This window comes from Rhodnius prolixus, unplaced genomic scaffold (genome assembly GCF_049639745.1).
Source record: "Rhodnius prolixus isolate KJV_2025 unplaced genomic scaffold, Rpr scaffold_2, whole genome shotgun sequence".
Lineage (NCBI taxonomy): Eukaryota > Metazoa > Arthropoda > Insecta > Hemiptera > Reduviidae > Rhodnius > Rhodnius prolixus.
In genome coordinates, this window is record NW_027411592.1 from 13,566,873 (window position 1) to 13,855,230 (window position 288,358).

Below are 288,358 nucleotides of genomic sequence, written 5' to 3' on the forward strand. Positions count from 1 at the left end.
AAAACCGAATCATTCTGGAATTCCATTTATAGTGGCCGACATATCGCTTCCAAACGTCGTCAGAATTGAGTCAGCGTATTTATACAAGCCCGCAGGCCTCCAGGTAAGTCACTGGGCCACGTATATACTCGTCTTCAGTAGTTAAAGGGTTAACGAGGGAGGAAATTGTGTGTACGGTATTGCCTCGATGTTCCCTAAGCGATATTTTTATTTTATTTCAGAACAAGTGTGCCATAAAAATTTACTTTGGGGGCCGCAAGCGTCTATATAATAATTATAAGATGTTTGTTTAGAGAAAATTTTAGATGGCATTTAAGAGAAATCTGGAAAAGTCATTCTAAAAATAGTGAATGATCTATGCAATAAAGTTCTTCTTGTTAAGGAATTTTTTGGAAATCCGAATTTTATTAACTCATTTAAGCCTTTTTAATTTTTAAAGAATTAAAGGAAATGGTTCCGAGTAAATCTTAGAAATTCCCGTTTATGGAAAATTTGATTCATTTGGAATACTTTTATTTCTTTATCCAACAGTAAAAAACAGTAACAATATTAGCAAAAAAAGTTACTTGAAACTGGGATTTTTAAAAATTTAGCCGGAAGTAAGTGAATCTCCATTCTTATTAAATCTTTTTTTTTTTTTTTTAAATTTATTTATTTTCACAACTGCAGAATAATTCTGCATCAAGTGAAGCTGATACAACATGATAATGGAATAGATACATGAATACATGAGGGGAGAATTCACCCATTGGTGAAACTCCCAAAGTGGTACAGTTCACTACTGTACATTGGCTCTTACTTCATTTAGAAGATCGCGTGGCCACCTGCGCTTCAACCGCCTGGGAGGATTTCCTGGTAGAGTGGTAAGTTGAGCTACTAGAGGATTGGGATGTGAGGTGATTGATGTGTGGAATTTAAAGTAACGGGATCTTACAGCTTCTGAAACATAAGGAACAAGGAAATCTCGGTGCAAGGTATGATTGGAAACAAAGTAAGGAGCATTAGCGATTCGACGGAGAGTTTTTGACTGGAAGGATTGGATTCTGTAGATATTGGAAGCTTTGGCTGAGCCCCAAAGTTCCATTCCGTAAGTCCAGGCAGGTTTCAGTATCATAGTGTAGATAAGTCGTTTATTCTGTAGAGAGAGTTTAGATCGCTTGTCGAGAAGTCTAGAGAGAAGTTTGTATCGTCTGTTCAGTTTATTAAATCTTTGTCAAAAATTTTGCTATGTTTAGTAATCAATGGGTCAGCAAATTAATAATACATTATTTGTATTGTTGTTTTGTTTTGTTTTGTTTTCTATGCAAAAGTCTGTGTGGGTACGGACGGGGCATTGTTGACATGCAGCACTTCCTCCTGGAACCCCACTAACTTCGTGTAGGGAGGAGGGAGTGAGCGTAGTTCTAGTGGACACCAGCCGATACTCACACAAGTTAGGTAGAACCTGTTGTAGAGTATTCAGCTGTTCCACCGGTGTTCCAATTGCTATATATATATATCTCTATCATTCTTCACCATCAGTGATTGTAGGTGAGCAAACTATGAATATTTACTTCATTTTCGTTTGATGGTACAATAGTTACTAAGCTGTCTTATGAAAGTATAGAGATAATTAATAAAATTGAAATATTTTATAAAATACATATTTACGATCTTGAAGATTTTCGATTTGGAGTTTTCTTTGATAATGTCCGTTTTTAAGGTCCTATGATACAGAAGAAATTGGATTTTACAACTTTGTGTTGGTGTGTCTGCCAGTATTTTTTGAGATCAGCATAATTCCAAATCGGTTAAGCGCCAAAAAATTTGAAATTTTTATATTTCGAATCTGGGTCAACACGCTGCACCCCGGTAATTAATCTTTTGGAAGTGCCACATTTCTGAGTCAATTTTTTTTTTTTTTTGGAAATTAGTTCGTAAACTGATTTAAATATTTATTTCAAAATCTCATATGCTCATTGCACTCGTATAGTTTTAGAACTTCTATTTGAAATGTTACCCTACGAAAATGGCTTTTTTGAGGCAGTTTGATGAGAAGAGGTGGATTAAGCTTACCTCTAAACTGTTATCCAAGAACATTATGATCACTGTTATTCATAGGAATTAATAGTGTACGTAATATGCCGAATAAAAAACAATTGAACTAATATAAGACTTCTTACTGGGAAAATTTTGTTTATTTTAACTATTTTCCCGAACTACTTAGTTTAAACTAAAATTTTATTCATTTAATTGCCATAAAAGAAAATCAAGTCAATTAGTTTAAACATAATTCTATAATTTGTGTTAAGTTACCGAAGTTCTCGCTATTATTAAGTCCGGTTCTAATTTTAGTTATCAAAAAATTTTAACATATATAACATATTCAGACAATCTGAACACAATCTGGACGGTCAAACTGATTCAGAAAAACTCTTCTTTGTGATCTTCTGCCCCAGTTGTTGGTCTTTTTCTTTTGGAAAGAGCCAGGGGTGATGTACACTAAGCTTGCTTGAAAGAAAGCGAGTACAAAGTTTATAAACTTTTTTTTTTTTTCATTTTCTATTATAAGAAAACTGACAGTGAGTTATCTTGGATTCTTTTTTTTTCACGAAAATTTATTTTTTGCGTGAACTAGATCATACATGATTTTTTGAAAAAACGCGGCTTACATTTTAACTTCTTTCTCACCTTGAAGGAAATCCACATTTTCGGCGGAAATTCAGGCTAATGAAAATTTATGGTTTCCTTGTTTTTAAATAAATGACTGTAAGCGGATGTCGTAAGAGTGTTCTCGACAAAATGTTTCTACTAGTTTTCAAGTTTTTGGTTTGTGAAAATATTGCGAACACGTTTAATTTTCGAACATTAGTTTTTGCCATATGTTTTGAGGCCCCACCTTGAACACCCAAAAAGTATTTTTAGTTTAGGGTTCTGTGTAAGTGAGTTTGCACAAATTAAGAGCCGAAAGAGATTGTAAAAAGAAAAAACTAAATTAGTTTTTCCGTTTTCATGCTCTTGTCGTTGGTTCCGTTTCGTTAGTTTTTGCTTATATCCATCAACCGTAAGGACAACTTTACAGATACGATATCATTGATAAAGTACTTTCATCTACAAATTTATGAATCTCTTTACAAAATTCTGAATACCTTACTACTTCAATTTGAAATCTTAAAATCCTAAAGAATGGAGTTGGATGTGAGTTAAGCAAACTGCGCGTTTGAGTACCTCTCTGATGTGACACTTCTTGAACAATTTACAGTTTCATCATCTGTATTTTATTAAGACGTGTGTATAAAAAAATTGATAAAGTTCCAAATTTTATGATTAGCTACTTTTAAATTAATTTGTTATTTTGATAAATAGCATTTTGAAAAATTTAATGCAGTTTTTATACATTTGTAGCTCCAATAGTTGTTTTTGAAATAACTTATCTTTTTTTCCAAATCTGCCTATAGCGTTCATATAATGAATAAAAAAAATTCAATAATTAGTTCTAGTTAATGTCTGCGCCCCACGAATCAGTAAACCACCACCAAACGGATTGGATTTCAAAAATAATTACCATAGCTCTCAAGAATGATAGTGTCTTTATTAAAAAACAAATTTTGAATTGCAATATTTAATTTAATTTTGTTTAAATTTAATAAAAATCTACAAACAACAATGTTATAGTTTCTTCTTTTGTGCTGTGTAAGCAGTTATTCTTGTTATTGTTTATTGGCTTCCCTTGGCTCAGCGTTCTCACTTACTCTTACACCAGCTTTTAGAGTTTATATTTACTTTTCTTTTTTATTTTCGTGTTCTCTTGTAAAGAGAATTGTGAACGTGAAGATTATCGATTTTACGCTTTCCAGATTTTTTTTGTAGGAAGAATTACGGGAAAGATAAACTTAAAAAAATTGTACAACACGATTGATTTAAATTTATAAAGTAAAATTGGTGTATCCGTACAATGTAGTGAAAAGGTGCCTTTAAAGGAACGTAAAAACATCATCCCCCTTCATCCTGATTTCTAAAATGAATTTCCCTAAGCAAAAATGTGTGATAATTGTCTTTTATTTTTGGAAGTTTATCAGAAAGAATCGTGAGAACTACAGGAAAGAGAATTCATTCATACTGGAGGGGCTAATATTACATTTTCTACTTCCGCAGACGATTCCTTGAAAATCTCGTTAAGTCATTTTCGTAGTTATTTACCTTCTTGTTGTAATCGTCTTCTTGAAAATGCCATCTGACCGCTATCACAACCGTTGACTGATTTTCCTTAGGATCAAACCATTAAATCCACTTCTCATTTCTTCTCGTAGAAGCGCTTGACCAATAAATGGTTTTAAGAAGTTGTCACTATTCTTGGTGTAGAAGTTCATGTCCCCATAAACCAACATCTTTCCATATTTTCCATAGTGTGGAGGTAGAGGCGGTAATTAATCCACTTCCAGCTGTGCAACGAGAAACAGGATTACATGTGTTAGAATAACCTTGACAGCTTCCTTTAAAGCCTCAGCAAGTCCTGAATATAATGTCCGCTCTAATTCTGATTCCTTATGTAGTAGTTGTTACCTCACTACAAACAATTTTTGAAACCAACCTTAAGGACTTATCAATAAAATGTTTCCCTTAGATTTCACTTGAAATAAGATAGGTTTTACTCAGTTTTTATTCGTATTTAAGTGAAATTAATAATAAATCTATCGTAAAAAATCATTGTGTACTGAAATAGTGTACGTTCAAATTGATTTGAAGGCGATGTTGTTTAGAAACACATAGAGTCTAATCATCTAAAATCTAAGTTTAAACACTAGTTAATATCAGCTGTTGAGGATAGATCTTATTCATCCATTTTTTTTTGTTTTCCAAAATAGATTGTGAAATCCCTAATTTCAAGTAACTCTTTTGTTGTTCAAAATTGAAATTAATTTGAATAGATTTAATTTATTGTTTATGTCAAATATTCGAATTTTTTCGGAGAACTTTGCAACGCGACGTCTGCTCTCTTAATCTGCTGAAAACATCTGGGAGTGGTTTCGAAATTAGTGAAAAGTGAAGAAAATGTATTTATTAAGGCTGAAGTTTTTACAAGAACCGGACAGTTTTAAAAAGAATAGGGCTTTATTAAAAAAAGCAACCATTAGATAGGCTTTTATTTCAGCCAGACAGTAAATGTTTCATCCCCTGATAATGTATTTTCCCTCAGTAATCGTTAAAAGAATCGTGTTGGCACCTGAACCGTAATGAAGGAGACGATAGATATGGTGTACCAGACTTAAAAGTGAACGTCAAGAGCGATTAATAACCTGATGGTTAGTCTAAAAGGGTACAAGAAAGAAGTGGGAAGTACAAGAAAGAAGTTAAAGATATAACTTTACTTCAGGTTTGAAAGACCAAAAGTGATCCAAAGGTGCGCTACTCTTCATTCTACGTAGACAACATCTCAAATTTACTGTTCTGAAGTTTGTTTAAACTTTCCAAACTTGAGCATAACTACAATCACTGCGTTTATCAGCACTTTTGAAACTATCCGCTACGTAGGTAGACGTTCTAAAAGTTCTTTAAGAAAGTTATTCTTTTGCCAAACAAGTGTTTACTTACTAAATTTGGAATTAAGTTGACTCCAAATATTCAATTCCTGAGTTGGAATTGAATGTTCTTTTTGACATCATTCAGGGTACAGGATCTATTTTGTGTTCGTGAATACAATGAGCTCGAGAAATTTTTTTTTTTCCCAGTTGTTCAGGTTGTTGGTTAGATATGTTTAATAATCAGTAATGTGTTCTCTAAGAGACCGATAATGCATTTCAAATGCAGTTGATGTGAATCATTAGGAAAATATTCGCTAGTTGTTTCTGTCACAGATCCACTTCAGCGTAAGCCTAAGAATATGGTCTCGTGATCGTGGTCTTAAATCTGTGTAAATTTGGCTTATGGCTTCATATACACAGTGGTATTTTGTTGGAGGGCTATGTTTTAATCTTACAACTTAAGGGGGAAAAAAATCCTGTAATCACTAGTTGGGTAAATTAGTTCAGTTATTTTCAGAATCAAATTGGATCATATAATCTAGCTCAGTTTTAAAAGAATCTTAGAAATCTTTCTCTAAATTTTAACCTACAAAATTTTCTCCGAAATGTAAAAATAAATAAATTCCTTGAGAGCCATGAAATTAGATAACAAGTGAAAGTAAAAATGATGTTTTTTATTGATTTATACTGTGATCCATTTTAAAAAAAAAAGAAAAAAAGAAGTTCATTGTATGTAAATTTGCAGCCGTCTGCTTCTATCGCCTATCGATTTCCTGTTGGAGAATACGTAAATCATAATCCAGATTTCTTCCAGAAAATTCGTAATGGTCACCCATTTGTTTCGGTTATGTAAGATTTAAGCCTAATTATTTCTTAAACCACTCCCCGATAGTGACATAGAAAGTTTATTGACAAAAAAAATATAAAAAAATTATTGAATTTCATAAAAAATATTTTCTGGGTGTGCAGCACTACAATTATGTTTGTTTTTACCTGTAAATTATATTTAGCAAGTTTTGTTTATTTTCTTTTGCCGTTTGTACTTATATCTCTAAGATTCAGACTTTTATACGGTTCACATTTAAATTCACTTCCTCAAATTCGCAGAACAGGCAAAGTGAGCGCCACATCTCAACTTATACTCAAATAATTCGGCCAGTAATTGATCATTATTATTTACTTTTTCCACCTTTAGACCGCGGGATCGGGGCTAAGCTAAATATTATTTAATTTAAGACGCGTCATCTGATGTTATTTAGTGCTTGGAGTCTCTTTCAGCGCACTTTCGACCACCAGTTTTCTAACGTTACAATTAGCACTGTTTAACATCAGAATGTAAAACTAAAAGAATCGTCTTAGCAAATGAGCCGACAGCTGGACTTGAACCCAGAATTTGCGAGGAAGAATTATTTTTAAAGTGAACGGAAGTTGGACGTAAAACATTATAATTTACTTTTTACTTTTTTTTTTTAGTGACTGGTGGTTTTATTCCATATAAACAAATAAAAGTGGTCATTTTAAATTTGATACGTGTTAACCTTGATTTTTTTTTTAAAATAAAACATTGTATTATGAAAAAAATCCGGAAATATTTCTGTCTGGAAGGATGTATTTCTAATTATTGGTCACGACGTTACCAAATGTTCTTCTATCTAGAAGATCAAGGTAAACTACAATGTTTATTGAAAAGGGATTTGAGTTTTGTCCTATTTTGTTCGTAATTCATTAAAATAAAATTAAGTAGTACGCCGCGTTTTCAACCGGTCTTTTTCGCCTACGTTTCCTCGTTATAAATAGGACCACTGCGTGAGCCTAACCTGAATTCATGAAAAGCGGGTTAAATTACCACTGTTGTAGGCAATAATAACCACAACTTTTGACTGAGGATAGGGATAGCTGAAAAATTTTAGTGAAGGCACCTCGACACTGAAAGGTAAACGAGGATTGACTAAGAATAACCACAACTGTTAAAATATGGAATTTATGTAAATAAAATAGCTTTTTGGCGACTTGTTGACCATATTCCTATCTTTTATTTTTGAATTACTTGATATCTTTCATTAGGTTTCTTTGAAATTGGTTATATGAATTCTTTGCCATTTTTCAAAAAGTTAAAATCAAAGTGTCTTTGCAGAGTTCAGGGATAATGAGAATAACTTGAGAAATTATTGTGTTTTCCTAAAAATGTTATTGCTTAGTAAAGATTCTTATCTGTGTAATCCTTGCTTTGCCCAATGTTATACTGTTTAGGAGTATACCTGCAAATGCTGGGATAGAACGTAATTGAGAAAATGGATGAGTTGGCTTGGATGGAACCATGTAACAGTGGATGGAAGGTCCCGAAACAAAGGGAGTGAAGAGGATGTGGAGGTCGGTGAGACTGCATGGGTCCTCCAAACTGAATCATTTTAAGTTTCTCTCCCTAAATCGGTTGTTCACACCAGAGGTCTGTTTGCTTTATGGTCAAGGCAGACTCAATCTCCATTCAAAATCTGAGCCCATTCACATGAGGGTTTCTTATTTTTCTTTAAATTTTAATAAAAATATTTTTAATAAATAATAACAATACTATTTAGCAATTTTACCTTACACAATCAATTCATTGTTTACTGTACATTACTTTGTTTTAATATAAAACTAGAAGCCGATCAATAAACTGAATCATAAAAAAACTAAAAACAGAGAATTTGTTAAAAATTTAATAATTTTTTGTTTTATTCGTAAAATAATATTGTACATTGTTCAAGGTTGTTAACGAACACGTGTTAATAATTTACCCTGCCCAAACAAATAAAAAGTTATTTTCCTTCAAGGATTGTACTTCTTTAAAGTGCTAATAATAAAGACAACAGGGCTCCAATAACCTCAGAAGTTGACGCGCCTTAAATAAAAAAAATAAAGACAACACTTGTAAAGAAACACGATTGAATACGCATATGCTAATATTGTATTCTTTGTGATTAAGCTTTTATTAAAAATACAACTGCAATGTAGTGTTAAAATTAATATCCAACCTAGACTGGGAATCGAAGCAAGGTACGGCAATACATCTTAGCTTTGCGGGCCTTCCCTCTAACCTTTCGCCTACTATGAGCTGTTTTATAGCGTTTAGTTTAAGTAATTTGATAAAATTCCGATTTTGGAGAAATTCCATGTAAACTTTGTCACTTAAAAATTAAGATCTGTATGAAGGAACGTTATTATGTGAGTCCACGCCAGATTTTCCATGTTGCATTAACTGTGGAGACGTGTTGTGATTGGCTGTACGGCTCCAAAGAAGGAAGGCTCATCGGCATAGAAGCTGCTCAAAATTCCCCATCCAATACTTACCTCTAAGCGGGTCACGAAAGTCAGTATCATCTATCCAGGAAGTGCTGGATGATCATAAATCACCGAATACTAGTAGATACTAGCAGCAACAGAGTAAAAGATTTGGCCTTCCAGTTTACCAGAGCTTTCTTTGAACCTAGAGGCTCGTTTAACTTACCGGAAGCAACCATCACGAATATAGAAACACCTAGCGTCCGGCATGATTAACGTGGATGTTTAATCATTTTCAGGGAAACTAATACAGTTTGTGAAAGCTTCAAATCTGAAGACAATTTTTCACAATGAAAAAAATAACTTTAAAAGAAAGTCACAGCAGTTTGTGAAAAATTATATATATTTATCTAAAAACGTCTAGAATTCGTTTATAAACAGATAGCGTTAAAATTACAACATGCGAATGGAAATAATACCTACAATTAAATAATTACGTGTATACATTACTACCATATTGAGGTGAATGATTCGTGTATAACTACAGTTATTACATGGAAACAGCTGTTAAGTAATGTTCAAATTGCTTCTTCTTTTTCTTTCTATTAAAAGTTCATTCTGATAAGTATTAAAATATTTCCTTTGAAAGATTTTCTTCAAAAATTTTTTCGTTATTTAAGAAATGAAGCATTTTCCAATAATGTGAACTCCATTATCTTTTAAGCAAATGTTTTTATTTATGATTTTTGGGAATATTGAGATAGAAATTTGGTTGTGAATTTATTGAGCGCACCTCAATATTCCCAAAAATCATCAATTAATAACGGTCATTAATAAATAATGGTAAACCAAAACTATCATTCATGTTTTTTTTATATTATTCTTTTTTCTTTTTTTTTAACACGTCACAACATCTGAGGTTATTGGCGCCTAGGATCCCAAAGTTATTGATTTGTTTTAGCATTGAAGTTCTTGGTAGAGAAATCCCCAGTTGTTTCTTAAATTGTTCCTTATTTATCTTAATACTGGCAGGACTTTGGTCTACATACTCGTAATTAGAATATTCATCTTGGCGGATGCCTTCATTTTGTTTCAGTTACTCCCCAAGTGGCGCAGAATATCCTCTAACTCTTGCAGCCAACTTAATCTTGGCTTCTACATCGAGGCCTCCTTCCACCCGGGTCCCTAACATAATCCTGTCTGTAGTAAAAGAAGTATTATCCTTTATTGCTTATCGCTGTTCTGTATTGATAGGGTTCTCTTCCTCATAAAGGGTTTTGAGCTCTCATTTCACCCTCTCACACATCATAAATGACCTGCATCTGCGAGTTGAGGGAACAAAAGGCCACGAAGTGTTAGGAAGAAAGGCTTTCCTTCGAAAGGCTTCGAATAGCAAGACGTTCTAAGCCAAAATATCTTGCGAAACTTTTAAACTTGTTCACCAACAGAGATTACCTCTTATGTTAAGTCGAAAACAAATCAAAATATTTTTTATTTTCAGGAAACTTGGTGGGAAATTTACATCATATTCAATAATAGTTTTTATGTATTTCCGTAAGGAAATTGAGTAGTCTTATTTAGACAGTTCTTTGTTAGGAATATCCTGTTAAGACAAAAAACAATTTAAATTCATTATAGCTAAAACATTTCCGTGTAAAACAGGCAACTTACTTTACTGCTTATTAATCCTTTTATTCATTTTGGGAACGTCATTAATTTGGTAGTATTTTCTGTGATGGGGGATGACTTAATGTTAGTATACAAAGAGAATTTTTTTTTTATAAATATATATAAACAATAAACTTTTTTCAAGATAGTTCTTGTGTAAGGTAGGTAATATCATTTAAATAACGTCGCCTTTAGCATAGATCTAAATACACGAACCACTTTAATTATTTGGACGGTTGCTAACGTTTTTAATAGTTTCTATTACGTCTTTTTGTTTTGAGTTCACGCAGATTGCAAAGCACTAAAGTTCAAACTGTTTCTGAAAGTGTTTTCCTCGTTTTAGTGGCATATATATTTCTAGACTGTGCACTCCACTGCACCACTATAATTACATGTCATATCCAATTATATAATGTTTGGAAGATGTCCAAAGTTTAATATCCTTTCGAAGTTGCAAACAGTTGTTTGCTATAGTTGTTTTTCAATTTAAAACTTTACTTTTCATATCACTTGTGCATGCATGCAATATTTTTCTATCCCTAAATTTTTACTTCCAAAGGTCTTAAGGGTTTATTTTAATAACTCGAAATTAAGTTTTCCAATGGGGGCAATAAAAACATTTTGATGAGGAACATAAAAAATCACAGTGAGCTATAACGTGGAATTTTATTTAGATATTACCATCCTCCTAACAATAAGATTACATCATGACCTTTTAATCCCAGATCTGAACGTAATTGATTACTGTTTTCCCGATTAACCCAGAAATGGATACATCCTCTTCGTAAACTAAATATATATAAATTGCTCATCAACTTCTTAAGAAAGATTTTCTCAACATCTTTTGAGGGGTCTCCGGGGAGTGCAAGTATACCTCTGTCTTTAGTACACTGTCGGTTTATTAAGTTACATAATTCATTAAGCTGAAAGATATAATATAAAGTGCCATTTTACATTGTAGATTTCTAATTTTTTTTTGTGTACGTATACCAACCAGAGTTGGGCAAAAATTTAATCAATTAAAAAACAATTGAATTAAACCGAAATTTAATTTTAATCATGATTAAAATTAAAAAATTTAATCGGCCAAAATTAGTTGATTAAAATTAAATTCATTTTTAATTTAATCGGAATTTAATCAATTAAAATTTTTAATCATAACTAAAAATTAAGATTAAAATTAAAATTAAATAATCATAATTTTAATTGATTGAATTAAATTCCAAATTTAGTTTTAATCACTTTGGACGATTAAATTTTTTAATTTAATCAAAATTTGAGAGATTAAATTTTTAAAACCAAACATTGCCAATGGTTAAACCAGAATCGGACCAATGCATCTTTATTCCGCCTAGCTGGTGCCTCTTCTCTATCAATATTATCACCTTTCCCAAACTTGGCACCTTCATTCTACCTATCTGGTGTCTCATCTATACCATGTTGGTGACTCTCAAGACTTACATAGGACCACCTTACACTCACATTTAACCATGTTTACCACTCACTAGACTTAGATAGGACCACCTTACAGTCACATTTAACCATGTTTACCACTCACTATACTTAGATAGGACCACCTTACACTCACATTTAACCATGTTGGCGACTCACTAGACTTAGGACCACCTTACTCTCACATTTAACCATGTTTACCACTCACTAGACTTAGATAGGACCACCTTACACTCACATTTAACCATGTTTACCACTCACTATACTTATATAGGACCACCTTACTCTCACATTTAACCATGTTTACCACTCACTAGACTTAGATAGGACCACCTTACACTCACATTTAACCTAGTTCGCGACTCAATAGACTTATGAACAGGGTGACCAGAGTTATGTGTTCCACCCACTTTTTTTTTAAACGGCGGGAAATTCCAAAAAAATAGAAAACACGTATTTAATCAAATCTAGTTTTTTCAGTAATTGACCCATTTTTTAAACCCCAATTTCCCCAGATACAGTATCTAAGTTTTTTTTCAAATGGAACAAACCAGATCTAGGCAGGCTAGAGCTATTCGATATTCCAGATCTTCGATTGAAGCCAAGGGATTAAGGTTACTGTACACTTTATTTTTTAGATATCCCCTCTGAAAATAGTCTATTGGGGTTAAATCCGTAGTTCGAGGTCAAAATCGAGCTCTTCTTGAACCGGATGATAACTGGGGATGAAAAGTAGATTACCTACGAAAACATCGTAAGGAAAAGGACATATTGTAAACCCGGAAAACCTAGCCCTTCCACCTGTAAACCTAATTTCACTCTGAATAAGAGAATGTTGTGTATACAGTGGGACATTCGAGGACCTACACATTATGAGCTTTTAAAACCGAACGAAAAGCTAAATTCGGAGAAGTATTGTTAGCAAATGCATAATTTAAAGACAGCAGTCCAAGCAAAAAGGCCGGCGATGTTCAATAGGAAGAACATCATACTGCATCATGATAATGCCATGCCAAATGCTTCTTTAAAGACTCGTCTAAAAATTGCAAAACAAGGCTGGAAAATTCTGTCGCATCCACCATATTCCCCGAACTTAGCACCCTCCAACTAACACTTGTATTTGTCCTTACAAAATTTGTTGAAGGGCGAAACATTTAAAAATGAAGTAGATATCAAACAAGTACTGGTTCAATTTCTCGCATCAAAAAATAATACATTTTCCGAAAATGAAATACATAAATTGCGCCCACGCTGGCGAGATATCATTAATAATAATGGCAATTATATTATTTAATAAAGTTTATTTATAAAGTTTATTGGTAAGAAAAATTTGTATTCTGTTTTATTCCAAAAACGGACAGAACTTTCCGGTAGACCGTATATAAGTCTAGTGAGTGGTAAACATGGTTAAATGTTAGTGCAAGGTGGTCCTATCTAAGTCTAGTGAGTGGTAAACACGGTTAAATGTGAGTGTAAGGTGGTCCTATAAACGTCTAGAGCAGTGGTTCTTAACCGGTGTTCCGCGAATATAGCCCAAGTGTTCCGCGAAATTTCAATTTTAAATGTATTAAAATTTAGAAACTTAGGAAAGATACGAAAACAAAAAATTGTTCCTTTTTTTTTAATTTGAATTTAATTTTAAGTTCTTGCTAAATACCGAATTTCAAATTAATTAATGTTAGTGTTCCGCGAGAAAAATATATACATATGATTGTGTTCCACGTCTATCAAAAGGTTAAGAACCACTGATATATAGGGTCATAAAATTCTGTAAAATTATGGCCGTTCTATATCTCCACTGTGAACCACGTATTGATATGGAATTTTTTTCTCTTGTACACTTTGTTTTTCTCAATTATATACTATAGTTATTTTGTGCACAGCTCTAAAAAGGTAGAAGATATAAATGGTTGAAAATTTTTTGGGTCATGAAATTCTGTAAAATTATGGCCGTTCAATATCTCCCACTGTGAACCACGTATTGTTATGGAATTTTGTTCTCTTGTACACTTTGTTTTTCTCAATTATATACTATAGTTATTTTGTGCACAGCTCTAAAAAGGTAGAAGATATAAAGGGTTGAAAATTTTTTGGATCATGAAATTCTGTAAAATTATGGCCGTTCTATATCTCCCATCGTGAACCACGTATTCGTATGAAATTTTGTTCTCTTGTACACTTTGTTTTTCTAAATTATAAACTATAGTTATTTTGGGCACAGATCTATAAATGTAGAAGATATAAAGGGTTGAAAATTTTTTGGGTCATGAAATTTTGTAAAATTGTGGCCGTTCAATATCTCCCATCGCGAACCACGTATTCGTATGAAATTTTGTTCTCTTGTACACTTTGTTTTTCTCAATTATAAACTATAGTTATTTTGTTCACAGATCTAAAAAGGTAGAAGATATAAAGGGTTGAAAATTTTTTGGGTCATGAAATTCTGTAAAATTATGGCCGTTCTATATCTCCCACTGTGAACCACGTATTGATATGGAATTTTGTTCTCTTGTACACTTTGTTTTTCTCAATTATAAACTATAGTTATTTTGTGCACAGATCTAAAAAGGTAGAAGATATAAAGAGTTGAAAATTTTTTGGGTCATGAAATTCTGTAAAATTGTGGCCGTTCTATATCTCCCACTGTGAACCACGTATTGATATGGAATTTTGTTCTCTTGTACACTTTGTTTTTCTCAATTATAAACTATAGTTATTTTGTGCACAGATCTAAAAAGGTAGAAGATATAAAGGGTTGAAAATTTTTTGGGTCATGAAATTCTGTAAAATTATGGCCGTTCAATATCTCCCATCGCGAACCACGTATTCGTATGAAATTTTGTTCTCTTGTACACTTTGTTTTTCTCAATTATAAACTATAGTTATTTTGTTCACAGATCTAAAAAGGTAGAAGATATAAAGGGTTGAAAATTTTTTGGGTCATGAAATTCTGTAAAATTGTGGCCGTTCTATATCTCCCACTGTGAACCACGTATTGATATGGAATTTTGTTCTCTTGTACACTTTGTTTTTCTCAATTATAAACTATAGTTATTTTGTGCACAGATCTAAAAAGGTAGAAGATATAAAGGGTTGAAAATTTTTTGGGTCATGAAATTCTGTAAAATTATGGCCGTTCTATATCTCCCACCGTGAACCACGTATTCGTATGAAATTTTGTTCTCTTGTACACTTTGTTTTTCTCAATTATAAACTATAGTTACTTTGTGCACAGATCTATAAATGTAGAAGATATAAAGGGTTGAAAATTTTTTGGGTCATGAAATTCTGTAAAATTATGGCCGTTCTATATCTCCCACTGTGAACCACGTATTGGTATGGAATTTTGTTCTCTTGTACACTTTGTTTTTTTCAATTATAAACTATAGTTATTTTATGCACAGATCTAAAAAGGTAGAAGATATAAAGGGTTGAAAATTTTTTGGGTCATGAAATTCTTTAAAATTATGGCCGGTCTATATCTCCCACTGTGAACCACGTGTTGGTATGGAATTTTGTTCTCTTGTACACTTTGTTTTTCTCAATTATAAACTATTGTTATTTTGTGCACAGATCTAAAAAGATAGAAGATATAAAGGGTTGAAAATTTTTTGGGTCATGAAATTCTGTAAAATTGTGGCCGTTCTATATCTCCCACTGTGAACCACGTATTGATATGGAATTTTGTTCTCTTGTACACTTTGTTTTTCTCAATTATAAACTATAGTTATTTTGTGCACAGATCTAAAAAGGTAGAAGATATAAAGGGTTGAAAATTTTTTGGGTCATGAAATTCTGTAAAATTATGGCCGTTCTATATCTCCCACCGTGAACCACGTATTCGTATGAAATTTTGTTCTCTTGTACACTTTGTTTTTCTCAATTATAAACTATAGTTACTTTGTGCACAGATCTATAAATGTAGAAGATATAAAGGGTTGAAAATTTTTTGGGTCATGAAATTCTGTAAAATTATGGCCGTTCTATATCTCCCACTGTGAACCACGTATTGGTATGGAATTTTGTTCTCTTGTACACTTTGTTTTTCTCAATTATAAACTATAGTTATTTTGTGCACAGATCTAAAAAGGTAGAAGATATAAAGGGTTGAAAATTTTTTGGGTCATGAAATTCTGTAAAATTATGGCCGTTCAATATCTCCCATCGCGAACCACGTATTCGTATGGAATTTTGTTCTCTTGTACACTTTGTTTTTCTCAATTATAAACTATAGTTATTTTGTGCACAGATCTAAAAAGATAGAAGATATAAAGGGTTGAAAATTTTTTGGGTCATGAAATTCTGTAAAATTGTGGCCGTTCTATATCTCCCACTGTGAACCACGTATTGATATGGAATTTTGTTCTCTTGTACACTTTGTTTTTCTCAATTATAAACTATAGTTATTTTGTGCACAGATCTAAAAAGGTAGAAGATATAAAGGGTTGAAAATTTTTTGGGTCATGAAATTCTGTAAAATTATGGCCGTTCTATATCTCCCACCGTGAACCACGTATTCGTATGAAATTTTGTTCTCTTGTACACTTTGTTTCTCTCAATTATAAACTATAGTTACTTTGTGCACAGATCTATAAATGTAGAAGATATAAAGGGTTGAAAATTTTTTGGGTCATGAAATTCTGTAAAATTATGGCCGTTCTATATCTCCCACTGTGAACCACGTATTGGTATGGAATTTTGTTCTCTTGTACACTTTGTTTTTCTCAATTATAAACTATAGTTATTTTGTGCACAGATCTAAAAAGGTAGAAGATATAAAGGGTTGAAAATTTTTTGGGTCATGAAATTCTGTAAAATTGTGGCCGTTCTATATCTCCCACTGTGAACCACGTATTGATATGGAATTTTGTTCTCTTGTACACTTTGTTTTTCTCAATTATATACTATAGTTATTTTGTGCACAGATCTAAAAAGGTAGAAGATATAAAGGGTTGAAAATTTTTTGGGTCATGAAATTCTGTAAAATTATGGCCGTTCTATATCTCCCACCGAGAACCACGTATTCGTATGAAATTTTGTTCTCTTGTACACTTTGTTTTTCTCAATTATAAACTATAGTTACTTTGTGCACAGATCTATAAATGTAGAAGATATAAAGGGTTGAAAATTTTTTGGGTCATGAAATTCTGTAAAATTATGGCCGTTCTATATCTCCCACTGTGAACCACGTATTTGTATGAAATCTTGTTCCCTTGTACACTTTGTTTTTCTCAATTATAAACTATAGTTATTTTGTGCACAGATCTATAAATGTAGAAGATATAAAGGGTTGAAAATTTTTTGGGTCATGAAATTTTGTAAAATTATGGCCGTTCTATATCTCCCACTGTGAACCACGTATTGCTATGGAATTTTGTTCTCTTGTACACTTTGTTTTTCTCAATTATAAACTATTGTTATTTTGTGCACAGATCTAAAAAGGTAAAAGATATAAATGGTTGAAAATTTTTTGGGTCATGAAATTCTGTAAAATTATGGCCGTTTTATATCTCCCACTGTGAACCACGTATTGATATGGAATTTTGTTCTCTTGTACACTTTGTTTTTCTCAATTATATACTATAGTTATTTTGTGCACAGCTCTAAAAAGGTAGAAGATATAAAGGGTTTAAAATTTTTTGGGTCATGAAATTCTGTAAAATTGTGGCCGTTCTATATCTCCCACTGTGAACCACGTATTGATATGGAATTTTGTTCTCTTGTACACTTTGTTTTTCTCAATTATAAACTATAGTTATTTTGTGCACAGATCTAAAAAGGTAGAAGATATAAAGAGTTGAAAATTTTTTGGGTCATGAAATTCTGTAAAATTGTTGCCGTTCTATATCTCCCACTGTGAACCACGTATTGATATGGAATTTTGTTCTCTTGTACACTTTGTTTTTCTCAATTATAAACTATAGTTATTTTGTGCACAGATCTAAAAAGGTAGAAGATATAAAGGGTTGAAAATTTTTTGGGTCATGAAATTCTGTAAAATTATGGCCGTTCAATATCTCCCATCGCGAACCACGTATTCGTATGAAATTTTGTTCTCTTGTACACTTTGTTTTTCTCAATTATAATCTATAGTTATTTTGTTCACAGATCTAAAAAGGTAGAAGATATAAAGGGTTGAAAATTTTTTGGGTCATGAAATTCTTTAAAATTATGGCCGGTCTATATCTCCCACTGTGAACCACGTGTTGGTATGGAATTTTGTTCTCTTGTACACTTTGTTTTTCTCAATTATAAACTATTGTTATTTTGTGCACAGATCTAAAAAGATAGAAGATATAAAGGGTTGAAAATTTTTTGGGTCATGAAATTCTGTAAAATTGTGGCCGTTCTATATCTCCCACTGTGAACCACGTATTGATATGGAATTTTGTTCTCTTGTACACTTTGTTTTTCTCAATTATAAACTATAGTTATTTTGTGCACAGATCTAAAAAGGTAGAAGATATAAAGGGTTGAAAATTTTTTGGGTCATGAAATTCTGTAAAATTATGGCCGTTCTATATCTCCCACCGTGAACCACGTATTCGTATGAAATTTTGTTCTCTTGTACACTTTGTTTTTCTCAATTATAAACTATAGTTACTTTGTGCACAGATCTATAAATGTAGAAGATATAAAGGGTTGAAAATTTTTTGGGTCATGAAATTCTGTAAAATTATGGCCGTTCTATATCTCCCACTGTGAACCACGTATTGGTATGGAATTTTGTTCTCTTGTACACTTTGTTTTTCTCAATTATAAACTATAGTTATTTTGTGCACAGATCTAAAAAGGTAGAAGATATAAAGGGTTGAAAATTTTTTGGGTCATGAAATTCTGTAAAATTATGGCCGTTCAATATCTCCCATCGCGAACCACGTATTCGTATGGAATTTTGTTCTCTTGTACACTTTGTTTTTCTCAATTATAAACTATAGTTATTTTGTGCACAGATCTAAAAAGATAGAAGATATAAAGGGTTGAAAATTTTTTGGGTCATGAAATTCTGTAAAATTGTGGCCGTTCTATATCTCCCACTGTGAACCACGTATTGATATGGAATTTTGTTCTCTTGTACACTTTGTTTTTCTCAATTATAAACTATAGTTATTTTGTGCACAGATCTAAAAAGGTAGAAGATATAAAGGGTTGAAAATTTTTTGGGTCATGAAATTCTGTAAAATTATGGCCGTTCTATATCTCCCACCGTGAACCACGTATTCGTATGAAATTTTGTTCTCTTGTACACTTTGTTTCTCTCAATTATAAACTATAGTTACTTTGTGCACAGATCTATAAATGTAGAAGATATAAAGGGTTGAAAATTTTTTGGGTCATGAAATTCTGTAAAATTGTGGCCGTTCTATATCTCCCACTGTGAACCACGTATTGATATGGAATTTTGTTCTCTTGTACACTTTGTTTTTCTCAATTATATACTATAGTTATTTTGTGCACAGATCTAAAAAGGTAGAAGATATAAAGGGTTGAAAATTTTTTGGGTCATGAAATTCTGTAAAATTATGGCCGTTCTATATCTCCCACCGAGAACCACGTATTCGTATGAAATTTTGTTCTCTTGTACACTTTGTTTTTCTCAATTATAAACTATAGTTACTTTGTGCACAGATCTATAAATGTAGAAGATATAAAGGGTTGAAAATTTTTTGGGTCATGAAATTCTGTAAAATTATGGCCGTTCTATATCTCCCACTGTGAACCACGTATTTGTATGAAATCTTGTTCCCTTGTACACTTTGTTTTTCTCAATTATAAACTATAGTTATTTTGTGCACAGATCTATAAATGTAGAAGATATAAAGGGTTGAAAATTTTTTGGGTCATGAAATTTTGTAAAATTATGGCCGTTCTATATCTCCCACTGTGAACCACGTATTGCTATGGAATTTTGTTCTCTTGTACACTTTGTTTTTCTCAATTATAAACTATTGTTATTTTGTGCACAGATCTAAAAAGGTAAAAGATATAAATGGTTGAAAATTTTTTGGGTCACGAAATTCTGTAAAATTATGGCCGTTTTATATCTCCCACTGTGAACCACGTATTGATATGGAATTTTGTTCTCTTGTACACTTTGTTTTTCTCAATTATATACTATAGTTATTTTGTGCACAGCTCTAAAAAGGTAGAAGATATAAAGGGTTTAAAATTTTTTGGGTCATGAAATTCTGTAAAATTGTGGCCGTTCTATATCTCCCACTGTGAACCACGTATTGATATGGAATTTTGTTCTCTTGTACACTTTGTTTTTCTCAATTATAAACTATAGTTATTTTGTGCACAGATCTAAAAAGGTAGAAGATATAAAGAGTTGAAAATTTTTTGGGTCATGAAATTCTGTAAAATTGTTGCCGTTCTATATCTCCCACTGTGAACCACGTATTGATATGGAATTTTGTTCTCTTGTACACTTTGTTTTTCTCAATTATAAACTATAGTTATTTTGTGCACAGATCTAAAAAGGTAGAAGATATAAAGGGTTGAAAATTTTTTGGGTCATGAAATTCTGTAAAATTATGGCCGTTCAATATCTCCCATCGCGAACCACGTATTCGTATGAAATTTTGTTCTCTTGTACACTTTGTTTTTCTCAATTATAATCTATAGTTATTTTGTTCACAGATCTAAAAAGGTAGAAGATATAAAGGGTTGAAAATTTTTTGGGTCATGAAATTCTTTAAAATTATGGCCGGTCTATATCTCCCACTGTGAACCACGTGTTGGTATGGAATTTTGTTCTCTTGTACACTTTGTTTTTCTCAATTATAAACTATTGTTATTTTGTGCACAGATCTAAAAAGATAGAAGATATAAAGGGTTGAAAATTTTTTGGGTCATGAAATTCTGTAAAATTGTGGCCGTTCTATATCTCCCACTGTGAACCACGTATTGATATGGAATTTTGTTCTCTTGTACACTTTGTTTTTCTCAATTATAAACTATAGTTATTTTGTGCCCAGATCTAAAAAGGTAGAAGATATAAAGGGTTGAAAATTTTTTGGGTCATGAAATTCTGTAAAATTATGGCCGTTCAATATCTCCCATCGCGAACCACGTATTCGTATGGAATTTTGTTCTCTTGTACACTTTGTTTTTCTCAATTATAAACTATAGTTATTTTGTGCACAGATCTAAAAAGATAGAAGATATAAAGGGTTGAAAATTTTTTGGGTCATGAAATTCTGTAAAATTGTGGCCGTTCTATATCTCCCACTGTGAACCACGTATTGATATGGAATTTTGTTCTCTTGTACACTTTGTTTTTCTCAATTATAAACTATAGTTATTTTGTGCACAGATCTAAAAAGGTAGAAGATATAAAGGGTTGAAAATTTTTTGGGTCATGAAATTCTGTAAAATTATGGCCGTTCTATATCTCCCACCGTGAACCACGTATTCGTATGAAATTTTGTTCTCTTGTACACTTTGTTTTTCTCAATTATAAACTATAGTTACTTTGTGCACAGATCTATAAATGTAGAAGATATAAAGGGTTGAAAATTTTTTGGGTCATGAAATTCTGTAAAATTATGGCCGTTCTATATCTCCCACTGTGAACCACGTATTGGTATGGAATTTTGTTCTCTTGTACACTTTGTTTTTCTCAATTATAAACTATAGTTATTTTGTGCACAGATCTAAAAAGGTAGAAGATATAAAGGGTTGAAAATTTTTTGGGTCATGAAATTCTGTAAAATTGTGGCCGTTCTATATCTCCCACTGTGAACCACGTATTGATATGGAATTTTGTTCTCTTGTACACTTTGTTTTTCTCAATTATATACTATAGTTATTTTGTGCACAGATCTAAAAAGGTAGAAGATATAAAGGGTTGAAAATTTTTTGGGTCATGAAATTCTGTAAAATTATGGCCGTTTTATATCTCCCACTGTGAACCACGTATTGATATGGAATTTTGTTCTCTTGTACACTTTGTTTTTCTCAATTATATACTATAGTTATTTTGTGCACAGCTCTAAAAAGGTAGAAGATATAAATGGTTGAAAATTTTTTGTGTCATGAAATTCTGTAAAATTATGGCCGTTCTATATCTCCCACTGTGAACCACGTATTGAAATTGAACTGGTGATTAAAATTAAAGTTCAATTTATTTCTCAGATTTAATCATAATTTTCTTAGTTTGATTAAATTAGTTTGATTAACGATTAAATCTGAAATTTAATTGATTAAATAATTGTCATATGATTAAAATTACGATTAAATTCACTGATTAAATTCTGATTAAAAATAAATTTAATCAATTAAAAAATTTAATCAATTAAATTTAGAATTTAATTTTTTTTTTAATCAGTGCCCAACTCTGATTCCAACTATCCCCGGATTCTGGCGAATTATATTTATTTATAAAATATTAAGGAAACTATTATAGGAGGAATGTGAAAGTTGGTTTAAAGTTTAATTGATCTAGAGTTTTTGAGAATAAGAAGACAGTTTCTTTTTGGAACTATTCACAAATCTCACAGATAAGAACCAATGTGGTGTCTATTTTTACTTGTAATTTCAAGAAAGTTTTATGAATTTCGATTAAATGATTGCATTAAAAGAGAACTCTGCTAGTTTGTCACGTTAGATAGCAATGTGAAGCGGATCTGTGTGTTAGTTACCGTTTTATAAATTTTGTTTTCTATCCTATTGCACCCTTGAAACAAACTGGACTGTTAACAGGAAGACAGAAAGAAATATAAATAATTGACTAAGGAATTCATTTAATTAGGAAATAACCTAATTTTTGCAAGTATAACAAATTTATTTGAAATAGTGCTTGCCTTTAATAAAAGTAAAAAACATTCAAAGATTACGTAATACAAAATAAAAATGAACAAGACAGAAATAATAATGAACATTATAATGTGTACGCGAAGGAAAGTAAATATTATTCTTTAAGGCTAAAATAAACTTGCCCAAAGAAATGGAATTAGCGGAGGAAGTAGTTCCAAATTTAATTTTAAAAAAGTAGACAATAAGAAAATGGTCAGTAAATCTTCAGTTTATTGCGTAATTTTCATTATTATTATTTTTTTAAATTGAAAAAGTTTTATCGGCAATTATTTCTGTACGTTTCAGGAAACATTGATGCCCTTTAGCTTCTAAAGCTTCTGGAGAATTTTCAAAATGGAAATTGATCTTCAATAAAGTGTTTTCCTTCCCATGTCGATAAAAAAAAAGAAACATCACTTTATTTAAAACATTTTCTGGGAAGGTTCTACTAAGAGTACTTCTAAACCAGCTCTCACCGACCCTTAATCCTGTTACCTACTTTACCAAACCTTTTGGAGAAGCTATTACTTGAAGCGGTCACGCTCGGTAATATAGGGAAATCACAGTTGCTATCACAGCATCAATTTGGGCACAGCTCACTTTTTTTCTAGTACCCAATAAGTGCACCTTGTAGTAGTCACTATCTCCTCTTCAATGGAACGTAAACTTTTCTGTGCAGTGGTCTTACTCGATGTGCCTCTGGTATTTAGTTGAGTCAGTCAGTCGACTTGACCATCACAGTTCTGTGTGCCCTAATTAGATCTTCTCACGTTCTAGTCATTATTCGAGCTGTTACTCACATACGTATATTCACACATACATACACACCAAGTATACATAACATGTAATTGTTTTGTTTGAGGAAAGGGATAAATAACAAATTATATGTAATAATAATTATTTTAATCTCGTACATTTATCAAGTTTTAATTTAACATCCGGAGGCATTTGGCTTGTTAGCCAAAAAAATGTACGTTGAGTTCTGTGATGTGACGAACTATCATCCAGCCACCATAAATACGATCAAAATTAAAAATGATAATTTGATCTATATTTAAAGTTTACATTCTTAAGCCCATGTTTCTGCTCGAATCCAGATCCCTGCACAAATATTTACTTAATATTGCTTGATTCTGGATCGTCTATTCCAATCTTTCATTTTCGGATATCCTCTCGTTTTTAGCGTTCCCCCAGATTATTACAATTTTTCTCTTTATCTCTAAAGCCGTGCGAATTCTACTCTCAGTTCATGGCCAGACAAGTTTAGGTCTTCGCTCATTTAAGGGTTTGACGTGTGGGCTACTTTTGATCGTACCGTTTGTTTGTTTGTTTCTTTGTTTAATATTAACAATCTGGTTGGTTTGGAGCAGATCGCGGCAATTTCAAAACATTTTCATGAAACTCTATTTCCTGTCAAGCTATTATATATTTGGAGTTTCGTTTTGCAACATATTTTATTCACAAGGCAGATCGGCCCGTGACACTGGCAAATGCTTTTTAAATGGAATAGAACTTCACTATTCTGTTAAAAAATATCACTAGATAATAGAAGAAATTAAAGCATTGAAAGTAACGTTAGAAGAATAAGCTTTAGATGTTCATACAGCTGGTACTGGTTCGTACAGATCTGCTCATCGTGTGGCAATCAACAGAAGCCACTTCTAGATAGAAGTTTTTCACAGACATTTTCTGTACAGTCGTTACATCATCGATAGGAAATAATTAATGGTGGCTTTCCTTCATGTCTTTGGCTGCTAAGTAGGTCTAGGTACTCACGTCATTATCGTTTTTCTTTACGTAAAATGTAAAGATATAATTTTAAAATCTAAGAATTAATAAAAAATATTAATTCTATTCTGAATATATGTCTAAACTTCCCAGTGTAGTAAACAAGGCTCTAGCCAACCCTCTGTTAGTGGCCATGTACTCGTATATATATATATATATATATATACGAGTATATATATATATATGTTTGTGTGTGTGTGGGTGATTAAGAATGAGGAAATATCTGACAAAAACCCAGGAAGTTCTAAATCATAGACCTTCCCAATACTTATGTATCAATCTTATTTTGTTACCGGAAATTGGGACCATATTAAATTAGTTTCCATACCACCACCTCCTCACCTGGGATATTTGATATTTCGAAAACGCTAAACTGCAAAGTGTGAATAAAATATTATCCCTTCTTGATTCTCCTTTAATAATTTGGGTTAAGTGCGGGCTCGCAAAGGAGAAAGTATTGAATTTATACTTAGATTTATGAAAATTATCGCTTAAGGCGAACAAAAAAAAAAGCTAAAAATCGTGCAAATTTCTATTTTTAATAAATGAATAAATAAAACCTAACATTTGAATAAATATTTTTATATTAACCCATATGTATGTTCAAAAACTGTGTGTGAGGTGATACAGTATTTTTTAGAATACATTAATTACATTTCCTAATCCCTTGTAAGAGAAACAATTGTAATCGTATAAAGATATTTGATTAGTACATATTCAATTTTTAGTTTTCACAGGATGTTTGCACCGAAAAAGTGCAGTTTCTCAAATTTGATATCTGGCTTAGAGTCAGTCATTTGATCCGATAATAACCTTTTCGAGAAAATCATCTCCGCATGAGTCAAACTAGTGAATCAATGTTTCAGTTTTTTTTTTTTTAGAGATCGCTCACAAAAGGAAGGTCCGAACGATTTTCTTTGATCTTGGTACAATAATTGCAATTATGTTGCTCTTGTTATAACTTAAATGATTGTTTTTTACTAAAATTACATTAAGGCCACTTGTGGGTCAGGAATTGGTAAATTAAATCATTTTCTTTTAGTAAAAGCTCGCCTCTAATGTGACTTTCATTATTAGAACACTGTTTCTTAATTTGTCTTCTAAAGGACCACATTAACATAATAAATAATCTATGGCCACATTAGCCGTATATGAAAAATTGAATCAAGAATAATTGAATCCAGTTTGTCTTTCAGACAAATTCTATGTTTTAATAAAATTGAATTTACTTGAATTTACGCGTGTGAGTGTTTTTCACAGGAATTTTTAGTTTCTGAATAAGAAAACTTTGATAGTCGCGATGATTGCTGGCGATTAGACAATCTGAGCTACATAGATCATGTTGAAATACTCGATATGTAGGTCACTGTCAATAACACTTAACCACATAATGTAGGTCAATCAATAGCTATTATCAAAGTTTTTGTTTTTTATTTTTTGCAAAAAATTATAATTGATAACTGTTATTATTGTTTGTCATTAAGATACTTTGATACTTTTGAGGAATATTTATTTCGACATTTAATGCAATAACTGAATTTAATTTTTAGAAAATTTTAATAATTGAAAGTACAGTGTTATGTGCACAATATTTGTCTGACATCTTATATCCTCATTGAAACCAAAATTATGATCTTGAAATAACTCCTTTTTTTTTAATTTTTTTGTTTACTTTATTTATTATTATTTAAATTCTTTTCAGGAATAAAAGAATTGGCAAAAAGAAAAATTAGTTGAAACACCTTCATTCACTCTCAAACTTTTTGAAAAATTTTTTGTATAGAAAAGCGGCATTAAACAATGAGGTTAACAGAAGAAGACTTGAATAGTTGACAAGTTAGAACATTATTCTTAAAACAAAATAAGAAAACTGCATTATATAAAAGAAAATAAATTTTAAAAAAGAAGAGAAATAATGCGAAGTACAATGAACTTTACATAAGCTTGGATGATGATCCATGAGCAAATTTAAATATAAATAATTTTCATTTCTCATAGCTGTTAGAATTTTTTAAATTTTACATTTACTTCAGTTGATATTTTTTGATATTTTACATATTCAGTTTTAAATAAAGCTTTGAAGAAAATTGTGCAATAAAATAGAAGATACTATGGAGAATGCTGATAAATAAAATACTTATTTAACAAAGCTACTGTTAAAGATAGTATGTTTATTATCGCCTGATAATCTTATTTCTGATTTTTTGCTTGTTTTGGTTAATAGTGCTTCTTGGAAATCATTTAAAAAAAGTCTGAATAAAATATTTACAGATATTATGCTGATAAAAAATTATTTACGCACTTTTATTAATAAATTGTGAACAGTAAGAATTATTTATTAAAAATCATTCATTTTTTTTTAAACGATCTCCACTTGACATCCTTGTCTAAATATCAGAGTGGAGTATAAAAAAAAAAAACAAAAGAAAACTGCTTTTTTATGCATATAAAAATTTGGCATTATTCGTTGTTGTGGAAAAGTGGAGCATTCTCATGTGGAGAGCTCTTTTGAAGTGCCTTCTGGCTTTACTCCTCTCTCTCACCAGTAGCTCATTTGGAATAACTCTTGAAATTGTATTCCGCAGAATTATTCTTTTCTCATATATTGCTATTATTTATTGATTTCTAGGATCCATACTCATTACTCATTGCTTTCATTCTTATTGATCAGACTAGTCGGGATTTGAGACTCTGCCTGATGCTGTTATCTGTAGGCCACTCTCAGAACTTACAAATACACTTTTGTGGTAAAACAGCCAAAATTGTGGTAACTTTCATTCTGATTTCGAGAGTTATTTGATGGAAGTGCCAATATGAGCCATGTCTTTGAAAAAGTGATTGCTATCATCTATTATTATTTTTGGCAAATGAAAATGCTCGCTATTTTCTTTATTCAAAGCACTTTTTTAGTATTAACATCATTCAAATACAGACCACAACCTTAGTTATCATTAAGAAACATTTGAAAGCTCTTCATTAAAATTATATTTGTTCCACATTGATGGTCCTTAGTATATTTTTTCTTCGGAGACTTTATAATGAATAGAATGTAATCTGATTTATTTATTTTTTAAACCAATTATTTAAAAAAATAAATCTCAACCCATGTTTGCTTCTGAGATATGTTTATACAGCAATAAAAATCAATTAAAAATTGTTAACGGTGAGTTAAAATAATAAAAAAAGGTGCATAATTGAATTCTGTTAAAAGGGTGAAATTAAAAGAAAGAATCACGAAACACGCAGAATTAAAACCCAGAACGTTTGTGGGCAATTTTTTTATAGTAGCAACTTAAGGTGAGAACTGGTTCGGTCGCGGTCGAGAATCTTCTAGCGAATAGATGGTATGGATCGAAGAGTCAGTAATCGGAGGTGCTAACTTCAGAGAACAATGCAACATGTATAATAGTGAAGATTGTTGTTTTTGTTCCTTTTCCGCTAGATTTCCATACTTTTAAATTTCAGAAATAAAAAGAGAATAAATTTGTAAAATTCTATTGGTTTAGTACAGCACAAGGTTAGTTTCTTTCAAAAAATCCCTCTGGTGCTAAATAGTACCAAGTTTATCGAAACGTTTCTAGCTTCAGAGTCGGACAACCCAAGATCAAGATTACGGCAGTTATAATTATTGCGAAAACAAGAAGTGGAAAAACAGAAAAAGGGATTGGCATGATTGAAGATGTAGGGCTGAAAAGGAAGACGGCTTTTCGAAATCTGGCCCTCAGGAAAAGCGTCATTTATGAGTTATATATACGGATATTGTTTTGAGATTAAGATAGTACTTTGCCTTCAATGGACAGAAAAGCCATAACTGGGACCAGTAGGCGAGATTGACTACAGTAGTTTCTTCAAGTTTAACGAGAAAGAAGTACTTTAAAAAAAAATGGCAAGGATTGGAATCGTTAAACCCACTTACAATTAGTTCTCTATATGTACAGAAACTAATTGGATTAATTGAAACGCGTGGATTACTTGCAAAATAATCATTCATAATACTCAATTAAAGCGATTGTCTACATTTTCATTAATGACTCAAGTCTTGTTAGTTTCCAACCTTCGAAATTTCTGTTTACACAAAAAATGCTGTAGACAGACAGTTACATAAGTTCAGCACGACTTGAACATGTACCCGTATGCCAGTCTAACGTGCCACCACTGTGTTCCACTCTTTCCTAAATAGTTTAATGAATATTATTTCATTTTAGTTGTTCTAATTCCACTTTCTAATACGTTACTAATTATTTATATTTATCTAAATGCTTAGATGGCAGCAACCAAAGTAATGATGGTTAGGCCATGGAAGAGCACTTCTGCAGATGATGATGAGAAAGAAATTTCAGAAATGAAACCTGAAGGAATCTGTAACAGCTTACTTAGTGAGGAAGCCGCGAAGGTTGCCAGGTTAGAACTGAGGGAAGATGAATCTACCAAGCAACAAGCCTTACAGCAGATAATAGAATGGATTAATAAAAATCCAGATCTAAAAGATTGTAGAACAGGTAATTTTCCATTATTGTCATATTTTATTTTTTGTTTTCTTTGTTTTATATCTACACATTATTTGAAATCTCCAGTAGTCTCTAAAATAAAAGAGAAGCTTATTGATACTTAATCATTCAAATTTCTAAAGTTGATCATTTCGAAAGATTTATTTTGTTGAAGCTTTTTTTAGGAGATGAAGGTGCTATATTTTCCAAAGAGTTCTAGTTCGGTTTAAGTTGCTTTGAAAACATTGGTCATGAACAGTAGCGACCCAATTATGTTACATCTGAAACAGTGTTATGAATCAATCAGTTTTGCCTCCTCTAGTTACGTTTTCAATAGGTTTAGCTTCCACACGGTGAAGGAATCGAAAGTTTGTCCACAGAATGTTTGGCAGAGTCGACTAAACATGGCTTACGTTACAGACATTCTTACACTTTTCTAGAGTGCTAACTATGATGAAATTTTATTTCAGATTATCAGCATTCTAAATCTACTTGTCATTTTCACCTAATTAATTTGGTTCTTTTTGACTAACAATTATTGAAGGCGTTAGTTCCGTTGAATATTGTTTTGAATTAAATGACTTATAGATGAATTTAGGCTAATTCTAAAGTGTTTAGATATACTTCGGGTTTATTAGGGCATAGTGAATCTTAGTTTTCAAGTAATTATTTATTCTAGTTCCATCTTAACAATCAAATGAATCAACCTTAGAAGACCATTTTCAATAACGAGATTTGATTAATTCAGAATGGATGATGGCATACTCAGCAATCAAATCAATGTTACTCGCTCAAAAGGTGAAAACGTGAAATAAGAATTTAGTTAGTTTATTAGCAGTCTGTTTCTCCAGAACATAGAGTGTCCATTTTAAAATGGAATTCCTTTTTCTAAATCGTATCCAATTCTTCATGACTTCTGCATTGTAGAAATCATTTGCTAAAACTTGGTTGAAATAGATTAACCACCCTTGAAATAATGTTTTAGGTATGAGTCAGCTTGATTAATTCATTTTAGTAGTTTCTAGAGATAAATGTGTCATAAAGAGATAAATACTTCTTTAAATCCAAAAAGTCAGATCAAGTTTCTGAGATGAGATTCTATTTCGTAGACCGACGATAGGTTTTTTCATTCTGTTTTTAAAGGAGCACTTGCAGAGAGAATCGATAAAGTAAATTAGCAAATCCTTGCCTCCCATAAAATACGAATATTTATCATACCCTTCTTCATTGCGGTAGTAGATTGGGATATAGAATCTAAGTAGAATTACATCTCTGAACACCAACTTTTGACAATATTTTTCACGGAGATCCTGATTTGTTGAAATGTGAGAAGGTTTACGGATTTTCGTCTCTTTTTCAGAAGCATGTTGCTTGAATTTTCTACTAACAGGTTTAGGTTTTCTAACGACAATCCGATATTTTTTCTTCTTTAAAAATAACAAAGGTTTTTAAGGGAGTAAGTAGCAGAAATCATGGGAACCTTCTTGTGGCTGCAAATAAGTTGACAGAAAAATACTCGTTCAAGTTCTGTAAACTTGATTTAACCCCTTCACGCTTTATAAGAAATTGAAGAAAGCTTCATTTATCTTGTATAACTTTTTGAAAAATTGTTAGCTTCATAATTCAGGTATTGGAAATTTAGTTCAGACACTTTTTAATTTTCAGATAGCAATTTCCTCTTGCGTTTTCTGCGGGTGAAAAAATTTAGTGTATTGATGGCACAAACGATGCTTCTAAAGTACTTGAATCTGAGGCAGACATTCCCGCAACTTCTAATGAACTTAGACTATTTACAGACACCAGTATTGCAGCTTATTGATAAAGGGTAAATAAAAATTATTTCTTTAAAATTAGAATTATATAATTTACAAAGTATTTATGCGTTTATAGTTAAATTTCAATCAATATCATAGTAATTATTTAATTAATTTGTTTTAAATTAATTCTGTAAAAACATTTCTAATGAAAAGAGTGACAAATATTTCATTAAACAAAAAATCACCAACACTTTTTTGTTTTCCTGTCATTCACACATTAAAGAGAGGATCCAGAAGAAGTACCAAATACGATTAGAAGCAAATGACTTATAAAAATATTTTACTTACAGATATAGAATTTCCCTTATGATGTAAGTGCAGCTTTTATATTTCATAGCATACACTCTCTTTCTGACCACGTGACGCTCTTACTCGACTTTACCAAGTCGGTATTTGCGTTTTTTTGGTAGCTGCTACTAAACTTAGTACACTGAATTGCAAAGGTGAACTTAAAAAACTTTTATTTTGAAACATTTTTCAAGAAATAATCTATTGTACAGCATTTTTGGTCAAGTTGAATTAAGTTCTCCCTTAAAGTGCTGTTTTATGGCAGACTCATATGCCAGTATAATATTTTTGGGATTGAATGGAGAAGCCAAAAGTCCGGGTTGTTAGAATATCAGTGAAATGGTTGTACAACCATTTGTTTTTTTTTTTTTAGTATTCTTTAATTTATGATTAGAGAACCGTCAAAGTATTCTTTTTTGGGTCCGGAGTGGTCCTTGTGCCATTGTCTTCGTATTATGGTTCATCGCATTATGGTACATGCTGATTATTACGATATACCCTGTTTATGACATAAAGGTTATTTTAAAGTATTCTTTGGAATTGGATGTAACTAATTTTAGACCAAGAACTTGAGTTTGAAATTTTGCCAGAAGAGAATTACTTTAGTATGGTTGTGAATTACTAAGATTTCAAAAATCAAGGGTGTTTTTCAAGTAAAAGATGCTTTTACTTGGAATAACAATATCAACCTTTTATTTTTGTAAAAGTGGTTCCATATTTTGAAGCCCTTTTATTAATTATTACTTACACCTAGTGGGTATCAGAAATCTAAAGTAAAGCAACTAGTAGATAGAAAATCCTGATATGATACCTGTTTCTAATTTAGATACTTACTGTAATGTGTCTAATATCTTACTTCACTTGCAGTGGTCTCCTTATTTACCGCAAACTAATTTAACTCTTTCTTGTCATGCCAGTTTTCTAATTTCGAAAAATTTTATTATCCAAGTTATGTGTCTGAAGTCGTTCTCCGACTTTTCTCTGCAGAAGGAACGCATTTTTCGGACTCGGGTCTATTTTTTGAGGCATTTTGCGAAGATGCTAACACCATTTTGATTTTTTTCTCAACTTTTAAGTTGTATTATACCGGCGTTTTATAATTTTAGATTTTTTTTTTTTTTCAGTTATTTGTTTCCTTCGCCTGTTAGAGATAAAAAAGGTCGTAGAGTAATCATTGGCATCGCAGGTAAGTAATTCTACAGTTCGCATTGCTTAACGCTATTGTTTAAGAATTCCATGATTAAATTTCTGTGTCATTCTTTTCTTTTCACCTAATTATTAAAAACAGCCACTACTAGTTCTGTTTCTGTTCTATGTATTTCAAGCTGTCCTTTCAATAATTGTTTTCAGCTAACTTTGATCCACAAAAGTACAACTGTGAAGATATGGCCAAAGTGCACATGCTAACTTATGAGGCTTTGTTAGAAGAAGAAGACACCCAAGTATTTGGCTTTACACATTTCGGCGATTTTAGGACAATGTCTACAGCTCATGTCATGCTATGGTCGCCCACAGTCTTCGCTACAATTTTCAAATGGGGAGAGGTAACCCTTAGTTCATATTTTCCCATCATTAAATGCTATATTTTGTACAATATAATAGTGGCATTAGATTATTAATATTCTAACCATTATTCTAATTTTCCGTAAAAGATTACCAAAAATTAACAATTGCTGATCGTTATGGCTTATTGCCTTGTGATAATTATTCTTTACCCTTGACTTAGAAGTTGTACATCATAAAATAACTAAAGAGTTTAGTTTAAAATTCTGAAGTAGCTAAGTTCTGTGTACGTCTTGTTTTGTGGAGAAATAAATCCTAAAAGTGCAGTTCTTGATAGCAATTGTATCTGATGTGACATTAAAATGCAACTTCTGAAGACAGGTATTATCTTTTAGTCGTGCCATAGAAATAATTATCCATCAGAAATGTATACTTTTCCTAGTGATGTCGAAGACAATAACAAAACAATAACTACTAGAACAGACTGCTAAGAAGATAAATTTCTTCTTGATAAACATGCTAAGTATAGTAAAATCCAAAAATTCTTTCTTATATAACCCAAGTATAATCAAAGCAGTAATCAAAGTGAGGCTTCAATAACACACAAACATTTTTCTACCATTATTAAGAAGCACAACATGCAACTGGAAACCCTAGTTTTTATCTAAAATGTCTTTTCAATTCTCACGTCTCGGTATTACTGAGGCAATAAGTTAGTAAGTAAGACTTCACCTTTTAAACACGATGATAACAGCTTTGGAATCAGTTATTGGTAGAAATCTTTGTAGCGTATATAGTAGTAAGCGTGTATTGTGCATGTGTTGGCTTGTATACGTTATATATATGTTCTCATCTATGACAGTAAAAGCTGGACGCAATAGCTTGAAGACTAGACTTCTCAAAGTGTGGGGAAGAAAAGACGTGATTTGGCCCTGCTAGGATGAGGACAAATAATGAACTATGTGGTATACAGGCAATGGTAGGAGTTGTAAAACGTTATAGGTTGGAACACTAGGAGAGAATAGGGCTGGATAAAATGGTGAAGTGGAAGTTGCTGGGGATGGGCCTGGAATCGGCTTCCCTCTAAGATTTTACATTTTAGTTTCGTTCACTGTTTTACAAGCTATAACAATTAAATACAACTCGTATGTTCTAAATTTGTATAAAGTTTGTAAGTTATGGTAGTAAGAGATAGTCTTAAGTGAATGTTTATACCACATTTTTTATTTCAGCAATCAGTTCCTATGAGGCATAAGGAAGTTCATTTCATTAATGTGCCAAGTGCGCTGAAATATGTTTACGATTTTACAAGATCACGCCTTAGCCAGAAAATTAGAGATAGATTCACGGTAAGAAAACATTCAAAACATTCATCTGTTGAGAGCTTATATCCTCTAATAATATTTATTTTCTTTTTATTAGGTAAATATTTATTTTACTTTCAGATAATTTCCTTAAATATAAAACATAACTCCATCTTAAATACAGTTCAATTAAATTTGATAATGTTTAATTATCTTCACTCCACCAGTGGTAATCGATGATTTAATTTATCTTGTAAACTAATAATCAATAAATAATAAGGTCACATTGGGTATTTGCTTATGAATGGCTCGTGATCATTTCTCTAAATGTTGGAACACTCCTTGAAGGAAATATAGTTAGTTTTAACTAATTTTTGTTCTAAATTACTTTTTTATTTAATATTCACAACTCACATTCACAACTGAAAGAATAGCTTTGTAACAATTAATATTATGAATTTAATTAACAAAAGGATTTATATTTGACAGAAGAAGGGAGATAAAAGTAATGTTAGAATGTTCCAAATTAATATTTTTGTTACTCATTTACAGAAATTTTGGGAACAGTTGTTTTATGTTTTTTCTCATTTAAAATACCTTTATTTTTTTTTATCTAAAATTTGAAATATGTAAATAATTTTATTGGAATTAATTTTTAAATTTGTTTGCTTGACTTTTTTTTTTAGATCCACGGGAATCTTGCTGAGTTACATTCCAAGCTTGATCCAACTATTCTGCCTAAAGAATATGGAGGAGTAATTCCAATGTCACAAATGATTGGTAGGTTTTATTCCTTACATACAAAGTCATGTTTGAAATATTTTTTATCATCTACAATACATATATATTTAACTACATTAAAAGCTAAATTAATTATCTACAAGTTCTCACGTTGCTCTTGCTGTGATATTAATTTAAATGTTGGTTCTTATCTTCTTACTTGGTTGTTACTACGTATTGCATGCGTAGCCCGCTTGCTTGTTTTTTCTTTTCTATTGCAACTGATATCATAAATAGTAAAAAAAAAAAAAAGAAAAAAAATTGCAGAAGATGATTAAATAGCCAGTCAGTCAGGTTCTTGCATTTCCTGAATGCTCAATACACTTACACTTTCCGCATCTCGGGATGTCACCACAAAGCCTTAAGTTATAGTTAAACAATCGCATCTTCAAAATACTTTTAAACTGGAATAAATATCATGACTTTTTTTTCTCTTAAGAAAAATAAATGTCTTCTGGGAGTGGTTCAAAGCTGCAAGGGTTCAAAGAATGCTTTGGCAGAAAATGTACAATTAAAAATTTGTAAAATAGTCACTTGATTTTTCTTCAACCATTTTAAAATTTGATCCAAAATAAAACCTTTTAAACCTATAAAATATGATTTTTATTTGCTCTTTAGAAACCAGTTTCTCCCTCAAATACTTAGATTCAGTTGATGGTTCTGAGATGTGCTGAGATTGGTAAAATCAATCAGTTCTTCCTTTTAACGTGAAATTATTAAAAAAGTTGTATTTGGTATGAAACAAAAAAAAAATCAAGGGCCAGAATTTCTCACCTAGAAGAAAGGAATCATTGACTCAGCAGAATGTTATCAAAACATTTTTTATCCTTTTAAACTTTACACTGTAAAAAAAAAAACCTTAAAAATGTATAGTTTTTTACCATAGTATTTGTTGTTGAGATTGACTGTCATTTTTCAATGTTAACAGAAACCTGGAAAGAAGAACTGGCCGAAAAAAGAGAGAGAATAATGGCTCTTGATCAGATGAAATTATTGGACAATACATCAATATTAAAAAGAAAAGATGGGAACCACAATAAGAATAACAGAACTTCTGCAAGCAGTCTTAGTATCAGTGGCAGCTTCCGCAAGTTAGAAGTTGATTGATTTAAATTTCAAACTGTGATACTCTTAAACATTAATTACCTAGTAGAAGGTATACAAATTTAGTGTGAAAATTTTGTGAAGAAATTTAATTTATTGCATGTTTTTGTAGTGTTTTATCTTATTTTTACCATCCGCTCTTGATTATTAAATTGTAATAATTTTATGTGATTTGATAAATTAAATATGTATTGTTATTTATCAGATTATTTATTGATTCAGTGCATTTAATCGTAACTGAACCTTTTTTCTTTTCTTTTTTTTTTTACAAAGCTTGTAAATCCCTAAATTATTTTAAAGGGATGTTTAAGACCATTAAGTTTATTATTTAATTTTTTTTTTTTAAATCCATGTGGTTAGAAAAACGTTACCAAAGCACATCTTACTTTGTTTCTTTTATTTCTTCTATTCTCTTTCTTACAATCGAACGATGATTATTTTTTAACATATTATGCTTAGAAAAAAGTAATTAGTAATTGGTACTATTTAGTTAATACTGCACTATTGTAAGGAAAAGTAGAGAGATTGCCTCATGCAGCGAGTCGAATCAATCTATATTAGTGGTTTATTTTATTAAAACAACTCCTTTTTTTTTATTTTTGTATGTACATGTTTTTTGGTAGTTCTTTTCTCAAGGAAGATATTGTTTTAAACTATCAGTTCTCCGTGTTAAGGTATTGACCTTATCAGGTTTACATACCGGCTGTTTCTGTCTTTTTGTATTAAAAAAACATCTAAAAGATATGTGTAACTGGGTTAATTTAAAAGCTATTTTATTTATTGTTTATAGGTCCTCTATAAACCATTAGCTTCATATTTGACATTTGACTGAATCCACTTGATCATCTGAAAGTTTTGTTAATAAATCATTTCAAGTCAATGTTTAACCTTTTCTGTAAAATATGCACTTTAGGAGCCTACATGTTTCACTTGAATAAACGCTATGTAACTTTTAAATGTAATTAAGATCTAAAAAAAAATAAAGTATACCCTATTTAAGGGATTTTTAAAAAAATTCTTCGTATTGGGTCAATCATTAGATTAATTTTTAGATATAAAGATTCGTTAAATTTTCCCATCTTAATGAATTTTGTTTGCAGATGATTTATTTTTTCCACATTTATTTACCAATAGGAGTTGGACATTGCCTTCTTAAATTTAATGGCATCTACATCTCATCCACTGGTTAGTGGATAGTTAGTAAATTGGAACTATTTGATACTTCTACTAAAATAACCAAAAATCAAGGCAAATATTGTTAACCTTGATCAAACTCTTACAGGATAATTTTTTAATTTTTCCCCCCCCGTATTCCTTCTTACAACTTCGCTGGAAGAATTGGTTAATTTTATTATGCTGCAGAGTATTAAAAAATGCTCCTAATAGCTGAATTATTTTTATTATTATTAATAATATTATACTTCGATTCCTGACTAGAATTCTAATAGTTTCTTCAATAAATATTTTCTTCGTAAAGAAAACAACATTTTATAATAATTTGTATCTCTATAGTACTTGAGCCTTAGATAAGTTATTAAATATTGAAATTACGTACCACTTTAATCACCAGTTAGTTGAGTGTACATTTGGTACAGAGAGTACTGACCGCAGTTTGTCATTATTTTTTATTACATCAAATATCGATATATTATCACATTTTTTACTGATGGAAGGGGTTATAACTGACAATATGTATATATAGCGAATGTGCAACATCATCTTTACTATCATTTTTTAAGAATCTTTCACGATCTGAGCAACTGTGCCCAGGCGTGATTTCTTCTCGGTCAAGTGTCGTATTGATTTTTCAAAAATTCCGTTATACTCAAGCTGTGTTTATCGCAATGGGATTGGCGGTTTGTCCAAAGTTCGAATAAATTGGTGTGAAAGGCAGCCACTCAGGGGATTGAAAACGATGCTAGCCACACTTCAACCAGTTGAATCCAGATCATTAGTACCTTGTCATTGTGGTACTTATGACTCCACTACTATTTACGAGACTGATCCGCTAAATATTTATTTGAGTAAGTTTTTTTAATTTTTTTTTTTTTTTAGTTTTACTGTTTATTTAATTTGTTTTATTCAAGGAGCGTTAACATCTGAGGTTATTGGCGCTTTTTTCCTGGAGCCTTTTTCAGTTCAGTGCCAGCCTCTGAGACAGTGTTCTCTCGTTACAGGCAACAAAAACTGTCCACTGGACAGTGAGCTGTAAGAAGCTCTTAAGAAGAGATAATCTAAGGGCCATCAGCTGGATTCGAACTCGTTATCTTCGCGTTGGAAAATTCCGTGTTCGCTAACATAAATAAACATTTATTTAGTTACCATCAACTATTGCGTTATAAACAACAAGGGTAACAATAAGCAACATTCACACATATCAAAGTGGAGAAGTTACCCAGCGGTAACATTCCAATAACATTTTACATTCTACTGACTCTCTTTATCAGAGGAGATCGCGAGGCTACCGCCTTTAAATTCGTCTAGAAGTGTGTGGAAATGTTCTGGAAGATAGATGTTGTATCAGTGGATTATGATGCAACTGAATGTTAAGGATGGAATTTTCTGTATCGAGTTTTTGCAACTTGCTTGACGAAAGGAATGTTCAAGTCTGTGTGAATGATTTGATTGGTGACGTAGAAAGGAGCGTTTACTATTGAGTGAAGAAGTTTAGACTGCAAGGTCTGGATCCTTTGCAGATTTGAGCGTTTGGTTGAACCCCACAGTTCGATGCCATAAGCCAAGACTGGCTTTAATACATATAATAATAATAATACATACATATATATATATATATATATATATGTATATACATATATATATGTATATATATATATATATATATGTATATATATATATATATATATTTATATTGTCGAGTAGTCTTTTTGGAAGCGTTTGTTAAGTTCTGTTCTCTTAAGTCGTGAATGGGGATTCCAAGTATTTTGTCGAGGTAAAGCCCAAGGTAGCGACAACGTTGACTGCTGGTAAAGGAATTAGATTGTAAAAGACAGGAGGAAGAGTGATGCGTCGAAGAGTGAAGGTAATGTGTTGAGATTTTGTCTCGTTCAGTTTTATAGCCCAGTTTTTGAACCATTCTTCTAAGGAGTTGTGGTGAGACTGAAAGTTTCTATGAGCTATTAAGGGATCTTTGTTAGTAGATAAGATGGCAGTATCATCAGCGTAGGTGAGAAGAGTAGTTCGAGGATGAGTAGTTATGTCTGAAGAGTAGATTGTGTACAGAATGGGGCCTAGTATGCTGCCTTGCGGAACTCCAGCGTCAGCATGGCTGAATGGAGAAAGAATAGTTCCTACTTTCACTCTAAAATGTCTGTAGTCAAGTATGATTTCAAAATGAGGAAATAGGTAGCAGGAAGGATGGTCTTGAGCTTCCAGAGAAGTCCAGTGTGCCACACCCGATCGAGAGCCTGCTTCACATAAAAAACTTACGTGAAAAAAACTTATTTATATTTTGTATTTTGAACGAAGCCAATCCCAAGCTGCATCGTCTAATCACTTGATACCATTGGGCTGTTAATTCAATACTTTGTTCCAATAGAAGAAAGTACTTGTTCTCGCTGGTTTTTTTGTCATTTATTTTAATTAATTCTTTATACAACCGAACATTTACAATTGAACAACCGTCATTTTAAATTTAAATGTTTCACTTTAAGCTATTTGCTTCTTGCCGGAGTTTCTAATTTGTTCAATTTATTGGGTGGCTTAAATTTAATGTTTTTTTTATGGTATAGTCATGCACATTAAATCCTATGATTATTTGTATAACATTTAATTTGTTAATTGCTTTTAATTTTTTATAAAGATTGAGATGTGCAATACATTAGTTTGCCTGAATTTTAGTTATTTTATATTTTTTTAATAGGAATTCATCTGTAAAATGCCTTTATTGTTAGCAAGAGTTCCCAAAGTAGGAAAAGCAGTCCCGAAACACCATATGTGAAGTAGTATTGATTGTTATCTGAATAACTTACTATGAATGTGTCTGTGGAAACCTGCCTGATGTTATTTACGAGAAATCTCATAAATTTCCCATTAACATTCGATCTAGGACCTAGGTGGCTATGAGACTAATGGTTCAGTGAGTTTTTGCCTAATTTCTAGCGGGGTTGAATTCTTCCATTGTCTCGGGTAAAATAGCCTTTTTCGAGGATTTTTTATTTTAAAGGGCTGTGTTATTAGTTTAAAATTTCATTATTTTGTACCGATCCAACAATTTACCTGTATACCTCTTGTCTTGCAGGTATTTTGTTTCAAATTCAAAACATCAAATATTTTAAGGCGAAAAATTCCAGATGTTATTTGTTTCATCATCGTGAACACTTACACAGTATCAGTTCTTTCGTTTCATATATATATATTTATTACGTATTGTATTTGATATCTCTAGTGTTGATTGATAGTGAGTCATTATTATTGTTATTTTCCTTAAAATCTAACAAATTTTTAACGAGTCAGACTTTGATCCAGACTATACAACCACTCATTTCTCATGTGATATCATTTTATTTTTTAATGTTTTAGGTATTGGAAATTCTTATTTAAAATGGTTCATTGCCATTTTTAAAACTTTTTCTTTTTAAATTCTACATATTGTTTTGTTCTCATTCAATCGTTTCTGTTTGACATTTTTCTGTTGTTATTAAATGTTCTCATTTGAAGATTGACAGGATTACATAATCACTGGTCTCATTTATATTTTCATTTTATGGAGCAGTCATAATGTTTCTTCTTTTTTTTCTTTAATTTATCGCCGTATTCAGAGTAATTGAGTTATTTCATAACTTTTGCCCACACTTGTTTCGACCTGGTCAAGTCATTTTAAACGTTTTGTGCCAATATTCTGGTGCACAGGCGCCACGTAGCCGAGCGGTTAGAGGCGTGACCTACAAAGCTAATATGTATTGTGGTACTGGGTTCGATACCCATATTGTATTTCATGGTAAATAAAAGGAATTTGCAGTAAAGTACGTGTGCTAGTCGCCTCCGTCCACGACTCTTTAAAATCCATCTGGAAAAACAGGCATTACTTTACCGGTGCCATTTTTTTTGTGGCGGAGGAGGGCCTTTTTCCAGCCTTCCAACAATGTCCCCTGACTTTTGCAGTCTGTTACTTGTGATTAACCATAGGAGCATCTCCATAATTATCATACAGTCTGTTACTTGTGATTAACCACAGGAGCATCTCCATAATTATCATACAGTCTGTTACTTGTGATTAACCACAGGAGCATCTCCATAATTATCATCCAGTTCTTCCAGAATGATTGCCATCTCCCATAAAGTAAGTTCTCAACTCCAGTTTAAAAATGAAAACTTATCTAAGAATTTATTTAGTCATAAATTGCTAAGTTAGCAAAGCACTTAGAGTTGCAGAAATCATACGAAGACTTATGTGACATTCCGTTCGGTTACCAGTGGTTTGATTTGGGATTTCATTACTTTAAAAAAAAAAATAAACAAAAAATGCATTTAATTTTTTTTAATAAGTAAACTTCTAAAAGTCGAACCAAGTACATCTTCTCCAAAATACTGTTGTAATAAAAATTATGTATATATTCGGCGACGGCTCATATTTCTGATTGGTCCGTTTGAGCATGGTGTAGTGTTAGCTGATCAAGCGCCCTACACAGCTTTTTGTTTTTAAGGACTCAAAAAATTGATTTAATGGCAGTAAAAAGTGACAGTAATATAATGCAAAAAATATATGAATTAGAATTAATTTTAAAAATTAAAGTTCATTCAAAAGTATTGCATTTTTTATAGATCTTATTTTTTATAGATTTTTCATAGTATTTCATAGTAATATCAATTAGTCAATTAATTTATTATGAACAATTAACTTATATCAAAATAAAAACAAAAAATCAAAATAAATCTATGGAGATGATATGAAGTTAATAAGCTATCAGCTTGCAGTATTAAAACTTAAAACAAAACTAAAAGTTGTTCATTTTACATGATCTCATGTTATGTTACAATTCCACAATTTTTACAAATATAATCCATTTCAGCTAGACCTCTTACTTTCATTTTAAAGTATCAAGGTAATTGTCACTTAATTATGGAAAAATTTGTCGGTATTTCGGTGAAATCTTGAATTTTTGGTGGAATTTATGAAGATGCTTTCTTGGAGACAGTTTCTTGTGAAAGCGAAAATTAAAAAGTGAAATTAGTATTGAGTATGTTTTAATAAAACAGGATATGAGAGCGTGCTAAATACTTTTCTATAATAACTGTGTATATTAAATTTGAAATAAATTATCATAGGTACTTTTCATTTCATTTTTAGTTTTCAGAATAGCCCCCCCCCCTGCGGCCGTAATGTATAAACACATTTTATCAAATGAAATTTTATTAAATTAGACATTCGAAGGAAAATAATCAACTCAAGGAGTTTACGCAGATGGTTGATATTTTAATCCGCATGTTTTAATATTTGTTTGATAAAATTTCTAACTTAGTTAATTTGCATGTTCATGCTTTTAAGAATCTGTGATTCTTCGGTTTCTAAATTAATGCAATTGAAAATAAATATAAATGAAACCACTATAGAGTAAAATAGTTTCATTCTACTTAACTATTTAATTAGTACTAAGTATTGAGAGCTAAGAAAAAAACAGAAAAATAAATTGAAATTTTCTGTATATTTGCTATGTACACTGGTGATAAAATCTAAGCCTATTTATTACAATATTCTATTTGTCATCTACAGCCTCTTTCACTTTTCTCTCCTCTATTCCACAACCAATTGTTAAGCGACTCTTGATTACTGTAGACTTGTTAGCTATAGCTCTATTCTGTTGCTTTTGTTACTTACTGGGAGTTAAAGAAACCGTCTCTAAGAAATTAGACCATTTCGATTACTTATTTTCATAGAGTTAAAATAGTTCTTATTTAAAAAATTAAAATAGCAACATATATTATCTATTATACTTCATTATTTAAGACGAATCATTCAACAGAATACAAGGTTGTGTAGTTGTGTTATTTTCTTTACTAACAACAGTCTATACTGGGCTATGGAAATTTATTATAATATGACTAAAGACATTTTTATGTGAGTGCTGATGTGTTGGAGAATTGTGACCTACGACCTTCATAGATCTACAAAAGAAATGCTACGGATGGTGACGAGCAATGGAATATGTAGGCGCTAAACCCTGAAGAGGGAGGAGAGTTTTGTAGAGTTAGAGGCAGCATTCTTATAAGGTATTAATAAAGTTGCAATAAATTAAGAAATGCTCTATGATAAGAGCTTTAAAACGTTTACTACAGGTTAAAATATTCATAGTATGCAATTGTCAGCTCCTTTAAAATTAACTCAAGAAATGGAGTCAATTCCTACAAATTTTACCTTTGATTGGTGTGGCATAAATTTGGTGCACGGCTCTAATAAATTTATATCAACCTCTAGTTCGGAATTTAAAAGTGAAGATACCCCTCAGCAGAATTAAAAATTTAATAGTACTAGAAGCTGTTATGTGAAGTGCACAAATAACTGTTATTACTGTTCAGGTAATTTAATTGTTGAATAACGACAGAAATTCTACAACTCTTATCTTAATTGGTAAGAAATTAGTTTAATTAGTCAGATTTATTTTATACTTGAAGTAACTGCTACTTAATATCATCAAGTTATTTGTTACTTTTTTAATATTCAGTTCGATGAAAAATTGTTTAGGAATTGTATGAATTAAAATACTATAATTTTTATTGTTTGGCTCACTTTAATAAAAGATTATTAATAATTTTGTATTTATCTTTAAAATTGATAATTATTCAACGGACCAATGTCAATTGGAGATAACTTTAGGTAATCATATTTAAGAATGAAACCGTTTTATTAGTTTACCCGTGTGATTTGTGCGCAAAACATTATTTTTGGACATGTTGGGTAACTGTATTTTCTACTCATTTTTATGTTATTGATTAGCTTGAATAACCAATTTAAACCAAAATGTACATCTTTACTATCTTGGTTAATGTATGGCATTGAATTTATTTCACAATAGACTGAGTCTGACCAACATTTCGGTTTTATTGAACAACATGCTAGACCTATTCGAGTACGAGTACAATCTTTCAAAAACTAAAGTATATGAAAAATTTTGTAAATGATATTCACAAATGGCATAAATAATTCTTAACTTAAATTGACTGGCAGTTTTACATTTTGTGTTTTCTAATTTTCAAATTTTTTTAAAAAAGAAAAACAAAATGTTTTAAATGAATTAAATTTAACATGAATTTCACAGTTTTAAATAATATATTTATATTCATCAGTTAACTAATCTACTAGGTAATTTATGATAGGCCTAAAGATACAAAGAATCGTATTTTATTATTTACAGTTTATTTTAATACAACTAATTTGTCAAGTAGTTATCTCTTATAAAATATTAAATAAGTTAATAATTGGAATAATGTAGCTAATTTTTTTATCTCTTGATAAACTATGTTATATTAATAATTTGTTAAGAACGAAGTAATTAAAAAATATTCAAAATTATAATCTACAGATAGCGAATTGAATTCAACTATCATGACATTATCTTGTTTTAAAAAAACGTAAAACAAATCCTGTTAAGTTCAGATTTTAATTTTTTTTTCAAGAAAATATGTGTTATGTTTTTGGAAATTTTTACTGAAACCCTTTTTAAATATAATCTTTCAATGGTTTTTTTTGGGCGCAAAAAATACACATTTTTCTAAGTAGATGTAAAATATTATTATTTTACCCCATCTACTCAGCAATCAGCCTAATATTACCTTAATTACCAAGTTTAATTTAGCAGGATAGTAGCATAATTAGTAGAAGTATTTTTTTTGTGTGTGAATATTACAAATTGTTAATTTTGAAAAATTTCATGTTTAATTTTTTACAATTAACCAAGTCCTCAAAAGCTTATATATCTAGCAGGAAGGTTTAAAAAACCAATAGTTTATCAAACAAATAATTCTGATTACAACTTCGTTAGCTTCTAAAAACGATTTCAATTTAAACTCTAAATCTGTTCATGGCTTCCACTTTTGGAGCTGTAAGATCGAAAGATCGAAGAACATGAATTGAACAAGAGTATTTGATTTATAAGAAGTCTAAAACCAACCTTCAGCTATTCCTGAACATTTGTACTTTTCTTACCAGGTTAAGTTGTTCATGAAGAGTTTTTCTTAAGATAATGCTTGGGGAATTTGGAGCTTAATGTTGATACTTTACTTTATTGCAGATAGGTTGGTTGGTTTCTTCCGTATGGAGGAAAGCCCTTAGAGATTCTTTGAGAGTATAGTAGGGAAGGGCCCGTATATATTGTAGACTGCGTGAAAGCTGCAATGGTCCATTTAGGTGCTGCTGTTGGTTTTGAATTCATACTCTCGCCTTTACCACAGATCTAACTAATTCAGAAAATGAAATTCTATTCTAATTCCTTGATTAAAATTGCAAACTTGTTCAATTTATTAGTCATATTGAAAATAATTGTAGAATTTTAAAGGTTCGTATTTAACTATTTCTTTTTTGTTCATTATAACTGGATAAAAAGGAAAAAAAATGGCGAGCTATAATTTTCTGAAGCGTGTGATCGTGGGAATTTCCGAAATGTTATTAAATATAAAAATGTTATGGGTTTGTTTTTAGACCTTCAAATCCTTTCCCAAGTAGAAAGGATATGAATTATTTAACATCATTCATTTCTTTTTGTCTATTGAACTTTTAATTTCAATTTTAATAAAAAAAAAAGTTTTTTTATGTTACAAAAGTAAAGACAAACAGTATTTGTTCATTGATGCAAACTTATAAGATTTAAATTGTATAATATTAGATTAAAGCAAGCACCATTATCTTTAAATTGCTTTAAATTATAGACTATTTCATTTATTAATTTTTTGCACAAAGTAAACGTACGATTTAAAATTGATTACGCGTGTATTACATTAACTTCTTTTAGTTTTATATGGGAGATATTTAATGTTTTGCATTGATGACTGACTATGTATGGCTTCTGTACTCTTCTATTTGCTGAATGGTGAACAAAACTAAGCTTGTTTATCTGGGTTTTGTGAAACATTTTTAAATTTTCTCTAGGTCTGTTACTCCTGGTAACAGGAGGTATATACATACACGGAAATCCACGATCTGAAAGAATCCTTTGTTAGGAAATGGTCGTAATTACTTGAGCAAGTGTGTGGTACAAGCAAAGTTAGATTTTTCTCAAAAGTTAATTTTAGATTTGATTTAGCAGATGGTGTTAAGTGAAGTTCGGTGGCGAGGAGCTGGCGACTGTTCCGAAAAACGAAGCCTCTTCCATTTTCCACCATTGGAATTTTTGAGATGGAAAGGTGGTTACTTTGAGCTTTGAGTGCAAGATCTAGGGAGGAGGTCGAAGCAAACAACACATCTCTGTTTAGGGTTTTCGCTGGCAACTGGTAGTGGCTGTATCTAGAATCCCAACCAAGTCGATTTAATATGGCATACCTCTTTTTTCAAGGCATTATAGGTTTGAAAACATTTCTGCCGCATGTACTGTTGATGGTTTCAGCTTGATGTGTTTTGATGGTTTCATGGAGAGTATATATTTATAAGAGCTTGTTGAGACTGTCAGTTTACAAATGTTTGTTGAGACTATCAGATTACAAATGTTTGTTGAGACTATCAGATTACAAATGTTTGTTGAGACTATCAGATTATAACTGCTTGTTGAGACTGTCAGATTTTATTGCAAAACGCAAGTTTCAGATTTACGTTTTTGCCTTTACGTGGGATGGAAAGTAACATTTATTGATTAATTAATAAAAGATAACATAAAATTAAGCCAATTGAAGTTCTCTATTTTTGGTTTTACCTATTAAATGCAAACCTCTGTTAGGGTGAATGTTAAGGTTACTTCTAAATATACTGATGACCTTGCTTAAATATTAAATTAACTAAAGCTTTTGTTTTTATTTTTTTTATCCAAAAACACCGGTTATATTTTTAAACACAATAAAAAGTTATATCGTGCGAAATACATTTATCTCTCTTATTCTTTCATAATTACTTTTGTAATTGAAGAATCTGTATAAAATTTAATTATTTTTCAAAATACATATTCAAGTTTTTCTTTAGGTTAAAGCGGTGATAATTAAATACACTAAGGCTTGCCATTTTCTGTTGTACCTGACAGGAAGGAAATATTGCAATTGTGCGTATTTTCTATTTAGAGTTTTCACTGAATACTTGTTTTGAGGTTCGAAAAATCTGGATTTAAAACTCATTTAAATCTTCTATTTAAAAAATAGTCTGCTTATAATGAATTTAACCAGAGTCGTTTGATCATCTAAATGGTGGTAAATTACTAGCGCTTGTGATAAAAATTTATATTATCTACCACTCACTAACTAGCAGAGTAACCATAAAGCTTCGATATTTTCAAGTATATAAACCGTTTCCAAAATTCATTTAAAATCAATTTTTCTGGACAAGTGTTTCAAATAAATGTAAGGGCAATTTACCTGGTGGATTTACAGCGTATAAAGTTAAATGCAAATCCGCAGCCGGTTACGCAAAAATTTCCAAATTCTCTTCAGTAATTTTGGCACTTCTGCACAATCGAATTTCCTCCAACTCGGGATTGCTGCCGTGTTCTTTAGAATTATATTGTTAATGGAACTATACTGAACGTAACGTTAGGATATATATACAGTCGGCAATATTCTGCTGCTTCTTTTCTTATATTTCCTTCTTTTAGTTCGAAAATGGTGGCTCAAGATGTCTTTGTATACTCTCCCTTTTCTGCAGTAAGTTAATGAATACTTGTGGTTACGGCTGGCTTGTTTGCTTTCCAAGTCTCCTCAACTTCACACGTTGGTCGCCATTTACACTCTATTTTTTTTTTTAAAAAAAAGTTTATCACTACTATCACTACTAAAAGCAGTTTGAATGCAGCAGGATTAGTACCCTGGACCAGGAAATTTTCCGCTTAGATTTTACACAGGACAAACATAGCTTTAGAAGCTAGCATTTTATCCATTTATCCATTTTTATCCACTTTGATTTATTAAATATTATCCATGGCTTTCACATTCGTTCTGAGAATTTGACCGGGATGTAAGTGTCTAAAGAACTCCTTCAGAGTTCATTTTTCTCTTAATGGATGTATCCCTCAATGATTTTCCTGCAGCATTTGGTTTTAATTGTACGATGAACTCAGTTTAAATATGTAGAAATCGCATGTCGGAACTGTTTCAAGAAGAATTATTTGCAATGTAAATTAATTTTGTGTGCATAAAAATTAAGTAAAACATTTTCAAACTGTAGTCTTCGTTAATATACAACACATAATACATATGTGTTATTTTATATTTTAATTTTTTTTTTGTAACATACAAAGTAACATTGGAAGCTGATTTACGTTCCTTAATTATTGTTTCAATGACGTAGTTAATATATATGTTTAATATTTAATAAATATACTTTCATTATATTGATGGAAAGAAAGTAAAAGCGTGTAAAAGCGTGATATGGTTGTGGCGGAGAAAAAAGTATTATTTCACTAAACATTATGTTGTTTATAAATTCATTAAACTATTTATTTAATCATTGAATTATTGTAATAATGGTTTCCTTAACTTGGTCTTACTATTAGTTCAAGTCTAGTTCCTTATTTAAAACAAAATTAAAACTATTTTGTTCATTACTTGTTAGTGGACCTGTTTTTATTATCTATGTAATTACTTAAAAAATAATTTAATTTTTATTACATTTCCGCGACAGCATTTAATTTGTCATTTGCGTATCCGATTTAGAGTTGATTTTTTAAATTCCCTAACCAGGTTCTTCTTAGCTTGCGAACTGGATTGTCAGGTAGTGTGGTCTGGTAAGTGTTGGGGTGGGATCCAGTCGTCGCTCTCAGTTAATCGGTTATGAAAACGTCTGACAGTCTATTATTTCCGTCTGTACATACCGTATCTGTAAGTCTGTTTATAAAATCAGACTTGATACATCACAGAATGGTGGGTCTGTCAAATGCCTCAGTACATATAAGCGACTAGATCGCCTGTAGTCGAGCTTAAATTTAATTTTTTTGCTTTTCCCCAAAGGTAGGTCATACTGGGTATTGTCTTGAAGATTGTCAATTTTTGATGAAGGAAAATTACTGATCGTTTTCAGTCTTAACCGTTGAATTTTTTTTTTTGTAAGATTTTAGTCCAGGTGGTAAGTGTGTCTAAGTGTTGTAGATTGTCTAAAGAGTGTCAGGAAGGAGTGGTATGTAGTCTGATCATTTGCAAGGAGTGTAGGGTAATTGTCTGCTGTGAGAGAGGATTTAGTGCACTTCTTCCTTGAGGTAGTAGGCTATGTTTTTCATCTTACTAATTTTCCTTGGTGCCAATTCTTGCAAAGATCAACTCTCTCTACATCTTCATGCAAAATTCTTTCCTATCGAAGCTTTTGGCATTTTATCTACAACTCTGTGACACTTTCGTTGCATGCCCTCGTTTGAAGCCCAATTGGCGTTCTTGTACAAGATGTTGGTCCGCCAACTATTGTTTTTAATCGCTCAAATAACAGTTATATAAAACTTTTGTTTTGAACAGAGAGTAGCTTATAAATATCATTTTGATGAAAGAAAGGTACCAGAAAGTAGGGAAGTAAGTCAGTCGCAGTAAGTAGAAGTTGTTTTACTATTTTAAAGATGTATCCGGATAATCTTTCTAGAAGTGAGACATTTGATGGTTTGCTTACTTTGCTGCTGGAATAGGACTTAGCGGGAGCATAAGTTGAAGTGGTACAGTAGGACATTACTGGCCTGTCATTGTCAGATGCGTCTGCGAGGCTGAAATCACGTACGGAAGTTAGTTCCAAACAATTTAGTTTGCTTTGGACTGTGTTTCTTTAGTTTGGCCAATATTCTTGTCGTAGTTTTAGTAGTCGTTTTATTAGTTTAACTTGAAAATGTCACTCTTAAAGTAGTAGGGTTGAAGGAATCATACAATGCGTGATATAACATTTAGCTGGCTTACAGTAAATCAATAAATTTAAAATGAAATAAAAAGAAAACTGCATATTTCTCTATAGCAGGTTCATTTCATTTTACTTTTTGACCTTCATAAAACATTAGTTTTCCTTCTTTGTTCTTAGTCGCAACTAAGTCCAAATATAGAGCTCCCTTCACCGTTATCAAATAAATACCTTTTATAGAATTGGTCAAAGCAGGTGATAATCAGTTCGTTTCTTCCTTCCAATTATCACCAACTAAATTTAATCAAACTAAAACATCTTTAAAAAGTCATTTTTTTTAGAAGATTGATCTCGTTTTTCTTCTTTCCAAGAGTAAGAGAATCTCTTAGATTCTATAAGTTTGTCTCTTCTCAGAGATAACTGTCTTTTAAGTTGGATGAAGAAGAGATTGTGTTTAAGCACCTCCCCCCTCACCAGTTACTCGCTTCGCTGGTGAGTAGCAAGCCAGCTGTTCGACTTGTTGTCAGTTAGGTCGTCGGCTCGTTAGGTCAGTGTTTTCGTGTACTTAGAGACCAGTAGCGCGCCGAGTGAGAGTCACTTCCACTTTATTAAGAGCCAGCGTCACAGTGGATACTCTTTGTCTTCTTGTTCGTGTTCAAGACAAACTAGCTCTAGCCACTGCAACCACCACGGTGATTCTTGGAGGGGATTTCAAAGTTAACAGATTGACTGTGTAATTGAGAAAGGATTTTTCTAAGGACTACAAGTGAAACAGAAAGATATACTTTATTTTTCTTTCTAAGAAGTATTGCAGAGCAAGCAAAAAAGTTGATTTAACTGTTTTTTTTTCTATTCTGTTCTTTTTATTTTCTTTCAATGGATGGAACAGATAAATAGATTAATAGTTTGACAAGAAACGAGGCCCACACGAAGTTTCGTGTTCCTTTTTGTTTTTCAAGTTTATTCTACGTCCACTACGAATCATGCTGTCACAGTTGTCTTCATTACACGGTACGTATTTAATTTTTTCGTTGTTTATTCTACTTTTCTTTGGATTTCGTTTCATACATTTAAATTATTTAAAAACTTATAATTTACCTTTAAAGAGCAAAATTGTATTGAATATACTGTTAGTACGTATTATTTTAAATTTAGTGAATATTTTTTTTAAAAAAATACAATTTAGCTGTCCACAAAATTTGGTTATAATGATATTTGTGTATAAAATAAAATTAACACATTGAATCCCCAAAAAAATTTATTTAATTCTATGTGATATGTGCTGGGCACTTACCTACAACTTTCACTGGTACAAAACCAGGTGGTGATTTAACATTAGTAGAATAGTTCCTTGTGTCAGTTTGGTATTTCTATGAATAAACTGTGAATATATCATTCAAATAATATTACCGTGTGCTGAAGCCTGGCCAATCTTTTTTACTTCCTCTTGCGAGTTGCAGTTTTTCTAAATCTTATTAGCTTTACATCGGAAATGATGTTTTGGGGCCCATTAGGTAAAGAAAAAGGTATTTTTAGAAAGGGTTTTTATGTTTGAGTGTGTATATGTTTGAATAGGATATCTTCAATTAGAAAAATCATTGAAAAGGAACAAATTTTATATTAAGTTTCGGTTCTACATTCTCTTAATTCGATAAGAAGTAGTTATTGTAAGGAAGAAGTTCAAATCAAGTTAGTTTTGAATAATCTTAAAATTTTAAATAATGAGGGACACTTCCGCCTCAGTCTAAGCCATGGATTTTTGGGAGAGAAGTAGCTGATTGTAAGATTTTGTTAAGGGATTCCAAAAAGTAATGCATTTAACAAAAGCCTATAGCCACGCCTGCTATCACCTCTAAACCGAATAACAAATCAGAACTTCTGCGGATTTTTTATTTCTTCAATTTGTGGCTGACAAACACACACACACACAAGAATAACATGTGAAAATAATTTTCTTCCTCTTTTGGAAAATCAGATCTGTATTTAGGTGAACAATAAAAATGGGCTCGCTGTCCAGTTTTTTTGGAAACATTTTTTACAGGAAAATTTGATTTAAACAAAAAGTTAAAGGAGATATATTCTGCATATTGATGTTAAGCAATTCTATAGGAACTTCAACTCCAGCAATAAGCCTACTGTTGACTTAAAATTAGTCAAGTTTCTGCTTAAATTAGTAAAATAAAATAAACAATTATCCGTCATCTCTTTTATTTAAATTTATGACAGCTAAACGTTGAGTAGTTATCTTAAATTTGGCTATTGTATTCTTCAGGTTGGATTAAAATGGTATAACCTGCTTCTAATTAAACTGGTTTCACCAGCCAAACAAATCTTTTGAAATCTTTGACCGAGTACCGTCTTTCTGGTAATAATTCTTAGCTGAACCGGTCTTTGTTTCCTTAAAAGACCAAGCAGCGATTTGCTCAACGTCGCACTGCCAAGCATATACATTAAAGTAGCTTTTCACGGCCTTCAAAGAAAACCTTGAAACGTTGCTAGCCGTCAATACTCCTGCAGCAAAGAGTAAATTTCCGTGAGAACGATTGTTGAATGCCGCAATCCGTGAGATCTTGGATGGGTAAAGCTCGAAAGTTAGATTATATTAGAAAAACACATTCCTGAAGGAGCTTCTTCCTTTCCCTACGATCATACTATGGGATAAAACAAAATTTTGTGACCCAGTTTTAAAAAATCTCAGAGATTTTAACCTCTTACCTGTTTCTCTTAAGTGCAATATAAGAAAGTTTACGCCAAAATTCATTGACAGAAGTGAAGAATTTACTTGAGTATTCTATTATAAACACTTGGAGACGTTCTCTGCCTATTTTGGTGAGACTGCGCTATGGATAAAACCTATCAGGCATGTTTCTGAAAATTTACTTTCGGTTTCTAAATGGAAACTTATCAAGTAGAAGCTGAATACCCGAACGGTATGTCAATTATTGTTTCCTCAAGGAAGGGTTAGTTTGATATTAAACATAACCCTGCATGCGGCAGTTCCTTCACTTTCTGAGAATTAAAAAAGTGACTCAGTAAAAGTTTCGATTTAACAGAAATTTTTCCATTAGGTGAATTGCTTATTCACAACAGTTTTAAAAAAAAAATCGTTTCCCTTTGCTCTGAGTTGGCAACTTAATTGTAATTATCACAGTATCCTAGAAAAGTCTAGCCTCACATGCCGATTGGGGTTTGATGAAATAATAATTTATTATTCCGCTATCTTAGATTTCATAGGCAAATGTGCTGCACTCATCGTAGCATAGCATTTGAGAATGTTGCTGAGAAAAAGATTTTTTAATAAATGCTAGTACAGAAATCGCTGCCGTTCCACAGTGGACTGCGCATAAGTTGGCTGTGTCGGCTATTTTCAAAGAAATGAAGGAGCTACAGGTTGGCAGCGAGATCTCATGGATTGCGGCATTCAACAATCGTTCTCACGGAAATTTACTCTTTGCTGCAGGAGTATTGACGGCTAGCAACGTTTCAAGGATTTCTTCGAAGGCCGTGAAAAGCTTCTTTAATATATCTGCTTGGCAGTACGACGTTGAGCAAATCGCTGCTTGGTCTTTTAAGGAAACAAAGACCGGCTCAGCTAAGAATTACTACCAGTAACGACTGTATTTTATGGCAAACGTGGTATCGCCTATCTCTCAAGGTGAGTGTTCATTATTTCTTTCCTTGAGAGGCCTTGCAATTAAATCAGAATTGATCCTTATATTTTTACCTCATTGGCAGATTTGAACGACCATCATACCCATCCTCTATTTTCATTTTGCAGTTCTTATCCTTTAAAAGATGACTTTTCCAAGTACAAAGACCCGTCAGCCACTAAAGGTTCAAGGCTAGAGGTAGTGGATATAGATTGTAGCCACTCCCTAAATACAAATAAATCTACTTCCAGCAAGCCTTTCATTTAGATAAGACGGCATTCTCCGTTATAAGTTGTTATTTTATTAACTTTTATTTATCTTTTTTAAGTTGTGAAGGTCAAATCTATTTTTATTATAAAACCAGATCTATCTATTATAAAGTTTCCTCAACTTAACTTATGAACAAAAGAACAAACACTTATGTGTATAATGTAAGTGGTTTTTTTTTATCATATAATATTTTTTGCATAATACTCTCCCTCTCTCATATTATATATTATATTATACATATTTGTGGGCACAGCGTACTGCAACCAACATAGACACCCTATAGCACCCCTTCCAAATCAAGAAATCTTCAAACCTGGAAGGTTATCCTATCCGTTGACTGATTATGCTCATGTTCCCAAATATTTATTGTATAATTTACATTGCAGAATGTTTATTCTTCTTTGTATCCTGAAAACATTCTTACTGGAACCAGCTTAGATTTGATTGCTTAGGATTAGATTATGGCCAGCTAAGATTTGGTGGTCTAGTAATAAATTAAAACCAGCTATTACTCTAGGTGTTTTCTGTTTCGCGGTATTCTACAAAAAATATTATTAGAAGAAAATCTCGATTAGAATAGGGATATGATTTTGATTTCCAAGGTCATGTTTATGTTTTGATTTCTATTCAATTATTATTATTAATTAGAAAATACCGGTAGCTGAGCAAATAAATAAGCGGTTCGTCCAAGCTGATTATTTAATAAAACTATATTCCAATTCAAATTAAAAGGATAGATCTAAAATTGAACCAAAAGTGTAGATATAAAATCCAATCCAACGACACTCATCTGCTAAGATCTGTTGAGAAATAATATACGTAGAAGATTATTATTATTATTATTACCATATGAAATATCTAGATACTTGATGAATCAAAAAATATTTTTTTTAAAAAAAAAGTAAATAATCAAACCTAATTAAATTTACAATACTTACTTGGTGAATGTGCAATATTTATAGTAATAATTCAGACAAGCAGTTGTTGACCCAGAGATTTATAAGTGAACGGTTATAATTATTTCTGAAGGACTTTATCGATTAAACTAAGTTGCATTTAAGGTAATGAGGGGGAAGACAGATATTGTGAACATTATTTTATAACACACTTTGTGTTAAGAGATAAAACTTTTGATTTGACGACCTCTAAGATAGATTCGTAGTAGGTACAATTTAATAAACATGTAACAGCTCAAGACAATAAAATCTTCTGTATGTATAGTTATTAAAAGTTGCTGTTAATTTACTATTAAAAAATAATTGAGATGGTAGGCAGCAATTAGGTAATAATGAAGACGTCTCCTTAATAATTGTGAGGATTGCCTGCTAGGATAGGTTTGTTTGGTGAGTGATTGTAAAGCCATCCATAACTTAAACTAAAAAAAACTTATTGCATTGCTAATGAGTCAGTAAATACATTTTAGGCGTTTGTGAGGTACAATATGAGCCTAAGACAGAAATTGGCAAAAGTTTAATCAACTTTTCTCTTTTTTTTTCTTTTTTTTAAATTTATTTGCTATTCACAATCTACAAAGAATAGAATTCGTAATAAGTGAATACGATAAAGGAAGTCTTCCTGATTGTTGGATCAACATGAGGAGAGAAGCTGCCCACCGGCAACACGCTCGCAGGAGTTTCTTACTTTACTGGAGGTTGTCACGAGGCCAACAGCGTTTCAATCGTCGTGGAGGACGATCTGGAATCGTTGTGGAGGCGAGATTTAGAACAAGAGGATTGGTACAGAATGAAAGAGAGTCAAAGAATTTTCTATACTTAGATTTAGATTCGTCAGTTATATATGAGATTTTGAGATCGTTATGGAGAGTGGAGTTAGACACATAAAATGGAGAATTTGTAATCTGTCGGAGAATTTTTGATTGGAAGGACTGTATTCTTTGTGAATTGGAATGTTTGGTTGAACCCCACAGCTCAAGTCCGTAAGTCCAGATCGGTTTAAGTACACCGTTGTATATTAGTCGTTTATGTTCCAGTGGTAGTTTGGATTGTCTGCCAATTAGACGTAACAGTAATTTGTTTCGTCGGTTGAGTTCTAGTCTTTTCAGTTTAGTGTGCGGATTCCACGTTAGTCTTTTGTCGATGTACATCCCAAGGTAGCGAACTAAATTAGCAGAAGGAAGAGGAATTGAGTTAAAATTTAAAGTGGGACAAGAATTACGACGCAGAGTAAAAGTTATCTGTTCGCACTTTTGAGTATTGAATTTGACTCTCCACTTTTTGGCCCAGGGTTCTAGTTTGTTTAGATGATATTGTAGATGAGAGGAGGCTGTAGTGGCGTCTGAGTTAGAAGAGAGAATAGCAGTATCGTCAGCTTAAGTGCAGAGCAGTGTGTTTGAGTCAGTTGGTAGGTCAGATGTGTACACAGTATAGAGAAGCGGTCCGAGAATACTTCCTTGAGGTACACCAGCCCGTGCCAGAGAGTAGTCGGAAGAGGCAGATCCACAACTTATTTTAAAGAAGCGGTCGGTAAGAAATGATAGTATAATCAAGTAATAAGTTGATGGAAGAGCACTCTTTAACTTCCACAATAGTCCTGGGAATCAACTAAATTCCAATAATTTAATTTCAATCTTAATTTAAATGATTAATTTTTATAACCACAACTTTGCGATTGGTTAAACCAGGATCGGGCCAATGCTCTTTCATTCTGCCTAGTTGGTGTCTCATCACCATCAATAAATCACATTTCTGAAACTTGGCACGTTTATTCTACCAATACGAGTGCCAATAATTGCTTGGAGAATTGGAAAAAACTTTTGCAATATCTTCTCTCTAACTACTGTTCCTTTCTCCAAAGACCCTCTCCAAATTGTGAGGTTGACTCCCCTTGTCTACATCTCAATATATTGTTGAGGAGATTGGTTGAGGATTATCGCAATCCGGTCTTTGGAATAAGTGCTGATGACGTCTCTATCGACGTATCGCTGGAACAATTGTTTGGTGGGGGCACCATGATCAACAGGATTTTCGTCATTGAAACCTGTAAAACAAATAGCCATAATAAATAGTTTACTGGAGTAGTAACAAGTAATACTTTGAACTTGTGTTACCAGTATAAGTGTTACCAGCTCTCGGAAAACACCGTTAAATGAGGAATAAGTCTAGTGAGTCATCAAAATGATTAAATGTGAATGTAGGCACTGTATTTATGTTTTCAGAAATTGCCACTAGAGGTCTTTACTGGTTGGAGTATAAAGTAAACTTACAGCCCATTTAATGGCGGCTTACAAGTTTACAATATGCCCATTCCACTTTTTACCTATTTCACGATTAAACAACAAAAATTCTTACGTTTTTGGTTTCTGTTAACAATAATTGTGTAAAACATGAAATATTATCCCAAAAGAAATATTGTTTATCGTACTTTTTAAAGGGAAATTTTGTTTCTTGTTTAATTCGAAAGTTTATCAAATACCTATGGGAGAAACGTGGGGAAAAAAAAATTAAATTAATTTTTTCATTGAAATTATTAGGTTCAAAGTATTGGCCAATCACAATGTACTACGGTTTGCAGACTGTGGGCGGGTCATGCCCACCCGTAGTGTGATCACGCCCCGTCCAATGAAAACGATTCATGGCAGGTCAAAGCGGTATTAACAATGGTGCTTCAGTACCTTTACCTTATTTTTTTAAATCTTTTATTTAATCCCTCGTAAAATGAATGTAAAATGGTCCTATGTAGGTCTAGTGAGTCACCAACATGGTGAATGTAAGGGTGGACCTATCTTGGTTTAATGAATCGTATGCTTGTGAAGTGCAAGTCTGAAAAAAAGAGACACTTAGAAAGATGGTCTCGCCAAAACGTGGTTTGAACCGTTAGTTGAAAAATAATATAGTGAATGATTAAATCAATTTGATAACGATGGAAATTAAATTAATTCGGTGATTAAAATTAAAGTTCAATTAAATTCTCAGATTTAATGATAACTTTCTATTTTGATTAAATTAGTTTGATTTACGATTAAATTTTGATCAAATTTTAGTTTAATTAGTTTAATTAATCAACTAATTTTTGATTATATGGTATTTTTAATCAGTGCCCATCTCTGGCCTGAGATAATGAGCTACAGTTTGCCTGGTTTGCTTGTTAAAACCAAGTAGTTCAACCCGGAATTAGCCAATGAAGTGTGTCATTTTTTAGGTATTGTCTATGGTTGGTCATACAAACTCGTAGTTTGAAGCGACACTCGGAAAAAGCACTTCTCCTGGTTTCATCTTAAGAAGAAGACACTTCTTGCATACTGCAGTAGATTTTCTGTTTTACATTGCAAGTTAATGGCGATTGCAAAAGAAGTGTTTAAATTGGTGCACCATTCTTTACCAAAATTGAGACATATAGCTTTGTTTTAAACCGGTGGAAATCATGATGATATCAGTAAGTCTGTTAAAGAAGAATTTTAATTTTATCAATGAACGTTCCTTTTGTAATTCATCGATTCCAGTTACTATTTACATACATAACAGCTGTGTTGTGTTTTCCGCTGAAATCGAATATTCTTAAAAGTTAGGTGCCTAGCGGTGCCAGTATCGAGTACTCAGTGAAACTTCCTTTTCTACTTTGCGTGACCGAGATTCTAAAAAGCAAAAACAACATCATAGGTCACGCATGACTTTCTTCCAGCATAACCATCTCCCGAAATTTTGTATCCTAATGCAGAGCGTCTTAAGAATAAGTTCAGTTTCTTTAAAACTCTAATTTAAATTTTATAAAATTTATGATGTTATTGCCTCTAATAAAATAATTGCCTTTATATAAAAATTCCATGTAAAACAGAAAAAATTCTATTATTATTTATTTATTTTTTGATTTTTTTTACTTTATTTTCACAACTGCAGTGTATTTCTGCAATAAGTGAAGCCGATACAAGATGATACATAGTATAAACATGAGTAACATGAGTTTTTAACCATTAGAAAAACTCTCAAAGAGGAATAATTCACTATTAAACACTGGCACTCACTTCATTGAGAAGAAGATCTCGAGGCCACCTGCGTTTCAACCGTCTTGGAGGTTTTTTATATTTTTTAGGGATCAAATTTCACAATATTTTTCTCCAGCGACTATTTAGTTTTGGTAAAAACACGTGTTCTAATCTACATTACAGTATATTCATACATTCTATTTCTCTAAATAAAAATATGGATAGTTCTCTGCAGATTTAAATTAGTGCAGTTTCCTTAAAGCAAAAAAAACTACTTCGAGCCAAACACAGTGGTTTTCAACTTTGATTGCCGATAATTAATTTCTAATATCATTGGCAAAAAATTTACATTTGCAGATGTTATCTGATAGTAGTGATGGATTATTGGTAGTGCCACTGCAAGTCTTATTATTCACCAAGGCATGTAGTTTCTCAGATAAAGTATCTAATGATGGTAGTGCACAGATAGTTGGATTAATTATATCGGTGATTTTGTATTAGAGATTACCTGAAATAAAATTAAATAGGGGTTTCAATTAATCAAAGTAAAATGTTTATGCTATACATACGAAATAGTTGATTCGAATATTTTTTAATGTTGTAAATTTTATTCCTTGTAATTATTACTGTGAGTAATAATCTAGGATTCATTTTCGAAAAAATGTATGAGTTTGCGTTGAATTGCTTCTAAGATCGGATTTCGTCGGAGGAGCAATCATTGATTTTTTTTTTTGAGATATTTAGTTCCAACACATTGACCACATTTCTACAATCCATTTTTCGGACTCATGGATCTCAAAATACCTAATTCCATGTACAATCAATATTATAAATATTGCAGTATTCCTCTTATTTATTGAATTTTTTCAAGCTTTTAACTGCATCATGATGTTACAATTGCTCATTGTGATGTAATTGTATTTCACTTTTAAAAGAAAATAATGCAGTGCAGTCATTGATGCACAACAAATTATGGTCAGTAATTAGTTAATATTCATTGTTACAAAAACTCTTTTGAATATTCATAATTAGAAATTGTTTAATTTAATGTTATATGAAAATAATTTAAGCTATTATTCACTGATGAGTGAAATAGTCTGCATAATAACGGTACATACACTTTGAATATCAGGATTCTCGCCAAGTCCCGTTCTATAATTCAAGTTTAGACTTGTTTTTTTATCGACCTGTGAGAGGAAATATGGTATCTTAGTAAATTTTCATAATTAATTATTAAATGGAAATGTTCTGAATACTAATACATGTTTAATGCATGTTCTGTTTGTTTTATGCTTCTGTGAATAGAATACCTTAAAATGAAAAGTCGTAGAAAGATAAATACATTTTACTGGTGTTTCGGTTGGGTAGTTATTTAATTCTTGAATGTAAGGCTCGTAAACATGAGCCTGTCATTGGTGCCAGGAACCTTCTTAGGAAACTGTTGACCTTTGACAATGATCTGTCACTACGGACCACGCACTACGGTGCTGTTGGCGCTTCTGGTAGTAGAGTAGAATTGGGAATTTGATATCTCTGGAATTAATTCCAATTTGGATTAATTATGAAATCAACATAAAAGAAAAAATAAGTTGTAGGCTTTAAATAAAAGTATTTTGTGCGCTGCCTAAACATATTGAAACGCATTGAAAGAAATATATCTTTAGCCTTTTTAATATTTTTTGTGGAGTCATTAAGTGAAACCTCAGTCTGGAACGGTTTTTCAATACAATACTGTCCTGCCAGTTTGTAGTATCAAGGAACATTGTCAGATGTTTATGTTTATAGCAAATTGTTAGCCTAAAATATTACTTTGAACAACAGATTTTTCCAGAAAAAGATGACATCCATTTTATTTAAAAATTGAAATGTCAAGATGCACACCATATACTGTCGTAACTTACCGAATCGTGGATACTAGGAATGTCGGAGCCCCTAACTGGTGCAAGAGTTACGCAATCAAAATTAAGTGGATGGACTAATTTATTTAGTCGACCGACCGACCCCCCTGGGTGTCTTTTGATATTGAAAGGTTATAAAAGTTATCCACTTGCAATGCTGATAATAAATATGATGTTTTAATTATTTGTAATTTAGGTCATATTTTGTTTATTTGTTCTCATTAATGTATTGATTAGACTACAACAGAGTAATTGCGAATTTGATTATTACACTCGTAGATTCAGTTTGGATATAAACTTGCACTTGTTATATTCTTTGAAATTGACTAGGAAATTTTGTAAATTAAAGTTTCTCCGTAAATATTCGTTTTGATGTTCCCTGAATTTGAAAAAAAGTGGTTTTTAGAAACTGGTCTCCAGGTGTGGTGCGTGTGTGTGTGTGTGTAAACTGAAAATCGCAAGGAGCTGAAGCAGTAGTTAGGAGCAATGAACTTTCTAATTCAATTTGGTCCCACTCATCAGAATCCAATCTCTCATCCGGATTTCCTCAGATTTTCCTGGAAATGAGAACAATTTTGTTCAAACTAGATACACTTGCATTGCACTCCAGTTTGTAACTGTTATTTAAATAATTTTAACGTGAAAATTTGATGTTGATTTGAGTTCCGTTTGAAAGCCTCCCTCCAAAGCGTATTTCGGGAATGACAGGTCCTAATTGTTACAAATTATTAAGATATTTTTGAAATTCAAAGTTGGGAGAGAATCCCACTTTGGGAATCGTAAGGGAAATTAGAGTTGTTCTCTCCAGATGTTTGTACATTCCAACTTAAATCTTGGTTCATAATCCAACCTCCTTAACCACAGTATCCTCCTTTAAAATATCATATAATATCGTTTCTTGCATCTACTATTCTTTAGACATTCTTATCTTTTTTGCTGGGCTCGATAATTTGCCGACCCTAAATTTAGGGCCTAATCTTCACGCCTTATATAATGTTGCTATTGTTCTCCTACTGTACGAGTATGTTGAGATCCATTGTGTGTCCCAGATCCAACGATACTCTTTTTTGACTCCTTTTCGGTCTTTTTTTTTCTATTCCTTTTTCCGCACTTGTTAATTTTCATTTTTGTTTTTAGTTAGCCAAATCTGTGCTTCTCAATCATCCTGAGATTGGTTTCCTCTATTATTAACAATCTTTTTGTTTCAGAATTCTACAATTCAGCACTTTATTCACTTAATGTGTAAACACTCTCTCAGAAGGGTTTTGTTAATTTTATTTTGATTTAGATTAATTGTGTACTTTAACCCGCCTAATCCTATGAGGATATAATATAGTTCTCTGAAAAAATTTGTTAGCAGAATCTTTTAACCTATTTTTGCTTTAGATGTATAAATTTGCAGATCAGAGACAAAAGTTAAATTTACCACTTCTGAATGTTTCTTAACATATTTTACTGTTAATTGTGTTTTTGTTAAACATTTTTATCAATTAATATCAATGTTGGGATTTCATTTGCTTTTTATACAAATCTTTTGTTACAATCATTAATAAAAACGTTTATATTGTATATACGAATATAAGTTTATAAGCTCTTTCTATTTTAATACTTAAACTAACATTAAATCTGCTCCTCGTGAAGCGCAGGTACTTGATTACCATAATATTTTCCGACATAATATTTTCTAAAAGATAGTGTAGGTTGCAATCATTGATGAAGTGGTAGCTAGAACTACATTCTGATATCAGTTCACTCGATTCTGCTCAGTCCTTACACCTTCAGTTTTAAGACATTCTTGTCTGACTTATACTATGGTATATGCTACAAAAAGAGACTTTACAACTTTATAAAATATAATAATAAGCAAATAAGTAATTTTAAATATTTAAGATGTATAGTAAAGTAACCTACTATATTTTTAGGTAGTCCAACTACAAAATAGGGGCGGAAGCAAACCTTTTTTCTAATAAATAAACAGTAGCTATAAGCGAGTTTCAAACTTACAAAGCCATGCTTCATAACTACTAGACCAATATATGTGGCTAACTCCAAATATGTGCAAAATTAATTCAATAAAGGTGAATTATTGACTAAAATATACCAGTAATAATACCAAAAGGCAGGTAGAGACCTTGTAGGATCAATGTTAGCTGGTTGGATTCTGAGACTATCTAGTTACGTGTTAATAATTGTTTTATAAAGTGATCTTAATTGATTGATAAAATCAACAATATGAATCTAAGAAGAAATTTAAATAATCATAGATCTTGATTCTAAATGAGCACGGTAGGTTAAGTGTTTGCTTTGGTGCAAGACACTTGTTTGGAGCAAGTATTCAAGTTGGCAATCAATGTTTAAATATGTTTACATGTTCTCATTTTGTGATTGTTATCTGATGAAAGATATTGAGGTTAAATGTGGCAAATGTATACTTATTCAATTGACGTAACGGTGATTCATTTAGTTCAAACTGCAACATAATCATTTGTGTTTTTGTTTAACTATTTACTTAATTGCAAAGCATAATTTTATTTATTTTTTTTAAATTTAAGACGCTTCAACATCTCTTTCTTTTTTCAATGTACTATCGTACTCTGGACAATGTTCTCTCGTTAATGGCAACAATGTACATTAGCGGACCGGTGACTCCTGGGAAGAGAAACTCTGGCAGGACTAAACCGCGAGGTATGTGCAGGGTGTCCAGTGTGCTAACCACTCAGAATATCAATTTTGGCAATCCTATATTTTGTACAAAAATAGTATTTCAGAGGGGACTCAACCTGCCCGACGTGGTCTTAATAAAAATTTCCTCGAATAATAAATACATTAAATATATGTTACAAAACAAGATGAGAGCAACTTACAAAAGTTTAAACAAAAATCGTTGGAGCCATTTTTGATTGAAACTCTATTAAATAAAATTCATTCAATAGAGTGTTTTACTGAATAAAAGATTTTGATTGTTAAGTAACATTTGAGTCTACTTACTGGTGGCTCCCACGCGAAATACTACAGAACTACGAAGTTATAATTTCTTGTGATTTTCTGCTTTTTAATATTTTATTCATAAACTCCCATTTAGTAAAAACCAATTTTTGAACTCACTGGAACTCTCTCAAAATGGATATTTTCGGTAATAACTAGTTCGAAAATTTGATTGTAATACTCTTTTTACACCAGTAAGAACAAGTAAAAATGAAAATAAGCTGTTCGATTTTACAGACGATTGTTGTGCCATCTCCTGTTGTTAATAAATTCTGATTAATATTATCACTGTTTTTTGTTTCATAACTGAAACCTTGATAACTAAAATTTAGATCTATTTAGATATAATCGAAATTTGGAAAATATTAAATCTCTTCTCTGGCCAAATTTAATTAATTTTTCTTGAACAACCTTGCAAGAGATAAAAGTATATAGGTCAATCTATTAATAGAATGACAAAGAGAAGTAGATCTACTTTGCTGCTGGCAATATTAATAAGTTTCTATAAGATGTTGGGCCTTTTTTTTTCTTCGCATCTTGAAATAAAAAAAAAAGGGTACTGAAAGAGATGTATCACCTTGGCCTCAAAGTAGTTTCAAATGCAGCTTGGTTCAATGTTAACTGTTCAATACAGGGACATGTAACATAATGTGTCAGCACAGATTCACTAAAATTGCTTCTACATTTGCTTTTGAATAGTTTATAAATTTTATGGATTTGGCAATGACGGACATCCTAAAAATAGACCTTTTTTTTTGGAGATGCTTCATTCTGACCTTTTCAAGTGTATTTTATTTTTCAGATTTTTCTTTTTCCCTCTGTGTTTACTTTCTCTTATTTAATTAAAATATAATTATTTTACTAACATTTTTCAAATTAATATGCCAATTTATAGAAAGAAATTTAAGTTTTAGTAAATGAAATTAACTCTTTCAAACGTACTTAAAACAGAATTGGTTTGAAGGTGGGTAGATTGTTCCTCTGGTTTTTTATCAGTATGAGGCCTAGAAAACTCTGGAAATGCTCTAAAGACATTTCTAAATCGGTGCTCCTACCCTTCTGAATTCCGCATCCGTATAACTAAACGCGTCAAGCCCACGTAAAGGAGGTTTTATTAGCCATTCTGTTTTTCAGTCAAACAATATTTGCAACAGATAAATACACTAGGTTGTAGGCGCACCGTTTAACAAATATACCTTAAAATCTGAAGAAGCCATGTGGTTGTACAGAGTTCTTGTAAACGTCTATGGCCGATTACTAAGAGATATGCTGAGAACCTAGGCTGCTTTTTTTCTAGTGTGTCACATAAAGATTTGTCGTAGATATGTATAAATGTGAGCGCCAATTATGACATGTATTTGTTGGAATGTTAAACCTTACTGAAAAAGTATTGTTATTGATAGAGAAATAACGAAAGATAACTTAACAATAGGTTCCATCAGTGTAATCTCCAATATCAGTTTTCTTAGAAAAATGATAAGCTCAATATATATGTGAAGCTAAGTAAATTGCCTTCAATTTAAGGAAAATTGCCATAAAACTGAATAATATTTTTTAAAACCCTCACTTACCAGATGACGAATTGCTGGGATTTGCCTTAATACTAGTGAAATTAAAATCTGCCATTTCCTTACAATTCTACTAGTTTCTGTGGTTTCCGCTAGATGTCCTCACTCTTCTCGTATCCACGGTTTTTTGATGTGATTGAAGATTAATTTGTTAGTACATTATTAGCTAATAAGAGGTGGAATACCTGGCTATTTATATTATTTTATTTTCTGAATAAAGGTGCGTCAACAGCTCAAACCACTGGCACTCAGAGACTTTTCCACTGTGAACTGTGGTCTCCAAACAGTGTTCTCTCGTTACAGATAACACTGCTAGTAAGAATAAAAATTAGATTAGAATGATTACCACAATAAAATCTAATGAACTTCTCCAAATTTTTTAAATGTTATTCTAAAAAATAGAATTTGGTGTTAACTGTTGGGGTTTTGCCAGCGAAATTCTGTAAAGAGAACACTCATTTTTTTTTTTTTATTATTAAATATTTTTGGGTTGCAATGAGTTAAGATTCTGAGATGTTCAATGCGCTTAATTCTACGAAAGATTATAGTTAATAGATTAATGTTTTTAAAAAGAGAACTTGCCAAATGCTATGTTATAATTATTACTTAAGAGGATTTAAAGTTCCACGTGATTCACGTTTTATTTTGTGACAAGGGCGTCTTCTGAGGTCGGACGTTGGAGCAGCTCATTTCCTAGAGCCCTAGACAAAGAAACTTGAGACACTTAAGAAAGAAAACAAGTTTTTATGCGTATTATGTAAATGAATCCATTGCAGCTTGAGACAATCGCTAATGATTAAACATCACAATGGGGATAAATCAATCAATCTTTTTACACGTTGCTTATTCGTTCAATGTCGTCTCTACCTCAACCTCTTCGCATCTAACACCTTTTTCTTTCTTTCTTTTTCCTTTTTAGTTCAGGGTTATATTTACTAAGTTTGAAAAAGTACCAATATAAACAATATCAATTGAAAGAGCTGTAACACAATTTCGAAAATTTCTTATCGATCTTAATGTTCCACTTTGTCATTAGAAATTTTCCACGGATTATGAAACCACTTAACTGTATTCTTAATTGTAATTGTAAATTAACGTTGTGTGATTCATTGTGTTTATTAAGTAATATCAGATTGAAATGTTACTGTCTCAATGGTGAATCATTTGGCCGCAGTGCTATCTAGCCGACTAGAGTGCAACTGATTTCAAAGGTTGATTTTTTTTTATTACCACTTTAGAAGGTTTGTTCGCAAAGGAAATGATTTAAGACGAAAAAAATGACTTTGGTATTAAGAAATGTTGTACCCTATTTTCGGACTTGGACTATGACTCCAAAGAAAAAAAAAATGTGTCCAATGTTTATAGAGTAAGGGCGAATAGATTAATTTGAAAATTCCATTTACTATCTTCTGAAGTTTTAATAGGCTCACATTCCAGTTCGTTAAAGAACTAACTACTGTAAGAGCTGGCTAAAATTAATAACAATTGTCTCCTTTCCACTTTAGTTTGCCAACCTAACCCACTCTACCGTGACTTAGCCATCTATGATCCTTCTATTTCCTACAGGCACAAAAGAATTCAACATGTCCTATTCTTTCACCACTAGCTGCAGATCTTTCCATCCTTTTTCCCTGCACTCTCTAGCCTTTCCATCCTAAGCTTTCCGTATACTATGTAATAAAGGTTGTAATGTAGTTACACATTGGCACTTCATGTTTGTAATTATTGTACTTATTTACAATAAAGTATATTTATCTTTCCAATATAAAATGCAACTATTTGTCTGTACAAAGCAAAGATTTATCTTATTTACTACTGAAAAATCATTCATATTGAGAATTCATTTTTATATTATTATGTTTTTAAAATGTTTGTAGTATTAATTACCTTTTATGTTCATACATTAATTGTATATATAAAAGTTGTTTTTTTTTTTCACTTTATTTGTATATTTACAAATATACAATAAATATAAAAGTAAATCAATATTTTTGTAGAGATCTTAATGGAGTTGTTTTGGCTATTTTAGCAAAAAATAAAAATAAAACAAAATATTGGGCCTCTTCCAATCGATTAAGGCCAGATTATTTACAAACCAAGGGTATTTTTTTTAATGCTGATTTTATTATACCTTTTATATGTTTTTTCGTACAATATTTGAGCTACATTATCCCCCTCAGAATTTTTTCACAAATTGAACTCCTAGAGAGGTGCTTAAGCCATAATTTTAAATTTCAAATTATAATTTTGATGTAAATGGTCACTAGAAAAATAATAGATTCTATTATTCTATCAAGTATAATAATTACACAAAATACGGAAAAAAAATTCTTTATTCAACTCTAATACTTGGAAAAGTTAGTGAAAAAAACTCAGTCATAGTTTATTAATAATAATTGTTAGGTACGTGACATTCCTGCGAGATACCTTTTATTTATTTGCATTATAAAAATTCTTTTGGAGCTGAACAGCTTCACAAGTAAATCACCTCTTTTTAAATGACAGTCACTGCATATCAATTAATTTGGGAAAAAATTATATATATATGTTGTTATGAAGGCAGATTATGATTTCTTACAAACGAACGAGGCATTTTAGATTATTGCCCAAATGAGCGCCGCTTGCCCTTGAATTCCCCGGCTCAAATCTCCATTCTTTGTGAACACCTGCATCTGGAAATAAAACTAACTTTCCAGAATTGTTTAAGAAAATAAAACATACCAATTAAATATGTCCTTTCAAACTTACTGTTACTTGTTTGCTCCAAAACTAATCGCGGACTAAATAATTAATCTACGAGTATTATTGAATAAAACAGTTAATGACCAACCAATTCTACTAAAATACGTATATAGTTTTAGATACTTGTCTACGCAACTTGCTCCTTCATGTGTTTCTAGAATTTACCAACTTTAGTCCAGACCAGAGTCTTTTTGAAGCCACGGTCTGAAATTTAAATATAAAAGTTTTCCTCACAGTTTAAGTAACCGTAATTTCATTTGCGTTCATTTCAAATATATCCGGGAGAACTTAAAAATATCGAGGTGTACAATAAAATGCGGATCCAAAACGTGATCATTATTATGTCAATCTCATTTTCAACGAAATGATTCAATGCAGAGAATCAACTCAGGTAGCAACTTTAGGTGTGGATTTTTATCTGCGCATATTCACATATTCCATCCATTGTTATTTACAAATCAAGAAATGTAAATATAAATTTATCCATTTTGTTTTAATTGAACACTTTCAATAAGTTTTCAAATAAGAATAACCATTTTTCGTTGGGGAAAAATTAGATAACTTTTTTTAAATAAGAAAATCTCATTATATTTCCCTTATTATTTATTTATTTAAATAAAACGAAATTCAGTGGGAAATCTTTTGTTTTTCCCGATTTGCGAACTATATCTAGAAAAGAGGGGTGCAAATCAAAATTGAAATCATCAATTGAAAATTTCCGCTGTAATAGAATCTTTACGCACCTAGTTCGTTGCCTTCAACTCAGTTTGTCCCTGTTAATTTAATGTTAGATCATGGCCGGGTCAATAACCTTGGACTCTGGCTCTTTTCTTTTTTTTTTATGGGCAGCATTTATGAGGTTTTTATGGGTTGTAATAATTATGGGCTATTGTCCTAGTTTGAAAAGAAGTTGCTTTAAAGTTTCTTTAATGTGAAATTTTTGTGGGTAAAAAACTTTGCTAAATATTGAACAGATAAAAATTAAATTAAGGAGGGAAGTCGAATTGTCGTCACCATGTGATAATCTGATGATCCATCAACTCTGAACTAAATAGTGGGTCACACTAATGGTAATGAATGCTTTGCCTGCGCAAATAATGTTACAAACTATTGCCGATCTTTAATCCAAAACAAGAATGGTTTCATATTTATTCTATTCGTACGCCTTCTAGATTAGAGCTTTAAGATTCATGACAGTAACTTGTAAATTCTCTATGAATGGTTTCGTTGAAATCTGAGAAGTAAGGAGATCCAGTCAGTGCCCGCAGGGAGTGACTGTTGCAAGCAGTCGCCTGGGGAGTAGCGACCTGCTACACCACTTCACAAACAAGTTCACTTAAATATACATACTAGGATATCCGCCCCTAGTTTTTTTGGGAATGAACCTTTAAATTTCACCTATTTGGTGTGTATTTGGTGCTAATGAGAAGGCGGTTTATTTGGCATAAAAAAATGGCTAAAATGTAAATTTTATTATACCTATTCACTCGTTTTAATTATTGTTCTGAATGCTTCTTTTTGAAACAATATAAATTGCAAAGGACAGGGAGAGCTCCAAACTTTACATTAATATCTTTAATAATCAGGCGTAATGACAAAAAATTTTAATAGTTTTCGATAATGATTCTAGCGATTTATAAGCCATTTAATTACATTTGAAAACCGATGGTAATTAAAAAGAATCTAAGTGATTGAAAAAAAGTATAATATTATAAACAATAAACGGTGTGAATGCATTTCTGGCGTATGTTATTTATCATCATGCAAGCAGTAGATTAAATTTATGTGTGAAGAATAACTGGTTGGTTCTCTCAACTGTGAAATACATGAATCTCTTAATGGCTGTTTGATAAAATGTCAATGTTCCCCACTAAACAATAATATAAATAAATAAAGAGTTAAAAGGCCGCAAGAAGATGAAAGATTTGTTTTGGTACTCTCTGCCATTCTAATAACAGTTCTAAATTTAAAAATCTAACACAACACTGATTACAGCACACGACCATTACCGTGCACAGCTGTGGCGAGTTGGAACTGACTCAAACTGGATGGTCAGTCAGCCAGTAACCGATCTTTAGAGAACACCCTTGTTTTTGTGAATTCTATCATTTTCAAAAAAAATAAAGTGTTCATTTTTTTTTTTATATTAAATTTATTGCATGTTCATTCAAGTTGGAATGATGTGCCGTAATATAGGATTTGCTAAAATAATAATGGGAGGTATGTGTAACTTGAAAGGCTTTTACTTTTAAAAAATATTGGTAATTGCGGGTAATGAATGATGCAATATTTTTTAATTGTTTTATTTGACGGACGAATAATTGTAGGAGAACAGGAACAACCACAGAAACAATCACATTCAATTTCCATTAATCCTTAATTAGATGTGTAATTAAGACTACATTTTTAAACAAGTTTTCATCATGAATTCACTCCCGCTTTCCAGACGGCTGGAGTTGTTTGACCTATGATGTAGTTATATTTTTAGAGATAAAAGAACATCAGTGTTTTTTGTATAAAGAAAAAAAAAAAATAGATAATAAAACTGAACAAGTCAATTTCATGACGTAACGTAAACTATGTCTCTTGTACAACATTTAATATTTTACAACTGCTCAGTGCCATCCAAAACCTAACTGCAACTCATTAAAAAAGAGAGAACTGCTCTTTAAGGAAAAAATGCAATGAAAAACTGATTAACCCAAAGACTTGTTGGAATCAATAATGAACGATGATCACCTGCGAAGCACTTATAAATATTATTCGTTAATATTCAGTAAACGAAAGACGCATATAGTATTTATGTACATACAGATTCTTCACGAACGATAACAAAAGATAAATTATTTTATTTATATTGATACTATCTCGTTTGGAACTAAATTTCAGCGCACATTTTTCGAATTAAGTGTCTTAATCTTCGTACGAAGTGAGGAGTAACTGTTTAAGAGGGACTTAAACACGTTATTACTCAATCAGTCAGTGGAACGATTTCCATTTTGGAAATAAGGGAACGATCTTCGCTAATGAATATTTAAGGCAAAAACCAGGTTTGATTCCCGGTTTTGGACTTGGATTTTATTTAAGAGTAAATAAATGAGAAATTTATTATAAAGTATGTTGGCGAGTTGTATCCGACACCAAATGTGGTGGTTAGACGTAAAGCACGTCTGTAATAAAAATTGGCATTACTTTATTTTTGAGCTCTGAGTGGAAAAGTTTACCGCAATAAAATCCCCCTTGATTTTTCACCTTTGCGGCTCCAAAAAGTTTAAATAAACTAATGAAATGAACCGCAATTATGTCGTTAAATAATGTTCACTACAAAAAGTGGAAAAACTCTTGTGCTTTTAATTCCTTGGTTCTTAAATTTATTCAGAGATGTAAAAATAATTAAGTGAGCCGAAGAAGTGAGAAAAATAGTTGCCATTTTATAGAAACATGTCCCTTGTACCCGATTTGAGCGTGTTTATTTTAACTTTTCGTGTTAACAAATTAAGCGGTGGACTTTTCAAGGATAGCGTATTTTTAAACTCCCTTCCCTCCGCTCGTAATCAGGAATACTTTCTTTATATACTTCCGTTTTTTATGTTTGTTTTCTAAATTTTTTATTTTAAGTTGGCGATTTGCCAAAACTTGTTGATTTTTTCATTTGTTACTACTTTTAGATTTTTTATTTTCTTTTTAAAAACTCATTTTTGGAAATAATTTTTTTTGGGGGGACACTAAATTATTAATGTGATTTAACTGAATTAACAAGCTCCATGTTTATTATAGTACAAAATTATTTCAAGCAAAGAAGTTACAATTTTCATGCCGATCAAAATTTTAAATTTAACTTTAATACTATAATGAGGTTCTAAAAAATAATTGTGCATTGCATTTTGCATAAGGTGACTTGGAATTATTCCAGGTACACTTTTGTAACTAATTAGATAAGTGCAGTTGGTCTTATTACTAAAATGTATTTTCTCTGCAATAAATTCATAGAGTGTTAGTTTATTTGTACAAATTAATTGTAGGTATACCTATATAATAACGGGAATAGTATTTTTTTTTTAAATATTATTTGTCCTTTGGCTTATTCAGTTAAAATTGTAGAAGCTATAGAAACTTCAAAGTTAATCTCGAATCAAGAAGGGCCTATTTGCCCTAAGTGCAATGAACTGCCGCAGAGCTACTAATCTCATCTTGATTTCATAATTCTGTGTTATTATTATTGATATTGAATAAAGAAGAGTGACTTAACCCCAATCTCCAAACGGTATCTCCGGTTTTTACACTTCTTAGACTGACATTATTTGGATATGTATGAAATGATACTCCCGCGGGCCGCATGTGGCCCGTCTTGAATAATTTTATGGTCCGCGAAATTCATCCTGATTTTACAAACGTTTTTTCTTATCTCCAGATGGAACTGATAGACTTGCCATGTAATCATGAACTAAAACACATTTTTGAAATATCAGAATTAAAAATAGATTTTTTATAACGCTTATGCCAGAATTCACAAATTTAAGAAATCCGGCACAAAACTTTGAAAGCATTTGGGGATCAACTTACACCTGCGACTTGTTTTTTTCGAAAAGGAAATTCACGCAACATAAAATTACACTGTAAACTTTCCAAAAATATGTGCAATTATAGTATACTCAATGTGGACAAATGCAGCATTCCAGCTAAATATTTAAAAAAGATGTAAGACATCAAAGTTTGGGAGTTTTACATTTCCTTCATATTTCGAATTGCTGTACCTCTTGTACTATTGCTGTAAACAGCTAAAACCTGACTGCAAGGCGAGAATGGGATTTAAGAGTTGTTCGGTTGAACGGTTCACTGAAAATTATGTGAGCTTCTTTCATAACAAAGCCAATTATTCGAACAGTCAGTTTTTAAGTCCGTTCTAGGTTTCGCCCTGAAGGACACTAAGTTATTCAAGGTAATCCTAATATATCCTTGAGTTACTGATTTATTAATTATTGCTACTCTTGGACAATATAGTGCGCTGGAAGGCTGCAAATTTACACCTTTTTTTTAGTATAATTAATATGGATCTTGGAATTCACAGAAATAATAATTTATTTTAACAAATATTAATTGCTTAATACCTTATTTTTTAACAATTTTATATATTTTTTTTATTGAAGACGCGTCAATATCCGAAAGGGCCTTTATGATGTTAGAGGGCAGTGTTTTGCTCGTTACATCCCACCCTTAATACTTTTAATTATTCCCATTTTTGTCCATTCTTCATAGCAGATACTGATCTCGCTCTTTATTTCCCAAAAGTAGTGCCTTAAAGGTTTTGCATAATGATTCTACTTTAATTTCCTAGTCAAGAGACAAAACGTTCCATCAAGATTCATATATTTCCTAATGAGCACGATTCTCGTTGCAGAAAACATGAGCTATAGCTGCCAATGCTTTAATTCATTTTCTCTGGATGTGAACCTGCGATTTTCTCGTGAGAACCCACATCTTATCACTGAGCTACTCCCTTTCTTAATTGCTTAATACTCGTGTGTTTTTATTTGCAGGGACAAAAGGTTTCATGATGTTTGAATTTAGAGTGCGAATTAGTTGATATTAGCGTTCGATTGCTTGGGACATCTCAGACATGCATTATTTTTATTATTTTTTTTTATTTCAAGTCTTCATACAATATACAATAGAAACTAAAACAAATTATCTTAATAACTAAAAAAAAACAGAAGACACAACTGCTTGCAAGCGTCGCCGGAGTGGGGACCACTGCTACTTTCAAATAATTACAAATTAAATTTAATCTTTAAATCCCTTAAAGCAAACGAACCAACTTAAATAATAATAATTATACATAATAATAATATTGATACTGATTAATATGATAATTAATAATACCTGTATCTTAGAGATAATATTAAAAACATCTTAATTTTTACCTAAAGTAGTACTCGTATAACATAAATAAGTTACTAATTCCTTTGTAATTAACAAATCAATCTATTAATACAGGACATCCAAAATAAATCTAAACTCTCAAACATGATCGAATTCTGCCTGAACAACATTACTAAGCACTATATTTTATTAAACTAATAATTGTATTACGCATTTAACAACTTCACTCGAAGTTCATAGGCCTCTTTACAATAATTTATCAAGCTGATCCAGTCAGCTCCATTAAGAAGATCTACCATTTCTTCAACTAATACATTGTTTTCCCTGAACCATTTACTTTTAATATCGCTATAACGCGGACATGCAACCAAGAAGTGATGTAGCGACTCTACTTCATTTAGATGACAAAGTGAGCATACATTATTTGTATTTAATTTAAAAGCCGTCTGGTTCAACCTTAGAGTGCCACTCCTAATCTTCATAATAAGCCTTACACTTTCTAAGGGGAGGCTACTATTTAAATAGCTCTTAGTACCCAAATCAAATTGCAGCGCTCCATAATGATCATAAAACTCTAAATTATTTAGATCCAAAACAATTTTTTTCTTAAACTTATTTTATAAATTTTTGCGTATTTCCACAAATACAGTTCCCCACTCATGTATATTCTCTATAGATAGCATCTTACCCATATTTAAGTTATTAATCATGATATTAATTTCATTAAACCAAGATAGGTTATTTTCAATAATATTTATTGCCAGTTTTTTAGTAAGCCGGTCATCTGGTAACTGAAGAACTTTACAGATATAATCGTGATTATGATGCATTCTGAGGGTATAGAAGAATAAGGGCATTAACTGAGTTTCCAGATATAGGAAGGCCGAAGGCGTGTAAATTGGCAACCTAAACAATTTTTTAATGAAAAATTTCAAAAATTTTCCAATCTCCTCATACTTAGCCCCACTCCATATCTGTGCACCATAACATACGATTGCCCTACTGACAGTTTCAAACACCTGCACTTTAGATTTAAATTGAATAACCTTATTATCCATAAAGTCATACCATAACACATTTAAACCAAGCTTAGCACTATCTACCATTTCCATGAGATGTTTCTTGAAAGACAACCGTGGCGTCAATGTTAGCCCAAGATATTTATAATCATTAACAATTTCAATTAATTCATTTTTAAAGTACCATTTCTCAGACATGCATTGATAAAACCAGTGATATAAATCTGATGTAGTGATAAGCAATAAGTACTAATGCATTTGTGATTTTGAACAGTGATGTACTAACTTTAAATTGTTTTAAAAACACAAAAATTCGAATACTGGCGTCGATGTAAAAATATCATAATACCATATTTACCCTGGAAATATAATCTCAGCCAATTTATTAAGCTCAACTCATTTTAAATACCTGTGCAGTTGGATTTGAGAAATCAATTACTAATTTATAAAGCAGGAATTTACGTCTAACTTTAGCATTTGGCACTGAATGGGGATTATTATAAGGTGGTTAACTCCTTGCTTGTATTTTTATACAATGTTTTTATTTATTACGTAGTTGAATATTAATATTGAATGATCAAATAATTTATAAATAATTTGAGACCTAGTTTATTATTATAATATATAACTATGTTCAGACCCTAGCTTCAATGGAAACTGAGGACACTAGCACATTAGAGCGAAGCTTCTCAAAATAGAAGAAAATGTATCAATCAGAATAATCAATATATCAAAATAATTATTGATGAGGCATTAGGCAAACATTTCTGGCCTTTTAAAGAAATAATATCTATCAACTAATGATGTTGTCCTGCAAACTGTGGGCTCAGTACAACAAACTACGGACCGCGGCTTTGCCAGACTTGACCTAGTTTGTGTTTGGTTAGGGTAAACCCAGGCCCAGTGTGTACGAACAATCAATCAGGGATTCCTGCAAGGACGCCTCGTCCCCTGAAAGAAAAAATGGATATTTCACTTCCTGTGTAAGAAAAAACGTTACTAATTAAATAACTCATTTGACTAACGCCAAGTACTTAAAACCCATTTCCCTCATTACTCGTTATTACACTAAGAAACAAACGGAGCCCTGAAATGCGATATAATTATTAACTGGCAATTATTAAATATCATTTGTTAATAATTTTCTATGCAAAACATCGTGCATTAATAATAGATAAATAAATATTGAATATTATTAAAAATAATCAAGTAAACTTCTACGATGATTTTCTTTCAAACAAAAATAATAAATATATATATGACCTTTTTTAATACAAATATAACAGTGTTCCCTAGAAATAATTCTTTATTACATTTTTTAAATTATTCAAAGATTAAAAACATTTAAATTTGTTTCTTTTACTAATTAATTAAAGAAATTTTTTTAATTAACCTTGAATTATTTATTTATTGTGCTAATATGTATATCTTGATACAGTTGTTCTCCATTGTTACGTGTTCTCTATTGGAAACACAAAAGATTGTGTACATTTATTTAGCAGAAGTACGTCATTGTTACGTGAGTCAACGTAACTGTAAACAATGGCCCTTACAACTCTTTGTGATCTATAAAAACAATTTTAATGAATAGGAGGATTTTTAATTTTGAATATTCAAAAAAAAAATTTTTTTGTGTATGTTAAATTTCTAAGAGAATAATCCAAGCGAATCCGGACTAGAGAGTGGTACACCAATTCTTCATGTTTGCAATCCTTACCCATTTGATTTTTCTACGCATTTATTTAGAGATATTATCAATCTAATTATTATTAAGAACATTCCTTTTCATGGTAGCTAAAGAACAGATTACGAAGTCTATTTTTTGTTTTCTTTTAAAATAAGATTGCTAGAGAATATTTACCTCAGGAGTATACTTTTTTCTTCTTTCTGACCGATTGTAGATATATTTGTACATCTTTATTGAATTTAAAAGCACTAAATATGCCTACTTTAAAATAGTTAGTTAGTAACAAAGGCATTGATCGTTTGGAGTACTCGGACATCCTTTTAGCCTGAAGTCTTCTGATCGACAGTCTTAGAAGTAAGGATTGCCATCATCTCTGAGAGTCAGTTCGCTCTAAAAAAGTTTGGAAGCTTCAGATCGAAGAGCCTTAATGGTTGCCGTAATTCCGTAAGATACAGAAATACTTGACGAAACATAAACTGCTAGGCTAGACGCTTAGTTAAGTTGATGAAGAAGCAAATATTTTGGGCGAAGAAGGAAACCTTGCGGAAATCCTAAAATTGTGGACCTCTTTAGCATCGTCTTCTTTAAAAACTGCTTGGAAACTATTCGTTAAAGGGTGGCGGTAATATGGAATGGACTTCCTGAACTCTATTCCTTGTCAGAGCGAAAGTTAAGATAAGAAGGCTAACTGTACTGGTTGAAGAGCATTGAATTTTGAGAAAACAGGTGCAGCAGGGGGGAGTAGCAGCAGAGATGTAAAGGAAATATGCTCTGAAAGGGCAAAATTTCTTTTCAATAATTTGGGAAATGCGGCTGGGTTGCTATCCAATATTCCTGCAATTTACTGTGCACTTACAGTCAGAGGAAATCGTGTATCCCAAGTAGGAGTAGCTCTTACACCTTCAGAAGTCAAATAGTCAACTTCTGCGAATTGACTCGGCAGAGCTGTAGCGTTTTCTTTTAAAATGATGAAAGAAATGAGAAGAAGGAACTATGGAATTGAATACAGTATGAGTAGGCTCTATAAATAAAGCATGTGGGAGATTACCACTTCAGTAATCTAGACCGCTTGGCTCTGACTTCACTTTTGAAGGAAACTAGAAAGGAACTCATTACGTTCTACTTTTCGAGGATTAGCCGGAGAGAGATGTTTAGGCCTACTTGGCAATTAATCAAAAAGTTTTTGGGAAGGACGAAGCCCTATCGATATCCATAACAAAAAAGAGATGGCCACCGCAGTTGATCTAGAAGTCCGTTTTGCAGTTGTTTGCAGAAGTTAATAGAGGTCAATTTTTTGCTTGCCATGTTCTGCAAATTTGGCAAGAGCATGAATCCTCTAGCCCTAGCATTGATTCGAGATTTATGGGTAAACCTCTAAGACGATTGAGAGCCTGCTTGTGCTGCTTCTGATGGAGTTTGGTGAACGCGTGGGTTCGCGGTTGTTAGATAGGAATAAGGAAAAGGGAAAACTGTTTCAAAAATGTTATTTTAACTCGAAATACACCAGATTGGCCCAACAAATCGGCATATCAAGTTGGTTGGTTTACTTGCATATTGCTTAAAAAGTTAAAATTTTCTTCATGTTGCCAGCCTCATTTCATCTGCTGGTTTTAAGGATGTCTTGAAGAACTGTAAACAATAAACACTGGGTACAGTTAAGTGTGAGTGGGTAGAAGGCCATGAGAAAGCGGACCTTTAATTCCTGTTCAACTGAGGATAAATTTAAAATTCAACCTTGAAATACGGTAAAGGAAGTTTAATAATGTTCGCTATTGTAATGTATTATTTAAGAAATTTTTAAAGCGATTAATCAGACTTAATAATAACGCAATATGTGTTGTACTTACCATAGATCTACATAATATGTACCTTGTAGATAAGACCGGAAGTGTTTAAAAAAGAACTGGTTTTTTGAAAAGGTAAACTATAAAAAAAAAGATGTACGTCGGAAATAGGAAGTATTTAGTTTTTTATTTTGGTGTTAATAAAGAAGGCATTGGAAAAGGAAAGAATATGGGACACAGAATGTAGAATAGTTTCCTCTGACACTGACTTAGTATTATTACACTAACACACACACACACACAAATCGCATTGACCCTTTAATACTTATTTTGTGCTACAGTCGGTGAGGAAGTAGATTATATGGTAGGAAGTGGATCTGTCTGTGTGTACAGGAATACTCACACATACAAACAAACATACCAGTTTGTTAATGAGTAATCATTTTTATTTTATCTCAGGGATATCTACGACAACGCGCTGAGCTAAACCACATGCAAATGTGTGCCGACATTCATAGTGTACCGCTAGGCAATGCCTTACGTTCGCTAACACTACTTACCTCATTCATAACAATATTTACAATTCAATTATCATCATTGCTCACAAACAGAAGGACAGAAAAAACAATTAGATTGAATGTTGTCTTGCGATTTATTAGAAAGTGTATATCACAGTTCTTTATTATCTAATTTAAGATTAATTTCTACTTCTGCGTTCGATTCTTCCACTGCATTCCATATCCATGAAAGATGATTTATGACGTACTGAGCATCAGAAGGTGAAAATGGTTTAGGTGGGAGTAAGAGAGGAAGAGATGTGTCCAGATCTTGTAAGAGAGATTTTTGGAATTGAAAGTCGAGCATTTCAGAATTTGGGAAAAATGAGATGAGAGTAGCTTTATCACCATTGGATGTAGCCCATGATCCATCGCTACGACTACGTGGGAAGGGTACTGGTTTGTAGCGAAGGATTCTTTTTGGAGCGCTCCAGAGAGATTTGTCTTTAGTAGTCAGTGATAATGTATAGTTTTCAAAACGATCATTTTTTAGGAGCTTTAGTTCTTGAGTAGATGCTTAGGTTTGTTAAAGATTTGTTCGTCCGAAGGATAGCGTGAGCGCTGCCATACGGCTCATGCTCGTCTCTTATTTGTGTGAGTTGTCTTATGTAAATTAGTAGTGCGATTATGTTGTTTTCTGGTATGTGATGCAGATTAATAAGTGGAGTTTTGTATTGATGTTGTGAAGTGTTGTACAGCGTTATCTATGTCTACACTTGTTTTAAATAGAGTTTGTAAATTTAATGTGTCCTGTAGTATATTATAGAATGAAATTTCTCCCAGTCGACAGGACCACATATCAAAGATGGTTTAGGAATTCTAAGAAAAGGATTTATATTAAGAGTATTTATATTCTAACATGCGCAGATGACACCGCCTTACTGTTCACTAATCATGATCCTGTGCTAGCACACAAAAATCTGCAATCATATCTCACCATATTAGAGCAATGGTTTGAGAAATGGGCTATTAAGTTTAATGAAACTAAGTCTCAACACATCACCATCATTCTTCGTCGCATTACTCTTCCTCCAGACTTCTATAACCTAACACCTCTACCAATAGTGAACGTTGCCCGCTACCTTGGGCTTTATTTAGATTGAAGTCTTTCTGGGAACCCCCACACTAGACTTAAAAGAACAGAACTAAACAGACGCTGTCGACTACTTAAAAGACTCTTAGACGATTGATCAAAACTCTCTCTAGACAACAAAAGACTGATTTATACTTCTACTTTAAAACGTAACTGGACGTATGGAATAGTGCTGTAGGGTTCAACAAAATAAAAAAAATCTCCGAAAGATTCCATCACTTCAATCTAAAATACTTCGAACTATTGTAAACGCTCCATTTTATGTCTCCAACCTGGACTATACACACTGACCTTAACATTCTTTTTGTCTCATTAGTTGCTAAAACAAGATACAGAAAACTTCATTTTAACCTGTAATCTCATATAAATGCTATAGCTCAAAATCTTTCTTCAACGACTATCCCTGATAACCCGACAAGACGCATTAAGTGACAGTGGCCTCGAGATCTTCCCTCAAGAGAAGAGAGTTACCAATAGTCTTATGTTTTAGACTGTTACCATTGCGTAACTTCTCCACTCAATTGTATCTACCATTTCCTTCTATCATGGTTACTTATTGCGCCAACGCGCTGTTTGTAGTACAAATAAACCCCCAAAAAAATTTTGACAGCTACCCGAAGGATATCTGTAACTACAACTGAATATCTTCCTCCTAACGCAACGGTCCATTCTGTTTTTCAATTATCATTCCGTTCAGTTGGAGAAGATCTATCACTTTGGAAGACAAGTGCCGGTCAAGAGTAATACCCATGCGTTTAGAACAGAGCCTTAGTGTGGAAAGGGTCCAAGAGGCAACAACTTCTCACACTCTACAAATAATTCACTCTAGAGTGAATAATAAATAGAAATAACAAAATATTTGTGATCTACACTAAGTTAAAGTAACCATTTTTAATTTGGCGGTTGTGCTTTGAAAGCCTTGAACACTCACGGAAGACGCTCCTGATAATGACTTATCTCAAGATCAGGATATTTCAAACGCGCAAATTTCCTCTGAAAATTCAAATTGAAACCCACTCGAAAACAACTAGTTTTTTTAAGTGAGATAAAAGTATTTGTTGCATTTTACACGAAGCAGTCTTGATTAATAAATGCCTTTAAAAATATTATCATAAAACAAATTATTTTTCAGACTTAATTGGTATTTATTTTCTCTTCGTTAATTGTAACAGGAAGTGAATCCTTCAGTAAATAACCCCACTTTTTCAACCAAGGGCTTTTTTTTTAATTTGTTATTGCACCAAACGTGAAGAAGTACAATTATATTTACAAGGTATGTCAAACCACTTCCACAAATAATTGTAGTTGACCTAAATAAAATAATGACTCAATTGTTTCATACATCAATTTGCACTAACCAAAACCACAATGGTGGAACTCAATGAGTTTTTTTTGGTTCAATACATTTGAAAAATAAATAATTCATCAAGATTTCTGATTATGATTTAGTTTGCTTCATTTGCTCTCTTTTTTCTTTGTTCTATATAAATTTAAAATTATTAATTTACGGAATTTGATTAAGTATATCATTTAGTTCACTTGGTTACTTTCGTTTAACCAGAGCTAAACCAGATAGTATTTTTTTTCCAAGAGCTAATTGTAGAGCATGTTTTGTAGCCCTTATTAGAGAATACTATCGAAAATCGCTCTGCGGAATTTCAGAACGCTTTTCCCACTTTTCCAAGTGATGATAATATACTCACCTCACTCCCCTTAAGAAGAAGAAGATCCACAATTCTTTGGTGTGCTTTTAGCATTACAAATTGTTAAAGGAAGAGTAAATTACATGCTTTAACCTTCATCCTTTACTATATTTCCTTTTTTAGAGTCTGCACAGGTAAATTTCTTTGTGAACCCATTTGCGTTTAGCCAAACTCCAGCTCACCTATACGTTGAAGACTGTTTACTCTCATTTTAGAACCAATTTTCTTGTCTTCAGAATGATTTGGTATTCTTCCCGAGATTGTTGAGTGCAGTAAGGTTGAATTAACCCACACAGTTCATGCAATAAAATTACTGAGAGACTGGTCCGCTTCACTGCGAGCACCTTAACGAGTACATTTTCATCAATTTTCTGGAATATAACTTGTGTAGAAAACAAACATATATTTTTAAATTCAAAAAATCAATGTCAAGTCCGTACGCTGAAGTTCCATTTCGAACATGACACGGAAACTAAGCAAAATGTACACTTTTCGTAATTTGGCTGAAATCTCGGTGCCAATTGTGATTTTTTTTTTTTTTTTTTAAATAAATTATTTGAGCTTTCCTTTGTAATTCCTTGTAGAATTACAAAGAGCTATCGCACAATTAGCCTCCTTTGACTGTTGTGCCTCAGGTAAAATACAGATCTTTTAAATGTCCTAAACTTTCCATTATTAAGATTAAATTGTCTCTTTTTAACATTCCATTTTTACAGCTAAATATGTTTCAAAAAAATTTCGCCCTTTGTAAAAATAGCTTGCAATTTTATTTATTTTAAATCAAAACTATTGATTAACTGTACAAATTAAACTTGCTTTAAAAAGAAAATATGAAATTGCAGAGTTTAAAAAAAAAAGATAGACATCTCAGTTAGCATTTTGACCTCTATAGTTGACAAATACTTTCGCATCTCAGTTAGCATTTTGACCTCTATAGTTGACAAATACTTTCGCATCTCATTTTTAACAGGTATTGCGTAGACTCTTGTTTTTCATGATGGTATCAGTTTCTTTTACATGTGAATATGGGCGCTTGTTCTTGTGTGAGAGAGCGAATGATCGCAAAAATAAACACCAAAGGAAGCTAATCCCTCTCTTTTTCTAGGTTTTATTGTCATAGAAACATTCGGACAAATCTTTTATATCAAAGTGAACATACATTTTCTTTCGTAATTTTCGATCCTAAGTCTTAGTTAGGTCAACCTAAAAGTGACACTCCAAAATGGCACTTTGGAGTGTCAGAAGTGCCCTTAAACGAAGTTTCCTGCAAAAATGTTTCAATTGAGATATAGATATAAATATAATAGATCTATAATGATACACCGATATTATATTGAAAACGTGTATAGACAATTATTTAGCCTCTGCTAGCACCTAGGCGAAATGTGTAAGTTGAATTTTCTGCTATTTTTCATTTTTAGTTTAGTTTAGACACATACACAGCTTAATTGGTAAAATGAGTTCTTCGAGCTCAGAGGAGCCCAAAGCTGCTATTACCGGTGTACACTCCAAATCAGGAGGAGGAGTATTAGCTAGCGGAGTGAGAGAAAGAAAAAAGATAATAATTTAAATGTTTGAGGACTTCTATTTCTTGTTAAACAAGCATTCAGACATTGTTTAATTCCCGATAGAAATACCTTTTTTTTTATAATTTAGAAGGACAAGTATTGTTTCCTATTTTTGAAGGATTAAACACAAGAATTTAATAAGTGTTGACTATACAATATTGTTTTGGAAGCCCCTGGAACCAGAACTCTTCCAACTCAACTCCAAGGAGAATACTGATAATATTTATGTTAGGAAGGTAACAAAAGCAACAATAGATTGTTAAAAGGTTGTACCATGGTATAAAGAAAATCGACGAACATTGAACGAAAGAGATGAGGTTATATCTGGTAGATAGATAACTCAGCCAACACTTCTCTTTATTCTAGAAATAGTAAATAGTAAAAAATGACGTAATCACAAAAGAACATGACATTGAATGTAAACTGTTGAATACCTTTTTTTTTTCAATAACTGTCTGATCTAGATAAAGTATATAGTATTATATACTGGTTATTTTCTGCATTAATACGTACCTTAAGAGAAGGAAAATCTGGTGTATGAAAATTTTATTCAACTAAAACTATTGCAGAGGATTATATTCATCATGTTTGTTTTCATTAACTTTTGGATAGATTAACTAGATTTAAGATTTCGATCTTCAGAGAGAAAACAATTTCTTCAGGTTGCTTTGGAGTATTTACTTCCATTTATAAAGATCTTGACTTTCAGGATGCTTTGGAGTATTAATTTCCACTTACAAAACCTCCTCATCCCTGTGTTGTTCAGATTTCTTTGGAGTATTTTCTTCCACTTACAAAGCTCCCTTGTAACCCTTTGTATCTTTACCAGCGAGTTCGTAGCATTGTAGAAATCAAAGACTCCACTCTACTAAACGAATAATAAAAAGCTACAACTAATAACACTGAAAGATACATACATAATAATGTCAACATAGGATCCAATATTGCGGATCAAACATCAATAGAACTCTTTGTCATTAACAGTTATTAACTTATTTTTCTTGAAAGTTTGAACTTAATTTCCATTTCAAACAATTTTAGTTGGAATGATGTAGAAGGAAGCGATTATATTGCTCGTATCGTCTTAGAACGGCGAGGTTACATGTTGTGACTGTTTTGTAGATCTCCAAGCAACTTTCTAACATTAAGTTTAAGATTTTCACAAAACACTCCAATAATTTTTGTATTTCTTGTCTAGTAGTCCATTATTGACGAAATGTTGAACAAATATTTAAGCTTATTCTAGGAATTATTCGGGATGCCAAAAAAATTACTAATCCCATTCGACCTCTCTCATTATTTGACCCACACATTACTTAGATCTCACCATGACACTAAACAGTTTACAAAAGAATTTCAGCGATTAATTTTTGGAAGAAATTATTTATTAATTGCAAAAGACTCATTTACAGCTTTTAGGTACAGATTAAAATATGGAATCCTTTTAAATTTATTTATTTATTCCTATTATTGCTTATAAGAAAATATACATTTCTATAGGAAGAGTTTGGCCAATATTTCTGCTAGTAGTAACAATAATGAGAAGAAATAGGCACTACCCATTACTTCCAAACTTGTGAAAAATAAATACAAAATAAAAGTAAGATTAACAAAATTATACCCTCATACAATTACTTCTTAAAAACAAAGAAAATTAATGACAACTGAAATATTTTATAGAAAAATAAGTTAAAAATAGGAGTGCAATTATTTAAGACTACATATTCGGCGGAGGAATTAGAGGAATTGCCTTATAGCTGTTAAATATAATTCTTACAGATTTATATCTCTCATCTAGAGCACCAGAAATGAAATAAAATAAACTGTTTCATTTTTCTTTGCTGTCAATATCTAGTAAATTAGTGTAAACCTCAGTGTTATTGGAGCTTATATACCTATTTAACAATCTTTTTCTAGAATTCTTTTAAATTAAAGTAAATAATCCGTGCTTTGATTAATAAAAATCGACGATTTCACATGCTATAAACCAAATTCCTTGCTACCAAAAAGATTGATTAAAATATAAACAATACTCTCAAGAAGAATTTACTTTTTTATTAATATGCAGAGGCAAAAAAAGTGGCTGTTGACTGGGGGCTTAAATCTTTCAACTTCTCCTCTCACATAAACCTGTCACTTCTGACTGAAAGTCTTTTCAGAAACTTTATCTTATGACGAATTCATGATTTCTGTGACTGAATTATTATTTTATCGTTGTGTTGTAGCGAAATATAATTAAAGCCAATCTACTTTTTATCAGGTAAACTGTTATGGAAAAAAGTTATGGTCATAACAGTAAAAATAAATATAGTTATTGAGATTCAATCCTGCAATTTTCAGCATGTGATCTGTTCTGATTTCTTATAAATAAATACTTAAAATCTATTAAGATACAGGAAGATGACTTAACTTATTGAGGCAAATTTTGTTTCAAAGAGAAGTTGTTGGCGGTATGTTTTCAAGTTACAATTTCATTCTAACATTAAATTAACTTTCATAAAGTTCAAAAGAATTCTAAAAAATTGTGTTTAAATATTTTCGAGTAATTAGTCGTACAAGGAAAACTTTTGAATGAAATTACTACACAAATTTAAAGATGCATTCAAGGATTGTATCCATAAATAGAATGATAGTTGCTTAAAATTCAAATTGCTCTCTATTTTCCTTTCTAGATTGTGTTTTTTGTTTATTATTTATAAAAGGAAGTTATTAATTTAATTATTCTCTCTATTGTTTTATTACTTTAGTTTTAATTACATTTTTCTGCTATTTATTGAATGATTTTCTCAGAAAATTAAACTTTTTTTTTTAAGAAAAGAGAGGATTTACAATTTACATTTTGATTTTACAAGTAACTTCCTTTTCACTGAATTCATCTCGAACTGTTTTGCAAAAATTCCGCCATAATTCCTAATAAATACTACAGTATTATCGCAACTTTTAATTTATTGGCCCTACATTTTTTAAATTTCCTAACTAGTCTCCGCTGTCTTTCTCAAGACTTTGTCTATTGTAAAGCATTTCGACTTCGTAAAGCATTTACATAAGACTTTTTACTTCAAGTAGTTGAGAACATGAAGCCTATATATCATAATGAGTAAGTTTATCTCAGTTAGAGTTAAAGATATCCGTAAAATCAAAATGCATTACAGTTCGCCTAACTGCTAAAGTTTAAATAGAAGCCGTGGAATATAGGATCACACAGGGAAAGAAAGTGTAATATTAACTTAAAAGATAGACAATTTTGTAGGGTTGATTTAAGTTGAAGGGATAAAAGTTTTCTTCATAGAATGAATTCAAAATTAGTACGATTTCAGAGTAAGTTAAAGAACTGATTGAATGTATAAAGGAGAAATTTTAGAAAATATATTGGAGTTCACTTACATAGCCACAGTTGGAATATCCACTAATTTAAAGATGCGGAAGAACATAAAGGAAAATGTTTGGGAGAATAGAAAGCTTACAGGATATTGTTCAATTCAAAAATAGAAGAGCATAGGAAATAATTAGTTAATATGATGTACGAGTATATCACCAAGGATGGGATTAAATATTTCAGTACAACTTTGTGGAAAAGAAAATTCGAGCACTAAAAAATGGTAACCGTCAGTCCTGGAGGGATGAATTTAGGACCATCAAAGTATGGTGGTGGGAAGAGTTCTTTGTTAAATGGGTATATTAGATTCCAGAAATTAGAGGGAAATTGAAGGAAAGTCCAACACCCTTTAAAAAAGAGACGGTTAGAGAGGTACAGCCATGTGAGAAGGATGGAAAAGACAGTATATCGAGCTTGGCCCTTGCTTGGAGGGCCCTTGAAGGAAAGGAGAAAAGAAGAAGGCTGTTGAACATACTTGATTGGAGAGAGGAGGATTAGCTCAGGTATGATCGTGGATAGAGTAATCAAAAGAAATTTTTGGTTGAGAAGAAACTGGAAATCCATTTTGAGCCATTACCCAAAACCCAACGTTATCTCATGTCCTGTATTTTAACATACATTAGATTCACGTTGTACTCGAATCAATGAAGTTGGTTGACTATAAATACCAGAAATGAACTTGCCAGAATTGGTTAAATTGTCTAACATAATATATGACTAAATATTCAATTAAAAAGATTAAATTGTAGAGCCTTATTATAAGGAAGACTCTTACGTTGCGATTAATGTTCGGTATTCAAAACCAATGTCAATATTGAATTCTTGGAATAAAACATAGGAAGTCGTAGTGGTGTTTTCCATTTTTTGCACGCTTGTTTTATTGAAAGGTAGTAAAATAAATGTTCATTTAACTGTCAAAACTTGGCTCAGTTGTTTAATCTAAGATTATATATATCCTCCTTATTGGTGTTAAATTTTGTAACTTTGACTTTTAAAAAATATTGATTTTTAGTTTTATATAGATTAGATGACACATTGATGTATTTATTGTGAATTAATATTTCCTTTTATCAGCTGTTGATGTCACCAGTGTTTTACAATTATTCATCACTAGTAATACATCAGCAGTGTTCAACAATTTATTAGGTTGTACTGTACTAGCAGTTTTCTTTTTCTTTTTTGTTTTAATTGTAGCGTCAACCAGAGAAATTTATTGCAGCATGTGAACGTGGATCTCAAATTATTGCAATTATTTTTCGTCAACCTTTTCCATCAGCACACGTTTCCCATCACAAAGTAAGCTTGCTCATTCTTGTAAATGCTGAGTATGTATACTATTACCACCAACTGCATCGGAAGCGCTTTCCCTGTAACATCATTGATGAGTTGTGCTGGACAGAAGAAGGGTTAGAGATTCCGGTGATTTAGAGAATTCATTTTACTAGCTGTTAAGAATTGTCATAAATAAGAATAAGGCCTTATCAACTGACCAGTTACTGACCGGCTACAGACGCTAAAGGTTTTAGGTTTTAACCCTAAATTTCAGAAAGCTGTAATGAATCAAACCTTCACAAAGTCACTAACACTGAGCATGTTGTTACAAAAAGTATGACCTGCTTTTTGGGTCTAATTCTGATTTTGGTCGTGTTTATGAGCCTGAACCCACCGATTATGTTCGTCATCTATTGTCAGCAGAATCTTTTTTTATCGACGTCATCAAATAACAACTGGCTTCTCACTTAGTGGCCAAATTCCATTGCTGCGACTTCTTTGATATCTATACGGCATTCTATCCTGATGTTTCTTTCAGTATTTGTTTATTTTATCTTTATTCTTTCAATTGTGTATTTGCGAATATATCTCCGGTATAAATTCTTGAATGAGCCAGCTGAAAATCACATTCTGGTCTGACTTAGTCCAGCTTCTAATTTTTTAATATAATTTTTTTTTTTCAATATTTTTAACGACCAAGAATACTATTAATAATAAAATACACACATAAACAAAGTAAGATACACTGTACGCGAAATATTAATTAAAGCTACCGGCATCGATTACATCTACTTCCAACAATTACGTGGGGTATTATGTTCACAGGAAATAAGGACGAAAACCAAATTTTCCAAAGTTCTGCTTTCAGGATACTCATCAAGTATGAAGTAGTACCTGAGAATGAAGAATTGTTATGTTAATTTATTGGTATGATTTTTCTTTACCTTAAAATTTATAGTTTTATTTTATATTTAAATAATTTTTGTTAATCAAGTGTTAGCCGAATTTACTGTTGGTAATTTAGTCAAAAGACACCCCGGGGGCTTTTCCTCTGAGATCACCCCCTCTCCTTATTAGTTGGTTGCCAAGGTCCATTAGACGCCCTGCTGAACCCCTCCACAGTGCTATTCTAATATATATAGTTGAATGAGTGTACAGTGTTGTCCACCCGGTCAATGTATATCTATTTAGTTTTCCGTTCATCGTTTTAACAACGATCGATTATTTGTTTAAGTGTTGTTATAGTTTAAAAAGAAAAAGAAGGAAGAGCCAATAAATAAATAATTTATTAAAAATGAAGGATCTCATTTCAGGCGGACTTCGAGAAGGTGTCAGTATGCCTTCATTGCTAAGTATCAGAGATTCCTATCAAGTGGCTGAAAGTTTAGCCAGAGCAGATCTAATGACATCGCCGGCCGCCAGGAGACGTCTGCAGGCTAGAAGAATTGAATTAGGACTTGGTGAACATCCAGGATATGTACCACCTAAACATCTGTTACTGTATCTTGTCAGGTGAGTGCTTGCTGATTTCCATTTTTCTGTCCAAATGAATTACTACATTCTGAACAAGTTGTTAAATGATTTTTCTCAACTTCCAATTCAAATTGTTTTCAATCTAATTTTTCTAACAACTTAATGGTTACAAAACCGTGTAGTGAACCTAAAGACATTTTAGGGTGAATTCAAGATATCCCTTCCTTGGAAACTTCAAAATCACTCTAAAATATAGCAGATGACAAATCTAACAATATTTTGCCTGTTGAAGTACGAATAATTAATAATGTCATTGAATCATTCCTGATTAAATCTGAAAGAACTCAAAACTAAACCCAGAGATGTATCGGCTTTCGGTATTCTGATCGTAACCGTTTTGTTTTTACTGCGATACAAATCGGTATATCAGTTTTGACGTTACTTCGTTTATTAATAAAGTGCAGCTTAGATATCCAAAACGCTTGTAAAGGCTTTTAATTACTTTAAAAATTTGGCAATATGATTTTAGGATTGTTATTAAATAATTGAAGCAACAGCCGGCTTAAAAAAAAAAAAAAATAGCTAGGCCCTAAATGTGGGGCAAAATGAATCTATTTTCGTCAGTGAAAAATATTGAATAGAGCATGAAAGATATAATAATCGTTTACGTTACTGTGGTTCTGCTGGAAAAAGCTAATCGGAAGTAGACCATTACTAAAGAATTGTGTGATTATTCTGGTATTCAAGGATAATCTTTTAATGACGCAAATTTATCCACACTGTGGACCCAACCGAATTTTCTATAATCTTTTAATTATGTATCTAAGGAAGCAACAAAAGGCTTATTTCAAACATTTTACCGGAAAAAGTTGAATTGAACCTGGTGAAACATCGCTCAATTTCCAGTCAGTCAGACTTTCAGAGAATTCCTCAATGTAATAAATACTAAGTGAAATCAAAAAACATGGTTGGAATACAAGAAGTTCGAAAAGAAATGTAGGTGTTATTCGGAAATGATGTTTTATAGAATAGTAGCCGAAGTTCATACAGCTTTGTCTTTCTAGTCTAAACTTAAGAATAGAATACATTAGAACAAGGGATGGACCCTTTCCACACTGCAGCCGAAATAAGCGGTCCATTGCATTTCTAAAGGAAATTCCTAGGCCATTTCTGTGTACTATTCTGTTCGGGTCTACAAGTTTCACAGGTTTCTCATCGCATATTAGCGATTCGATGCAAACAGGGCATGTACTGTCCCCACAGAGGCCAAATCCGCAATAGAGAGATATTTTACCAGCTTATCGTACCGAACCAGAAGGCTTAGGCCAGATTAAGTCGGCTTGGGTACAAGTCATGGTATTAGCGAGATAACGAATAGATGTGCTTCATGCTTTGTCCAACAAAGGCCTCGATAAGGTGGACTTGTACGCATGTTATTGTTTAGCTCTTTGCCTAGTAACTCTCCAGTCTAAAAGTCCTTCGGATGAGGGCAGAGCCACGCTATTGGTCCAGTGCAGGATGTCCGTCGACTGTATCCTATCGGCCTACATACAGGTTCATCGGCATATAGATGCGTACACAGGTTTCTGGTGTGGTAGAAACCTAACTCTAAAAACTAGCCATTCTTCGTAACACTACTACGTTACGGAAGTTTTGGCAGGAACTTCAGCTCGGAATGAGGAAGTATTACCTGCCAAACTCTTAAATCAATTTATGAACAAAATAAAAGTGATAGTTTATTAAAAAAGAAGTTAACAATTTCTGTATTGTTCTTTAAATTAGCATTTTTGGCTAATTATTTTTCGTCAATCCCTGAATTCTAGAAATACTTCTAAAATCTTTTACATTACCGAAGTGGTAGATATGTACATTTTACTGAGCAATACATTAGAGGAAAGATGAAGGTTACAGTTCTTGTGACCCTCACGTCGGTCTATAATTTCTCAAGGATAATTTTTTAAATAAAAGTAAAGAACATTTAGTGAGTAAATATCAAAAAACTTAGCGAAGTCTACATACAATCTGTTCAGCCATTTCGGATACAAACGCGGAAAATCCCATCTGTAATTTCGCACTTCATGTCAATAATTTCAGCTGAATTTCCTTCCTTTCCTTAGAGACAACAGTTTCAAAACAGAGAGCAAGTTTGAGTCTCGGTAAATTTTATTTTATGAATTAAAGGAGAAACTTGGACTTGGGAGAGTAGCCTCCACTTGATTTAAAATGATATAAGGATTATTAAATCTATCATTTTGATTTTAGGTATTTTTCTAGAGATTTTATTTTTTAATTTTTGAGGTGTCCTAAAGAATCAGGATTCAGTAGGAAAGAAGACACACTAATCTTAGATATAAGGATGTACAAAAGTAATTGTTGATAGCACAAGCTCTAAGAGGTCCTAGTCCCTAGGTCAAAAGCTTTGGCAAAAAATAAAAACATTTTAACTGAAATTGGTTTATTTAATATATTCTTCCAAAAGAATTAGGGTTGAAGAAGTTGAAGGGAGACATCATAAGACTCAGAAACTTGTTAAAATCTAAAAATAATAATAGAGAGTAATGTTAAGGTATCTTTTTGGAACATACATGCATTAAAAAAAAAGTCTGAAAAATATTAACTCTGAGTTGGTTGATGAAATATTTTTAATGAGTTTGCACTTTAGCTACAGAGTTATTAATATAGTATTAGTACTTTTGGTTCAAATGTGATTACGACAGTGATAAGTTTTGAATTGATGGCCACCGAGAAGGTTTCGTTTTTCACACAACGTTTCGGCATGCCTATAGTAACATGGTTACTCGAATGACTGCCTGAGACGAGAGCCTCTTTACAACGAGAGTAAAATTATATAAGGGTAATACGAGTATTATATATATATATTCGAAAATCGTTGAAAGCTCAAATAGCATGGTGTTACTTTAAAGTGTTAGTTCTGCAGGCAAATGTTAAGATTTGAAATTTATACCTTTTGCCTTGTCAGAAAGTGCTGAATTTCCAGGCTACTAACAATTTAATGTGTTCGTTTATCCAACACTATTTTCGTTTCATTGGTAAGTAGTATAAATCGAAGTTATTGTTATTCAATATAATATTTTAACTTCACTCAAAAAACCGCTTTTAAAATCTTTATATTGGTTTATAGCTAAAAAAAAAAAAAAAAAGCTATAAAGTAAAGAAGAAGTTATAAAATAAAGATAATTTGATGTATCTCAAATTAACAGTAACCAATTCGAAAATGATTTGAGCTCAGTGGCTCTTAAAGTAATGAAGTTTATTTCCAAAAAAAAGCATCGTCTCTTGATATTTGCCTATTCAATAAGCCGTAAGTATGATAATCTATTTGCCTCGCAATGTACGATACGTCCCCATAGAAAGAAGGTACAATAATTTACTCTCGTGAAGGTATGGGCATCCTAAGCTGTTTAGCATACATTAGTATTTAGGCCTGCGCAATAACTGCTGCATCAAACAGCAAGTTATAGACAAAACTAACTGAAACGCACTTTCTTCGAATGTTTTGTGATTTCCTCGATTATGAACTGCAACGCTACTCTCTTTGAATTTTCATATCCATGTGAACTATCTAGTTCAAAAACGAAAAATCGCTGGAAGTACAAACCCGTGTATATTTCGTTTGTTACACCCAACAGTAACAACTTTAGCTAAAAAACAATGCTATGAAACCCAACTGTAACTTGCTAGTGGTAACCGTCACCAGGATTTTCCACTTACTAAGTTGATTTTGAGTATTGAGTTTTGTCTTGAAACATAAGTTTTGTCTTCTAAGTCCAAATAAAATGTTTTGAAGAAAATGGTCCATTTGGAAGAATTTTTGGGAACTCATTGGAGGTGGGTCCTTTCCACTAAAATTCATTTTTGTAAAATGTGTAGACTCTCATTCATTCATTATTCTCTCCATATTCATTTTTTGTTTTTTTAACGATTTTTAAAATGTGTAACCTCATCACTTAAATAATTTAAACGAGAATTGAACAGTTTTCTAAAACTCCAAGTTAGAAAAAATTGGCAAGACTAAAGCGTTCATGAAATTTTCTTTAGTTTTCCGCAAATTTTCCAAATACTGAAGGGCTCTGATTTATTTGAAAATTCACAGAAAAATTGGTTTTCGGTTCCGGAATATCGTATTCCGATGGATAATGTTTCGAAAAAATTATATGACTTAAAATCGGGTTGGCCATTCTACATTACATTATTCACTTTAAACGGGTGGTCAATGGGTGTTCTTCAACTAACCGAATATAAGAAATGGTACATATTACAGGACATGAATGCACATTAGATATTTATTTCACATCATGAGAAAAGCAGTTGCAACTGTTGAAGCTCTACTTGTACTATGTGCGGTCGCAGGTGTAGGTGTCCTTGATTAGAGATTAATTGCAATGCATTTGGTTTCAAAAACAAGGATAATAGAATTGTAGAATCTTAGGTTCAGAGCGGCTATGAAAGTTTAGTGGAAACTGATATGTTAAATCCAACCCAAGTACTTGTGCTTGCAGAACTGGTGCTATCTAAGACACCATTAGCAGTCACCTCCTAACTTATGGAAACCTAAAAAGGTGATGTAGAATAGATGCACAAACTTAAATCTTCCACAAGGTGATTGGATACTCGTCTATTTCATTAAAAAATTATTTCTGAAGAAGTGCATTTATACAAAAGAAATGCGAAGACAAATGGTTGGTGGGTAATGTTCGAAAGTTTGGTTTGTTTGATGGGCCATGCAAGAGAAAAAAGAGTTGACTTCTACAAATTAATTTTTCTCAACAAGATTTAGACAAAATTATTCATAAAGTGATTTAATTTATAGATTTTTAAAGAAATATAATTATAATTATTCTCTCCATTCTTTTCTGTGGAAACTCAATTTCCAAAATTTAATGATTGAAGTCATACATCTTAAATTCAAAGAGGAAATTAAAAAAATTGAACGCAACAAAGAATTGAGTCATCTTTAAATTTGCTTTTAGTGGAAGAATTTTACTAGATCTTTAATTCAAATTCAAGGTAGTCATCTTGAATGTGCTGTCTACATTGCTGCAATTGAACTATATTTATCAACCTCTCCTTTTATATTAAAGTTAAGCCATTAGTATTCACATTCAATAATTAATAAAAACTTTTATTAGAAGGATAAAAAGTTCCTATTCTACTCTAATTTTTGCATGTTGAATATGTGTCGAAACTAGTTTTGAGTAAAAATAGTCATTATTGTAAAATCAACGAATTGCACATTACAATTTAGATTCAATTTAACATTTCTTTAATAAGAAGAGTATCTTAAAAAAGAATAGAGATAAAAGTTTATAACAAAGGAATTTCCTTGTTGAATTTCTTCAATAAACAAAAACTGTTACATTTTATTTATTTAAATTATTGATTTATGTGAATGTATTGCTGGGCCTAGCCTCATCCTTTCTTTGGTAATTTTTGCCCTTGAAATTTAAATATTTATTTGATATTATCTTTGGAACATAAATTGTTTTGTTCTTAGACTCTCTAAATGTTAATATTATTTTATTACAATGTACTTGCAGCCCACACATGCCCTTCTTAAATGAGAAGTAAATGAAGCATTCTACAAGTTTGAAACAGTTCTATCAACAAAGAATTAGTTGATTAAAACAATTTCGAGAAATATTTTATTTCTGAATAGCCTGTAACACCCAAATGCGTGATAATACGGTGTTTCCAAGTCAAAGCTTGTTTCTTTTGTTTACTTCTGTTTATCTTCAGAAGTGGCTCATAGATTCGAATACAGTATTTATTTCCGCCGAGAAAGAAATCTCACAGACGTCTTATAACTGTGTATGTAACATTCTGCATCACTGGTTGTGGACTCGGATCTAGTTAGAGAATACCTGTCGACTTTTACAGGAAACAACTTTCCCTCCTCAAAGCTAAGAAGTAATTTAATGAAGTAATTTACTGGCTTACAATTCCTGGTCCAGGCTTTGGGTTTTATTTACTTGTATACATGAAAGGTTTATAGTAAAGTTTGAATGTTTGCTTGCTAATCGCCTCTGTCCGCGACATCTAATTAGTAGATAGAGGTAAAGCCGCTTGAAAAAATAGGCCTTACTTTGCTTAACATTATTATTCTCTCTTTTTTTAAATTCTTCTTGTTCCTATTCTTCTTGTTTGTTGGATAAAATTAGTTTTAGTGGGATTGGAAAAAGTTAGGTTTGAAATGCTCATTATTGACTGGCTTTATCTTTATTATTGTATTATTCGTAGAGAAGACCGTTTAAAATAATCCAAATTTTTCTCTTCCTCCCATGTAACATAATTGGAGCATAGTGATACTCCTCAATGTTTGCGTTAGCTGCATGGGACAATGAAATCTCGTTTCAAATCATCCCTCTTATAGTCTAATGTCAAAGTCTTGTTCTTGAGAGGTATCATGTGTGACCACCTCCAGCGCCACTTGAGGGCAGAGTTTTCTAATTTATTGTTTATGTATTTGTATTTCCATATATTTATAAGGAAATTGCAAGTTTTTTGGAAGAGGAGGGAAGGGTAATTTATTTATGGTTACCTAATGTTGTGAAAGATCTAATCAGCTTGACTAGCGGATCCTCCAAAAGTTCCTTCTTACCTCAAGACAGGCTTTCTACTATCTAAATATAAATCCTCCGAAACTATGCAGGTGAAGATTTCCATAAACTCGGTCTGAGGACTCTCAACTGAGGAGTGAAAAAAATGTTAGCAGTGGATAAATACACACCCACACAAACCAATGGTATGGCGTAAGTGCGGACAAACCCACGTTCTTTCCCAAAAATCTGTGCTTTTTTTGTATTAAATTTTGTTTCAGTATGATAATAGCTTATTTTTTCAACTATCTCGGATACCGAAGATCTCTTTTTCATGTCACTGTAATTCTGTCGTCCCATTAATAATGCGAAGTGAACGCTAGTATTCAACCGTTTTCAAGTGTTAAGCCTGCCGGGTAGGAACGTTGACCGACCCTAACCTTGCCGTGATAGTTAGAAAGGTGCCCCACCCCTAGTAAAAGCCAACCATAATAAACATTTCATCAGCCCACTTTACCTCACCGTCAGGTCTGGTCACATTTTATTTAGACAGAAGGTTAAGGTTGTCATTGCCAATGGGTAAAGCATTAGTGTTTTCCTGTGTCGCTTGGAGCGCTCTAGTAAATTAGTAATGTCTATAGTGAGAGCTGCAGTTAGAGCTTGTGCTCGCCTTTTTCCCAGGTATGACATTCATTAGTAAGAGTTAGTTGTTTCACTTTTTACAAATAGTGCGGCCGAGGGGCGTGATGATCTTTGTTGTTCTATAAATAGAGTTTCTGTTCTCACTCTCGATGGGAATCTATCGATTATAATTTTTCTTATCGATATCTGGAGTAGAGTCTCAGCTGATCTGTAAATGTGTGAAGGGATGAGTTATTAGTAGTGTACGTTAGCTTTAGGATATGGTCAAATTTCTCTTGTTTTTCATGCAGTGATGTGGATAAGTAGAATAGTGTCTTTATTTATTCCTTGGCCAACGTTAGGGTAAGGAAGGGGAAAGTTTCCGGTCGAAATAACCTTGACATGCAGGTAAACCACCTGTAATGATCCTTGCTTCTAGTTCTATTTTATTTAAACAAGGAAACTATGCATACCAGGAACTTGGTGCTCAACATTTATTTAGTACGAGCATTTCTTTCTTACCAGAACAGTTATGGGTCAATGTCAGATTCACATTGCTCATGTTTTATAAAAATATATTCTCTCTCATTAAGTGGCCTCCCGGAAAAATGATAAACGCTTATCGTTTGTTTGTAATCATCTTAGAATTGACATTGCAGAAATAACCCAAAGCACAGTTAGAAAGACACAATCCTAAAGAATTCGCTGTGGCTCTCAGCTTGCGAGTCCTTAATTCCTTTTGAAGTACATTTATTACACATTATTGATCTAATTAATTCCAAATAGGTGTTTTATTCTACAAAGATTTTTACTGCGACTAAATGTGGCTTGAATTACTAAAGGTTTTCTTAAAGTCTTCCGTCTTGCGCTGAATTTAAGTTAGATACAGTAAACATTAATTTTAGATTTACCGGGAAAATAATTATTTTAATGAAGCAAATTTCAAAACTAATATTTTCCTCGTAAGTTATGATTGAAATGATTTACTGTACTATGATCAGTATTTTATAATTAGTACTTTTTTTATTCCACCTAGTATTTGATGGGAGTTAATTTGGGGAAGGTATGAAAGATTAATGTACAATTTTTTTAAATATAATTTCCTTAAGACGCAATTAGGTTGTTACTAGGTGACAATTTTTGTTATTGTGGTGCCGGTAAATTGTTTTTATCCGCAAGTAATGCGTTCACAGCAAGCTGGTTCGACTTCTGTTTCATTTAATATTTTTAAAACCAATTTGTTCTTGTGTTTCTGATCTTCTAGCAAGCTCTTTAGTTTTCATTATTAATTTTTAGCTGAAAATATTTCATTTGCGAAATAAAAAATATTTAATGCCATATTGACGAAGAGTTGTGACTCTATATGAAAATGAGGCAAGTAATTTGTTTTTTAAATTATGTTTTAGTTCTGCTTAAACATAACAAAAATTCTTTAATCGAATTAATAAGCAAGTAAAAAATTTCTACTATGTGCGATCAATAGACCTGAAGATTTGTAGAAATAGTTTGCTTTGCAGATGAATGGTGTGGCCAAAAACACTGCGACCACTACCAGTGTTTGATCATAAATTGACTGTATACTGATGAATGTGTGAGTGTTAGTGAAATTGTTTGAAAAGTGTTCGAGTTTGACGGTAGGTTAGCTAAACCCAAAACAGTTGCACACATTACCATACAAAACAATTAATAAATTATTTAGTGATGTAGAATTATGTTTTGTTTTTATACATATTAAAAAAAAGTTTTAAAAATTATGACAAGAATGTGTCCTTATCTATGGCTAGGTTGTAAGTTTCTTGTATGTTAAGTGGTAATCCGATTTCTACCTAACAAAAACCATTTAAACCTACTAATGAAAGCACTTATCGTAATAGAATACCAACTGGCTGTCTGATATATAATATATATATTATATATGTATATATATACATATTTTAATACAGTATTTTTTTTTTAGGATGGGAAGTTTCAATTCGGCGCCGAAAATTTTAAACGAAGATACTCAAGATAATGATGTCACTCTTCCTGAACATATGAGCAAAGAAGACCTTTTAACTTATTGTACAAATCAACTTCAGGGAACTCCTTCCTTAATTCCCAGGACATTCCGGTCTGTGTCATTATTTAATGGCTCACCAAAATATAGAAGTAAGTCCACCTTATTACCACTATTTTCCTAATAAATGTGTATTATTTTACTTAATCTTTAGAGTCTGGATCTCCTTGAACGAAAGATGCCTTTGATCTGGCGCGGCGCCAAATAATCGCTTTGTGTGCACGTGCTTGCATTTTAATTTTGAGATCTATTGTTTACAGAAAATCTACTTTTTTCAAAACAACTCTACTTTCATTCTGCTGAGGTTCTATGGATCTTTTTTTCTTCATCCTTAGGAAAATGTTGCTAAAGCACCTTACACGCAATGTCCTTCCAAAAAAGAGTATATATATCCATGTAGTCCATCTCTCTTTGTATCATAACGTTTTTGTTTTAGCAAAAAGATGACTCTTTGTTATACTAGATTAGAACTTGAGTTGAGACCCTGGTTCCATAGGCAGCGCCAAAAAAGAGACCGCTGACAAGCTGTAACAAGTGTTAAGTAACAACTTCACTCTTCTCGGTGTCAGGGTTTTCCCTACTAGTCGTTTTTAGATCGGTTTCATTTGCTGAATCTACTATATTCCTTATTGAAAGCTGAGATTTTAATTTCGGTTAAGCTATAAGGATGGCAGGAATATAGAGTACTGATGCATCCATTAGTTGTAAGGTTTATGTAAATGTTGTATATAGTAGAGGGATGAATGTGTGAAGCGAATGTATTTATAAGTAAGAATGGAGAGTGAGTGATATTTTAGTGATAAGCACCTAGAAGATGCTGGCTGTATGGCGAAAGCCAATGCAAAAAATACAAATTCTTAGTTAATCTAAAGTATTTTTTCTTATTGTTATGAACATTATTTCACAGCACATTAATTTGTAGTTGAAATTTCAAAAAAACTTTTAGTGTGCTCAAAAAATGGGCGTACTGGAATACAAAGGCCGTTTTGACATGAGGTTGTTTACAGTTAAAGTTTTGACATATTGTTACTTTATGTTGAAAATCACCAAAATATCAAAATATGCACCGCATATATCTTATTTCAACTGAATTGTGTGCATTGTAATGGCAAATGTTTTCAGAGGCAATTCGGATTCACGTTTACTCCATAGCTACTCATGACTCGTTCGTTGCACCTCCATCTGCTGATTTGACTTCCTCCTTGATAAACTTGCTTAGAACATTTTCGGAAGCCAGGTGAAAGAAACAGGTGTATGCATTGCCGCAGATCTTCTAATCTTTGGAAAGGGTTCATTTAGTAATTCAACCACTTAAATCGCATTGTTATTTGGCCCTTAATTCCGCCGAAGGGCTAAATTTACTTTGCTCACCTTTCTGCAGTTGTTCATCAATCAATCATACCTCCTATTCTTATCGTTAACTTATATTAGTAAGATTAATTATCCAATCATCTTTTATACAGATTCATTGCTTCAATTAATGCAATAGAATAGTGAAATAATTTAATTAATACAGTAGTAGCTTAATTAATGAAACAGGATTGTGATTCTACTTTCTTTTTTCAGCACATGAAATGCTTCCGCTTAATGAGGCCGGCATCAGAGTACTTCAGTGGAATTTATTATCACAAAGTAAGTTTTGTTTAAATTAAAGAACAAATTACTGTGTTTTCACAAAACATAAAAATATATTGTGTAAAGTAGAAATTCCAATTTATGAAATGAAGTTAATAATAGTGATCGTTTTTAAAGTAATTCTTACAGAAGGATTATTATTTTAAAAGTCGTTAGCTGAGGAAGCCATCACTGAAATTATTTCGGTTTAGTTGAAAATTATTAATTGAAGCTAATTATAGATCAGCGGTGATTGTTCACTAATTGATTGACACTAATTAATAGACATTTTGTAGAAATTGACTTGTCCTAAAATATCATATCACTAAAAATTATCTTTAAAAAGAGTTAATAAACTAAAATAATCTATTGGAAAGCATGAAAGAGGTTTCGAATAAAAAATAAGCCACTGATAGTAAATAATGAGAATCAATGAATAATAAAAATACAAGAAGCAGTTTATTCAAAAGCACATTAAGTAAATTTGTCAAAGTACGAGTATTCTAGATAACACCTCGTACTCTAGATAACAGCTTCAGTGACTCTTATTCTAACTTTATAACTGCACTTAGTCTTCGATGCAATAAAAAAAAATTGAATTCGGAACACTGCTTTAGGTTAATATTATCTCAATCTTCACTTAAGTTCCTGGAGTGTCCTCGAGAGAACCTGACGATTTCTCAGACGTTACCTCTTCAATTTTCCTGGCTCACTCAATAAAATTGAACTTTGGACTTCTTGATAGAAAACCTCAAATCTATCTGTCGTCAAGTGTTCAGAAGTAACTCACGCGAGATGATACATCATCTTGGTGGTATGAAAAAGGATCATCTCTAATAAATGGTCAAATGATACTTCATATTCTTCAAGAATAACTTTATTGTACGTGCAAGTATTTACACTGCCTCCACCATGAATGAGAACTTTGTATGGGTATCAGTACATATTTGAAAAGCATACACAGCCTTCTTAATAATCTATCGTTTGGGACATATTGCACGGAACATCTTTTCACCATAACTTCTCTTCAATATGTCACCAAGCTTCATATGTAGCAGTAATTGTTCACAAAGAGAAGTTGTGCAATTCTATGTGCTCTAGACAATGGTGGACCTCTTTTCGATTTCTGGCATTCATACCGGTTGCAAAGTTCTTCAAGAGTTGTGGACATTTTGGAAGTTTCAATTAAATGTCTTATCTCGTAAGCAATGATGAACCGCTTACTTAAAAGATATATTATTTTTGAGCTTGAGCGCAGTCGCGGATGACTGACTCCGGTCTTCTTCGGTAACTACAGATCTCCATCTAAAGCAGTAGGAAGACCCTGGATATTGTTGGTTGGTTGATTAATACCAAGAAGCCTGTGAATATTGTGGCGGATGATTCCCTCTTCAATAAGATCACTAAACTAAATTTTGAAAAATGTTTTGAATATTTATCTTACAACCCGGCATAGGGATTGTAAAAAATAAAATATGCTAATAATAAACATACAATTAAAGATTGTGAAGCGTGAAGAGAAAGGTAGAAGTTGAAAAGGAGAAGGTTTGAAATTAAAGTAAATAGGTGAAATAAAATTAATCAAACTCTTGTTTACGTTTACGAACTAAAGTGATATCTTACTTAAGATATAAACAGAACTTTATTTATATTTGACTTTCGAACAATTTGAAAGAAATAAACGCAAGTTATGCGATAATTTTGTCCAGCAATTAATTTTAATGGAGTGAGAAGGAACAATAAAGCAACATTTATTTCAAGGGAATGAAGTGAAATTTGGTTGTTAGATAACCATCTGGGGTAATATTCTTCGAGAATTATTGTAGTAAAATGTCTTGTGCTTTATTTATACGAAGTTTTTTTTTATTAATTAATGATAAATTTCAGCTCTGGGATTGAATAATGACAACTTTGTTCGGTGCCCTTCAGAAGCACTGCATTGGCAAAGAAGGAGAAACTTACTAACTCAGGAAATAGTGCGATATTCTCCTGACGTCATATGTTTACAGGTAGATAATATTTTAAATATTTATTCATAAAAGTATTTTTTTGAATCAAAGCATTCTTAATTTAAAGTTTTCTGTTGTTTATGTTTTAGGAAGTTGATCATTTTAATTATTTAAAAAAATCGTTAGGTACACAAGGGTATATAGGAATGTTTTTTCCTAAACCTGATTCTCCTTGTATGTATATTAAAGACAACAACGGGCCAGACGGTTGCGCTATATTTTTTCGATCTAATAGATTCGAACTTGTCAAATGTGAGACAAGGGTTTTAGAAGTTTGGAGAGTTCAAAGCAATCAGGTTAGTTATTCACTTTTTAAGGGTTAACCCCAATATTTTTGTGAAAACTTATTATTATTAGTGCATTTAGTAATTATATAGGATTTTTTTTTATGTAGAATTAAATTGTGTACATTTTGATTGTAATCTTCATGTATTTGCTGTAATATTTTCGTTGATTTCATTGTAATCCGATTCCGTTTAATTTATAAACTAAGTATAAATTCCAGATCATTATCTTGATAAACATCATTTCCAGATTATTTCTGTTCAGTAAAGATCAAGTTCTACAGATCTCTCTGTCCATGTTTGTTTTTTCTGGGTTACATGCGTATATATCTATCTATCTCTACTTAGTTACTACTGAATGACTTCTTTGTTAAAAAGAAGCCACGAACTGTACTGAACTAACACTAACTACCACCTCACATATTCTACCGTCACATTGCAGCACAGTTTTCTCACAAAAGAGACAAAAATTTATTTTTAAGAAATTATTGTTTTGAAAGTTAGAGATTGATGGTTCTTTTTGTTCGAAACAACGTTCTACAACTTCGTTTTGGAAAGTACTCTGACTCTCAATAGATTTGCTGACCTTTTTGAAGAAATATTATTGTATGACGTTAGTTGACGAAAAATGGTGTGAAGATACACATATTTTTAAGTACGCATAAGTCATATTTTTATATTCGTGTAGAAAATATTGGAAACACGCAGAAAAGAGGCAACAAGATGTAGCCAGAATGGCGTAAATTTGCCTCTCTCTGTATAATACAACTCTCAGTTTATAATAAAAAACCTTCCGGCGATTTTGAGATCATTTATTTACTGACACACACAAACTTTCTCATACAAATAGCACTCAATCTTTCTTTTTTCATTTTCTTTTACTTTACCAAATAATTTTCTCCAATTTTTTAAATTTGAAAATTTAGTCAGAGGATCTAAAGTTAGTACAAAATGTAAAACCAATTTGTTGAAAGTATTGACAATGCTGTGAGTTATTTAATTAATTCACTTAATTTTTTAAGGTTGCTGTTTTGGCCATCCTTCGAGACCTGGTTACAGGGAGTGAATTTTGTGTCGCTACAACACATTTAAAAGCTCGAAACGGCGCTCTTCTTGCTGCGCTACGCAATGAACAGGGAAAAGATCTTTTAGATTTTGTAACTAGTCACTGTGGCGACAGGCCAGTTATTGTATGTGGCGATTTCAATGCAGAACCCGCCGAACCAGTTTATAGTACAGTTACAACACATCCAGCCCTTAGATTGGCCAGTGCTTATGCTGCTTATCAGGCCGGCGAACCTCCTTATACAACATGGAAGGTTGGTGTATTTTGTTTATTTTTAACACCATTATATTCGGTTAAAATCTCGAATCAATTACGTTATAGAAATAGATTGTAAATAATCTTGAAAATGTATCCACAGGACTTTCCTAAATTTTCATTGAGACCATAATTCTTGAAACAGGAAATAATAAGAAATTGGAGAGGTATTCAGGGGTTTCGAAAAAAATAATTTTCTTTGCTCTTAGCCTCAGCTAATCAGTTCCTTTCAAACAAATCTTTTCTAGTTAATTTGACTTTTTTTTACGAGTTCTTAATAAATCCATAATTGACGAATGCCTATTATTAGTGAAACCAAGGAGTACTTGTGAAGTACAGCTGCTTAAGAAAAGCTACTAGGTGTTATATTTAGGTTTTTATGTAAAATACTATTTGTGACAAATGTGGAAGCATTTACAGGAAAATTTAATAGATTGTGGAAATCCGTACATATGTATAAGGTCTCACTCAGGCCAGTAACACTGGACCAAGTTGTGGTCCTCCACTAAAGCCATCTGCTCTGGAAGATATAAATCTATCTTTTATTTTGATTTCAGTAGAGCATTACGTCAAATTTTCTAATAAATGATAATTGTGAGAGCAATAATTTAAAATAAAAAATACTTTGTATGTTTGTATGAGTATGTGGTTGCATTCAAAATATTTATTAAGTTGCAAATACTATACGCAACTCCTTAACAAAAACTTACAGTTTAAAATGTTAAGTATAAGGGTTGATTAAACGCCAAAAGGTACACAAATCAGCAAGTACCCAACATTTCATTAATACTTCATTAATATTTAAGTAATTCTACTGCATTAATTTTCATTAATAAGTTATTTTTTAGAATTTATTAGATGTCACAGACCCTTATGCTGGCCATTTTCGTCTACAAAATATATGTTCAAGTAGCACTGTAGATTGACTGTAATATCTAGTTATCTATAATAATGAAACTATTAATTACAGGTTAAAAAGAAAAACGTTACAAAAAATAAAAAAAAATTATGAGGCTAAAAAATTCAAAACTTTCTTTTAAAAGAAACTTCACCAACATACATCAATGATTTTCAAAAATCGTCGGTTTAAGTTCATTCTTCGATTAAAGTAATTGTTATTTTATGAAGTAGTCAAACGTTTATAATAATTATCTGGCTTTATCGCAAGTAACATAGTTTTCTTCAATTACATTCTCAATGTAGGTATTCATCCCACAATGTTGTATATATGTAATATAAAGTAAATAAGATATGCATATTTTTAGGACAGCTAATTATTCCAGTATTTTACTATAAGTAAAATTAGGGGGACTAAATTAAATTACAATCGAGAAATCAATAATTGTTGTTGAATAATCTACTTGTTATAACTGTGTGTTATTTGTGCTCACGAATATTTCGGTAAGACGAATTCAAGACAGTAGCCGACTCTAACTTTGTATTTTTCTACTTTAACATGCATGTACATATTTATGTGATTTATCATAATTATAACAAAAAAATATTATAAATGAAGTGGCCAGCATAAGGGTCTGTGACATCTAATAAATTCTAAAAAATAACTTATTAATGAAAATTAATGCAGTAGAATTACTTAAATATTAATGAAGTATTAATGAAATGTTGGGTACTTGCTGATTTGTGTACCTTTTGGCGTTTAATCAACCCTTATACTTAACATTTTAAACTGTAAGTTTTTGTTAAGGAGATTTTTGTACCTTTTGGATAGATTTTCCTTTTTGTCTATTTTACAAAGTTACATATCTGCTTTACAGATTTTTTTAAAATTTGGAATAAGCAATTCTATAATTATAACCTGATAAGGTGTTAAGTCGGAACCGTAACTACCACTGGAGAGATCTTTTTAAAGAATGATTATAGTTGCGGTCCCCCAAACCATCCCCAATAACAATGTTTTTGAAAAAGCGTAGGAAGGTATTTGTACGTGAATATCAAAATTAAACTGCGATTTCAGTACTTCCTTTTAAGAGGAGTAAGAAAAATAAACTACGATTGCAGTACTTCTCCCTAAAAGGCAAAGATTTTTTAATCGAACGACAATTCATTGATTTAAATCGGTTCACTCATTGATTATTTAAACGATTGCAGTACTTCCTCTTAGTAGGTGCAAGAGCATCAGCAACGTAGAGGAGCTTTAACCACTTATTCGAGCTGAATTTTATCAAAATCTTACTAAGCGTTATAGAAATATTGGTAATAATAGTTTTAGAAAGGGCCTTATTTGGGTGGGGCGAACTCCCCTCCTTATGAGGCACGGCGTCGAGACTTTTAAAGTGTAAATCTGTACAAAATTTCGATTCGAATGACACTTCGGTCGGTTCACGTGTCGATAATTTGAAACGATTGCTATACTTCCCCTTAACAAGTGTAAGAGCTGATCGCCGCTTTAATGTTACGTAGGGGAGCCCTAACCCTATCATCCTACCAAATTTTATCAAAATCGGGCCAAGATTTACAGAGTAATTAGTAATAATAATTTTGGAGGGGGCCTTACATTAAGGGGGCTAACTCCTCTCCCATTCGATGTACAGGATCGAGACCCCCAAAAGGCACATCTACATAAAATTCCGAATCCAATGACACCTCATTCATGAAAATCGGTTCACGCGTTTAGGCGCTACGTTGTTTACAAAAAAGGTAACAACAAGAACAAGAACAACAAGAAGAAGAAGAAGAACAAGAACAAGAACATTTTTTGAAAAAGCGGTTTTTGCTCATTTTCGGCAACTTTTTTATCGAAACCTATTAGATCTGGGTGGTTGCAAAAAAATTACAGTTATGAAGGAGGGTTTGGAGTAAGATTTAAAGAAAATTTGGGAATTTTATCTTTTATAGAAAAAGAGAAAAAAATTGTCAAAGTTGGATGTTTTTCAACGTTACACTTTTTCGTGCAGTTTTTGATGGTCAACCCTTATACAACTGTCCTACCGGACAGTTTTAATATTTATTTAGCACTCTTCTTAAAGAACTTATACTTACTTTCTTTTACATTATTTTACCTTTGAAATTTGTACAGTAACACTAAAATCTTTTGTATTTCATATTATTAAATAAAATGTGCTCTATTTATTCAGGTTCGTGAGGAGGGAGAAGTGTGCCACACCATAGACTACATATTTTATTCAAAGGGAGGTTTTCGAGTATCATCTCTACTTGATTTTCCTACTGGTGAAGAAATAGGAGAATGCAGAGTACCATCGTTTGGTTACCCCTCTGATCACTTCTCGTTAGTCTGCGATCTCTTACCAACGGCTTCTAATTCTATTCAGAGTCCTCTCTAGTCTAAACATGTTCTGTTATATTACGTAGGGGATCGGATTACCTCTCTATTAAAAAACGAATCGATTCATCACACAGCCTAGGTAAATTGTGGGAGGTGTGCTGCTATATTATATTCTATTGTTAATAAAGTTATTTATATTTTAATGCTATGTGTATATAAGTATTTTATATTTAAATTTATTGTTTGTAGATGTTAATTTAAGTGATATTATTTATTGTTAAATTGTTGTAAGGCACTGATGTACAAAACTGAAATAATGCAATATAAATTTTGCACAAATAATATATTTTATTTATACAAAGTAAAAGGCGATTTTGTACATAAGTCAACCAGTCAACCATGAGGTACTCTAAGTCGAAACATAAAATTTGAATTACCTGCGATAAGAAAATATAGTAAACCCATAAACTCCTTAGAAGGCCTTTGATTCTATTTCCATGATTTTTTTGTTTTTCATTTCTAATCACACACAACCCTTTCATAGCATCTTAACTGTTCTTAGGTATATAAATTCAATAAAACATTTTGCTATTTTTGTGGTAGAATGTTATCAGAGATCTAACAATGAAAAGAATTCCTGATGGTGAAAATTGGAATGTAATTTAATTTTTTTGTTATTCGCTTAAAATGATGTTTGTGAATTAAAATGATTGATAGTCTATTTCTAAACAAAACATTTTAAAAATCTGATCGTTTTAAAACAGATCTTTTTCTAGTATCTCAAAATTGTACTTAATTATTTGCTCAAATCTCGACAGCATATAAAATTTTCTGCTAGAATATCGAACTTTCGTTACCCAGGGGAGAGGCTTGAAGGATATTCACAAACCGAAAATGTCTGAGGAGCAGTCAGGCTTCAGAGCTGGGACGTCCTTTATTGACCATTTATTTACTAAAAACCACTTTTGGAAAATGTAAACGTCGTTCAACAGAGAAAGCATCACGTACTTTCCATAAATTTAAAAAAACTAAATGATTTGGTTTCCTAATGATACCATAGGAGCGTAAATATCGGACTCCGCTGGAATTCATTAAAGAATACAATGTCTTGTTAGAGACAGGATGCCAAATTAAAAGGAAGAATCCAACCTGTACAAAAATCACTTTCTGTGAAAATCTGAAACAGAGAACGATCTCTAAAGTTACTATTAGGTCCAATTGATACGATTGCAACACATACTCTTAAGCGAGGTAAGAAAAATTCGCAAAATTCATAACTCTAATGACAAATCAAGTCATTGAGTAGACTTCCATTTTACAGAATTAAAGTACCTCCTATTTACTAGATACCGGTAGTAATAGCCTAAATATTCTACACCGATCTAATTACGTCGTATTTGTTAGCGAAGTCTGTCAAAATTGAAGAATAAGATGTTCGTTAGCCTCTAATATATTTTTTTGTATATCTTAATATTATAATATTAACTCTTCCAATATTAAAAAGAAAAGGTGTTATCATTAAAAAAGGATAATATATTTTTGTTTTATTCGAAGTAAATAAAAAACATTATGAGTTGCTTAAGTAAATCATTATCGTAACTGAGCATTTTACAACAAACGCAGCCAATCCTGCTATCACCATTACAATTTCTTTACAAGCATTTGACCTTTTCTCACCTCCCTTTTCTTTATATATAATGATGGTCTGCATTATTGCTGGTACTATTAAACACAGAAGAGGAATCAGGAATGAATGCAAAATGTTGATAATAACTTCAAGTAATGGTGCCGCCATACCAAATAACACTGAAAACATAAATCCATTACATTTATTAACTATTTATTAATGACAATAAAGTTATGTTATTTTATTATCGTTCTGGTTAATCTTTACTTCTTATTAATATATTAATAGATACATTAATTTTACTTGTAAATTGAGAGTTTACTATTTTTTACAGGATCTCTCCGAAAATTAACTAGGAGATATTAGATTAGGATCGACGAGGGATGACTAGGTTTTCGCCGCCATGATTTTTGGATCATGCCAAAAAAGTGTCCAGTTTCTCGCGTAGCTTTTACACGCACCGCTCCTTTGAAAAAGCTATCTCTGGGCAAATGGAAGCATTCATCAACCTTGTTGACTCAGCTGTGGCTTTGCCTTGGATATAGATAGTAAATTAAGAAGGATGTTCAAGGCAGCAGAAGGTGCTGTCCAAATTGAGGGTGGCATTGGGAAAGGCCATGGCACCTGCCTTGCTCTGGCTAGCCGGCCTTTGAATAACAATAAGAACTCTGAATTCATCCTCCTGCAAGGTCTTAGTCACAGATCAGAGCCCCCACAGGACTATTTTATTCTATCCTCACTGTTATAGACATCAGCTTCAACCCTCAACTTTACCCATACAACCTTTTTACATCTAATAAAGAACCTTGTGTGGAACACAGGCATTCAATGCTAGCTTCGCCTCAGAAATGTCTTCTGGATTCTTATCCTTTCTAGTAAAAGGAATTCCTCAATACCAGGAAAACCGCAATGTAAAACCTCTGTGAATACTATCACGAATCCTGGTCAGTAAAAAAATAGACCTTAGCAACGGTGATATAAGAAGCCTCCTAGGATTAAGAGCAGGCTGGACTCGAATCCTTGATCTCCACGTGCAATCCAATGCACTAACCACTGAGTTTTATTCTAAACTAACTATTTTCTTTTGATTTACTCTTTCGTTACCCCTCAAAAGACTGATGATTTGCGCACATAAGTAAACCCTCTCATCATATTCCCCAAACATAATTCCCTAATTACAATAATTATTCAATTTTTATTCAAATTTCATAATCAACTACAATCAAACTGAACGTAAAATGCTGGTAATGTGTGATTAGCAAGTCTAGAACGTAATTAAAAATGAATTTAAACAAGCGCGGTAATAGCGCCTGGAGGGGGACTGTTGGGTCTGATCTCTACCGGCAATATGTCAGTTAGTTAAGTCGCTGAATAAGGGTGGTAACTATTTACTAGTTAAGAAGTGCTCTAGTGTTTTTTTGTACGGTTTTACATGTGTGTGTAGTTGGCACCTGCATACTTGCATTCTTGTGGTCAGTGAATATATTATGGAGAATGATCTCCTCTGTTCATTCTGATTGTATGGATGATATTTGTAAAAGCATTGTCGAATACACACGATAAACATTTCTTTACTGTTTTATATGTATTTAATAAAAGTCTTATACAAAGTATCAATCACTATTTCTTATTTTGTATTATTTCATCAAGGAAGCTGAACGCATTTTCGGTGGAATAAGTGATAACATTCGATTTTCAATTATTTTAAATATATATTAATACAAAGAAAATACTTTTCATAGTGTTATTTTGACAATACTACATGTAAATTCAAAAAAATATGGCTACTAGAAATTTTTATAATGAAAGCAGTTGGAGAGAATTTTAACCTTTAAAAATTTAGAATTTTGATTATTTTAGAAGCAAGACTAGAAAATTCTATCGAAAGGATTGAATTTTTTTAAAAAATCTGGACATTATCAATGGAAAATAAGAACATTATGGGTGTAAAAAAATATAAATAAGCTTAGTAATTAGATTATAATGCGGTTAAGAACCAGAAGTAAAATTTATCTTAGAACAGAATTGATAGACTAAATATAATGCGAATCGTGGTATGCAAATTTAAGCGCCTAGCCCTAGCCGAATCAATAAGAAGTTCAACTATAGATGGAGTCGTGATGGTTTTGAAGTCTACGGAAAAATGATGTCTTCTCAGTTGAAATTGGGCTTGTAAATGAGGACGAAAGAAGAAAAGTAATATGGAAGTTCAGTCACTCAATAATAGAAAATGTAGATAGGTCCTCAGTGCTGAATAATAACTCCGTCATAGCACACGTGTTTATTGCAATCTCTGACCGGTTTCTTACTATCATCCATCATCAGGGATAGATTTGTAAAGAAAATTCGATTTCTGATTTGATAGTCTAAAACCGGGCAGGGATACATTAAGCATGCGTTCAATACCGTTTAAAATCAGTCACACAGAGTAATATTGCTGATGGATTCATGTGTTAGGCCCGGTCGTAAATATATTTCAAAGTAGAGTAAAATTCAATTATAGATGCGGATCCGAATGTGATATAAGTAGGAGGCACAATTACAATAATAAATAACACAAAATTCATGAAGATCGTGTTTTCATGTACAAGAAAATAAGGTACCTTGTACCTTTTGTTGGTTATACTGTGGAAGAGTAAGGTACATATGTATATAATGTGAAATATAATTCTGATAATAGAATTTTCTGGATTTAGAAAGTGAATAACTTTTAAAAGTTGAAGAACTGAAAGAATTAACCATAGCTAAAAATAATGCAAATAAGGTATTAAGTAGATGATATTCAAGTTAATTTATTTACAATAAAAAAGTAATTGTGCCATAAAAAACATTTAATTTTTTATCTAAAAACTAATACATTACTAGAAAATATAGAGGTGGAACTTTTATTCGATAAGTAGTGAAGATAATTGATGAAAGGGTAAAAATTAAACTGAAAGTTTTGTCATTAAAAGTGAGAAATAATGTTCGGAATAGGTACTTTAATGGAAAATGAATCTTTGAAATTAGTTGATAAAGTAAAAAAATGAAAATCTGAATGGTCGTGTAATGGGCCATGTAAGATGATTATATGATTATTAAAAATAAAATAAATATAAGTAATCGATTGAATATTAAACTGAAAATTTAAAACAATGTAGGAAAAAAAATATTGACAGTGTTATTGTGATGTTTTATAGATTCAGATGTTCTTAAGAACAATAACGAAATCAACTCTAGAAAAGTGAGAAAGGAATGTAACCGTTAATCCAAGAAAGATTATAAGGACTACTAAGTTAGTGGACAGAAAATATAAGTTGCATCCTATTTATTAGTTGTAGGGGGTGCTCGTCGAAAATATGAGTGAATTAGGTAGAGAAAGTCAAAAGAAATAACAGAGCAAAATCTTTTAAATATTTATTAATTTATTATCATAGGCAAAGGTATCAAATTAAAAGTGTTTAATTAATCCTTTTTTTACTTAAAAAGGCCGGTCAAACTGTTTTTTCTTAAAATATTTTTTATTTACTAATTAAAAATTAGCTTTTTGAAATGATTAATTAATGATATCATTTTTTTAAAAGCTAGAGGGGGGAAGTTACTCCTTATGTGAATGAGGGTTTGTTTGGTTTTTGAAAGGTTCACCAAAATATTAGTTGAAAAATGAAGATTTAAGGGAGTGGGATTCCTAAATGATAATTTTATTCATAAAAAGTAAATTATGCATCTTGTTTTTATGTGTGGGGCGTGATGTTTATTATTAGGTGAAGTTCTGGATAAAATAAAAATTTAAGTAAAGCTTTCAAGATGAAAAATACAGTTGTAAATAATCTAATCAAATTTAGAAGTTCCAGTTTATAATTCGAGTCCATATCTTTCCAAACCCTTTCTATTAACACAAAATAAAAATGCTTCAATATTAATGGATTTTGTATTTTTATGCAAATGACCGTCAACTTCTGGTTAATCTATAAAGATTTTTGAAAGAAGTGGTTTGGAATCTAGAAAACAGCTGCGTTACTCCAAGCAACGCAGAGTTCCGTGTTAAACGAAGCAGTGTGTGGGGCCCTATGGATGGGTATAGGATTTTGGAAGAAAGAAGAAATAATATAAATAGAAGAGGTAGAAGAAGGTAGAATTTAGAAAAGAATAGATTAATAAGATTATAAAAAAAAATCCAGTTATCCAGGTCAAAAGAAACCAAGATGTACTGTACCTATTCAAAAGATTCTAGTTTGTTAGAAAAAAAGTTGGGCTATACGTATAAGTTACTTAAAAACAAACGAACGTATAGTATTGCCAGTGAAATTACTAAAATAGGAGGAAATGGGTATATTTATTTGCCCTTCGTTTGATTGATATGTGAATTTTCTGAACTACTCGTGGTTTATATTTAATAAAATTATTATTAGTATTATTTTTTGAAAATAGTTTATTTTTGTTTTTTAATAATTAATTTAACATATTGGAGTTCTGGCATCTTGTCAATGAGGTTGTACATGTTAGTATGTTTTGCTTGTCTTAATTACATGTGTATACAAGTGTTAACTACAGCCTAACATTCTTTTTTCATTTTCTGTTATTCAGTAATAAGTACTTCACTAAATATAACGACGTAAATCCACTTATATATTACCGACTAATATGTTAACTGTCATCCGACACAATGGTTTGACCCAAGCAATGGTTTCCTCTTCTGCATCCTTAGCAATGACTTTCCAAAACATTTCTATTACAACGTAATAGTAGAGCGGATAAGAGAAGATAATAGATACAGCATAAATTACAAGAAATGATAATTCCAATCTATTAACAAAAAAAAAAAAAAATGTAATAGTTACCAGACATATTAAATTTCCTTAGCCAAGTCACCTGGGTAAAAGACACTTGGCGTATAAACTGGTCTTTAAATTAAAAGTAGTCTGTATTATTTAACAACTTTTCATAATACATGGAGAGCATGGTAAAAAATGTGATTAATTTAATAAATATACTATATTCAGTTAACTTCACAACTGACCAATACTCCTTTCAAGTTAACTGTTCCAATACAATTAAAAATTTTATGAAGTTATAGAGCGGACAAACTGAAAATGTTGCTTTGGTTCTGCTTTTGGCAGAATTTTGTTTACGTATGAATATTTTAGAGAGCATTATTACACTCTGTGACATATTTTGTCGTAATTTTCAATATTTTGTCCAACATTCTTTATAAAAGAATCCAATTATAGATCCTAAGATATTTGAAAGAAAAAACGAATAATGTTCTATATTTGTTTACCAAAAAAAAGTAAATTATAGGTAGGATTTTTAATTTGGGCACGTCAATTAAAGTATGTAAGAAACAGTTTGATACCAAAAAGCTGAAATTATTAAACAAAATACTTTCTCTTCCAGAACGTAAATAATCATTAAATGAATTTATGGATTATCTCAGTTACTGATGTCTAATTCAGTTGCTGCTAAATAGTACAGGAAAAATTAATATCCTCTGGATTGTGAATACTTACTGAAATCTTAATAAAGCAGCCACAAAAAACTGAAAAATAATGTTGTGTACCCCTGATATTTAGTTACTCTTAATCAACATTCCTAGTAATCTATTCTAGTACGCTTCTCTAGTTGAGCAACTATATCAAACATACCATTAAAAAAAAAACTCTGCCAACAACGTTTTTTTAAAGTCACTTATTTTATTAAGTCCGCGACCAGATAATTAATCCCAGAAAACCATGGGTTATTCTTGTGGATTAATTACATATTTAGTTAATTTCGTTAACTATCAGTTCCTTTCATTATTTTAAAATCTAAAATAGTGTTTTTAAATTTATATTTCATTTTATTAAACTTTATTCTTCTTTAAAACTATTGTTAATGTTATTGATGGTGAATTGGAGAAGAATCATTCAATTGTTCGAAATTGAATTTTCATGAAATTCTAGTTTTGAAAAGGTAAGAAATAATTTTTAAAGGTTGCTGTCGTTGTTGCTAAGTGTGGCCTGGCAGGAAGAATTGAGCAAAAATAAATCAATTGTTACTTAATCGTTGTTATTATTCTAGAAGAATACTTTCCAGGATTTTTAGATATCGGCTAAGTTAAAATGAAATGGAACTATTGTGAACTAATTCATAGTGAGTGATTTAAAATTTAAGAGGGGTCTAAAATAAATTACTTTTAATTTAAAATGGAGAGTCGCCGTTAAGAGAAAATTCAATTTTGTATTTTAACATGACATAAATTTACATTTAAAGTTCGTTATTGCCTTAAACAAAATAAACTTACTTATCTTGAGGGAATTGTTTACTGATTGTTACATCTTTAAATCTAAAACTTCCTAAAATTCCGATAGTAATATAAGAAAAGGCAGGTATTATGTTTGCCACAGTAACTACACCCTTAAATCCGTGGAATAAATGAGGTTTTTCCATATATTCTTCAATTGCAATGTACTGAAATTTCAGTTTAATTAAGTTTGATCGGGGTATAAAAAAAATGTGTTAGACAAAAACTTCTTACTCCAGTTTAAAAAAATACTTACTATTCCTAGAGGTTCCAGGCTGAACATTGAAAGTGTTATTAAATTCATTGAATCGTTTATCGAACCAAACCAGACTACATTTCCAGCGCTGAAAACATCTAAACCATCTTTGAACAGAATTGTGAATACAATAATTACAGAAGCCAATGTACAGATATTTCCTGCTAATGAAACAGGCGAGATTGCATGTAAACTTTCAATACATGTTGTCAAAAAAATCAATGGTGGGATTAATAAGAGCTTATAGATTCCAATTATTTCTCTATCGTCATGCCATCCTGTAGCCTAGAATTATTAGGGTTCAAGTATCCATAATTGAATCAACGAAATTCTTTTTGAATTTATCATTTTACTTACCTTTGCTAATGCAAAACTAACATACGATGCATAAGCCATACAGTTTATGAGATGGTAGGTCAATATCATGGCTGCCACTATCGTTCTGAAAGTGTGAGATTACATTTATTTTGAAGGAATATTTAATATAAATTATTTTATATTAGAATTCTGCATGTTATAAATCTAACAATCATTTCCAGCACTTGTAGACTAACAAGGCGTGCCAATAAATGTACAGGAATTACAAATGGGAAAAACATCAATTTCATTGAATATATTTTTGCTTATGGGATTTTCCTTGAACAATCAACACATAAATAATCTATCGAGGCAGGAGCAAATGGGTATTAGTGGCGTGGTTATGAGTGAGGGTTCACATCTTCAGTGCGAGTACCGCGTATAACTACTTTTTATTTTAAAATTTTTATTGTATAATATTTTTACAGTGTGTGCGTGGGCCCTCATCCGGAACACCTACATTGACCCGGCCGAAAAAAATAGGCGATTACCTTATGTACGCAACCTAAGTTTAGTTTTAAAAACAATTTTCCTGAAACAGTTATTGTTTATCAGTTTTTAGGAAATCTGCATTTTAAGCTTACATCGAATTACTTATTTAAACTTGAGCGATATCCAAACTATTTCAAGAAATTTATTAATTTTTATACATCAGATCTAATTAATCTAATTAATTAATCAGATCTAATTAAGAAAATTTCTGCTGGGAAGTTTTAAATACTTATTGAAAGTTGTGAATATCCTTCTCTGTAGCGAGACCCAAACGACCTTTGAATCCGGGAAACCATTTTCAAAACTACCCAGTGACTTTTGTCTTTCAAGCAATGCACTTATCCCGTAGAAGCTTAGCAGTCAAACATTTCAATTGTACATTGCTCAGAAGCAGTTTATCTTCACGTTGGATAGTGTGACTGGCATCACGGCTGAACTAAGGAGTTTGTTTTTGTTTTTAGTTTAAGATCTTTATAAACCGTGGAAGAACAATACTCGTAATTTTTATTGCAAAACACTTAATTTACATCTCTTTTTATGACATTATAAAGAATTAATTTCCAAAAATAAACACTACGAATATGCGACTTGGTTTAATCCCAACCTTGTGAAACTGCATCTTTATTAAAATGTGAAGAACTACAGTCCAAGTTCCTACCTCTATTATCGTAAAATACGAAAATGAGTGCCGCAAACTCGAGTCTTTACAGAAATAGTCACCTGAGAGGTCCCAGTTTGAAAAAAACAAGAGGGGGTTGGTTATTTTTTGTCGGAGCAAAACTGTGTAAAGGCAGAATCTTCCGGATTTGATACTGCCGTCCAGGGGAAATGGAGATCAATACCCCTTAGAGAATAATAATTCACTGATCGATCGGCTGTGGTTAATACGGAAGTCCAAAAAAAATAATTTCGCTAGATTTAAGTACCAATATGGTAGCTTATCTTTTATTTTCCTGGCGCATCGACAACTTGGGTGATAACTAATACAATTAATTGAAAATGATTAGAAAAAAAATAGTTGTATAAAATAGTTTGTACAAACTTTTTTGCATCTTAGGGCTACTTCAAAATTTACCTTCGACATACCGAAAGTCCATTAACTTTGATTTTATTTATTTTATGTTTTATGATATCTTATCTTTTTACCAATAGAGAAATTCAATATTTTGGCCGACCCTCAGGCCAAGAATCCATAATTTTCTTTCTAATCCTTTTAAGTAATTACTAACCGTGTAGAATATTTGGATATTGTATTGCACCATCATTAAACAAAGCCAATGAGTTTAAAACTTCTGGATTAATTGTGTGTATACCATTTTTAAATTGCAATTTTTTAACGTAATTAAATTACCTACCTACTGCATTTAGCAATATGCCGAAAAAATTTTGGCCCTTCCATAAAACTTAAATACAATGCTTTAGGATATGTCAAATAAGGCTTTTTATGGGCTTTGGCGATTTTATATTTTAAGTTGACCTACAAAAAAAGAAGTAATAAACTCTTTAGTTCAAAATAAATGGAAAAGAGAAAGGTTCCCCTCTCTACCATTTATACTTACCAAATGGAGTATACAATAGGGATAGAAAATCCAAAAAAGCAAAATTATTATTAAAGAAGTAGCCAGGCCACCTTTTTGAATTGCAAACGGCAATGCCATCAAACTTCTTGCTAAAATTGCTGAGAGTAAGTGGTTCACTGCTTGCAGGAAGCTAAAATGTTATTGAATTTAGCGTTCTTAAAGTAAGAGTGTAATATTAAAAACAAAAAAATTATCTTTACAAACCTTAAAGGCTTGTTAACTAGCCGATGGTTGTATGGCTCGTAATCTAACTCTATATTCCTTTCCATAACGATCCAATTTCTATTTTGTTATTTTGTTTATTTGAAAGTATTTTCTTTTTTCAATACTTGGTTTAATAAGGGAGTTGGTAAGTAGTCATTCTTCCCTACATCTTATTGCATTTTATAATCAATTACTAAGCCGTTCATTTTCTACATGTTGATACTTTTATCATATGGCAAGTACTTTATGAATCCTATATTACATATGAGTTCATGTTTTTCAGTTTTAAAATTGTAATGAATTTATTATTTGTTTTCAAGAGCTTATTAACTGGCAGGTGTACATTTTAATTGCAAATATATTTAAGATAATATTTTTACTAATAATTTACAAATAATAATTGAAGACTAGACGGAAAAAAGGAGTCAAGTCCAATTTTGAGAAAGATAAGATGTTGGCATCATTATGCAGTTCATCACACAAACTTTCAGATGGATCAACTTAATGGTTTTAGTCACAGAGTTATATCCAGATGAATATATGGTATACTCTGAGAAAAAGGGCGAAGTCCATCCAAAAAACGGACAGAAAGAGTGAAGTATAATTATAATTTATAAAAAAACAGTATTTATATAATATAAAATTAATGTAATATTTATAGGGTCCCCACCCAGCAAGAGTCACCTAATAATAATAAGAATAATAAAAGATAAATTTACATCAGATAAAATAAGTAGATTGTTTAAACATATATTTTTTTTTGTATAGAATCTTTGAGTACTAAGTTCCTAACTAGACAGATGTAAATGAAAAAATAAAAATAGTGGTTTGAGGTGAAATAAAAGAGAGGAGACCACGTGAATTTAATGTCATTTCTTTTGTATTATTATAATTAAAAATAGACTAAAAGACTTTCCCTACATATTTAAAAATAATCATTATAATTTACATAAGTTCTTTCGAAATAAAAGCAGAAAATTTGTAAACAATATTATTATTTTCTGAAAATCAATTAGTCTGGAATATTTTGATGACTAGACTCACAGATGAATAGAATTTTGTCATGGGAGTTGCATGGAGTTTATTTAGTGAAATATGATCTCTACATTACATTATATTCTTACTTTCACAATCTGATTCGAGGGTTATACTAAGAAACTGGAAAATAGGCATACAAACAAATAGACACAGAGGCCCCAATTTTAAAAAATATTTGTCGCCAAACTTTTTTGATCATGGACCCCTATATAATGTATCCCTACATAATCTCCATCGATCCCCGTGAAAGTAATATTCAGTTAATTAAAATAAAACTATCTGTAGGGAACTATGTTTGTACATTTATTTTATGATTTTAAACATTTATTAAAGTAATTTTACATTGAGTAACAATAGTTTCATGAAAAATATCATAATGTTGAAATTTAAATACCTTAATATTTATTAAATAATAAGTAATTATAAATAAGTAAAGTTACTACAGTATTGCTTCTTAATTAATGAGATGGGTGTGCCTGGAGTTTCTTTGCAAGGTTCGCTATATTGGATTCGAAATTGTTTTTCCTTCGACCCCCAGGCTCAGATCGACCCCTACTATTGTTAAATAGACCCCTGGGGGTCTATATAGGCCACTTTAGCGACCTCTGTTTTAAGGAATACTAAAGAATGGTCCATTAAATGCACTGTATAAATAATAAAAGCATATTTCAATAAATACTGAAACTGTAACGTTTTAAACTTTAAAGTTGCTCTCCTGAAAAATCTATAAAATGGACTTGACCCTTTTTTCTTGTGTAGTCTTCAATTGTTAACTGTATGATTACTGACAAGATTGAGAAAAAGTTTATTAGGAAATTGTGGCTATTATTAAAAAAAAAAGTTGGTCGAAAACCTTGTTGAATGATTAGACATCCAAACTAATCTCACAATCCAATTTCTTAGCCAATAGGCCAATTCTTTAAACCACTGAATTTTTTTTTCTTATTATTCCATTGCCAATTTTTTAATTGAGAGATTATTATTAATCCAAAAACTTTTCCATATATCTCAGATATATATTGTTAAGGCAAAAACGTAAGAAAGCTTATTCTAATATAAAATATAGGATGTGGCTGGGAGTACTTTTTGGCAAAGTATTACTCTTAATATAATAGCCTCTGTACTTTCTCTAATTTATCTGATTATTGGTAGATAAAAAGCCAGTGATGAAATGGAGAAAATATAGCTTTGCTAATGACCAAGGTAGATGCGAATTAAATCGGACTGCTCTCTTTTATTTCATTGGAAGGTAGGGTAGTCAAGGAAAAATGTTGTATTTCTAAATACAATAAGAAGAGAGAGAAAGAAAATTGTAAAAGAGAATTTTTTATAAATTTATATTGAACAACAAATGTAATATAATTTGTTCTGATGATCCTAGGAGCAGACGAATTCGGAGCAAAATAAAAAGAGGAAATATAAGCCCAAAGTTGACATCCCCAAAGAATGTGATGATGGTATTTAATGACAACACAGATTTAGTAAGGATAACATTTTTGTTTTTTGTTTTATCAATATGGAGCAAAATTACTTGATTTTTCTAAAGTTTGACGTCTTCCATTTAAAAATTATGTTTACTTTATGTTGCATGTTTCGCTTTAAGACCTAGGTTTTGAGAGCTTAAGGATTTAATTTACAATTTATTGTTAAATAGGCTGTAGCTAATTCTACAATTTCACTTATTTTCCGAATCCGCACCATCGAAACTTTTTTGTACACATTTGGAGATGGGAATAAAATGAATCAATTGAGGTCCAATTGCATTAATGCAATTTAAAAGTAGAAAGTTCAACATTTCTTTCCCGTGAGACCTGACACATGTTGGCGTTCTTGTTAAATTTCAGAAGCAAAAAAAAAGTCGTTACAATCAAAGAACCGTTGAGAGCCTACAATGATGAAACTTAGTATTTTATGCGTGGACCTTCGAGGTTTTAAATGACGTTGATGAGATGGTAAACATAGGGAATTTAGGTCTGCATGCTTAGACGAAGATTAGGTTACTGGATGGTTTCATAGAGCACAGTTCGGCTCTTAAGCACAGAGAGAGTCTCGCAGCCTTCGTTACTTAGTTTTGTGCATGTTGATCCCCTAAGTTGTAGCATTAGCGCTAGCTATACGGAAAAATTAAATTAATATTTTCCAATTAATTAAATGAATAACTTATTAATCACTGAACTATTGGAAATCTTAACTTCTTGTTTTTTAAGTATATTTCTCTTAATTAATGTAAATTTCAACCAATAGTTCGATTCTAATTAGGTTTACGGATAGAATTGTTTGATTTTAGCCATGTGAGATATTATTAAAGGGCCAACAGCAGAATGGTTGATTATGTTTGCAGCATAAACGGTCAAAATTTTAATAAATAGCTAGAATTCAGAAAGTCATCAAGAAATTTGCTAAATTGTTTTCAAGAAAATCTCTAAAAAAACGTATTATTCAATAAAAATAGTAGGGGAGACTGTTGTACCTTGAGCATAGTGTACCTTGGAACAATTCATGTTTCTGGACACTGGTGTCATCTTTGGACTTTCTGTTGAAGTATGTGATAGATCATAATATAACAGCCCTATAAACTGAGTTTCAGTTTTCTTGTTTGCTTTTGGCGGTTTCCAGAGCAATTTTTAGTTTTTCTTAGTGAAAAGTAAAATTTTATAACATCAAACCAAAGTGTTTATTCTCAAAAATAGTGAATATAACTATCAACCACGTCAGGAATAATAATCTCCGCTAAATAGTGAGTAGAATACTTACATTATTTTGATTTCTATTCGTAACCTATAATTTAGATTGCAACTTTTGTTCAAACACGTACCGTCTTGTACCTTGAAACAAACCTGCATCCTGTACGTTGGAACACTACTCTTTTGCTAAAGGCTATTTATTTTATTTTATTTGTTTATAGGTAAAGATGCCACGCAGTAAAATAGGTAGGAAAAGACCCCCTGTTAATTCTAATGCCATTGAAGAAGCCATGTCCGCTGTTACAACTAATTCTGAAAACAAAATTTCATTGAGAGAAGCATGCAAAATTTATAAAGTGTCTCTCGCCACTTTATCAAGACATTTAAAAGTTTTTAAAGAATCTGGGGCTGAAAATTTTAAGTATTCTACAAATTATACTGTAAAACGTGTTTTCGATGACACGGAAGAGTTAAGTCTGGTTGACTATATAAAGACAATAGCCAAAATGCAGTATGGGCTCTCAAAGAAAGGTGTGAGGGAGTTGGCTTACAAATATGCTGTAGCGAAAAAAAAAAAAAATCCAACAACATGGGGCGATGAAAAAATTGCTGGTGAAGAATGGATGCGTGGATTCATGAAGCGACATGACAAAGAATCCACACTCAATTATTTGAAAATGTCCATCAGATTCTTTGTTTTTATAGTGCAGAAATAGTATTTTGTATATTGTGTTGAATACATGTTTTCTTTCTCTAATTGTGTGTATTTTAATTTTAATATTTTATGTTCCAAGGTACATGACCTTGTGTTCCATGGTACATGACCATGTTGTACCATGGAACAGAAAACATCACTTGACAGATCCATCATTTTTACAGTTAATATTTATATTTTTTAAACATTTAATATTGGAAATTGTAGCTTAAAAAACACTCTTCGTAGAGACATAGTTAAATGTTCGAAATGTTAATTTGTATTTTATACAGACGAAAAAACAAAAAAAGTGTTCCAAGGTACAACAGTCTCCCCTACTTTTGGTTGAGGAATTGCAAAAGATTCTTTGGTGATAACCGCGAAGGTAATATTTATAAAGTTAGAACATTTTACTGTTTTGTTTTTAATACAAACCACATCACACCAGATTGAGGACTATTTTCCTACTGTGGAAACCTGAAAAACCAGAAATTTCCTGTAAAAATTAAATATTTTTTAGGTCGCAATACAAATTTTCCAGTAAGTGAAAATCAAATAGTAAATAAAAACTGTTTACTACAAGAGATATTTATTCAATTATTTTTTTTTTCTTCTTCTTAAACAATATATATTACAATAATATTTACAATAACAATGCTACTATTTGTAGCTTTATACTTTAATATTGCCACTCTATGCACAGCATAGATAACATCAAATATTTTCTAAAAACTATAAATAAACACATAGTAGCTAAGAATAGCGTACTGTTGGCAGGCTTAAGCTCTCTTTCTTCTACTTTGAGGCTTCTGTATTTTTACGCATTTCTCTCTAGAAAATACTTTACAATTAGGTGCGCTTTTCTTTTCTTTTATTTATCTGTCAGTGGATAACTGTTCACTAACCAGATCCATCAATGGCTAGAAAACTATTTTTACTTTTTACTTTTAATTGGAAAATAAAACTGAGCACCTATTAAAAATAAGAAAACTGAAACTTGTAATAATACAGTTTTAAGAAAAAAAAAAAAGTGTACAATACTGAAAAGATTTCAATAGTTAACGAAATTATTATTATTTATAATTAATTCTATTGGTCTATTTAGGCCAAAATTATCAAATAAAATAAAATTCGGTTTGCTTCTCAGTGTAAAAAATATTCATTATACCTAATTTTTTTTTTTAATTGAACTTCAAAATTTCTGTGTTTCAATTCCAATCAACAAATGTCCAAAAGTATTTTTGTGGCCTTTAAGGACGTAAAAACTTAAATTCAGTATATTTGATTACTTTTGATTTACTTAATTAATTATCTAATTATTTTGTTTTGTTTTAATTACTAAACAATTAGAAAGATAGATGGGGTGATAATGCTTGTAGATACGATTTTAATTTCTTTAATGAAAACTCTCTGGTGTTCTTTGATTCAATTAGGAATTTGCGCAACTAGTTTTCTGTATTTTTCTTATTGAACACAACAAATTTTTAAACGTACTACTCAAGCACAGCATTGTCTGCATACTGTACATTATTGCATTCTTAAAGTGCCACAAATATTCCCTGAATAAATTTCAGTACATTGCATTTTTTTTTTTTTTTTAATTTTTGTAAAACATTAATTTGCCTGTTTCATGTTTAATGATATGCTTATATTTCCCTGAGAGAAATCAAGCTTATTTATCTATTGACTTCCTAATTCTTATTGAAAAGATCTTATAATGTCTATAAGTGCTGTTGAAGTCCCCACTACTAAACCGAGGATGCCAAAGATGATAAGCAGAATATCTTTCCATAAGACATAATAAAATCTTCCTAAGTTGTCTGGCCATAGTACACAAATTTCCATGATGGCCGGAAAAGCAATACCCAGTGCAGAGAGACAAAGCGCTCCAAACAAAGAAATGAACAATCCAAGTCTAGGAATTGCCACTGCCAATAAAACTGTAAAACAAAAATATTGTTCCATTTTAATGTTGTACAATAAGGTTGATTTCTCTAGCTAAATAGAAAGTTAAAGAAGGGAAGTTGTCAACCCTCGTTCGGAAAATACAAAATTGTGCAAAAATGTTGAAATTATAAAAGAAATCAGCTTTGCTATATTTATTTATTTATTTTTTCTTTTTTTTTTTTTTTATAAAGTTTCTGATTTCTATCAATCTTGACAAATTTCTGTTGAGTCTTCTAATATAATATTAACTTACAATATTCTCAAACCGGTAAAATGTTAAGTTATTCTTAACGAGACGAGATGAACTTTGAACTTCACTCATTACAATGAAGTTAAGACAGGCTTTTGAGTTCACAGATAGCTCTATTATATGGATACCTTTGAATCCTCATTGCTATGCGCTCAATTATAAGTCTATACTCTAGTAAAACTAGTTACATTTGCTGCGTGTGAATGGGGGCAAGAAAGGCTTCAATCAAAAAGCTACAGGATTTCTATAATAAAGTGCTGCGGACGTATAGTTCATAGTGGGTTCTTAGCGAATTAACTATTTCCCAAGGAGCTTGTAGAAATGCCCAAATAAATGACTTTGGAAAGAATTTTTATTAAAAAAATCTATAAAATAATGGAGACAACAATACCACCGAGTCGGAGAGAACGGAGTTCAAAAGACGTATAAAACCCAAACTATCTAAGGATGGACTTCAATACTTAAACAGTCAGTGATGAAACTTAAAGTGATAATTTAAAATTTATTCTTGGAGTATTGTTCGGTTTATTTTCTAAGCAGATGTAAAATTATATTCTGAAATTTAATTTTTATCAATTAACCGAGACAAAGTGTTACACTGGTCAGGACTGTATTTTGAAAATGGGAGGTGTGATAAGCCTACTAAGAAAGTAGGCTTCTTTCCTTCTTCTTTTATAAAACTGATGAAACCCCCTTTGAAATAGTTTGAGTTCCGAAATTTACTTCTTTAACAAGTGTTTTGTTCAGTTTTTAACAAGCTAAAAAACTGTTTTTATACAAATAATCCTTCCTTAAAGATAACTTTCTTTAAAAAGCTGTTTGCCATCCATTTGTAAGAGGAAGGAAGTATTGTTTATTAGCAGATAATTTCAAAAGAAAATTCAACTTACATGTAACCAAGACCACTCCTGCTCTCATTGTGTACTCAATAACCAGCCGGTGATCACTGTTCTCATATTTCTTTTTCATATATGTTGACCAAATGATATCCACCGGTACATAACACTGAAGTGCATAAGTTATGTATATTGCAATAGCGAATATTATATTCACTGCTTGTGCCAAACTGCAACCATTTTTTTATTATTAATTAGTTTTAAACATAAACATATTTATGTAAAATTCTGCAAGTGGATTTTTTGTGCAGATGTATTTTTTTTTTATTTTGAAATTAACTTGAGTTAAAAAATTAATAAACTATTATGCTTAAAGATTACTAACATATCTTCCTGGGGTAAATTCAGTGTAATACTTCCCAGGCAATCCGGACCATATCTTATATATCCAAAGAAACCGACGAACACATACAGAATGACTATTACAGTCATACCTTTGTTCAGCACACCACAGTATCCACCAAATGATCTAGGAGTTAACATATTATTCTCTAAAGCGATTATCTGAAATAAAACAGTAATCCTTGATAAGTAAATATATAATCTTATAATTAACTATTATTATTACTACTGAATAGAATAACTATCTAGTATAGTAATCCTGTTAGATTTTTAAATCTGTTTTTCTTTGTCATGAAAATGTCATGCTCGAAGAAAACTCAGAAGGTCTTAATAATTAGTAATGTAATTAAATATTTTCATGAATAAGATGAAAAAATAAGAAATAAAATAAGACTTGGATCTTTCTTTTCAAAAAACGAATTAAAACTTCAGTTTTTAGACATGGTATGTAAGAGATTACAATTGGTATATAAGTAACTCATAGAGGAAATCTAAAATAAGAAAAACTAAGAATATTTAATAAAATAAAGGAACACAATTGTAAGAACAAGTCACTAATAAAAATCCATAAGTTTCGGATTATTACCTGTTTTTTAACGAATTAAATGAATTTTTAAAGGTTAAATGAATTTTTTTTAATGTACACGAGAGCCTGAAGACTCGTAGGGAAAGTTTAAGTAAGAAATCCCGACGATGAACCCAATACAGATATTTTATATAACAAGTATCGTATATTAAAATTATTATTTCTTACCACTCCTACAGCCTCCAGTGCAAACAACGTTGTTCCAAAGAAAAGTGAAAAATTTCTTAATGCTCCAGCCAGTTCTCTTGAATTCGGCGATGGCATTTGATCAAATACATAATACATAACTATTGATATGCCGACAAATGTAATAATGTTAGCCGCCTGTGAGAACGGCGCCAATAATTTTAAATTCCTTATCATATTTATTAATATTAACGGCAACAATAATATTAACATCCATAATCTAACATCCAATGGTGTTATGTAATAATCTGCAACCTAGAAATTATACCAATGGTTATATTCGTACTTTTTACAGGCTGTACCTGAAAGAAGAGTTTGGTTTCAAATTTTTTGCTGAACAATAAAGGTAGGAAAAAACATGTTTGAAAAATACGTGCTAATTGTAATTTAGAGATGCTGACGTGATTTTTTTTTTAAAAAAAAACAAAAAGAATGGATTCCTTGAAAGGATTTATGAACCATCTTGGTTTCCTAAGGAGATATAATATGGAAGGAAATAAATAAAGAATATATGCGCGCGAGCTATAAACGGGGCGTCTGCGATTAACAGAGCAATTATGTACGCAGACCATAAATAGAGGTAATTACCAACTAAGTTGTTGAAGAAAACAAACAGTACTCGTAAAATTGATTAACCAAGAACACAAAGGTATATAATAAGGTGGAGCGAATATGAATGCATAAACGTTTCTTGCGACTAACAGCTGGCAGCTGACTGCATTTGGAGAAGCAAAGCGCAAGAAAGCTGGAGTGCCTAATCATGAAAGTGATTAAAAGTATTCAAAGTAACACATTGTCGATTTTAAGATCGAGTTACTAATTGTGATTCAGTTGCATTGCCTCGGATTATCCACGGACAGTTGACGGTTATATTATTGATTCTGATAGTTTATTTATTAACAATATGCAAGAAATAATTGTATCATAATCTCTTTACCTGTTTAACATTCGTTGCAACAAACACAATATATACACAACAAATTCCAAGTTGATAAGAAATCATAAAAATATCTACAATTGGCCTGAAATTAAACAATCACTTTGTAAACAATTTTTAAATAAATATTAAATAAAGCGTACAATAAAGAAATATAATTTTATTGACTAACTCACGCTGAAACATTAGCGAACATTCGCAAACAATGTGGCCCTTCTTGTAACGCCAGTTTCATTGAAACTGGATAAGTTAGAACTGGTTCTCTTACTCTTTTACAAAGTATGTACTGAGATTTTACCTGCAAATTCATATTTTATTAGTTGTGGTCAATAGTTTTATAGTTTTAAGTGTTTAAAGTCTAAAAGATTGCTGTGGGTAACAAAATTAATTTATTTGTTTTGGGAACGATTCCTAAGTAGACTTATTTTTACAAATTGCTTACGAATCAGCCTAGCCTAATAAAACCTCCTCAGATTATTATAGTAAAATAAGAGATGTCTGCTAAATGTGAGAGATATCTTCTTTTTACTTTTTAGCCTAACCGTTTATTATTTTGTGTTTTTCGTATGGTCTGTGAGAGACCATTTGTAAGAATCAACTACTGGCTAGAAGTAGCTCGCAGCCTTTGAAAATGGTGGTGCACTCGAAGAAGAAAACAAAACCTACTAGGGTTCTATAGATAAATATAAATATATTTAGTTAAATATAAATAGATATGAACCAAAAGATAGATAAATGAAATAATGAATTAAATAATGTAGAGATTATTATGATCTCCTGAAGTGATTAAAGATTTTTCAAATCCAATTATTGAATCAAAAAACTACTGAAATATGATTGAAATTCAAAATCAAATTTATTAATATTTTAACAATTTCATTCCTGAGTATTTCTAATGTTGAGCAAAATTTGTTTCATTTATTTTTTTTTTTTTAATGCTTATTTTAAACTAAAATACATTTCGTAATCATTGAGACTTTTTTTTTATATAAATTAAGTCACATCAGAGGAGGGGTTAACTCGGTGAAATATGGACTCCAGTCTTAGATTCCGTGATCACCACCTGACGCGTTGAACTGTCTCCTCAGTTCACTTGTCAATTGGTGGAAGTTTTGTCTAATGTTTGAATTGATAATGCTAGAAGTCGGCAGGTGCCAAAGATCTTCAATGTTAACGCATCTTAAAATTAGTAAAATAAACTACATTATTGGTGTGAACAACAAAACGGTTTTACAGAGGACTCTATTCTTTACCAAATAGTGAGCTGTAAATGTAGAGGCTCTAGAAAGAGAATATTTAAATTGGCATTAGCAATGAACAATCTCTTCTCTAAACGTTTTCTGTTAACATGCTAATATTAAAAATTATAATAAATGAGATAATCTCTGACCAAAATATGGAGACAATAAGTGCATATAATTCCAATTAAGACTGTACAAACAGCTCCTACTAACAGCCCTGCATTGTAAAATGCTTGTGGCATGGCTAAAATACCTGTCCCAAGACTTCCTTTGAGCAAATGGATTAAAGTCTCTGTGTTCCTGTAAATGTAAACAGTATAAAATTAAGATTTTATATTTTTATTAATATTAATCAGGGTATTAAGCAGTATTTCTCCTTATCAGTTTTCTTTTTTCCACACATATTCAATGGAGACATTAGCAAATTGGAGAAAAAAGTAATGTAAAATAGGGAAATCTGAAATAAAGGCAGATCCTGTACATTTCCAGATTGTGAAAGGGTAAACATCATCAGTACTGGTCGAAGAATATAGGATTTGTGGGTCTTGAAATAAATGTAAGAAGTCAGAATAGCGTCCTGATCGGCCTCTGTGCAAGATTCAGATATTTGATCTAGAGCCTAAACCTGTGCTTTTCCCCTAAGTTCCCCTACTTTAGATGCGAAGAGGAAACGATTAGTACATGAATAAATAAGTAGACAGGAAGAAATCTATGAATACTTTGATTTATTCAGAAGTATCACCAACGAAACAAAGAACAAACGCTTTTAATGACGAGGGAGCTGAAAAGAAAAGCGGAACTAGGAAGATGATTGGCATTCAAACGAATACCGTGTAGAAAATTATGACTAAAACTGGGAATAATCTATTTTTCCCTTGGATTAAAGAATGAATCAACAAAAAATATGGATAGTTCTCTACAAAATCAGTTAATGGTTGTTATAAGTCATATAGCAATGGTTTTATTTCATCTTCAACCTGGGTAATCACAGACCTGTTCCATTGTAAGAGGCACTTACATTGGCGCTGCATTTTATCTACTTATAATAAATTCAAATTTTATTCCTTATAAATCTAAACCCAAAGAAAACTGTTCAACAATTATCAATGCTGATTTTGAAATTCTATGGAAGAAAACGTGGATATTCCTAAAATCGAGTAGCCTATTCAGATTTTGATTGGAATAAATCATGCATTATATAATAACAACCATAATCAAATAGTATTAGACTATTTTTTTACTGTCATAAACATTACATCTTATACAATTGTGATAGATAAGAGATTAAGGAAAGTTATTCTACATGAATAGATTTAAACAAGTAACCTAAAAATCCTATTTAGAAGTCTAATACAATTTGATAACTTAAATATTATTTTTAAAAAGATATTGCTTTCATTACTTTTCTGACTTATGTGTTTGTTAATACAAGGTTTTCACCTTATAACTAACATAATCATTTGCTCTATAATTTGGAACTTAATTGATTAAGAGTGCTTACGTTGTTGGATGCTCTAGTTGCCGATGTGCATGTGGGTCGTAAGGAATTTCTCCATCTCCATCCGTTTTCTCATCGATTGTTAACGTACACGGAGGACTTCCACCTCCTCCATTTGTTCTAGAACATCAAGAATTAAGGCAGCCTTAATAATCTCGTAATTATAAAATTTGAGTTAAAATAAATGATTAGGTTTAATCACTAACTTGCTCTGCATGGTCACGCTGTCCATAATTATATCTCCCTTTTCCGCCATCTTGGGAGATTTATTTCTTACTTCACCCTTTCTGAAATAGAATTATTATTTCTTTTTAATTATTGGTTACAAAATTTTGTATTTTTGAATCACGAAAAGCATCCTATAACTAGAGAAGGACAGTCTTCGGTCTATTAAGGTATATAATAAAAGTGATGGTTTCACTGGAGAGCCTCTTTTCTGATTCTAATTATCATAATTTTTCTCAAGGGAGAGCACCCATGTTCTTCTTTTAAAGTCTCCATGAATTATCCCAAAGTGTCTCTGCAAGCGACCATCTGAGCTGATGAGGTAGATTTCGGCTGAGGTAACTCAAACTAAAATAGTTGCGTACAACCATCAAATCTGAAGGCCTTAATTGTTCTGCTTAATGGTTTGGGCTTATAAGTGATGATAGTTTTGTTAGGCCGAGATATCGCAAGGATGTGAAGAAGTCTGAAATACAGCATCTCACTAAAAATGAGTAATGAATTCAAGACGAGAAAAATGTATGAAGGCCACTTTGTAATACTATATTAATTTGTATAAATCTGAAGTAGCCTAACTAAACTACTCAAAAGCAAGGCATCCTTGAAACTAACAATTTACATTAAGTTTTCAGTTTTTTTCACTAAGGGAGAGATGTCTTCTGCGCATCAACAATCCAAGCCTTCGGTTGCATGGCCTACTTTGCTAATCAGAAAGAGCAATCAAGTTATATTCGAAATCTCTCTACTCACATCGTAAGTCGGCATTGAAAATATTCCACCAACAGTGTTAAACAAGTGGTCTTTTATAGTACAGAAAGCTTTTTGTCGTTCCATGCTAAGATTGCAGTTTGCCTTACAGTTTAACTAAACTAGACGATCAGTACTGCGGTAATGTTATTCTATGCTATAAAAGTCTGCTATAACAATTTTGTGAATCTAACCTTTATTTCCATCAACTGAATATTGATTTTTAAAATGGATTTCGACTGAATTTCAGGAGTAAGAAAATGTTTGCGCGGACAAATTTCAACAATTTCAGATAATGTTCTGTCCGAGAAAAAGAATATTTCTGTACATTTATATATGTACCTACTTTTTATTTTCAATTAATCAATTTATATTATTTATATACTTTTTTAGTTTTCTCTCGCAGGATTCTATAAGTTTATAAAATGGGGTGTTCAACAGATACTGCTGTTCTGAGAGAAAATTTTGGTTAAGTGAATATGTCCGTTGATTTAAATCTTATATTTTTAAATATATGGATTGGTGACAGGAAAAGCTTTTTAATGGCAGGTTTTTTTGTCTAACTTTGAGAAAACAATAATTGTTGAAACTAATTACCATTTTGTGAAGCCACTTTCGTTAAGTCTGTACCTTTTCAACCAGCCAAGAAATCCAGCAAGCTCAACAATCTTCACATTTACTAATTGAAAGTTTTATAAATGTTTTAAATTAATAAAAAAAAAAAAATTATTTAAGATAATAACATAATTTTCCGGTTTACACAAGAGTTAAACATTTGGTATTTATTTATGGACTAACTTTTACGTTCTAGTAATATCGACCAAATCGATCCAAAGTTGAATTAAGTCTATTTTAGTGGCCAACGGAGGTCATAGTCTTTGTTGCATTTAACAATGGAAGTATGGTATTGGTAAATATAATTAATTCCTTGGAATTAATTTATTTTTATTTTATTTATTATGAAACTAAGACGCCATAATTGTAATTTTAACAGATTTTAACCCAAACATTTTCTTAGAATGGACATGTTTAATAATATGCTTTATCAAGTGGCTGTGAAATAACAAATCATACTGTGAAATCGCCTTAATCAAAATAAATTTACGTTAAAGAAATAATACAAGCAATCCGACATGAAATATTGCGTAAAAATTGATCAACAAGAAATTTGAAAAAGGGTTTTGATAGACAATTTTCTGAACCATTTATTTTATTTATTATGGAGACTTTCTCGAAAACATCTTAAACGTGATTACTTTCAACTTTGTTTCCAGGCCGTTCAATTTTATTAAATTTTAAACTAAGGATTGATTTTAGAAGATTCTAGAGAAACTGGAAATTACCGGAATTTTATGGGAAGTAGGTGTGATGAGGAAACTGCTGTTTGTGTCAGTGAGGGAGAAGAGAATGTTTCAGAAACAAAAATGCACAACGAGCTTAAACATGGAGTTGTGATTTAACCAGATTATCGATTCCGATTTTAAGGTTTGAGCCGCAATCATTTAATTAAATCAGTGAATGGTTTTTTTATTTTATTTTTTTGAAACGCCTTTTATGAAATAATAACAAGAATAATTTATAGATTATATTGGTATTTCGTACTTGAGGAAAATATGACTTTATTTTATTGAATAAAATTCTTGGTTTTCTAAAATTTTCTCTTACTCAAACTAAACTTTATAAAATGGTAAGACAAAACTCTGGTACAGGCAGATCACCCAGTCTTTTTGTATTGCAAACATTGGTGTCATTAATATAATTATTATTAGTAATATTTTGTATTACATTGGTAACTTCACCTACTTTGGCATCAACAACTTCAATAAATTAGTTTTCTTTACTCTACGTTCATAATTGAATCATTATACCCTTAAATTATGGTTAGTAGCAAATGCTTTATTATATATGCTTTGAACAAACGGAGAAGTGTCAGGTAACACATGGAAGATTTTAAAAAAAATAAATGAGTAATTTCATTGAGAAAATAATAGTCTGACAAGTTTTGCATCTGTGTGCCAAATTCATTCTTGCCAAATTACTTAAAATACGTCGAGTGAGATTTATTTTCTGTTTTCCTTGCATAACTTCTCACCTCGTGTCATTTTAATGTATCTAAACATATTTATTCTTAAAAGAATTGAACGTTAGCTAAATTATATTGTCTTTGTAATTTGTTGGTGCAGTTAGCTATTTGCGAATTGGGTCGCACTATTTCTGTCCTTATATGATTTAATTGTTTTAAATAATAATGTAATTTAATAATAATTTCAAATAATATGGAAGTATTTTACTTTTTCTTCTAAAAACAGGAAGTAGTTCGATAGTTTTGATTTTGGGTTTTCTCCGGAAAATACTGCGAGTGTCCAGCACTCAAAACGGATATTAATAGACTGTTCAAATTCTAAATTGCGTTTAGATGCAATCAATGTTTCAATCTAAATCACTTGATCGGAATAATCACTCTTCATGTTTTGTATACTGATGTAGATCTATATCTTTCAGTTGCAATATGTTTCTGGTAAAATTGATTTCAGGGCATTTCTATTCATCCTAAAGTAAGCCTGTGAACAATTCTTTTGCACAAAAGCGTCCAAACCTTTTGTTGGTTTAAAGACCAATTTTTTTTACAGAAAAACCTGAATAGATAGCCATTATAGTTCATGATGGTGACTAAATAAAATATCTAAGCTGAGCTTCCTTGTTATTTTGAGGAATATACGTGGCTCAATACTACTATCAGAGGCTCAAAGTGAACTGTGCAGACTGTTTGAAGTGAATTGCGGCTAGATACGAACTCAGTGTGCTTGAACATTCGGCTACCATTTTGCTAATTGACCCAATTTTTTTGAAAAGCTGTAATTCTCTTAAATTAAATTTCTGCAATTTATTAATCGGCTATTCGTTTTATTCTTTTCTAATTATAAAAGCTGAAAATCTTGCATCATAATGTTCAAATAATACATTTGGACAACTTTTGATTCCAATTCTTTTGAGATTCAAATTTTTATTTTTGTGCAATCCAATATTTTCAACCAAAATTAGCAGCACACAGAAATAAAATTTGAACTGCATGCCAAATAGTGTGAACAAACAATCCTATCTGCTTTAGATAATTGATGCCAAATTCACTCCAAGTATTTTTTATTTTCAATACCCTGCTTTTGCAAAAAGGCAAATAATAGTATTGAACATTACAGGAAATTTATATTACTAAAATAAATTATTGGCTTGTTGTTGTTTACAATCAAATTAATAAAGTTCCCTGAAATGTGTTAAGGCTCACACACATCTTGCAAGGCAGGTTGGAGCCTAGGTTATCGAATATTATTAGAATTATTCCAGAGAAGAGACCAAGAACTTGGCTAGCTAGAGTCTTGGAGAGGCATCACACCGAGAAGCAACAAAAAAGGGTAAGGACCAGATTCCTGGGCTAGCCTGATTCTCATAGAGTAATTCGGGCGAACCGGACAACTTCAAGAGAATTAGTCCGAACAGCTCTTAGGTGTGAATATAAGAGTAAGAACACAGAAAGCGCTAAATGAGTGAACAATTTGTTTTTATTGCGCTAAATGTGCTAAGTAGCTCTGTCAACAAGCTCTCATTAAGAGATTCTTCTCGTAATATTGGCTCACTTATCTGTCGGTATAAAATTAATTTTACCTTGATCTTAACAGTTGTGATTTTTTTCTTCAAAATAGTATGTTAAAGCTGAGATTGGGGGCTGACAAGCAGTAACAAATGAATAATTAACTTCTTCTAAATTTACTGCTCGCATTACGGAAATGGTGATCACCAAGAAAGTGCATCAATTTCAGCCAAGGGTGATTTTAATGACAGAGTAAAAAATTATTATAAAGCAGCGGACGTTACTCAGACTGAAGCGGTAGGAACTCAAATTCTTCTTTATTTAAAAGTGCAGCGTTATCTAAATGGTGATATTTGATGGATATTGCAAAGAAGAAATTACCGAGTGTTAGTATTATGCTGAGGAACTTATAGAAGCGAAATCATAGTCTATATGCGGTAATATTTTTGCAAAAATTACTCGTTTAAAAATGGGCAAGTTTTGATGACACTAAGAACTAACGATTGGTTATTTATTTTATTTGTTATAAAGAATTTAACTAAGAACTAAAGATTTATGTAAAAGGTGCATATTAAGAACCATCGCTCTCATAGATACGAGGACATTTAAAAGGAATGGTCTTTCTTTAAGTTTTAGAGATTCCAATGTTTTAGCTTAGGTCGCACATTTTGAAGTATAAAATAAACATTGATTAGTTACCTAAACATTTGTATATTTTTATAGCTAAATGGTATTTATACATGAGCTAACATACGTTCTTACTTGTTCTTCACAATTAGGTTTCTATTATTCGCAGTTGTAAGTTCTGTGAAGTTATGTAGACATCCTTTGATTCTTAAAGCACAGTGTAAACCCGATCAATGTACAGTTGAACCTTCATCAGTTAACCAAATTGAAAAGTCTATTAACTGATGATCAATTACTGATTTTGTTTTGAAGGTGCTCAAGCTCAGAATTTTAAAGCAATCTGTACTGACATCATGGTCAGGGAATCGACCGGTTTCCGCATATAATATCAATTCAACGATTTTGAAAATATTACGACAACCATCAACTTTTAGAAGAAATAATAATGATAGGCGACAATGACCACAGATGTTATTGGATCATAAAGAAAAATGTAATATTTACAGTAACAATAATAATTAGGGCTACCCTAGTGATTTAAAAAAATTAGGGCTATCATTTCGATTTTCTTGAACATTGAGATTTTATTGTTTTTTAATGTTTCGGCTGGCAACCCGGTGATGAACGGTACTATCTCTGGCGAGAGAACTCTGTCCGGTGGCCCGTCAATGCTCTTGGGGGGGTCACCGTACACCAATGACCTCAGTACTTATGTTGTTCAGTGCTTAGTGCACATTTTCTCGCGGGTTCTATACCAGCCTAACCTAGACTTTAACTTCCTCACAGGAAGTTCCGGTGATTTACAGTGTTTCTATTCCGAGAGAAAACTGTCCAGAGCGAATTAGTGCACTCAAAATAGTTCTGGGCGCCAATTAACTCGAAATGTTTTTATGTGCTTACCAGCAAAAAATACTTGAAGTTTCCAAATTTTACGACCTATTCAAGCCAGTCAGAATATTTGACAACTCCCAAAATCCGATGATCAGCAACAATTAAGAAAGTCATTCATGGAAAAAATCTGATCGTTCAATACAATGTGGAACCAAACGAAACCATCATAGATCTACAGATTTACTACTGTTCTGAAATAGTGTAGAACATTCTGATAGTTCAGACGAGACAACAGTTTCATTTAAATATATGCTGTCTATTTATTAAAAATTAAGCTGAGATATTTTAGTATTTTTTCATAGGTAAGATTAAAAAAGCTGTAGGTACTACTGTTGCTATTTTGACTTAAGAAAGAATCTTAATTGGGTAATGCTGATTTAAAATGAATCCTAACAGGCAGATTCCTTCAGAGCTTCCCAAAATTGATTTGCTTCGTAAATCTAAAGATCTAAGTTTTTCTCTGTGCAATTACTAAATCAGAGAAAGTAGGTGGAACCGATTTCGAGAAATCAATTAAAACTTAAAAAGTACGTTTATTTCGTAAAGTTGTGATACACCTGAAATAAGTTTTACCGAAAAATCGATTCAATAAAATGTTGTAACAACTGGCTTTAAGAGCAAGCTAATAAAATCTGTTCCATCTGTTTACAGGAAAATTTAAAAAAACTGAGAAATCCATTCAGTAAAGAGGTATTTCTAGATGACAGGTTTTGTCTAAAATCTCATAGTCGCCTCTCTTGAAACATAGAAGTGTCAAATCTCAAAGTGCAATACTATTCATAAACTATCATTTCAAAAATTTGTTATATTAAAAAATAAAATAAACATTAAATGTCTTTATTATGATATTAATTTGTCAACTTCTAAAATTTTTAGCATTTTTATTCTAAAGTTTCTTTTCTTTCTCTAGTACTGAACTTCGAGTCTCTCAGATCCAGTCTCAAGAGAATATTGTAGATCCACGAGTATATCCGCTCACGGTATAAACAAGCTTCAAAAGTATAACATCAATAAGCTTCAGTTTAAAAAAATGTTTGGCTTATGATTCATATTTTAAATCCTCTATCAATAAACACTAAGTCAAAAAATGTACAAAAGACGAACTATTAATCTAATATGAATGGGTTGAAATAATGTAATCCATAAATTTACAATGTAAAGTGAAAATATGTTGGTGTAATTGATTCTTTACTTTCCTTCAAAAATTTGGGACGAATCAGTACTACTGACTTGCTGAATGAACTTTTTTCCGCCCTTGAGTGCGTTAACTTAGTATTTTAAAAGGTGTGATGCTACTGAGAAATTATTTTAAATTTCTTTCCTCTGAATGTTTTCTTTTTCTTATTTCTTATAAGAAGAATGTATTGTTATTATTTATCGTAATATTCGTTAGAGATGCATTATTGATGGTTTGGATTAATTAGTAATTCATTTAGTAATTAGCCTTTTTATATGTAAATGAAAAATATAAAATTAAATCTGTAATTATTTATTAAATATTTCCCTGCATTTGAGACGTCACGTCATACGTAATCAGTGTTCTGTGGAGCAGAAGTTAGGAAAAGTGGAACTGCATTTGCTAATAACGAGGGACAGTTAGCAGAAAATTACTACGATATTTTTCTTCTTTTTTTTAATTGTTAAATATATTGTAATATTTAGTATTCAATATTTTTATTATATCGTAATTAAAAAACATTAAAAAATTATTTATGTATTATCTACTATAATTTGATGCATGATGTTATGAGTTAGTTATTAACTACATTGGTAGAGATACATACGAATTCGTTTGATGTTTTGACTGCTGTGATCGGATCCATGCCCTCGGTTGGACTGTGCTCCATTTCTAGAGCAATAGAACGCCCTTGCGCAGTTCGCTCGTTCGATATATCAACCTCCTACACTTGATAATCTTTCGTTTCAGATGAATGCAATTGTTTATATCCGAATTCACTATTGCCATCGACACATTTATCTTTCATCATTGTATTGATCATTGCCGTTCATTTTATCATTCTTTGTAGATAGTAGAAAAATATAAAATAAATTCTATATTAATAAATTGAACATTATTCCGATGTAGCTTTCTTTAAGATATTTTATACTTTATCGAAATGTCCCACAATTAATTAATGGACTATGTTAGAGTGATACTGTACCCAGGTATACCGTCTGAACTTCACCGTTCAAACTGTACCTCCGTAGGGTGTATTAATTTACCATTGCGCGCAACAGTTTCGGGTCTCACACAAGTGAAGTGCAAAGGTACACTGGCGGAGCGTTACACAATTATTTAACTAAAGTTACACAGTCTTAGGGCAGCTTGTTGACAGGCTATCTTTGTCTTCAGAGACATCTGACAAGATGTAAGGTGAAAAAGTTACCAATAAAGATGGCAGCGCGGAGGACGTCTTACTCTTACAATATATATACGATGGCTCGTATGGAAAAACATCCTTTTGAGGAATTGCCATTTATAACTTTTCAGTTAATCGCAGAGATGATAAGAGTGCCGAAGAAGTCACCTTTGCTTGCTTCCATTCACTCTAGACTTATAAACATCAGAAAAAACCGAATGAAATTCGACCTGAAGTATTTAACTGATGAATAAGCGGACATTCGTGAATCGGAACTCTTGGATCGAGAGATGACACTTTTGAACTTTCATTCTTCAAAAAACCCTATCCGGAGGAGAGGGTTGATGCTCGTGGCTTTCAACTTCCTCCGTTCTGAAAAGTGGTAACTTGATGGAATCGCTTTATTCAATATCGAGGAGCCTTCTTTGAATAGGAGATTGTCTGTGATTGCTAGAGGTGTAGTAAGAAGAAATCTCTCGTTTTTCAATCTGCAGTTTCTTCGCCAAGGATAAAGGCAACAGTGTGCAAGAATGGCCTTTTATTGGAACAGGATTCTTTACCGCCAGAATTGGCACCTAACTATTACTTCAGACAAAAAGCTTAAAGGGCCGATGGTCAAGTGTGTCCCTTGAAACACCCACCAAATTTTACTTTGAAAATTGTAACTTAAAATAAAATGGAAAAATTAATTCTCAAAAGCTAAAAATATAAAAGGCTTTTTTAAAAAAAGTGCAAATAAATTGTGCAAATCTATTTTGAGTATTGATTAGGAATTAAACAAAAATACGTCTGCTTTCAACCTGTGACGAACAAACAGCGCCAGTCTGTCTAGACGAATAGCTCGATTTCCCGGCCCAATAATTTAATTTTCACGGCCACTTGCAGGATTTTTGTTTGCCTAAAATATTTTTCTACGAGCCACTACGAAGAAGCCAATTTCCGAAATCGGATTTGTATCTTACTGAAAAACAAGTTTATAGTATTCTGGGTTTTGGGCACGAGATAAAATTTAATATCAAATACTCACGAATTACTCATGGTTTCGATTATCTTGATATTAAATTATTAAATTAATTTCTAAAATTTAAATTTATTTTTGCTTTATTGTTCCTAGCAAATAGCAAATATTTGTTGGTCTTTATTTTGAGAGATCTATCTTTACTATACAAAGAATAATCTCGAATAAGGATGTGGGACAATTATTTATTACGGATGTGTGCTTATTTTAATTTTATAAGTCTGGAATATTCGCTGGCCGGAAGTGGGCAGTTCGTTTATAATATTGCCCTTCTGAACCCTACCGTTCATGATTTATTCTATAAACTTTATTGAGCCCTAATATTAAGATTCTTCAAGTCAGTGACTTTAAAATAAAACAGTTCTTTTAAATGAATTGTAACTCCAGCTTCCCTAGATCATCCGTTAAAATCAATTTTCATGAACATAATTTGAAAGAAAAGTGATAATACCCAAGTACTTTTAAGTACTTACAAGTACATATACTCATATCAGTTTAATTTAAGTGTACTCAGATCAGAATTATAATTACAATAAATTCCGTAAGTGTTTTTAGACATATATTTTTTTTTTTAATTTAAAAAAAATCTTTGTGAAAAAATTTAATATCTCAATTTACAATTTTGAGCTCTTGAAGCTTAACACTTTCAAGATGAAATTATTTGCTGAAAACAATTTTCTCTCTCTTTATCAAAACATGTTTTTTTTTTGAAAAAAAATTCTAATTTTAGTTAAAATGTTAAAAAGAGAAAATACTTTCCACACATTGTGTATTATTAAATAGTGCATCTTATATCGAGTGCAATTTCTCATTAATACGCTTGTATCAGTAAGTTTTACAGAGAAAGTAATAAACGATATTAAAATATGTTTTAAGTAATATAGTTAATTACAAGCAGATTATTGCGTTATGTAAAAAAATTAATATATTTAGTTCCATTAAATTCAAAAAATATTCTTTATTTAACTAAGAAGGCAAAAAAAAGAGAAACTGATGATGTTCCATATTCAAAATTGAAGACTTACGATTGATTTGAATCTTGATCAGAAACCATTCGCGCCACGATCTAATTTTGTGGGTGGCACAAAAGTGAGCCTAAATTCTCTTTTTGTTCGGTGATTTCTTTCCTACCGTTAAAGCGAATTTCGATGGGCTGCTGTTTTCCCAACAAAATTATGTAAAATATGAAAACTGTAATTTCACAGTCAAATAGAAATTGCTGTTGATCCGTTATTTAGTAATCTATTGATTTTTTTGTTTGGGGGTGCCTTAGTTCAATTGAGCACACAATAGTTCCCAAATAAACATTAACTGAGCGGGCAGATTAGGTTTTTAAAAATAGGAAGTGAATTGTTTGTTTGTATGTAGGAGTGGCATTCATTGATCTTTGAAGTGGCTAAACTACAAAAAAGATCCTGTTGTGGACGAAGAGCAAGGTTAAACCAGATATGATATCTCAGAGTGAGCTAGTCGAGGTCATTCAGCTAAACTAATTAGAATAATTAATTACCTTTGCAAGAATACTCTATCAAAAGAAGAGTTGATCTCATATTTAAATGGATTAGGAGGGTGGTTACCGCTAATCAGATATTGCAACGAAGCCTGGAAATATAGATTCAGTTTAATATTAGAATTTAATTACTGATTGCACTTTTAATTTTATATGTTTCCAAAGTTACTCAGGGTTTTATTTACTGCTGGTAGTTTATTTTTTATGTCTATTTATTTATTTTTTATTTTATTTTATTTTATTTTATATTTTTTTTTTTTTTTTTTTATTATTAATATTATTAATATTATTATTATTATTACTATTTTTTACATAATGAAGCTTCAGTTTATTTACTTATTTTTCTCTTTTATTATTATACTATATTCAGGGGAAGACATTACTTAAGTTATGTAGCACAAACTCCGCTGATGGTCAGTGACCAAGCGTAGTCTTTGTTAATTTTTGTTTATATACATGTATAGAATACTTTTTTTTTTGTAAAATAAAGGCATTATCTATCTATCTATCTATCTATCTAATTACCTTTGCTCTTCATATCATCCATCCGAGATGAGGTCTTTCTCAGAAAATCAGGCGGTTTTCTAAGAGACTTTGCCGCGTATAAAGTTAAAATTCCATGTGGGATTGCTGTGTGACACATGCTGTTGAGAGCTGAAAGGCACAACAAAGTTTCCCCCCCCTTTGCGGATCGAGAATTGAAAGTCTTCAAGGATGGTATGAGTGGCTGAGGAGCCTGCTGCACAGTAACCACCATGGCTAAAGAAAAAAAACACCTTCGATTGGTTCAGTCAGCTTCTAACTTGTGTTGCAATGTCAAGGAGGCATACTACAGCTCAGAATGTTTTGTTTCAGTGTGTAATGGCTTTGTCTGGTAGATAATTGTTCTCTTTGCATAAAATAATCCAATTGTTTATAAGGAAGCGCTCTCCTGCACCTCCTGTGTAAATTACACTGACAGAAATGATGTTGGCTATCAATGTGGGTGCCCCAAACAGAAACAGGCTTATCAGTGATAAAATGGAGTTTAACATTTTGTTCCTGTTAATATCGAGGAGTTCCCAACATTTAATGTGTAGTAAGATAAAAACAAAATAGTGTTAGTCAAATAATGATGTTAATCGAGATATTATTTTACAAATTGTTATTAGCATTGTGTCATGCGTCTACCAATTTGGCACTGGGTAGTATTCCATTCATAACTAGTGACGCTTTGGCCCGTGACCTGTTGCTTTTAAACAATCTTAATATCAAATATGACTTAATCAATGAACATTTTAGTCTGGCTAATTTGAAACACTTATTGAGTCCTATTTTTTTAATTGTCTTAGATTATTTCTATTTTTTTTAAAAAGTTTTTTTTTCTTTTCACTAAATGTTTTTATAAACGCACAACATAAAAAAAGTTTCAGCCCTTTTTCATTCTGCCAGCACTCCAAGACTGTTTTTTTACATTCTTTTGGCTGTCGAAATGGAAGCTTTGAAATCGGAGGCAAAATTCGTCTTCGAAAAACAAAGTTTTCGTGGTTCCAGAATAAAAAAAAAAGAAAACAAAATGAAAATGAGCTTTCAGCACTTTGTCCTGGAATGCACATTTTACAATATTCCATGGAGAATACTGGGTTCTACTGTACTATTTAACACACTATTAGTGAACATTTCATTTCTATTCTTATGGGGACAAAATGAAACTTCTTTGACCCGAAGAAGTGTTTAGACATTTCTAGTCAACACTGCGCACAAGCAGCAGATAACTGGTGAAAATACGGAAAAATGTAAGTTTTCCATCCGAAGAGGATCACGATTACCCAGCCGCCTACACACTCATACATGGGAACACTTACGGCCTTGAGCATCACTTGTCTAACATTATTAATGTTCCAATGATAGCATTGATTGTTTACTGGGGTCAATTGAGTGCTGTCGCCTTCATTTTACATCCTTCAACTATCCTATTAATGGATAAGTGCATTCCACTATTAATCGCATAGTTAATTTACTGAATTTTCTGATGTAAAATAAAATGTAATATTTGCAATATGTTGCCACATTTGGCATATTGTTATTAAAATTATAAATTTACTTTTATATTTCTCATGTATTTTACACACGTAAAAAAATAGAGAAATGGTTTTAAAAAATAAACATACTAATTGCTTAACTTATTGATCCGCAATTACATTGTCCGACTCAAAACTGTTAGTGGAATCACATGTTAACGAGAGTGGGCCGCATTATCGACAACTAAATTGTTATTTCGGTTGGGACAAAACCAAACAAAGCAGAATAGAGAATGGAACTGTCACTTGATTGGCCTTTAACAACTTTCTGTTCTTGACAAATAAGTAGCCTATGATGATGATGGGAAAAAAGAGATTGTTCATTTACAGGGAATTTCTTTGTTACGTAGGGTTCCGCTCACGTTACCACAGTTGACGAAGGGTGTGGAACACACCGCGTTCTTAGGTGAAGAATAACAAAATCATTTATGATTAAAAAACCTTAATATGATTCAAGAGTGATAAAAAAATGCAGTCTATTATAAATTCGAGATTTAAAAAACAACTCTAATAAAAGTTATAGACCTGTTGGTGCATAGTAAATGCAAAGTTAGAGGGTGCAAAAAGTGCATAGAGAAAGTCGTAAGATCCATTTCCAAATTTCCATTGCAAACACATCGATTAAATGAAAAATCCATTCAGGAAAATGTTACTTCAGATTTTGGATCTTTTCTGTTCAGCTTGTTACTTGCTGTAACCCATTTAATGCTCTATTCTAATGCACAAGGCATAACTCAGTACATTTCACCTAGATAGGAGAATGTAAAAACTTAGTATAGGATACTCGATAAAAACGTAGTTTGCACTCGTATGGTGCACTGCGTGACATTTCGAGTACCATCTTAAATTTTTAATAAAGTTTAAATTTGTTTGAAAATAAATATTTTTTATTTTATGCAAAAAACAGTAATATCGTTTATTTATTACACGTTCCAAGTGAAAAAGATTATTAATATTATCTTTTAAATGAAGGTGTTTTCAGTTGCAAAATATCGCTTCCTAAAAAAAACTATTCAAGTAAATTTTACATTAAAAAACAAAAAAAAACTGATGTGAAAACAACGTAGATACAACGACGATGCTTGTATTTAGCTTTTGGTAGCCAAAAACAAAATAAGAAGTTTTTAACTTGTTGCACTTTTTAGTTTCTGAGAAAACTTTTATTTTCGTTCATCTGTATATATATTTATTTTACGTTCATCTTCAAAATAGTTCATTAGTTTGCCTCCTTTTGTCTTGAAACATCCCAGACAACTTTAACCAATGAATGTAGCGCTGTTTCATAGATGAAGTGTAGTTTCATCATACTCGCCTCTTCTTTAGTGAGTTCAGTTAGCTACTGGTTGCATGCACTTAGTAGAGTGCCTTTAGTAGTTTGCATTTAATACATGAGGGAAAGTTAAAACGAAGTCATAGATAATAATTTTCCGCCCGGCACTAGCCGAGATCGACCTCTCTCTTAAAGTTGAACACGAAGGAAGTATTACTTTGTTTTATCTTATTTTTCTTTGCAGAGATTCGTTATTAAAATTCGATTCTTTACGTGAAAACTGCCTCATTTCCTTCTCATCTTAATTCAAATCGAAATAGAATTCTGATCAATTTGTCAAATGGATCTTGCCACACATAATAGCATATGTACTTTATTACTTTTAGGATGTATAGTCGATCAGCATTTGGATTAATCGCCCTTTATGACGGCATTTTATATTAATTAAAATTTGATTGAATTCTATTCAATTAACAATATTAATTGATGAAAAAATTTGGCTTGGAGCAATGTACAAATAATTTTTCTCATTTATTTTTTTTAATATGACGCTTAACCCTACTATAACAGTCTGTTTCCTGAGATCCGTTGATGTACAGGGTTTCAGCCATTCTGGTAGCTTGGAAATATGCGTTTCCGTCCAGCTAGCAGTTTAAAAATGTCTATTCCAAATATCAAAATTGTTTTGCAATTATGTCCTGTAGGACTTCCAGATGCTATTTTACTAATTTAAACGGAAATGGGCTCTTTATATTACGGTGGGGCAAACAATGCGTTTCTGATCCCAAAAAAAAATGTCCCACCTGCATAAAGAATGCCTTTTTTCTTGATTAGAACTTATTCCAGAACTTTGACCAGGCCTCATGACTTTTTGACTTTAAACACTCTTCACTTTTTAGTGGGCAATTTTTAACGGCACCCATTTCAATGCGTTGCAGAAAGTTTGGAATTGGACAGGAAACTCATTTAGTTTAGACTCCATAAATTAATTAATTTTATGGATTAATTGCAATTTTTTTTAATTATGGCCTAAATTTTGCATTAATTAAAATTTCTTTAGGAAATCAAATTAAACTTTATTATCCGTACAGTGAAGAAATGTTAAGACGATGTTTTATAATTTAATATTCACCAAACAAGATGTAGCTTTCAGAAGAGGGTCTTCTTCCTTCAGAATTGAATGGACTTTCAATGGAATGAAAATACTTTAAAAGTTTAAGTATTAACATAAGGAGCACCGAATTAGGTTTAGTTTTAGATAACAAACATTGTTGTTAAGGTTTCCACATGCCACAATTAATGATTTAATATTTTATTGTTTATTATTAAGTTTTTAATATTTTGTTTGTTAGAAGGTAGATTACCATTCTACAGTTTGCTGCTGGGGTAATGTTATTGCACTTTCTGTGAAGCATTTTTTATTATGTGTATGTTACTTCGTCTTATCTGAAGAAAAATTCAAAACTTTATTTCCTTTTTTATAATGTACTGAACCACTTTTGGGGTTCTCGGGTACAGTCTCGTTTGAACCATTTTTTAGGGTTTCTTGGGTACTGTCTCGTTATGTTTTCCCTAAGAGTGTTACATACTGTTCTGGTCAACCGCCTAAATCTTTAGACGGAGTTTAAAGCCTAATTACCACATTTGGTGTCATAAACCGGGAGTTTTCCAATAGTATATCTGTTCCTTGTGTCTGATAATCTTAAGTGGAATATATTCCGATTTCAAGCAAGAAACGGTTGAAGATTTCTTCAACTATGATGTAAACTTCATGCTGTTGTGAGCAACAAATTCCACTTCTTTTCACAGGCGGTTAGAGGAAGGTTTTTACAGCAGAACCGCGTTAGGACATTAGCGTCTTTGTTCATCTTTCCATAGCCACTTGAGCTGGGATGACACCTAGAACCTTTTAGCTTTCACGCACAACACCTTCCTCAGCTAGGCAGCGTGGTAGCCTTGGTTACTGATATTATTAAACTCATTAATAGGTGCAATAACTTCTCTCCTAACGAGTAAACAATTCAAATCGGCATTTCCACAATTTTTTTCTTTAAAATAATCAAGAAATATTTCACAGTGGTTTAAACATGTGCATAATTGTGTTGTGTGTGTAACAATTAGTGATCGCTGGAGTCTTTATTTTCAAGTTAGCAAATTTATGAAAGCCGCAATCATTAGCTAATTACTTTAAATAGTGATTTAATGGCATTTTCTAAAATGGAAGGCTAATTTTGAAAGATCATTATATTATTAAGAGAATAAACAAATTGTTTTCTTCATTCTTAAATCATTTCCTTTAATAAATAGATCAGATTCCCCATATTCAATCTAAATAAATCAAGTACTAATTGTGGTTGGTGTTATTCAAGCTAAACGTTTAAACATTGATTGCTTAGAACAAGAGTATTTGGTGTAAATATATGTATTTTTATTTTGATCACAGATTTGTTTTCGGAGTATATCAAAACCAAGTGTTTCCGTTGACAACTCAATTAGAAAATTTAGATGCGATTACAACACTTCCTGAGATAGCAACAAAACTATTAAAAAAATACTCAATCTTGTTCTGAACTTCCTGTTATAGTAAATTATTACATAATTCTAAATAGGCAAATTTTCTTCCAACACGAAAAATTTTATCAAATATACTTGGAGTGGTAGAAAATAAAGTTACATATAAAAATAAATCGCAGGAAAAGTCACAATTTTGGCTATTTAAAGCAATGATGACATGATGTCAGTTTCTTGAGATTCGGAAACTATAAAATTTAAACGATGAAGTGGTATTTTCCCAACCATTTCTTATATATATATTTGGAATGTAATTAAAATATGATTCTGTAATATTTATGAAAAAAAAAAAAAACTGCTACACAGAGCTATCAGGACCTCCATTTACAGGCTATAGAGAAGTATTCCTAAAATAGCAGTGCACTTAAGGGAATTATATTCCATCTCATTAGAATCACATCGTGAAGTGGCACTTTTTAATCCCTCATTTGTCTGCTTATTTATTACATGAAATAACATTTAGATCGAGAAGAGGATAACGAACAGAAGATGTGGAAGATTCAGATGCATGTCGCTGCAGTTATTTATTACATGAAATAACATTTAGATCGAGAAGAGGATAACGAACAGAAGATGTGGAAGATTCAGATGCATGTCGCTGCAGTTATTTATTACATAAACAATTCTATTCCGATTCAGTAGCACTTCTTTCTTCAATTTTGAAAAAAAGATTAGTACTGAAGAGAACCTTAGGGAAAAACCCAGTTTCAAATTCAGCTGATTTTCCTTAGATTTTCTTTCTCTAAGAATCTTTTACGGTTCACTGTCCTGAGTTAGTATTGTTTGCTACGAAAAAAGGCCTACTAAAAAAGTAAAAAGAGTTCGGCCGCCTTAAATTTAAGCTAGAAAAAACGAAAAGAAAAATGCTGTAATATGCAATTGCAAATTTTAAAAATTACATATTGATTTGGCTAGGAAAATTTGTTAGTATTTTAGTTCAGTTGTTTGTTAAAATTTGTTAATTCGTCTCATATTCAGGATTTTAAAAGCCTTCAACAAGCTCTCATTATTACTAGACCTACTTTCCATCTTGTAAATATCTATTCTAATATATTTTTATTTTATTTTTTAAATAATTTATGAAGCACAAGCCGAACAAATGAGTATTGTATTAACATACAAAAAATGTAAAATAAAAAATAATCTTTTATAAAAATGAAGAGATAAATAAATCAAATCATATTGCTGAATAATGAGCCATAATATGAACATAAATTAAATAATTTAAAATAAATAAATTATTAATAAAAAGAATAAATCCAATTCCTAAATACAGATGAAACAATAAATTATAACTGCTCTTAAAAAATAAATATATTTTTTTTTATTGCAGTAAAAAATACTGATCATACAATCAACAATTCATTCAAAATGTTTGATTTCAATTTAAATATATTTACAGGGAACAAAAATAAAATAATAATGATTGATTTCTATCTGCTAGGGATAGCAAGCAGTCTACCTTCTGTTACCTAGAGGGAATAATGTGCTCTTGAAGGCTCATCTACAGGATAAACAATCAGTATATGATGGAGGCTCTCGAATTCATTGCGATTGCGTTATTGTGCACCAATTTGTTTACAATACAAGAACTATTATGGAAACAGCATCTAATTCTATTCTTTAAGGAAAATTTCAATTGACAAATAGTTCTCAACTTGATGATGCTGGTTCTGAACCTAGGTCCAAAGTACCATTATATCTGTATTGTACATTGAACCGCGAGTTAATTGCATTGTTCACATTTATGCTTAAACAGTGATTACGAAATTTTCCGATTATGTCAGGCACCACTTTGGGACACCTAACACAAATTAATGAACAACTTCAACATCCTCTTCAGAATGCGCACCCTAACCTGCTCAATTCCTGACTCCAGTCTTATTTTAAAGCTGTACGGAGTAGTTTTAGGGAAATAACATAAATTTTGAACAAACTGGCGTCCACATGGCACGAAATAGCTTCTCAATTTATTAACAAGAAACTAAGCCAGACAAAACTTAGCATGCAGTAATAAATGAGCTTATTCTAACTACTGCCTCCTTAGTATGCCCCTCTCAATTCTATTACTTTGATAGCTGAAAAATTGACCCATTTTATTTAGGTAGAAATTTTTTCCTTATCTTTGCAAATAGGATTTAAAAATCGACAATTAATATCCCACTAACTTGGATTTTTTTCGATATTCCCTAGGTTGTCGCCACTTTGAAAAGATTCTATTGCTTAGCAGGAAATAAATAAATTGTCAGAAAAATCTGTCTACTCACATGAGGGATGAAGATTGGCAATGAAACGTTGACTGTGCAGTTGAACTGTGATCTTGACTGTTTGAATTACTACTGAGAAGTGGGAGAGTTACAGTTGATCGCTGGTGGGGCTCCATGATTGAATCTTAACGCTTATTGTTTTGCAGCCACTCTCAGTGAGCCGGTGGGTCAATTAACTTGCAAACTATTAGCAATTGAAACTATACACTAACAACGCTAGAACAAGAAGCAACTGTATGCTTGGAAGAAAACTGGTTGTAAGTTAAACAAATGAACCAATTCAAAGAAAAATAACAACTGACTGAAATTAAAATGCGCTGCAATTTTTTTGTTAACAAGTTTGTGATAATTGACGGGTTATTATTATTGTTTCGTATTTGTGTTTAGTTATCCATTAAGTTGGGCTTTTGTTGTAATGTAGTTATTTTAAAAAAAATTACTGTGAGTTAGTTATCAGCTTCTTAATTACATTCACTCAGCCTGCTTCGCACTAATATGGAATTGTCTTATCAATTTTAATAATGAATAATGTTCTGTATTCCATTTTATTCTACTCTATTCTATTTTAATAATGTATAATGTCCCCTCATAAATGTGGTAATTTTCAATTCCTTAGTAGTTGAGGCAAAATACTATGTTCAAAGTACTAAAAATGCGATAATCAAACTTATGCAACGTTTGTCGGGAGAATCTTCTTGCTCCATATGCTTCTTGATATTATGCAGGTTCTGAATAAAAACACTAGGATATCCGAAACGTCTTACTTTAAGAACATTTGTACTTCTTGCCACCATCACTTTAATTTATTATAACTTATGTAGCAACAATGCTCAAATATCCAATTTATTAATCGTTATTTTTATAATATTTAGATTTAATGGTTTTCCTTCTGGAAGACTACTGTTCAGGGTACCCTGGTTTGTACAGGTATTTCAGCGCTCTTCACTGTTATCTACAGGTTTATTTCAAGGAATAGCTTTAAGTATATACATTTCTAAATAAACGTAATGTAAATTTTATTTTATAATGCATTGAGGTTCGGGTAATAATTTTTGCTGCAATATTAACCTGACAACTATTCAAACAAAAATAATTATAATCTACAAAAATTTATATAAATAGCATTGCTTTGGCGTACATGTCAAATAAATGACTAATTGTTAAGTAAGCAAAGATAGGTTTGTTTTTTCAGCAACCTTTACGCTCCAAATTAGGTGCCGTGGACTGGGGCGGAATTATTGCTTTAAACATGAACTGATCGCTGAATTGTGACAGGAAATCTTTGAAACTGTCCTGCTTTGCGAAGCCAATCCACGTTTTCAAGAAATGTAATAATTTTCCATCTTGTACAGTTTATAAAGTTATCAAGTTGACAAAGTAATGAGATTAATAAAGTTAAAAATAATGATCATTTAATTAATATTTGGATTTAACAGTCTAGTGACTAAAACAAATATGTAAGTAATAATATGTTTGCTTTCAGTTTATCTTCTAAGTGTGAACATTACAAAAAATAATAAAAGAAATAGATGTTTAAGAACTGAACGATAAATTTGAAGCGAACGTCTTTAAGATAAAAAAATGTGCTGTGTTCTTGAGGGCATAAATAATTCACTGAGACAGGGTCAAATTCCTAATTATGTATAATCAAGGAAGGTTCTAGACTGAATATCTTTTATAAAGCTGCAGACTGTTTGCGCCGCCTACATTCACTTAGCCTGTTAACATTTTGTTTCTTTTCCTATCAACTTCATTCAGCTGTCTTCTTTATTTCTCACACTTTTCGCTGACTCGCATAGTTTCTAGTTGACTTGACATGTTTTAATTTTAATTTCCAAATATTGAACGATGCTCTTTAATTTAAAGATAAATGTTTTTCAAAAAATGTGTGAGACACTCACACGCTTTCTCTTATTGTAATTATTACAAATTCTAGTTTCAGAACTTGTGCTATTAAATGGGGGTGTAAGCTAGACATATTTTTCATCCGTTTTTATGAAGTACTAAGTAATGGTTCGGTTCGTTCACATTGACAAGCAGCATTACTCGCACACGTGGTTTGAGTTTTAGAATTAAATCAATGCACCCCCTCAAGGTCACTTTAATTGCTTTAAAGAGAATGTCTATTCCAGATATTCTTCGAACTTAAGCCTAACTAGCCAATATCCGCATCATGTGAAACCTTTGGGGACTGGGGTCAGCACATAGGCACTGTCAGCTTCCTGATTGTGTTCATGGATTGCTTCAAGAGGCTTTTAGAAAGAGAGTTTGATGCTTAACTTCCAGGGTAAAATTACAACCTTGCTACCATTGAGTTAAGCCCTTTCTCTTGTGCTGTCATCAGCTGTGCAACAACTTGGATAAATAGATTCGGTGTTCTAGTGGTCGCTAGGCATCTCATCCAATAGAGATTTAACACCTAGTTGGAGAATCCTGTCTTTTTTTAAAAAACTTCAGGGATTTTCTCGCTCGACGTTTTTTGCCATTATCTTCTCAGTTCCAAAAGTGCTGGATTACGAACATTTTTGCAATACAATCAAACAGAATTCAAGGGACCGTGTTCCACTCTGCCTTGGGAGTCTCCATTGAGCCCTGTGGAGATGTTTCCTAAACCTTCAATACCCTAAGGACGATATAACGCTGATTTATGTCACCTCTTCACGTTGGCAAAATAATCACTGAATTTTTGAGGAACTTTTTCACAAATTTCGGGCAAAAAGTAGCTCTCAGAGAGATCAGCATTAAAATGTGATGTAATCTGGACATTTTTTACTTTTCCATAGCATTCTATTGGTTCAAATCCTTTAGATTTCAATATAGATTGCGATAATTTGTATATTAATATTATTCATTATAAATAGATTATTTGCAAGTCACAATTCATGTTTTTTTTACAACTTTTTATCTTTCCATATATTTATAATTAAAAGTAAATAAATCAGTCGCCTCCCGTGACGTGCTGCTACCTTTTAACAATATCAAGAACTATTTATAAATGTCGCTCTTTGAATATTATTGGAATTGTAATGATCTAGTTCACCGAACAATCATCTAGAATTTACTTTATAACTTCAGAGATGAAATAAGTAAAAGCCTTAATAACTAAATGAAATAACTAAAAGCTTTGAATTCAAGCATTTCTGCTTTCATTTAGTGAATCAGCGAATCGTGAATATCAGTATTATTAAAATAGAATAAATAGAATATATTTGATGGGAATATATGCACGATCTTTGTAGAAGTGGCAAATCTGAGATCATCTTTTCTACTACGGATGATCCATTGAAGTTACTTCTTAAATTTTGCTGTGGGCACAACTAATTTAGGAATTTTGATGCCCTTGCATTTATCCCAGTCTAATATCACAAACAAGACATATCCAAAGATGAACCTAGCTCAGTATCACCACACTTAACAGTATTCGGACATTGCACTGGTAAGCTCCTCTTGCCGAAATGTCCATGTTGACATGTCTTAAATTGAAAAAAAAAAAAAATTGAGATTTTCAACTTGTAACAGAGTTAAAAATTGATATGTTACTACATCAAACTATGGTTAAAACTAATCTGTCACATTTCTTTGGTTTCTTTCAATGTTAACATTTTTCAGATCGTGATCTCTGAAACTATGCTTATAGACTAAAAATGGTACTTAAATAACCATAATTTCAAACGTTAATTCAGTCGGCAAACATCTGTCACATCGTACGATTAAAGTGTTTGTCCCTATGTGTATATCACTTTATAACTGTAAACTTGACACGATATGCGTCATTGTCCTGGAAACGTTTCGAACTCAGCAATTATTAGATAGTCACAATAGTTAATTCATTATTAATTGGATGATTTTTAAAAGGGAAGAACTCTTACGGTTTGCAATAAAAAAATCAATAATTTTTCACATCAGAATTAGGAGACATTGTTGTTAGCGAGATAAATATGTATATATTTATAATGAAATTGCCACATTATTATTACTAATTAAACAAACTTACTGCTTGTAAAGAGATAAATAGGCTGCAATATATCAGAGTTCCCACAGTATTGAGTAGTCGTTGCACTAGCACTCACTGACCATACTGCCCAGAATATAACTACACAGAAATAGATCTCAGACATCCCACTAACACACAATTTTGGCACCGCATCCCACTTTTAACTCTTTATCATTATTTTTAAGCATCTTTTTCACGAATGGTTCAATCATTAAAAAAGAATCCTACCAAATGGCACATGTCATATTCGTGATCAACATTCTTAGCAATGTGTACATGCATTAAAGTTTTGTATTTATTTTTGTTAATTGAATTTAAATAATTTTGTTTTTCAATTTGGATTGAATATTTACAACTGCGCTAGACTGGCCAGTAAACTGATATAAGCAGTTCAATGGTGATTACCATTAGTCATTCTGTAAAACGCGGAGCTAACGGAATCTTCATCCGCCTTCTGAGCATTCTACAGAACTTCATACTAAAGATTTGCTGCTTGAGTATTTGAGATGTGTTCCCAAAGATAGTGGAGCAATGCTCACTTTTTCAAGAATCTAAGCCTCATGTGGATACCACAGTCTAACAGCAGAAACAATTCCATCACTGAACCATACGCAGGTTTTGTTAGTAGGCAGCCATTCTTGGGGTGTAGCGTATCTATAAGACAAGCTCTAATCCACTATCAATCTCCCACAGGCCAAAATTTACACTTAAACAAGTTGTAGTATAACTACAACCTACCCGTACGTGTTCTTTACTCACTTAAGTCGATTGGGACTTAGCCCCTCCATTTTCACTAATAACTACTATTTAATAAATAAGGAATGTGAGCCCAGTTTTGGTAGAATTTACTGTGTGAGATTTGGAGCAAATGTAACGAAATCTTAAATTATTTATAAATATCTAAAGTTACCATCAAGGAGCGTTCACAATGCTAGGTAGGCCTTTAAAGTGTAGAGTTTAGAATATTTTATGTAAGATCTTTTTCTTTGTAGAATATTAATCCAAAAGTCCATTCTGTTGAAACGGAAGGTGTTGGACTCAAATAACACCCACACTAGATCTGTTATGCAATAACAAAAACAAAACGGTTATCTTAGTTTTATACATCAAATAACAGTCCATCTCATATTTACTATGTAAGATTTTTTTATTTTAATCAAGCGTTATATTTTATGTATTCTTTTGTGATTAGTTTTTAATTAAATTATTTCATATAGTGTGCACCAATTCCTTTAGCTCAAACAAACATTTCACTCAGCATTGATCACTTCAATGAAGCACATTACTCATGCAATTTAGGCATTTTTCTATTCGTCCAGAGGAAGCACATTCAAAGATGTTACCAAGGATATGTAATGAAAGCAGCGGTAGCTTCAAACCTTAAACCCTCTTTTAGACGTTAAAGTTAGTTTTGACTTTTGAAAAAAGGTATACACCACGAGCCATTAGATTCAGTTCGTACAGCCTTCTATGACGTGCTTTAAATAAGTTACTCGTCATTCTGTTGACTTTAGATTTCAATTCATTTTTGAAATTTTTGCCACTCTTCTCAGATCTATAAATTCCTTTTGTTTGAAACATTTGTGGTGATTTTATTAAAATAAGTCGAACACTGAAGAAAAAGTTAATGATTCTTTCTATAAGCTCAAAATAATTTGGCTAAAATAAATAAAAAAATAAATACAAAAAGTCTTTAAATTTATTACTTAATTAATCATAAATTTAAGAATTCATTTCATTCAGTGGACGGAAATTTAAAATTCAGTTTATTCTTAATTTACAATTTAAAGTTATTATTTTTTGAAAGTTATTTAAATTATAAAAACAAAAGAAAGATCTATTTACAAATCTAAATTAGGATTTTTTTTTGCAACAAAGAATACAGAATAAAATGATGTTCTCAAACATATCTGATTGGAATAGGTTTATTATTTATGCCCCTAACACTGTTGTTCATATTGTTCATTCATCTGAATACTTCAACAATTTCAGTAATAATTTTGGATAATTCAAATGTTAATATAAAAGTATTGAACGCTAAAACAATAACATCCAAATAAAACTTTTTAATAAAGGCCCACAATGATGGCTGTTCACGATGTGTGAACATGTGGATGATGCAAGGAAATGTTGAACTGAGTGTACACTGTCCGATGATACCGATTAAGGAAATCAGCAGCTTCAAATTGGGCACAACCAACGCTCCTAAAACTGCAATCAGGGCAAAATTTAGAATTACAAAGAAGAAATTTGTAATAAATGTATATCTATTTGTTTCTATTGAATTTAGTGTCAAAATGGCACATTGTTTTCAACTTTTTCGTTGGTTAAAGTTTAATATAAAGCATAAGCGATTCTATATTAAAATTTATATGATGGAGAATCTGTCTGCACAAATTTTTCTTGAGAAATAATTTTCTGACACCATTTGAAAAAAAAATAAAATAGATCAATACTTAATAAATGAATTTATTAATCAAAGAATATCATTTGGATTTTTTTTTTTTTGAATGTTCTATTTAAGTTTCTTTATTTGCTGAATATTTACATACATTGCAAATGAATGGTTGTTTTATTATTTTAAATATTTTGTAATTGATAATACATTGAAATATGTTAATAAGTTGTAAGAGTGCGGCGATTGACTGTGGCGTTAAATTATAGAAAAACATCAGAGAACTTGGAAATGAAACGACTACGGCTTATAAAATATAGAAAATGTTACTATTTATTGTTAAAAAAAAACCGCACTAATTTTGCTAATATGGGCTGGGACAACAACAAATCAAAATTAATGATACTCTAATGTTCGTTTACACTCATCTATTACTTTTATTGTCCACCATTATTTAAATTTTTAAATTATTATTCATCTAAATTATAGCTACAAGTAACTATTATAATCTTTTATTTAGAATGAACTATTTGATAATTTCTTTGAATTTATCAGACAAAAACATGCATATCTTAGTCAGTATCCCTGACCGGTTTACGATTTTAGCTCAGCATCGGAGGTAGAATAGTTAGTTTAGAAGATTGATTTCACTTAAGTTACTGAGTCGAACTACACATTTAGCAGCTAGGGTGGTATTCAAATCAAAGGTATTATCCAGCACTGCGGACCTGAACACTTTTTCAGTAGATGATAATTAAAATAAAACAAACTTTTATCATGCCCTGCAGTAAAAGATTTTTTTAAAACCAATATTCTAAAGCGCCTTATTTTTATAAGCTCACAAATCAAACACTACAGCTTGGTCATCTTACTTGTTGAAAGTTACTGGGTGGACATCACAGTATCATATCACCGTATTTTCCTCCTAAATAAAAATAAGGAGTTTTGCAATTGGCTTCAGTTTATTTGATGTATGAAATATAAATTGAAACTTTATCGTTAATAATGTTGTTACGATTGTTGGTTGGGGTGAGTCTCAGATTGCGGGCGGGTCGCAAGCGGTGGTGAGACACGGTCTTATAAGTCACACACCAAGTCGGCGGTATAAAGATGTGAAAAAGTGATATCTTGTGCACAATGTGGCTGCTGCGCGCATATTAAGCAATCTTAAAACTAGTCTACAATTTGAATGGGTTGAAATACCTGTAATTGAAACTATTGCAATTTTCAATAAATATTGCTTGAACTTTACATTTTTCTTCACAATATCGCATAAATAATCATTCCAAACGATATCTAATAGAATATAATTTTGCACTGCGGTTGCCGTTATTGTTGATATTGAGAGAAATACTTGCACCAATGTCGCTGAGCTGTAACAAATAATAATTGAAAACTGCATTTCTGAATTATTAGACTGAATTTGTTTTGTTCAGTGAAAAATATTTTAAATCTAAGATGCTTGGGAGTTTCGCCAATGGTTGAATTCCCCCCTCATGCTATTCATGTATTTATTTTATGTATCATGTTGAATCAGCTTCACTTGTAGCAGAAATGTGCTGTAGTTGTGAAAATAAATAAACTTAAAAAAAAAATCCAAAATGTACTTCTAACAGACCTGATACTGGGAAATGCCACTTTACCGAATCGATTTTGTAGTCTTCACTACGGAGAACTTTTATAAAGGGCGCTACTAGGAAAGGGGAAATTGTTTGGTTTTCTTCTAAATACCCTCAATTTAAATTTATAACATATCTAGTAAGTATTAAATGCAAAATTTAAATCTCAAATATGAGGAAAATTGACTGACCGGATATACTATCACCTAATAGATTTTTTATTGTAGTTGTTTGCCATTTTTTTTTTCTCGAAAATCAAACCTTTTACTGAAGTCAACTACTTTTTATTCAGAATTGTAACTTTAAAGAAAACTTAACTTTAAGTTGCTTCTAGGAAGAGAAAATATAACGGCCAGCAGCTGAATTCGAATCCGTGATCTCCGCGTTGGAATCCAGTATTCGTTAACCACTTATTTAATCTCTTCGCTCAGAAATAATTGCTTTTAAATCCAGATCCACGCGATAACTTTTCAAGTTGGCCAATGTTATTTCGTTAGAAGGATTCTCAGTTCGGTCCTTCACTATAAACACCTTACATCATGATTATCAAAATATAACACTTTGAATCCAATTCACTAATGTGAATTCCAAACCACAATACAAGATTTAGTCCTTTCAAAACAACATGAAATTAATTTTAATTAATCTCAAACATTATCTTAGGCCAAGGCCTTCAAGAAGTCGTCAAGATACGGTTAAAACTGAGTTATGAGAAAAAACATTTGGTCATTGTTTAAAACTTTATTAAGGAAAAAAGTAAAGTAATCGCCTATTTTCTCAGACGGGGCTTAACGTCCACCAACCAAAATTAGGTGTTGCAACGTTTAAAAACCATCCATATTATAGTTCGGTAAAAGGCTAATTTATTCTTATCTAGCCTTCAGAGAAGTATCGTAATAAATTGTAAATACATATAAACATATCGTAAGTAAATAAATTCCTGACGAAAGTGATTAAAGCCTCTTAAAGCTATACTTACAGACTATATTTGGGAAGATTAACAGTCACTGTGGCCTGTTGGGCAGCAGGTCCATATTTAAGATATCCTAGCAGTCCAAAGACTAAATAAAGGATACCAGTCAAAGTGGAGTTTACGTTTAGTAAGCCGAATTTGGATGACATTTTTGATGGATTCTTCAGATCGTTTTGCAGCGGCAGTACCTAGCAGTAACAAAATTTAAGCTGTATTAAACAAGAATTATCCTTAGTCTAATCTACTTTTCTACGATATCAACGATTGACTGTCTAGCAGTTAGTAAACCATTGCACTATGGATGGAATAAGCAAACTTTTTCCAGCAACTTTGTTGCAAACGTATTTCTAGGATTTCAAAGGAAAAACTAGCGATGTAAATTGTTATGGAAATTAAAAGGCAAATAAGGAAGATATGGCGAAGCAATACGAAGTCTTAGAGGATGTAACTCAATGTATGTTGAATACTAGTAACCAATCCAGTACGTTCTAATTACTAATACTAGAGACAAGAATAAAATAAAACTTTATGACTATCTCGACTTAATCAAGTTGTTTTCTCGGGATATGAAATGTTAACAATAGTCTTCAGGTATTCTAAGAATAGTTAACAAATTACGCTAAACTTCTAGGTATACTTGAACTGAACTAAGGAGGTGACTCCTACGACGTGCAAATGCTACAACTGTCAATCAGTATTGATCACAAACATATCATCTTACGTTGGTTCACACTAAATTGAATTGTTTGCCTGTTTATTGTTCAGAAATCATATAAAACATGACTTACCAGTGAGATACATCCAGTGGCAAAGAAGATGGTACCAATAAAATAAGGAATATCCCTCACATCCCCGAACATTTTCCTCTCTTCAAGTGAGGGTAAATCTTGTGTGACATAATAAAAAATAACTGTCACACTAGATAACAATACGATGTTGCCGAACAGAGATACTATGGCCATTTTCTTCAAAGTAATCACTAAATTAGCGGCCAATATAAATGGTGTTGACCAAGCTATGTACTCTCGTAAACTTCTAACACCCACATGTGGATCGAAAACCTGGAAGTTATCCATTATATTATTATTTTCTAAACATTATTAAATCTAAATAATTACAAGAAACTTCTTGAAGTATAAACCTCTTTAATATTAGTTGCAATGAAGATGACATAAGTACAATTGCCGGCGATTTGTCCAAATAATAATAGAGCGTTTGTTGATTTCCTGTTGAAAAATTAATTAGCTTATTTATTTTAAAATTGTGGATCATAATTAAAAATTACTTTAATTAAAAACATTTATCACTGGTACTTATATTATTACTATAGTACCTACACTGATTGTAACTTAATAAAATGTAGCTTACACAAATATTGGAGCAAATTTTTTGGCCCCTTTGGGACCATCTTCAAAAGCTGCCTCTACTGTTCCTTGGTACGTCATTGAGGCTACATTCCGTCTTCTTGCCAACTCCAGCTGAGATCTCGCCTGAAAAAGAACATTTGTTTTAATGATTTTTTTTTTTTAACAACTAAAATAAAGGTTATAAAAATATGTGTAACAGGTGAACTAGGAATTGAATTTCTTCTATTTCATTGAAAATTAAAGTAATTTTTTCTTTGTCTTGTCAGTGCCTAGCTATTTCGGACATGCGTCACCTAACAGCCAAATTTAATTTATAATTTCGAGTATATATCCCGCTAAAATCGTCTAAAACTTGACATCTTATTAGAGCTAGGAATCGGCCATGCTATCATAAAGTGCAGATGTAATGGTTTGCCAGCACTTTTGGGACTAAGCCCAGTCAGTGATAAACTGATGAAACTGTAAGCTACAGATTGATGAAAATTCCTCGCATTTCTTTTCTGGGCTTCCTACAGTTTGCTAATTGTTTTTCCAGCATCTTATTACAACGGCGTTGATTTGATGATCTTTTAGCTAAAAGCGAAGATATCTTTAACGTCCAAGTGCCTTCCTTAGCTACATTGTGAAGTTTCTTCATTGCCATCACCCACAACGCCAGCAAGTTCTCTGAAAAGTAATCCCTTGACACATTATCTATACATTGCATTGTAACGCATTAGACTTATGGCCTATATCAGAGTGTATGGACAGTTTATCAACAAATTATCTTCTGGATTTTCGTTCAGCTTTGTTCTTTTCCACTCACGGGCAATAGTCTCTTTTAGCTCATCCTCATATAAGTTCGGGGCTTGCAGCAACAGTACTTAGAACCAGAAAAATACGTGAGCCAACGCTTCTCAGTTTCTACAGATGAGATTTGCAGTCGTGAAGATAAATTACACGAAAAAATTTATTATTAACAAATGATTTGCCAATGAACATTAATTTAAGATGTGTAGCAATTAATTGTTAGTTAACCTAATTCTGGCTAAATTAATATTACCCTTCTTTCTGATTTAATATTTTATAGCAAGAACAATAAATTGAAAGATTCGATAATTTTATCTTGTCCATTGTTATAAGCTAAATTACAATAATGAAGCTTTTATGAACTAAAAGTTAAAATATCGTACCATTCTGTACCAACGTCCTATTCATTAATAGTTAATAGAATTGTATATGAGTTATTGATAGTATCTTAGGTACCTGCTGACTGAAGATAGACTAAAGATAAATTTAAATATCTTTTCATATTGTTTAATTTAAATTTAATTCCTGTTTATTTATTTTAAAAGATCACTTATTTAATTATTCTCTCATTCAAATTAGTTAAAGGAATTGCTAATTTGATCTTATAAAATCATTTGAAAACTAAAGAACTTACAATAAGGTTTTATCATTGTTAGAAGTTTCTCTTCTTAATTTACTCTTCTGATGAAGGCAAAAGGATGAATGGTGTCCATAACCTTATCAGTGCATTCTCATTTCAGCACGCTGTTCTTTCATAACAGTCAGGAAGCCGTTGCGGTTTCAAAAAATGCTTGAAGGAAGAGTAAAACTAAAGGTAATCAGCTGGACTTGAACCAATGTTGATTGAATTTGAAGTGGCCTTAATGAAAGCCAAATCTATTACTATCTAGATCAGGGGTGACAAACATGCGGCCCCCGAGGTAATTATGGCCCACGATGAACTGAAATAAAATGAAAATAGAAAAAGTTTTTGTGAAGGAAATAGCGCTTAGTGAATATCGAGGCAATATCGTACACATAATTCCCAGTATCCGTTAACTACTGAAGACGAGTATACACGTGGTCCTGGGGGCTTGTACGTATAAACGCGCAGACTTAGTTCCAGCGACGTTTGGAAGCCATATGTCTGCCACTTTCAGCGGAATTCCAGCATGATCCGGTTTTAAAAGACGAAGTAGGAATTCCCAAAATATATTCTTATTTAGGTGAGAAATATCCAAAAACGTTTGCTGTACAAATTTTGGGTTATTTTTGGAGTACGTTTTTGGGGTGAGCAACTATTTCCGTCTATGAAATTAAATAAAACGGCATACAGATCAAGATTGATTGAAAAACATCTATCTGCCTTAATGAAGATTATCTGTTCTCAACCTCTGAATCCAAATATTGGAAATCTAGGAAAAATTTGTAAACATGTTGTGGCCCACGTGAATCTCGCCTGTTGCACCAAGTGGCCCGTGGTTCAATCGAGTTTGACATCCCATACTCAGAGCCCAAATAAGTAATAAACACAATGTTCAATGCATAACTAGAGCCCAAAATTCGCAATTTACAGTTATATATAAAAAGCTAAATTATAATTTAGATTCGAATGTAGCATAATATGCTAATTCTTTTTAATGAATTCTTCTTGACTTTTCTTGATGTTGTTTCATAACTTAACATATTATGTTAACGACAACTTTAAAACAGATAATATTAGTTGGATTATTAAGCTAAGAGGTGATTTAATTAATTTAAATTACAAAAGGTATAATAATGATTTAACTGCACAGCTGTGTACTTTATGCGATATGATAGAAGTAGAAAATGTAATGCATTTTATTGCGCGCTGCCCAGCATACAAGGAAATTAGAGTAAAACATTTAAAAAAAAATTGTATTTCAGAAGATGATTTAATAACATATTTAAATGGAAACTGCTGGGATGTTCTACTGAAATATTGTAAAGCAGCGTGGTACTTTAGAAGCGTAAAAATTGCTAATTCATAAATTTTGAATAATTTTTATTTAACGTTAAAAAGTTGAACTAACAGCTGTTTTTACAGTTTATTTTGTTCTATGTATTTAAGTCCATGTTTATTTATTTTAATAGATTCTTGCTATAAATATGTATAACTCACAACATAGCCTCCGCTGATGGTCCTTGACCTTGCGTATGTCTTCTATTCGGATTTGTAATAAAATTATATAAGATGTATTTTTAGTTTTTCTAAATTGGTTAGTTAGTGTATTTTTATTTTTTATTATTTTTGAATATGTATTTGAGTTTTGAATCTGAATAAAAGACTTTACCTACCTACCTACCTACATCCCTGATCTAGATTGTAGGTTATACAGGTTTGTAAGCTAAATCCTCAGTGCCTTATCAATATCTATTGAGTCTTACTATTGATAGAGTTTTTGTTTGTGCACAAAATGGGGTGAGAACGTGCGCAGAACGTAATTTTTTCCCCTTATTATTTTTTTTCTGAAGGGTCCATGTCAGCTACCATCCTCTCATTAAAGTGAATAATTAGTGCGTACGTACATTCAATTTACAACCAAAAATTTTTAATCCATAGAAACTTTTCATTTCCACATATCATTTACTTGGTGTTAATTTGAAAATATAATATGGTCGACATGATTTCTTTCTGGTGCTAAATGTTTTTACTTATTCAGATACTTTCTTTTGTGACAGCAATTTCTCAGCTGGTTTTCGTTTCTTTGTAATCACACAAAACCAATTTTACTTTTAGAAATAAATCCCACTTTCCCCGAACATCTATGAACAACACTCTTCATAATTTCTCAGTAAGCCGAGAAAATCTAGCGTTGTAACGCTATGGTCAGCATTTGGAATAATAGCACTGTTTGAATTTAATATCTATTCTTATATTTACAAAATTAAATGATTGGATGAAGAAATTATCGGCACGATTATACAATTTACGGTACCAAGTAGTAAGGCCCACTAACCCTACTTGTGCTGGAGACTAATTCTTTTTAATGAATTCTTCTTGACTTTTCTTGATGTTGTTTCATAACTTAATGATGTGTTGATTCTTTTCGACTGGAATTTAATCAGCGAGAAGTCTCCCTTTAAACGTTCGCCTCTATTCACTGCGACCAAATGAATCTATTGTGGCTCTCTAAAGCTCATTAGAAACCTCTATTAAATGTTCAAATGGGAGTGAATGAGTTTAAATTTAAAAGCATATATAAAAATAGCGGAACATTGGAAATTGGATCCATGAACTTCATCAAGGACAAATTCAGGTATTCACATAAGTAAACACTGAACACCGAAGGCAGTTCATATCATTAATTTACGTTCAATATGAGTTAAAGAAGACACTTTGAGTGTTTCAAAACAGATTTTTGTTAAATTGAAATGAAATATTTGAATACTCAAGAAGGTAATAAAGCTCATTTGGTAGGCTCTTCCCCTGAAAGTAATGTTATCATCCCGGGTTTAGGCAGACTGTAGTTGACCACTTTTTAGCAATAATTAAAAAGAATTTTATATGCCATTAACATCGATCTTTCGGTTTTTTGAAGACTTTCTATGTAATTGCGTAAAATAAAGGTTCTGCTACGAATTTCGCTCCAGCTTATAAAGAATTTTTTCCCCAAATTTATTTTTAGAGATTTGCGAAAAGGAGTTAAACATCCAAATTCAGTATGTATGGTTATAATGTATATATGGAATAAACGTCAGTTTCATAATATTTATGTCTGAAATGCTAAAATGAAATCCTAATCTAGAACAATACAAATTTATTACGCAATTTTATTAAAAAATTAGTTATAATATTGTTGGAAATGTATTAAAGAAATGATGCATAACTAATACCGATTTGGGGTGTTCTATTTTAATAATTGAGTTACATAATTCGGTTCTGAAAATAAAATCGAATTATTGAACACTAGTTTCCTTTTTACTTACCAGGAGAAGAGAACAATAATTAACCATGAAGGTGACACCAACGATTCCTAAAATACCTCCTATATAGCCGGCTTGATTGAATGCAGCGGGGAGTGCCAAGATCCCTGTGCCCACTGTCCCTCGAAACAAATGCACAAGTCCTTCCCAGTATCTGAAATTGAGCAATTTAAATTTATACACCACCATTTTTCTATTTTCTCTTTTATTTTCTTTTCTTATGCTGTGATCTTGTGTAATTTTGTAATTTTGATTCATCAAAAAGGCTGGTAGTCCACGCGGAATCAGTTTCTATTTCTGCATGCTTAAATTTCTGCCTTCATTCCCTGACTGTGAAAGCATCTAGTTGAGAAGGATAACTAAAGGATTCAGTTTGTTAATAATGGATTTCTGGTCTGGCTTTCGCGCTACGTAAGTTTGAGCGAACTTTTTAACTCGGATCTAGTGTGGTGAATTCATGGCGGCTATTTCTGGGATATGGCTGCGAGAACATCACAACTTTAGAGCTTCTGGGCTGACAGGTAGAACTCATAAGCACAACACTAACCTCTGCTGCTACACAACGCAAATGACATCCCACTTAGAAGCACCGCGATTAACGAGCACAGTCTTGACGCGGTCCTGGCTGGGTGGCCATGCCTCTTTATAAAGAGTTTTAATGAGTCATTAAAACTAATGGATTACGTACTTCGAATGGGCGAGCGGCTTCGCTATGAGGTGTGTTTTTGCAGTTTTTCCAACTTGGCGAGACCGGAAGACCGGTTGGTCCTCTGTCCCATATGTGTAGCGCAATCTAGAAACCCCAAGTTCATGTACTGGAGTTTTTAATAAACCCCAGTCGCTTAGCGAACTCTAAAATAAAAGAAAATAGAAAGCTAAGAAAACGGAGTTTTTGGCGTCATATCAATATATTTAAAATGCTGAAATCCCACCAAAGAACCTTTCTTTAAATAGCTGAGAACTAAAAATAAAATAAAATATCTTGCTCAGTGATGAATAGCAATGCATGCATAACGGTTGAAATCGAAAATGTTATTTTTTTTTTCAATATCATTACTTTTATCTTCTGAAATTAACCGCTTGCAATACTTACGATGTCTTGTGCGTTGCCTCATCGTCTTTCAGCGTTTCTGGGGATTTCTCCTCAAATCCCTCCTTATTGAAGTGTTTATTCTCCTTCCCTAGAGAGCCATTCTCTCTGAAAATTAAGCAATGAGAGAAAATAAACAATTTCTTTAGAAATCTTTTTAATAATAATTTTATTAAATCATCAATTCTCTCGTTCAAGGAGTAACGTAATTCCGCCAATTAAAAAATATATTCTACTTTGGTTGCTTTTTTCGGTTTGGTTTTCCAATGAAATTTTCTAATTTTGGAAATATTATCTTAAATATTTTATTAGTTATAAATAAGAGATATAGAATTTTATTTGTCGCGCTAAACACAATGGATTATAATTTTTTATTTCAGTTCTTCTTAAAACATTAATAAAAAATAGAATACAAAATAAATAAAAATAATATTAATAAAAACAAAAAGGCATATTGCTTTCAAATTGCTACCATTATTAGGTAGCTGCAACAATTCAAAATTATTGTATTAACTTTTATATTAATAATTATTAGATTCAAATAATTTGTAATATATAACAAAAGCTTAATAGAAAAAAAAAACACAATAAATACAGTAAATTAAGTATTGGAAAGAAAAAGTTTCCTCGCCTTCATAATGTTCATTTGGCCATTTTGCTTCTTATTAATAGGTGAAAAAAACGGTTAAAAAAGTAATTCAGCCCTTAAACTCTACAGGATTAGTCTATTTAAGGATAAGCTGGAACATTAGTAACTATTTTTGCGGTATGAAATTGAAATAAAAAACTTGAACGAGAAAATGGTTTTTATTTTTAAAGAAAATTTTTGATTGGAATCTTACATAGGAAAGAATGTTTTCCAACGTTACGCTTTTTCGTGCAGTTTTTGGCGATCAACAACCCTTTTACAACTGGCCTACCGCGGCAGTTTTAATAATAAAATTTGTTCTTTTTTTTTTTGGACAAAGGAAAATATATTAATAAGAGTGACGACATAAGAATTACATTAGGAAATAGCTTTTTTAGAGTGTTTTCTTGAAGTATAGTGTTAAGATTATAGGTGACGTGAAGGCCACGATAAAAACAAATATTTACGACAAAGTTTTGTTAATTTTGTTATTAAAACTGTCCGGTAAGTCAGCTGTTTAAAGGTTGATCGTCAAAAAGTGCCCCACCACAAATAAAAACGGTTAAGAACATATAACTTGAAAAAAATTTTCTGTATAAGATAAAACTCTGAGATATTGTTTAAAAATGAGGAGCTGATGCTTATGAGAGTAATTGTTAGCAACAATGTACATCAAATTGGTTTTGAGAGAAATGTTACTAAAAATGGGGAAAAAAGCAGATTACAGAAATGGGGTTTACCGTTGTTTTTGCCTTGTATGCTAAACAACATAGCACCTAAAAGCGTGAACTAATTTTCATGAATTCATTTAGATGTGCCTTTTCAGGTTCTTGTTGAGGCTTTATGGGTGTGGTAGGTGTTAGTCTGAGATCCTCTCTAAAATGTGTCTTTAGTGAGGATTTGTAAAAACATTGCTCAATGGGGAATATTCAATTATTTTAGAAAGCCCAAATGTAAATAAAGTACATAGTTTTTTCTAACGTTTCATTGGTTGAAATTACGTTATGAAGCGATACCTAGGCCAAACTAGGTAACTTTTTGACTTTTTTTTTTTAGTACCTTATGAATATTTTAAACTGTAAGTGTTTATTAAGGAGATACATATTACGTAAATTGTAAAAGTGACGTATTAATCAAATGCTGAATTTTTTAAATTTATTTCCTGTGTAATTTCTTATTTTTTCGTTTTTTGTCACTTAACTGACTAAAATTATCTAAAAATGTTGTTGAAAAAAATTGTTAATGGTTTTCCTTTAACTTTACCTCCCAAATGTTTTATTTATAGGTGATAATAAATAATGTCACATTAATTATTAACGATGATTGTCAGGCCCTAGCATTGAAGGCTATATATGGTTTGTGGTGGGTTGCTTGGACATTCTAAGGAGAATTTGTAGCAAAAAGCAGAATTTGAGCGTTATTTCCGAAGCCTTTCCATAAAAATCTGCCTTGTTGAAAGCTGTGGAGGAACTGAATACATTAGATAGATATAATGTGTCTTAGAATAAAGCCAAACTGTAAGGCGCCTGCCCTAGGCGTCTTCTAGTTTCTAGAATGCTTGCCATTTGTCCGCTATCAATCAGAACTAGCAGTTGCAATAATTCTGGAAACTGCCCCTTTATTTCCGGCAATACTACAAGATCGAATTGGCCAACTTCTACTCTAGATGCCGATTTTTACCTTCAGCTAATGACCATTTTACATTTCATGTTATGGTGTTCAAAGATTTAATTTCTTTCAACTCGCAGTAGTTAAGACTGTGTCAAGCTTTCTTCTATATTACCTTGAAGAGGTTAACTCCCTTAGCCTTACAACAACGCTCTAACCCACAAGGTAATGGGAAATGTGGTACCAAAAGGGTAAAAAGGAAGAAGGAACGTGAGGCAGAAGGGAGATAAACACAAGAAAAAGCAACTGCCGCCTCATTACATTCAGCCAGTAAGTATTGTGACGTATACCAATCTCAAAACCATATGGGCTAGGTTTAATTATGAAAAAATTAAAATGATAAAAACTCCTTTTCACATAAATTTTCACGGAAAGAATTTGAAATTAAAGAGGGTCCGGTCATTATTCTGAGACAAAGATTCTTTGAATTAAAGACTATTATTTAAGATAATTCTTATTAAATCCTTTTAATCCTTATTAAATTTACGAGTATTTGATGTTAAGAATTGCATTCATAATTGCATTTTACAGGTAAGTTTGAAATATCTCTTACACCACAACCGGACTGATATTAATTTTCATTAAGGAAAAAGTTTCCAATAGTAATTATAGCGTATTTAGGAGAATAGTAATAGGAGAATTAGCTCATTATAGTCTGACATCATACGTAGCTCTACTACATCATACGTATTTGTTAACATAAACTCAAAATACATATATATTTTGTTTAATGAGCTTTAAGATTGCACTGTTAAGGGTATTAATTTTTTTTATTTCTTGAATTCATTCTTTACCTAATAATAAAAATTAATTCAGAAATGAAGCCAAATCGAAAGAATCCTTTCATTTTTATACATTACATTCAGGACCAGAGTTTAAACCAGACTTTTCCACTGATACCTTTAAAATAGTTGACAAGTACAACAGAACATGAATCTACAGGGCATAATACACTGAAATTTATTGGTTAGTGTTCAGGTAGTATAAAAATCAATACTAAATCCACTTCTTTTTGGTTTCTATTTCATCTATTGTGATAGTTTGATTAATATTTATTTATTGATTTTTAATTTTAACTCTGTTGACGTACTGAAGGAGTAGATCAGATCAGGTGTGACAGTGGGAGGTCCCTCCACAAGCAGGAAGGAACGCAGGCAGTCCAAATCCCCATTGTTCCCCGCCCACCACTAAGAAGTACCGGGGTTTCAAAACTAACAAATCCGGTTAAGAATTGCCAGATGTCAATACAATAAATTAATAAAGTAGCATCAGGACACTAGGGAGCATGGCAACTCAATCGCCCAGTGTACTGAGTAAATCTTAAAAGTTCATAAAGCTTACCAGGTGCCACAATCTCCGGAAGGGAAACATTTAACCTCCCGAAGATTAGAAATCTAGTTTTAGAATAAACGGTACATTCCTCTACTAAGTGCCGCACAGTCTCATTGGCCTCACCACAGCCAGTACAAATTGGCGATTGAGTAAGGCCGCATTTTAAAAGATGATACGCTAAATTTGCGTGTACACTCAACTGCTGAACCAACTGGCGGATCCGGAACCTGCTGTGGTCAAGCACAGCCGTTTCTGACAGGCTATTTCCCTAGCCTGATGGCATTCAGCTCGAGATCTCTACCGTTTCCGGTGTTCCTTCAAAATCCACTGTGACACCTCTGTTCTACTACGTCGATGGACACAGGTATAATGGGCTGAAGAATCATTGTAATCAACGCAGCTCTTTCCTTTGCTGTTTCATCAGGAAGTTCGTTAACCCGGTACCCCGGAGTGACCAGGAGCCCAAGTCACCGAAACAATGTTTCAAAGCCTCCAATAAGTTGAGAGCAGCATGGCAAGAAGGAAACGATGATATTGAAGGACAAAATCTTCGATGAAGGTGTTTAATCTTTTTTCATCCGATCTATGCTAAAATTGCTATTGTTTCCTTTTCTTTATGTTTTGGGTGATTTCAATTTAATCAATACTAATTATTTTATTTTAGTAAGTCAAACCAATTCTTGTTATTTAAAGACGGAATTCACTAATCTATAGACACAACAGTAATTACTTCCTTTACTTACTGATTACAATACTTTCATACCTACCCACAACTCGTTTCCTGCAAAAATATTTTGCGTTTATATGTGCTTCTAACTAGTTCTTAACTAACTTTAAGTAGGAACTCCAGATTGACAAACAAGCTCAACTAATTTCTATAAAATAATAAAATACAAAAAATTAAACAGAGACCCCTTTAAATTGAATAAATCCAATTTTCTTATTTGTTCAAAAATATAATTTTTTCTTTTAAATTGCTTGATGAAAATCATTTTAAATTACCGGAAGCAAACAGATGTAGCGTGAAAATTGAACGGGTGGAAAACCTTGACAACTATAAAATAAGGACCTCGGTATTTATCTTTCATTGATTTACAATGACATGAGGTCATTCAGACTATGAAATACTGTTATTTTTTTAGAAAAAATATTATATGTTTTTGATTTTTGTCTGAAACAAAATAAACTCGAAAGCTGTAATTGTAATTTTTTCTCTTTTAAGTTGATTTCTCTCAACCTCTTCCATAATAAAGTAAAATTAATCATTTTAAGCGCAAAATTGTGTAATTAATTTAAACTACTGTTTAATAAATGTATTAACATTTATTCAAGGAGCTGTTGCTATAAATGGTAAGTTACAATTAACTATTGATAAAAAAAAATGCCATTATTATTATCATCGTTATTACTTTACTATCGGTTAAACAAATTCTAAAAAAATAATAAAAAATTATTATAATAATACAAAAATTAAATAAGGCTTGAACCAATTTTAAATGAGATATAAAATAATTTTAATTAGATGGAAATAATTTTAATCTAATTATATTTTTTGGAATAAATAGGTTAAATCTATTGGTTTCGACGTGGAAAAGACAAAAGTGCCCATGTCTCAAAATGGGGCCTTTTGCCTTTTTGTAGGACTCTGTTGTCTCAAAAAAGATTTTAGATTTTATAATTCTAAAGTTTCTCAACAGCTCACCGTCCAAAGATGGAAGAGATGACAAAAACGAAATCTTTTGGAAAGCGGAATTGTACTGCGAAGGTTCCAAGCGCCGATTTATATGTTTCATATTGAGAGCTTTAACTTTAAAGTAACAGCAATAAAGCAGATCTAGTTTTTTTGGCAAAATACTGAAAGCTCCTTTACCTTTACGTTTAATGCCTTCCCTTCAATCGTAAAACACATCAAAGTTAGATACATGTTTTTTGAGGTTAATTAAACCAATTCGAAGACAAAGGAAAAAGAGAAAATAAATCATTATAACCATTTATCTTAAGGCTTAAATACGAATTCAAAAAGTTGAAGACACTTACAAGTTTCCGACCATGTCAGTTGATTGCTAACAGCAACATATAATTCACTTTACACTAACACCGTCCGACATTCTGTCACAGTTTGAATGTCAGTTACTTACTTCAGGGTTTCCACTCCTACAGTTTACGTCGACGTGCTCCCTCCTCTCTCCATTGTTTACCCTGTACGTACTTAACGTTTATGAAAGTACCGATACTAGTGATAAATAAGTGATGTAAATAATTTCTCTCAATCGACAATCAAAATCTTTGAATAAAATTTAAAATTTCTTGAATGCTTAAAAATAAAAATGGTAATGATCTCGAAAATACGTAAATCTAACATTCTTAGATAACACAACACTTTTATTTCAATTTTTTTTAAAGGATATTGTGGGCCAAAGAACCGTAGTATTTCAAGCAAAGTCTGTGCGACATGACATACGTGTGTTCATGACAAGATTAAAAGAGACTTCGAATGTTAGAATATGAGCATTTCTTTTGAAATTGGTGGCTAATAATGCCATTAGTTTTCAGCATGTCAATTCTAGACTGAATTGGAACTGAATTCAGTCCAATTAAAAGGTAGAGACAGCCTCTCATGTGGCCTGCAAACCATCTGCTGCGTGCCTAGGGACGTGACAAAATCAGTCGAAAAGTTTCATTCTCTCCAATGGTTAACAACAGCAGATATGGTTAACTAAAGCCGAGTGGCTTCAAGAGAAATGGTGATAGAATCATGGCCTACTAACTGAGCACTGCAAGCTCAACAGACTCATGAGCCTTTTGGGAATGGTCCATGGTGATCATTGCAGTTTTTGCTTGATCGAGACGAAGGCACCGCCCCACGTATTTATTAGGTAACGGGAACATGTTTCAATAGATCCTTATGGGTCGCGTTGTCTGGGTTTCCGTTTGGCCCAATCGAGCTTAGATTTATTCAGTTCCATCCCATCAATTTTCTTCAAATTTAGTCTGCTTTCGTTTTCGAATACTTAGTATTTATTCTAAATTTGGTCTGAATTTTAAGTAACTGTTGCATCCTTGTGAGGAACGCAGGAAGAAGGATCTCTTGCTACAATATTCTCTCCAAGAACCTCGTTACCAAAGTGGTCTCCTTAATCTAGCTTTTTTTTTCAAGATTCTGCACCATAAGATTTGGCTAATTAGAGGGGAATACTGGCAATTTATGTGAGAGATCATTCTTTTCACTTTGGCTCAGCATGGAGGCGGCTGTTCCAACGGGTACATTTCCGTTTACAGCACTTGCAGCTAACTGGCTTTAGAGGAAATGGTTTAGCATGCTCTACACAAGCCTCTGCTGGTCAAATCAAATGGCACAACGTCTTGCCGGTCTAACTGGCTGCATTCTTTAACTCTGGTGACTTAATCTGGTATTGAGGTTTTCAGAAAATATGACAACAGGGGATCTCACATCCAGCCTTCTGTAGATTGTGTTAGGAAAAGAAGAAATGATCACTTCTACTGTGCTAGTTCGAGATGTGGGACATCTGACACTTGGAGATCGAAGGTAACTGTTGGAAATCACTAGTTCTTGTAAGAAGGTTTCTTCTACTTGAATTACTTTGAGTCAGCACTGCTTTTCGCCTGCAGAATTTGCCGAACAAATTCTCCCTCTTGTCGTGTGTAATTCTTTGGTCCTGCTATCTATCTATTTACAGTCGTAATAATATTTTAATTTTCTTTTTATTTTTTCTTTAACTCTTCTTTAAACGACCAATTCAGTATTATAAGAAATCTCAACTTAATTGTCTAAAATTTATTTTTAATTCCAGTAGATAGCAGATCACCTACAAATGCGTAAAGTATTAAAGTCTACCCTCTAAGAAATAAAATTTAAATATTTAATATTTTACACAATGCAACTATGTAATGCACATGCTTTTATAGAAATAATGAAATATGTAAAATTATTCTATTCAAGCTTCGTTTACGGATTTTTCTAAAATTACCAACGAATAAATCTGTTAAACAAAATTTGCAACTGTTAAATTTTTATTCTCAATTTCTTGGAATTTTGATTGCATTTCTTCTGTAAGCTTAACAAGAACATTAAACACCACAATCTCTCTCATTCACACTTGCAAGTGATAATTGCTTTAGTATACATTCTGCATCTAGTAACAAGACTACTAAATGTCTAGAAATTAGTTAAATTCTGGCACAGCATGACCTCCTTAAACTGACAGTGGCCTATAGAACTGGTGTCTTCCCATCTCGATATAAGTATGCTACACGAAGTTTAATTATTAAATATTCTAATACTATCTGAAATTACTGACCAGAAATTATCAGAAATAAATTATCAAGTTTCAAACATATGTAATTGTTTGTTGTTTTTGTCAAGTCGTGACGACTGCTTTACTTCTTTTAAAATTGACTGGCTGGTATTTTGATTTGAATTCCAAGTTTCAAGCAATAGTTAATTATATTGAAGTCTGAGTGTTCACATTTATTTATTTAAATATTTGCAGGAGAGACCTCAATATCTGTTAATTTCTATACTTTGGATTGGAATTTTCTTACAAGGCAAGTTTGATGGTAAAACTTACCTTCAAATTTTCTTAAAAATTACGTGAAGGTAAAAGAAGATAAGTTCAAGGTGAAGTCGGTGGTAAAAGTATGAGTCTTCCACACCAAGTGCACTATCAATTTTCTTTAATTTTTCTTTAGTTTATTTATCCATCTTAATCTTATCATGTAAAATGATTCCAGGAAAATTGATTGCCGAGATGATTACCTTGCAATCAAGTTAAGTTTTCATTCTGTTTCTACTGAATAATTTACTATTCTGCTTTGCAATTTAAGGTATTGCTGGGATTTTGTGATTGAGAAAAGTGGATAAATCTGAAATAGGTTTTTCCATAATAGTATTTTCATTAAAAAAAAAAAATCTTTTGCAAACGCTGTCTGATTTTTTTTAATCTTGGAATGTAAATTGCCCGTAAGTTTGGGAAGAAATAACCAAGCACTGCAATCTTTCAAGATTTTGTACGCACCTAGTGTCAGGTAAGGGTTCTCAGATTACCTCCTAGATGAGTTATCCTAAGAATCTCAGAATCTGCCAAGGGTTTTAGAGATCTTCTCATCATCTAAATCTTCTTTGGTACATGACATCTCAGCAAGTTTGTCTCTTCAATCCCGCCTCAGAATGTACAGATTTCGTCACGTGACAAGCCCAGTTTTATCAGGTGACCTTATTTTTCTAAAAATATTTTATTACCTAAGATCAATGAACCTTATATTTCCCGTGTTATTATTTATGTTAACTAATTTTCCCTGTTAAATATGGTATTTGGTAACTTCTGAATCATACTGAACTGAAATCATCATGTTACTAAACTGAACAGAGCCTTATGAACAAGCCAAATTAAATAATTAAGGAATAAAGGACAGTTATTTATTCTTCTCATGCTGCCCAATAATTTGTAGTCTTTGTTAGGAATCTTAAACGTAAAATTGTTTGCTTCCTTTTCAAATTATATATACAATTCTATATATTTGATACATTACTGTGCAATAATAGTCTACATTTAATCTATGACAGTATTATATTTACTTTTTTCAAGATTATATTAAAACTGTCTGGTAGGACAGTTGTATTAGGGTTGACTGTTAAAAAGGCAACGAAAAAGCGTAACGTTGATTTTAATTAGTGTTGATCAAAATATTAGCTTCCGCCTGACTTCCACAACTAATTTAGTAGCTGGTAAATTTCGAACTTCACTAACAGCCATTCTCAAGGTTCTACTACATAGATTTTATTTACAATTTTTCCATAAACAACAGTTTTATTTCGTATTACTCATGTGTTGTACTACATAATACTTAAAAATGATACAGTTGAAGTAAGCCAGATTATTCTTAAAATTAAGTATATTCTGATTAAAGCTTCAAAAAAATACTTTGAGATAATAATTAGTACTTTCTGTGCAATTATCGAAAATTTATGCCTTGATCTCTTGAAAACTAAATAAATGAAACTTACGGAACTCAATAATATTTGGGTTCAAATATTTGTGTAATATCTAATCTTAGCCAAAATCAAATTAATCTTCTTGTTCTTGTTAAAATCAAATTTACGTAAAACTATGTACAAAACATTTGTTACATATATTGTTGTGTATTGTGTATGTACGACCACATAAGAATTTTAACATTTAAGAATTGTATTCTATTGTAAATAAAATCTGCAAACAGAATGACCGTGTGCTATTTGATAACTCCAAGGTTGACCAAAACAATAGCAGAAAATGGAAAATGTTTTCTTCAAATCGCAGTCATTAATATGTAGTTATTTATTCTTATGAAATCACTTGAGGAGATTGTTTGTAGTCTTTCAAATACTAGATGTGATCTCTGAGTTAAAAGCGGTCCTACAATTTCAGTTTTGGTAAAAATAATTCAGAATGTAGCGGTTAATTGGAGAATCAAGATTTTGTATCGTGATTGTTCGGTCAACGAACGAAGGTATATGTGCCCGTAAGTGAAGAGAACTAGCCACTTTTTTAACACCCTTAGCGTCTTTACCGGAATATCGGCATTACAAAACCACACTTACGTTACTTCCTCCAACACTAACAATATCAATAAATTTAATGCATAATTCGCATTCGTCTGTCGTAATTCATATGATTTTGTATCCATGACCGTTTTTATACATGATTAGGGGCAAATTAAACAGTTTGGTTAGGGACTTTAGTATTTTGAGGTCCAGGGTGTCGCTTTCAGATGCATTAGGCCAGTTCTGAAGGCACCTTGGCAGGATCTATACATTTTATTTTAGTATTTCACGTATAATTATCTATTAGAAAAAATTTTGAACTGCCTCTCCCCGTATTACTAATTATTATACGGTAATAATAATAATATCATCTGCCCCGATTTCAGATTTGTCAGAAGTATTATAAACATCAACTATTTATTTTTATAATTAAGAGATTTCATTTCTGATACTCATAGAATAGAAGTTGTGGTTAATTAAAATTAAACTAATATTCATATGAATTTAGCAAAAAAGAGTTCGCTAGTCAGTTTTACTTTACGCAAACTATTGTTTTCAACTTGCAATCTGATTCAATCTTTCAAGAAACTTACTAATGAAACCAGTTTTGCAAGTCAGTCCGGAACTAGAGTGCATCCAAGTCAGAATGCACATCACACACTTGTTGTCTATAAAAGAAAGCCCGTACTAGTAAAGTTGTCTGACCGCGTTTATACATTTGTTCCATTAATTATCCCTATGAACACTTGTGAACAATTAATCTCAGCGCTATCTGTACTCAATGCTGATGCAATCATTTTTTGTAACAATGCTAATTGATTGTTCATTCAAATAGCAAGGTTATTGAATCTAGAAATATAGAAAAAAGAACTTTGTAAAATATGATAAATAAAGAAAGTGTGAGGCAAGAAATAAATTATACGGTTAGTAACTGTAAGAAAACATAATTAGTATTTTTCAAGGGCTTATTTCAGCCTTGCAAAATAATTCATATAAACTATTTATCTTTGTAATTAAATCATAATCATTCTTTGGATTTCTTTCAGCCGGCGATGGTATGTTATCTGTTTGAGCATCAACTGTTGCAAAGTAAGTTCTCTAGAAATCTTGGTGCTCTGGTTCTGGAGGAATTATTTAATTCTGAGAACTTCCCAGCTTCTTAGGTGTTTGTTAAACTCAAATAAAACACTAGACTCCTAAGGCAAGGCGCGTTTCTTTACTTTGTATAACGGCAACTTAGTTGTTTTTTGTTTATTAAAGACCGATACAGTTGTATTTTTATTATTTTCATTCATTTTTGTAATCGCTACTCTTAGCTTTTAAACCCTTTTATTGAAAAACAAAGAAACTGAATTGATCTCTCTTATTAGCTCCTGTCCCAGGTGTAAACGTCCAGGATACTCGTTTGTCTAGAAGCTTCCACTAAAATTACCATATGATTTGATTATGCCATATCGCTAGAAAGGTAAACAAATGATTTTTTACAAAATTAAATTTATTGAAATATAACTTTACAAAATAAAACATTGAACTTTATACAATCTATTGAAAATTTACACTTTGTTTTTAACATCACAGACTTTTGTAAGTTAAAATATAAAGTGGTAATTGATTAAAAATCTTTCTACTTTATAAAATTTAAGCGCATTTTTAAGAACAATAAAAATTCACTCAATCATAATGTACAGATGACACAAAAATAATATGAAATCATTTTCATTTTTTCGTATTCACATATCTTACTTACTCTAATGGTCAGCTACAAGTCTGGACAAATACGGAAAACATAATCTAGATTTTTCCTAGTTGGTAAATGAGGTTACCGCGTTTTTCTCTGACCAATTGCGATTAGCGATTGATATGACTGCACTTAAAATAAGATACTACTTAAAGATTATAGCGGACTTGATTTAAATTTTAAATAAAACTTTGCAAAACAATAAAAACGAGTTTTAATTTTTCTTTCATTCAGAAATAAGATTCTTAATGTTTCGTTTTCCGTACGTGCATAATCACCAACTTTTATTTTTCATTTGACATTAAAAAACACGAAGGGTAATAGAAGTTAATTATAAAAAGATGAACACTACCGTATAAATACATTAAACACGTCCCGCTGAAAACGGGTCCCACTATCCCGCCAATAATCATGATTAGTCGACATTCTACATCCAGCGACAATGTCTGCAGATCATTTAATAAGAGTAACGCGACTTTCTGTCCAGCTTGGACCTAAAATTGAGTCATTTTTCTTCTTCTTTTATATATTTTTTGATTAAAATTACAAGAATAAATGAACCAAATATTCCCAAAATTTAAATACATACAATTAGTAGATTTTTACTAGCTATCCTACGGTATAAATTATACAGATTCTAACTTAAGTTTAAGATCACATTGCAGTTCATGCCTCATGGAACTGAGACTTTTTTTAAAAAATGTCCACTTTTCACAATGGTTAATGCCAGTCTTATATTTCGATAAATTCTTAAAGATATGTACATTAAATTATTATTATTTTTTTAACATCTTCCACAAGACATGGAATAATAATACTCAATAATTATTAAATGCATCCACAAAAAACTGAACATCAACCAATAAGAAAAAACGGGTGCCATGATATAATTAATCACAAAGGTGCAAAGAATTTGACAATAATTGCTTGCACACTAGTTGCAGTGCCCACCAAAAACCCAAGTAATGCAATTAAGATTATTGTTAAATTTTTTAGAAAGAACAGCACAAATTGAACACCTTCATATTCATTCCAAAATGTGAATAACTGCAATAAAGCTGGAAACGAGAGACCCATTGTGGACAAACATAGAGCACCAATTAATGAAATAAACAGCTCCAGATCTGGTATGGCAATAGCAAGTATAACTGCAACAAAAATTAATTTTCAATATTTTAATAGAACAATATATATATTGTGGAGAAATGCATTAACAAAAAAACAATTCTTTGTAATAGAACGCTATAAGCCCGTTTGGAATCATGGGATTCCAAAATTCACTTTCTCCTAGTTAATGTCAAATTTTCTGTAGGGCTCATCGCATTCCTTGATATTAGGACAGATGAAATGCTTGAAAGTTGTCTAGGTGTGCATGTGAACACTCTAGCTCAAAAAAGGACCTTACAAAAAATCACCGTTAACCACACAAAATACCCATCTACTGGATGGATATATTATATTTTATTTAATTTTTTTAGATTTCCTTAAACGTTTGGACAATTAGATATTTGGGAGGGGGGTAGTGAATGGGTGAAACTTTCTTTTCATCTGGTATTTATAACAGAATAATGACTCTTTTTTTTAAAATTAAAATATCCTTCTTCCAAATTTTACAGTAAGAGCAAGTAGAAGAAATAAAACATTTGATTACTCACTCGTGATGAATACTAATCCAGTTCTAACAATATATTCCCAGAATATCTTTCCTTTGACAACTTTTGGTCCGACATATTGTCTCCAAGTTATATCAAAAGCCACATAACACGAAACAGCGTGTGTAACAAATATGGCAAACGCAAGCATAACTCGGGCAGACTGAGCAAGTCTGAAAAACAAACATTAAGAATACATTATTATTTAAAGCAAAATTAGGTAACCTGAATTGAAGCAACTAGCATACCTAATTTACTATAAATTTATTACTAACCATTAAATAAAATGCAAGGCCTAGACCGAGAATTGAACCCAGTACCACATTATATCTTAGCTTCGCGGGCCCCATCTCTAACCTCTTGGCTAATTTTGCGCCTTATAACGCCAATTTATTAATTATACTTAGTATTTTCTTTTTTCAATTCTCCAGTTCACTGATAATGTTATTACTGAAGAAAAAGTTACAAAATTTGTTTTCTTTAATAAAAATTTCACTCAAACTTAACAGGTGAAACCTGGTATTCACAGGCGACATTGCCTAATCGTGAAAAGGCCTATTTTCTAAACAGGAACTTATTAAGGTCTGAACAATTGAGCGGTGGATTAGAACTGTCTGGGTACAACAGTAGATATTGTACAGGCCAAAGTTTATCTGAGACTTCCAAAAGATAAAAAATATTCGAAGATTTTAATTTGGGGGAACCACTGCTATTTTGAAAGCGTTCTGAATACAAGCTCTTCATGTGGATTCTCTTCCATTGGAAGGGTCATTGATTAGCATACTCGGGTTTGTAACTAAAATAGATTTCGCAGCATTGTTACTGCCACTGAAAAGCAGAAGTTTGACCAGAAAATATTAAAAATACCAGACACTCTTGAACGTTCTGAAGCGTATGAAACAACTTTTACTAATCGCTGAGATTGAAACTTTTTCGAAGATAGTCTGGCTTTTAAGAGGAAAATTGGAGTGCCAGATAGAAGGAAATGGAGAGTTCTAAGTCCTACAAATAGAAAAAAATGAGAAGAGATATAAATAAGCGAAATTGCGATGGCTGGTACCACTTCCATTAATGAAGAGCACGACTCAAAGGCTCAAGTAGAGAGTAAGAGAAATTCTTTAGGCAAACGGTTGAGGCCATGCTAGAGATGGACGAAAGATTCAGAGAATGACAGGAGCAATTGAATTAGATAGTGAAGCTATGGGAAAAGTGAAATCTAATGATAAGAAGCTGCGTGAATCGTAACAAAATTAGATAGGAAATTAACTAAATTAAGGAAATATATTTAAAAAATACTTTCAACATTTAACTTACACATCTCCTGGCGGAAGTGACAGTGTTATGCTTCCTTTAACGTCTGATCCATACTTTAGATATCCAAAAAATCCAACAAAAGTATACAATAAAGTAATTGGTAGCATGGCACAATTTAATACACCAAAAGCGCTGCCAAATTTTACAGGCTCTTTCATTTCATTTTCTAAAGGCATTACCTAAAAATAAAAATTCTACGTTGCAATCAACATTTTTGTATCAGCTAGTATTACAGATAAGAAGCAATCATTGTTCTGCTACTTATTTTATTAGAATATATATTTTTTAGGGAAGAACATTTTTGGTTAAAGTCATTTGTGTCCCTGATCATGTTGTCTTTTCCTTTCCGTTGTCACTTGAGCTTGGACGAGTCCTGTACCTTTTAGCCTTTCACATACACAACATCTTGTTCAGCAAGGCATTGTTGAGTTTTATAATACACATTGTATCATTAAGTGAACGATAGAATTTTCAATTAAACTAAGTTAAAATGAGTTAATTTTGTGTCAATAATTATTAATCTCGTGACAATTTTGATAATACTTTTTACTTTTCAAGCTCAGATGGAAATGAATTTTGCGATACGTCGGAGACCAACCTCTAAGAAGTAGGCTTTGTTAAAATGAAAATTCTTCTGTAAAAATATCGTTTCACTAAAAAACTATAATTATTATCATCCTTAATTATGACCCTAATCTTAGTAAGTTTACAAGTATGATTTCTCGTTCATTCACGAAAAAAATATTCGCGAAAATATAGCTCATATTTGCAAAAAAAACTCAGGCGTATCTCTTTTTACAGTTATACATTACCAAATTACAGTTCCTAATTACATAGATTGCAAATAATTAAATACAACAGTTTTAAAAGAATGCTTAGCTTCCCTTGGATAGGATTTACAAGGAGAGATTACTTTATTCATTATTTTACAGACAAATTTTTGTAAATTCTCAAACCCTTTACGAGAGTGTAGAAAACCTCTCAAGAGAAGCAAGAAACAAGTTACTACTCTTGTATACTTTTGTTTAATTAAGACGCTTCTACTTCTGAGAACATTGTGATGGCTTTACTGCTTTCCGGTTTTGGTTCTTGGGTAGCAAAAGAACGAGCAATGACCTAGATACTCCTAAGAAGAGAAAAAAATCTGTTCTCTCCATTCGCCTTAAGCAGAGGATTTCTGTCAAGCTAAACTTATGCATTCCAATCATTATAATTATTTTTACCTTTAAAAAATTCACTATATATATCAAGTGCATTCAAAGTACTAACCACACCGATGGCCTCCATAGCAAACAGTACGGTTCCAAAGAATAACGGCATTGATTTGAACGGTGCCACTGCCACTCGATCGTGAATGTCAGGAACTTCGGAGAACATGTAGTAAAAAATTATGGCAAAACTGATCAGTGTTACAATATTGGCCAGCGTTGATAGTGGAGCCAGGTATTTCAGATTTCTCACCCAGTTTATCAGTATCAATGGCAGCAAGAATATGAGCATGTAATATCTTATATCAAATGATGGTTCACCATAATGCATTCCATGGTAATGATCAACTACCTGAAAGCGATACAAATTTATAATAATTTTTTAGTTTACTCACAATTTAAGATAGATTTAAATTTTAAAAGCTACAAATTACTGAAACATAATACCCTACATATCCATCACTAGTAACTTTCGGATTCTGAACAAATTAGGCCCATTAGCCGCTGTATATCTTTACTTTGAAGGCAGCTTTTGTAAGCATTTAATTTTGCGGCAAAAGATCAAATAAATAGTCTGCATAAAATAGAAGGGTCCATCAATGACCGACCACAATCTTAACGCGGAAAATTGTATTCCTTTCTCGTTGTGTTAAAATAATTACATGCTTTTCTGGTAATAATACCAATTGTCTTGACTCCGAAGAATTCCTATCCACGAGAGGTCCTCGAATATTATCTTCAAGGAAATAAAAGGCCAGTTTGAAGTGGGTTTGGCAATTTGCTCTAAATTTTACAGGATTTGAGATCTCAGTGAAAGGTAATGAAGAAATTTTCTATAATTTAAATAAATAGTGGCCTACCTTGACCGTATTCTTTACAAATCTGACAGTACCTTTTCCAGTAATTTAATATTCTTGAATTATATTTAAACAATCAGAGAAACCTCCCAAGAAAAGAGTTGGTGTGAATGTTTATACCTTATTTATTTATTTCGTTATTTACAATCTATATATACATATATACAATAAGTAAATAGGGAGAATGAAGGATAAATGGATGCGTGAAAGGCAGGAGGAGAGAAACTACCTAGCGGTAGCACTCTCTATACTTAATTTTATAAATTAATATTTAACATATGTATTTAATCAATTTACTACTTACGTCTTTAATATTGGATGAAATAAACACCACATAAATACAGCAGGATCCAATTTGGTACATCAATAAGAATATGTTACAAATTACCCTAAAACACAAATAAAGCTTCTATAACAGCAATTGATCTTCAAGTTGGAAAGAATGCACTCTGTTTTGCAATAACTTATTAAATCCAAAAATATATTTTTGCATCATTGTTTTTAGATTTTCTCTAATTATAAATAGTTATATATCAGATAAAATATATATGATTATTGAGATTATTATTAATTAATCAATACTGACTGAGATAAGAGTTATTGCTGTTTTAAAGAATGATTGTTATAGTTTTTTGACATCCAGGTTAGTTGAGACTAGGAAATCAACTCGCGTCTAATTTATGCTAAGGACTCATTGTGCGGTTGGTTTCATCTTAACATTAATCTTATAACTTTCTGGTTCTTAAGTTTTGTGGTCCCAGCTAAAACCGGACTAACATACTCAAATGGGTAAACCGGGCTTTCTTTTTGAACCTGATTTCTCGTCAATCTTTCTTGTTGTATGTTTCTAAAGAGGCAATAGTCCTAAACATAGTTTCAATCCTTGAATTCTCTCATATCTGAACAGATATGATGCTTGGCATGTTTTGGTCCCTTAACATAATTGACTGCATCTACCCCTTAACATTTCTAGAGAAAAAAGATTTTTACTTATATGAACCTTCAACTATACATTCCACTCTGCCACAAAATTCCATTCTACTTTAATTCCATTCTTAACTGATCTTCAACTTGTAACGATATATGTGTATATACATACACTTTTTTTACAAACCATATTTACTTGAAATAAATACATTTCTACCTTGACCATATTTCAGGGCGAACCTGATCAAGCCACGGTAAATGTCTCTAAATATGTCAATTTCGGTTCACGAATTAACTGATAAGATTTTTTTTGTTCTTTTATTGCGCAAGAAGATGAACCTGTTGCTTCTCTTTTCTTTTCTCATCACATTTTCCGGTTCTGGGTTTGAAAATTAAACATACAGCAACATTGTGCTACGTTTTTGGTGTTAATTCCTTTTCCATAATAGAGTTGAATTCACTTATTCATTTTTTCTTTCACAAATAAAATAGAAAGTGAGAAAATATTAAGGATCCAGGGCCATATAACTCAGACTAGGACTCAGTTGTCATCACAGGCTTCCGGGGTCACTGTGTCAACGATTCTGGCACTTCGATATCCAGAGAACCACTTAATTTAAAATAAAGTAATCGCAGGCAGGGCTTAACTTCTAACTAATACCAAATCAGAAGTCATGGAGGAAGTACATACTTTGCTATTAGTATTTTTTGTAACATATAAAAAATTGATTACTAAGGGATGCTGGATTCGAACTAAGGATCTTCTCTCACAAATCTACTCTTCAAAACTACTATTTAGATTCGACCCTCACACTATTTAAAAAACTCAGACATAGTTTTTTCATAAGACAAAATGAGCGAATGGAGGTAATTAACAAAGGAGTAATTTTTTTTAACTCACGGTACATAAGGAGCTATCTTTCTTATAGCTGGTGGACCTTCTTCGACGGCGGCCTGAGCGGTAGCTGGGTAATTCATACTGGGTAGTTTCTTTCTTCGGCACAATTCGTATTCCGTACTGATCTGAAAAAAAACAATCGTTCACCATTTTTCTTTTCTTAAATGTTTGAAAAATAAAAAATTATAATTAATAATTTTAAATAGAGTTGAGAATTTCTTGCCACCGAAAACATTGAGGCCCCTGTTTTCGCTCAACGACCGACAACGGGTGGACGACGGGACTCTGCTGTAGTGGAAGCATCTGTCTCGAGGAGAGAAGTGTATCCCCAAAATGAAACAGCTGGTCTTCCAGATTGGGGTTTTTTATAAATGTTTCAGTTAGGTTATGACTGTTGCAGTTTTCTGTTGATGTGTCGACGTACAGAGTTATGTTCTGCTAGCACACTCCTTGATCTTTCTGATTCCAAGAGATTTCTCGGTTGTTTATAGGGATCTTAGGTCTTCATATCGTAATTATGTTATAGTTTTTGCTTACGTTATACTAGGTTTAGATCTGTCCATAGAGTAGACGTAGAAGTGTATAGGACTTATTGCTCCCTGAGGCAGGCTCGCGAGAATTGTCGTCGAATGCTGTTAATGTTACTGAACACTACTCAGAGAGTTAGGTCTTATAATAAGGATCATATCATTTTGGCAACTTTTTTTTTTGGTCGAAATTTATTGTATTAAATCTAGATAATTACAAAATATTACTCTGGTAGTCGATGTTTTTTACATTTATTTTAAAGAAAGTTTGGGAATTTTATCTTTTATAGAAAAATAGGAAAAAATTGTTAAAGTTTGGTGATTTTCGATGTTACGCTTTTTCGTAAAGTTCTGACGATTAACCCCTTATACAAATGCCCTACCGAACAGTTTTAGTACGTATATTTAAGTAAAAAAATGATTCTAAGTAACTTACTAAGATATGAATGGTATAGGTGCAGAGAAATCCTATAACTATAGTTCCTACGGTGGCCACCACATAACCAGCGTTGTGGAATGCATCAGGCATGGCTAGAATACCTGTCCCTAAGCTGGCTTTCAGCATGTGAACCAATGTTTCCCAGTATCTAAAATAAACCAAACAAATAAGCAATTCAAATAATACTCATTCGAAAAAAGTATTTAAAGATCAAATCAAAAATAGGTACAAGATTTTAAGCAATATGTCTCCAATGCCCTCGAGATCACTTGCCCTGAACACTTTCTTTTTGTTAGAAATTTTGAGGTACAGCTTTGTTTTATTCAATTTATTTTCATATCATTTCGAAAAAACCGAATTTCATTCAGAACGAGACAATTTGAATATGGAACTTGAATTTTCTTTTTTCGGTTTTTACTAATATTGAAAAAATATTGTCCATGTTTATTGATCGGTGGAGCGATATTCTCTAAGATTTGGCAGGCTAGGAGAAAAAACGATCTTTTTTTCGCTTTCGTTTTTTTTATTGTCAACAATAGAACACATATTGCAGGATTTCTTTCAGCCTAAACATAAAAATATTAAACTAAAAACACCCAGTTTGGGAGATTCATTCTTAACAATGGACACAATCCAAACATCTGTTTATCCAAAGCTGCAAACAAAGTGAACTTTATAGCCAAGTTGGAGCACTTGAAGGTGGATTAAATTCCACTTTCTATTCTTCGTATGAACCAGTTAAAGGAGTTTATTTTCCTGTGCAACAAAGCCATTCACTTTTATTCGAAACATTTCCTCAGTTCTTATTTGAAACAAGATCTCAGAGAACTGCCAGGTTTTCCTGTAAAAAGCCCGTTCTGTGGAATTAATTCATCTTGCTCCTCTACTTTTTGCATAATTATTGTTAACATCCTGGAATTTGTAATGTAAGGGAATTTGGTAAACTTTGTGTGCGGGTGTCATTTACAAAGTTACGAATTCGCAGAATTAAATTTCATGTTTTATTCGTTTATTATTTTCTAATAAACGACTAAACCAGAGTTTACTTTAAGCTCAGCTGGTGATTGCTCATATTTACATATGCAGCTTTCATTTTAGCTTGAATTCCCGGATAACCATTATGATTGTAAGGAAATTTGATCGGTTCAATAGTTTACTATTCCTCACCAATAATCACCGTCCTTCAGTACAGTGGTAAATACTCCGGAATAAACCTTAGTTGCAACTCCCTTCCCACTTAAAGTGCCTGAAAAATCTCTACACATCATACTGTAGCTGACCTTTCGTTTGGGAAAAGCTAATAGTGAGAGCCCCGAGAATGCCGAAGAATTCGCGGCTGTGCGGGATGGAGGGGTTAAGCACTGCAGTGTAATATGGAGCTGCCGATATTATAGGAAGGTGTTCAAATAAGAAAATTTATCAAAGGAGCAACTAAATCTTTAATGCACTTCCGCCATAAATATCAATTTTTTAAGATATGTAAATTAAAATGAGAAATGTGAATCAACAAACTTCTCTAAAGAAAATATGAATATTTTCAAATGAATGAAACAAATAAGACTTACGTGGTTGGATGTTTCACCTCTCTGTGATCGTAAGGATCATATTCTTTCTCTGGTTTTTTGTGTAATTTCAGACTGTTGGTCGATACACTCGTGAGGGAGTTATCAGGATGAGTGCTTAAAAACAAAACATGAGGTCTTTATGTCATAATAAACCTAAGCAATACATTTAAATGGACACTTGATATAGAAAAGATGTTTTAAGTATAAAAATTATTTTTTTCTTTCAAGTAATACAAATATATCTCAAATATAAATATGTTATTTGAATTTGAAAAATTATAATTTGGTCGATGAGCAGCTTAAATGTAGCACTAAATCGTCAAGTATAATCAAGTATAACAGTATTATAGTTAAAAATACTAGTCTCAGTTAGGGGTTTACAAAAGGTTCAATTTTTTACTATGAACTTATTAGGTTAGGCAAGGGCATCGCATGAGTAGTAAGTTTAAATTCATTAGAACTGGGTTAATTCAAAAACTGTAAGCTTTATAAAAAGCTTAAGTTGTAAGTTATTTAGTTGAAGATCAGATAATTCTCATAATATTTAATTGGGAGATATAGTAAAAGAGGTATTCAATAAATATTGGTATTTTCACGTGATTAATTAATTTTGCTCAATTTACCTTTCCTATTCATCATTTACCATTTCGCTATTTATAAAACAATAATATGTTTATCTTTTCATTATAACTCTAGAATTACATGATTTTAGTTCTGTTTTGCAGTTATCTTTTCTCCATAATAATTTTCCTAACCTAACCACTCAAAACTTTCATTATTTTAATTGAGAGGGACACAATATTCATTGTGTCCAATAATAGCTTACTATTAATAACTTATATGAACTTTATTGTGTTTAACCAATTTAATCAAATGTATGAACTAACTTTTTATTATTGTAACCGTTGATGTTGTTTGCCAGTTCTACTGCTACTTTTTCATGGCTTGTAGCGTTGGATATTTTTCGGTTTTTTACTTGCGATGGTTGTTCCATTGCTGGATTATCGTAGCCCATCTGGAATATAAAATATTTGGATATTAGTTATTAAAGATAGCCTCACGATTGGGACTTAATCTTCTTGCTTTGATTTCTCTTTTTCAAATTAAGCAACTCTATTTACTATAAAATAGACCAATTGCGTTATTCTAAATAAATTGAAGAGAAAATGGAATGCATGCCAATATCTTTACGGAGGGCCCATTGTCACCCCTAATGCACTCAGTGGGTACTTACGAGGCACTAGGAGATAGTCAATGAGGCCAAGTACTAAGGTTTAGCGAATCCGCCGGCAAATTCAAGTAGTATTTCATTTCAGTTCGTACTCAGTTTCAAAAATTAATCGATTTAGATCTCAATATTTCTTTTCTTGCACGGATTGAGGCAGTAGTATGGAAAGCAATAATTATAGTAATTAAAAAAAAAGAAGAAAGAATTGAGAGATGATGATGATGATGAGAGATGGAAGTGCATGTATAATCGATTCACTCAATTAATTTATTAGCATTAAATATTCGAGAAAAAAATTAAAAGTGTAAATATTTTTTTGCTACTTCAGTTTTATCAAAACGGGCAATAAAAATTAGTAGATTATACTAGCCATCATGGAAACTCTTTATAAATAATATTGTATACGTGGGTCAGAGTGCCCACCAATTGTAGCCTTTGTGATAGCTTTTTTTTTTTGCTTTATCTTTTTTATTAATTTCTTTTTCATTTTAATTTACTTAATTATCGTAAAGATTCTGAAGAACACTCTCCGTTGGATTGGAAGTTACACAACAAATATAATTTGTTTTTTAATTCTATACGAGTACATTTCACAAAAAAATTCTATTGTTTAGAGATTGTTGACAAAAATTTTCCATTGATGATTAATCTAGAAAGAACTAGTTATTCAATTACATATCTGAAGTGCAAATGACACGAATAAAAAATCTTAAATTTTATTCAGCATTTTTTTAATTAGTCCACTTTTTGACAAATGGAGCATTCAGGAGTAAATCCTATCCTGTACGATTGATTTCTTTTATGAAACTTATATCTATAGTTATCATGGATCCCAAGCTTGGATGTGGATTTTTGTTGGAAGAGAAGTACCTGGGGGATTGATGTGGATGTCATAGGTGAAGATGACACCATTGAAACTCTTCTAGATACCGGAATAGTCTTCAATATGGAGGCGTTCAATTTTGCTTTGCTGGAATCGTTTATAGAATGAACCTGAGCCAGCTTTTTTGTTGCACAAATTAATTTTGTAACTGGTGATTATAATTTGGAAGAAAAGGAAATTAGGCAGATTCAACGAACTATAAGTTTTTTTGTACTTTGACTTGGAAATGTGTAGTGTATTTGCCAGAAGAGGGCTTAAGGTCGCTGGTTTGTGCCTAACCACATTTGTGAGTTTGGGATCATTTTTAGCTGATTGAGTCCCATTTGGAGCAAAGGCAGTTGTAGTTCGACTACTATTTTGGCGGTGAGTTGATCAAAATATAATTGTTTTCAGGCTGCAAAGCAATGCAATCTGATCTTAAATAACTTTGTAAAAGATCATACATTGTGTTTTTTTTTATGGCAAATAACAGAATATTATAATTATTGATCGTTTATGAGGTTTAGATTACTTATTCACAAGGTCATGCTTACTACAGTAAATGGCAATTAAAAAGTTTTGGATCCGTTGTAAGCTGTTACCATACAAATTTATACTACTTCCGTGGTTAGTTAGTACGGTAGTTAGTCCATAGATAGCGCAGGCTGTAGTATCTAACAATAGTCAAGTCTCCAAGCACTTAAAGATCAAAAAATTGTATTCTAATTCAGAGTTTTTACTTCTTGATTGACTGTCCGCAATTTGGTTTGATGACGATCACTTATGTTTCGGCCAAAGTCTCAGTAAATCTCTGAGACTAATTAATTAGTAATGTTGAATTAGTTGGACATCGAGTTGTGTAAAACTAGATCTATAAAATTCCAACTAAGCAATAATCGTAAATGTGCAATAAAATTCTATGTTAATGATAGTGATGTCAATCTTCAAAAAAAATTATTGTTTTTTTTTTCTCTCTCTCTTTTATTTTTAAGAAGCATTAATTGTGACGACTATTTTAAATTTAATAATTGTATTTATAAATTGCCAAGTCACAGTACCTTATCATCTTTGATGCTGATGGTAAGATGTTCTCCATCTCCTTCTTTGCCAGACATCATCTCTGTGAGAATTAGTCCAATCTGCAATTAAACAGTGAAGATTAGCACGATTATTAATTATTTAAATACTACTGAATTAGAAATTTGCATTTAAATAAATAGAAAATAAAGGGAATGAATTTAGGACAATTGCTCGTATTTAGAAAAAATTTCAATCAGATAATGAAAGCTAAAATGTAAAGAAGCCCTCTCGATGCGCTAAATGAATTCCGTCTCTCAGTGCTAGGTATAATCTTTTCTTAGATGGTCGCAGAGAGTGCTGTGGCAGTCTAAATGGGAATAAGGGGCGTTTAATTAGTAATCTTGGAACCAGGCGCTTCTTTTACAATAGTTAAATCTTTCTTTCTGGAATAAGCACAGATTGATGCATATATGTACATAATTGACAGCTAGAGTTTGCTTTCCAGTAATCCCAAAAAGGTGCACAGATCAACTTCCCTCACTTATCCTAATTACTTCTTATCGGTGTGGTAAGCACTTTAATGGCTAGCACAGTGCCAACCTCTTAAAAGCTAAATGTCAGAATTTGTACTAAAAATTCATATTTGAAGAAAATTGGCTTACTCCAAATGTTTCACTTAATAGATTCACGTATTATTCAAAGGAACATGTAAATTATATAATATAAGCACTAAGTTTTTAAATACAAATTTAATGTTTCAATAAAATTTAAGTATGTTAATTATATATGTTGCAAGAAAATCGTGAATCTGAACACCAGATTTTTTATTATTAAATTTTATCAAAGTCTAGACATCCAGGATAACTATTATTTATTGTTTCATTATTTGATAAAATCTCTGTATTCGAGAGAGCGTAATAACCGCAAGGTTAATTGTTAAAAAAAAAATCCAAGTTACATTATCAACTGAATAGCAATTTGTTTTCTTTTTGGAGGCTGTTGTTCTAATGAATAATTAGCCTAATTCCATTACCTGTTAAAAAGTTTTCCACTCTTACTTTTTGATTTTTAATTGTTATTTGTTTGGCAACATGAAAGTATTTTATAAGATTGTGTAAGGTGTAGATCTTTAGTCGAGAGGATTACCTCGCCATCTGTTTAAATCAGTTATTACTACCATTTTGTTAAAACGGTGATAAAGTATAGTTTAACAAAATATTTTTAACTATGTTATTTTAATTGAAATTTCTTGTTCAAGATCCAAAATTTAGGAGTGATGGCCAATCTTTTACAACTCGATGGTCAAAATTACCGAAAGATGCTTAAATAGCTGCAAATAGAAAATATGTCCAATAAAGCTTGCCATTCAATCTCGCTTGTGGAATCCAAAATGCAAAGTTTTATGCTTTATTGTTTGCAAATGGCTACCGATCGATCTTTCTTTTCAACCTTTATGTATTCATAAATATTCATTTTTCCTTCTGTTTCAGTATTTATTTATTTACGTATCTTTTTCATCTTTGCTCCTCTTTTTCGTTTTTTATTGCAGAAACGATATGAATTATTGCTTTTTTTTATATTATCATTTTTATTAACTTTTTCTTTATTATTATTTTTTTCTTTTGCAATGAAATCGAGCAGACTGCTTTTGCCAGGCTCTGAATACAAAGTCTTTTTTAATAAAATACTATTCTTCTATTTTATTGTTAAAAGCTCTTATGTAACTAATTTACACTTATTAAGAAATTGTTTACAACTTTAACTAAGTAAAATTGGCATTGGTACTAACAAAAATATGAGGGAAGACTACTTCCCGTTTTATCCTAAGAAAAAAAACTTACTTCATTCGATTAGAGCACGAACCACAAAACACTCGGTTTGACTTATCAAATTCCAGTTTTTGTTTGTTTGTTTTTTTCCATTCCCAAGTAATTGCCACACAGATTGCTAGATTGTACAGCGAATTGCCAAAAGGCTAAATCCATTACGACCAAAAATTATCTATTATGGGGTTCCTTTTTTGAGCAGTGTTTGTAATAAAATTGTAGGGATGTCCTTAAAGAGTATAATGAGTTTCTGTGATGATGGCCAGCTAGAGTTTGCCAATGAATACGCCAAACCCAATCAGATAACTCTGCAAGCCCTGTATAGAGGATGTACAATAAATGTTTCTGTTTTGAGACTGGTATTACCGCAAATTCTATTCTAATTATTGTTTGGCATTAAATTTATTTAAGGACAATTATTTCCTGTACTGCTGAATGTGGTGTTTCGAGCCACTAAAGTTGGATTAGAATAGCTAAAACCTAATTTGTTTTCTTGAATTATATCAAATATTTGTGCCCGAATTCTTCAATCTGCTTAGATTCTCTGAATTAATAATAATAATAGAGAGATTTATTAACATCAGTAATATACATTTACATAAATGTTTTTGTTCAACTAATCTCTACTCCTTAGTCCTTAGACTGTGAGGAGGAAGAGTCTCACCATACAATACATTTTACTGTCCCTAACACAGAACAATTTATTTTTATTTTATTAAATTTTTTGATAATAATTTATTTATTTATTTATTTTTTAAACAACTGAATAAAATTTCCCTATTACAATATTTGAAAACATAATTATTATACATAATAAATTATCTTTAATTTGATTTTTTTTTTTTTTTTTTACTTTTATATAAATATTATTAATTTTTTTATTTAATTTTATTTATTTATTTTTATATATAATTTCCTATTCCAGCACACAACAACTCAGGCTATAGCTAATCCCAGTTGAACTCCCTTACCAAACTTTCCCTAAAAATCCAAGCCTCCTGAGCGTAGCCAACCAAGGATTTAAAATCACCTCCACTTAAAAACTGTTCAAACAGTACCCTGGAGAGGTTTGAAAACCCAAACCACTTTCTTCTTATAAATCCCAAAACTGGGCAAGATTCTCTGAATTAGTCTATAATTAGTTTTGAGCAGAACAGATAATCATTTCATCTGTACCTGGCTAATTTATGATAATTATAGATAAAAGAAAATTTTTCAAATTGTATTTTTTTTAAAATGATTTAAGGCGCGTCAACATCTGAGATTATTGGCGCCCGAAGCTTTTTTTAGTGCACTGCCGGTCTCCGCACAGTGTTTTCTCGTTACAGACAACACTGTCCATAAGCGGACATTGAGCTATAAGAAGCTCCTAGGAAGAGAAAAATCTAAGGGCTAAAATCTAAAATCTAAACTTGTGATTATAGCAAGTGAAAGGTGCTTGAGATAAGCCTAAGTTTCATCGCAGTATGCGGATAAGCAGGATATTAGTTTTTATTGGATTAGTTGGAATTATGAAAAGAATTTCGCAGAGCGAAAGAAGTGGTGAATAATGTAAACCAATTTGTGTGTTGAGACATTATTTCAGTGTTGTTGCGTCTACTAAAATGTATAATTTATTAGAAAATAAATTCCACGACCTCCTTTGTCATAACCATTTATCGGTGGTTTGACGTTAAGGCCATTCAAAAAATAATTGTTTACGGCATAAAGAAAATTTTCCATTGAATTATAAGATAAACTGTCTGGTTTTACTTTATTTCAAAGAAAGTAAAAAAAATCATTAAAAAAATTTTAGAAGTGACATTTTTAATAACTCCGCAAAGTGGCTTTTAAAATAACAATCATTTCTAGGAGGTAGGGGAATTATATTTGTGGTCAATCAGTACTTTTATTAAATTTATTTCGAGTGAATTGTTCTTATCATTATTCATCTTAATATTTGCGCCTATCTTTACATACCCTTATTAGTGCAATTTTGAATACAATCAATAGGCATAATATGGATAATGTCCACAGAGATAAGAACCTTTCATTTTTAATTGAAATATTTTTTGTTTTTTGGGAAAAACTGAGAAAACTGATCTCACTAAGTGTCAAATGTTAACAATATGTGCGCTCTAAAATTTATTGCAAAATTTTGTAAATTGCAGTTGTATTGATTACAGTAAGATGAAATATATATAATAATAATTTCTGAAACCAGTGTACAGGAGAAGATATAAGAAAATCATTTTAATTTCCTCAGCATATTTTCTTATTCAGAATTTGAACTTCTAGACGTGTTTTATTGGTAGCAATAATCAGCATTTTAATTCAAGAATAATGCTATTTGTTTCTTTTTTTAATTTAATGAGTTTTGTGTTTTTTGACTTGCAGATATGTGTTTTTACTATTTCCAAGTGTAAAGGGGAGATGTATTTAATTTATGAAATGAGTTCGTTAGCTACCATGATTTGTTCGTACCGGTTTGCGCCCAACTAGTAAATAGGATATTGGGCAAGTTTAATTGTTTTGCGGCTGCATTTCTATATCGTAAATGTGAAGGACAACATGTGAAAGTTTCTGGGGCAGTTTTATGTATTTTCTTTCACACTAAGTTTTTGTATCTTAAATAATTTTAAAGACTACCCAATTACTTCTTCAATTAAGGAAATGATTTCATTAAGTTCATTAATGTGTTTGTTTTTTAGGAAATGAAGCTGCAAAAAAAGGTGTATTAAGTTTTAAAAGCTTCTTTAAATATTACAAAGCTAAATGCATTTTATTTTCCAATTAATCCACAACGACTAGGGATGATCTTAACAATGGCATTCATGATTAAAAGACAGCCCAAAATCAAAGACTCAAGTCCTCCTTCCAGGTTGGATGGTTGTGTGGGGAGTTAACTGCCCATCCACAGAAAAATTATTTTTTTGTTCGTAAAATGTATTACAAGGATCTTGAAAGAAAAGATCTCCTGTGGAGGAAGCTGGAGTGAAACTAAAAAAGTAAAGCATACCAAAAAAAATATCCAAAACCAAACAAAAAATAAAGTTTAAAAACGAGTAATGATTTATAAAATCAATGATAATAAACATTTTATTTGCAATAAAAAACGATTCTTAATAAATTTTGACAGTCGAATGTTCTAACAGTATGCAGATATTTATTCTTCTACGAATTACTTATCGCAATGATGGATCGTTCAATTAGACTTTGATTCTTCTACTTTAATTTCTCCTGTTTGAATTCTTCTAAGTGAAACCACTGTAGTAATCAATAAGGAGATACTGTGTTTTTATCATCGATATATTTGCAGCACTGGAAGCATTGCTACATTATCATGCAAGTTATTAACTTGAACATTAGCATTTATGCATCGGTAATATAAAGAGGTTATATTAATTTCTATTATGGGAACATATCTCAGTCGTAGTTCTTTCAAATCACTCTTCGATAAAGCAACTATGTACTTGTTTACTTACTTCATTGTAATATTCATTCACATGATGGAAATGATTTTATAATCTTGTAAATACAGTTATTATTGACAAAATGAATTAATATAGTATTTTAGCAAAATTAGCTCAAGGTTTCTCTATTACGTTTAACTTTGCCTATGAATTAAGAAACGTTTTATTTATTCTTGGTTTTTGAAGGCTGTTTTAAATTCTTCAAATTTTAGTTCTAACTTCATTCATGAAATTCAAAATTCATGAAAATCGGATCATGAAAAAATATAATTAGATATTATTTTTGTCCATGCTTGAAACCTGATGGAAGTATTGCTAATAGACTAAAGCTGTGCGTCGTCAATGTCACTGCTTTTCCAATCTTGTGAGATTTTTGCCTCCGGAAAAAAAAGGCACATTATTAATCGCCTGTTACTTTTAATGGAAAAATTTGCTAGTACTTTTTCACTAAGTTTTGTTCACAAATCAAGCCCCATGTGACCTGTGTTAAAGAGAGGTGACAGTTGAAATTGCAAAAAAGAAAATCAATGTGTATATTTCACACTTGTTAAATCTAATTATCTTGTTCTGGGTTTGTCTTGGAATAATTAATTAAAATGAGATAATAAAAGCCTATATTTGTTAGCGATTTTTTTTTTTTTTAAATTAATGTGGCACCCATCTTTTGTTTGCTACAGCCAGTCACGCTTCTGTCTTAAATTTTTGTTAAGAAGTCAAACCCAGTTTTTCGGTAAAACTGAACAGAGGAAATAGGTGGAAGCGATTTATCATTTTTCTCTACTAATCTCATTATTTAGAGTTTGTCTGGAAAATGCAAATTCTCTAAATCAAGGTCAACTTTTTATTACAAATTATAATTATTATGAATTGTCAATTTTATATATAATATATGTATATATAGATTTATAGTTATTTTTCCATTTAATCGTTCCAATTTAATAATTACGTACAATTGTAAATACTTTTTGAAAACGTTTAGAAGTAAATTTAGGTTTTATCTAGGACCTAGTAATTGTTACCATACATAGGCAAGCATGTTGTCGAGCCAGCATTGTTCACTTTATTTGTTAATATAATTTCTGATGTCATCACTCACTTTCTTTATTTTATTACAATTCTTACAATAAATTGTAATCTGTCATAAAATTTCTTCGGACTTGGAATTGTTAATTCATTTAGTTGGCTTCAATTTTCGTCAAACTTCAAATTTAGGCATTTAATCTCTCCATTTAAGACGCAGCTTATCTTTCCCTCTGGTTGTTGTATAAATTACTGGCACGTGTATTGCATACGGGTATTATAATATATAAGCGCTGAAGATAGAATTCGCCCTTATCTCTCTTAAAATTTCATCATAAATGTGTTAATGGCAGTGTCCAGCTAGTGTTTGCCATACGCTATCCGCTATCACATGAAATATCTTGTAGGCCTTTTTTTTTTTTAATGAGAGCACAGCGCCATTACTAGGGAATTAGCGAGAAGTAAAACTAATCCGTTTTCTTTATTACCAGTGAGTCACAAGCTTCTCAGCCAATGAGACTATCTAAATTTACACCTTAAACCCACTACGTAAAACATTAAGGCACTTTGAGGAAGCTAACGTCCGGAAGTCATAGAAAAAGAAGCCAATTATCGGGAAAATAGTTGTTGAAGTTATTGTAGCCCAAATGGGCATTATCAAGCTTCTGAAAATGTTTTCTCATTGCACGAAATATCCATCATTAAACAATGGCTTCTAGGTAGAAAAAATCTAAGAGTAGCCCAGTTGGATTCGAATCCAGATCTTCTACCATCCGAAGTATATGTGATATTTGGGATTCAAGATGAGATACCAGAATACGATTACCAACAAATATAGTATGTCGATGTCTCTGAAGAATTAGCCAACTTCTCTCTTCGTAATGAAGCCAACTAACAATTCTGGGATCTATAGAATTTTTCAGTTTTGGGTAATGCGTCAATTACAGAGTCAATTAATTCGCTCTCACCATATTCCATTCGTTCATTGTCAATCGCTCACAAATACAAACAAAACAATTAATTTCTTAAAATGTGTCTTACTCATCCAGGGAAGGGATGTATGTATTTGTGTATTTTAAATTGAAGTTGTTTTAAAAACATTTTTTAATAGAAATGACTGAATAGTTATGGTCAATTTATTTAATGACAATTTGAAGAATTATTAATTAATATCATTAAAATTATCGGGAAAATAGTTGTTGAAGTTATTGTAGCCCTATACGTAGCACATTAAAATGCCGAGGATTCGCAGGCAGAGATTAAAATGACGGGTGTCTAATTTTTAGATATTTTTATATAAAAATTAAGAATTGAATGAAATATTTATCTTTTTTAATATGTGTAATAAAAGCTTACTCACCAAAAGACAAATGTGAAAATCCTTGTATTAAAAATGGTTGATTGCAGCAATTTCAGTAAAAAAGGATATGAAATGAGAAAACTTTTCCAAAAATAGATCTCTAATTTAAATTATCACTCACTGAGAAATCACTGTTAAATAATGATAAATCTAGGTGAACACAGCGGCTATTAAATTGGAAGCAAGGTACAATATTATACTACAATGGAACGAAGTGGGGAGTGGATAATTCTGCAGGTAGTCTTTATAGTTGCTACATTATCACACGCTTTTATAATACATATAATCTTATCAATTTTCTACCGAACTATCTGATCGTTTAAATCAATTCTACTTGAATTCAATTATAAGAAAAAATGTCTTCCCCGACTGTAAATACTTATGATAGTTTTTAAAATTTTTATTTTTATTGTTTTCAGGTCTAGTTATTATTATTTTTTATTTTTAGAGAGCTTTTCATAAATTCACTGCTCCAGCTTGCAAAGTTATTAATTTCTCAAAGCAGCATGTATAGAAGTAGGCTTAAGCTAGATCTTAAGATACACTAGAATGCTATCCAAAGTTGTGCTTTCTATTAGAAATAGGCAATTCATTTAGGGTTTAAATCTGGAGAACGTGGAAACCAAAATATTTGCACCTTTGTTTAAAAAATGCACGATTTTCGTTTTGAGTAGAAAAAAAAGCTTCTTTTTGAGCTAACTTTATTAGAAATTTTTAAACATCACAATACCTTATTTCTGTCCAAAAAAAAAACTAACTTTTTATAGCATTTGTTGGATAAATGGAAACTTATACTCTCCGACCAACTGTTAAGGATACCTCTCTGTTAAAATGGATCACAATACGAAACTATGAAAAATTTCAAGCGTAAATCTATTTATTTTTAGTAACTTCAATTTGAATTTATTTCCGTAATGTTAATCTCTTCATTTTTAACATTTTCATAAAAGTTAGAATTTGGTGTTCTAAAGTTACTGTTCCACAAAGCTACATTAATTCAGATGAATCGATAAAAATACTTATTCGTATTTAGGAGAGAGCTTCAAGACCAGCATGTACATTTATTTGCTTTGTAAGCTCTCATTTGAAAAAGATTTCTATTAAAAGGGGTAATTATCAATTGAACTATTTGTGAATAACTTTAGAGTATGACTACTTTGAATTACTGAAGAGCAATGTAACTCTTGAAAAGTATAACATATGAGAGATATAATAAAAATTATTTCTATCTTATCTGTTCTTTTCTAAGTAATGTTTAAAACTTCTTTTTTTTAGGGTAAGTGCCAAACACATTCAAATCGCTAACCGTTTAAAATCAATTAATAATTCAACAATGTGGGATAACAGATGGCAATTTTGTTAGCTTCAATAAAGAACAGTAAAACTATTAAATAGGTAAATTTTTTTACTTCAGGTATTTAGACGAAGGTTTGAAAAATTAGCAAATAAAATTAATTTTAATGCATTTTACGACCTTGATGATCAATAACTTTGGAATGTTTCGCTCAAAGATTAGTGCGCAAGCAAATTCATTTATTTCATTCAAACTTATGAGCAGTGAGATGGCCTTGTTGAAAATATAGCCATTGTCCAAAGTGGAATTTAATGATAATAAACACAAATGAATTGACTCTGAGAAGATGAGATTTTTGCAAATATTTGTTGAGGCGATCTCATACTAGCCCGCTAGAGGAAATAAGTGAATGGAAAGTTGTTTCAAAAGTTAGTATCTGTATGAAAAGAGATAAAATTTAACATTTGCGGTAGTATAAATTCAAATACAATGGTTGAGGGTAGAATCTAATTTCAGATTTAGAAATCAGACGAATGATAGAAATGCTTCTCCTTCGAGCGGAAACTGAGGTCAATAAAAAATCTCGAATCTTTGAGGAAGTGCCTTGGAAGTGTGATCTTTTAACTTAAAGAGCAGACAGTGTCTAATGAGTTGCTGGGAAGAACTCTAATACTATCTAAATATTAGATTATTCAAGAGATTTCTGCTTGAAAATCCTCCACCAACTTAACGTTGTCTCTACGACACACAGATTGAATTGTAGTTTTTACCTTGAGCAACTTTTCTTCGCCATTATTATTATACAGTAAAAACATTTAGAATTTCCATGGAGTTGAACAGGAAAAATTGTAAGTACACCATACTTCGCTCGCAGTAATTAAATAAATGAATTAAATTGCGAATAAATATTTTTTTTAAACGGTTACAGTGTGATTCTTTTAATCAGGGCAAAGAAAGAGTGGAACAAACATTTATCTAGAAATAATACGTTCATTTGTTTTTTCGAACACATTTCGAGAAGTCTAAATCTAAGATAATCATCTCTTTATCACAAATACTTTTTAAAAAAACTTAATTAATCAAGGTGCACCAACTTTTTAAGTAAACAATAATTTTTACAACAAATTTTATATTTAAACAATATTATAAAAGTGCATTTAAGTTGAATATTGTTAGTTCTTTCCATGATAAGTTTTAAAATTGTTTTGCAGCACTCCCTTAACTTTTTCTTTAACCACGAATTTCTATTTTGAGTTTGTTTTTTTTACAAAAAAAAGATAGTTGACTAAATCTTACGTGTTCACTATTATAAACTTATACTAACAGCTTTCCATAGAATGGTTGGTTGAGTAGGAAGTAATTAGGGATGCCTGCTAATCAGTAAGCTTTAAGACAAGATCAGGATGATCTCCTGGCCCACCCTGAGCGAAGTCCTTCGTTCCCTGAGGTTACCTAGCCTTAGACACTAATTAAAAGGTTGCTCTATGAGACATTACATTTTATTATTCTTGCTAAAAACTTTTTAAAAGGAAACGTTTCACCAAAACATAAACTTTCTTGCACTGTGGAGTATCTCGTAAAAAGAAGCGGAATTGAAGCCACTGCTTCTTGTTTTAAAGCGATAACATTAGAAATATCTTGTACAATTCTCCCTTCTCAGACTTGACCATAATTCGAATAATTTTAATTAATATTATAATATTCAATAAGTGTTCTTTGTGCTGCTCCGAAATTCAATAGCGCAAAGTAAGACTCATTTGATTGGATTTCTTTTCACGAAAATTTATTTTAAAACGGGATTCCAGACGGTCTTGCTGTCTCAAAACACTTTTGGTTACAGTGACTTTAAAATCAATAAACATTTAGTAGAAATCAGAAGTTTGAAAAAAACATTGATAATTTTATCAAGGGAATTTCATTTAAAGAGTAATATCGTAAGAAATTTTTTTGGCACGCTGATCAGAAGTGGTTCTTATCGATTATTTGCTCTTACAAAACAAATTCATTATCACCATTATGCATCAGAGTCAATTTGTAATTGCTACATTCACTTGTTATTAGTCAAAGTAGAAACATTACTTTGTTCTTTTAAAAAGAAGATCTTAATTAATTGCTACATCTTGAAATCATAAAAAGTTCAAAAGTACAAAATTCAAAAATGTGCCACTTGAATCTCTAGCCGTCATTATTTAGAGTTTTAATTGCAAATTCAATCACATCATTATTTTGCTAAATTATATTTTTTATCTTTATTTGTTTTCTTTGTTAGTAGGTATAATGGGTATTTCAATTTATTGTTGTCGCAACAAGAAGAGTTAGTTTTTTTGAATTTATTAATTTTATTCATCTCTATTTTACGAAGATAAGATTAGTTTGATTGCTCTATCGCCCTAAGTATCTTGCACACATTATCATTCTTATCAAATTTGATCGCTGAAATTGTTTCCATAGTATTTATCCAAAGTAATTTTTTAAGATTCGTTTGCACCATTTCTTTGGTTTTTCGTAGAACAGTTTCTAGATTAGGGAATAGAGTAATAGTAGCCCCATTCGTTGCACGTGGAAGGGCAGCTTCATAATACCTGATGACAGTATGATACCCTTTCTATAGTGGCCGCTTTAACGGCATTGCAGCATCAGGACCTTCTGAATCCCTAGAAGGGGATGAGGAAGTTTTATAAACCGCCAATGCCTTCAATGCAGCTTGGCTCTCAAAAAAGTGATAAGTTTTCTTATTTACGTACATTATTACTGAAACAAAGGGAAAACACTTTTGTAATCTACGCGGGGCGTGGTGACCCCTTCTCGGGTTGTGCTCCCACTTTCACTTCAGAATATATAGATAGGATATTAAATTGTAACTACTATTAAATATTACCATAGATAAGATTATGCCATTATCTCGTGGAACGTTCATTTACAATCGCGATATCAATCACAATTGAATTTGAATGTTACATACCTACGTGTTTCTACTTAAGACCCATATCAGGCTATGCCCGTGCAATATGTGTATATTCCAGATATTATACCCCAAGCGTTTTATTGTATCATCCCTTTGAAACGTCCATTAAATTGAATGAAACCGTAATCATAAATAAAGAATAAAAGTGCACTATAAATCTCTTTATTTTATTGAGTTTATTTGAGATTAGTGTTTTACTGACCTTCAAAAATTTCAGGAAGTTAGTATGAGTTTTCTTGTATCTAGATTTCACTTATGTTGGTCGCAGTTGTTTAGGAAGTTATATCGCATCGCAAACTGGCTGGATAGAGCACTCTGTCTGTTCTGGGATATTCTGTAAATAAAAAACCAACTTTATTAAAGTTTTACAAATCTTATAAATTATGGCCAGATTTGATAATCAAATAATTATTTTTCGGACATGAATGTTAGTAGTCCTTATACTATCCCAGCAAGACCCGTGTAAATTAGCGTCTGTGGATTCATGAAACCGGAATAGTTCGAACATTGCAAGCCCGACAAGTGTTGTCTCAAAAATGTAGTTCTGTTGTTAGTCTGGGATGAAAAAAGTTGTAAAATCAAAACTCCTCTTCTAAAATTAATGAAATAGGCGGTAAAAGCACTGTTTTTTCATGGCCTGATCACGTCTAGTTTAGTAAATATTGAGACAATTGTAACAGACTGGATCTTAGACCATCACCAGCTGTAATAAATAGTTGTTGCTTCCAGGAGAATAATTCAATGGAATTTGGCGTGACTATAAACCTACTTATATGATTAGAAGGTACCGATTCAGTCCATATTAACTTATGAGCAACGTTTGTAAAATGAATCACAACGTTTTCATTTGAGTTCCTCCCTCATCCAGACTGTCCCTTTTATTACATGTCTCTTTTCTGAGTGTTCTTAAATTAAAAAAAGAAGACGGTGAAAATGAAATATTGAGTTTTAAAAAGACAACTAAATATTTGCTCCCAGAAGGATTCAAGTTAAAATTTCCAGTAAACTGCTCTAGTAAGTAAACTATTTTTTGAATTGTAGATAAGATAAAAAGCGCATTTATCCTATTATACACATAATCTCTATGCACTCAGAAGACACATTTCTAATCAGAAGTAAACATTTTAAATATTTAGAGTACTCCTCTGGGATTAGCATGTTAAATTCCCGCAAATGTCGGGTTCGAATCGATTTATCAGCACTTTGATTTTTTTTTTCTTTCTAGGAACTTCTTACACCTCAGTATCCGGTAGTGCACGTGTAACGAGAGCACCCTAGAGAGCGACATTGGAGAATGTCAAGATTCTCTTTGGTGAATATTGGACATATCTACTCACACACACACACGCGCACACACACATAGTCGCTGGGTGAAAGACCGAATATTTGGTTCAAGTTGTTGCAATAAATACGATTGTGTAACTTCAATCGCTCACTCACAAATATTGGACAAAAAAGAAAGGCCCCATTTACACAGAAAGTTTTATTAGAATCTCTACCTTTAGAGATAAGGTATATTCGAATAATAAGTTAGATGTGTACAACTTAAAATACGAACATTTATTGAGCGAATTAAGTGTTAACACTTCCTTCGACTTGATAAAGGTACCGGAAAAGATGAGAACTGCGGCCTTCGAAGATTACATTTCTTCCCATTATCCGGGCTCATATCGTTTATTTACAGATGGGTCCAAAATCAATAATAAAGTCGGAAGTGCTGTGTATGATCCGGTTCGGAACTATTTTACGACAATTAAATTAGAAGATGAGGCGTCCATCTATACAGCGGAGCTAATTGCTATTTTAACGGCTTTAAAATATATTTATTCGTTGTCGGAGAAAAAATATACCATTATTAGTGACAGCCAGAGTGCGTTGTGTAAATTATCACATATACACAACCAGTCTACAGGAATGAATCACATTATCGCAGAGATTGTAGAAACTATTGCCATTTTTAAAGAGAAGGGAGTCTGCATTAATTTTTTGTGGGTAAGAGGTCATTGTGGTATAAAAGAGAATGAAATTGTTGATACACTTGCAAAGGAAGCCACCAATAGTGGGGAAATGGCTAATTATAAATTACCACACACCGATATCAAGCGTATAATTGCAAAAGCAGCACTACAAAAATGGCAGACAGATTACAATAATGGTGATAAAGGTAGATTCTATAAAACTATGGCAGATCAGTTACCTAGACAACCATGGTTTAAGGGAACTGGCACTAATAAATGGGTTGTTACGACAATAAGCAGGCTGAGAGCGAACCACGCGGTGTGCGGATCGTATCTACACAGGATCAACAAAAGGTCCTCTCCTCTTTGCGTAGTTTGCAATGAGGAGGAAGATTTCAAACATGTAATAATGATATGTCCACGTTATGTGGTAGAAAGGAAACGAATGTTTGACGATATATACAGGTATTTAGATGCACCATTTCGCTACGAAGACATTATATTCTCCACCAACAGTTATGTGCTTAAGTCGATAGCAGAGCTAGCAATGAAATATGAATGTATTTAGAAGCTATAGCCGAATTAGAATGAATGGAACAAAATGCTTAGAGAAGGATTACGTGATTTTAATTTTGGTTAAGCGAGAAGGATGGCAGGAGCACAGAGTGCTGCTCCATCCATTAGCAGTAGTTTATGTAAATAGCGGTATATAGTAGAATGATGAATGTGTGAAGCGAATGTATTTATAAGTAAGAATGGAGAGTGAGTGATATTCTAGTGATAAGCACCTAGACGATGCTGGCTGTATGGCGGAAGCCAATGCCAAAAAAAGAAAACAAAAAAAAAAAAAAAAAACTTCAATCACATAATTAAGTTTATTATTGGTAATATTTTCTTTTCTATTTATGTGCTGTTCGTTTTAAGTTCAACACTTTATTTACATTTGCTGTCACTAAGCTTTCTCCTATTTTGTCACATATCATATGTTTTAATAATAAAGTATGATTTAAAAACTTAACAAAAAGATTTTTATTCAACACTCACTGTCAGTGCCATGGTGAATGACCCAGAAATAAGGATATTCAGCAGACATTTCAGACATTCACCAAGCGAATTGTGAATTTCAACATTCACCCAGATTGTTAATGAATTCATTGGTTGATTTTTTAAAGTAAATTAAGCTCTAACTGTGCCATTCTAGTTGGGGCACTCCACCAGAACTATTCTAATTTTCTTCTGTTTTGTATTTGAAGACATATTTACTACAAATATGAATGTGGTGTTCTTTGTTTATTACATCCAAATGCAAATTATCTTTCAACTTGCCATTCAGATTGGCAAAAATTACAACACATTCTATTTTCAAGATTGGTCCTTCATCTGACCTTACTCTTGTTACTTACAGGAAATCATATTTATGATAAATGTTTCCTTATTCTATAGTTTTTTAGTTAAATTTGGTTGTTTTACATTAAATAGTCCTTTAATTAACACTATCGTTACAGAAAATACTCGCATATTATTGTTATTATTACATAACTAACAGAAAAAGTGGGCTAAAGACCATCGCAGTCGATACGTTGAAAAAGAAACTATAAAAGTGTATTTAAATATCCTTATCATGAATAAAAATGCCACTTATCGCTGTTTTGTTTTTAAGTTGAATTTTTCCGTTCCATTCTGAGTAATGGCGGACTTTATTAGTCCGGTGCAGGCTTCGGACTTTTCATATGGAATATCAAATTGATGCTAATTACAGTACTTTTAATGAAGAACCCGTAAGAAGAGTATTCAGCTTCCAAAGAAGAACAAGGGACTTAACTTCAATGGCGACTGTGAAATCAATGTTTATTGAAGTTCAAGCTTGTAGTAAATATCCGTTCAAGTAAGCGTATAACAAAAATTAATTTCTCACTCGCAGTATTCGACTTTTGCGTCTAAAGAATAATAACTCGTTAACCTGAACAATAATACCACTTCAGTATTCAGGCGCTGATAAATTTTGCTTACAATGTACGGCAGCGGGTCGATTCTTTCAATCATGTTTTAAGGATTTTGAAACCATCTCTTTTGATGATGCATGTGATAGATAGATACTCGTAATACCATCTATTCGAGATATGCTGCGAACTTACGTACTAAGCGGTGTCGACTGTAAAGATTTCTGCTAAAAATTTATGTTTCATTAAAAATCTTAAACCATAAAGAAATAATGAAAAGACGTCGCCTATTTTTAAGGCGGGTCTTAACATTTCAATTAGGTGTCGAGAACGGAAGCGGAAGCACATACTTTACTATAAACATTTTTTTCTAAAAATACAAATTAGCAACACGCGAGTTTCGTACTAGGGATGTTTCACTTAAAAATCCATGTTCCTTAAATACTTAATCCATCTAGTCCTTTGATCTAGCTACTCAGCTCAACAAGAAAACTTACAGAACATTATTAAGGCAACATGGTGAAGATTTATGTTACAGAAAACAGGAATTGCTGGTTGTTAGTAAATAAAATTTCACTTCAGCTCATCTATGTGATCACAACTATTACCCAGCTGTCCTGGTATACTTTACAATGACCCTTCCAGCTGGCCTACTTTATTATCTGTCCATCTTGCAGTCTCTATTAACATATTGTTTTCGAGCTAGAACTTCTTTCACTTTTCGTTCTTCTTGACATTTTCTCTAATAAATGCCTCTAAAATCTTTCTGTTCATTCCAGCTAATGTAATATATATAAATCAAAGTTAGAGATTGAAACTAAGTTTTTTAAAAATATTTTTTGTTCAATAATAATGTTTCTTCAAGTGCTACAAATGATAAAACGTGCGAAACATCTTTACAGACTACTTGGACGATGCTCCTAATTGCCAATAGAACTGAAACGATTGATAATTTATAATACTATCCTCAAACTTATGTGGACTTATGGACTACAGCTGTCGGGTTCACTTAAACCTACAAACGTATAAACATTTCAGTCAAAACTACTCCGACAGATAGCTGACGCTCCTTTCTACGTTGACTAACCTCACTCTTCATAACGACCTCAACATCCCATTCAAGTAACAACTCGCCAAGACGAAATATCACATCCATACTGTTCTCTCTACTTGTTCTAATCCACTTGCAAAGTCTCTCACCTTCACTGTCATTCCTAACAATCCATCACGCCGACTGAATCGCCCAGTGACCTCGAGACTTCCTGGAGGTGTGAAGCTCATCGTCATTATCGATTTTCTGTAAAGAGTGCTACCGCTGAGTAGTTTCTCTCCTCCTGCTCTTAACGCACAATTTAAATCTTCATCATATTATTATTATACATATATATTAATGTACTGATGTACTAAATAAATTATTTAAAATTAAAAAGCTGGAATGAAGATAGCGATAGAGCAGTGTTCGATTTTTCCATGAATGCAATATTGCCCGACAGAAGAAGAATAAAATCGAATAACAAGGTTATTGCAATTTGTCCTAATAATAATAATTAATTATTTTTATTTTTAATTAATTTTTACATAATATATTACAACCAACCAGTAAATCAGATGTACACAAAACGTGGGCAGCTTGTCCATCTGCTTGACCAATGCGAATTCTATTTAAAAAATTTACAATAGCAGCCAGAACTTAATCGTATAATTTCAGTCACACACATAATCACTATTGTAGGTTTTATATTCCTAAGTGTTAGATTCTTGTATGAGAAAACTTCTGTATTTCCAAATTTTATTTTGGTCAGCAACTTGTTGTTAAGTTGCAGAATATTATCCACCAATAAAAGTTCAACAAGGTGAGCCATAAGTATTTTTTTTTAATTCACAAATACTGAATTAATCCCACATTGGGTAGGATTTTATAGAAAACTGCTCCAAAAGTATTTTTAATTGAAGAAAATCGCTTGACCAAAAGTTGGGAATATTTCAGTCGATTTATTTTCAGTTTAAGTTCATCTTTGCTGGAAAACTAATCACTTTTATTTGATTTTCTTTTGTAGGAAAAATGATTTTACAGAAGTTCTGAGAAACTATAATCTTATAGTTACAAGAAATTTATATTATAAATCATTTAAACATTTTAAGCGTTCAGCAAATCATTTAACAATCACCCCTAGTTGGATAGAATTGTGGGAAGAGAAATTGGTATCAGAGTTTAAATCAAATATATTTTATTCAACATAAATTAAACTAATTTTTATTTCACCCAAAATCTGCATGAAATTCGAAACCGTCAAGTTTTATTCACCAAATTTGAAGTCTAAGTATGAAAATTTACCTGTTAAGGTTTTCAAGCTTCTTGTGAGTTGAAACTGGAGCTTTAAACTACCTGAACATCGCCAGCTCTAGGTGCTACAATGAAGGCAGTCTGAGGATGGAATGGTGGAAGGTAGTGTTAGCTTGGGAAGAAGCTCATAGAATCGTTATATCACAAAGAGCTTATTTACTTGGAAACCGCAGCACCTTTAACAAACTTTCTTAACGTCCCAATTAAGAATGGCACAATTACTTAGCTCACAGTTTAATGGTATTAGATTTGATTAAATTGAAATTTTCAGTCATGAATGCATTTAAAATGCTTATGTTTATTATTATGATCCACTCAGCGGATTTGATTTGCAGATTTAAGGAGTGGTTTAGGTTTTTAAGAAATAACAATAGTTTAATAACTCGAAACAAGTTTAATGGAAAAAAGACTTTTGTAATTAATAGATAAAACTTTCAGGGATTTTTTGCTACTACAGCTTTTAGCCAGCAAGCCAAGTTCTCATCACGTGACACCATGAAACATAGACATTCTATTTTTGTTCCTGTTAGCGTCTCTTTTCAAGCTTTCAAGCTGTTCGAGATTTCAATTCTAGGTAAGAGCAAACATAATCTATTTCTTTAAGGAGCTGCTTCAGAGCAATTTATGGTTCTGTCTCCCATAAAGCTTTTGATTGAATACCAGGTTTGAACAAAATTGGCTAACAGGAACGCAATTTTCGGTGAAATAGGTTTTTTTAAAAACAAAACATTGAAAAACGAGGCGATGGTTTCCTCAAAATTTGTGCATCACTAACTGCAGATTCAAATAAACATTCTTAATTGAAACATTTTTCTCCACAAATTCCATTAGTTTCATTTTGGGAGATCTGATCAGTTTAAATTTGATTGTCAATAAGTTTAAAGGGAAGCTAAAGAAGGGCACATGGCGCTTCAACTTGAAATTTTAGACAAATCGCAAATCTTCCAGATTTGAAATCACAATGCTTAAACACTCATTTTTACGAAGTGTTCGAAAATTTATAAGTTCGAACGGTTAATTTTTTAAAGCTTTCCTTTCCTTTAATATTGTGGCTTCATTTTTGGTCTTTTCGCTTACAATCTGACGAGGAAATCATGTCCACTAACGGGGCTTTCTATAATGTCTTTCTAGGTAATTTTGTAAGAGCTATTGCTATTAAGGTGAAGGCAATTATTTCCGGATAAATCCAGTTAAAAGCCAGTTGTATGACTTGTAGACTGGACCAGAAATGGTAATTCCAGTGTTACATAATTTTTATCAATTATTAGTACCTACACTTCACTCCTACAAACTGAGATCTAAAATGTTGCACTATAAATACAATGAATTGGCAAGAAGCTGTTTTTACGTATACCTTCATATGGAGTAATAAACATGTGTTTTTAATTTAATTACTCTGAAATTCCGTTAAAGTACAGATATTTACTTTATTTAACAGTTGTAAAGAAAAATAATTAAAATTTATGTAAATTACATAGTGTAATGTTTTATTTAAAACTTGTTTTGCATTTATAGAATATGCATGATATATGTAAGTAAATGCAAGTGACCAATTTGCGTAAAATCTATTGAATTGTAGAAAATATAATAAAAGTTTTTGAGGTAAATGTCTTATAGGCTGAAATTTAAATAAATATGTTTAATTAATTAATTTTGTAATTGGCATTAGAACTTCAGTTTGGGATCCATCCAACTGAGAGCAACTGGTAAGTTATAGGGTATCGCAAACTAATCAATTAGGGAGGCATGGTAATTCGTGATCTTCATGCTTTGAATGGAGTTGGAGAGTTGGTTCAATTTACAGATGCGATAATTTCAATAAAGAAAATGTTGGGGGAAGAGCTTTGGAGCACAGCATCCGCCTCTTAAAATCACCAGCAGAACCGATATTATCGATATCTTTTATTGAAAACTCTTGTAAATGTTTAGAACTTGATAAAAGGAAAAACTGGCAAAACTAAAGAGTGTTCAATAATGAAGAGGATGATGGCCTTTCCGGCGGGCGACTCACTGAATTCAGGAACTGATGTTTTTATAAGTGTTTACTACAAGTGATTCGAGCTAGGACATATTTTAGAGAAAGAGGGTTGATGTTTTAAGAATGTCAACGATTGCAGAAAGTGAAGCGGTCGCAATAATGCTGTTTTCTTCAGATGGCGAAGAATGTTTCTAGAATGTTTTAGGCTTTGAAGTCAAAATAACAAACTTCTAGCCCAAGAATACACATTTACCTGCTTAAATATCATTCAGCGATGAAACCATAACATAATCTCACTGAAATTCAGATTCAGCTCATAATGTATACATCACAATTTATTTAATTTCTGTATATTTGAATTATGGCAAGGACAACCCATTGCAATAAGAATTGAATTCTTAAAAGCAAATAAATATTCATTCCATACATACTTTAAGTTACGATTGTTCTAAACACACACAGATCCAATATATGAAAAACCACACTTTCTTATTCAGAAAACCGTTAATAAATAAGTCAAAAACTCAAAACCAGAAAGCTACCTGTTTAAAATTCTACCTTTGAAAAGTAAGAGAAAGTAAACATGCTTCTTCCATTCGATATTTGGACGTAAAGTGACCTTTTTCTTAAAATAAAAATAATAATATAAGAATTTCATGAAAAAGATTTGATTTATTACCTAAATCTGAGAAAATTGCAATAAACATCTGTATCAGCTTTGAGTTGAGAACTCACGCAAAATATTTGTTAAAGACATTCGAGATATGCGAGAGAGTTTTCGAGACGGCGCTGATGACCAAGCTGTCGATGCGTCGGAAAAATAATAATAATAATAATAAAATAACCCAATTATGTATTCTTATTAAAGGAAGCGTGTTTTTTTGAGATATGAATGTTGGAAGTTTTATAAAAAGATTTTATCCTCCTAATCTGTAACTTCTGCTTTAATAAATTAATAACAATTTTATTCCTCGTGAAAGTCTTAATTTAGATAATTACTATATCGTTGGATTGTTTTATTACTGAAGATGTGAGACAACTGTTTATGGTATTATTTAATAATGCAACAAGAATGTAATGTTTTTCTTTACTTGTCGCATTAATTCTTCCTTCCTAGCGATCATAAAGACGATAAGCGGAACGTAATGTCAGTTATTTATTCCCAGTCTACTTCACATACCCAGACCACATAAATATTTACAGTGAAGATGAAAAAGACATTGTTTTGAATGAGAACACTGTACATCTTATTCTTTGTTTCTTCATCGACTCCAACGTTCATTGAGTAATCTCAGTTTGTGGCTATTTGCTAATCGAACTAGTTTAAGGGCATTAAATTGAACGGTCTAACGGAAGTTACTTCCAAAAATACTCTTTCGAGAGAAGGAGACAGATGAAGACTGAAATAAGATAGATCAGGAGGAGCTCACCAGAATGTTTAGAGAATTGCCTTAGATTCCAACATATTGGAAGGTTGATTGGATTGGTTAGTGAAAGCTTAAAAAGCTCATAAATATTTCTCTTTGGACTGAAAAACAGTGATCCAAGTACTTATCTCGAGTTTGCTTTTTACGCATTTTGTATTATTTCGAAACTAAGATTCGTTATGCGCATTTTGACGGTTCTTTCTCATCGTGTCTGATAATTTTATGTACAAGCAATATGTGATTAATATGGTAAATATTAATAAAAGAAATTAACACATGTCACGTACAAAATCGCTTTATCTGCGTAGATTAATACCGTTTTTCCTGCTATAATTTTTCAAGAGCACATTAAGTAAATAAATTCAATGATAACTAGTTTTTAGTCTGAATATTGGTAAAACCATTTTTCTTACTTGGATATCAATTTTATACGTGATTTTTATTTATTTTTTTATGGATGCATTTTGGTAACAGGACCTTTCCTAAATAACTGTTTCATCACAGACCTTGACTTAAATTTGGGCCAAACATATAACGTATTTAAATTGAAATAAAAGCCAAGACATAAGTTACTTTCACATTCTTTGTAGCAAATATATCTATTCATGAGGACAACCGCGCTTTTAGTTACGCAATTTTTTGTTTTCTTTTGTTCAAATAAATCTGCCGCTTGATTTCCTAGAAGTGTAAAGAATCATTGATCTTTGGACTTCCTTTTAGCGTAACCTTCTATTGAAAGATCCTGCTGCCCTACGAATTGGCCAGTTCCACTTCATTCATTTTATATGTCCTTTGTGTGTCTATTCCTCACCAGATTTTTACTTTCCTGTCTATTCTGGAAGGCAACCTAAATTTAAGCTAATAATGGTGGGATTTACTTATTACTTTATCGCCTCACAGTCATACATTTCATCTGATATTCTTGCTAATCGAAATAAATTATTGTTATACTTCTTGTTTTCAGCCTTTTTTGAACAGAAAATAGTTTAGAACAATTAAACCCATATTTCTTTATTATTTCGTTATATAAACAAAAATAATTAAAAAAACTTGAAAATTGTGACAGGGAAGAGAGATGATCAGAAAAGGATTCCAGCTAGTTATGCTGGTTATGAATGTAGATCTAATGTTGGAATAGCTTCAAGATTCAATTCAATTTGAAAAGTGTTTTTATCCTGTTATAAGCTTGTGTCGGCACAAATATCTGATATCAAATAATGTTTATTGGTCTCTAATTAAGTTGGTTAGAAGTTAAATTAACATCTTTTAAAAATTATTCAATTTATACACTTTGTAATTAGCTAAAAAGTTCCAAAGCCAAAAAGCGTTTGCGCTGTTATCGGCCACTTAACGAAGGAAAATGATAAAATTAAATAAATCTTAGTCTTCGACCAATTGAGTGACATTTTGGATCGACAAATCTCAGTCAGAGAAATCCAATCTGTAACTTGGAAAAATAGATGCTGAGTTCTCAAAAGTGGCATTGTCCATTTCCTCTCAGCATTGATTTCGTTATCTACCAGATGTTTTGTTTTTTATTATTATTCAGCATTGCCATTCTTTTTATGATGTTGATTTTAATGTCCTTTTCATTACTATAATGTTAAACTAGCTTAGTATATGTAGCTCCCAAATAGCCAATCAGTATCCTTGCCCACATACTGAGTAACTCATTCTATAAACTTTTCTTCCTTGATATTTAGCATATTCCTTATATCACAGGACTAATTTGAAAACTTACGTGTAATTACTGAAGTTTTTGTTCCAGAACTTCATACTATTGGAATGTTTAATTATTTCTTTGAATTAACTCTTTTTTCTAAGAAAATTACATTTTGGTCTAAGAGGCTGCTGAAATGGAAATGTTCGTCATAAGGAGTTGTCGGTAAATAAAGTAAATTATGATATTATTAATAAGAGAAGGCATTAACCAAGAGGTTAGGCCTGCCACTGAGAGTTCCCAGATTTGATTCCAGCTCCCTGGTCTTAGATTTTCTCGTTCTGGTTGTTTCTTAAAGCTTCCTCCTGTAATAGTCTTCGTTGAGGCAACTCTATCCCAAAAAGCTGCACTTTACTGAAAAAGGAATCTTTCGGTAAGAAATCAGTGTCATCACTGTCTTTCAGGTCAGTGTTCTCTCGTTACCGTCAACCCTCTCCATCAGAGTGAGCCGTAAGAAAACTCCTAGGAAGGAAAAAACCTAATGGCCAACAGCTGGATTCGAACCCGTGATCTCTGCGATGGAATCCAGAATTCGCTAACCACTCAGCTAATCCCTTCTAGTTATACATTACAATTAAATTGGAACACCTTTAAATTAAACAAAAAAATAATCCCCTCTCCAAAAAAGCTGAGAACTTGTAGATTTATTACTGGTAGTATAACTTTCCGTATGAGATTAATCTATTTATATGTCCTTGGTTTTTTTTTCCAAAGAAATTCCTTGTAAATTGTTCTGTATAGCAAATAAATATCTGGTCATTAACTGGCGACCTTTTTTATTAATTACATATCTGAACCATTATCCACATTTTAATTTAAAGTTAATAAACTTTTGTATTCAGTGAGCAGTTACGGAAGAGGCCATCGTTATTTATTTATGTATTTATTGTAACATTCCACATTATTTTAATAAGTATTTATGAAATTCTTGTATAGGTTTGCTGGTAAAAGGTTCAGAATGGAAGTGCGGAAGGTATACCTCGTTCTCCTTGAGTGTCATGTCAACATTCTACACAGAATTTTCTCAATTCACAAACTGCGCAACTGTTACATTTTTCTTCAATTTTGTTTATTTATTTTTTGTCTTTTTATCTTTTTTGGCATTGGGTTGAGGCCAGAGAACATTTAAATACTAGTTTTAGTTTGAGGGTTTAATGTAATAATTTGCCCACCTAATTTGTTTATAATCGGCAAGTACAATGTACAAAATCATAATTAAATATCAAAGTAGTATTCAAAATCTCCACTACTAAACTTAAGGCACGCTAGAACTCTATTTAAGGCCAACCTCGATTGAATTGCCCTTTCAGTTCTTATTTACCTCGGAAATTGTTTCAACTAATGAACGTAACCGTAGTCTAGAGCGTGGAAACCAGGGCTTTCTGAGTACCGCTATTGAAAAACTAAGAAGCTCAGAAATTTGAGGTTTAGCCGTTGGAATTTTCGCTTTGTGGCCTTGTTTTGAATACACAGTCTTCCCCTTAAGTAATTTCTAACGACAAAACATCGATGTTGCCGTCTTACAACTCTTATGCTCCTCTAGAACATTCTAGCAAACATCGCTTCGTCACTAAATCAAGTTTCTCTGAGAAGGATTAAACGAATAGTTTTACAGAACATTTTGATGTTTCCGCATAAATTCGTTTTGAGTGTGCGCAGTTGTCCAGTTTTTAAATCACGTCCTCACCAGTCCAGTTTTAAATCACCAGTCCTTATTCACGTCATTGACATTTACGAGTTCCAAATCGCGAAGCAGTGTTTTTTTCCCCTCCTTGATCAAGACTACGACAGCTACAATGGCGTTCACAAGTTTGTTGAAATCTGGCCGGTGTCGCTGATTTAAGTTTCCATACCTCAGTATCTAGGGAAGGATCCACTCAATAATCTCCAAATTTCACGAAGGAAAAGCTTCCCAGCTTGTAAAAAATTAGCATAAATCTTAAATTTTAACTTTTACATTTGTTCAGAAAGGCAATATGCTCAGAATTCTAATTCCTTCAGTGCATTCGCTATAATGAGCATATATGAACTTACTGTATGGCTATAACGCAATTAAAGTTTTCTATGAAAAGACTTCCGTATAGCTGTGAAAAGTTATGAATAATGTAGAACTTAAATTTATGTTAAAAATCAAAACTAAAAATTCTTTGGTTGGTGTAGTACCACTTTGAAGATCTTCTTAGCTAGAGATATATTCATTTGCTATGTTGGAAAGAGTGACATGGAATGGCAGATTTGCTGAGAATTTAAACAGAAAATACAACTAAGCATCGTTAAAGTGGTGAAATGTTGGAAGCAGCAAAGTGTTGCCTTCTTTTCGGCGGATTGTACATCCAACTACCAAAGCAGGTTATGGATGGATCAAAGCGGTTTGCTGCAGAAGCAGAAATTTTTCTTATTTTTTTACATTTTACACATTAAATGAAATCTAAGACCTAGACTGGGAATTGAATCCAATACCACAATGCATCTTTGCTTTTTTGGCCTGCAAAGATTTCTATTATGAAAATTCCAAAACATTCTGTTGATATTAGAATGTTTTGTTTGGGCTGTAGTTCTCTTAATGACATCCAGTGCGTCATGATTTCCTATCCTGGAGCCTAGCTCCTCGTTCTAGTCTCTCATCAGCATGTCTCATTTCAGTTGGTAATAAATATGCTCATCGCGTTACATAGAACTTTTTCGATGTACTCAGGCTGTTACTTTGTTGGGATATGGTGAACTATGAGTTGGACAATGTGGAGTGAAGAACGCTCCGATCTGGCTGGCATAAACTTATTTACGAACCTTTGGTCATTTTTAAACTTTCTCCAAGAAGTTATTATGCAAGCAGTTTAAAGTTACAGCTGATTTTCAGTTATGTGTGTAACTGAGCAATGTATCTTATTTATCATCAAGAAAGTAATGCTTTTCTTACTTCTGATATGTTTAGGACAAGTATAACAAAAATTCCGACTTTGAAGAAAAAAAATTCATTTGTGGTTTGGAGAAGAAAGAATCATATAAGAGTTTTCTTCTAGATTTTTTTGTAATATTGTTGTAGCTAACTTACTGTACTGAGCTTCCAAGTTCACAAATTTTAATTCATAGATTACATAACCAACGATGAAAGAAATAAACGGCAAAAGGTGGCCTTGATGATTATTTTTTCTCTTTAAGAAAAACTCATAAAGTCACGCTCCACAAAGCAGAGTGATTAGAATTTTTATTTTACAACGTGTGAAATAGTGGCCAGAAAAGAAAATCTTTAAGAAAAAAACAATTTCATAAGTGAGGAAAATATTAACAAAGAGATGTAACTGAAAAGAAATTGTTTTGAATGTTGAAATACAAGTGTACACATATATATTTAATATATATAAAAGTTCTTTTTGTAAACATAATGCGCCATCAGAGATAAAAATCTCATAATTGTCACAGCATGTTATAATCTAAGTGCTCTCAACAATATTGCCAAATTCTAGAAAGACAAATACTACAAGAAAGATTAAAACGAATAAGTGGTTAAAGAATGCAGCCTTGTTTAACACCCAAATGCACTTGTAACCAGTCTGAAAATGTCGTTCTTAAACCTTCCTACAAAAACGTTTCATTTTAAAGTATTATAGCATCAATAAATCTAGTAAAAATACCGAGTTTATGAAGTTTGAGTAATCAAACGCACTTTTAAAAGCATTAATAAAAGAAAAAACAAACTTTTATATTATTTTCTAATGCGAACTTAATGATTTTTGGAAAGCCCCAAGATTGTTGACGCTGCACTCTTAAGTAGGGGTACTTTTTATTATTTTCCCTGCTTTTCGCAATTCTTTTTTCTATTTTGAGTTTTCGTGACGGAAAATCTCTGAAAATGAAAACTACCAACGTAGATAAACGGCGAGTATGTCCTTTTCCAGAAAAACAAAACCATAAATTGGAAACCGGAATACCGGCTGACTGTTTTCCATATTCATAAGTCACGAGATGTTTCTCTTATAGTGAATTTATTTATTTATTTATTAATGAATGCTGAACGTTTTTTTACTTTTAAATTGTGGTTCCGTTAATTACTTTTTACTATCCCTCACTAACCGACATTATTGCATTCATATCAACTTTATTGATTTTTTTTTTTACCGGAAGTCAAGTTGAAGGCCTTCCGAGTCCGTAAAAATGTTTTTAAAAAGTTTGGTTTACGTAAACTCCACCTTGAAAACTCATCGGAAGCTTGAACATTATATTTACTACTATAAGTAATATTGTATATTTATTTTAAGTCATGTTTTTCTTAAAAGTTAGTGTTATTTTTTTGAAATTTTCTAAAAGATAGCCGTTCATTTTTTTTTTTAATTTTTGTTTGTTTTTTTAAAAATAAATTTTCATGAAAATTGCTGTTATAGTTTCCTTGTTCTCCATGTACAATACTTAGATCAATAATTTTTATTTGTATCATTTTCTTTAAAAAAGCAGAATATATACAAAAAATAAACATAAAATGTTTGTTAAAATTCAGGAATTTGAAGAACTAGGTAAGTTGGAATATTAAGTATAGCGATGAGAAACCAAAGAATCAAATCAAGCGAGCATTGCAAACAAAATCTTTTTTAATGTCATTTACGTAAATGATGATAATGATAAGAGCCTTTTGAAAAATCTTTCATTTGAAAAGGGTCAGTTAAATTTTAGAAGCGCTATTCGCAAATAGTCATGTAAAATCAAACAAGTTTCTTTTTCTTTCCAATTTCCTTATGAATGCAGCGTTAGCGACTAAATAATGAATACTGCAGGAGAGAAAGACACACATAATTAAAGTGACTGCGGAATGAAAATTATCGGGAGGAGGAATTTTTAAAATAGACAGTTATGTGAGAGGATGCTGGTGAACATGCAGGAGATTGAGGGGTACTACAGTCTGAGAGAGGTTTCTTACCCACTTCCTGCCCTGTCATATGTTATGTTACAAGTACTGACCAGTTTGAAGCTGCCACGTCTCGTGTGAAACATTAAAGAACGCTTTTTTCCTTTAAGCAAATTAGAGAGAACTCTAATCTAAATGTCTTATGTAGCAATGATTCTGCTACTTTGCAAAATTTATAGAAAGTTTCCTTGTATTGGTTCATTCATTTCATTTTATTTATCTCTTTTCCTTGTCTGTTTATTATTTTCCCTTCAAATTGGAAACATCGTTCTCACTGTTGACTTTAATTTAACATAAATAACAGGTACAAGGAAAATAAATTTTCCAAGACATTATAATTTGTTCGTTACTTTTTGCAATTAGTGTTCTGCTTGAGTAATTATTTTTAAACTTCGTATAGCAAGCTATATCCAGATACTTGGTAATGCTGAAATAAAGGCACAGGGAAGCGAAGCCTAAAGTCTCTGTACGCAATTTATCCTGCAATATTTTAATTAATTTGTTGCTAACTTTTTCAGAAAAAAATAAATTCAAATTATAGATTATGGGACTGTCTGAGCAGATAGTACGAGGGTCGTTTGAAAAGTCCGTGCAAAAATAAAAACTACTTAATTTTTTGGGGTAAACCTTTTTTATTTTTCAACATAGTCTCCGTTTAGGCTTATACACTTCGTCCAACGCTACTCTAGTTTGTTGATCCCTTCCGAATAATAGGATTTGTCCAAGTCTGAAAAATAGCCATTCGTTTCTGCAATCACCTCCTCGTTTGAATAAAATCTTTTTCCCGCCAGCCATTTCTTCATATTGGGGAACAAATAGTAGTCCGAGGGAGCCAAGTCTGGAGAATAGGGGGGATGTGAAACGAGTTGGAACCCTATTTCCATTAATTTTGCGACCACAACTGCTGAGGTGTGAGCTGGTGCGTTGTCGTGATGGAAAAGGACTTTTTTGTGGGCCAATCGTGGGCGTTTTTCTTGCAGCTCGGTTTTCAAACGGTCCAATAACGATGAATAATATGCACCTGTAATAATTTTACCTTTTTCCAGATAGTCTCTGAGGATTATTCCTTGCGAATCCCAAAAGACAGTCGCCATAATCTTTCCGGCCGAAGGAACGGTCTTCGCCTTTTTTGGTGCAGATTCCCCCTTGGTAACCCTTTGTTTAGATTCAGGAGTGTAGTGATGTATCCATGTTTCACCCACAGTGACGAAACGACGCTTAAAGTCCTGCGGATTCTTCTGGAACAGCTGCAAACCGTCCTTGCAACACTTCACACGATTTCGTTTTTGGTCAAGCGTGAGCAATCGCGGCACCCATCTTGCGGATAGCTTTGTCATGTCCAAATGTTGATGCAAAATATTATGTACCCGTTCATTCGAGATGCCCACAGCACTAGCAATCTCACGCACCTTCACTCTTCTGTCATCCATCACCATATTATGGATTTTATCAATGATTTCTGGAGTAGTAACCTCAACAGGGCGTCCAGAACGTTCAGCGTCACTTGTGCCCATATGGCCACTCCGAAAATTTTGAAACCACTTATAAACTGTTCTAATCGAAGGTGCAGAGTCACCATAATGTTTATCAAGCTTCTCTTTAGTCTCCTGAGGCGTTTTGCCTTTCATAAAGTAGTGTTTAATCAACACACGAAATTCTTTTTCGTCCATTTTTTGAAAATCACTCGACTTCCTCGATTCAAACGAATGCCAAACACAAAGAAATAGACCGATCTGACTGAAACTTGGTGTGTGTTCTTCCAAGAGATGCTACTAACTAAACATAACCTCGATACGCGCCAGTAGTGCTATCTCTCTGACTTTGCACGGACTTTTCAAACGACCCTCGTAGATAATTAGAAAGAAAATTATTAAATCGATTCAGTAATATATGTAAATAAATAAACATTATTTATTTTTAAGGAGTCCAGATTGTGTTAAGGTTGTGAACGTAAATTTTGAGATAAGACCTGGCACCAGCTGGAGAGTGACAAGAAATTGTTTCTGGTACTCTATTGAGGTCTTTCTATCAGCTTCATTTTTTACTTAAAGTCCTTCGAACATTCTATGATTTTTTTCCCGTGAATATATTATTTTTCTCTAAATTTGAACATTTTGTGGTTTAAATCAAAATTTTCTTTCTCAACCGTTTGTTTCTATCGCCATCGATTTTTAACACTATGTTACGTAAAACATTAATTTAACAAACTGCATTACATACGTAAAATTTCTACAGATGTTTTCAGTAATAAGTTCGCAATAACCATTATAGCCAATAAATGCTATTAAGGACTCCTGAGGTGTATGAAGAGCCGAAATATATCTTGGACCTCAAAATGTACATTGAAAAAAAATGCTATTCGAGCGGAAGCTTAGACCTCGAAGTAAAAGCTATTCGTCTTTGAAAGAAAGATGGTTGTATTTGTCCAGTTAAGGAAAATGAACAGTGGAACATTAATCACAACGAGCAATTGGCAAGATTATATTTGGAAGTGGATATTGTCAATTATATCCTGCTGTCAAGACTGTGTTGGGCACAGGAGGCTTAAAAAAATAATGGAAGAAACTGCCATTTCCAGAACAGTACAACTCCGTTGAACCAGGTAAGAAAAGCAGGCAGAAAATGAGATGGCTGGCTGTGTTGCGAATGATATTAGTCAGATAAATATCCGAAATTGGGGGGATCGCCACTAGGTATTAAGAGATTTGGAGAAGAATTCTTGGGCAGGCCAGGACTTCCAGAAATGGGTGGATTGTAGCGCCAACGAGTTTGTTAATAAGTTTGTAAACGAAAAATGAAAGAATAGTGCACAGTTTACAAACGTTTCTTTGCTTTCACTTTGCCCTTCTTTGAAATTCAAATTTTAAACAAATAGAAAAGCAATTTATAAAATAAATAGAGTTTAACAATATTCTATAATTGTTATCAACATTCTCAATATGCTAGTAAAAGCTTGAAAACTTTTACAATAGATTTTCGAAAATGAGAATATTTTAAATTTTTTTAAAAATTATTGGCTAAAGAGAATCTTCAGATTTGGATTAAATCAGGTTGTATGAAACAGCAAATGGGTGAAGGAGAGAGCAGAAAAAACCAGTTGACATATTGAAGTCTGGGAATTCCGAGTGTGCTTCCACAGTATTTTCGCCAATGTCTGCTTCGAGTTAATTTATATACAACAGCTATCAAGCCGAATCTAGGCAAGAAAGGAACAAGAAAAAATAAAACTGAAAAAGTCTCAAGACAAAATGAAACCGGAAGCAAATTGAAAGAACGGGATAATCTAACTCTATAATATTGATATTGATAAATTAAATTCTAAATATGAAGAAAAAGTCTAATTTTTCTTATAAAGTTTGTGTTTTCTAAGCAATTTTTCTGTGAATATTATAAATTTCATAAAAGATACTTGACATCCTCATTACTAACACTTGCCAAATTCTAATTATTTGTTTTTTTTGCTGTGCCCTCATTACCGGCCACTGCTGCAAAATTGTAACTTCTCTTTGCGGCCAACACAGTTATAGTAATATAGAAAATAATTTATTAAAATAATGTTTTAGTAACATTCATTTGTTTGGAAGAGCGATAAGCACTGGCGAAGAATCCACGATTCTTTAGGGATTGACACGAAAAATAAAAAAGAATAAACGTTTTCTGAGATAATATGGCATAACAATCTGGCGTAGATACATTATTTCACAAATTCCAGTAGTAAGACAATAATATGAAAGGCTAAACTAACCCACATTGTATCAAATAATCTTTATAATAAAAAAGTTGAAATAAGATTAGATTAAATGAGATTCTGTGGAGGTTTCCCTGATAGCCTACTGTATACCCTGGGATTTTGGTACCCTCAAGATAAAGCTCTCATTTAATATAGTCTTGTTAGATTAGACGTAATGGTTCTTAGAGCGATACCTGGGAAAAACACGCTGGTGCAAGGTTTACAGCAGAACTCTGCTTTATACCCCCTTCAATCTGTGTCTTCTTGTCTCCCATCCTAATATCAGTTGGTTAATCTAAAGTCCTTCATTCAAACAATAAATAAAAAGAAAAAAAAAATCAGGATTGGCCAAAATCACAGGACTAAATTGTTCATTTCTCACATAAACGTTTAGATGTCCTGTACACGTTTGTGGATTTTAGAACCATATGTCAATTAATATACGTATTATAATAAGTAACCTAACATCTGTATTCCATAAAATTGAACTTACGGCGAAATTTCTAGAATTGAAATAGGAAATTTTTGTTTAAATACTTGGAAAACAAAGTTTAAAAATAAGAACTATTAGTGAAACAGTATTAATTGAAACTAGTCAAACTTTTAGTAAACCATTTTATTTCAAGCTTTAAATGATTGATGTAGACAAAAATATGTTCTCACAGATGTTCATATTAAGTATACTCAATAAAATCTAAGCACAGGAAATTACTATTTCAGCAATTTTTATAGAATTGTAAGTTTTTTTTGGCCGAAATATCAATTTCCGATGTATTATCATTAGGATCTCAACTTCTCGGTGCGAGATTTCATTGGATGGCAGTGTTTGCTTCCTCTTACGGTTAGGAAATTGGATTTCCCCTTTCCTCCTCACGGTTGGAATATCCAATTAATACAATAAGATCTACAGAAATATTTTTGCTTAATCAGAAAAAAACAAAATGACATTTCTGTTATTGTTACTTTTTCTTTTGTTTTACCTAGTAAAAAAGAAACAAAACATTATCTTAGCCATAAATATTTTAAGGCGCAATTACTTCACAACCATTACTTCTCATTATCTAAAAAAAAGGTAACTTAAAAATTTTAAATTACGTTTACATATATTTTTTAAGCGTTTCACATTCAAATATTTTTATATTGTATTTAGAATAAATTATTTTGTTTTGAAATCATTTAATTTTTATCTAGTAACTATTTATTATAATTAGTAATTCTATACTTGAAGCAAAATATTTTTTAATTGAAATTTAGACGATGCCAGAATAATATGAAAAATCGTTCTGCATAAATTAGATGCAGAAACGTACCGCTAACAGACAAACTTGTGATATTTTGATGGAATTGAAGTCACAGATAAATATCTTTTGAACTTCAACAGATCTGTCACGCATTTAAGTAGAATTAAATCAATACCTACAGTCTAAAGTTATAAGAAAATCGCTTGGCTCCTAACGAGAACTTTATGCAATAAGTTTCTTAGTTTTTCTTTTATACTTTAGAACAAGATTATTGACATTCTGGAAAACGTTTTGAATGTTAGTCTGCTAATCTAACATAAATAATCCTATACTCAAATTATTTGTTAAATAAAAAAAGAAAACTATGGTGTTTTAAGTCATGTAGTTCTGTATACATTCATATTTTGATTTGGGTGCTGCAGACGTCATTATGTAATTAATTAATGGCAATGCGGATCATAATGGTACGTGCTATGAGAGACACGCGATGATTACATCACAAGTGCAATGAACATTCAGTTTAAGAGAAAACTGGCTCTTACAACCACAATAATTAAATAAATTTTAGTTTTGATGAGAGACAGAACTTACCACCTGAAAAAGTTGATTACTTTTTCTGCAATTATAATAGGAATTTACGCCATAATTTTCTGTCTAATTGACAGTTATCGTTATCGTTAATTGACGTATTTTTAAATTGACATTTAAGAAATGTGTACAAAATACCAGCGTCACTTTTAAGTAAATAAAAAAACAAAAACTCAAAGTTAAAGAAAAGTGGTTTTATCGCAAATGTTATTTTAGTTGAGCGATTTGAAGATATTTTCTAACGTCGCTGTGACGATTGTTTTAAAAATAAAAGGATAATTCCATCGAAAGAATTTTAGGCCAATTTTCTTTGTTTCGTTTTTAGAATATAATCTGCGTTTGGTAGGTGTAATTAATTTTAGAGAAAATTAAATATTCTAATAGATAAAAGTCGTGCTTAAGTGTATGTTTGTCGCAGTTAGGAAGCTTTTTCATAAATTTTTTATACACAGAGTTGATGGGATTTCTATCTGTGTTGGGTTAGTCAGGATGCGCTGAAAATATTAATTTATTCCGAGTTCACTATGGTTCTGATTGGTGATGAAACAGTCCTAGAGACTGGAGGAAATATATTCTACGTAGGATGTAGTGCTTTGTAGTGCCAGATAATAAGGGCATCGTGGACAAGGAGCCAGCATTATAAGATGCAGACTCCTTCTGCTCATGAGAATTGTTTTGTTGATTGTGGTATGAGAAGATTAGATCCAGAATCTTCGGTCTCAAATGGTTGATGGTGGAGGAATTAACTCTGCATTCTTAACCCTCAAACCACAAGATGAATTTTCTTAACACGAACACTAAGGTAGGGTCGGATCCGACCCGATACTGTATTTTCTTGCTTACAGTGAAAAACTCAAATATAACTCAAAATAACACATTTATTTCTATATAAAATGTATAAATTTTTTAATAAATTGTATAATTTTATGGCATTAGTCTATTTAGAATAGACTAATACATGAAGAAATGAACTTGAAAAAGGAATTTTGTTTCAATAAAAACAAAACAGCTTACAAAAAGGTTGAATGAAAATTAAAGTAAAATAGTGGTGTGGTAACAAAATTATCACATTGTTAAGGAAAAAAATCATTTGATTGTTCGCCATTATCAGTGGGAACAAGTAGGACATATTTTCCAATCGTAAGGAGTAATTCCTTTGGAAAACGCTCGTTTTTCAGTCTTTTTTCTTCTAGAGGAAGCGTCAAGGCAAACGCAAGATTCTTGAGAAACGTCGAACGTGCATCTCCAGAGTAACTTTCTTCATTTTTGTTCCACTTGTGCAGGACAAAACGTATAATGTTAATACCAAGGTCGGGTCGGATCCGACCCAGAATCTGACTTACTGAAAGAAATACAAACCTAGAGAGCGGAGAGACCCTTACCGAATCGGCGGAAACAGTGTGGCCTCTTCCTAAGGACTCACAGAAAGGGTATACCGAGTCTAATCGCTAAGAGTTAATTGTGGGGGGAACAATGGAAATTTGTTTTCGCCTCGGGTCGGATCCGACCCGCATCTTGTGGTTAAGCTTATTTATTGTTGGTTTTGTTCGGACTGCTTTGAAACTTAGTCCGCCAATAGATTATTGTCCTGGTCTCATCCTGTGTTGTTAGTGCCAGAAGGACTTTGGATAGTGCGAGATTAGTTTCCTTTCCAAAAGAGGAATAATAATTATGGGAATAGAATTAATAAGCACTCTTTACTGAAGATCTCTTCCATATAGTGCGATGAGTACAACCCATATTACTAAACTGAAGAAAAACCGCTACCACTTTCGCCTCTAAGATTGTTGGGAACTTGTCACCTTGCTGAACAGAATGATACTCAAGTCAATCCTCTGGAATTTTTCTCTCACTTTTCAGATGTTCTGGAAAAAGGATCTCTTCGCTCTCTGGTTTTATAGAGTCCTTATTTTTGTTTTTATTTTCTAGAACTGTCTGAGTTTAGAATGAGTACCTACTCACAAAAGATGTCCAGCGCAATTTTTATCTCCTAAACTACTTTATATAAACAAGCTTAATTAATAAAATTCTTTAGACTTGGTGCACCTGAACTGGCTTAACCTGTACTTTAAAAAAATTTATTTTATTAATGCATCTTAATACAGTAAAAAAAAAGAAAGAAACTACATTGGTGCGAAAAAGAAATTTCTGAACATACAGAACCGGAGAGTGCGTACTCCAACTGTTGTGTGACCAGTAACAGCAATGGAAAATTCCAGTATCCAATGAGATTATTCAAAATAAAATAAAAAAAAAAAACTTGTTATACCGCAAAATAATAAAAGAAATATTTAACTTGTCTTCTTCAAGTGATAATTTAAAAAGTATTATTTTTATCTATTTACAAAGATGGTTCTAGTTCTTTCAATGAATTTCTACTTAGGAAATAGGAAAAGTTCGTAATTGCTTTGTAGTAATTAGTTCATCCCATTTCTGGAATGTAACCTTTTTGTTTTATTTCCTGACACTTCTATTATTTTAGGTTGCCTGATTCTATTCTATATATAACTTTTAATATAAAGATATTTAAAGTAATTACACAAATCTTAGTTGGCGATAATTACACTTTACTTTTTTTAAAAAAATAAATAAATTTTGGGAAAAAATTATACATTTAAAGGTGTAAAAAAACAGCAGTGTTTACAAACAATACAGGGGCAAACTGCTAGCCGGCCCAGTGACCCAGTCAAGCAATATCGGAATGGATAGTTAGTACACTTTCACTGAATGCCATAAAATTGAATAAAATAAAGGGGACAACAAAACATAGTTTAGATTAAAACACAGTCTTATATTACTTACTTTGAAGATAAATAGAAGTTTGTGGACGAAGACCCTGTTGAAGTGAACGCACTAAATATCGTGTAACTTACCGTATTGAATACTTTACGTATATTAAATTTACAATATATTGCAAAAACTAATGAGCAAATTGTTAAACTGTGCGAACTCCTTGGACGTACAAGGAGATCTGTAAAGGGAGGGGAGCTCACACGTTCTTTTACTTCTAACCAAATGTGTACAGGCTGTTAAACACCTCCAAGAGGGGGAGGATCCTGTCCTCTGTGGTCGTCCTTGTCTTGGCGGTGGACTACCCCAACTTATAAATCCAAATACAAGTCCCCTAATTTAGGGAATTCTACTTTTGAGTGTTTCAGTGGGCTATTGTTTTCATATTTTCAAATATAATGATTAAAAACTTTCAAAAGTTTCCTTATGTTATTAAATATTACGATTACGTATTGTGATAAAATGTTTTTCGTTACGAACTGAGAAAACCTGATATAGCTTTGTTTGTTTTTCTTTATTTACACTTCACATTGAGAAGTTTCTCAAAATTTTTATTAATTACATCTTTAAGAATTGTGCAAATAAAAAATCTGTCTGGAGCTCAGAAGTGCTTTCAGTGATTGAATGTCTGCAGTGCTCATTCATTTGTTATAAACCTCACATACGAGGTGTGGCTATTAAATAACGAGACTATTGCTATAAAACATTTTAAATTTATACATATTTAGTTATTATCACCTTCAATATACACCCCTTCCCTATCCCTACAACGCTCCATGCGAATTTACCATTGTTTGAAACATTGCTGGAAGTCTTTTTCTTTTAGCTCCTGCATGACGCTTGCCGCTTTTTCTTTCACAGCTTCAATGGACTGAAATCGTTTGCCTTTTAATGCAGATTTGACTTTGGGGAAGAGTTGCCTTTCACAGTTTTTAAGTTAGTTAATAACAATTTTTTTTTTCAATTCCCTTGGCTGGCAGATAGTTGGTAGCACGATGGACAATCAGACGGGAGGACTTGGGTTCAAATCGGAGCAATTAGATAGTCCCATACTCCAACTAATAAATCTGTTAAAAATAAACATCTTTTATAAAAATAATGCTTAACTTCTGGTAATAACAAATTACAAACACTTCTTAAGTTCTGTAAAACATTCGCATTGTCGTCATATAAACTTGAAATAACAAAACTCATTCAACTTTTCCGTAGTTAGTGTTCATTCTTTTGAAAAGGCAAAAATCTATAAATTCAATTTCTCCAATTCCTTGTGTTATCTAATAAATTATTATTAAATAAGTAATTAATAAGTTTACAGGATTGTCTAAAAGAACTAAGAAAGGAACTTATATACAACATGACTGCGCCTTGTTTCGTGAAGGCTGTGAAATCGAACATTCAAGGATATGTTATTTATTCAGCTTTTTTTTAATTCGACGGGTATCAAATGTTGAACTAATATGTAAATTACTGTTTAGAATTATAGATAAAAAGTAGAAGATATCTACCTTGTCGAAACCAATGAAAAGATTAAAAGAGGAAGATTCATTCACTGCCATTATTGCACATTGTTTAGCGAACTTTAAATAAATTATAAAAAATATAATTAGGATAAAATTCTATAAGTTTCATTAAAATTCTACTCGAAAGTTGTCTTTAAACTGTCTGCTTCAGTCAGGGGAACTGAATTTTGAAAAAGGAATTCTATCAAAACGATACTTCACAAAACATTTGCTGCCAAGTTCTAGTTTTAAATTATAATTGATTGTGTTCCAACAGAACATGCTCTTGACACTTATTGCGTTCCCTTTGTAACAAAGAAAACTAGTGCCAGGCTACTTAACTGCATGAATGCTAATATGAAAGGAATTATCAGAATGGAAGGATTTAATATTGCCATCCCTCCCAAAATAACGTGAATTATTATAAGATAAGAAAACAACCTTTTACTTAATGCGAAGACGTAAAAGTTTAACAAATTATTGTTCGATTATGTTTTCTTTATCAATTATTTGCATTAAATTAGCACAATGTCTCGGGACAACTTCTATGTTCAGTGATCAGTGAAAACGTAAATAAAAATGGACTTTTTATCTTCTCTACAAACTTGTACTTATCGTGCATGGAACGTTCATTAGTTTCGGTCTCAGCAAACTATTCCACTTTGCAATAAAAGAGGGTAATGAATAAGAGAAAAGTCCACAATCTTTCCATTGGTTCAGTTTTCACGAACATCAACAGATTGTGCTAGTAGCCGGCTGCATGGAGCTGTTATTGCCATACTAAAAAACATTGTCCATGCTCGCAGTGTTAATTGCAGTGTGCTTTTAGTGTGCGTCATAAGCTCTTTGCAATGTTTGAATGCAACACTTGATTATACCTGGGGAATTGAAAGTTGGAACTTTGTATTCTGACTAAGTTAATAATTATCGAAGCGTGTCGAAGGTAGTTTTAATAAAAACGTCAATATTTACCAATTTCGTCTAAAATAATGAAATGTAAAAAGAATTCATCAAAAACATGCATACTGTTTTCACAATAGTTGCCTGTTTGATTTTCTTGTGAAATGATTTAAAGACCAATGATGATGTTTCAACACTTCTGCAATCCAATGCTGCAAAACCCGTATACTCAAGTATTGTATTAGATTTGGGGGGGGGGGGGAGGCTCTGCGAGCAACTTTGATCCCGAAGACGGGAGTATACGTAAAAGAATAGAAGCTCTGCTGGATTTTCGTTCCTTTTCACTGAAGAAGTTTGGAAGTATGTTGAATCAACTAAGTACTGTTAACGAAGCACTGCTAATTTGGATTATACAATTTTCTCCATTTAATATTGGATGGCGTTTCTTGCTTCGTTCACTGGAAATCCATGTGTGGGTTCCGAACTCCAGTACTTCTAGCAGTCTTTATTAATTCTGATATTATTACTTCTTAACTTCGATTTTCGATATTGTTATGTTGCCTGTAAGCATAATTCTAAAGTAAATAAAAGGTATAGGTATTTGTTTCAATAATTTCTGTTCGAATAGATAACAATATCGCCCCCAAAAAAACCTTTCGTTTCATGTGTTCCAATTTTACTTATATTCAGAAACATCGCCATTGACCTATTTCCTGCAAACACCACATGTAAGAATAATGAACACGACAGATAAAGCACTTTTAGTAAAATTATTTCATTTCTTTCCTAGGAATAACTTCTTAGAATACTATAAGATAAACCTGTTCCTTTTTTTAAAGCTGCGACTGAATATTATTTCAAATAAAAACTCTTATTTATTTAGTTAGAATAAAAACAAAAACTGCAATATAAAATGAATAACTGAAGGTGCTAAAGTAGATATTCTTTTGTTCTTGACCTGATTGTTTCAGTCAAAGAGAAAAGAGTGTTTTACAATTCAATTTTTTTAAAAAAATTTCAAGATTTATGATAGTGCGGAAAGAATATTAATAATATTACAGGATAAATAGTGGGCGATTCGTTGAATTGAAGGTTGCTTCCTCTTCCAAATTATAATTCAAGATTCGCGTACCTAATAAAGTGAAGACCTATTTACATTACTGGACAATAGCCTCCATACTTGTAACTGTTTATCAATCAAATAGTCTCACAGAAGGCGCTTTATCTGTCGTGCTTAGTATTCTCGCATGTAATGTTTAATAATCACAAATATAGAATAAGCAAGAAGTAGGTCAATGGCGATGTTTCTGAATATTTATAAGTAAAATGGAATTACATAGAAATATTTTTTTATTAATGCCTAATTCATAATTTTGGCTTGACAGTGTTTCCTATTCGAACAATAAGGCCAAGAAAATTCTTTTAATTAATACAACTTTTAATCTAGTTTAATAATGATTGCAGGAAGTGTGAATAGTATGAAAGAATTGTAATATGAGTGCCGGCAAAACGGAAGGAATATATGATCTATAATAGTTGAGAATTATGCTATTATAAGATGAATGGAAAAATTAAAACATCTATCTTATTCTTGAAAATAGAAGCTATCACATGGACACAACTCCATTTCTAATATTTCTTTTAAACCGATGGATTTTGCCAACCAAGACGAATGCTATATCGGTGAGATGATTAGTAACCTGCCTTACTTTTTAATTCTTTTTTGCTTTTAAAGTTTTCTTGTAATATTCAATGTTCTTACCGCAACTATACAAATTGTACTAAAAATCTGAAATTATTTATCATTATTTTTAAACAATATTACTGTTTAACTTGGTATTAACACAATCTGTTCTAATTAATGAAGTTATACTGATGTGTTCTTGTGTCTTACTATGTGTTTACTGCCTAGGAATGTGTGATGTTATATGATTCATATCGTATGTGCGTACAGAGACATACAAAAAATGTTTTGAGGGTCCTGTGCTCCAATCCTAAGCGGTTAAAGTGTTACCAATAATAACTGTTAAATAACACAATAAAAACTCAAATATCACCTAGATAAAGGTTATTGTTAAAGTTGAAAATAATATTCTACATTTCATTCCAAACACTTTACTATTTTAATGTAGCCACCATACAGCATTTGGACGTTATGTGAGTTGCTGGTAAAATTAAATGATGTCTAACATGCAAAGTAAAGAAATAATCTGTCTCACATAGTTCACGTGTTAGCGAGAAAAATATACAACGTGTAAGGTTCGATTTGTAGCACTAGAGTGTAAATGTTTAATGTTTTTTCAGTTGTGAGAAGAGTAACTCCATTCGTTGATTGATCTTTGTAATATCTTGTCCAAGCAAAACTGCGTATACGACGATATCTGCAACTGTTACAATTTACAATGATCGCAATTACTACTTGCTTAATCTTTTTTAGACTTTTTTCGAGACTTTTATGGTAATTTTGAGCATCGTTACTAGCAAATTACACGAAGTAGAACTTAGTAATGGTGACTCTACGTTAATTTTGAGTATACATAATATATTAACAACAAAGATAAAGATGAACGAGCAAGTATTAAGTATTTTTTTTAGCGCTCTTTATTATTCAATAAAACAAACTACTTTATTCTTTATTTTATAACTTAATATTACTTCCAGAACAATGCAGCAGATTGTGAAGGTCAACAAGATATAGTTTCCAGCCAAATGAACACCAGACTTTGTGATGTTACTTTGGAAATAGGTTTGGATTTATTTATTACCAACTTTCGTGGACTTAGCGTTGGCTGCGTGACGAGATACTCACGAGAAAAAGAAGTAGAAGACCAGAATGAACAGTTTTTCAACGAGAAATTAAACTTACAGATATTGCCACATTGTAGATTGATATCCATTAAAGTAAAACATAAATCTGCAATGATGTAGAAAGAATAATAATCAGAATATCAATTTATCTAAGTTAAAATTATTTTAAATTAATGAGGGCTCTGTTCATTTGAAAATGAATCATGAAACATATTATTTATCTATGTAGATCTTGAAGATTTAATAAATCATGGTTCATTACTGTACAAGTAACTAGAATTTTAAATCATTTCTCACTGTGTGGGAATTGTCTCATATTATGCTGGTTTACAAAAAAAGTTTTAACCTTTTAAATTTTTTTCACTGTAGATATTTTGGCATAAAATATTAATAACATTCATAATTATTAATTTTTACAGCAAGTAATAATGTTTTTTTCTTTTGTAGTTAATATACAATAGTAAACGATTAAATAAGAGCAATATTTAAGTTTAGTTAAGTTACTCTCAGTTACATTCTCTATCAACCCTTATACAACTGTCCTACCGGACAGTTTTAATTCAACAACATAATGGCAAATACTACTTCTTTAGAGTTTTATGCGGCAGCTTTCGTTAATCAAAAACCAATAAAGGCATTGTCCTCAGCCCCATATTGTAAGAAGTTGTGATTTATATGTAGAAACGAATCTATTAAAACATAGAAGATATTTTGTGTTTCGTTTTGGAATGTCTGTAAATTAGGAGATTAAATATTTATAACCCTGTATTGGCACAATGTTTATCTCCTGTTTTAAAAGAAATCGTAATGAAAACATCTCACTTTCTTTCCCAACATCAATATATTTAGATTGACGACGAAGAAGATAGAACGATTACAAAATTCATTCACTTTAAGAACAGTTGTTTTTATGAAGAAGTTGGTTTCTTTTGATTAGAGAAGTTGATTAAGAACAGCTGATTTATTTTATTTTTTGTTTCTGAATTTAAATATATTCATGGTCAATCAGTGCCAATTCTGTTTTATTTCCACGTTGGCAAAAGCATAAATAAATCCAACACTAATAAACAGTCATTAATTGTACAGTTGTTAAACAGATTGAATGAACAACTCAAAGTTTGGTAAACTCTCTATTTTCTTAACGATCTGTTCTCAAACGTCTGTCACAAAGTGTGTGAAAAACATTAGCTTAATATTTTTTATTTGAATTACTTTTAATAATATGCCAGTAATTGTATAGATGAAAATCGATGCCCTTGTGAGTTGAGAATTGTAACTGTTGACCACAAGGTCGAACGATATTTAATTTGTGGAACCCCTTCCTATACGTTGGGATTATGAAATTTTGTATCGCATGTATCTTAAATTATTTTGTTGAATTTTAAATTTTACCAAGTAGTTTTTGAAGTATTAAACTCACTTCAAGGTTTCTTTTCAGCTTATTTACCTAGTATTACTAAACTGAATGACTAGCACATTGTTATTCTCAAGCAAATCTAGCCAACTATTGTGCATTAAAAATGAGATTCTAACCTAACTTTTTAAATCATACCATAAATAAAGATCTTAGTTTATATTTTTACCTTTTCAAAATAAATTCGAAAAATGGTAACTGTTTTTAATAGATATTATAGCTACATTTTAGCCAACATTTCAGCTTTCGATTCACCGTTTTACATAAGAGTTCCAGAATGATCACGAAAATCCCACCGAAATGCAACGATGTGCTCTTCACCACCAGCTGCCAGCTCCACTCTCTAGGAACTGCAGTGCTTCCTAGTGTGGCTCGCCTTCAGAAGACTTGAGCGAAGAAGAATGCGCAACGAGTATTTACATTTTCAGTCGAAATCCTTACCATGTGCTCTGTTTTTTTTCTTAATCAAAATTTTCGCTTCATCAACTCCGAAATGTGAATCGTTGCTTGCTTGCTGTATGCATTTGTGAGTGTTCCTCATTTCATAAGCCTTGGTTCCTTGACTCTATTGCATTCTAAAAAATACAATAAACATGAGTGCGGTAAATATTAGAAAGTACAAATTTGGTACTTTTCTGATAGGAGCTGGTAAGATTTAGCTAATTTATCTCCATTTCTCCAACCGTACTGATGTACATTTAAGAGGCTATGCCTTAAAAAAATCCATTAAAACTTCTATTCTGGCATCCTTTAGGTAGTGTTGTTGATGGCGTGAAGGTGTCTGTAGTCAGATTTAATGTGTGCTTGAAGGTTTGCGATACTAAGCTAGAGACTGCTAGTAAATGCGCTAAATTTAGCTTCTTGTATGCACCAATGACCTCTGCAGCCCTAAGTGCAGCGAGTAAGTGTTGTGATAGCTGACTGGGAAACCCTAAGGTACCTGAGGAAGTATACTCTATTATTTCATAGGTACAGTAAATAAAAACATGGGTTTTTATGAACTATCAATCATTTTTTTTTGCACCTTCCTTCAAACTTAGTATTCCCTGCACCACTAGTCAAGTTCTACTTTTAAAACTGAGCTATTTTAAGTGCTAATTTCATTAAAATGAGGTCTAAGAAAAGAGATGATTAGAGGAAAACTGTATGTTGATAATCTACTTCATTGTGGGAGATAAGTTTGTTGGTTGGATGCCCGTGAACAATACACAATCTAAGGAAAACTATCTTTAATAACATTTGACAAACAATGCTTCGTGTTTATCTAGCTGAAAGATTGTGGTAAAATTGTTGTTGGTTTTCCATTTTCTTGGCCTTCACCTTTTTTTTCCTATTCTGATTAATTAATCAATTATTCAGAAGTGGAGAGGCAGGAACGCATCCAAAGTAAGGCATGCATAGTTACCGTAAAGTGTCAGGGTACGCGAATGCCTGTAAGGTGCACTTGTAAGTAAGATTGAAGTGTGGATTCGCTAAACCAAACCAAACTCATGAAGAACTACTGCAGTCTTGCATGTCTTGTATTGTTGGGGCTGTCCATATAAGTATTGTTCGAATTGTTAGGATGGGGTATTTATTGTGATGCCAAGAGAAAAATGGCGGTTAGTCCTTTATGGAATTCTCAACTTGGATACTACTTTCATGAAATTCCATTTCATAATATCGGAGCGATAATTCTATAATTTCTTTGAAAAAACATTGGAAAACCAACCAACTCATTTGACTTTGTCTTGCACTAATTATTAAATTGATCTAATTGCAAAATTTCCTTTAAGTAGCTGCCAGCTTAGACTTTTCCGGAAAATGTCTTCCAAAATAGTGAGACGTTTCGAGACGTTCTGTTCTCAAATTTTTAGAAGCTTTTTTTTTAATTAATGGGTTTTCATATCACTAGTCGGGAAAAACTCTATTTCCACGTTCGCAATGTTTTCCTTTTGAACAGAAAATACAAAGAGAGAGGGGACAAAACAAGGCCACTCAGTGACTTTTAATGACTTCTAATATTTTAGTCATCACTAAAAATTACATATTTGCAAAATCTGCAAAGTTATGGATATAAGCTCCATAACTAAAGAATAATTTTGAATAAATATTAAAAAGCTAAACAGAACTACGCAAATGAGGTTTGCCAGTTCAAGCAATTGTTCTTGATTTTATAATTTATTTATAGATTTTAACTCGTTTACCTTGAAGGAAAATATTTCTTGACAAACCATTTTACAATAATTGCATTTCACAAAATAAACTTTAAAAGAATAAGAAGATTAACTGCAGATTCTCTCCGACACGGTCAATAGATTGTTCTCTACTGAAAAGATTTTTATTTTTGCCCTTAATAAGTAGCTAATAAAATTTCTGGTTTAGAAGGGAAGTAAATTGTTCAACATTATTAGGGCTAAATAGAGCGGCTTACAAGAAATTTTTAAGAGCTATTAATGTAAATCAAGATATTACTTTTAACGTTTCTTCCTTCAAGTCTGCAACCCCTACTGATCCCTTTTGCGATTCTAATTCCATTATACCATGGTATGACCCAAATTTTGTATTTAACTAAGAGTGGCTAAATAAAGCTAAATCCACCTGAGACGTACAAATATATAGGAGTGAATCCCCCGTGTGTCAATGAGATTATTGTACGTATATTATAGCTGTTTATAAGGAATTATAAGGTGTTAATGGATGCATTGTGATCTGCTGGGGGAATCCTGAGGATATGTAGTCTTAAGTATTACCTCAGCATGCTCTATGTGTTTTGGGTGAATGTTACAGATGTCTGAAAATGGGTTCTACTTCATCCAGGAGCTCAATTCCTTGAATGATTTGATAGGCTATCAAAAAATCTTTAATGGTATATTAAATATTATCGCACTGCGTAAAATTCTGTCTCTAATGAAACTTTTCTTTAATTTATAATAATGGTCGTTTCAAGATTTTATATTTACTATTTTTCCGAACTTAATTGTTTTGCAGATATATTAATTATTACTGTGTTTCGTTATCAATTTTTATTGTATTTTCAAATAGTTCTGTTTCCGTGTGCACAAAAAAGAAGTCTCTAATAATAATCACTTATCCCTCACTGAGGAAAAATTGTTGTTACTTGGAAATTTTCCACACTATCGATAAATACTGTTTTTTGTTTCATATTTAAAAGCTAAAATCAAGAATTTTATCTGTTTACTGAACCTGAAAGTAATCTCCAAAAAGCTTTTAAATGAAATTAAAGGATAAATATTTACTATTGTATAATTCTAAGTGATGTCAATAATTAAACAGCTTAAAGCAATTATAGAGGTTAATTAGACTTCACAATCAGTTATTCTATCTAAAAATATGCGCCAAAAAATAGAAATAAAGAACCTTTAAATAAAACAGTGGGTTTCCATTTAAATTTATAACTCAAGAAAGTAAAATATCGAAGAGCATAAGAAAACTTTAGTGTAGAGAGAGAATAGAGGATACCAAACTAAGTTTAAAATGACTTTTATTCGCTCAAAACAAGAAACTTAATAAAAATTAGGTTTTTTACAAAAACGAATTTAGCTTTACAACGATTGTAAATACCTGATTTTACTTGTCTTGGCATACTACTTAAGAGGTGGTCGACGTTGTCCTGAGGAGTTCTGCTTTATTCCCGTTGTAGGCATTGAGACGTCTTGCCAGTTCTCACGGAGTTCACATGGATGCATGAAATGCATAATCCAACCAAAGAAACTCATTACTGTTATCAGTAAAGAAATACCTGTAGCTGATAAAACAAGAAGGTTTGATACAAAAATGAACTTTCCAAAATTCACTTACCCTTGGAGGCCTTGCAGTTTGACTTCCATTTTTTATTATAACCAAGTCACTGTCGTCATCAGCAGAAATTTCTCTCTTAATCATAATTTAACTATTTTGTAGGACGTTACCGAAGTAGGAACTTTTCATTTTTCTTCTTAAAATACTAATTAGAATATCGTCTGTACACAGTAGAAGTCTTGGGGAAAAAATTCTGTTCTCTAGTATCCAGCACCATTTTCAACACTAACCTGGTATTCTGATTTCTAGCAATTTTGTGCCTCTTTAATGGAAGAACAGCGTTTTTAATTTGTATCTTGAATACAAGCGAGACTACCTCGATTACAAACTACTTAAGCGGAAATAGTGTTTCAAGTGGAACTGTTCAGGTTGGCAAACAATATTTTCAATAAATATGATAATTGTTGTCAATTTTTTTCAAATTGTTTATCAAATATAATTGTATGGAGTAATCTGTCATACTAAGGAGGCATGATCTACTTACACAGTCTACAGGATAACTTGTGCTCTTGTACCAGCTTCAGCAATCCTTTCCTGATTTCAAAGTTAATTCATTACTGCTAGGACAAGGTGAAATCAATCACCTTGCTATAGAAGATGTCTCCTCACAAATTAGTTTAGTTAAACGAGTGATGCATTAGAATGCAACGCGTTGATGACACCTTGACCCAATAATAAACCTTTCTAGTCATCATTAATATTCATAAAACGCTTACTTAAGTGTGATTAAAGAAATAATTATAATAAATATAATAGGTGATGACCCTCACTTTATAAAATTGAACAAGCATTGAAATTTTATCAGTTTTAATCTTGGATGCTTTGAAGAAAATACACATAAATATTACCTATGGAAGTACTTGTTCGACCTTGAACAGTTTTACTATTTGCAATTACTTTATGGTGTATTACAAATACAATAACTCATCAGTGATTGAAGTTAAGTATTGTATTCGAAGAAAAGTTATTTTAGACCATTACATTCTATTCTAAGATTTAATGCATATGAGCAACGAGATATCAGCAGGTACTAAGTTTATTCATGACTGCTGTCTTACTCGGCTATCCCTCAAAATTACCCGCAAAGAAGTACTCATCTCTTCGACGTTATGTGGGATATCTTTGATTTTCTGTCTCTCTTTTCTATTTTTGTTTTCGTTCCTTTTATTCCATAAATTTTCTGTGGAACTCAGATTCCAAGATTTCTGGCGCTGTGAGGTACAGATTCTGATATTGAAAAAAAAGTATCGCATTTTGAAATGAAACATTATTCGCCAAATTCGGATTAGTTCCATAAGATAAGACTAGTCTGCAATCCTGTGCAACTTCGTAGCGAATTTAGAGCGTCATTTCTTTTTTTGCTTGCTGAGTAAGGGAAAAATGGTTGCCCTTCAGGGGATAGATAGCCCTAGTATTCTGTGGAAAATCGTGGCCACAAACATTCTGAATAGAGTTCTATAAAGATGGAAGGTAATTATCTCTATACTTGTTAAATGTCACCTTATAAGAGAACATAGCAGACATGATTTAATATAGTAATACGTTTTGTTGAAATCAAGAATGGCGTTTGCGTATAGTGAAAGACAAGGGGGAAACATTGTTGCCCAGAGCTTCAGGACGTGGGCACATTCGTAGGCTAAGGCTCAATGTCTGACACATTCAACCCTATATCAGTTCGCCAAAGCTACCAATCTTCTACTCTATCACCACCCAGACTTACTGCAGTATACTCTTACTTAAAGGGTGTAGTTAGCTGTCTTTGTGTCCACCAAGAATGCAACATGTGAAGAAGTAAACGATTTTACTAATCTTTGTTACAATGTTCTTAACTACAACTTCAAAATTTGTTGCAAACAGTGGAGCGTAGAAGCTTTTTATAGTCAGAAGAGATTTGGATGAATGTAAACATAAGAAAATAAGAGAAATAGAGGTACGAGAGAGAACATTATGTACGGGGGCTTAAATCATTAACGAAACACAATTCTGCATTCATAGAATTCAATAATTAATGCACTCCTGATTCCATCAATTGCACAATTTTAGAACTATTGCATTTTTACTTTAAAGTGTCATGAACTTCTAACAAATTGAGATCAGCCAATAAATTAGAATAATGCAAATATCGAGGTTCAAGTACATTGAAAATAAGGAAGAAGAGAAGTAATTTGAGTAGCCCATATTATGGAACTTAAATGTGAATTAAATTTATTGGTAGTAAATTAAAAATAAAATATCTGTATCTATTTTGATATACATATTTTAAGTTTTCGCTCTTGATACTTTTTCTAAATATTGTTGCATTTATCCTCTGAAACTTTAAGATGTTCTATATTACATAAACTATCATAATGGCCTTTATGTTTTTAATTAGACTTTTTCTTTCAGGACATCGTTCGTTTCGAAAACTCGAGTAGGATCACTTAAAAAGAAGAGCATAGTTACGTCCTATCCGTATAGGAGACCTGGGTTGCTGACTAAAGAAAGACTGCGAATGGTATAAACAAATAATCTGAAGCAATGTATAGGAATCAGAATGATATTTTGTGGCTTATGTTTGGAAATTAAGAAATCGTAAAAATCTCAAAAGTTTTGTAATCTTTACAGAAACTGCTTACTTTAAATGTTGACCACTTTGAGAATGAGAATATGTATTTCAGAACTCCATTTCAACTTTTTTTTCATAGAAAAAAGTTAAGTATTGTTGCTTTTCAATAGATTTTAGAAATGGTTCCAATTGCTGATCCAACTTTATTTAAGCTTCTACTAATGATTTGAATTTATTTTTAGTAACACTTCGTTGTTCCAATTTTTCCTTTCATATTTCCAGCAAGATTCTAGCTAATGAACAGGCAATGAACACGAATGGTGTTTTAAATACAAGAAACAAAATGTATATCAGCGCACTAATTTTATCATTCTGTACACTCATTATAAATGGCTCATTTAAAACTTTGAGACTAGTATCCTCAGCGATTACTAGATAGCAGCACCTACTAAATTAGTTATGATGGCCATAGTCTTGTAAACCTCCACCAGATGCCAGAACTTTCAGGTATTAAATAATCTGTTTTTACGGATCATTTTAATATGGGCAAAACGGGGAATTCGAAGCAAATATATAGAAAATATTTGATAATTAAAACCCTAAAATCGTATTAGAAAATTTAAAATTCAAATATTATTACCCTCAATGACTCTTTGCGGAGAAATCCACACCTTGAGACCTTTGAACTTGAGTCACTCTTTCGCTAATAGGGAGCATGTGAGTCTGAAACTTAGGCCGTTCAGCCTTCCTATCCTTGCAGTCCACGCTGTTTGCTGGCTACGAGTCTAGACTCCAGGCGAAGATAGGTTTCGACTATTCGACAGAAGATAGGTTTCATTCCTTTGGACGTAATTAGATGGGTTAAAATTCTTAAGATATTTACATGAATAACAAAATATTTTCAAAAAAAAAAAAAGAAAAAAAAAGCTAATATCTAAAAATTATTTTGCTGCGAACAAGAAATGCTTTTTGGTTATAAACTGGTGAAGTTTACTTTAAATTAAAACTTTTTTTAATTCCACAGCATTGAATGATTGTAGTGTAGGTTCAAAATTGATAAACAAATTGCAGACTCTGTGAACAAGTTTTTGGGAATCTGTTCCTATCTTCAAATGGGCCACTAAACATTTTCTTGAAAACACAGATTCTAAGAAACCCATTAAAGTTGTCACATTTTTCGTATTCATGTGGATTTGTAAATATTTACGATGGAGGGTTATAATATAATCAATTCCAGTGCGTCCCATAAGATCTACTCGTATTATAGATCCTTTAAGTGACAGTGTTTATAATTGAAAGTAATAATTATTTAGGCGTTTGTGCAGTGTGTAAATCTAATGAGTTTGTTATTAGGAGTATTAGTATGACCCTTCAAAAAATATGAAAATATGGGAGTGAAATTTTATGAATATATATACAAATAATTAGTACATTTTTATAATAGTAGCACAAGATGTTAAAAAGCTTAATTAGGGGTTTATCTTAGAGAAATTGATTGTTTTGTGAAAGTGAATATGATGATAAGATAGAAATTGCCGATGGGTACTTTAAAACCAAATAGTTGGAGTGATTTTTTTTTCAGGTTACATACTTGCATGCATTACATAATTGCATTACTATGCAAGTGGGTTGCTAGGCTGGGTTACCCACAGAAACTTCTAGTTCCTTAAAGAATGTGATAGTCCAACATCGCACAACGTTTTACTTGAACTAAAACTTTTACTTGAATCATATTTCCAGAAAAAATAGATTATGGGCACGTCTGGTAGAAAGGTTGGGCACACGTTTAAAGCGCCATTTTAAGTAATGCTTGGGTTTTATCACTGATACAAGTTTAATGTGGATCAAAAAGTTGTTACACCACTGAGCATGCCTGAAAGTCCGCCTTTTCGATGGGTTTTCTTCTCCACCAGCTGATTTATTTAAATGTTAAAATAATAACTCATTGAAAGGGTTGTAACTCTTATTAGATAGTTTCTTTCTGGAAAATTCTGGCTTAGGCGTTTTTTTAAAGAGGCATTTCACTGAATTGTGCTGATTAAAATGTATGTAATATTACTTAGAATTAAATATGTCGAACAAAATATTAAAGTTTAAAGAAAGAAACACTTGTTCATGGAGTTCAGAGAGGATTTGGACAACTTTTCTATTAAGACTCCTCGCTTTGTTTTAGGATCAGATTTTAGGATTATGGAACAATTTTGGCCCCCTCAAAAGTCTTTTAACAATAAACTGAGATTGAAGGGCACTAACATTCGGTACAAACTAAGAAAAAATAAAATAATAAAGAAAATATTGATGACTGTAAGAAAAAGTCATGTTTGCTTTGTTTTAACTGCAAGTTACTTTGTTTTAATCTTATCAAAATCAGAAATGCCTCGCTCTGTTATGCTTCTATACTCAGAACAATTTTTTATGTAACGTTGCCCACATTGCCTATTTGCAAGTACTTACATTAGAAGTGCATCTTCAGGACCAATTGCATTCCTTATTCACTCTACGCTACACCTCTGCTCAAGTTTCTCAGAATAAGTGCGATATATACTTTACTAGGAGAAAATGTTTTTAAGATCTTTGCAATATTGGTTTAAATGGACACTTATTTGAACAATCATCCAAAGAAAACTAATTTCGCCGGGAACGGCAACGTTATGTACTTTCCTTCAGAGTGGTTTAAATTTTTTTCAAAGTGTGACATTAAGAAGCATTCGCTAAAATTATGAATTAGAAGAAAGACAATAAATATTACGTGCTGAATATACTAAACGCCGAAAATATTACCTACCGTTTGAAGATGGTGCGTTTTATTTCACTTGGTTTTTAAAAGAAATATTTTTATAGTATAACTTTAAATATCTAATTGTGCTGCGGATATATCGCGATCATCTCAGCAAGTCTTAAAATATACTTAATATATGCAATTCTAATAATACAACTCTCTCTAATTGATGTAATCCATTTTTTGTGGCCACTTGCTTCTGTTACGGTCCCTTACAACCTTCAAACCGATTACAGCGTCCAATATTGCACAGATTTCCTCTGGTAGTGATCAGTATTATCATCTAATTTACTTATCGTAAATTTTCGGGTATATTTATGGTACGTATGTACATAGTAGGATGTAAAAAAAGTCAGTAGAGTTCAAAAAAGGTTTGTTTACATAGCTATTAAGTTTTACTGCACAACGAATAAAGTCCTTTAAATCCAACTTGAGCCAAAAACAATTCAATACCGCTCCTATACTAGAATATATCTTTAGAGTTTCTGATTTCTAAATTCAGTTCGGCAATTTTTCAAATCGAGTAGATCATTTCATTAGAATAAACTGAGTAAAACGTTTCCTTAAAAGAAACTTTTGGTAAAAGTAGTTGATGAAGAGTGCTCAAATTTCTGTAACACTCCAGTGTAAGTTGTAAATCAATAACTTTCAATAAAGAAGAAACAATGCTTAAAAAATAATTTTTAATTTCTATATTCATTTTTACAATATTTTATCAATTATTTCAGACATTTCCTGAATATAATTAGAACTTTAATGCCATTCATATCTACAGTTATTAACGTTTCATTCTATAAATTTGTACTATTACAAAAAGTTGAAATCCCAGAACTACTACGTCGGAACAATGAAATACCTCTTCAATTTTATATTTCTTTGCTTTACAAAAGCTTTTGATTGTTAAAATATTGAACATAAATTTTGGGATTTCATATATATTATTTATTACCTGTGGAGAAATAAATAATTTTTAATATTGTAAAAAAGATTATCAAAAATGTAAGACTAATTATTGGTCTAATGTTTAAATTATTTACGTTTAGTCGTAGGCTGAATATAATATTGTGGCCTGCAGTTAGGCAAGCTTATGTTGTTAAGAAACAACAACGGTTCTCGCCCTTCCTTAAACACAGCTAACACTTATATCTTTTTGAAATTCAATTGTGTACAAATCAACACTTCATTTTCTTTTGCTGAAAGTTTCAAATGTTGCAGATATCATGATTTTGAGTGATGTTCTGATGGTATTAATGAACTTTTGGCCCTAAAGCGATCAGTGAATCAATTAAAACTAACTTACAAGTATTTAATGAAACTCGATTGGACGATGTTGCATTATCTGGTCGAATGGGTAGTATCTGCCCTAGAGGCAAAAGAATTTGTACTGAGGTAGATACCTATCTGGTATATAGGGCGTTCAACTAGCAAATAGTACGATGGAGCAATTCTTTGCGGGCAAGCCATTACATCAAAGTTGAAGCAAGTATCTTTACATTTAGCATTGTATTTCAAACTCAGTTAAACTTGAACATTATTGGAGCAGATGGACTAGACACATATTTTTCAAAAAACTTTGCTACTAGGTAATGTAGTTAGACTGGGTATCAGTCTATCAACGCGAACAACACTTACTCCCAAAACATTTACACAATACAAATTATGGCTTACAAAGTAATGACAGCATCCACTTTCTCATGTTTTGGTAGATTAATTGCACAAATATGCTTACAATTTATTATTTAATATTTATTTGTAATGATAATTTTTGTATGGTTTAGGAGAAAATGAAGATGAGGCTTCAACTTATTCTGCAGTTATAACAATATTAGTAAGGTTGAACCTTACAGGTGCAGCATGTTAATTTCATATCCGTTTAGGGTACTATCCTATAGTATATATTTATATATCCGAGTAATACCTGATTCCATTTAAACATAGTAGGTACTTGTATCGTGCAAAAAAAAAAATATATATATACAATACTTTTAATAATTTGTCACTAACGCATTACTAAGAGTTGTTCTTCAAGTTCGTTTAATCTAAATGAAACAATTTATTTCAGAAGCCAAGATTTAAGCAAGAGCATTGTTTCTAGTAGTTGATACATTTGAATTTATACCCGTGATTTAGTTAGCCTCTAAATGAATAGATTGTTCTAGGAACTAAAATTATACATCGTCGGAAATAATCTACATCACCTAGGAAAATAAGTCCTTCTTTAATCTTGCAAAATTAGCACCAACGATGGCTCCATTTCAATTGCTTTAGATTGTGTCAAAGACAGAGGTTATTCAGATAATCTCCTGAAGAGGAGGAGAAATTAAAGTTTGATTTTTGTTTTTTCTTGAATCCGTTAATTCATTCGCAAATAAGAGTAATTTCAAATTTATTAATAAACATTTCGGTTAGTTACGTAAATAAATGTGACCATATCCTTTTAAAATATATAATATCATTCTGAGCAAGATTCAATGAACGCCCAATGTTTAATCATTTGGAGCCGAGATAAACAAGCATTCCGTCTTACCCACCCACAGTGGGCAAATTAGTTCTAATTGCAACTCTCTGTACTCGATAAAAAAGCACAATTGAGCTTAACGGGAACATGACTCTGAATTCTGCATTAAGAGCGAGAGAACTAATCTCTAGATCCGGCCCCAATGTTTAATGTATTAACTACATACCTAGACATACTTCTAGTTTCTTTGGTTGATTCATGAACGCTAACGCTAGATGCCTCTTCACTCTGAACTTCATCATGGCTCTCTTCGTCTTTAGAAACATCGGTGTCACTTTCCCCGATATCAACGGCTTTGTCCGAACATCCTTGAACAACAACTCAAGCAATAACGTAGTTAAAATTGTCAAATTTTAATGTGAATCTCATCTAAGACAATATCTTAATGCAATACTTGAACTCAGGAATATTAAATTTCCTTAAAAGTTTTAACTATTATTGAGAATTAATTAGTTGGCTTCAGTTGAAACTCGTTAGTAACGGTGAAAGCAAAATTGGCCGAATGTTTTATCTGCACTCACAGAACTCTTATTTAATCTGTTGACTCTGATGATAGCTCTAAGAGATATCTAAGCTAATCACTTTGCATTAGAACTGTAAAGAAATATCAAAGTTGTGTTTTTTAATAAAGAATGCAAAAACAGAACAAAAAGAGATTATCTTCTTCGACTAACTAAAACTTTATTGAAACTTCTCAACATTATTAGCAACTTCATTAGTCATCAGAAACGTTGTGAGTAAAATGGTATTTCGAAGAATTCCTAAAATCAATTTACCATCCCTGAAAGTTCAATAAACAAAATTTTTCCTCAAACATACAGAAATTCTTCGAAACACGATTTTTTGCAATAAATTTGTTGAACAATAAACAAATCTGCACTGTACTTATTTATACAATTCTCAAATGGAGTCCTGACACAAGAATAAAACGCTCCGAACTCTAAAATCGTTTCCTTAGCAGGGGGAAAAAAATACATTACACCTTTATTGTAATTACTCTTTTAGATGATGAGGAAATTCCAAATATGGTATTCCGAAGAAAAATCAAATTTGAAAATTGTTCATGTTCCCGTTTGTCCTTTATATGGGTATTGCTACAAAGTCTAATCTAATTTAATTTATAAAAAAATAATCTAAGCACCTGCTATACTTGTTTGATCGACGTTTCCTTTAGCTGTTGACGTTCCAGCTACAACCTCACTTAGATAAGTTCCTTCTAATAGTGCTGCAAACACAATAATCGGAAAATTAGCCTGGAAAATGTTGTAGTGAACTAAACCAATCTCCAAGCGGAAAAATAACCTACATACCTTTAGCTATTTTCCTATCGTGCAAGATTGTAGCTAACGAAGGTGCTATTATTAGCGCTTTATTTAGTGAAGCGGGCGTTGGTATAGGTAATCTACTGAATGTTCGATACATAGCAGTCGTCTCTTTCCAAAGTCTAGTGTTTTTGAAGTGTAGTAATTGAAGCTTATTTTTTGGTACCAGTCTGCGCTGAAAAATGAGTTGATTTCTCTCTTGAATTTATCTTAAAATACTGTTTGTAAGATTCTCTCTAACTGTCATTCTCATTTAATATGGAGTATTACATAACATTCTGTCCAAGCAGACATTTAAAAGTGTTAAATGAGTACACGATTGTAGTAAGGCTCTATTTTGGTATATAGAATATTTTATTAGCCACTTCATCATTGTAGTTTACGGTCATAATAAGGCTTAAATATGGATGGCACTTAAGACCGCAAATCTTATCAGTAGACTGCAGTCTTTCGCCTCTGTCTTCAGAACATTAATTTTAGTATTGTCCCGTGCAAGAAGTGAGAACAGCGCGCCTACTATACTTTTTAGACTTATTATCTATTTAATAATAATTTAAGGATTAAATATGGATAAGGGCAGTTCGCTCTGAGCGTGAGCGGTGGTTAGGCTTTCTTCCAAAGAGCCATTTTATCACTGTAATGAATGCACTTAATCAGGCTTTAATATGAAAAGGAAATCCTAAATTTGAAGAAAATTGACTAATCGGAAATGGCGTTTTATTGATAGTTTTTAGTGTTCTTACAAAACTGCCATCTTTTCTGAACTTTAATACTATTAAACTCAACTACTTCATATAATAAATTCTAAGTTTCTACAAAATTTATTTGCGTGGAAAGCGGAAGCCACGAGGGAGTAAAACCGAATTTCTTTTTGATTGGCTAATTATGATCTTTATACGCGTGTCTATTTCAATTTCATTTGCAAAAAAGGAAATGATTTGGAGATTTAATTTTTCAAAAAAAAAATCTAAATTAAATTAGATTCTAATTTAAAATTAGATACATTCATAGATAATTTACAAATTTTGACAAGCAGTAGTTATTGAGATGCTGACCTGCTATTTTCGGATTTCTCGGCCATTGTATCGAAGAGAAGCCAACCATCTAGTGCATATATTATTGCGGTAGTGACTGACATCACCCACAGACCATCCAAGTAGGCGATGCGCCTGACAATGTAGCCATCATGTCGTTCTGTATAACAGAAGATTCCTGCAAGCATGTGTGATATGTATCCAGCAGTGTCTACACCTACCTCCTGGTCACATAATATTAATATTAAAATGATGATCACTTCAATAGGTTCATTAGATAAGGTGCAGCCATGGTTGAAATGTTACAACAAGGCGTGGGCTAAGGTCTTACATATAGAGCTAACTTAACTCTTTCATTCAACACTATCATGTAGTATCCTAAAAATACTATTCTCCTCCCTAATAAATGCTGACATGCCGTTAAATACATTCAAAATTTAGTCCAACAATTAACCAAGCACGTATACTTAGATTTTATCAGAGGATTAAATGGAATACTCACAAGTTTACGCGAGACACGGCGATTTCCGATTTCAGTTTTCAATTGTATTAACCGCATGAAAGCAAGCGGAAAGGTACACGTAGAAAGTATGGCCCAAATATAATAGATCATTTGCCATTGCAAGCTGTCCATTAGCTTCAACCAAAACAAAGTGCATAGCATACTCCCTATCTAGAATAATTCATTTTACAGTAATATTTCAAGTTTAACAATGATTATTACTAATTCAAAAGTTAAACTCAAACATATACTACATAAGAAAATACATCAAAATTATATTGAAAAATGCACTCACCATTTGAAAACATTTAAACAAAGTGAAGTAAAAATATCTCTGATGAGCAGTGAATTCGTCAGTTTTGAGAACTGAAAAATAAACACTTTGTGTAACCTGCGATAAAGAAATTTGATTACAATATGTTTGTTTGGAAATTAGCTTTGCGTAAAAAGAAGTAAATAAAAAAATATCCCGACCTATTTTTGGTGCCATTTATATATATAGACGTCCGTAAACATTGTTAAGTCAAACTCTTTTATTGCACTTGTATTACTTTTTTTTACAACTACTTCATTATTATTATTATTATGTTATTAAATAATCAGTTAATTTTTTATTTACCACATGTTCACACATGTTTCTAAACCAATATTAAACTGCTCTTTAAAACGTTCCTTGTAAATTTCCAACTTCCAGAGTAGTCCACAATTGTATAATTCCAAGAACATTATTAAATCAGCCTGATTCTGGTTCTCCTATTTCGTCAATTTCATAATTAATTTGAAAAGGCCTGTTGTTAACAAAAATAATTTGATTTTAAAGCTATGAATAAGTGACATTGAATCAGTTAAAATTTATTTTGCCTACAAAAATTGAAGTACTTGTTTTAGAGAAAATTAATAACTTGAACTATAAAGCAGATCAATATTTAACGTTAACTGCAGCTCATCTTTGAATGAATTGGGCGAATCTATTTGTTTTCTTAACTTTAATTCCACTAAGAACGAATAGAATGCGTTGCTATGTAAAAATAAGATATTTCAGCTGAAAGTTACTTTATTACTTTATGAAACGTGGTTCCAAGTTTTCATTTTTATTTGTTAGGATTTCTATTTTTCATTATTCCAATTTAAAAACTAAACCATATCTTATTTTATGGTAAATAAATAAATTTGTATGTATTAAATAAATTTTGGTATTTACTTCTTCTATAAGTTAAAAATAACATTCATTTTTCCAATTTAAAGAAAACCATAGCATCTTGTTTTTGTGACAAATAAGCATATATGTAACTGAGAACAAAGAATTATGAGATTCAAATACCTAATTTAAAGTTTCAAGGTTTCTGAAATGAAGAAATACTTATGGAACACACAAATTCAACTTTTACATTAATAGTCTCCAAATGAAATGTTTAAAGTGTAAGTTAGTGAAGTAGCTAATGAAATAGTTTTTATCTTTCTCTTTTTTTTTTGAAAATTACATTGTGTTGTTTTTATGGAAATTTTTATGACAATTGTAGATATTTAGACAATTGTTGTCTATTTTAGATTTCTTTTAGAAGGTAGAAGGAAGCAAATTTTTAATTCATAATATTTATGTTAACAAAAAATTTAAATTGAAGTTGAGAGAAGTTGAAAAGTAGTGTAGACTTTTCCTATAGTAATGGGCTTTTTAAGTTAGACCCTTGGTCTCTCCTGTTTACATGACTCACATCACAAGCCGTGGATGGATAAACCACTTCTTCTTCAGCGGGATATAAAGTGATTACAAGGAGATTACTTACAATACGATATTAAGCATTGATAACCTCGTTCAAGTTGAGGAGTGTCAAGATATTGTCTCATGTTCTCAGGACAACTTAAGATGATATCTATTACTGTCAGATATATTTTTTGGTAACCTTTATATAATCCTAGGAAAAGGTGTGAGAAGTCACAAAAAATTTATTTTACCGAATTTATAGGAGGTGAAGTTGTACCAACTTGTTAAGATCCATTTGGAATTGGTTTAGGATAGCAGCTAATGTAATCTTCAGGTTGTAGTCGTGAAAGTGAAGCTTTCTTTCTTGTTTGAAGTTTTCCTGAATAAAAGTCCACTTTTTTTTCACGAATCTTTCCGAGGTCTTCTAACTATCATGATTACTGTCAACGAGAAAGGGTATGTGGCAATCATGTCGGTGTAAGAGCAGATTTGTCATCCTAAGGTCAAGGTAACGCATTGAAAAAAATTGTAAAACGAATCGGTTCTAACTTGATACTCTTACAGAATCATCAGAATCATCACGAAGTTGGTATGAAGAAGTAATGGACCAGAAATTTTCCGCAGCTTTGTATGTCTTTCAACTTGTAGAGAAGGAAACTTTCCTTATTGGCTGTTACTGTGCCAGTTAGCATCAAATCTCTTTTTATCCATCACAATAATATAGTATGTTTACTTTCATTTAGCTCTATTTACTCGAGAAGCAAATACCGAAGGTAGTTTATGGTGTGCTTGGTTCCACTGATGATGATAGAGTTGCTCTAAAGGAATCATGCTAGTTCAGCAAGTTAAAAGAAGACTTGGAAGCAAATAGGAAAGCCCACTAAATAATGTAAGAATGATTGCAGTGCAGAGGTGGACAAAAAACTGGAAAGAGTTATTTGGAGGTACCTCTTCACCGATTTGATATATATTGTGGTTAACTAAAGAGAAGAGAATTTCAAAAAAGAGATAAATCTACACTCTTCTGTAGGAAAGAAATTCAATTAAAAAATATAATTTCTCTTATGTGCCTGATGTAGTTTTAATTTATTTAATTTCGTTGGTTTATTTGAGTTTTCTATTGCTGCCTTGAGAAGTATTAGAGTGAATATTCAACTTAGAGTATTCTTTTTACTTAATTCTGTGCGGGTAATTTATAGTCAGTTCATCAAGTTTATTTCACAAAGTTTAATGATTTTTGAAAAATCTTTTTCTTTTTTTTTCTGCTCCTAGTTTTAAAGCGCGTTTAAATTTTACTTTATATTTTATTTTTTAATAAAAATGCAGAAACATGTATTTGAAAATGCTTTTACCATCTGAACGTCATGATTTTTTTATTTAGCGTAAAAGTGAAGCGCTGTGCGTTCTTGAGCGTCTGCCTCTTGTCCCCTCGAAGATCTGGTGATCCCAAAAATAATGCTAAAGATCGTATTTATAATGCTAATGCAGATTGATGTCCATGAATGCCCACATAAGAATGGCAACAAAAACATTGCAGTGATAGCAAATTTTACTAGTTGAAGTCAGATATGAGGCGCCAAGTTTCTGAAGGCCGGTCTTGCCTCGAGGGCTTCATATAAAAAAATAATAAATAAATCACCATCTCCGATATAAGGATTGTGTGCCGAAAGGAGTGTCGGTCCTGCCATTAATACTGATTAAAATTTAAATGTTCGCAGTTTTTGTTCCACTTTTAATTTTAATTCCTTCCGTTTATCTTTGTTAGAAGGAATCTGTATTTATTTTGTTTCTGTTTTCTATTCGTAGTTAAAAGAAAGAGGTAAAAAATTAAGTCTAACTCAATATTTGAACAATTATAGATAATTTCTGCCATGATTTATTCTGAAAATTAATGATTTTATAAAAAAATTAAAAGCAGTAAGTTCCCGTAGTATTTACTCCTAAGCTGTTTTCTAAGTAACCAAATTTCTTGAAAGTTTGAAATATTTCTTAGATTCTTTTTATACTTAACATTGACCACGATGAATGGAAATCTAGAGTATTGAGCTAACCAAGTTCTTCAGATGACAAGATCTTTTTGGGCCAGATTAAGTGGCAATACTTACTGTTAGTGCACTCAAAGTAATCTACAAATGAAAACTACTGATAAATGTTGATGTGCATTAACTTGATTAAATCTAAGTACCAACCACATTATAAACTAAATACTTTTCTGTGTCACTTTGATTTAGATATTTAAACGTTCATTCAGAAATTGCAACTCAACTTTTTTATGTTTTCTCGAAAAGTGCTTAAAGTAACCTCAAACATTACATACATCTTCCTCTGGATGTTTTTTCAGTTCTGGAGTACATTTTTAACGATTGAGTTTAATAAAGGTATTGATTTTGGCTTATTTAAGTAATGTCTCCCAAAATACAATTTTAATTGAATCAGTTATTGACATTCACCAATTCTGTTTTGGATTGGTTTGATTTAAGATCACATTCTATTTATTACATTATTACAATCTTGAAGGACTCTGAAAAGGAACTTGCCCTATCTTTCTTTCTTTGACTTCATTCTTTCTTACTTGGATTGGATGTGAATGCTCTGCATAACAATAAAACCAGCAGTTGAAGAAAAGAAATAATGATAATAAAAAAGATTAACTATTCTATTAAGTATGGAATGATGCCCTAAAGGCAACATACTACACGAAGAAAACAAGCGAGAGCATTGACATGGTATAAAACACACCACACAATGATAGTTATTCATCTAGCATCCTTGATTTGTATTTATTTGTCGCAGTTTTCTATGTATGCGTGTTGTTGGATGTTGTTTTCGATGCTGGAACAATAGACTGTATATATAGAAGAAGACCAAGAAAGATCAGGTGTTGCTTACATCTCCCACATTCCTGGTTTAGTTATGGAACACCACTTGAGGCCAGCCCTCTTGAGAATTCTCTTCTATATTTATGCCTTGCTATATTGATTCCATAACTGTAGACAGCGGCTCCGACCGTCTGTATCTAGCAGATCAAATTCCATGTTTATCTTTATCAACTGGCAGAGCTTCATCAATATTTTAGGTGCTATTTTAAATAACAAGGTTTTTCGTTTTCCAATCAGTAACACATTTTTACTATCATTAGTATTTATTGTGTTTTTAAGAACCATTGTAATCTAGTTAGATTAAATAATTTATCATTCATTAAAAAAATATAAAACCAAAAGCAATAATTAAGCATTATTTAATAACAATAGTAGCCAATTCCTCAGAGATTTTCCAATGACAATCGGTGACAATACTGTTTGTTACAAGACCGTAGTAACATAACTATGTTCTATGAATTTTTATTATGGTCATTCAATATTAGATGATTGATTCATGTGTTTATTCTCAGAAATACCGCAGTTTATTCTTAAATCACTTATTTTTTTAAGAATGCGTAAGATGCCGAATTATGAAGCTCTGCATCATAGAAATTTACTTGGGTAAAGCTTTATTTACACCCTTTGTAGAGAAAAAGTCTCTCATTTTGTAGGTTTGCGAGTTCGAATTGTACAGTATAACTTAACAGAATTCATAAAGAATGTAAAAATAGAACAAAACAAGCATATACACTGAAATAAATGAACTGCTAATTGAGTAAAAGATGGAATGAAAACAAAATGGGCTACATAATTGACACAAAAATAACTAAAACAATACTTTTTTATAAATTAATAAATTTTAACTTCTATCACTCAAAATAATTTTTCATCATTTTACTCCTTACACCTTCATCTCTTGCTGTGGTTCACCAACTACAACCTACTCTAACTGCCAACTCATCTCTCCATCTCACTGCCTGTCGACCTCTTCTTCTCTTCCGATTTCTTGGCGTCTACTCTCAGCGCTTCTCTTAGCCAACCTTAATAAACACTTACAATAATAGAGAATAGATTAGCTCCAAGTATATTAGATTTCCATGCGGAGATTCCGGGATTGTATTGCAGCTGCTCTAATTTTTGTTACAGTTTTGTCTGCTCCGGTGGCCGACAGTGGCACTAATAATCCAGTGGTATTACAGCTGGAGACTTAAGTGGTCCAGCTGCCTCCCTAAATTTCATCCGTAGAAGAAGGCTCTTTACAGCTCGCTGTTCGAAACAATCTTTGCCTGTAACAAGTTCATGTTTTCAGAGACCAGCAACTAACTAACTAAGCTTCGGTCGCAGATATTTGGAGCCCTAATTAAAATAGGTAGTGATGGTTAACTTTAATATGGAAACGAAATATTTTTCTCTATAATTCATATCTGTTTCTTTCTTTCTTTTTTATCTAGGAATGAATTCAGCGCGAATCTTCAAAACTTTACTACCATACTTCTACTAGTTTTTGCATACTTATGCTCATCAAGAATGAGCTAATTAGTAATGCACGATTGAGTGTAATATAAAAGACAATGCTTTTATTGTAACCTGATGGAACAATACGAAAAAGATTCCAAGGTCAAGCCACTGAAGAGCTTTGTCTAATAATACTCTGCACTTTACACTTATCGCCTAATACACGGCGAGTGCCTTGTCATACGTTTCAAAAACAAATATTAATGATAATAATCAACATTTAATTGACTTTATATTTCGTAAAAGATGTGATTATATGACACTTGGCAAATTTACCAGTAGTTTCATTAAATAAGCCTCGACTGTAGCTAGATTTACTTTAGGTTTTGTTAAGATTATTGCAAGTCTGAATTTTGAAATTGTTTTAGAACATGCAGTGAACAACAACGCAACTCCAAAAAAACAAATATAAAAAAAAAATTGTTGATCTGTTTTTATGGCAATTCAAATAAAATGTCTGGATGAAACATCATATAAAATTATATTTGTATAAGTTCACTTTTTGCAACTTACCAGCCGAGATATTTACTTCATACACCATTAATTTATCCTAGATTCTTAAACTCTGATTCTACTCACCACATTTTATATTATTAAATTAGTTTTGTATTTGTTTTTCAAACTATGCATGTTGGAGTAGATTAGCTATTTCTTCAGTTTATTGGAGTTCCTCTAGATATTCCAGTCTAATAAGAGAAACATTTAACTAACATCTGCAGCAAAGAATCCTTGGTTTATGTATCAACTATACAGGCAAACATCTAGCTCCAGATACCTCTCAAGCAAACTGTTGCCTAAAGCACTTACTTTTCTCAATTTGTACATTGAAAACGTCTAAATTATATTCATAAACCAAAGCACTTTAGTAAGCCATAATTTACCCATAAAAATCGTCTCTGACTTTCATTTTGGAAGCAGAATTAATTTTAAGATGCAAACTATTTTATAAAGATAAAGTGATCTGAAGAATAAATAAATTGAAGGATATAAACTTTGTCAAATATTAACTAGTTAGGAGTTTGGCTAAATTGAATAATTTGAAGAAGATTAGCAAAATTAGGAAATGTTTGATTAATGAAGAAATGTGTGCCCTCTGTTTCTTGCTACTTGGCAGCAATCTGGTAATTGCCTGAGAAATAAAACACAGTATGCTCAGAATTGGTGACCTACAATACTTTACTAAATAGCTAAAGTAATTTTGGAAAAATTTAAATCTGAAACCATTTATTATTTTTTTAAACCACAATTATGAGTAATTACTGGCTCCTTTGTAATATTTTCTAGCTTCCATAAATCGCTTATAGGTTTTTACAAGACCCTCATTTCGAACACCCCCGAATGTATCAATAAGAATTAAAGACCTCTCTGTAGCCTACAACTTACTTCTAGCAAATGTTCTTTTATTTGTTGCCCTTCTTCGAATCACTAATGTACATATTATTGTAGAATGAAATATTTTCCTTGGAAAGGATCTGTTGGCCTAATAAGAAGTATATGTTACTGTTACTTTAACACTGATATTTTTATTAGTTGCCCCCAGGAAAATAAGATTAATATAAACAGGGTTCACAAACCTATCTCAAATTCATTGGGAATCCAATAATTACAATAAAAAATTCTGCATCATAACATAGTTGTTCCACTTTCTGTTTCAAGTCCTAATAATGATTTCTAAATTCCCTTACGTTATTGAAGCAGAAGAAACTAACGATTATTATTCGACTTCCTTCCTTTCTGTTCAATCTGTCTGATTCAAAATCATTCCTTTATGTTTGAGACTCCGATACCCTCATGACACCTTCCACTGTAAGATAGCTCACTCCAGCTATCTTTTGAGTTTTGTTAGTGAGTAGCTTCTCTCCAATATCATACCATCTCATTCACTTATTATACATTTTTGAGTAGATTTTGAATAAATAATAGACATCGCCTGAACATGATATATAGCACTTGAGTTTGAAATAGTATGCCTACTTCTCAAAACAAAGCCCTTGAGTGTTGCGGTGACACTCTTACCATACTCTAAAATGATCACACTTGCTACCCACAGGTTCGGCAGATCGCTGAAGTAGTGCTTACTCCAACCACTCGTATCACTATTTTATCTATTCATTATTTAATAAATAACATTGATTAACAAAATGAATTATCTCATTGCCACCGTTGCAAGAAAATATTGTACAACAGTTTAGTGATTACAAATCTCATAAAAATAATTGGTTTCAGAGTAATTTGTTCACAGGACTACAGAGAACTTAATCTAACTTAGGGGACAGTTATTACTTAGAAAGTGTTACATTACTCAAGAATATGAGATGGATTATAAAGAAAAGAAGTGGCTTATTAAAAATTGAACTCTACAGATGTGAACGCCTAAGGGATGTGTTGGAAGTATTAGCATCTCCAACTTGTGGACCATAGTCAGATTGCAAGTTGTTGGGCACTGAATTCATTCCTAGATAAATATGCAAGAGTTAAGTAAGCAAGAAATGTTAAAGTCTTTCCCATTTAACTTGGAAGATAACTAACATCTTTTAAAGCTACAATTAATTAATTTAAAAAAGAAGAGTGGAAGAGTTCACAAGAGAGAAATGCCGAACTTTTTGACTTTAGTAGAATAATTAATATATTTGTGAAAAGCTAAAGTGCTTAAAGCAAAAAAGTGTTCCGATATTTAAGCTTTAGTGGAAATCAGAACAATTTTTTTCATTTATTAATCTTCCCTATATAATTTTCTTATTTTGGTTAAAATATCAATACAACTAAACCTACGAACATAAGTTTGGCTAGAAGCATTTTAAGTACATTTGTAGAACACAATGTTGTTTCATAGTAACATGTAACAAACCATTAATATCTGGCGTTATATGGGCAATAAATTAGGTAATAATGGCTGGCAGATGCTTTAAGTATGATGTGCTTTATGGCAAATTGTAAAAGCGCTTCATCACAGCAGAGCGCATACATTATTTGGGCTCGTAAAAACTGGTGGCTACAGAGGTAATTTGTGATCCTGTCAATATATTTATGCAGTTTTATTTTATATTGACCATAAAGTTGTAATATTATCTAAAAGAATAGTGTTCTAAAGGAAACCTTATGGTTTGTTTTTTTTTACAAAAGAAAAATTCAACATCTTAGTTTATAATATTTAAACAAAAAAGTGTTTATATAAATGTAATATTGCAACTATACCACTCACTAAACGTACTGAAATAGTTTTTATTTGATTCAAATAAATCTAAGTTTAACTGCATTAGATCCATTAGAAAAGTTCTTTTAGAGTTAGTAAAATTGATAATGTCATTAAAGATACAAATTTGAACTAATGTCTCAATTTTGTATTGTGAACTTGAGAGACGCCAATATACTAGTTCAGGTTTAAATGTGTTGTGATCTACCTGAGTGAGTGAAATGGAGCTACCTGATTCCCTTTCACTAAAATTCCGCCCCACTTTTAGACATTCCATAAATATTTACTTATAAATACATATACAAATATACACATTTAACTATTTACCTTCCTACTGATGCTTAGCATTATAGAACTGCAGCACCTAACTGTAGAGTTACTTGTTCTTGACTTTTGTTGCTAATGATGGAAGTGGATTTTTGTGGACTGTCTTATTTCTTATTTATGGATTGTAGAATTTAGTGCAGCCTTCTTTTCTAATCTTTTGCAGATTTTTATTTAACCTAAATATCGTTAACATTTATTCATACCTCTGAAGAAATGCATATTAGCTGGGTTTTCTGAGCCGAGTTGATATTAAAATGTTTTTTTTACTTTGAAGAGCAATTGTTGGTTTACTATAACTCCAGAACCTCAAGTTTGGAAAAAAACCTGTTTTCATATTTCCGTTTGTTTTCAAATATTTTGCTATTTTTAAAGTTCTTGTGTCGATAAATATGATACATATTTTAATGTTATTTAAATACAGAAATTTAATTTTTGCTTGGATAAGTTCCCTAATTGTGAATAATATTTTAAAATTTAAATACAACTGTTTTTTATGTCCTGTCATATTAAATTTTTGCTTCTTTGGTAGAATATAATTGCATTACCAACAATTTTTGGGTCGTGTGCATGTGAAATAAAACAACGCAAATTGCAAATCAATTGTATTTTACCAAAACAAAAGAAGGTTCTTCTTAGTTGTCTACCCTCTTAATGTGCCTCTTCGTAATTAGCATGAGGGGAGAATTCACCCCATGGTGAAACTCTCCGAAAGAAAAGAATTTCTAAAAATGTATTATCGACGAACTAACACTTACTTCATTAAGAAAGAACATGTGGCCACCTGCGCTTCAACCGTCTTGGAGATTTTAATGGCCACACAGTCAGTTGGGAAACTAGTGGGTTAGGATTTGAAGAAATTGAAGCATGCAACTTGGTGCAGCTTCAGCAATACAGGGAGCAGGGAGATCTGTCTGAAAGGTAGGGTTAGAAACAAAGCTAGGAGCATTAGCGATTCGACGGAGTGTTTGAAAAGATTGGATTTCGTAGATATTGGAAACTTTGGCTTACCCCCAATGTTCCATTCTCGTATATCTAAACAGGTTTTAGTGTCATTGCGTAGATAGGTCGTGTGTGGTTTAATAAAGTTTCGATCGTTTCTCGACAAGTCTAAAGAGAAGTTTGAATTTGATTAGCTCTTTCCGTTTAAGTCTAATATGTGGCTTCCAGGTTAGGCGTTTGTCCATGAAGAGTCCTTGGTACCTAACACGAGGAATGAGGTTTAGGTAAACGAGGAATGAGCAGGAAGAGGAGTGAGGTTTAGGTAAACGGATGGAAGAATAGTTCTCCTAAGGGAGAATGTAATGTAATTAAATTTGTTTTCATTTAATTTAACTCACCAATTTTTGTATGCTAAGCTTGGAATTGGTTCTAAATGGGATTGAAGGAAGCGATAGGCAAGGCTGGTTTGTTTGTGAGAGGAGAGGATTGCCGTACTGATTTAAAGTTAGAATAATAATTACTCATTTCTTATTTTTGAAATTTTGGAAACGTTCTCGAAAAATTTAAATGGATTTAAGATGGCTATTAGATAGAGACTGGTGTTTTTTAAGTATTTGGAAAAATTTCAAGTATACCTGATTGTGAATATGTTCACTTTTCATCATTACCTTATTAATTCTAATAAAGAAGACAGGGTTCCATTCAGAATTTCATAACTTATTTTACTGTTTTAAGAGATGAGGATTAGAATCTGGTCAAATTTTCAAATGCAGCTAATTTGTCGATCTCGATTAAATGAGTAAATTTTAGTCAAAAATAATAATAATAATGCAAAACGGAGAACTTAAATAATAATTTATCGTTTTTCTCAAGTCGATTGGCGGTTTTGTAGCATTTTTGGATGGTTGAGTGCATCCGGCTAATGAAATATAATTACACTGAGAGAAGTGGCCATCCACATTAGAAATAGCAGTGTGTTAAAGTCTATACTCTGGAATAACTATAATTATTAGAAGATATGGTACTCCAATCACAAGTAACAGCTTTTTCGCTAGAAATCATATTTAATGTTGAATGATCTAGACTTTGCACTGGCTTCTCTGTTTTCCCAAGCCACAATTCTTTGGAATGTCGTAAGGGCGACTGGACAAAGATAATAAAAAGTTTGAATCCACCCACTATGGTACAAATTGGGCGTGGATGTTGTCCGAGAAATTTATTGATGGACATCCCAACCAAGAGAACCGAAACAAGAGCTCTGTGAGTCACTTGGAAAGAATGAACTTCGGAGAACATTGTTAATGCGTCACCACTTGGTTCACCAATGGAGTCTGTGGAGCAAAATTCTTTATAAATTTTAATGTGAAGTATATTTTATAAAATTTACTTTTAATATGTTTCCTGTTGCAGAAGGAAGGTGACGACATATGTAAAATTTAGATTTTACTAGAAAAATATTCAATTCCCAGAAAAGGAGGAAAATGGATTGAACAGATGGAAAGTGTGAAATATGGACAGACAATTTAAAAACTAAAATCGCAGGAAACTGAGATTTCCGCTTTCCAGCTTTTCTTATTTTAGAAAAAGTGATTTCAGTTTCGGATCTCTGAAATTGATGAATCCATGACATTTATTTAAATGTCGGACATTATTCGGCATTATGCGGTCAGAAAATGATTCTACGGCCTTCTTTTGAATAATACCATGTTTATGTCAATTATCCAAAATTCTTCATTGGTTGATTGATTGATTTTTTATTGATCAGAAGAAGACAAATTTAAAATATTTTTATCAAAAAGTGCCTCTTCAGACCCACTTCTATTCGCTATATTATTAAATAAGAACTTCATTCTGCGTTCTGCGTTATTTTATAGGATGTGAAGGAGAAAAAGTACTCAGATTTCTATTGAAGTTTTGTTTCTATCCATATTTGGAAAAATTGTTTGAACAAAGATTTTATCAAAAAAGTGGTGGGAAATTCCACAACCTAAACAGAAAACTCAGTCTATTTCTTTTATATCCCCTTAGTTTTCGAATGGCCAGGTATTGGCTTTGTAGGTTTACGATTTAGTGTTTTCTAAAAAGAGTCTCAAAGAGTTTATTAAGGTTGGTGCACCGTCAAATTTCCTCTTTGGTTTATTTCTGTTTACATTAAAGTCATCCCCAGCAAAACATATATTACAGAAGAATGTAAGAAAACTTAGAGAAACAAACTTAAAAGATTCAATGATGAAATTAGACCTCTATTTGAATTTAGAAAAAGTTCAAAATTGAAAAAATAACCAGTTAGTTTCTGTTATAGGTTTTTAATTATTAAAAATGTGCAACAAGTGACATATGTATATGAATTTGAAACAGTGATATTAGGCAACAATTAGGCAACAATCTGACTCATTAAATGTGAAATGTCTACATCTAAATAAACAAGAACATATGTATGTATGTTGAACAAATAAGGTCAAAATATAGGCTCCAGCACTATCTGTTGGAGATTTTGGATATTATCTGTGAATGTTTCTTTTAATTTGTATTATTTTTCTTTAATTTCTATTAATAATTATTATGAATTAGTACGAGCATATATTAGTTAGAAAATATAATATTAAATGTAATATTTCTGTAACAAGTAAGTGGAGAAGTAAAATTGCTTTCAATCTCTGTCCACAGGACACTAAACAGTTCTTGAAGTGTCTACAAATTGTTCAGAGTATCTATTTAGTTATATTTTTCTATCATTAAAGAATGATAAAATGATAAAAATTCAAAAGTTTCACTTCGAATAGCTTCGATAAAAAGTGAAGGAAGTTCTGACTTTTTTCTGAAGAAGAAGTGTTCTTTGGAGACCTTAGCGTAATCACTAAATGCACTTAGGGTCTGCAGTAGTTGAATAATATGTGCAACTATTTATTAGTATTCAGCAATCAGTGTACACATAAAATACTTTAAAATCAGTGTACAGCATGGTGCGCGTAATAAAAATCGTTGTACCTGTCTGGTAAGAAAATGTCCAAAAAAATATTAAACATATATTCTGTGAAGCAACAATTCTAGTTAAATGTTATTCTTCATAATTAGAATGCTATCAGTGCTTTTTATATTGTACATTAAATGCAGTAGGTTAATACTTTATAATGATTTGCATCTTAAAGAATGCTTAAGATTATATGAAAAGGAGTTACTTTTGTAGGGATCTTGGCTAGTTTTTTCGGATATCGCATATTAATAACAATCAATAAACTTCTCCTACCCACCAGATAATCTTACAACCTGCATAAGTACTTTATTTCTATCACTTTCGTGTGGCGAATCCACAACCATAATAGCTTACTAACATAAAGGTACCCACCTGTATTTTAATCACACTTTACTGTTGCCAGATTCTCCTTCAAAACGCTGTCACTTAGGTCGCTTGGATTTACGGGTACTTCCTTCGAAAATCAGCAGTCGAGGGCTTCTATCTTAGAACCCCTACTCCCAAGACAATTATTTGGCTGAGAAAATTTATCAAATTAAAGCTATAATATAATATAATGTAATACTAAGTAAGTGTACTTAATAAACGAAATTATAAGAAGATTGCCTCGCCATGCTTGGAAGGCAAGGTACTCCTGGATTTCCGATATGTAATTCTGTTCATTTTGTTTTTTCCCACTCTTTATTCTGCGTTTGATTGAATTTGATTTAATATAAAATTGTTCTTTATATCTCAGTGGAATGGAAAGAAATTATTAATTTAGTTCATTTTATTTTAATTTTATATTAATTTACTTTATTTTATTTAAATTTTATATTAATTTACTTTATTTTATTTAAATTTTATATTAATTTACTTTATTTTATTTAAATTTTATATTAATTTACTTTATTTTATTTTAATTTTATATTAAATTACTTTATTTTATTTTAATTTTATATTAATTTACTTTATTTTATTTTAATTTTATATTAATTTACTTTATTTATTTTATAGAATATTTCGTATTTTTTAATTTATATGTAAGCAGTGCACTCAAGCAGACGGCTTTGCCATTGCTTTATTTATTTTTTAAATCTACTTTGGTTATGTGTATATATGATTTCTCAATAAAATAATAATAATAAATAATAAATAAATAAATAAAATATAAGAAGATTGCAGGTAACATTTTCATGGAAATCAAAAGTAAAAAGTTAGATAAATTGCAATTCTTATCAGAGAATCTAATCAGAATTTTAGTTGTCAAAAGATTAGCAAGCTGAATGGAAAAGTTAGCATACTTGCCGTACTTCCAGTTGTAGGCTGGAAGAAAAAGAGAAAAATCATTACAACGCAAATATATTTGTCGAGTGTTTTATTTTATTGTGATATCATCGCGTGAAATATGTTTTTGTGATATGAGAGATGATTGTGTTAGCGCTCAAAAACTGTAAATGATAAAACTACAACAACAATACTCTTGTAGCTAATTTACTTTTGACAAAGAAAACGGAACCATCATTCACTATTTTACGAATCCTTCCTCGATTAGACTTTTTCTTGATCACAACGAAAGGCCAATTGTGGTGCATAACAGTGGAATCTCGATAAAATGATTAGTGAGCGATGATGTAAACTATTCAAGTAACGGACTGAGGCAGTAGAGCAGTAGTAACTATAGTTAAACTATTGGGGAATAACAGGTACCAATACGACATTGAACTTTACAAGATGCCACACAGGTGGCGGAGCAACACCGCCACGACAAAGAAAATATTACTTCTTTTTTTTTTTTTTTAGTTTCTTTATTGGTTTGTGGTAAGGAGTGAGGGAGGTTATTATGAAATATTATCTTGAATGATGTCATCACCTCAAATAGATGGTGCATCGTGTGACGGGCATAATACCAACTTAGGTTCATTTTTGCATCTCCGAAGAGCTTATTGTGACCGAACCTTATTTCTAAGTTAAATAGAAATATTTAACATAGTTTCAAAAAGATCATTCGTAGATATTAGTCGAAATTGTTGTGTGCACAACAATTTCACATTCTTGCTTTGCATATTTGTTGTCGGCCAGTGGTAAACGTTCTGACAAACGTTTCAGATTTCAATTGGTACATGCAACTTGGAGCATCGATCTGATTGATGAACAGTTGATTTGCAATATGGCAGAAATTGCGAAAACATCATCTTTCTCTGGCAATAAAAAGAGTCATTAATTCTAATTATTGTAGAAGCATCAACTGTTTTGGCTAAAATTCGACTGTTTCATAAAGACAGTAACAAGATATATGTACTTTGTAGGCAATAATTAGCTATTTATTTAGTTGGTTCTGAAATTTGCTGGTTATGGAATAAATGTGATATGTAATACATCATTTCTATTACAGTTGCCCGATTTCGAATTCGTATTGAATCTAAAATAAAAAGATAAAATGTTACAATCAGGTGTACTATTCTCTTCAGTCGTTATTAAACAAGTACACTCCATAGATAAATTATATGACTTTTTCAATTACACTACTGATTAAACTTAAATCTTTTATAATTGAATAATTTAAAATGTAGTTATTATTATGTTATTTTCAATATTACAGCAATAACTACGGGCACAACAGACTGTTAGAGCAAAATAATAATGGAGTTAATAATCTAATACGCATAACTTGAAATATTCATATTTTTTGTAATTGTTTTTACTTAATGGAAATGATATCTCCTAAATCCAATTGGTACCACTTAATGGAAATGATATCTCCTAAATCCAATTGGTACCACTTAATGGAAATGATATCTCCTAAAACCAAATTGGTACCACATGTTTTTAAAAAAAATTAGTTATCTACGCTTCTTTTTTTTCTCGAATTTGTAGAAAAATATTGGAACAAAAGAAGAACTACTGTATAGCTGGTCACATACAATAAATTATCTAATTATGGATATTTTCAAATAAAGTTGATTATTTTACCATAGATCGTTATTAAGAAATATAATTGAAAATTTAAACTTTCGATTACAGAGAAGAATGATTGTGAATGATGGTCATTTCCTCAATTTTTTGTGTGATATCATCTCTTGAAATATGTTCTTGTGATACGAGAGATGATTGTATTAGCGTTCAAGAACTGTAAACGATAAAACAAAGTGTTTAGATAAAATCAAGTAGTATTTTCTAAAGAAATATTCATTTCTAAAGAAATACTTACTATCATGAACGATTGCTTTTACTGTTAGAATATAACTCTTACCATTGTTAACAATAATTTCTTTATTTTCCGTTTTTTAGTTCAAAACGTTTTGTTTATAGAGACATTTTCTTCAAGTGTCTTTCAAACGATTTTTATTTCAATATTTATCTGTTTTCGGTTGCAGAAAGCCATTTTTTATTTATCTCTTCTATTTTACCCCATCTCTAATTCTTTCTTCATATGTGAACCTAGCGGTCCTCGCAAGATTAATTGCTGCAGATGGACAAATCTTTTCTAATCTCTTCAGCAGTTCCAATTTCAAGATGTATATTTAAGTTCGGGTGTCAAACGCTCTCTCACCTCGCCTTTCATTTTTCTTCAACAGAAATGGCATTTAAAGCTGAGAATATTATAATGTATTGCCTCTTTTTGAGTGTTGTACTATTGATTCTATAGGCATGGGACATTCTAGGAATAATAGCTCCTTATTTATTGACATTAAAATCACTATCCGGGTCCACCAAAACCTTTATCTTCCTTTTCGCTTAGATAAGCTCTGTAATGATGGAAAAAATTACGCTTGATCCTTTGACACTTTCATTTGACATTTTTTGCTTTCATTGTATGATTTGACTTATTTCCAACTGAAACTTTTTTTATCAAATTGAAAATTGATCCAATTTTCATAGTAGCTGATTGCTTTTGGAGGCTGACGTGTAGCAGCGTCCATGTCTGAGATTCCCTCCTGCAAGGGCTTTTAGAAAACAAATTCTGGGTTGAATAGTGAACAATTGCACCCAGTGTTGTGTTGATCTCAATTCAGCATTCTATCTTTACAATATTCATGTTATCGAGGACGGCAAGCTTTTGATGTTCCTACGAAGAGAAAATTTAATTCAATGCCTGATTTTTTACCATCATTTAGGAATCTGAAGTGAATCGTAGAACTCTGTTCATTAGGATGAAAAATTAATAATGAACAGTAATCTCTTCATGCTGAAATGTGACAGATGCTAGAAGGAGAAAATTCAAAAATATTAATTTTCGAATGATTAACAATATTATAGATTGCAATGTGAGAGCTAGCTATCCAGGTACATCACGAGGACTTCATTCGTTAAACAAAGAAAGACGCTGGGTTAGCCATAACAACATCTTGAGGCAAATGGTCCAACATAAAAAAGGGGTTAGTCAAAGTTTTAACTCAATATACCGCTTGCGCTACCAAATCTTCCTCATCAATGAAGAATATTCCACAATGATTATGTCCTAATAACTGCGTCCAAAATGTAGGCTGGAGTTTACGTTCTAATTTGATGCAATTAACTTCCTTAAGAGAGAAATTAATATGAATTATAATTTAATTTTTTTTTTTTCTTAAATATGAGGCCAAAGAAAACTATCAGCTTTAAACCGGTTGATTAATAATAGTGCTTTAATGAAACAGGTCGCGAGAAGAGTTCATTAATGACGAGTGAAAGCTTCTTATTCATATAATAATAATGTATTAAATAATAAACAGATAATGATATTAACAATAATAATAACAGTGATATCAAACAGTACAAAAGAAATAGATAATTATACATTATATTAAGCACTTAGGCTAAATGAGCAGTATATACGTTGTTACCATGGGATTGTTTGCTAAATTTTCTCTCTTATACCTACGAGTTATATTACGCTGATTTTTCTCACGATTAAACTTACGTCTTTATTTTAAACATGACTTTTCATGACTTTACCTTCTTTACCATTTCATATCTTCTTTTAAGTATAACCTATGATTACACCAAATTAATAATAGTACATAAATTTTAATTTGCCTTACATTATGGGTTTTAAAGCACTTTTTAGAAAAAAAAATATTGCGATTTTAGATAGTTCTAATTTTGATAACATGCGCTTCTAAAACTTATCAGCAAATCTACTTAAACAATTTGCAAAATCAGTACATAGTATTCTGTGAAAGGTGTTCAGCACTAAACAGTATCAAAGTGCAGATCTTTGACGTCGATTTTATTGTGATTTGGGTGGTGTTTTGTTTTGTTTTTTTTTACTCTCCAGATCTGACTTGAACTGAGCCTGCAATCTTCTGTAAATATACAGTTAAAGGTATCTGAAAATTTATACATGTTTTGTTGCTTACTTGTCAAAATATCCGCAGCCCTTTGTCTGAGTGTTTATCTTTGAATAAGGCACGTCAGCGTGTGAAGTCTGGGAAGATGTGTGGGAAGCAGTTTGAGTGCATTGCAGACAGTGTTCTCTTGTTATCCTCAAAAATATTATTTACTGGATAGAGAAATTTAGAAAGACTCCAACTATCTCTCTAACTTCTTGCTATCTATCAGATTCATGGAATCGATTGATTAAATTTTGGGTGCATTATAATTCTATAATTATTATTCCTACAACTGCACGCCACAGTTATCAGATAAAGTTGAAGAAAGCATTTTTGAATCCCTTTCCTTACCTTATTTAGTGGCATGTTTCAAGGGTTTCACAGCACTGCTGGCCTCCGGGCATTGTTCTCACATTACAGATAACACTTTTCATCACCGGACAGTGTGCTGTGAGGCAGTGACATCAGCTGGATTCGAATCCGACATCTCTGCTCTGGAATCCAGTGTACGCTAACCACTTAGCTAATCTCTTCTCTTTGAACAATAGAATTGTTCTTTCTTTTTTTTCCAGTAATATTAAGGTGCTCCAAAATCCGAGCGTGGAGCCTTTTTTAAAGTCATTGCTGAATAACTATTCCTTCGTTACAAATAACCCAATTCATTTCTTATTAATTAGTCACAGCTTAAATTGGCTGCGTCGAGAAGCGAAGCATCTAGCTTCATTTTCCATATTTAAAAGTTAATTAATTACGAAGCTGCGACTCTTTCTTAATTTGGATATACATATATATTGACCTTTAATTACCTGGAAAATATTTCAATTTCAAGTCATTAAATGTTCGTGGCATGCGATCCCTTTTTTGTAATTTAAATTAAAAAAACTACCTTGTGTCCTGCCTAAAAAAATACTTTACAGTTTTCTTTAATTTATAAGCACCTAAAAAACAACGAAAACCAACAAAACGCCGTCTTTGCAAAATAAAAAGAAATGAAAGAACATATCGAGGACATAACAAATGGGAAAGATTAGAAAAGAATAATCTAGTGCTCGTGGTCGATTTGCTTGTCCTTGGCACTTTGGTGTAGCTTTTTAACCAACAGTTTACTCGGTTCGTATGCGCTTTACTGTCTTCATCTTTCTCTCTCATGTCCGCTGTTCACAAATCAAGAAGGTCAGTTAAACGGTTATTATTGAACTATTCGCTAATCTTTTATTTACGATCAAATTAAGTACTGTATTTAATTGCATTTCTCGTATAGCGAAAGTGGTTTTATTTCTAAACTTATCACTTCAAATAATTTGAATGACTATATTATTTTACTATAAATTTTACAAATGAACTCACCTATTACATTTCTGTAAACGTTAAAACCATTGAAACGGCCATCTCTTGAAAGTCTTATATGCGGACTCCCTGGATTTTAAGCGATGGGTTAGCTACCAAGCAAAAGAGCACTCAATAAAATGAATAACATTTCCGGTTCTAAGGATATGAAGAGGAAGGATGATAAGTTGAAAATTACGAGCAACACTTAGACATTAATTGCATCAAGAGCATACGAAATAATTATTTAGAACTTTTATTGTTATTGTTTTTATTTGAATCCGTAAATGTCATTATTTTTTTCTTATAAATTTAAATGATTCTAAAATCAAAATAAAAGGCCTAAATGTTCTCTTAGTTACCTAAACTTCATAAATTACTTTTATTTAGTAAAAACTATTAGTATTTGAGACTTTCTTGTAGATATTGCATGTAAAATAGCATCAAAAGCAAAGTGCAATACTGTTTGTTTAAAACTTCTACTTGACTAATGCATGATTACCAATAATTTAAATTGAATATTTTAATAAATATTTTCTCGTTCAGTTTTCAAAAAAAGAAAAGAAAAGAAATTCATTAAATTATTGTCTAATCGAGTTATTGTCTAATAATGTAAAATCGAGTAATTTATTCGATTATAAAAAAAAGGATTCATTTTTCTTATTTTTTATTTTACTTTTTTGTACCAGTATCACATAGTTTTGTAGTGCTATTACAATATGTACCCGGTAGCCGAGTGGTTAGAGACGCGGCTCGCTGAGTTAAGATTAACAATGGGTACTGGGCTCGACTCCCAGTCTAGACTCGCTTGGACTTAATTTATATTGTATTATAAGAAAAATGTTAGCTATCTGCATTTTCTAAAGTTTTCGCAATCGCAAATAAAGAGAAACTGAAACCTGAAGAAGATTCAGCATCTGAAAATGAAATTTTGTTTTGTGGCTTTCCATTTGTGTTGAAATAAAATTAAAACTTATTTTTGTGAAAGAAGTTGGGGACCTCAACTGTTAGAATTCACATAAAATGCTGTAAGTCAAAGTTATTTACGTTTCTTGGTTAGTAAGCTAAGGTCATTTGAACATGGGCTTCTCTGATGACGGTTCGGTCACAGACTACCATCAATAGTCCTATATTGAAATCAGTGGAGGAGAAATGACTGTTTTCTTAATTTGTCTCAAATGTAAATCTTATTTCAGTATCTTTTCCATCTCCTGCAATTCGTCTATTACAGAAGTGGTTGTTATTTCTAACTTATAAGTAGGTAAATAGTGATCAGCTGGCCTACTGTGAAGTAATGCTAGCGTTACTGAAAGGTTAGTTGACAGGTGTATTGTTCACCTTGACAGTGGCCTTGCACCTTGTTCGCCCCCTCCTATCCACTTATATCGCTATAACGCCTCTATTCTCCATTATGCTCTGTTTACTGCTAACATTCTTGTCACACTATTTCACCTCCACAGAGAAAGCTTTTACAACTTTATTTTGAACCAAAGTCTATTCAAAATGGAAATTTATCTTTGAGCACTTTGTTACACTATTGTAGACTCCGTATTTAAGTTTATCTGACGAATTACAAGTGTACTAGACTTTCAGATGACAATTTTATCTTTCATTAACATGTAGTATTTTGTTAAAAATCTGAACTGAAGTTTTAAAAAGTCAGACCCCCGTTATATAGGCCAAATTTAATTCTAATAGTACAAACTGACTGTGGGTTTTCTCCTCCTCTTTTTAATAAATAGCCGAATCAAGTAGTAAGGTATTATCATATCAAAAAGTATTTATCAGTATGTGATTAGCATGAACACGAAAACTTAACAATAAAAAAATTAATATGATGCCGTCAAAAAACCAAAAAAAAAAATATATAAACTCGATCTCATATTCAAATTACTTTGAAGATGGTTAATTAGATATTTTTGACGTTAAGTGACGAATTAGGAAATGGTATGAAATTGGAAAACAGATAACTTTCCGAGTTACAGCTGGAAGACAGAATCATCCCAGATACCGTAATGTTAATAAATGTAATAAATGAATATTTATTCATTTGCCAAGTTTATTTTTTTTAATATAATGGGTTAATCTTTTAAAAAAAACACCGATTGCAAAACAAGTTGACAAAATCTATCCCTTTCTGATAGCTCCATGGAAGTTCTGGCGCTTAAAGTAAGCAACAAAACTGCTGGAATAGAATTTTACTGCCTTGTCAAGTATTGATTTTGAAATAAAAATATAATCCGCAAAGTAGTCGAATCAGTAGATATAATCATCAATGTTAGCCAATAGATGAAACCACAAACTAGTTGTTGTTTGGTATGTTATTACCTATCAGTTGTAAGAAAATTTATGATTAAAATTGTAGCGGAAAAAAAATAATAAAGTGAGCCAAAACCCGATTTTTCAAGCATACTACAGTGATTATAATGGTGACTTAAAAAGTTAATAAATAAAGCTATTTGCTTTATATTAAACTAAAAAAAAAAAATCTATTTCACGAATATTTGGTTTGCAAATTATAAAATTTGTTTCATATAACAACCATTTGGATTCAACGCTGTTCATATATTTTTATAAAAGTTAATTAAAAAATAAAAATAATGCGGTGACCTCTGCATAACTGGTAATGAAATGTCGGCTGCGAACAACCGCATATTAAGTGTCTGACACGTGCCACGTATGATCACGTGGACGGAAAGAATCATAGCTGGACATCTATCTAATGTAATGTTACAATACACGCTAATCATGTTAATTAAGTCATCCTACGTAATTACAACTTGTTGACCATGTATATAGTAGATAGTTCATTACCTATAATTTGTTTTATTTGATTTCAAGCTTTGATTCAACCCAAAATGAAATTGTAATTTTGGTAACTTAGCCTTTACGGCCTACTACATACATATCTGGCAGGCGCCACGGTAGCCGAGCGGTTAGAGGCACAAAAGTAATATGTATTGTGGTACTGGGTTCGATTCTTTTTTAGGCCTTGGATTTTATTTAAAGTTTTGTATGAGAACTTTGTTGTAATATATGTTTGCTAATCGCCTCCATCCACGACACCTAATTTGATAGTTGCACTTTATATACATGTGGCCAAGGGCAGAGGCGATAGCTATCACATTTTACTATACATTTCTTTTATTAGGCAGATAAAATACAAAGCCTGGAACCCAGCTCTGCAATAAATCCTAATTTTGCAAATCTACACACTAACCGCTTGGCTACTTATTCAGCTTATTGTTAAAAAATAGGCCATATTTTCTAAAATTTGAGCCCATCTACCCTTCCCTTAGCAGCAGGTACCTTAGTGGTAAAAACTTCTTAATCGATAATCCATAAAGATATGCTTTTTTTATTTGATAAATCTTTTTTTTAATTATTTATTAGAGACTATTTATTTTTATTCTTTTATTAATAAATGGGAAAAAGTAACCAGTTTAAATTCCTTGAGTGAAAGTTTAAAGCCAGAAAAAGCGTCTCGAACCAGTTGATTGTATCTGGGCATGACCCTCTCTTACAGTGTACCTGGTTGCAGGACTCTTTCAGATAGGATTTTCGAAATGGGGTTGACTTAATTGAATGTGGAGAGGTTCCAGTATGACTGCTTTGCAATGTTGACTTAAGTGACGGACTGAATCACTTGTTTGTCCGTTGGTATGCTGTTTGAAGTTCAGAGAAATCTCAAAACCAGGAATGGATCATAACTTCTTTTAAAGCAAATAAATCCAAACCTTGAATCATCCAGCATAATTTCCGATTCTGGTTCAGAGTTACAACGTTTAACCCTTCAACAATGTCACCACGTTGTAATTGCTATCTCATCCTCCATTAAGAGGAAGGAATGTTGTGCTGATGTCTTGTTCGATGTGAAACAAAACGGAAGAACTTCTAAGATAAATTCGAAGCCCGAGAAACAAAGTAAAGAACTTTAAAAGAAAGGGAAAAATACATATATTGTGCAATTTTAAGTTTTTTTTTGTATAAATATTAAAATTCCACTATATTGAATGAATATGATTAACAACTCAATGGTGGAACCTTTTATCTGTGGAATTTAAACTAATGATACATTAAGTGACGGATAACTACGAAGTTAAGATTCTAAGAATCTTGTGCGTCTATCCTTCAAACAGTGAAAGAGATTAAAAGAAATGCAGAGAAAAGAGAGCGTTATTAAGAATGATAAATTTGTTACAATTGCCCCAGATGCAGATGACATTTAATTAATCATGTCCATTCTGGTTGAATTTTCTTGACGTAAAAGAAGTGGGACTGATATTAAAATGGAAAATTCCGCTTGTTAACGAAACGTCTCTGTCATAAAGTCGTTAGTTGTAATTTACTTACATCTAGGTTCATTAGAAATATTCAATGAACTGCTCTTCGTTCATATAACTTTTTCTTTTTTTTTGCAAGGCCATGACAAACGTAGATTTGTGGAATATAAGGCACACATAGCTGCCTAAATGCGTACAATTCTTATGTACACATGCGTAGAATCATATTGCATAAAACAGGGCATGAGCTTTAACTGGTGTTTAGTCAAGGAGCTTGTAGCCTTTGTGACACTAACTTCTCAGAATGAAGGTCATGACCTGTACGAATGCAAGGAGGCCTCTAAATTTTAAAATGTCTACATACACCATTTACTATGAAGATCATTTTTCTTACTTGATACAATCGTAAAATATTAATTTGACAAGTAGAACATATTACTTTTAACCATTTCTGTGCATCTACTGGCAATATTTGTGATCTGTTGTTGAGCCTATTACAATTTTATTTTATTACAATCTGCGTCTGTGGCTATTGAAGGCTAAATCATCGTACCGAAGAGAACTGGAAGCCCGACTGGAACCCAAGAATGAACTGAAACTGCCTTCAACAAGACTAAAGACGCACAAAACAATTAAATTAGGTCTAGATTTCAGGAAAACTGCTTAACAACTTGCCTCTTCAGATGAAAACATTCTAGTTTCCAGAGAGTCCATATTAATCAATCATTTAAGTACCAAAATAGGTATCGTGGACAGGAGCGAAAGCTCATAGTTTACTATTAGTATTTTTTTTCAAATAGCTGCGGTCATTTGAACTGGTGATCTCCCAATTACTACTCCGCAGATACTGCTTGCAGGGATTATGTTATAACTGAAATACAATACAATACATTTTTATTGCTTTCAAGTTTTTCACCATAGCAAGGGGGTGAGCATACAAAGCTGAAACAACATTACAAAATATTAATCTGACACTAGAACTGGGTTCTTTGAAATCCTGTGAAAATAGTGAACTTTACACAAAAAATACATATGGGTATAAGAAATCTTATTTAGACAATATGACAGAAATCTTCAGCATCTTACATATAGACAAATGACAATGATATTTTGAAGAAATGAATGTTATGTCAGAGAATAATTCAAACACAGAAGCACAAAAGAGAGACAACAATAGTGCATGTTTAAGCCCTACAATAATATTGATCTTATTCTTAATCCCTCGATAGTAAATTGACAAATACTGTTTGCTTTGATATCATCTAAGCACAATAATTTTTCAAATTGGACCAAGTTAGAAACCTGCTCCTCTTGAAAATGAACTAGTAAGAATTTATTTCTCAGCCAATCTAAAATTTTACATTCTGTAAAGAAATGACAAAGATCGTCCTTAGAACTAGCCTCATTACACAATTTACATTGTCTTTCAGGAAAAAATGTGTATTTCAGTCTATTAATAAATAATCGAACTGATTTTTTAGTAGCTTATAACTGAAATACCCTATAAATCTATCCCTCTTCTATTATCCCCTATTCCAATTATATGATTAGCAGCTATTTTTCTAATTCTCAATCGAATTTTAAGTAGAATCTTACAATTTTGGTTTGTACGATGGAAGAGAGAAGGAGTGTTTAATTTTATTTCATGTCCGAGTAATTTTTATTCTTCTTCCTTTGACGGTACATCCCCAGAGGAGGGTCTTGTCCTAGAAGGGCTAGCATACGCTTCCAACTTTCTCCACTATTTTACGTCCCAATTCAATAAATGAGTCTCGACAAGCCTCGACTACTTTGGCCCCGTTTAGGTCAGTTTTTATTAAAATTTTCTATTAAATTTATTGATAACATTTTGTTTTTTCTTAGTTTTGCAGAACAAATTTTAATAGGTTCTTTGAAACTTGTGGTGTAAACTATTGACATTAGGAGAGTGCATTTGGAAGTGGCCATGAAAAAAATGGAGACCCTTAGTTCGAGACCCGATTGTGGCTAGCTGTTCGAAACCCGCCCTCGATCCCTAATTTAACAGCTAGAAGTCCAGCCTAATAAATTATTCGTTCACTTTACTGAATATACTTTCCTTTCAAACGGCTAGTTTCCAAAAATATTAATAATAAAAAATAAACTAAAAAAACAGAAAAATTATGTGCTTCTCATTCTTACAAATAATCGTTAAGATGATGTAAATAATCTTACTAGTTGATGTTTAGATCATTATTATTTACTACTTTAAAAATATTAACTACTGATAATAGATAATTTATTAATTAAAAATTTATAGGGACATAGACCCTCCATAATCAGTGTCTCACAAAATCTGCAACTCTATTAATCAGTGCTATGACAATGGCGCGCCCACTTTCCAAGAGACACCTTTAAATCTGATACTGTTCCACAAGGAATTCCCCTACAGTTATCATTTTGTCTTTTAACTTTCTACCGTGACAATCAGTGTTATTTAAATTCATGGATCAAACAATGAACTGTTCAAATATTAGATTTTTTTTTTTTAAATTTTAAATTAACTAAAATTATTCTACTCCATTAGAAGGGTTACAGATCCTAATTGGATTTAGTTACCTTATGATGTTAAAAAACTAAGAAGAAGAAAATGCAGTATCAAAAGTAACCAAGAGATGGCAGCAAATATGCAAGAAGATCGATTTACTGTTATTGAGAACTCCAGCTGTTATATTAGATAACAAATAAATTTTAAAAATAACAAAAAGTAGGATCAATTGAGGATAATTTAGTCACTTAGGCGTGGAGAGTCAGGAGGAAAAGGCCAATTAGCGAGAACAGGTTGATGGGAGAGAACTACAAGGAGTGCTATTTTAGCCTCTTTATTCTCGGCAGCAGGATCATCACCATCTGAAGCATCGCTAGTTGAAGGAACTTAGTTGAACAATGTTCAAGAATTTCTGGAATGTTCTATTTTACATACTTTACAAATGTACTCCATTCTACCTTCTTGAGGGAGGAGGTGGTAAATATAATTGTGTTTTTTCTTTTACCTTTCCTTTAGTTTGCTCCACTTACAGCAGCAGCACAATTCAAGCATTCCTTAAATTCCCTCTATTTACCAATTCGATATGGTGCATACTTTACAATTGTACTTTGTAACAATTGTTTGGTAGAAGTATGTACAATTGTAAGCCACTGAAATCATGAAATATATTATTATGGACAATTTTTCTTAAAGAGAAAGTATTATTCTTAGTTTTCATTACTGATTCCTGAAAATTGAATTATTAAAGGTGGCATAGAACTATTTGATTTAAGATTTCAGCTAACTGAAGTCTTGTCAAGTTTTCGCCTATGCCATATCAGCATATTACCAATTTCACTTGTTATAGTAACTTTAATATTATAATATAAAACGGGTTAAACATACGAAATAACTACAATAGTTAATAACTAAATAAATTGAAATTAAACAAAACAAATCGAAGGTGGACTATATTTAAAATAAATGTAAAGTAATTTAAATGAATATTGGTACACACAAAAGAAGTTTTATTAAATTATCAAAATTGAATTCTTGTGAAGAGAAAATGTTTTGAAATGCATTTTGTGAGATATTTTTGTTTTATTTGGACGGTTGTAATTTGTTTCACAGTTTAAGATACAAGTTAAAATACAATGTGAAGCAGAAATTCTCTCAAAATTGAGACATAGCAGTCTCAAGTCAGAATTATTATCCTCAATTCGACTTTGTTATTACAGTCAGTAAAATTAAATCGTGATTTCAAAATCTGATCCTATTTAAAACAGCCCGAATTATTAATATTTTTTTAATTCATTCGCTAACTACTTACCTAAGTTGATAGCAGTCATTTTTATCTGAAACTTTTACAAGGAACCTTTTTGCTTGTTATATTGCAATAAATTATCTTTAAATTTATTAGGTTTAAGTCCTTATACAAGGACAATTACAAGTATATAAAATATATACATAACAAAAAATCGGGAATTTTATCTTTTTTAGAAAGAAAAGAAGGTAAAAAAAATGCCAAAATTGGGCGGTTTCAACATTATCCTTTTTTATAATTTTTTGACGATTGTCCCTTATTCTACCGGTAATTTTATTGTTGATTTACAATAAAATTTCAAATTCACAAAAATGTGCACTTTATTGGAAACAGCTGCGGAGCTTTAAAACAAGATTTTGTATTGGAATTTTAAATATTGGAGATGCACTCAATTTTAGACATGATGCCTGAATAACAAAGAATTAATGCTATGTGTGATATTTTCCAAAAACAAGTTTCTCTACTACGCATTTCGAATACTTCTGGTGAAGAACTCGATAAAAAAATTAATCAGAGGATCTGCTCTAATCGACAGTAAGAGAGTGTAAAAGAAAAACTGGATAATTTGGCCAAACATCGCCCAGCGTTAACTTTATGATTAGTTCCATCAGTTGCACTTGGACGATGGTGAGTCATCCAGTGTTGAACATCTCTTGGGGGTTCGCTTAGATAGTTTATAATGGTGTGGGGGGCGGCAGGTAAGAGAGCTGAGTCATCTGATTGGTTGAATATGACTCATTCTTGCAGGAAAAATACTTTCTTGTCTAGTAAAGTAAAAGATATTGTCGGGCACATTCATGGCGGACAGCGGGGACCAGGTGATTATGATTGTTGCAAGCTCGGTCCGAGTAATCCCTGGCTACATCCAGACTTCATGCTACACCACCAGTTATATGGCATGTTTCTTTTTTCCTCTAATGACTAACAGCACCGTAGAGTGACTCATCTATTGTCTTAAGGAATTTCATTCATTACTTATATTTTCCTGTCTAAGTTTTGGTGGAAAAAAGTGGTGTGGCCACTGAATATTTACTAAATGTTGGTTAGCTTTAATCTTTGAAAATCCCAATACGGGTTACCTTAACCTAAAATGTTTCCTTGTAACCATCCGAAATATGCAAGATCACCTTGAATGGTGCAGGCTTGAACTAAACATAAATACTGTATGTGCACAATTGACAAAATCTCCAAAGAACCAACCAAGACCGTTTTTTTTGGAGTTCTACTTAGTAGATAGTATAAATTTCTTCGGATCGACATTAATCTACTGCAAAGAAATAGAAACAGGAGTTACCACACATAATAAAGGGAATATTAACCATCTTGCTAAAATTGAGGGAACTTTAAGAAAGATTAAGTCTACTCTGCTAAGATCAATGTTGAAGCTGCATCCATAATGTTGCTTTTTAATAATTCCCTCTCCCCTAAGTAGAACGGTGTTAAAAAAACTCTTGTTTCTTCATTTCTATCCTACGTTTCTGATCAAAATTGGTTTGGAAGCCATTCTTCTTTATTGAATTGGTGTTAAATTATTTTCACATTTTTTATTAAAAAGATTAAGACAATATAATTTAAACTTTTAATACTAATTAAACACATTTCAAAGTGTTCTCTTATTTAATCATTTTTCTATAAACGGCTTTTAGTTTCTTGCCTATTATTATTTAATAGACTTTATTATTTTAATCGTAACTTTTCATTTACAATTGTAAAAGGCGATGTGCCCAGTCTTCCAGCTGATTTTATTTTCTTAATTACTCCTATTACTTCTTATTGATTAACTAATTTGGATTTCTTTTCTATTTACAGTTCAAAATACTACCTTATTTCAATCATTATCAGAATATCTCTCTTTCTATTGGTCAGACTTTAATGAATTCTTTATTGAATTGTAGGGGGAAACGTTAGTTCTATAACTGGTATAAAATGTTTTAGTGATAATAGTTAATGAGATATACAACGGTTTGAAATTTTAACGACTTTAAAAACTCTCAAAATTTAACGTTTTTCTCGAAATCTATCAAATCTACGAAGTTACAAAAAAAAAACTATTGTAAACGAGGAGTTGCCCTATGTTTTAAAGAAATTTGGGAATTAAAATCATCAAAGTTTTTGTTAAAGGTGTTTTTCAACATTATTACGCTCTTTCCTGCAGTTTTTGACGATCAATCCTGATATATCTGTCTTACCGGACAGTTTTAATCAATATAATAAATTTTTTAGGTTATTCACATTATAATTATTACATCCCCAGTAAGGGATGCCGGGCTTTATAGCAATACCTAGCTAATCCACTGATTTTTCTAACAACATATCAGTAATGTATAAAATAACGTTTGTGCGATTCTGATAATTATTAAAATAAGGTAGTATTATGAACTGTAAATAGAAATAAATTCAAAGTAGTTAATTAATAAGAAGTCATATGAGTAATTAAGAAAATAAAATCAGTTGGAAGACTGGGCACATCGCCTTTGACATTCCCGCACTTGTAAATGATAAGTTACGATTAGAATAATAAAGTCTATTAAAATAATAGGCAAGAAACTAAAAGCCTTTAATGGAAAAATGATAAATTTGGAAATAATGTAACACCAATTCAGTAAAGACGAATGACTTCCAAACCAATTTTGATCAGAAACGTAGGATCAGAAATTAAGAAAGTGTTAATGAAATGTTAGGTACCCTCTGATTTGCGTAACTTTCAGCATTTAATCAATTCTTATACTTAACTAATTAAACTATAAGTTTTAGATTAAGAAATTGATAGAGGTTTCTGGTAATTCTATGACATTCACATCAAATGTTTAAGTGTATGGGCGTCCAGAACCTCAGGGCTTTAATATATATTATATAAACATTTTATCGCTTATTGCCGGCGTAAATCAGCCTAATTAATCTAGATATCCTAATATTTAATTATCATTAGCTTCATATTTAAGCAGATTCTAAAACTATTTTATTTCGGTAAAATTTTACTATCAATTTCTAAAATTTTATTTGTAGCTTTAATATTATAGTTGATTATAAAAGTACCTTAATAGCACTTCTAGTTGAGATGTGAGGTGTAGTTAGCTCATAAATAAAACATTATACGTGGCCAGTCAGTTACGGAAGCAAACATGCTTTATTACATCATTTCCGTATCCTTTTTACATTGTAAATCTGGACATCAAAAATTGATTCTTCTTTTTTTAACGTTATTAAATTAAGTATCCTTTATATTCTTTTCCAATTTGTTTGATTCAATTTGAAGGCGTATTATTTATGTGTTTATTTATAATATCTTATATCAAACTCCCGTTAAGTTTATGAAATCGCAAAATAAACACTGCTAATTTATTTTTGCAAGATAAATCCATACCACTTTGATTGAATCGGGTTACATTTTCCTAATGTTAAAGCAACCATCGCCGATCGAATAACAATTTTAATGGCGTTGTTTATTTTTCTTTATCTCGGTTTTTAAACCATCTAACTAAAACTTTTTTGGCATAAAATAGCCTAAAACGAAGTGCCTAATAACCCTTTTTGTTTATTGAGGTTATTCTTTTCTCGTAGCATTATACTTTAGTTTTCATTTGTATTGCTAGTTTCATGGTTTGCTCTTTGAGTTATGTTCACTACATAAGTTGTAGCCGATTAATAATAATATGATTATAATAATAACAGTCGCCGTTGCACCGAAAAAGGCTTGGGACATCCATACACTTAGATGTAGATGATAATTATATTTAAAAATATATTAATCTATATCTTGAAAAAAACAATATCATTCTCCGTTTGGATAAGCCGGAAGTCGATGTTATTGTAGAACGTTGAAAAGAAGGTAATTAATAATAAATAATAAGAAAAAAGTACAGAATCCTTCAAAGAATTGAGAAGTTTCAACAGAAATTATTGCTATAGTGTCCCAGAATGGCACGTGGAGCTATATTGATTGATGTGTTATAAAATGAAATTAACGGTGTTAAAAACTGACTGTCAGATTAAGGTTCAGTTTTATTATTTTTGCGTTATTCCAAGGACTTAGTAGAGGAACCATTATTTGTTTGCTTTCAGTTTTTAAGAGTAAATTCGTTTCAGTCCTGTATCGGCCATCTTCTCCGGTTAAAATGTTGTGTGGTAAGCAAAAAATAAATTGACTGGAAGGAAGCTGATGTTTTGTCAACCCAAAGAAAACAAAATTGATGTCCTACAAACAAATGCAGAGGTAAAGAGGTAGCGAATACATTGTTCTAGTCTAGATATATTGTACAATGGTTTATTAAGAAGGCAGATAATAATAATCGGATGGTTCAAACTGGAGCTCTTTCAAGATGATTGACACACTGGCACTGAGAGCTTCATTACCGCTATATGTTTTCTGTACTTTATCTTAGTAAGCAATTGACTCATTGATTAAAAATCTCTTGGACCAGATGAGTGCTGAAACCCCTTACAAATACAACGAATGTAAAAAGATATTCTCTATAGAAAAGAGAAAACTGCAATAAATTGTACAATTCATGAGAAACTAACATAGCTCTAACTAGGTCGTGTTTCGAGAGAAAACCTGGAAGAAACGGAAGTTAGAACAGAAGCCAAGGAAATTTGTGACTAAATAAACCTGCGGCAATATGAAAGAGTAATTTTCGTTTTACTATGTTGAAGGTTCACAAATAAAATGCTTATCACCTTGGTGAGGCTAAAGCTGAAAGCGAGAAAGGTAAGTAGGTGAAGAACCTTATATCTATTTTTTAGTACCTCTAACTTCATGAACTTACCCGCCAGGAGATATTTTGAACTTGAAAAATAATGCAAGCTAAAGAAGTATTTGTTTGTACCATCTTAACGCGGTATTAAGCTGGAAATGACGAGAAAAACGTGTTTCAAAGAAAAAGCTTTCCAAAGTTGTACACGAATCTATTTGATCAAATAACAAACTCTTTCTAAAATTATGGAAATGTCCTCGTTCAATCTAACACTATTTATGTAAATGTAACAACTGTTCTCTTTGTAATTTCTTCGGCCACTAAATAAATGCGCAAAATGAGGAGATTGCGCTAATGATTTAATCAGTGTAGTTTGTTTTTGAGTGTTAAATGACGCCCACCTGGTTATCTTGCGTCATTGAATGTGGGTCAGGACCGTAGTTTGGCTAACTGTCAACGTGCTGATATATACACATTTTTAAAACACCCACTTACAAGCACTGTTTAATTAGTTCATAACAGTTAGTTAAGTATGAAATTCTTTATTATTGTTTGATTGATTGTTTTATTCTAGCGATTTTGTTCGTTTATGCGAAGGTTGCTAAGGAGTTTTGATTCTGGGAGAAGATCGGGTAATTCATTAAGATCATGCTTTAAGTAAATCTCTGCTTACGTAACAAAGTATCTGATCAAACCAAGTAAATATATATATACATTTCTGTGGTAAATTTCGTTCGCTTCAAAAATTCTTTGATATATTTTTAGTCGGTTTTATTACTGACATACTACATCTTTAAAATGTGTGAAATGAAAGAAGTTTTCTTGTTCCGCAATATACAATCAATTTTTGTCTTTCCACCGAGTCCTGGACTCTCCAGCGACAAATATTCAAGCTTTTGAATGCCTCTTTTTAAATTTCCCAGCGATTTTAACCTCTTTCTGAAACAAAATCTTTCTTTTCCGAACTTATCTAACTTTCCAGTTCCGGAAATTGGTGAATAGTACAGGTCTCCAAGATCTGTATAAATATCTTTGTTTTTGTGTAGCCCGAAATCCATCACATGATTTTCCTTTTCTAGAAATGGAGTATTACATTTATGTTTAACCAATAATTCACTTAGAACCATATTTCATATACCTCTACTTAATTACTGTGCAAATCATTGTTTTTGAAGTCTACAGTTTAGTTTGATGGAGATTATTTTGATAGTGAACATTACTAATTGGGAAACCTGGATCCCATTGCTATACTTTTCTTGATCTTACTTTGTAACTGTCTCTTTTTCAAAATATTGTTTTAAAAAATTACTTTTTTAAAGGAATTATCGCTAAAGTTATTTTAGTGAGCCATAACGGACTTTTTATCACAATTAATTGCTAATAAGTACTTCATTTTTTTTTTTAAATATTCAACTGAAAACTTACTAGTTTTTTTGCCAGTTTAAGCAAGTGTGGATCTTAAAGATACTTCAGTATTTCAACAGCTGACAGAATAAGTAAAGTTCATGCGGTAACTCTGGAGGTTTGGACCTGCAGAGTGATTTTAAGCTGTTGGGAGTTTACTGTACCCGCAGGCGGATCTCCACCATAGAAACTTTCACTTCGACACATTCCTTTCGTTCTAACTAACAGTCGAAGGTACAGTTTACAAAGGTCGAACGTTAAACAAAAGGGCAGCCAGTAGATGGTTTTTTAATGTTTACTTTCTCTTACCTCCCGTTAGAAGGATTTTCGATTCATAGTTTTCTCGAGAAAAAAACGTTTAGTGTACTTCTGAAATAGGGTTTGGACGAAATGGGCATTTTGAAAGCGCCACTGGCCGTTTGGCGGAGGATTGTCGGGGGTGGATGGGTCCGAGGCCGAGAAGTTGAAGGTGAAGCTGTAGGTATGAAAATTTAAAAAAGAAGAAAATGAATTCATTTAGTAACTATGATGGAACTTTGAAGTCTTGATGCAGGGTGTTAGTCGATAGATATAGGATTGTTTGGTTTCTTCCTGTATGGACTTACAGAAGAAATAACTCTACTAACTCAGCTGCGGTTTGAGGAGAAGATATTCAAATTATCCCTAATTACTGTAGATTGAACTCACTAGCGTTCCCGTAGCTCCCCTAAGAATTTAAAACAAAGAAGCACACTAAAACCAATGTGTAAAAAAATAAATATTCCAAGTACCATAAAATATATAATATTATACAGTGGAAAATACTTATCGGGAATCTACACGATTTCAAAATTTTTACGATTTAAGCAGATTAGTGTTTTTTCATTAAGTCGCTTAGTCGTTACATTTATTGATAATCAAATAATTAAATAGACATGATAAGTGACTTTTAAAATTTATTATCAGTGCAATGAGTTGGAAGATACCAAATCATTACCACTGACCATGGACCAACCTTCAGATTTTATCGCCCTATTATTGTTTTCTATTTTATTTGCTATTCGTAATAGAAAACAAATGATACTGTAATGTGGAATAATTTCTATTTCAATTTATAATTGCTAATTTTCGAGTATTTATCTTGGATAATTTTTAATCTCTTTTACGTTTGCTTTCACTTGTTAAGAGCAAGTATTGCGTAAATTGTAGGTACAATTCGGATTTTTGAATTTTCGTACCGGAGTTTTTATTTTATTAGATCAAGGTAATTTTGTGAAGGTGCGCAAAGTACATTCTTTGTGGTTTTCAGTAAATATCAAGGCCTATCGTTTTTATAATAGACAAGTTTTTCCGAACAAAGAATATAATAGATTTTATGGGAATATAATGAACATTTTGTGGGAAAGAAATTTCGTTTTGAAAAATAATATCCATGATTTTGTGTCGTTCTTAAATTCTAAACGCTTAAGCCAGGTGAAAAGTTCTTCGGGCCTTCTACAGAGATAATATTTCTATTATTTAACTTTTGTTTTTGTTATGTCATTTACAAGTAAAAAGTAAGCAGTGGTAGTAGTAGAATATTAATCTCTACAGGTACAACTTCCATATTATGTGTTGTGCACGTGGTGGAGTTAATAATTAGTGAGTTGAAAGGTGGAGGCTATACCCCAAAAAAGTCGATTTCATTTGTGGGGAAGGTCATGGCCAGAGTTAATTTCCTTGCAGAGTATAAAATAATGATAACTGGGGATTACTGAGTAATTTTTCTAGACAACTGGATGAGAAAATTCGAGAAATGAAGAGCAAAAGGGTGAAAAAAAACACATATTACTTGATTCGGAAACACAAATGTGCTTTCAGGGATTAGAACTACGCTTGTTGGAGCATATTTAATATTTACAAGATGTTAGTACCTTCGAACTTTTCCACTTTTTCCAAAATCTGTTGAAATTAGTGCCTAGTATATGGTAAAATGAAGAGATGTTAGTAGCCATACATGGGAATTTTGCTCACAATCTGTCTTCAAAGATGAAATCTATCCTTTGAAAAAATTTTAGTCAAAGTGCATTGAACAAAAAAAGGGGATAACATAAAAAAAACTAATTAAAACACTTTGTTTTTCACCACTAGAACTTTCCACTTGCCTTTGTAAACTTTCTGTTTATATGAGCACAATATTAAATCCTTTTAAATCTGACAGTGTGAAATTTGAATTGCTAAATTACAATTTTTGAGAATTCTGTTAGTTCTGTTCCATAGAAATGGGTAAAGAAAGACCAATTCAGAATATCTAAAGTAGATAAAGAAATATCAGCAATTAGAATCTTCCGAATGAACTTTTAACTAACAAAATTCACCCAATTGACAGTCCTCTCAACCAAATTTGCAGAAAAGAACAATTGCTCCCAAATGTACCTCAGTTTTCCAGAAGTGAACTTTGTTAATTTCCTGTTTCTGTTGAGCTTAAGTCACCGGAATCCCTTCTTGTTCTTATCAAAGCCACTTCCTCGAGACTACTGTCTATAAATCCAGTTGTTTCTTTAAATCTTAAGCATAGACGGACGTCTTTATGAAACCTACTGAATGCATTTATCTCTTGATAGTACTTAAATCAAATAAATACAAAAAAATATTTGGTATTTCTGCGTGTTTTTATCAATTTTATTTAAGTAGCTCATTCAAATAACAACCTAAAAACGTACTTACCGAAATAGAACGTTCAGTTTGACAATAACTAGGTGTATGCGGTAATAGTAATTGGATTGTGGCCAACTCTGCTTTGTTATTAATGGCAACATGTATTTATACAGCCTCTCGGCCAAAATACAGACATCCTTGCAGACTGCGCGAATCTCTATGGTACGAATTTTAAGTTAAAAACTATTGAGAATTAATTAATTTTGTTTCATTGGTACCATGCAGTCTTGGGGCTTACAAATGTATTGAATATCGTTCTTCATTGGTCAGCATTAAGCATTATCTAGACTTTTAGCAATCCTGAAAGTCTCATTTTTCTTCTTTGTTTTCTATTAAATTGTTCTTTCAGCGCTAGCTGCAGTACAAGTAATACTGCACAATTTATATGCATTACCTGAGGAGAAAAGTGTTCCAGCCATAAAACTCCCAAAGTACATAACTTTCGGGACCCATGCTTTTTTTTTAATAGAATAGAAGAAAAAAAAATCTTCAGGCTTCTAGCATTTTAAAAGCATAGAAGAATGATTTAGAGAGTGACAAGATGGACCACAACAGAATTGGGATAAGAATGAATACATATTTTGATAAAACTTTTTATAAAGAGTTTGGGTTGCTTGGTGAACAAAAGGAATTTCTGTGTGGTTACTTATATTTAGACTAAGATATTCTATTTGTTAGATTGTTTAAACGTATTCTTGAACTAGGTTAAACCAAACAGATTTTAGTATAGAATTGTAAACAAAAGTGTGTGATTACATCCGTGCTCAGTTGAATTCTAGTTTAATTAGTCGATGATGTTTGCTAACTTCAGATATTTAAGTCGCTTTAAGTTGAAAGATCTAAAGCCTTTAAGTAAGATTATCCCTAAACAATGTTTTAAGCAAAAGTAGATGTTTATTTATGTGTATCATCATCATCATCATCATGGGCGCTACAACTCATTGCTGAGTCCTGGCCTCCTCAATCAGTCTCGTCCATGTTTGTCTCTCTTGTGCAGCCGTCCTCCAATTAGCTACCCGCAAAATGGCTCGACAATCTTCACTAACGCAGTCCTCCCATCGTAGCCTGGGCCTGCCTACCCGCCTAACTCTATCAGGTCGCGCCAGCATCAACTTCTTAGGCAGTTCATCATTGTTCATTCTGGCCACTTGTCCTGCCCATCTAAGCCGACCCAACTTGATCCATTTAACAATATCTATCTCCTTGTAGAGGGTGGCTAACTCTGCGTTCGTCCGCCTTCTCCATTCGCCATCGTCGGAACGAACTGGTCCGTAGATGCGTCGGAGAATTTTGCGCTCGAACACTAACAATTTGTTCTCATCCGCTCTGGTGAGACACCATGCTTCTGAGCAGTAGGTAAGGACGGGACGGATTATAGTTTTGTAGAGTAGGCATTTAGTCTTCCTGGAAGCAAAGCGGGTACCTAACTGCCGTTTTAGGCCGAAATAGCACTTATTCGCTGCTACGATCCTACTTGCTATTTCTGCAGAAATATCGTTCTTAGAATTCACCTGGGATCCTAGATAAACGAAGCTATGAACTGTTTCAAACTTGTAATGGCCCATGGAGATCGGAGTCTGTGGTCTTGTATCTGAATCCATAACTAAGTACTTTTTGTCTTGCCCTCGTTAATATTAAGACCCATAATTCGGGCAGAGCGTTCGAGAGCAAGAAATGCTTCTTCTACTGCTCGATAAGACCTTCCGATAATGTCCACATCGTCGGCATACGCTAGAACTTGGACTGATTTATTAAACACCGAGCCTCCAACCTGGATACCAGAGTCCCTTATGACTTTTTCTAGTGCTATGTTAAACAACAAGCATGCTAGCGCATCACCTTGCCTCACTCCCCTTCTTGTCGAGAATTCTTCCGAAATACCAGCTTGAACTCTCACTGCGCAGCTAATTTCAGTCATACTAAGTTTGACCAGGCGAATCAATTTGTTCGGCACATTAAGCCCTTTCATTGCCTTGTACAGCTCTTCTCTGTAGATGCTGTCGTAAGCTGCTTTGAAATCGACGAACAAGTGATGAGTTGGTTATTTATGTGTATACACTTAAAAAGTTGAAAATTTAAATCAGTTATGTCACTATTTCGTAAATTACACTTTTTAATATTTTACAAGAATATGTGTACATTCTTTTTCTTTACAATAGTTTCGAAAGCTTTAAAATAAAACACTGGTGTGAATCGTTCGATAAATTCTATGTCAATTTTAGGAGCTTGATGATATTAGCTGTCTACTTATTTGAAAGGAAATAGCAAAATTTTTCAAAATGTAAAGGCTTTCATCTTCTTTTGAATAATTATACAGGTTTTGTTTCCTACTTCTCAGAATTGAAGACTGCTTAATGTTCGTTCGACACTTGTAGACAGTAAAGGCTGATCAGCATTATAATGTTTTTCTCAAGATGTCAAGAAGTTTCTTATTAGGAAAGTTTTACTCAACAAAAGACAGTTCCTATTCTAGGAGCGCTCCTAATGACAATTGTTGACAACAATGCCTCATGATAACAATATGAAGTTTATATGGTATTTTTCCTTTTAAAGATCCTTATCAAACTTTGTTCTTGTGCATTTGTTATTGATCCAAAATGTTGATTAATTTTTATTTCTTCATTTAAGACGTGTCTACAGCTGAGATCATGGGCGCCCGGAGTTTTTTTCAGCGCACTACAGCCTCCTAAGAGTACACTTTCTTTACAGAGGAAACTGTTTATCACAAGGCAGTGAGCTGTAAGTTCCTCTTAGGAAGAGATATTCTAAAGGTCGGCAGCTGGACTCGAATTCTTGATCTCCGCTTGGAAATCCAGTACGTTAACCGCTGAGCTACAATCCCTTCCTCTAACCGGAAAGTTTCATTTGTTGTATCCGATCAGAGAGCACAGAAGTGGAATGGCCAATTCTGTTGGTATCCGAGCCTAACAATATGAACTCATACTGACATCTCCAAATAACACACAATATAATAACTTCTCTGAACAAAGAACCATTAAAGCTAGAAGGAATTGAAATATGGTAAGTGGATGCAAATGGTAATTCTATTATTTATTGAAGTTATCTTTCTTTACTTAATTCTCCTTGGGCGCAATAGTTCTTTCCGAAGTTGCTCCTTTTCAAAGATCATTCTCTGGGTCGTTCCTGTCAACTCTTCTCCCTTGTGCCATTGCTGAAAATACTTCTAAATCAAACTTTCGGGATCCATCTTCTTCTAGTCACCTTATTCTTCCTTGCTTGATACAGAACACTGACTCAAAACAAACAGGATGCTATGTTGTTCGATCCTGAGGACTGTCTACAAATCTCTCTCGTTTTGTAGGATCTATTTTCTTTCCTTTGTGTTCTAGACATGTTCACTGTTCCTTGTAAGTAGAATTTATTTATTTAAATAGGATCTAAAGTGAAAATGATTAATGGTTTTTACATTAAAAACGAGCGAGCCTATGCAAGTAAGATTTCATTGACCATGGACTACTAAGCTAGCGATAGACATCAGAAAAACAAAACTTGAACTCTTGATTATAAAAAAAAAAAGTTTTAAAAACCACACCTTAACTCACACAACAATCCGGTTATTCTGAATATAAGCCAGGAATATCAACTTACACAAAATATAAAAAGTTAAAAATAGATTTAAAGTTTATTACATAGAATTAACGTTGTATATATTTTGTTCTTGTATATGGTGTCTTGTTTACAAGCAATAACATTACAACCTGATCATTAAGGAGAAAGTGAGCATCTCTCAATTCCAACACGAAGAGCAATGGTTACATTTCTCTTACATCACACACAAACTCTACCTGGATGGAGTGAATACTCCATGCCATTATCTCTCTCTCAGATAATAATCTCTCCACAAATACATATATATTTCTACAATATTTACAATACTCAAGAGAACTAATTAATTACGTGAGATCAAGGTAAGGTAACATTAGGTTTCTCTGTATTTTCTCCAGCTGCTTTGAGTTGGGTTCCTAGTGGCCCTCAGTGGTGGTTGATTCCGTTCTTCTGACACTTCTCAAAGTTAATCCTTTGCAGCTACCTTGCAGACGATCCGTA

The 288,358-nt window shown here is 31.9% G+C and overlaps 9 protein-coding genes and 1 long non-coding RNA gene across 31 annotated transcripts; 4 read left to right on the forward strand and 6 right to left on the reverse strand.

Annotated features, from left to right (window-relative positions):
* The first annotated feature begins 1,369 nt into the window (after positions 1–1,369).
* LOC141449014 (clavesin-2-like) lies at positions 1,370–35,959 on the forward strand. Of its 2 annotated transcripts, none has more exons than XM_074118009.1 (8): positions 1,370–1,530; positions 28,735–28,969; positions 30,623–30,782; positions 32,187–32,248; positions 32,413–32,606; positions 33,798–33,914; positions 34,556–34,649; positions 35,578–35,959. In XM_074118009.1, the coding sequence occupies exons 2-8, from the start codon at positions 28,735–28,737 to the stop codon at positions 35,754–35,756; spliced, it is 1,041 nt and encodes a 346-aa protein (XP_073974110.1). In that variant the 5' UTR covers positions 1,370–1,530; the 3' UTR covers positions 35,757–35,959. The 2 variants fall into 2 exon arrangements, with proteins under 2 accessions (XP_073974110.1, XP_073974111.1); XM_074118010.1 differs by lacking the exon at positions 1,370–1,530 and adding an exon at positions 20,522–20,626.
* Positions 35,960–37,488: 1,529 nt separating this feature from the next.
* cu (NADP/NADPH phosphatase nocturnin) lies at positions 37,489–107,241 on the forward strand. 5 transcript variants are annotated; one of them, XM_074118002.1, is made up of 9 exons: positions 87,553–87,719; positions 88,521–88,622; positions 89,009–89,207; positions 98,304–98,494; positions 99,969–100,034; positions 101,904–102,025; positions 102,115–102,321; positions 103,332–103,628; positions 106,726–107,241. In XM_074118002.1, the coding sequence occupies exons 3-9, from the start codon at positions 89,032–89,034 to the stop codon at positions 106,930–106,932; spliced, it is 1,266 nt and encodes a 421-aa protein (XP_073974103.1). In that variant the 5' UTR covers positions 87,553–87,719; positions 88,521–88,622; positions 89,009–89,031; the 3' UTR covers positions 106,933–107,241. The 5 variants fall into 5 exon arrangements, with proteins under 5 accessions (XP_073974100.1, XP_073974101.1, XP_073974103.1 ...); XM_074117999.1 differs by lacking the exons at positions 87,553–87,719; positions 88,521–88,622 and adding an exon at positions 37,489–37,777; XM_074118000.1 differs by lacking the exons at positions 87,553–87,719; positions 88,521–88,622 and adding an exon at positions 69,836–69,976.
* LOC141449018 (uncharacterized) lies at positions 58,296–65,051 on the reverse strand. The gene is made up of 4 exons (XR_012455292.1): positions 65,018–65,051; positions 59,874–60,096; positions 59,682–59,750; positions 58,296–59,071 (listed from the first exon to the last, which is right to left on the reverse strand). It is a non-coding gene; the product is annotated as an uncharacterized lncRNA (long non-coding RNA).
* Positions 107,242–108,388: 1,147 nt separating the features above from the next.
* On the reverse strand, positions 108,389–117,875 carry LOC141449013 (proton-coupled amino acid transporter-like protein acs). 3 transcript variants are annotated; one of them, XM_074118006.1, is made up of 8 exons: positions 117,653–117,875; positions 117,428–117,578; positions 117,224–117,345; positions 115,377–115,461; positions 115,020–115,304; positions 114,764–114,930; positions 113,117–113,286; positions 108,389–108,680 (listed from the first exon to the last, which is right to left on the reverse strand). In XM_074118006.1, exons 1-8 carry the CDS (start codon positions 117,715–117,717, stop codon positions 108,442–108,444), a joined length of 1,284 nt encoding a protein of 427 aa, XP_073974107.1. In that variant the 5' UTR covers positions 117,718–117,875; the 3' UTR covers positions 108,389–108,441. The 3 variants fall into 3 exon arrangements, with proteins under 3 accessions (XP_073974107.1, XP_073974108.1, XP_073974109.1); XM_074118007.1 differs by having other exon boundaries at positions 117,428–117,564; positions 117,653–117,790; XM_074118008.1 differs by lacking the exon at positions 113,117–113,286 and having other exon boundaries at positions 108,508–108,680.
* Positions 117,876–117,924: 49 nt separating this feature from the next.
* Positions 117,925–127,217, forward strand: LOC141449016 (uncharacterized). 3 transcript variants are annotated; one of them, XM_074118011.1, is made up of 3 exons: positions 117,925–118,245; positions 120,072–120,171; positions 121,596–122,131. In XM_074118011.1, the coding sequence occupies exons 1-3, from the start codon at positions 118,118–118,120 to the stop codon at positions 122,088–122,090; spliced, it is 723 nt and encodes a 240-aa protein (XP_073974112.1). In that variant the 5' UTR covers positions 117,925–118,117; the 3' UTR covers positions 122,091–122,131. The 3 variants fall into 3 exon arrangements, 2 of the variants coding, with proteins under 2 accessions (XP_073974112.1, XP_073974113.1); XM_074118012.1 differs by having other exon boundaries at positions 117,926–118,250; XR_012455291.1 differs by lacking the exon at positions 121,596–122,131 and adding an exon at positions 126,571–127,217 and having other exon boundaries at positions 118,068–118,245.
* Positions 122,641–153,225, reverse strand: LOC141449009 (proton-coupled amino acid transporter-like protein acs). Of its 4 annotated transcripts, none has more exons than XM_074117995.1 (10): positions 153,078–153,225; positions 130,158–130,238; positions 129,955–130,071; positions 128,603–128,753; positions 127,389–127,510; positions 127,213–127,297; positions 126,258–126,530; positions 125,487–125,665; positions 125,156–125,331; positions 122,641–124,008 (listed from the first exon to the last, which is right to left on the reverse strand). In XM_074117995.1, the coding sequence occupies exons 2-10, from the start codon at positions 130,205–130,207 to the stop codon at positions 123,767–123,769; spliced, it is 1,395 nt and encodes a 464-aa protein (XP_073974096.1). In that variant the 5' UTR covers positions 130,208–130,238; positions 153,078–153,225; the 3' UTR covers positions 122,641–123,766. The 4 variants fall into 4 exon arrangements, with proteins under 4 accessions (XP_073974096.1, XP_073974095.1, XP_073974098.1 ...); XM_074117994.1 differs by lacking the exon at positions 153,078–153,225 and adding an exon at positions 149,084–149,239; XM_074117997.1 differs by lacking the exon at positions 153,078–153,225 and adding an exon at positions 137,812–137,947.
* Positions 153,226–154,758: 1,533 nt separating this feature from the next.
* On the reverse strand, positions 154,759–171,048 carry LOC141449012 (proton-coupled amino acid transporter-like protein acs). Its single transcript, XM_074118005.1, has 9 exons — positions 170,903–171,048; positions 165,241–165,345; positions 164,151–164,301; positions 159,433–159,554; positions 159,206–159,290; positions 158,853–159,125; positions 158,071–158,252; positions 156,676–156,845; positions 154,759–155,288 (listed from the first exon to the last, which is right to left on the reverse strand). The coding sequence occupies exons 1-9, from the start codon at positions 170,914–170,916 to the stop codon at positions 155,044–155,046; spliced, it is 1,347 nt and encodes a 448-aa protein (XP_073974106.1). The 5' UTR covers positions 170,917–171,048; the 3' UTR covers positions 154,759–155,043.
* A 5,832-nt stretch (positions 171,049–176,880) lies between these two features.
* Positions 176,881–226,384, reverse strand: LOC141449008 (proton-coupled amino acid transporter-like protein acs). Of its 3 annotated transcripts, none has more exons than XM_074117991.1 (12): positions 226,184–226,384; positions 201,761–201,892; positions 189,680–189,760; positions 187,419–187,546; positions 186,532–186,645; positions 184,964–185,114; positions 184,004–184,125; positions 182,480–182,564; positions 181,380–181,670; positions 180,111–180,289; positions 178,800–178,969; positions 176,881–178,292 (listed from the first exon to the last, which is right to left on the reverse strand). In XM_074117991.1, the coding sequence occupies exons 3-12, from the start codon at positions 189,737–189,739 to the stop codon at positions 178,039–178,041; spliced, it is 1,554 nt and encodes a 517-aa protein (XP_073974092.1). In that variant the 5' UTR covers positions 189,740–189,760; positions 201,761–201,892; positions 226,184–226,384; the 3' UTR covers positions 176,881–178,038. The 3 variants fall into 3 exon arrangements, with proteins under 3 accessions (XP_073974092.1, XP_073974093.1, XP_073974094.1); XM_074117992.1 differs by having other exon boundaries at positions 201,761–201,910; XM_074117993.1 differs by lacking the exons at positions 201,761–201,892; positions 226,184–226,384 and adding an exon at positions 197,300–197,532.
* Positions 226,385–229,289: 2,905 nt separating this feature from the next.
* LOC141449017 (uncharacterized) lies at positions 229,290–232,264 on the forward strand. Its single transcript, XM_074118013.1, has 3 exons — positions 229,290–229,857; positions 230,035–230,253; positions 231,232–232,264. Exons 2-3 carry the CDS (start codon positions 230,182–230,184, stop codon positions 231,496–231,498), a joined length of 339 nt encoding a protein of 112 aa, XP_073974114.1. The 5' UTR covers positions 229,290–229,857; positions 230,035–230,181; the 3' UTR covers positions 231,499–232,264.
* A 753-nt stretch (positions 232,265–233,017) lies between these two features.
* On the reverse strand, positions 233,018–247,924 carry LOC141449007 (uncharacterized). Of its 8 annotated transcripts, XR_012455290.1 has the most exons (9): positions 247,768–247,894; positions 247,589–247,659; positions 247,294–247,464; positions 246,813–247,015; positions 245,746–245,927; positions 245,577–245,660; positions 239,779–239,951; positions 236,357–236,540; positions 233,018–233,367 (listed from the first exon to the last, which is right to left on the reverse strand). XR_012455290.1 is itself a non-coding variant. In XM_074117984.1 (8 exons), exons 1-8 carry the CDS (start codon positions 247,781–247,783, stop codon positions 239,924–239,926), a joined length of 897 nt encoding a protein of 298 aa, XP_073974085.1. In that variant the 5' UTR covers positions 247,784–247,895; the 3' UTR covers positions 239,801–239,923. The 8 variants fall into 8 exon arrangements, 7 of the variants coding, with proteins under 7 accessions (XP_073974085.1, XP_073974088.1, XP_073974086.1 ...); XM_074117984.1 differs by lacking the exons at positions 233,018–233,367; positions 236,357–236,540 and adding an exon at positions 244,602–244,743 and having other exon boundaries at positions 239,801–239,951; positions 247,768–247,895; XM_074117987.1 differs by lacking the exons at positions 233,018–233,367; positions 236,357–236,540; positions 239,779–239,951 and adding exons at positions 242,584–242,866; positions 244,612–244,743.
* Positions 247,925–288,358: the final 40,434 nt, after the last annotated feature.

Coding starts and splice junctions, on each gene's coding strand:
- LOC141449007 (XM_074117983.1), bottom strand. Junction 247,465..247,588: donor TGTTTAAATGTTTTCAAATG/GTGAGTGCATTT, acceptor GAATTATTCTAG/ATAGGGAGTATGCTATGCAC. Junction 247,016..247,293: donor GCCGTGTCTCGCGTAAACTT/GTGAGTATTCCA, acceptor TTATGTGACCAG/GAGGTAGGTGTAGACACTGC.
- LOC141449016 (XM_074118011.1), top strand. CDS start 118,118: ATGCAGTTCATCACACAAACTTTCAGATGGATCAACTTAATGGTTTTA. Junction 118,246..120,071: donor CCAAAAAACGGACAGAAAGA/GTGAAGTATAAT, acceptor TGATGATCCTAG/GAGCAGACGAATTCGGAGCA. Junction 120,172..121,595: donor TTAATGACAACACAGATTTA/GTAAGGATAACA, acceptor ATTTGTTTATAG/GTAAAGATGCCACGCAGTAA.
- LOC141449009 (XM_074117994.1), bottom strand. CDS start 149,199: ATGGAGCCCCACCAGCGATCAACTGTAACTCTCCCACTTCTCAGTAGT. Junction 130,239..149,083: donor TGCCAATCTTCATCCCTCAT/GTGAGTAGACAG, acceptor ATTCTATTTCAG/AAAGGGTGAAGTAAGAAATA. Junction 128,754..129,954: donor CAACTAGAGCATCCAACAAC/GTAAGCACTCTT, acceptor TTACATTTACAG/GAACACAGAGACTTTAATCC.
- LOC141449017 (XM_074118013.1), top strand. CDS start 230,182: ATGGACACAACTCCATTTCTAATATTTCTTTTAAACCGATGGATTTTG. Junction 230,254..231,231: donor CCAAGACGAATGCTATATCG/GTGAGATGATTA, acceptor TATTACTTCCAG/AACAATGCAGCAGATTGTGA.
- cu (XM_074117999.1), top strand. CDS start 37,669: ATGCTAGCCACACTTCAACCAGTTGAATCCAGATCATTAGTACCTTGT. Junction 37,778..89,008: donor TCCGCTAAATATTTATTTGA/GTAAGTTTTTTT, acceptor ATCTCATTTCAG/GCGGACTTCGAGAAGGTGTC. Junction 102,026..102,114: donor CTGACGTCATATGTTTACAG/GTAGATAATATT, acceptor TTTATGTTTTAG/GAAGTTGATCATTTTAATTA.
- LOC141449012 (XM_074118005.1), bottom strand. Junction 158,253..158,852: donor CCACTGGATGTATCTCACTG/GTAAGTCATGTT, acceptor TGTTACTGCTAG/GTACTGCCGCTGCAAAACGA. Junction 155,289..156,675: donor TGCAATAGTTTCAATTACAG/GTATTTCAACCC, acceptor CCCTGATTGCAG/TTTTAGGAGCGTTGGTTGTG.
- LOC141449008 (XM_074117991.1), bottom strand. CDS start 189,739: ATGATGTCTGGCAAAGAAGGAGATGGAGAACATCTTACCATCAGCATC. Junction 186,646..187,418: donor AACGGTTACAATAATAAAAA/GTTAGTTCATAC, acceptor TTTGTTTTTAAG/CACTCATCCTGATAACTCCC. Junction 184,126..184,963: donor CCTATACCATTCATATCTTA/GTAAGTTACTTA, acceptor GTTTTTTTTCAG/ATCAGTACGGAATACGAATT.
- LOC141449014 (XM_074118009.1), top strand. CDS start 28,735: ATGGCAGCAACCAAAGTAATGATGGTTAGGCCATGGAAGAGCACTTCT. Junction 30,783..32,186: donor TTGCAGCTTATTGATAAAGG/GTAAATAAAAAT, acceptor TTTTTTTTTCAG/TTATTTGTTTCCTTCGCCTG. Junction 32,607..33,797: donor CAATTTTCAAATGGGGAGAG/GTAACCCTTAGT, acceptor TTTTTATTTCAG/CAATCAGTTCCTATGAGGCA.
- LOC141449013 (XM_074118006.1), bottom strand. CDS start 117,717: ATGGAAAGGAATATAGAGTTAGATTACGAGCCATACAACCATCGGCTA. Junction 117,579..117,652: donor CTAGTTAACAAGCCTTTAAG/GTTTGTAAAGAT, acceptor ATAACATTTTAG/CTTCCTGCAAGCAGTGAACC. Junction 115,305..115,376: donor TTAGTTTTGCATTAGCAAAG/GTAAGTAAAATG, acceptor TAATAATTCTAG/GCTACAGGATGGCATGACGA.